Here is a 288,358-nt window from a genome sequence, read left to right on the forward strand (position 1 = left end):
AAGAAGCTCTCTTAAAGCACACAAACATAAATACATACAAAGGCACTCCTGTTATTCTTTCTATGTTTCTAAGTATGAAAACCAATAGACTGTTTTGACATATCTTTCAGTTCTTTGTATATCTTAGAATTAGGTTCATATATTTATTTATAGACAAACAGGACCTTAGAGGTTCAATAGGTCCAAACCTATTATTTGATAAATGAGAAAAGTGAGGATTAAAGATACTAATTAAGTCCCTTTCAATTTTCTAGTCACAGAAATAGCCACTTGGGTACAGTCTAAGTCCTGGGTCACCTTGTCCAATGTTCTTTCAACTGAACAATGATACTGATTATCACTCTTTGTTTTTGTGTTTGATGAAAACATTAGCAATATGTAAAAGAATAAAATTGAAAAGTCTTCATGTTATCCCTCCCCTCTTTTAATACCATCAATTGTTGATAAGGGAGATTGGAAGGTCAAATGGAAACTTCAAAGTACTTGACAAAGAAGACAAAAATAAGAAAAATGGTGAAGTGATTTTTAAAATCAAAATACTGTAAAACACATTAAGAATATGATACCTTTTAATCGTTGATAATGAGACGAATCAATATAATTTAATATCATTTGCCTAAACTTTCCCAGCCTTATTTATTATTTGGAACTAAGTACTGATAAAACAGACAATTATAACTTAAGAAAGAGCACTTTCTCTCCTATGTAAGTTATATATCCATCTCCAGAACAGATTGTCTTATCTGAGAAACACTGAAACAAAATATCACTGTTTTGATTATCTCTGCCAATCTAATTTCTTCAGGAAGGACAAGTCAGTTATAATAATTTTCCTATTAAAAGATTTTCCAAGGACTCATAGTGAGTAAAATAAAGAGATCAAGAAGAAAATGCACAACTTTTAATCACAGTTGATTTTGTCTGAAATTGCATAGAACAATATCACTGTTATGGTAGAAGAAAATCAGAGAATGATCAAGATTGAATCTCTCTTTAAATAACCTATAAATGACCTTCAGAAAAGAATCTCCTTTGAATGAAGTCAAAAGTCCAAAAGTTGCAATAAGATCACATGCATGGAGAAGGAGCAGTCAGAATAGAGCCAAAACAAGGATTTTCTTTACCTAAGGCAAGAATTGATGATTGTAATTCAGATATTTAAAACATTTTTGACGTCATACATAGCATTTCTCACCAAAGTTTTTGAGTTTTCAATGTAAATGCACCTTGCATTATAAATGAATTGAGGATAATCTATGGAAAATAATGTTTTCTTGCACTTAAAATAAAAATTCTTTAATGTAATTTGAAACAATGGATATAGAGCTATGCTTCAAGACAAAAAGGCCTAGAAATAAATTTTGCTTTAACTAAACACTACAAACATGAAGGTATGAATGTTGTCTAACTACGCAGTGATCCAAACAACTTCCTATTGTATTCTGTACCTCACACTAGCTGAAAGTCCACAATTATTTTTACATTATTTTTTTATTTTTAAAATTCTTTTTAAATTTGAGTTCTAAATTCTCCCCCTTCCTTCATACCCCTTTACTCCCAATGTGACAACAAGAAGTATAATGCCAATTATACATGTAAAATCATGCAATACATTTTCCACATTAGATATATTTTTAAAAAACTAGAAAACTAAAGTGTGAAAATTGTTTCATTTTGAGTTCAGAGACCATCAGTTTCCTCTATGGAGGTGAATAGCATTTTTCATCATTTTTTATTTTAAATTTTAAAACATACTTTATTTTTCCATTGGCATGTAAAAATAATTTAATATTTTAAAAAAGGTTTGAGTTCCATATTCTTTCTCTCCCTTTAATCATTCTTCATGGAGAACATAAATAATTTGATAGAGATATACATATGTAGTCATGCAAAATTTTTTTCAATATTGGACATATTTTTTTAATAGCATATATATTTATAGGCATGGGTAGGCTACTTAGCATAAACATTGTCTTTCCTTAAGATTTTCTTTTTCTTTTTTTCATTTCCAAGCATTATTTATTAAAGACATAGATCATTTTCTTTTCCTCCCCCCACCCCCTTAGCTGACATGTAAATCCACTGGGCATTACATGTTTTCTTGATTTGAACCCATTGCTATGTTGATAATATTTGCATTAGAGTGTTCATTTAGAGTCTCTCCTCTGTCATGTCCCCTCAACCGCTGTATTCAGGCAGTTGCTTTTCCTCGGTGTTTCCACTCTCATAGTTTATCCTTTGCTTATGAATAGTGTTTTTTTCTCCTGGATCCCTGCAAGTTGTTCAGGGACATTACACCGCCATTAATGGAGAAGACCATTACGTTCCATTATACAACAGTGTATTAGTCTCTGTGTACAATGTTCTCATGGTTCTGCTCCTCTCGCTCTGCATCACTTCCTGGAGGTTGTTCCAGTCTCCATGGAACTCCTCCACTATATTATTCCTTTTAGCACAATAGTATTCCATCACCAACATATACCACAATTTGCTCAGCCATTCCCCAATTGATAGGCATCCCCTCGTTTTCCAGTTTTTGGCCACCACAAAGAGCACAGGTATGAATATTTTTGTACAAGTGTTTTTGTCCATTATCTCTTTGGGGTACAGACCCAGCAGTGCTATGGCTGGGTCAAAGGGTAGATATTCTTTTGTCGCCCTTTGGGCATAGTTCCAAATTGCCCTCCAGAATGGTTGGATCAGTTCACAGCTCCACCAGCAATGAATTAATGTCCCTACTTTGCCACATCCCCTCCAACATTCATTACTTTCCTTTGATGTTATGTTAGCCAATCTGCTAGGTGTGAGGGGATACCTAAGAGTTGTTTTTATTTGCATCTCTCTGATTATAAGAGATTTAGAACACTTCTTCATGTGCTTATTAATAGTTTTGATTTCTTTATCTGAGAACTGCCTATCCATGTCCCTTGCCCATTTATCAATTGGAGAATGGCTTGATTTTTTGTACAATTGATTTAGCTCTTTATAAATATGAGTAATTAAACCTTTGTCAGAGGTTTCTATGAAGATTTTTTCCCAGTTTGTTGTTTCCCTTCTGATTTTAGTTACATTGGTTTTGTTTGTGCAAAAGCTTTTTAATGTGATGTAGTCAAAATTATTTATTTTACATTTTGTGATTCTTTCTATGTCTTGCTTGGTTTTAAAGTCTTTCCCCTCCCAAAGGTCTGATATGTATACTATTCTGTGTTTACCCAACTTACTTATGGTTTCCTTCTTTATGTTTAAGTCACTCACCCATTTTGCATTTATCTTGGTGTAGGGTGTGAGGTGTTGATCTATTCCTAGTCTCTCCCACACTGTCTTCCAATTTTCCCAACAGTTTTTATCGAATAGTGGATTTTTGTCCCAAAAGCTGGGATCTTTGGGTTTATCGTATACTGTCTTGCTGAGGTCACTTTCACCCAGTCTATTCCACTGATCTTCCTTTCTGTTTCTTAGCCAGTACCAAATTGTTTTAATGACTGCTGCTTTGTAATATAGTTTAAGGTCAGGGACTGCAAGGCCCCCATCATATGTGTTTTTTTTCATTATTTCCCTGGATATACTTGATCTTTTGTTCTTCCAAATGAACTTTGTTATGGTTTTTTTTTTTTTAAATCAGTGAAGAAGTATTTTGGTAGTTCAATGGGTATGGCACTAAATAGATAAATAAGTTTGGGTAGGATGGTCATTTTTATTCTATTGGCTCTTCCTCTCCATTAGCAGTTAATGTTTTTCCAATTGCTCAAGTCTAATTTTAGTTGTGTGGGGAGTGTTTTGTAGTTGTGCTCATATAGTTCCTGTGTTTGTCTCAGAAGGTAGATTCCTAGGTATTTTATTTTGTCTAAGGTGATTTTGAATGGGATTTCTCTTTCTAGTTCTTGCTGCTGAGCTGTGTTGGAGATATATAGGAAAGCTGATGATTTATGTGGGTTTATTTTATATCCTTCAACTTTGTTAATGTTGTTGATTATTTCAATTAGCTTTTTGGTTGAATCTCTAGGATTCTTTAAGTAGACCAACATGTCATCTGCAAAGAGTGATAACTTGGTCTCCTCCTTGCCTATTTTGATGCCTTCAATTCCTTTATCTTCTCTAATTGCTACTCCTAGTGTTTCTAGTACAATGTCAAATACTAGAGGTGATAATGGCCATCCTTGTTTCACTCCTGATCTTATTGGGAATGCGTCTAGTTTATCCCCATTGCAGATGATATTAGCTGTTGGTTTTAGATATATACTGTTTATTATTTTTAGGAATGACCCTTCTATTCCTATGCTTTCTAGTGTTTTTAATAGGAATGGGTGTTGTATTTTATCAAAGGCTTTTTCTGCATCTATTGAGATAATCATGTGGTTCTTGCTAGTTTGCTTGTTGATGTGGTCAATTATGTGGATGGTTTTCCTAATGTTGAACCAGCCCTGCATCCCTGGTATGAATCCTACTTGATCATGGTGAATGACTCTTCTGATCACTTGCTGGAGTCTTTTTGCTAGTATCCTATTTAAGATTTTTGCATCTATATTCATTAGGGACATTGGTCTATAGTTTTGTTTCTCTGTTTTTGACCTGCCTGGTTTTGGAATCAGTACCATGTTTGTGTCGTAAAAGGAGTTTGGTAGAACTCCCTCTTTGCTTATTATGTCAAATAGTTTGTATAGTATTGGGATTAACTGTTCTCTGAATGTTTGATAGAATTCACTGGTGAATCCATCAGGCCCTGGGGATTTTTCTTAGGAAGTTCTTTGATGGCTTGTTGGATTTCATTTTCTGATATGGGATTATTTAAGAATTCTATTTCTTCTTTTCTTAGTCTAGGCAGTTTGTATTTTTGTATTTATTCATCCATATCCCCTAAATTGGTGTATTTATTGCCATATAATTGGGCAAAGTAATTTCTAATGATTGACTTAATTTCCTCTTCATCAGAGGTGCTGTCCCCCTTTTCATCTTTAATACTGTTAATTTGCTTTTCTTCCTTCCTTTTTTTAATTAGATTGACCAGTACTTTGTCTATTTTGTTTGTTTTTTCAAAGTACCAGCTTCTTGTCTTATTTATTAAATCAATAGTTCTATCACTTTCAATTTTATTAATTTCTCCCTTAATTTTTAGGATTTCTAGTTTGGTTTTCTGCTGGGGGGGGGTTAATTTGATCGCTTTCGAGTTTTTTCATTTGCATTTCCAATTGATTGATCTCTGCTCTCCCTAGTTTGTTAATATAAGCTTTCAGGGATATGAATTTACCTCTGATTACTGCTTTGGCTACATCCCAAAAGGTTTGAAAGGATGTTTCGCCATTGTCATTTTCCTCGATGAAATTATTAATTGTTTCTATGATTTCTTCTTTAACTAAACGGTTTTGGAGTATCATATTGTTTAATTTCCAATTGGTTTTAGATTTGGTTTTCCATGTACCATTACTAATCATTATTTTTATTGCCTTGTGATCTGAGAAGGCTGCATTCATTATTTCTGCTTTTCTGCATTTGTGTGCTATGTTTCTGTGACCCAATGTATGGTCAATTTTTGTGAATGTGCCATGTGGTGCTGAGAAGAAGGTGTATTCCTTTTTATCCCTATTTATTTTTCTCCATATGTCTATTAATTCTAATTTTTCTAGGATTTCATTCACTTCTTTTACCTCTTTTTATTTATTTTTTGATTTGATTTATCTAAATTTGATAATGGTTGGTTTAAGTCTCCCACTAATATGGTTTTACTGTGTATTTCTTCCTTCAATTCTCCTAGTTTCTCCATTAGAAATTTGGGTGCTATATTATTTGGTGCATACATGTTGATTAATGATATTTCCTCATTGTCTAAAGTCCCTTTTAACAAAATATAATTACCTTCCCTATCCCTTTGATCAGGTCTATTTTTGCTTTGGCTTTATCAGATATCATGATTACCACTCCTGCCTTCTTTCTATCAGTTGAGGCCCAGAAGGTCTTACTCCATCCTTTAATTCTGACCTTGTGGGTGTCAACCTGCCTTATGTGTGTTTCTTGAAGACAACATATGGTAGGATTTTGGATTCTAATCCATTCTGTTATTCGTCTATGCTTTATGGGAGAGTTCATCCCATAAACATTCAAAGTTATGATTGTCATTTGTGGACGCCCTGGCATTTTGATATCCTTCCCTATTTCTAACCTTTTCTTCTTCAGCTCTACCTTTTAGTCCAGTGATTTACTTTGAATCAGTCCCCCTTGTCCCCTCCCTTGATGTTTCCCTTTTTAGTCCCTCCCTTTTTGTTCCCCCCTTCCCCCTCTCTTTCCCTCCCTTTTTGATTTCCCTCTCCCCCTCCCCACCTTGGTTTTCCTTTCTCCCTACCCTTGTTGGGTAAGATACAATTCAAGATCCCAATGGATCTGGATATTTTTCCCTCTCAGAGTTGATTTCCCTGAGATTAAGGTTTAAGTAAAAAACCCTCTCTTCCTCTCCTTCTTATAGGAGTTTTCCTCCCCTTCCCTTCCCATATGAATCTTTGTGTGAGAAAGATTATTCTATTTGGTCTTTTTTTACCCCCTATTTATACATTACATTTTCCCCACACGTTAGTATACATAGATTGATAGAAATATAGTCCTTATAGAAGAGAGTTTGAATAAAGGAAGAAGATAACATTTTTCTCCTTTCCCCTTTCCATAATATTTACCTTTTCAGGTATTACATGCTCTTTGTTTTTCGGTATCAAACTTTCCACAGAGCTCTGGTCTTTTCTTTGCAAAAAGTTGGAAGTCTTCTATTTTGTTGAATGCCCATACTTTCCCTTGGAAGTATATAGTCAGTTTTGCTGGGTAGGTGATTCTTGGTTGAAGACCCAGCTCTCTTGCCTTTCTGAAGATCGTGTCCCATGCCTTACGATCATTCAGAGTAGAACTTGCAAGGTCTTGTGTGACCCTGATTGGCATTCCTTTATATCTAAATTGTCTTTTTCTGGCTTCCTGTAGGATTTTTTCTTTTGTTTGAGAGCTTTGGAATTTGGCAATTACATTCCTTGGAGTTGTCTTTTGGGGGTTTAGTGTAGAAGGTGTTCTGTGAGCTCTGTCAGTGGCTGTATTACCCCCTTGTTCTAGAATATCTGAGCAATTTTCTTTGATTACATCTTGTATCATGATGTCGAGTTTGGTGTTTATTTCTGGCTTTTCTGGAAGTCCAATTATTCTTAAATTATCTCTTCTCCCTCTATTTTCCAGATCTGTCACCTTGTTGGTGAGATATTTTATGTTCTCTTCTAATTTCTTGGTATTTTGGCTTTGCTTTATTAATTCTTGTTCTTTTACACGATCATTGTCTTCCAGTTGCCTGATTCTGGCCTTTAAAGCCTGGTTTTCCTTTTCAGTTTGGTCATACCGGTTTGGTAGATGAGTGAATTTCTTTTGCATTATTTCCCACTTTTCCTCCCAGAAGGCTTCCATCTTTTTGTTCATTTCTGATTCAAATTCTTCATGGGTTTGTGGAGAGTTTCCATTTCCTTTGGAAGGTTTCGGAGCATTTTCTTGTGTATCGTCCTCTATCTCCTCTGTATTTTGTATTTTGGCTCCATAGGATGTGTCCAAAGTTGCCCCTTTCTTCTTATTTTTCTTGGGATTTTGGGGCTTATGTGCTTCTGCGGAGTTTGCCATCTCTGAATGGGGAGGATTAGCTTTTCTTATCTCTGTCTGGTGTTCAGAGGCTTTAGTCCTGGGCAGATTGTCGGTTCTATGAGCTTCCCCTGGGTTAAACTGAGTATGCCTTAAGGCAATGACTTTCACTGGAACTGGAATGGAAGGGTCGGACCAGGGGTTCACACTCTCCCCCAGCTCTCTCCATTTCCCTGCTACTAAGGTGCCCCCTCGACTGGACTGGGTCTGGTTGCTTTCCAGAATTTGCCTTCAGAATAGCTGGCTGTGAGGCTGTTTTGTCAGCCCTGAGGGTTGTTGTTGTTTCAGAGGACCCTGCTCTCTGCAGGGGAAGGGGCGTGGCTTCCCAGAGCTCCGAGGGCAGTGACTTTCACTGAGACTTGGATAGCAGGATCCAGCTGGTGAGGCTGTCTTGCCCACCCTGAGGGTTGCTATTGTTTCAGAAGACCCTGCTCTCTGAGGGGGGGTGGGGCTGCGGCTTCCCAGATCCTTGGACTCTACGCTCCTACCCCTTTGGTCCGAGTGATCTCGGGTTCTGGCTTTTGAGGGGGGCCGTACCTTTTGATCCAGGTCCAGGTCCAGGAGGAGGATTCCCATGGTCTGTGCTGTTGATTGTTTTGAATTTCGGTGCCTTAGGAGCTTATAGTTTGAGATCCTTCTGGAAGGGTTTTCAGGAGATCTGAACTTTAGCTTTCTCTAACCCGCCATCTTGACCAGAAGTCAATATTGGACATGTTGTGAAAGGAAAGATAACATGAAAGATTTTTACAATAAAAATAAAAAATAAGGAAAGTGAAAACAGTATTCTTAATCTGTATTACAACTTCATCAGTTCTTTCTCTGAAGAGAGCATTTTTCAGGAAAAATCCTTTGAAATTGTCTTATATCTTTGTTTTGCCGAGAATAGCAAAATCATTTACAGTTGATCATTTTACAATATTATTTTTACTACTTCAGCTATGTAGAGCTATGTTCTTCTGGTTCTTATTGCTCCAATTTGAATTACTCCAAGTAAGTCCAGATATTTCTGAAATTGTATTATTCATTATTTCTCATACAGTAGAATTCTATAATAATCACATAGCAAAACTTATTCATCCATTTCTTAATTAATTAATAGTCATTTGCTCAATTTTCACATACACACACACATATATATGTATATATATATATATATATATATATATATATATATATATATATATATATATATATATAACATACACACACACGCACACTCACACATATATACATTTTAAAATATACTCCATTGGTGTAACTGTGAACTGATATAACCATTATGTATAGCAATCTAGAATTACACCCAAAGCATTATAAAACTATATATGCCTTTTGACCCAGCTATATAACTATTAGACATTTCCTAGGGTGATCAGAATAAAGAGAAAAGAAGCTATGTATTTAAAATATATTCTGTTTATAGTGCCCAAATACTAGAAATTGAGGGGATGATCATCAATTGAGGAATGGCTAAACAAGATGTGGCTTATGGTTGTTCTCCAGGATGAGGGTACCAGTTCTTTACTTTATCAACATTTCATTAACAAACTTATTTTTTCCTCATCCCTTTTAGCATTTGTCATTTCAGATAGGTCTGAGTTAATATTTTTTAGATTTGCTATAATTTACCTTTCTCCAGTCAGTGGTGATTTAGAGTACTTTTTCATGTGACTATAGAAATATTTGATTTTATCTTATGAAAACTGCCTCTTTATATCCTTTAACAATTAAACATTTGGGGAATGGATCTTATATAAATTTGAATCAGTGTTTCATTCAATTAAGAAACATACATATGTGTGTTTGTGTGCATATGTGTGTGCATGAAATGAGGCCTTTGTAAGGGATTATTTTTTATTTCTTTATTATATCATTAACTCTGATATTGCTTTTAAGCAAAATATAGTTTCTGTAATTATCTCTTTTAATTATGGATATATTTGCCTTTGCTTTCTTGAGATCATAATTACCATCCTTCCCTTTTTTAGTTTGTTTTACTTTAACTAAAGAAGATTAGTGAGATATATGTTTTTCCTCTTTCAGAAAATTTTTGAGAACAAATTTCAAAAATTACCTTTCACCTTCCCCATTTTCCTTTTCATAACAGAAGCTCATTCTTGCATACTTTCTTCATGAGATTTTCCCACACATTCTACTTTTTCCTTCTCCCAGTGTATCCTTATTTCTCATCCATTCATTTTTTTGGAGAGCATTACAATGTAACTCATAACCATGCCATCTATCTATGTAAATTCCTTTTAATTATCCTAATAATTATAGAGTTCTTAGGAGTTTAACATGAATCATATTTCCATATATGCATGGAAACAATTAAATTGTATTGAGTATTTTATGATTACATTTCTCATGTTCACCTTTTCATGCTTCTCTTGAGTCCTATCTTTGAAAATTATATTTTCTATTTAGTATTTTCTTGTCATCAGGAATGCTTAAAAGTCCTCTATTTCATTAAATATTCAACCTAGGAGAATTATCTTTTGTTTTGCTGGATATGTTGTATTTGGGTGTTATCATAATTATTTACCTTGTGGAATATTATATTCCATATTTTTTACATCTTTAATATGGAAGCAGATATATCTTCTGTGATCCTGACTGTGGCTCCCCATTGTTCAAATTATTTCATTTGATTGCTTGAGATATTTTTTGTTAACCTGTATCTGGAATTTGGTTATAGTACTGCTGTGATTTTTCAGTTTGGGATATCATTCAGGAGGGAATCAATGAATTATTTTAATATCCATTTTTCTCTCTGGATCTAATATATCAGGATAGTTTTTTTATAATCTTTAAACTTTATAATCTTTATAACCTTTAAAATTAAATCAATTTGTCACATCAAAGTATTCACCATTAGATAAGGTATTACTTGATAAAAAGATATATATGTATAAAATGATGTCTTACTTATTTCTACTTATCAGTTCTTCATATATGAGCATATAAAGGTCATTCTTCAAACATTTCTATTTCTGTTTATAATGTTATTTGGTTTCAGCTCAATTAATTCTTCATAACTTCACATAGGTCTCTCCAAGTTTTATTTTTTTCCAAAATTCATCTGTTTGCAATTTCTTATGGTAGAGAAATATTCCATCACATTCGTATGTCATAACTTTTTTAGCAATTCTTTTATTATAATTATATATTTCCCTCAATGATTTATTGGAATATGATATTCTATATCTTTCTTGATCTTGAATTTCAGATAGTCAAATACTTTTTAGAATAAATCTCCATGAACTATTTTTCATGTGAGTTGTATTTCCAATATGTTTCACACCTTCTAGTTTCTCATTCTTTTGCCATTCTTTTGTCATTTATTGATGTTTTGTGGAGTCATTAGCTTTCACTTTGCCCAAATTAATTTTTAATTTTAGAATTTTCTTTAGTGATATTTTAAGACTTTTTCTCCCATTTGACCCATTATATTTCATTATATAAAAATCCTGTTTGGACTGGCTGCTGGCACCTAGAACAGAGGACTAAAGACTCACTTCTCCACTGGACCTGCTTTGGACAGTTTTCATCTGAAGATTCTGGCCCATTTTTTGAACTCTACTTGTGAGATTTCATATTGGGGAAACTTAATGTTTTTAGCTCAGATAAGTTAGGTTAAGAAAGGTTTATAGAAATTAGGGTTTAAGATTAATTGTAATAATTTCCCTTATCTTTTCCCTCTTCCCTTTCCCAAAAAGAAACCTGATTTTTATATGTTTCCTTCTTGTTCTTTCCCCTAACAAAATCCCAATATTACAGTTTTGGCAGAGCCAGCCATGTTTATTGTATGTTCATTGTATGTTTATAATATTTATTAACTATAGTAAAGTAGCCATAGGGGGCTCAGTTTGAGCCAACATTTGAAACCATCTCTGAGCTACTAGGAGCTCAGTGGGAAAGTCAAATAGAATTATGAGGGCTTGGTTTTCCTGGGGGTGCTATTTTGACTGCATCACATACTCTCGGCCACCATCTTGGAGTGGCCATCTTATAAAAACTATTTTTTTTAATTTGAAAAATTGCAACACCTTATTCATTTTATGTATAAAGAACATTGTAATAATATTGTTTTAAATTCTACTTTACCAATGGATGCTAACATGTCGTCAGGCATGTGTGATTATATAATATGTATTGCTTATTCTATATTTGTAACTTTCTCTAATTTTTGTCATTCTGTATTTCATAGGAACTGTATGAAACCTGTAATGGACATTAACTTATGTGATATAATGGTCTATGTTCCCCTAACTGTTATCTGTTGATGTGTCTTCTACAAGTCTTGTGCTTCTTTGTGTGTTTGTGGAAATTGGCTGAAAGATCTAATTGCTTGGTTTAAAAGAGATTCTGACTTGAAAATTATGGTCATGCACATGAAACAACAATTGGATACAATGAAACACTTTATGAATAACATTACTATAAACCTGGGATGTGGAAATGGTAACAGCAATATAAGCAATAATGGGGAAAAGTTAAATAGGTTGGAGCAGGAAGAAGCAGCAAGAATAGTGAATCTATGTCCCCATAGAGACTTGCCAGTGGTTACTAAGAATGAGGTGCATAAGATTAGAACTCACAAAAGATTTTCCCTGGAGGACCTTGAGTCTATTAAACAGAGAATCCCAAATTTTAGTGATGAGCCCAATAAAGTTATTAAGGAGATGTTTAGGGCAATTGAATTATATTATCCTGATTTTATGCATTTTGCTCTCCTAATGAAAGAGGTCCTAACTAAGAGAGAGAGAAATAAATTTATAGAGGTGACAAGATCAGATCCTCTGTTACAATCATGACCAGAGAATTTGAAACTGGATACTGCAGATGACAGGGTATATGATATGCTTATTGAAGCAAGGGATGCAATATTGGACGTTATGGGGAGATATACAAAGAGACCCAATGCTTGGTCCAAGTTTGAGGCCATAAAACAAAAGTTATCTGAAGTACCTACATTTTTTTTTCTGGAAAGAATACCAAGGCAGCTGAAACTCTATTGGGAATGGATGCACTTGAAGAAGGTACCATTGCCCACATCAAGTGCATATTTGTGAAAAATGCAGTTCCAAGGGTCAGACAATTCTTTAAGTCAAATTACCCAGATTGGGAAGAGCTTGATCTGGAGGAATTAAGGAGAAAATCTACTTATTTGATAAATGATCCAGAAGAAAAAGCTGATGATAGAGATCAGCTACTCCAATAATAGTGAGAACCAAGGAAGGACCAGTTCCTTGTGTTCCTCAATACCCTTTGAGTAAAGAAGCAATAGAAGAGATAAGACCTTTCACTGAGTCCCTAATTCAACGAGGGATTATAATACCATGCTTCTCAGAATATAAACACCCATACTTCCAATAAAAAAGCAAAAGCTAGATAATATGACACAATCGTCTACAGATTAACCCAGGATTTGAGAGCTGTAAACGATCAGGTAATAAAGATGTATCTCATAGTACCAAGTCCAGCTGCTATTATCTTATCCATCCCAAGTCAAACAAGATATTTCAACGTGGTAGATTTATGTTCAGCATTTTTCTAGATTCCAATTCACGAGGATTCTCAAAGGATCTTTGCTTTCACATGGGAGAAAATACAAATGACATGGACTCATCTTGCACAGGAATTCTGCAATAGTCCCAGTCAATTCACATAAATTTTTAACAGAGACCTTAAAACAATAACATTCAAAGAGAGTAAGCTAGTACATTTTGTTGAGGATATCCTCCTAGCATCTCCAACTTGCTGTAAGAATATCTACACAGATAAATATTTTATAAAGTTTATTAGAAAGGGTAGACAATCATTCCTACAAGTAACCTGACCATGTGGTACCTAGCCTCCAAGTCCCTTCCTCCTTCCCTTTCACCTGCTTGCTCTGTTCCCAACTTCTTCCTTCCTCCTTCTCTTCTCAGTTCTCCCCACTCTCAAGCTCCCAAAGCCTTGACTTTTATTGATGTACACCATGTAAAGGGACACAAACCTGGTGCATCTGTGTTATTTCAGAAATATTCGATGGGCAGGTCAAGCAATTCAGGAAGGGGAGGGAATGAACTTCCTTGACACACTGAAAAAGTGTATTTAAGAGATAACAAGATTCTTTTGATTGAATTATATAAATGTGGACATAAAATCTCTAAGGCAAAACTTCAGTGGGTATTGCCTCAAGTGCAATATCTTGGTTTTATGTTGTCAGAGGGTTCCAGAAGTATCACTCAAAAAAGAAGAGTTGATATCCAGAAACTGAGTGCACCGAGGTCCAAGAAGAAACTCAGAGATGTTCTTGGAACAACTGGTTTCTGTAGGCAATGGATACCTGGGTATAGTGAGATTATTAATGTTTAACAGATCTAACCAGGAATACAGAACCAGAATCTCTGAAACTCATACCTGAACATCTGCAAGCCTTAAGTAAACTTAAGGAAGAGATTTTATTTGTACCAGTTCTTAGAATCCCAGACTATACTAGACCTTTTTAATTATTTGTGAATGCGACCAAAGGAATTGCATCTGGTGTACTGACACAGACTTTTGGACAAAGTTATCATCCAATTGGATACTATAGTTGTCAGCTAGATCCAATTGCTGCAGGTACAGTTCCTTGTTTAAGGGGTATAGCTGCTGCAGCTGTGTTAGTTCAGAAGTCATCAGACTTAGTTTTGGGGTGTCCATTGACAGTATTTTGTTCATATCAAATAGAAGCACTAATGAAGAAATTTGGTACTTAAGCATATTCAGACCAACGAATATCTTAGTATGAGATCATTCTTCCAGGTTGTGAAAACATCAAGTTGAAAAGGTATAGTGTATTAGATCCAGGTACACTTCTTTCTGATTTGTCAAAGAATGGTGAACCATTACATGAATGTGAAGAAGTAGTAGATCTAGTGGATATGGCAAGGATGGATTTAAAAGACACTCCTATCAAAAATCCAGATTTAGTTTTATTCACAGATGGTTCTTCATATTTGAGTAATGGAATTTGACGTACAGGTACTTCAGTTGTCACAGAATTTGAGACACTGTGTTATTGATCATTACCTAGAAACATTAGTGCTCAATGTGCAGATTTGGTAGCTTTATAGCAAGAATGTCTTTTGGCTGATGGTAAAAATACAAATGTGTATACAGATTCCCATTATACTTTTTCAGTGTGTCATGCTACAGGAAAGATCTGGAAACAATGAGGTTTTATTACTGCATTGGGAAAACCAATTGCTCCCACAGAAATTATGACTGAGTTGTTGGATGCTATTCAGAAACCAAAACAGCTAGTGGCAATCCATTTTAGAAGTCGCACTTATGGCAGAGACTCAGCTGCTACAGGAAAGCATAGAGCTGATATAACTGCAAGATTGGCGGCCAGAAATGCTCCAGTGTATGTCATGAACTCATCAACTATAGAATGTGATGATCTAGAAAAAGCTTATGTAGACTCAGAAATACAAAAATGGAAGAAGTTTGGAGCAAGTAAAGAACATGGTATATGGTTAGCAGATACTGGAAGTCTGCTATTACCAAAAGACTCTTATGCTTATTTGTGTCAAGCCATTCACACAAAAGGTCATTTTGGTACTCAATCTGTAATTGACACTGTAAGGAGACAATGGGTAGCTCCTGAAATAAATACTGTAGCAAATAAGATCTGCCTGCTCAAGCTGTTCTGTTTGCCAAAAATTCAATCAAGGGGAATTCAGACAGAAAGGTTTAGGTGGTAGACCTATAGTATATTGTCCATTTGAGTCTGCAGATTGATTACATTAGCATGTTAAAAGCTGGAAGATACAAGTTTTTCTTGGTAATTGTTGACAGATTCACCAGATGGGCTGAAGCTTTTCCATCAAATACAAATACAGCTAGCTTTGTGGTGAAAGTGTTGATTGAGGAAATTATACCTAGATTTGGAGTACCACTAACCATAGACTCTGATAAGAGATCACATTTTACTCAAGACATCCTGAAAAGAGTCTATGAGAATCTAGGAATAATACTAAACTTTCACCTTCCTTATCATTCACAAAGTTCAGGGGAAGTGGAGCATGTACATAGGGAACTAAAGACTATGATGGGGAAGATCTGTGCTAAAACTCATCTCAAATGGCCAGAAATTCTTCCCATAGCTTTGTTTTACCTACGTATGAGACCAAGAGCAGATTTACATATATCGTCCTATGAAATGCTCTTTGGATATGCTCCACTACTGGCAAAAACTTGTAAGACAGTCTATACATCTCTTTTAGGCAGAGATTGTTAATTTGCTTCTTACTTAAGTGTTTTACAACAAAGACTAAAGGAATTACTTATGTGAGTATTAATTCAAATTGTTCCTTTTGGATTATTCTCTTCATAATTGCAAACCAGGAGATATGGTATATGTAAAAAAATTTGCTAAAACATCAGCAACACCAGAAAGTTGGTTAGATTCTTGAACTATTGTATTAGTTACTCCATCTTCAGTAAAAGTTTTGGGTAGAGATTCATGGTATCATTGTTCACATATAAAATTAGCACATTGTATAAATAATAATAATATACAAATCATCAAAGAAGAAGAAAATGAAGAAGAGATTGCAGAAACTTAGAATCATCAGTCAAATTGAGTCTGCAGTCAAAAAGATCAATAAAGAATGGACCATTCCTGTGGAAGAGGATAGAAGAGGACAATACAGATAAAGAGGTGAATTCAGGAATTAATGGACATTGATGAAAGACTGAAACTTTATAAATTTAAAGACTTTGAGAAATTTACAATGACGAAGGTTACAGGATAAATGGGCTAATGATTTAATTCTTTGGGGTAATGTATTATAGCACAAAATAACACAGCATTTATTCACATACATACACAAATATATTTACTACTATGGAATTGAAGAAGAATAACTATTCAAGAAGGAGGAGAAAAGAGAAAGAAAGATCTGAAGTAGGGGTAAGGATGTTGTATACAACAGTAACATAAAACTGACATAACAGTAATACTGACATTAAAATATCAAAACAACATGGCATAGCAAAAGTAACAACATAAAACATAAATATGGTTAGGTTATATTGAATCACTATTTAAATGAGTGAAACAATGTATAGTTAGGGTACTTACTGTTATAATTAGCTATATTTAAGTTAGTTACTAACAAAATATAGTTATATACTTAGATTTAGTTTACTATAGAAATCTAGTTATACAGAAGTATTTTAAAGATAGAGATTAGTTAGGTAAGATTAAGGAAAATAAGATAAGAAAATTAGATACTGACTTGCACTACATCATACATTACACAACACAAACAATATATGACATCACATACCAAACAAAATTGTAAATAAATTTGTAAATATATGTAAATAGGATGTTTAATAGAATAGCATACTAATTGTATTATAATGTATGCATATATGTAAAATATATGTGTATATGAATTGTACATAAGTGTATATATGTACATATGCATAGCATACATTTTATATGTTGTATGTATGTGCTATATGTATATGTGTAAATTATGTGCATAGCTCACTTATATTTATTGTTACATGTATTTGCATAAGTGAATTTAATGTTTGGTTTGATTTTCAATGTAAAACTTATGCAATGTGACTTTTGTAATTTTCAAAAATGTTTCTGTAAGTTTAATGTTAATGTACTGCAATAATAGTACAATGTTCTGTATTAGCTGATAAGAGTATTTTGAGTTTGATGTTTGCATGGAAGTTATGTTCATCTTTAGTTTGATGTTATTTGCTATTTTGCTTTTGCTTCTGTTTGACATTTGTACTTTTTCCTTATTTAAATCCTTTTCCTTTTTCCTTGATAAATTCCCTAGCATAGGATAGTATTAGTTAGAATAAGATAGTTGAGTGTAGGCTGTTTGTTATTTTAGGTAGATTTCTTAGATTAGATAATTGGTAAATATTTTAGATTATGCACAAATACAAAAATAGGGTTTCCAACCCAATTTTTGTTTTGTGCAAATGGGGAGAAAGTAATAGGAAGAGGACATTTGCAAAAAAAGACCTTGCAATGCAAACTTTCAGGTGATTGTTTGACAGGAGCATATAACAGGGATTCACATGGGATCCTAAGGGTCAAGATCTGGGTAATGATTCTAATGTCCCAATAGAAACTTCACTTCTCTCCTGAAGGACCTTGGATTAAAAGTTTTACATCAGGTTTCTGGTTTTTTGTGATACCAGTTGAAGAGAGAAAAATCCTGTTTGGACTGGCTGGTGGCACCTAGAACAGAATACTAAAGATTCACTTCTCCATTGGACCTTCTTTGGACAATTTTCATCTAAACATTCTGGCCCATTGATTGGACTCCACTTGTGAGATTTTATGTTGGGGAAACAATGTTTTTAGCTTAGATATGTTAGGTTAAGATAGGTTTATAGAAATTTGGTTTTAAGAAAAATTGCAATAATTTTCCTTACCTTTTCCCTCTCCCCTTTCCCAAAAAGAAACCTGATTTTTATATGTTTCCTTCTTGTTCTTTCCGCTAACAAAATCCCAATATTACAGGTCTTAAGTGAAAGCCTGGTGATAATTAGCCAGGAGCACTATAGGAATCATGAAGAACATGGATAAGAGTTGGACCAGACTTACCCCAGGTTATTTATTTTTTTTAATTTATTTAGTCAACTTAGATCATTATTCCTTGGTTATAAGAATCATATTCTTTCCCTCCCTTCCCCTCCCGCCCATCAATCCCTGTAGCCTGCATGCAATTCCACTGGGTTTTACATGTGTACTTGATCAGAACCTATTTCCATGTTGTTGATGTTTGCACTAGGATGATCAATTAGAGTCTACATCCTCAGTAATATCTGCCCTCAACCCATGTAATCAAGCAATTGTTTTTCTTTGGTGTTTCTACTCTCATTTGGTTTTTAAGATGTTCTTTTCTTCAGTATTTCTGTGCCTTTTCTACCAGGCTATCAGTTAATTTTACATATTTTTTCCATTACTCTCATTTATTCTTTTTCAATTTCTCTTCCATCATGAAACACTTTCTTCAACTCTTCCAAGAATTATTGTTGGATTTGTATCCTTATAATTTTTCTATGAACCTTTTTGAGTAGCTACTTTCTCTTTGTTATCTTATTCTGGGTTTATGTCTTAGTCTTCTCTGCCTCCATAATATCATTTTATGGTAAAATTTTTTTTGTTGCTATTGTTGTTGTTTGCTAATTCTCCATCTTATTTCTTGACTGAATCTTTTGTTAAATTTGAGTTCTGTTCACCTGAACATATGGACATACTTTCTCACACTTCAGATTTTTCCTGCTTCAGTTTTCAGAGGTAATTTCTGGTGATGCAAGTTTTGGAGTTTCCAATTTGGTGTGACCCTGGGAGAGATGTTATAATTGCTTTCTGGTTCTAGGCTTTGGTATTCATTCAGGAAGTATCCCTGATCCCCTGCCTCCAACACACCTTACATTTTTGACATTGGAAAAGGAGATAGGGTCTTTGCTCCCTTGTGACTGATGCCCAGCACTCTTATCCACCTTAAAACTGGGACCAAAACTATATATGTGATATAGAGATGCAATCAGTGCCAGATCTACCTGCAGCAAGCAAAGGATACCCTGTAATCTCTTTTTGACCAGTTTTCCTACTCTGTTGCTATCTCTAGGCTGAGTAGGTGCTGCTACTTCTGGGTTTTATTTTGCTGCTGCTTTTTTTGTGGGCTCTGGACCTGCCACCATTCTGATATCACAAACTTTTCCTACCAGTCAGTTTTCTTTAGGCTGAAAAACATGTTTCACCTTGATCTTTTATTGATATTGATGCTCCAAAGATTTAATTGAGTTGTTATTTTAAAGTTGTTTGGAGAGAGTCTTTGAATGATTTTAGCTGAGTTTCCTCTAATAAGTTGTCCAGACAACTTTCTGAATGTGTAAGATGCTGGAGAGTTTCTGATACAAGAAAACTAACGAGCATTTTTGGAATCAATGTTGGAGATCAAGAAGTAAGAAAAGAGAAACAGAAAGTACAGAGAAGAGGAGATTTGAGAAAGAAAGGTAGAAAGAAAAGTCACTCCTTATTATAAAAATGAGTTTTCATGTTGCTTATCCCTGTGTGTTACAGCATAAGTGATTGCCTAATAGTGGATGATGTATTAATATACATAATTAAATAATACAAATAATTTACTTAGATATCCATTGCATACAGCCAAAAAAGTGAAGTGATGGTGTAGAAAAAGTTCATGAGCCATATCAGAGGGAGAATAAGGTGTCATCCAAAGTAAAATAAGCATCTAGAATTTAATATATATATATATATATGTATATGTGTGTATACATGGACACACACACACACATATATATATATATTTAAACATTGTCTGAAGATTAAAAAGGAACTATGGGAACAATTGGGAAATTGAGGGTATATGAGAAATAATAATTCATCCACAGGCCTAAATATAAGAGGATTTTGGTTTTAAATTTTTTCATGTGTGGAAATATTTAAAGTCAAGTGTTAAACTTCTGTCAAGAGAAACATTTTGTGCTGCCTTTGTCATAGAAATATGTCAAAGAGATTGCAAGTGAGGCTAGGAAAGAGCAGGCATATTGGAACAAATGGAAAGAACATTTCTTTTCAAAAATGTCTAATTATATATATGCGTGTGTGTGTGTGTGTGTGTGTGTGTGTGTGTGTGTGTGTGTGGTTGCAGTTACTATTAATCAACTAATTGCTTCCAGTGTCTAGAAAAACAAAAATGCTTTCCCTAAGCTGTCCCAAATCAAGAGTTCCATGCTCTGTGCCATTTAAATAGGAAGTGACAGAGTATAAACTGGCTAGACAGAGTACAGTTCTCACATTATGGGAGTGCTGACAAGACCTCCATTGATTGTTTTCCATGATTTAATGTCATCAGACACAAGGTGATTTAGAACACAGTTAGTAATAATGGAGGGGCTTGGAAGCAGATGGGGAAGAGGTTTTTTAATGTTGTTTTCTCTCCTAGGGTTTGTTTCTTGGTTGAAGCAATACCATGGAGACAATCAGCATGTTGCAGAATGTAATGAAAATGAATAACTGAAAGCAGATTATACTGACAGAGAAAAGTCTCTTTTCATTGCACTTGAAATGAATTTCTATCTGACAAAACTGTGCCAGGGTTTTTGAGTATCTTTCTCTTCTAACACTTCAGAAGTTTGGTAAACTATACTATATTCTTAAAGACTAGAGATAAAACAACACATCTAGCATCTTAATTCTTAATTATATAAAAAGTATGTATTTCAGTTACATTTTAAAACCCAATTCCTAGAAATCATCAAAAAATTAAATACCAGAATGAGTTTTCAGCATGGGAAGCATCTATAACGACCTATTGTATAATAGATAAATTCTAGAGAATTGTTTGAGGAAAATAAAATTATAGAGATTATGCAAGATTCCATAGCTGACATGTCCAAGTTGGAATTTCTTTCCAGATCTTCTTTAATTCAAAGCCAGTTCTCTATCTACAATACTATGTCTGCCCCTTCTTTACATTGCTTTTATTTTTCTTTCTTGCTAATTACAAAACCACATTTTCCTCAAAATTAGAGAGCTATATGGCAAAATAAGATAATGACTACTGTAATTATCTAAAGAACATGGATCTTTTGTACCTAATAATTCATAGATAAAATTCTGGAAGTTATTAATCTTAGAAGCTATTTAATTCAAATCCTTTATTTTGTAAGGGGGCAAACTTTGACCCAAGTAGCTTAAGAAATTTACTAAAGACCATATAAATATAAAGTTAGCAGAGGTAGAATTTGAACTGAAGTTTGACTCCTGATTCAGTACTTGGAATTTTTCTACTGAACTTTATAAACTCATTTTCTCCAAATATAAAATTAAGTTAATATATTTAAATGTCTAATTGGTGATCTTTAACTAAAATAATTTGAGATTGTACTTGTTTTTTAAACCCTTACCTTCCGTCTTGGAGTCAATACCGTGTATTGGCTCCAAGCCAGAAGAGTGGTAAGGGCTAGGCAATGGGGGTCAAGTGACTTGCCCAGGGTCACACAGCTGGGAAGTGGCTGAAGCCAGATTTGAACCTAGGACCTCCCGTCTCTAGGACTGGTTCTCAATCCACTGAGCTACCCAGCTGCCCCCATGAGATTGTACTTTTTTATGAACTATTTCAATATAAATTAGGTTCCCTAAATACACAAACACACATGGTAGGCACTTAAGAAATGCTCATTCATTGATTTTCTTTTAATGAGCCCCTAGCATTATAAGCCTTCTATACTCTAGGCCAATGCTGTTTCTTATCTGTAAATAAGTCTTATGCAAAAACACTAACACAATATATATTGACCACCAAGAAGAATGTTTCACATTTAATAGTATTCAATTAATGATTAATAAAATATTTTCATGAATATTTCTATATACTGAAGAAAACATAAATTAAGTTGTAAATAGATACTCTTTGATTTCATGAGCTTCAGAAACTCATAATTTTCTTAGATTTAAATAATTGGAAAAATTGAACTGCTCATGGTTAAGTTGAGTAAAAATAATAAAAAAGACAATTTTACAAAAGTTAATTTACCTATTTGATGCCATACTAACATAAGGATGATATTATAAAGTAAGTCTTGTTATATTAGTTTAGAGATAAGAAGTATAGAAGCTAGCTTGAGAAAGAATTGGATTTTAAAATAGATTTGAGACAGTGTCAGTTTCAATGTTGACAGTATGTAGGGGGAGGGTTAACAGTTTTTTTGTGGCAGTTGGTCTCTGGTAGTTACACTATTTCAGAGCTCTGGGAGCAGGTGACATCTTTTCTCTCTCTCCTCACTGTCTGAGGTAAAAGGAAAGAAGGGGAAAACCTGAAGGAGCTAAGTGATTTTCCTTTCCCAACTTGGGAAACATTAGTTACTATCTGTAATTGTTTCATAGATTGCTTTTTCTCTGAGAAAACCAAAGAAAGACCTGATCTTTGGTTTGGACTCTGAGTCTTAACAGACTTCGTTCTGCTGAGGCTCAGTTAGCAAGCCTGTTTTATTTTTATAACTTGGAGACAAGTTAAGAAGCATAAGGATAGTATTGTTTAGCTTATTGTAGGATAGTGAGAATTTGGGTTAGTCAAATCAGGAAGGATCAGTGTAGCCTGTGGAAACATGAGAAGCAATTCCTTGTGGAACTAGGGAATTTTATTTGGGTGGAGTTAGAATACCTTAGAGTGAAAAAAATGTTTATACTTATATTGTAAATAATCAGTTTATTTTTATATATCAAGGGTCTCCTTAGCATTCTTGCACCTGACTGAAGAGTTCACATATGAGCTTTACTTCACTGATATGAACTGAAGATACTTTGTAGCACAGCAAGAAGAGTATCTAAATCAGTTTATAATCAATAATCAATTCATTGCTTATTATTTTTATAGTCATTCATTTACACATTACTTTTATACTAATCAAACTGCCCAAAAAAGTATATCCTATTTCTATGTGAACTGGAAAGACCTCCAAAAAATAATGCAGAGAAAAATGAGCAGAAACAGTTTGAACACTGTACACAGAGATTAATACATTGTTACACAATCTAATGTAATAGACTTTCTACAAGCAGCAATGCAATGACTCAGGACAATCCATAGGAATTTATGAGAAAGAATGTTATCCACATCCAGAGAAAGAACTGTGGGAACAGAAATGCAGAAGAAAAATATATGATTGATCACATGGTTCAATGATGTAAGCTTAAAATTTAATCTTTAACTCCGAGTATTATATTTCATGAGATTTGTTAATAATAACTAAATGAAAAAAAAACTAGAGAAAAAAGGGAGCTAACTCATAACTCAGCTGTGGTTGTGAGAGAAGAGAAAGAGTGGTCAGAGTTACAGAAACTTATATACAAACAAAATAAGCATGCAACTGTGTTATGACAAGGAAAGGGATGCTGGGTAATGAAAAAGGATTCTGGGAGATGGAGTCCAGAGTTCAAAATTTCTAATTATACAGTGGGGATATGATTAAGATTTTATTGTTAAAAGATCATTCTACTGGGGGCATTTGGGTAGCTCAGTGAATTGAGAGCCAGGCCTAGAGACGGGAGGTCCTAGGTTCAAATGTGGCCTGAAGATACTTCCCAGCTGTGTGACCCTGGGCAAGTCAGTTAAACCCCATTGCCTAGCCCTTACCACTCTTCTGCCTTGGAACCAATACACAGTATTGATTCCAATATGGAAGGTAAGGGTTTTAGGAAAAAAAGATCATTCTACTGCAAATAGAAATAACATGGTAATAGGTTTTGAACAATGAAACATGTATAACCCAGTGGAATTGCTTGTCAGCTCCAGGAGGGGAGAGGGAAGAGGGAAGAGGTATAGGAAAAATTGTGAAGCTTGTAACCATTGGAAAATATTCTAAATAATTTAATTTAAAAAACAAGTATATCTTAGAGTCTGAAATAATCACAAAATTCATTGAGAAGATCAAAAGGTCAAAAATATCAAGGGGATAAATGAAAAAAAAATTAAAGAAGGTGATTGAGTTGTACCAGATATCAAACTATTATAAAGTGGCAACCATCAAAATAATCTGGTATTGGATTGGATAAGAAATAGAATAGTGGATAAATGGAATAAATTAGAAACTCAAAAATGAGTAGCAAATAATCAAACAAACTATTGTTTGACAAATCCAACAGTCCAAGATTAGAGAGGAAGCACATACTTTTTGTCAAAAACTGCTTGGAAAAATGGAAAACAATAACTCATACAAATATCAAGATAAAGTCAAAGTGGATACATGATTTAGAAATAGAGGAGATATTATAAACAAATTAGTGAATCAGAAACTAATTTTCACTGTCAGACCTATGGATAAGGGAAGAATTTATGGCCAAACATGACAAGATATAAAATGGAACAGCAGTGACTTTGCAGTCCATTTAATACTGAAGAGATCAGGCAAAGACGGCAAAGTAAACTACATTTGAAGTCCACCAATAACCCTTTTATAAACCACACACACATGCACACAGACAAACACACACATGGCTCAGAATGAATATTAGAGCTTACAGAACCATCAGAAGAAGGGATGAAGCAGTGAATTGGTCAAAACAATGTAGAAAGACAGCAAGGAGAATTTTTGTCACTGGGATAGGAGGAAAGAGTGCTAATGAAGCCTCAGTGAACCTTGGTCATGATACAGCACAGGCAGGGGAGAAAAAGAATAACCAGCTAGGTGCAACTTTATCAAAATAAATGTTGGAACCAACACAGAACAAGCAGCAATGAGAGTAATTCAGCTCAACAAGGTTCAAGATTGATGGAATTAGGCAGAAATCAACTCAAAATAGATGAACTGACGAGTAGAAAATGTCCCCACATCAGGGCCAACAGGGCAACCTTGTCAGAGTTTGCAATATGAGACACAGACAGGTGAGTTGATCCCAGACACAGTAAAAATGTAGGAAAATTCTCCTTCCATCCCAGGAATAGAGGTAAGTTTTAGCATATAAACAAAAGCAAAGTGGGAAAATAATTTCCCAAATGAGAAAAAGACAGAGAAAAAGTCTGATGCTAGAAAAATATTTCAATAAGGAAAGTGACTGAAATATAAGCTCAGAAGAGGATAGCAATACAAAAAAATGCATAAAGCCTAAAGGGAAAATGTGAAAGGGTATCAAGTTCAGAATGAACCTCTAGAAGAGCTCTAAATAGGATAGAAAAATAATTAATAAGAAACTTAGAAGAAAAATGAGAATAGAAAATGTTAGGAAAATGATCAAATGTTTAGATAAAAATTTACTAAACAATTTCCTACAAAAGAAAATGTAATACCTCAAACAGGAGAATAATTCCCTATGATAAGAAGTACTAAGTCTCAAGTATAAAATTGTCCCCATTAAAAAGTAAAGTTGGACAAATAGAAACTAATGACTTCATAAGACAGTAGAAAATAAAACAAATTAAAAAAAAATAAAAAGTAGAAGAAAATATGAAATCTCTAACTAGAAAAACAAGTAACCTGGAAAATAGACTCATGGATGCTATAATCTAAGAATCACTGAATTTTCTGAAAGCTGTGATCAAAAAATGTACCTGGCCACTATATTGAAAGAAATTATCTGCTAAAAATGCCCTGATGTTCTTGAACAAGAAAGGAAAATACAAATTGAAAGAATCCCCATTCACCTTCCTGAGAGAAATCCCAGATTCGAAAATCCTGAGATTATTATTGCCAAACTGTAAAACTCTCAGATCAAGAAGAAAATATTGCAAGAATACAGAAAAATTCAAATATTGTGAAATTGTCCTGGCAGCTTCTACATTAAAGGATTAAATAGCAATGCCTATGATATTCTACAAGGCAAAGGATCTAGGAGTGCACAACAAAAAATTGCCTACCCAGGGAAACTGAGCATAATATTTTAGGGGAAGAAACAGACCCTAATGAAATTGAGAAATACTGGCCATTCATGAAGAAATCTCTAGGGTTAGAAAAAAATTCAATCATCAAATTCAACTTTCAAAAAAGTATAAAAAATGTAAAAAAAATCCTCAAGTGAATCAATTGAGTTAAACTAATATCCCTGAGTGGGAAAGTCATAATTAGAATATTTAAGATTTCTATGGTATGAGATATTTAAAGAACATAATATACTTAAAGCAACCAAGGGAATTGATGGTGTTAAATTGATTACTTATTTTCTCATGGATAAGTGATAACTAAAATAATTAAGGTACTGATTGTAAAAGAGATATTTAAGATACCATATGTAATCAGGTAAAACAATGGTATTTAACATATCATATTACTAGAGTTAGACGATAAATAAGATACTTAAGATATCAAGGATACTTGAATTACCTAAGATAACTAAAGTACTTAGGATACCTAAAGTACTAATGATACTTAAGAACTTTATCACTTTTAGAGCAATGAATAGGGGAATATATAGACAGAGTAGGGAGTAAGCTATATATGATGGGATAATATTCATGAAGAAGTCAAGGGATCAGAAAGATGAATATATTAAAATAAGAGAAAAGGAGAGAAATTTGTGGGTAAATTATCTCATGTGAGAAGACATACAAGATTCAATATATTGGAAAGGAAGATGGAAGGTGGTAGGCATAAATCTTACTTTCATTGGAATTGGCACAAAGTTGGAATAACATCCACACTAACTTAAGTATAGAAATCTATATTACAAAAAAGTGGAAACCTTCTTTATTGCAAGTCTCTTTGATAAAACTTAATTTCTCAAATTATATAGAGAACTGAGATAAATTTATAAGAATAAAAAGCATTTCCAAATTAATAAGTAGTAAAAGGATATGAAGAGACAAGTCTCAAGTGAAGAAATAAAACTCTATTTAGTTACAGAAAAAAATGTTACACATCACTTTTGACTGGAGAAATGAAAATTAAAACAACCCTAAAGTACCATCTTATAACCATCAGATTGGTTAACGTGACAAAAAGGGAAAATGACAAATGTTGGAGTAGATGTGAAAAAGCTGGCACATTAATATACTGCTGTTGTGGCTTCAAATTGATAAAAACTGGAGAGGAACCTAAAACCATCCCCAAAGGGCCATAAAACCACACATACCTTTTGATCCAGAAATATCACTATTAGCTCTATATCTCAAAGGAATTAAATGTAAGGGGAAAGAACCTTCCTATACAAAAATAGTTATAACAGTTTTTTATATGGTGACAAAGAACTGGAAAATGAAGGAATGTCCATCAATTGGGGAATGGTCCTATGCTTTTAATGGAATAGTATTCTGTCATAAGAAATGACAATCAAAATGTTGTCAAAAAAACTGGAAAAAACTTATATGAAAGAATGTAAAAATAAGCAAGACTAGGATAACTTTGTTAAAAGTAACAACGATAATGTATGATGATCAACTGTAAATGACAACCATTTTCAACAAGGCAAATATACAGGACAACTCAAAGAGAATCATGACAACAAAGGATATCTTCCACCTTTGGAGGAACAAATGACTCTGAATGCACATAATATCATTCTTAATTTCCTCCATAAACTTTTATCTAATTTGGAAAAAAATTACAATGTGACAAATGTAAATATGTATTATATAACAATATATGTACAACCTATAAAATTGTGTTGCCCTTTCTATTATATTTTTCCATAAGGCAAAAAGAATAATAAACGACTTTTTAAAAAGGTACAAAATAGGTTACTTTGACTGCATAAAAATAAAAGTTTCTGGCCAAACAAAAGCAGTGCAACCCAAATGAGAAGGCAAGCCACAAACTGATAAAATTATAGCACATATCTCTGACAAAGACCTTATTTCTGGAATATAAAGAGAAATGTGTCAAATTTATAAGAATACAAAGCATTCCCCAATTGATAAGTGGTCATAGGATATAACAGGAAGTTTTCAGGTAAAGACATTAAAACTACTTTTATCATATGAAAATGTTCAAAATCATGATTAAATCCAGAAATGAACATTAAAACAACTCTAAGGTATCAAATCACAGAATATCTGACTTAACAAAAAAAAAATGGAAAGATGAGTATTGGAGGTGATGTAGAAAAACTGGGACACACATAGTTGGTGGAAATGTGACCTGATACAGTTATTCTAGAGCACAATGTGGAACCATGTCCAAAGGGCAATGAAACTCTTTGATCCAGCAATACTATTACTCAGTCTGTATCTGAAAGAGATAAGAAATAGGGGGAAAGAACATATTTCTACAAAATATTTCAAGCAACTCTTTTTATGGTGGCAAAGAACTGGAAATGAAAGTGTAAAAGGGAGGGAGTTTGGGGATGTGAAGGGATAGAGTTGGACCAATATCAAATTGATAACAGTATTTTGAGAAGGCCAACAGAAACCCAGTCCAGGCAGAGCCTGGAATGAGACCAGCACACAGATAACAAATCACAATAAATGGGAGTATATTTTATTAAATAATGGAAAGGTTGAGAGGATAAAAGGAAATCCTATCATTGGGGTTACTAACTAAAGTAACCCAAAATCTAATGTCTTGGTATGAAGGATCTTCTTAGAGTTAAGTTCCTACACTGTCTCCCTGATATGCTAAGCTATAAACAAAGTCCCTGTACACTATTCTTCTGTAACTCTCTTGGTGTTAAGGGAGATGCTGGCAAATACCGGATCAGGCTGGGATCCATGGAAAGATCCTGAGTCCAGAAGGACTTGTACCTCAGCTTACAGCCAGCTGAGTTCAGGTGACAGATTACAGTTCAGATGACACAGGACAGAGACAGCTTCCTCAGATCTTTTTCAGCATGCACAGCACACAACCAGCAACACAACAATAACACAGGATTGAATCAAACTCCCAGGACGTGGCAGCCACTCCCTCCACAATTAACTCCAGAGAGAGATAGGCAGTCTACCAGTCCCTGAGATTTCTCTCAGCTTAACTCCTCTGTCCAAGATTCCAGAATTGTCTCTTTTGCTAGTCTCGTGCCACTATGTTCTCCAAACCTCAACTCCTCTTTTCCTTATAACAAAAGGGATGCCCATCAATTGGGGAATGGCTGTACAAGTTTTGGTATATGATTTTAATGGAACACTATTGTTCCAGAAAAATGCCAAAAATATGATAAAAAGAGAAACCTGGAAAGACTTATATGAAGTGATGCAACATGACATGAGCAGAACCAAGAGAACACTGTACATAGCAACAATAATAGTATATAGTAATGAACTGTCAGTGACAACTATTGTAGAAATGAAAGGGATAAAGGATAGAGAAAAAGTATGGATTAGCTTTAAAAGGAAAGGAAGATAATTTAGACACAAACCCTGGGAGAAGATTCTGAAAGGAGAAAAGGACCTTGGGAGTTTTTACTGGCATTAATAATTACTCTGGATTCTGGCTTTCCACTGAGTTGGAAGGAAGATTTTTGCTCTGGCATACCTTGGGAAAACCTAATTTTGTGGAAAGATTTAAGGTTTCCTGGGTTGGAGAAATTGCCATTGGAGGAGACTACCTTTTCCCTGGAGTACAGAAACCAATCTGTCTGAGAGCTATCAGTCAAAGACCTACTTGGCTAAGGTAATCCCAAGTGTTTTGTCACCTGGGACTCTAGGTTACCTAGGAAGTCAACCTCAGGCTTGAGAGGAGATTCAGGCTACTAGTGAGTCCCATCACCTTAGCCTTCTTAAAGACAATATGGATAGTTAGATTAGCAGATAGTCAGATAGCATTTGGGTTTTAAGTAGGAGCAGGGAAGCAATGAAGAGTACCTCCGTAGAGGTGTATAGAAGGTGGGTTGAGTCTAGATCTGTAATTTTAGGACTCTTCCTACCCTTTCCCTTTACTCCAATTATCAAAATAAATTTTGTTTCCAAAGCCCAAGGGTTTTGTGCTTTACTAGCCCTGGGGAGGTCCATAGGTGGATGTTTCTTAACTCCCATCCATCTAGGCCTTCCCATCAATCCACCTCTTCTATGTGCCCCTATTTTCTATCACTCTTATCAGCACTGCAAGAATCCGTAACTACTCAAAAGGATTTAGAAGATTGATTGCAATCTTAGGGAGAGGGGAAAAGGAGAATTTAGCTCAAATGTTTATAAAGTATCACAAATATATTATCCAGTTGAATGATTAGAAAAAGAAGTGGACTAATGACAGAGTGAGAAATATCTGAATAATGACCTGACTAATGACTAATGACCTTATATTTAGAGATTATTAATAATACTTACTTAGAACTTCTACCTTATTAGGTAGATGTTCAGTTGAAAAATTAGGGAAGCACATAGAAGTGAGAAGTGAGAAGAGAGTTGCACAGTCATTAGACTCATTTTCTATTCTAGTTACAAAAGTCCAGTGGTAAGGCAGAAATTAGGACAATTGGTAATGGTCCAGGATACAAGGGATAACCTTATCATAGGCACTTGGATTTCCACAGCATCTGCTTTTCTGTTTTCTTGTGTGATTGAACAAATGGTTTTCATCTGCCTATTCCTCCAGGGGAAATCTTCACATGCTTGGGATAGACATCCCTCTAACTCACTGATAGGTATAATGTCCAACATATACTCAACCTGGTCTAATGAGACAGTTTTCCCACTGTGTGGCTGTTTCATATGCAACAGCTTCTTAGAGCCACAGATGAGAATTGGGTGAAAGGGGGACATCTAAATTGATTGAGCACTCCTGAAAAGAGTTAATCAAGCCCTCACACCAGTGGTGCTAGTACTCCCAGAATAGCCTATATACTCTCCACTGAAGTATAAGTATAAATTAAATAAATACATTTGTCTTAATAGAAATTATTTCTTAGCCAATGGTCATGAAAAAGTCATTTATACTTATGTCTCTTCCTCTCCTCATGTTTTCTTCTAAACCTTTTGCAAGTTGACTCCCAACTTTGTCACTCAATTGACATTATGCTTTTCTAAATTGTAAACTAACCTTTAATCACTCAATCCTCAAAACTAATTACTTTTTTCATTATCTATCCTTTTTTACACTTCTGCAAAACTTGACTTTGTCAAATGATTTTTTTTTGTTATTCTATAACAATACATCCTTGTTGGTTCTTCACGGATGACCATTTCTCATCTCTCCTTTTTTCTGAATCATCAATGATGTCACACTTCCTAATATTGATGTACTAACTATGTTTTGCCCTGTGCTCTTTTCTCGGACCCTCTGTATTCTATTTTGGTAACTTTATTAGCTATAATGGATTTACCTTTATTTAGATATCTCATTCACAGAACCACTTTTCCCTATGCCTACTCATATGAAGACAAACACACACAAACACACACACACACACAAAAAACCTACTATGATGACTATCACTACTACTATTACCACTACTAGTACTACTAGAACTAATAGTAATACTACTACCGCTTATATACCCACTACCACCACCACCAGCAGTAGCAGTACTACTATCAATACCTGCAGTAGAAGAGTTATTTGAAACTCAATACATGCAAAAAAAGAATTCCTTGTTTTCCCCATAACCTCACCTTCTTCCAGGTTTTCCTATTTCTGTTAACACATGTGATACCCAATGAAATCGCACATGGGCTATGGGAGAGGTGGTGGGAGGGGGGAGGGAAGAAAAGAAAATGATCTTTGTTTCCAATGAATAGTGTTTGGAAATGACCAAATAAAAATTTAAAAATTAAAAAAAAACATTTTATGGGAAAGGGAAAAACATTTATTAAATTTTCATTTTGTACTAGGCACTGTGGTAGGAACTATTATTTTTTTTACAGGTTACATATTGATACAATTTTTCATAATTGTTTTCTTACATTTTGTGATCTATGTTCTTTCCCTCCTATTCTATCCCTCCTCATGATGGCAGATAATATGATATAGGTTGTAAATGTGTTATCATATAATACTTTTTCCATGTTTATCTTGTCATGAAACATATTGCTTACACAAGAAAACAATTCAGAGATGAAATAAGGTGAAGAATGGCATACTTAAATCTTCATTCAGACCATGTCAGTTCCTTCTATGGCAGTGTGTCCTAAGCACTTTACAAATATTTCATTTGATTTATACAACAAGCTCAAAAAATATGTTTTTATTATCTCCATTTTACAGCTGAGGAAATTGAGGAAGAGAAAAGTTAAGTGAATTCTGTAGGGACACACAGTGAGTAAGTGCTTGAGGCAAATTTGAACTCATATATCTATGTCTTTAGACCCAGTGCTGAATCCATTGGACCACCCAGATGCCTTTTAATTAGTTTAGTACCTTAAGCTTATTATGTTCATGTCATCCTTGTTGTCTCAATCTCACTCAACCTTTGAATTTTATTGAGCTACAAATATCTTTTTGTACACACAAACTATCTCACTTCTGGCCATTTGTCCCTACTCACAGATTCTCTGCCCCAGCTAAGAATCTCAACATCTGTTGCTTAAGCTATAATCTACTTTTTTCTTACTTAACCATTTCCCATTCCTCTTCATCCCTCATATAGCTGAAAGAGCCATCATGACTTCTTTTTCCTTCTTTCCTTCCTTCGTTCCTTCGTTTGTTCCTTCCTTTCTTCCTTCCTTCCTTCCTTCGTTCCTTTCTTCCTTCCTTCCTTCCTTCCTTCCTTCCTTCCTTTCTTCCTTCATTCCTTCATTCCTTCCTTCGTTCCTTCGTTCTTTCATTCGTTCCTTCCTTCCTTCCTTCCTTCCTTCCTTCCTTCCTTCCTTCCTTCTTTCCTTCCTTCCTTCATTTCTTCTTTCCTTCCCTTCCTTCCTTCCTTCCTTCCTTCTTTGGTAGTTTTTCTATTCTTTTTGTACTTAGAGATATTGAACCAAATGAATGACTATGGTACTATTTTCTCCACCCACCAGATTCATTTTCATGTCAACAAGGGGAGTGAAGTAGTGAAGTGGTAATGAGAGTAGGAAAGAAAACAGTTTCCTTAGATTTCACTTGGTCTCTCTAAACAAGGCAAAAACAAAAATAAAAACTGCAATTGCAAACTCAAAAGCTGGGCTTTCCTGTTTTATTTAGATTTATTACACTTTTCTAAATCATTGAATGAATATTTTAGCTCCAACTCTTTTTTAATTTAACTAAGTAAAAGACAATTTTCTGACATCCAATCAAAAACATCTGGGAGCAATCCAGTTGGTGGTGCTTGGATGATTCAAATTCTCTTGTGGAAATAGTGAATGTGAGTGGCAGCAGAGAAGAAAATATGCCATCTTTTCTGAAACATTCTTTGCATCAAACACAGAAATCTACTGCTGGACTCCTACAAAAAATTTTCCCCCAAACCATTCTTTAAAATAATATTGTCCAAAGAGAAAATAAATAAAATAGCATAGTATCATAAAATCAGATAGATTTAAAGTTGGAAGAAAACTTAGAGACCTTCAAATTCAACCCCTTATTTTATAAATGATGAAACTGAAGTACAGGGAGGTCAAAGGTCTGCTCAGTCACATAGATAGTATATATCTGAGGCAGAATTTAAACTAATGTATTTCTGATTCATATTTCAATGTTATTTCTAATACTCCATCACACACAGGTAGGCTATTGTTTCCATGAGATTTTTTAAAAATTTCATTTCTTTTAAATTAAGGTATTCATGTTTATTGACTTCTTAAAGATAATTAAATATCAATGATTTTTAATCAATTTTAAAATAAATCTTAGTGAAGTTATTTTTTTAATCAGGAAAACAATGATAATGTAGTGCCTGTCTCCAAAGAAACACACACTCACATATGCACATGCACACACACAAAAAATGATGTTTTAAGCACTTAAAAATATATATGAACAATTTCAGTGCTCTAACAAAAATTACCTTTAACTCTATGTTATTTTTCAACAGACATCTTTTACAATAGTAAAACCAAATAAATGAATGAATAAAAAGGCATACTGATAGTTAAATAGTATTTTGAGTACAATGTAATTTCAGTTTTATAAATTACTATAATTGCACATATTACACCTTCCCCATGAATTTAGTCATAAATGAATAATGTATGGGTAATTTTTTTTTTCTTACAAGGGTAACTTTTGTTTAGGAATGAGGCAAACTGATTGTTCCAGATCATCAACATGTCAAAAAAGAATATACTTTTTAAAAGGAAATGAGTGAAAATAATAGCCATTGTGATTGGGTGATTCTAAAACATTTCAACTTTGAAAACTCCCAGAAACACATTTTTAGGAGAGCAAAAAGCTCCATGGTGATATTTTATAGAAAAGGTAACAGAGAATCAACATTTTATAAAATATTTAAACTTTCAAAAATTGGATCAAAAAACAAAAAAGATCATACAAGGCACAACTGGAGAGAATATATTTTTCGATAAATGGAAAAGTATGACATTACCAAAATATGTCTGTAGATGTAATATTTTGTAGAATTCCTTCAATAAATTAGCAATTTCAAATTTAAATCAAATTGAACTTTAAAATCTTATACTTTTTAAAGCCCTGTATAACTGTTTAATTCTAATATTTTCCTTCAGAGTGTTGCATTGGAAAGAGGAGTAAAGAGTGTCTGCTTTCAAATTGACCTTTGTTACTACCTATCGTAAACAGGTAGGCAATTTTCTTCATGTCTCTGATTCCCCACCATTTCTTCATTTATAACATGGAAAAGTCAACAAGGTTACTCTGAGTTCTGAAAATACTGTCCTCTTCTTTATTTTAATCAGAAAAAAAATTCTCTGACTCATCCAAGAACATACTTTTAAGGTACTATATGTTTTGCCTGGAAGAAGCACTTTTCTCTCTTCTATGATTTTCCATATTCTTTCCTCTGGTAATCTGTTGTTTTAATGATGCTCTTAAACCTTAAAAAATCTGGAATTTAAACATACCTTGAAGGATCAAGCTACATAAATTGGTACTAGGATGAAAATTTTATTTCAAGTTAAAATATTAATTTTTATAATTATTTGTATTTAAATTTAATTTGTCTAGAACAAAGAAAGAAAATACTTATACTCAAATGTATTTCTTTGTCAATTGATGAACCTTAGAAAAACTCTACTAATTACTTACTTCTCCCTTGTACCATTCATTCTAACAACTCTATAAAAGTACTTATGGATATTGGAATTAAACCATATTTTGTTGTTTAGCTATTTCACTCATGTCTTACTCTTTGTCATTTCATTTTGAGAATTTACTCACAAAGATACTAGAGTCATTTGCTACTTTCTTTTTTATTTCATTTTACAGATGAAGAAACTGAAGCAAATAGGTTTAAGTAAATTTCCCAGGTAACACATAAAATAAGTATCTGTAGCTGTATTGAAACTCAGGTCTTCATGACTTTAGTACCAGTCCTCTATTCACTGTGCCACTTAGCAGACCAATAATACTATATATTAAGCAAGATAATTTCATTAAAAAAAACTGGAAACATCTACATTAATTGACACAGAGTACAATACGCAGAACTGGGAGAACAATTTTACCTGGTAACAGCAATATTGTACAATGATCAACTGCAAAATCTTGGCTACTCTCAGCAATGTATTAATCTGGGATAATTTTGAAGTACTTATGAAGGGAAATGCTATCCACTTCCAGAGAAAAGACCGTTGGAGATTTATGAATGCAGATCAAAGGATACCAATCTTTCACATTAATATATTTACAGTTTTATTTTGGACTTTGAGTTTTGTATTAGTGTGCTCTCATAGCAATAATCAATATAGAAGTGTGTTTTGCAGGATGATACATGTTTGACTCAGATCAAATTGTTTATCATCTACAAGTGGCAAAAGGGAAGGAAGTGGAGGAGACAGGTTGAATTTTATAATTTAGGAAAACAATGAAAATTATTATTACATGTAATGGAAAAATTGAATATCATTGAATAAAAAATAACACTATGCATTTTTACTAATTCTCATAATACCATCTGTTATTATAGAAACACTGACATAGTAGGGACCACCTTGAATTTTATGCTGAAGTCTTTTTTTTTTTGAGGTGGCTATTACAGATTACATACACTCACATTGAGAGATTAACTTCAAATAACTTTCAGAATTATTTTAGGTTTTCCTGTGTACTTGTCACATGAAACTATAGTTGTGAGAACATACTAATTTTTGTTCTAGGCTATTTTAACCTCTTGTTGTAAATGACAATTAGTAAATGAATAGCCCTTTGCAGTAATAAGATGTTACTTGAAAGATTCAATTTATGAGATAACAGCTATCATTACACTTTGAAACATTTTATCTTATTTTCTGCATTTCAGAATACCTAAGAATGTATTTTGTCAGTTTCTCATTCTACTACAAAGAATGTGTAAGTCCAATTTTAACCTCTGTAGTTTCTAAATCTTATATTCTTAAATCTATATGTGTTAGATCCTGCATTCATGTCCAGATTAGTTCACCTATTTAATGAGCATTATTCAAACCTATATTTTCCACAGGCAAAGATCAAAATAATTTAAAATATTAACTATAGTCCGCAAAATTGTCAATCTTTTCCATAACATATAGGAGAGTGCCCCCTAGTATAGAAATGGAATACTGGATTGTGTTCCCTTTCTCCCACCTCTGCCAAAGGTTGACCCTGAAGAAATGTTTCAATGCATTGAACAGGGGATCTGATTTTTAGAACTGATAAAAAGGTAAAGAGATACTGCCAGGATCTATGCTCCTTGCATGACTTTAATAGTATAGTATAAGTTTAGGTGAAAAATGGAGTCTTAGATTCTTGCAGTCAGAAGTTATTGGAACAGATTAAACAGGTAAATTGATGACCATAATAGACTGATTGCAATGCTGTTGTAAGAGTTAAAAGTAGGAATTTGACAAAAGTGAGGAGTACAGTTGAATTAAAACACTTAGTTTAATTTGAGAAAGAAGTACAGTTAGAAAATAAAAAAAGACGAGAGATTATCATTCTTATCCCCTATGACTATAGTTAAATTTTCTAATACTACCTAAAATTTCTAATAACCTACCTTTAACTGTCTTTTGAGGACAGTTTCTTCTTGCCTGGCAAACACCAGGCCTAATCTAACCTATCTATAAAGATTTGCTAACTACCCAGCTTCCTAAATAATCAACAGACTCCACCCAATCATTTCTTCAATATATTTTCTATTAGCCACCCAACTGTCAGTAGCAAACTGCCAGTCTCGCTAGCCTCAGAGATAGACGTCCTACTCTCTCGAGATCTAGAGGCAAAAGCCCCTATCTATCATACTCTTTCCTTATCTCTGTCCTGGTCCCCCTTTTAATGGAATCTTCCACTCTGGTTCACTGATTCCTGTCAGTTCTGATCTACTTAGAAATCCTGCTCTCTTGTATCTTAATGAGACCAAGGGAGAGAGTAAGAAAATCCCTTTAATTGATAGGTTATGGGCTCAGATGTGAACCTTTCATTGGACCTTGAAATGTACATGTGAAGCACTCACTTCACTTAATCTCATATTGTGAATCATAAATGCTATGAAATTTTGAAGTGCAGAGTAACATTATGGTGCTGTATTACATATCTTAACAACAATTAAGTTTGGAGAGTTGCAGTTTTTGACTTGAAGGATAATAATATAATACCATTTTACCTTCTGATATTGTGGCCTATTATTTTTGAAAATAATTCTAGTATCATGATCTTACAAATTTATAGCTAGAAGGATTTTAAAGATCAACTTGTCCAACTCCATTTTATTAAGGAGTAATATTAATTACAAAGAATTAAAGTGATATTTCTAAGTTTACATTAGTAGTAAGTGAAAGAGTTCAAATTTGAATTTAGCTCCTCTCACTCAAAACCAGTTGTTCTTCCTAAGGTACCAATAATGGGATTGAGTCTATGTAGTCCTGTGCTACATCTCATATATAGAGAACTAGAAAAAATACTCAGGAAACAATCAATTTATAGACTTTTTTCATGAGAAATTAAATTCAAATATGAAAATTCAAGTTAAATGAGGAATGCAGTGTGAGTAATAATTTGATCCCTACTGTATTTTAATAGGCCCCCTGTCTATTTCAGATCAATTAATTTAGCAGTATTATCAAGTTCAATACAATTAATAGAGGTAGTGATTAATTCCTAGATATTTCCTTTAAGGATAATAAACTAATCTTAAAGCATAATATAATTAGGAGTAATTAGATGTCGATTGTAGTTTAATAGATTCTTTGCTCTCATGTTAAACTTTATAAATTGTTAGCATGACTTGCAAGATTAGTGAAAGACCTCACCTGAGGCCTGAATGTTTAGGCAGTAAATGATAGAAATGCCACAAACTTTAGCAAAAAGCCTTGACATTTATTAAAGCCACTTATACCCTGTATCACTTCCTTTTCCTGACCTAGGCAGGCCTGGACAAGAGGCTAGACTCAAGACTTGTCAACTTCACTTGACCACATTAGCCCAAGGCTTGTTTCTAAAGTCCCTAGAGCCCATTCCTAGAGTGATATCATAAATGGACTAGTTGTTTTTTGTCCACCTTGTTGTTGGATAGCAACATGAATTAGGGACTTACCAAAAGTTTGAAATCCATCAATGAAGTAATGTGCTACTGCCTGGAATGGCAGGGCATATAAGGATGTTGCTGGGCCCTGAAAAGTATAAACGTTGTACTCTGGAAAATGTAGGGGTTTCAGATCACGAGGAAGTTTTGGAATCCTAGTTGTTGAAGCTGGCCATGTCCCTTTAATAAAGTTATTGTCGACTTCCAGGTAAACATGGCAGCAATCTAGACCTGACTCGCTTCCCCACCCCAGCACCGAATGAAATAGACTACCTCAAAAGAGCATAAAAATTACATTTGGAAGAATGGAGGGACTCCCCAGTACTCCACAGAAACGAAGGTATGTGGGGTTTGAACATTTCCACACTATAAGGAGGAGGAAAAGCTCGCACAAAAACATGAACTGAACCACCCTCGACCCCCCCTCACCAAACCAGAGTAAGCTATCAGAGCGCTCACTGGGACAGCGAGTGAGTGAAGAGCGTTTCTGTCGGGGGGGGGGCACACCAGGGTCCTTGGGATCTAAAGACTGCAATGAAACGACCTCTCAGGGCAGTTTCACAGGAAAATCCTGCCCTGAGCAAAGGGGCTGCTGTGCTGAGCACAGGGAACTGCGCTCTAAGAAACCTTGGAGGCTTGGAAGAACTAGTCTGAGGCAACCTAAATTCATAGAAAACCCGCCCATATCACCCAGACCCCAGACCAAAAAAGAAAGTGGAATAAAACCACCAAAGGGATGGCTCACATGTCCCAAAATCAAGCCTCCAAGAAGAAAGGGGGGGGGGGAAGTGACTATTGAAAACTTTTATGGAGGGAGTACCCAAGGAAAAGAAGAGAATGAGGATGAAACCCAAACAAAATCAGAATATGCCTCCCAAAATGGAAACAATCCACAAACTCTGGAAGATCTCAAACTGGAGCTTACCCAAAAGATGGAAACCTTTTGGGGAAAAAATGGGAGAAAGAGATCAGCAGTCTGATAGATAAGACTTCACAATTGGAGAAGGAGCTGCAAGCATCTAATAGAAGGGCAGACAAAGCTGAAAAGTAAAACCAGTCCCTAACAACCAGAATCAAGCAAATAGAAGACAACGAGATTACAAAACAGCAAGAATCAATAAAGCAAAGCCAAAAAATTAATGAATTAGAAGAAAACATGAAATATCTCACTGAAAATGTCACAGACTTGGAAAATAGAGGAAGAAGAGACAACCTCAGAATTATTGATTTCCCTGAAAAACCAGAGATAAACAACAACCTCGATGCTATTCTACAGGAGATTAAAGAAGAAAATTGCCCACGTGTTCTGGAGCAAGGGGGCAAAATAGCAATAGAAAGGGTTCATAGAACACCCACTATACTAAATCCCCAAATGACAACCCCCAGGAATGTAATCGCCAAATTCAAGAGCTTCCAAGAAAAGAAGAAAATCCTACAAGAAACCAAGAAGAGGAGCTTCAGATATGGGGGGGGGGGGGTTCCCATAAGGATCACACAGGACTTCACGGCTAACACATTAAGAGACCGCAAAGCATAGAACACGATATTTAGAAAGACAAGAGAGCTGTGTCTCCAACCAAGAATCAACTACCCAGCAAAATTGACTATATACTTCCAGGGGAAAGTATGGGCATTCAACAAAATAGAAGATTTCCAAGCATTTGCTAAGAAAAGACCAGAACATAGTGGAAAATTTGACATCCAAGCACAGAAAGCAAGAGAAACATGAAAAGGTAAATATGAAAGAAAGGGAAAAGGAGATGAATCTTATCTTTTTCTTTAAGTCAAATTCTCTTCTATAAGGACCACATTTATATCAAATTATATATATTAATATGTTGGGAAAATGTATTGTTTAACTCTCAAAAATTGTATGCATGATAAGAGTAGTTAGGAGAATCATACATTGGGAAAGATTGGGGCATCAAGAAGATTTGGTGAAAGGGGGGACAAAGAAAGAAAAAGGGAGGGGGGAATTGTCGATAATAGTAACATATACTTCCAGAAATTGGGGGGGGGACTAAATAGAATAATCTTTCCCATACAAAGATATACATGGGAAGAAGAGGGGAAGATCTCTCATATGAGAATGAGAGGAAGAGAGTGTGAAGTGGTATTACTTAAACCTTACTCTCAGTGAAATCAAATTTGAAGGAAGAACATCTAGATCCAGTGGGATCCTGAATTCTATCTTATCCAACAGGGTAAGAAAGAAAGAAAATCAAGGAGGGGGAGGGGGTAGGCAGTATATAAATGGAGGGAAGGAGAGGGGGGAGGTGAAGGGAGCATAAAAAGGGAGGACTAGAAAAGGAAGCATACCAAGGGAGGGGACTATGGGGACTGACCTAAAGTAAATCACTGGTTCAAAAGGATATAGCTAAAGAAGAAAGGTCAGAACTAGGGGAAGTTATCAAAATTCCAGGGAATCCACAAGTAACAATCATAAATTTGAATATGAATGGGATGAACTCATTCATAAAACATAGACAAATAGCAGATTGAATTAGAATCCAAACCCCTACCATTTGTTGTCCTCAAGAAACACACATGAGGCAGGTTGATACTCAGAAGGTTAGAATTACAGGATGGAGTAAGACCTTTTGGGTCTCAACTGATAGAAAGAAGGCAGGAGTTGCAATCATGATTTCAGACAAAGCCAAAGCAAAAATAGACTTGATCAAAAGGGATAGGGAAGGTAAATATATTCTGTTCAAAGGGAGTATAGACAATGAGGAAATATCACTAATCAACATGTATGCACCAAATGGTATAGAATCCAAATACTTAATTGAGAAACTAAGAGAATTGAAGGAGGAAATAGACAGTAAAACCATATTAGTGGGAGACTTGAACCAAATACTATCAAATTTAGATAAATCAAACCAAAAAATAAATAAGAAAGAGGTAAAAGAGGTGAATGAAATCTTAGAAAAATTAGTTAATAGACATATGGAGAAAAACAAATAGGGACAAAAAGGAATACACCTTCTTCTCAGCACCACATGGCACATTCACAAAAATAGATCATACACTAGGTCACAGAAATATGGCACTCAAAAGCAGAAAAGCAGAAATAATGAATGCAAACTTTTCATAACATAAAGCAATAAAATATACATCAGAAAGGGTACATGGGGAGCCAAATCAAAAATTAATTGGAAATTAAATAATATGATACTCCAAAATCGGTTAGAGAAGAAATCATAGAAACAAATATTAATTTCATTGAGGAAAATGACAATGGTGAGACATCCTTTTAAACCTTATGGGATGCAGCCAAAGCAGTACATAGAGGAAAATTCATATCCATGAGTGCATATATCAACAAATTAGGTAGTATAGAGATCAATGAATTGGAAAAGCTAATCAAAAAACTTGAGAACAAACAAATTAAAAACCCCCAGAAGAAAACTAAACTAAAGATCCTAAAAATTAAGGGAGAAATTAATAAAATAGAAAGTGATAGAACTATTGAGCTAATAAACAAGACTAGAAGCTGGTACTTTGAAAAAACAGACAAAATAGACAAAGTACTGGTCAATCTAATTAAAAAAAGCAAAGAAGAAAACCAAATTAACAGCATCATGGATGAAAAGGGGGATCTCACCTCCAATGAAGAGGAAATTAATGCAAACATTAAAAACTACTTTGCCCAAATATATGGCAATGAATATACCAATCTAGGTGATATGAATGAATATTTACGAAAATATAAATTGCCTAGACTAACAGAAGAAGAAATAGATTTCTTAAATAATCCCTTATCAGAAACAGAAATACAATAGTCCATCAAAGAACTTCATAAGAAAACATCCCCAGGGCCTGATGGATTCACGAGTGAATTCTATCAAACATTCAAAGAACAGCTAACCCCAATACTATACAAAAAATTTGACATAATAAGCAAAGAGGGAGTTCTATCAAATTCCTTTTATGACACAAAAATGGTACTAATTCCAAAACCAGGCAGGCCAAAAACAGAGAAAGATAATTATAGACAAATCTCCCTAATGAATATAGACTCAAAAATCTTAAAAAGGATACTAGCAAAAAGACTCCAACAAGTGATCAGAAGAGTCATTCACCATGATCAAGTAAGATTTATACCAGGGATGCAGGGCTGGTTCAATATTAGGAAAACCATCCACATTATTGACCCCATTAACAAGCAAACCAACAAAAATCACATGATTATTTCAATAGATGCAGAAAAAGCCTTTGATAAAATACAACACCAATTCCTATTAAAAACACTAGAAAGCATAGGAATAGAAGGATCATTCCTAAAATAATATACAGTATATATCTAAAACCATCAACTAATATCATCTGCAATGGGGATAAACTCAAAGCCTTCCCAATAAGATCAGGAGTCAAAGAAGGATGCCCATTATCACCTTTATTATTTTATATTGTACTAGAAATACTAGCAGTAGAAATTAGAGAAGAAAAAGAAATTGAAGGCATTAAAATTGGGAATGAGGAGACCAAGTTATCACTCTTTGCGGATGTCATGATGGTCTACTTAAAGAATCCTAGAGATTCAACCCAAAAGCTAATTGAAATAATCAACAACTTTAGAAAAGTTGCAGGATACATAATAAACCCACATAAGTCATCAGCATTTCTATATATTTCCAAAACAGCTCAGCAGCATGAACTAGAAAGAGAAATCCCATTCAAAATTACCTTAGACAAAATAAAATACTTAGGAATCTATTTCCGGAGACAAGCACAGGAATTGTATGAACACAAATACAAAACATTCTCCACACAACTAAATCTAGACTTGAGAAATTGGAAAAATCTTAACTGCTCATAGGTAGAACGAGCCAATATAATAAAAATGACCATCCTACCCAAACTCATCTATTTAGTGCCATACCCATGGAACTTCCAAAAAAATTGTTTACTGATCTAGAAAAAAACATAACAAAGTTCATTTGGAAGAACAAAGGATCAAGGATATCCAGGGAAATAATGAAAAAAAATACAAAGGAAGGGGGTCTTGCAGTCCCAGATCACAGACTATATTATAAAGCAGTGGTCATCAAAACAATTTGGTACTGGCTAAGAGATAGAAAGGAGGATCAGTGGAATAGACTCAAGTTAAGTGACTTCAGCAAGACAGTATATGACAAACCCAAAGATACCAGCTTTTGGGACAAAAATCCACTATTTCATAAAAACTGCTGGGAAAATTAGAGGATAGTGTGGGAAAGATTAGGTTTAGATCAACACCTCAAACCCTACACCAAGTTAAATTCAAAATGGGTGAATGACTTGAACATAAAGAAGGAAACTATAAGAAAATTAGGTGAACACAGAATAATATACATGTCAGACCTTTGGGAAGGGAGAGGCTTTAAAACTAAGCAAGACTTAGAAAGAGTCACAAAATGCAAAATAAATTACCTGGAATACATCAAATTAAAAAGTTTTTGTACAAACAAAACCAATGTAACTAAAATCAGAAGGGAAGCAACAAATTGGGAAACAATCTTCATAAAAACTTCTGACAAAGGTTTAATTACTAAAATTTACAAAGAGCTACATCAATTATACAAAAAATCAAGCCATTCTCCAATTGATAAATGGGCAAGGGACATGAACAGGCAGTTCTCAGCCAAAGAAATCAAAACTATTAATAAGCACATGAAAAAGTGTTCTACATCTCTTATAATCAGAGAGATGCCAATCAAAACAACTCTGAGGTATCACCTCACACCTAGCAGATTGGTTAACATAACAGCAAAGGAAAGTAATGAATGCTGGAGGGGATGTGGCAAAGTAGGGACATTAATTCATTGCTGGTGGAGTTGTGAACTGATACAACCATTCTGGAGGGCAATTTGGAACTATGCCCAAAGGTGATAAAAGACTATCTGCCCTTTGATCCAGCTATAGCACTGCTGGGTTTGTATCCCAAAGAGACAATAAGTGAAAAGACTTGTTCAAGAATATTTATAGCTGTGCTCTTTGTGGTGGCCAAAAATTGGAAAATGAAGGGATGCCCTTCAATTGGGGAATGGCTGAACAAATTGTGGTATATGTTGGTGATGGAATACTATTGTGCTCAAAGGAATAATAAAGTGGAGGAATTCCATGGAGACTGGAATGACCTCCAAGAAGTGATGCAGAATGAAAGGAGCAGAACCAGGAAAACATTATACACAGAGACTGATACACTGTGGTACAATCGAAGGTAATGGACTTCTCCATTAGTGTCAATGCAATGTCCCTGAACAATTTCCAGTGATCTAAAAAGCACTATCCACAAGCAGAGGATAAACTATGCGAGTAAAAACACGGAGGAAAAGCAACTGCTTGACTACAGGGGGGAAGGGGATAAGACTGAGGAGAGACTCTAAGTGAACACTCTAATGCAAATACCAACAACATGGTAATTGGTTTGAACCAAGAACATATATGATACCCAGTGGAATCATTCGTCGGCTATGGGAGAGGTGATGGGAAGGGGGTGGAGGGGAGGAAAAGAAAATGATCTTTGTTTCCAATGAATAATGTTTGGAAATGACCAAATAAAATAATGTTTAAAGTGAAAAAAAATAATAAAGTTATTGTCTCAGAACTGTCTTAGTTGTTCTATTGAATTTCTGCCATTATAAGAATCAATATATACTTCCCTCATTTGATGATCCATAATTTCTACTGACATATTGCCATGTTTATAAACCTAGATGATCAATGTTCATTATCCTAATATCTTAGGTTGTGATTCAACAAAAAGGCATTACTTTACCATCAAATGTGTGGTATCCACAAACAAGTCTTTCTTTATAAAGGTGAGAAAACTTTGCGCTCAGAATGGATGTGTGACCTTTAAAACTGTAGAGACATTTTTTTCAAGATTTTCTGAGATGCTCAAAAGGAAATGGATAGTGGAGACTGAAATCTATCACCTATAATTACTGAGGATTAATAATATTCAATGTGCCATCAGACTAGAAATCTTGTCTATATGGACATTTTCTATAAAGATAATTTCCATTTTATAAGCATTATTAGTAAAATGAAGTTGTATTGCCTAAAAATCTGCTTTAAATTGTAAGGATAATATTAGAAAATAAGTAGTGTTTTATCAGTTTAGGGATAAGAAGTGGCTGACTTGAGAAAAGAACTTGAGTTTGAAGCAGAGCTAAAAGAGCATGTTAATTTCAACTGCTGACAGTTATGACCATTTTTTCTATGTCAGCTACTCTCTGGCATTGGGAGTTGCGCTCTGGCAGTTGGCAGAGATACTCTCAGAGACTCTCTCTCTCTCTCAGGGCTGGAGGAGGTAACAGCTTTCCCTCTCTTTGTCTGAGGGAAATATCTGAAGGAGTCCAGTGTTTTCCTTTTCCAACCTGGGAAACACTATTGACTATCTATTGCAGTTTTATAGACTGTTTAACTCTGAGAAGACAAAAGAAAAACCTGGTCTATGGTTTGGACTCTGAGTCTATTAAGACTCAGAGTCCTAACTTGATTCTTGTTGAGACTCAACCAGCTAGCCTTTGCTATTTTATAATTTTTAGGTGATGTCAAGATTTATAAGGATATTAGTGGTAATTTTTATTTAGATAATATAAATTTGGGTTAGTCCGATCAGGGAGGATTAGTGTAGCCTGTGAAACACAGGAGAAATGGTTTCTTGTGGAATCTGTGAGTTTATTTGGTTGGAATTAGAATGTTTTAGAATTAGAAATCCTTTATTTATCCTTATATAGTTCAATAAACATTGTATGTTTATAATAAAAGTCTCTTTAGTGTCTTTGCATCTCACCCTGAAGGGAAGTTCACATTTGAGCTTCACTTCATCAATGAGAATACTTTTGATTACATCTATCAAAAGTATCCGAACAGTTGAATCTGATTGGCAAGTTAAATAGTTTTGAACTTATATTGGAACAGTTTTTCCATCTACATATTTTATTTTATGTATCTCATCACAATTTATATTTATAGTATTCAATACTCTGAATAGTATTAGTCTTACAAACTGAGAGAAACTTATATTTAGATTTTAATTTACTTTTTCATCAATCATAGCCTGAGATTTCAAGGAAAAAAGTTCAATTTCTAGTTGACACATCAAAGGAACAGAAGGAGAAGGACTACTATTATGGAAGGGCATCATGATGAAAGGAACAGAAACAGGATTGTGGCGAATGTGTAAGGAAGCTCTCACACACAAAAGTTCACAATATGATTTAATCCATACACACTACTCATTACTCAGCAGGCCTGGTTGTGAAGATATAATTCTGACCCATGGGAACTCTACCTAGCATGAGAAACTAAACAATAGTAAAAATAGATTCTGGGAAATGTTATCTTCTTAGGATTATGGGAACTCAGTATTTTCTTCTCGCAGTAAACAGAGGGACATCTGGAGCAAAGAGCTTTATTACCTCGGCCTCCCTTTCTTAAACTTGTTCTTCTCTGAGATTGTACCTCTTTCCTGACCTTACTCAAGAATTCTAGAGGGGAGGGGAGCAAGGCAAAGAGGGTTTAACCTTTTGCATTCTCTACAGACTACACCTCAAAGAATTCCCAGATGAGGAAACACTCTACCAGTGCAGGTTGACAAGGTCTATATTTTATAAGCTTAGAGAATTGCTTAGATTACTGCTCATTTAAATGACTTGCAGGAGGACACACATCCAATATCTAAAAGGCAATACTTGAACCCAGTTCTCCCTAAGACTTAGAGAAGTTCTTTAATTTTACTTTTCTTGTCCACTTTAAGGAAAGCTAAGTATTTTTAATTATGTTGTGGTCCATAAGTAAAGTTTCATTTGACATTTCACAAAGGTTTAAGTCAAATTCATTCCTTTAGAATTTTATTTTATATATCTATATTTGGAAATGTAATAAGAAAATCTATTAATAGAAATCTGTAAGCAATACTTCTGTGTTAAGTAGAGTGAATCTGAAGAATAAGGGTTTATTATCCACTAACCTGTAATGAGCTTTTTTCAAGAGAACTGTTTAGCAATGGCACAAATGTTTACTTTATTCACAGATTAGAACAAGGCTGTCTGCTCTTTAACATTCATCATCATCTCTCTTTTACCTGAGCCTTCTATCCTCTCTTTAATTCCCCCCAGCTCTTATCTTGCTTGGCCCTAGGTCTCTACACCACCAGGTATCTCCATATTATGCTCCTATGTACTGCTCAACCACTTTCTAGCACTCCTTTATGTATTGTTATAATTAAATTTCTTTAGTTATAAAGGAAAATACTTGAAAATGCAGGATTCTGAGCATAATTGATTTAATATGCCTGGATGATATATTAGATCGTGGTCATTTGATCTCCCAGTTGGGTCATATACAAATGAATGTTGAACAGAGTTCTTTTGAGGTGAAAAAGAGGAATTCACAGAGAGAAGATTTATAATAAGAAGTATCAATTCTGGGAATTTTAAGGTAGAAAAGATTTGTATTAATCAGTGGGTGGCAATTTCCATAACTAGCTTTAAGAATGTAGAAAATGAGATTGCTTTCACCAGTAACAATTAATACTGAGCATTAAGAAATTTGTCCAAATACCATTCAGACAAAGGTACTAACACTTTCCAGTTACAATAATGAACTTAAAATTCAGAGATTCTTCACTGACACTTAATTTTTTGTCTAGAGGCTCAAGCATTGGGCTATTTGTTTTCTGAAAGAAAGGTAGGACAGGTAACAGCAAATCAGAAGGGAATGATGTATTCATAAGAATTAGATTAATACTGAAATGATAATCAGTAGTTTCTGCTCTAAGGATAGTGAGGACAAAATTTCAATAAATAGTGAAAGGGGCAAACAGGACAAAAGTAATGCCTTCTTAGATATGAGGGATAGCCACAAATCAAATAATCTGATAGAAATATAATATTACTTAAAAGCAAGCCTGGAAACATAGACCTAGGAACTTATAACCCTAACTCTGAGGTTTACACATACAGATGGGTGACCAGAAAATTAAAGTAAATTCACTATATTTTCTTTTTCTCTACTCTTCTATGATGCTAAATTTTCACCTTCAGAAGCACCAACATTCTTTATGACTGCAGATATTGTCACAGAAGCGAAGAGTAATTATCAAATGGAAAGAGCTTTTGACTTGGAAATGAGAAGACAAGGACTTCAGATACTAGTTCTGCTAACCAGGTGCATCACCTTGAACAAGTAACTTAATTTCTCTAAACCTCATTTGCTTCACCAGGAAAATGAGGGGAGGGACTGCTACATCAAATTATCCGTCTGTGATCATCTAGTTCTAATATTTTATTTTCTACTTAACAGAGCTATTTTAAAAGAAATACAATTTTAAAAGCCTTTTATAGTACTACATAATTATACATTATTATACTACAGAAATAAAATAGAATTTAATTTAAAAAGATAATGGAAAATTTCAAACAGCACATTTTCATTTTCATTAGAGTTTAATGAAAGACATTTTAATATTCAAATAAGTTAGAAGCTTTAAAAGGGGCTTTAACAAAATTATACATTATCAATTATTTTTCATATATAACAAAAATATTCAATTATTGAACATTGGATGCAAAAAATTAAGCCCTCCTGATTTGTGAACTTCATTGACTTAAAGAGTGATTAATTTTATTTTGGAGAAATCAAGATGTCTAAACTAAATAATTAAAAAATAAATCATGTAGCTCATTAAAAGCACAGGTTATTTTCATATTTCAATTCATTTCAACCAAGATAACTACCTGAAATGAAGCAAGTAACTGAAGTTCTTTGTGTCTATTTAAGCTAAAAGCTAAAATTCATATCAAAATTTTAAAAAATGATCAGCATATTCAAAAGCAAGTTTTTACTCCACAATATTCAAAAATGTCAAAATAAAAGCTATAGATAATTGGAAAGGTTCTAGAACTAGCACAATCATCATCAACAACAATAACAACATAAAAGAAAGCATATAGTCCAGTTTAACTGGTCACAGTTAGGAGAGATACATAAATCTATCATTTTAAGGTAGTAGGACTACAGGGCTCTCCTGAGAAACTTTATAGTGATTAGAATGTTCTACCATGGGGAACATAGAAGGAACCAAGAACATGAGATATCAATAAGGTTTGGAGAGATAAGAACAAGACAACCCAGGAATCAAGGGGCTCTGTGGTCCCTCATAGTATTTCCTGAAATTAAAAAAAAAAAATCCTAGACTCTGAACTACTCTGAACTTCAAAGATTCAGAATTACCTAACCCTGGAGTTGGAGGTCATTGAAGCTAACTAAGAGACACAGAGCAATGATAAGCCTTAGCACAAAACCCCAAATGAAAATATGAAGCTTTATATATGAGCATACCCAAGAAGAAAGCAGTATTTAAAAGATTATAACCCTTGACATTCCTAAAAATTCAACCTAAATGGGGACATTATCCCTGTAAGAATTGCAGCATACACAGAAAAGAATGTGTGTATGTATCTCTGTGTAGGGGCTACCTGAATGTTAGAAGAAATAAAATTATCTTTAAATGATTTAAATAATATAAATATAATCTTTTTAAATTTTAATAATTAATATAAAATAAATAAAGTAATGGTTCTGGAGAAAAGAAATGAAAAAGGAATGGATAGTTTAGATAAAAAGTGGTGATCATTACCTTTTTAACTATATCAAAAATACTAGAACAACTCAAATAGTAATTGATATTTCCCCAAGACAGTAGGAAACCTGAAAAAAAAAAAAGCAAAAGTTTAAAATAGAAGAAAACAAAGATATTTAGTAGTAGTAGTAGTAGTAGTCTCTTGGTGATCAAGAATGACGATTGTCTTTGTGCAGTTTCATCTATTGTGAACCCTCATGTGGCTTTGGAGTCCAAAGGCTGAGGTGCAAATTTTGTGGCACATGGGGCATGGGTCTCCAGTTGTTACGGGAGGTGTGGTTGTGGCCTGGTATCGGCATTCACCCCCAGCGGCAAGACGTCAATGTCGCTCATCTTCAAAGGTGGCGGTGGCATGGTTAAAGTGGGTTCACCAGCTGCTTCTGTCAGAGGCAGCGAGTTCTAGTTGCTTTGGGGTAATGCCAGCCCACTTCAAGTTGGACTTTAGCTGATCCTTGTATCTTTTCTTTGGTCGGCCTTGTTTCCTGAGTCCAGCTGACAGTTCACCATAGAATACCTGTCTTGGTATTCGCTGTGGGTCCATACGGATGACGTGTCCAGACCATCGTAGCTGGGTCTTGAGGACCATGACTTCGATGCTGGTGGAGTTGGCTCTGTCGAGAACTTCCTGATTGGTGATTCGGTCCTGCCATCGGATCCTCATGATTGACCGGAGAGAGCGTTGGTGGAATTGCTCCAGCTGTTTCATGTGCTTCTGGTACAGTGTCCATGTTTCACAACCATACAGGAGTGAGCTGCGGACTACTGCTTTATACACTTTGAGCTTCATCGCAGTGTTTACACCTCTGTGTTGGAGGACTTTGCAGCGCAGCCACCCAAGTGCCTGGCTGGCCTTTTGGATCCTGGCATTAATCTCATATTCTAGGGACCCATTGTTGGCGATGGTGCTGCCCAGGTACTTGAAAGTGTTGATGTTAGAAAGCTGCGTGCTGTCGATTGTAATGCACGGCTGGTTAGTTGGCCTCCCTGGTGCAGGTTGGAACAGCACCTCTGTTTTGCTGAGATTGATAGTCAGGTCAAATAGTTTTGTTGTGGTGGAGAACCTGTGCGCAATGGTTTGAAGATGATTTTCTTGGTGGGCCATGAGAGCACAGTCATCTGAGAAGAGAGCTTCCAGGATGAGTCTCTCTGTTGTCTTTGTTTTTTGCAGTCAGGCGGCGAAGGTCGTATAGTGAGCCATCCAGTCGGTATTTGATGTAGACGTCCAGGTCTAGATCCATCACAGCATGTCGTAATACTTGGGTGAAAAATAGGTTGAATAGTACCGGAGAGAGGACACAGCCTTGTTTCACGCCATTGGAGATGTTGAAGCGATTGGAAGGCTCTCCACCAGAAAGGACTTCCCCTGTCATGTCGACATGAAAGAGCTGGATCAGTTTGACGAATTTTGCTGGGCAACAGAGCTTGCTGAGGATCACCCACAAGGCCTTTGTCAGGTCTATGAAGACAATGTAGAGACTCAGGTTCTGCTCAAGGCATTTTTCCTGCATTTGCCTCAATGTGAAGACCATGTCGATGGTGCTGCGATCTGGTCTGAAGCCACATTGTGATTCAAGCAGGTTCTGCTCTGAAACAGATGACAGGAGTCTGTTGAGTATAACACGGGTGAGGATCTTTCCAGCAGTGGAGAGTAGTGAGATGCCTCTGTAGTTGTCACAGGCTGCTCGTGCACCTTTGTTCTTGTATAGGGCTACAATGGAGGCATCTCTGAGTTCTGGGGGCATGTTTTCCTCTTCCCATATGCTGGTGAGCACTATGTGGAATGCCTGAAGCACCTTTCCATTTAAGGCCTTGTACACCTCGGTTGGGATCCCGTCTTTACCGGGTGCCTTGCCTTCACTCATTTGTTTAATGGCTTTTTGGACTTCCTCTATTGAAGGAGGGACGTCAAGTTGTTCAATGGAGCAGTTTTGGGGGATCTGGTCAAGGGCGCTTTGGTCAACTGAAGAGGGTCGATTGAGAAGCTGACTGAAGTCTTCTTTCCACCTGTTGCTGATGCCTTTTTTGTCTTTTATGAGAGTGTCATCGTCAGAGGATAGCAAGGGAGTGGTGGTGGGTTTTAATGGCCCATAGACAGTCTTGAGGGCACTGAAAAATATTTTGTAGTTTTTTGTATCAGCAAACCGCTGGATTTCTTCTGCCTTTTTTGCCCACCATCGGTCTTGCATCTTCCTGATCTCACGCTGCGCTGTGGCTTGGAGATACTTGAATCTGTCCTTTTTAGGAGCAGAGTTTGGCTTATTTTGCCACTCCATAAAGGCTTTGTTCTTCTTGCTCAATAGGTCTTCAAGAGCAGTGTTGTTCTTGTAGAACCAGTCCTGGTGGTTGCGTTGTTTTGGGCCTAGGACTACCTTTGATGTTTCCTTCACTGCATCTTTGAACTGGTTCCATTTCTCGGTTGAGCTTCCAGTGAGTGGTCCCTTGGCAGACAGCTTGTTGTCCAGGCAGGACTGGAATGTTTGCAAAGAAGACGGATCTCTAAGATGACTCACGTTGTAAAATGCACGAACTGTCTGGGCACGTTTTGGATGGCAAGGCGCAATGAGCATTTGAAGAGTCACTCTAACCAATCGGTGGTCTGTCCAGCATTCAGCTCCTCTCATGGCTCTGGTGATCTTTACATCCTGGATGTCTCACAGGCTTACAATGATGTAGTCAATGAGATGCCACTGTTTTGATTGTGGGTCCATCCATGTTGTTTTATATTTGTTCGCCATTCTGTACACAGTGTTCATGATGGTGAGTTCGAACTCTGAGCATTTGCTGAGTAGCAGTAGGCCGTTGTTGTTCATTTTGCCCATGCCCTGTTTGCCAAGCACTCCTTTCCATCTTTCATGGTCCTGGCCAACGCGGGCTTTGAAGTCTCCTAGTAGTATCAGCTTGTCATTTGTGGGCACTGAGTGCAGGACAGCACTCAGGTCAGAGTAGAACTGCTCGATGGTCTCCTCTGTGCTGGTCAGTGTTGGGGCATATGCGCTGATGATTGTGGCCTACCGGTCTTTGCTGAGAGGCAAATGGATCTTCATGAGCCTCTCACTGATGCCCACAGGCAAGTCTGGCAGCTGTTTGAGCAAACTGGTCTTGATGGCCAGGCCAACACCATGGATTCTGTCTTCATTTGAGGCTCTACCTTTCCAGAAGATATTTAATATAAAAGATATTTACAAAGATATTTAATATAAAATCAAACTAGAAAACTATTCAAATAAAGAAAAATTGAGAATTATTGGACACCACAAAATCATAATTAAATTACACTTGAATATTATATTTCAATAAATATGATAAAATAAAATGATAATTGGAATGAAACAAATTTATGAGAATTAGGGAGAAGTGAATAGAAAACTAACCTCTAAAGTATATGCAGAAAGAAAACTGAGAAGGAAAAATACAAGAAATGACAGCTAAATTCTAGAACTCCATGACAAAGTAAAAATTCTACAAGTGATAAAAAAAAATTCAAATTCCAATGACTTGCAGGCAGTATCAGACAAGACCTGTAATTTCTGCTGTAAATAAGAGATCTTGACATTTCATATTCAAAGAGACCAAAGATATAAACTCATGACCAAGAATTATTCATCTTGTAAAGCTAAATACAATCACTTAGGCAAGAAATAAAATTTAACTTTTAGGGGAATAGATGATTTTCAAGCATTTTTGGACTCAAATACTGAAGCTAAGTAGGGACTCTATACAAAGAAAATAAAAATCTAAAAAAGTTAGTTACTTAAGTATTCAAATGACTGTATCATATACACACTTTTCAACATTCCAATAAGAGTTAAGGATTTGCTTTTCTTCAGAATGAAAATGTTTCTTAAATAAGGAATAGAGACATCCTTGTGGTTGATTAATGTTCTGAGGATTTTAAGAATGGAAATAGAACAGTGGATAAAGAAGAATATGCAAGTACAGAAAGAAAAAAGAAGGAAATGCTATTAACTGTTTTTCATAATTGAGGGGATAGTAAAAGAAGAGTACCTAGGAGCAGCTAGTTGGTTAGGTAGATAGAATATTGGGCTTTGAATCAGGAAGAGTTGAGTTCAAATTCAGCCTTATACATTTACTACTTATGTGACCCTTATTTGCCTCAGTTCTTCATTTTTAAAATGGGAACACATTGGAGAAAGACATGTTGAACCAAGTTGAATATAAATATACACAAACCTATTATTTGGTGTAAAAATACATCAAACATAAAAGGGACATCAGAGATGGAGTCATTAAGAAATAGGGCAATATTAGGAAATAAACAGAAGAAACATCCTGAACTTGATGAAAGGATTAAAAATGGAAGAATTTAAAATAATTCAAATAAAAAAGTATGTACAATAATTGAGGAATGACTGAATAAACTATGATATATAAATGTAATGGACTACTATTGTGACATGAGAAAACCTGGGTAATGCTGATGCATTAAAGTGAGCAGAATCAAAAGAATAATTTACATTGCATATGGCATTATGAAGAAAAACTACACTGAAAGACTAAGAACTACAATCATTTTAATGATTAACTGTGAACCTAGATGACTTATAGTGAAGCATTTTACCCACTTCCTGATAGATAGTGATTCAAGTTTTAAAAAGATGTATGAATTCTCCAACATGACCATTGTTTAGAATTCTTTTAGTAGACTATGCTTATTTTTAAAGGGTTTATTTCTTGCTCCCTTCCATCTCTCTTTTTATTTGGGAGACATCGTGGTAGGGAAAAGGTTAGCAAGTGATGCCAAAAATTAAAGTAATTTGGTAAAACTCCTTCTTTGCTTATTTTATCAAATTATTTATATAATATTGGGATTAGTTGTTCTTTAAATTTTTGATAGAATTTTTCTTAGGAAGTTCCTTGATGGCTTGTTAAATTTCTTTTTCTGTGATAGGATAAAAGTATTGTATTTCCTCTTTTGTTAATCTAGGCAATTTATATTTTTGTAAATATTCTCCCATTTCCCCTTTCAACTAGATTGACATATTTATTGCCTACATAATTGAGCTAAATAGTTCTTAAAAATTGCCTTAATTTCCTCCTTATTTGAGGTGAGCTCATTCTTTTCATCTTAGATAATATTAATTTGATTCTCTTCTTTTATTTTACATTTGATTAACCAATACTTTATCTATTTTGTTTTTTCAAAGTACCAGCTCCTAGTCTCATTTATTAGTTCAATAGTTTTTTTTTCCATTTTCTTAATTTTCCTTTAATTTTTTTGTCTTAGGGTTTTAAATTTGTTCTTTTTCTGATTTTTTAAGTTGTAAGGAGAATTCAACAATCTTCTTCCTCTCTATTTTGTTGTTATAGGCAATCAGGAATATAAATTTTCTCTGAGTGCTTCTTTGGCTCTATTCTATAGGTTTTGATATGATGTATCCTCATTGTCATTCTCTTTAATGAGGTCCATAATTGTTTCTATGATTTCATCTTTGATCAACCAGGTTTGAAGAATTTGATTACTTAGTTTAAAATTAATTTTAAATTTTCCTTTCAATGGATCATTGTTAATTATATTTTTTTATCTCATTGTGATCTGAAAAAGTGGCATTTATTGTTTCTATTTTTCCACATTTGTTTGCAATATTTCTATGGTCTGTCACATGGTCAATCTTGGTATATTACTTTTAATTCCTGTTCATTTTTCTCCATATATCTATTAACTCTAATTTTTCTAGCATTTCATTCACTTCCCTTACTTCTTTCTTATTTATTTTTTGGTTTGATTTATCTAGTTCTGAAAGAGAAAGGTTAAGCTCCCCCACTAGTATAGTCTTACTATCTATTTCCTCCTTTAGTTTCTTCATTTTTTCCTTTAGAAATCTAGATGCCATACCATTTGGTGCATAAATATTTAGCATTGATATTGCTTCATTGGTAATAGTATCTTTTAGCAAAATGTAATTTCCTTCTTCATCTCTTCTAATCAGATCAATTTCTACTTTGGCTTTGTCTGGTATCATGACTGTTATCATTGCTTTTTTTTTTTACTTTAAATGATGCATAATAAAATCTGCTCTAGCCTTTTACCTTGAATCTGTGTCTGTCACTCTGCTTCAAATTTGTTTCTTGTAAACAACATATAGTAGGATTCTGGTTTTTAATCCACTTTGCTATCCACTTCTATTTTATGAGTGAGTTCATCCCATTCACATTCATAATTATGATTACTAACCATTTTTGCCCTCCATTTGTATTATCCCCTTTAGATCCTGCTCTATTCCCTTTCACTTTATTCCTCCTTACAATTATTTTGCTTTGTGTCATCCCCCAAAATCCTCCTCCATACCTTATTCTCTATAGGGTGATATAATTCTATACCCCACTGAGTATACTTTTTTTTCCCCCTCTCTGAGCCAATTACAATGAGAGTATAGTTTAAGCATTGCTTGTCACCACCCTTATCCTCCTGTCTCTGTAATGATTTTCCATGCCTCTTTATGTTATATAATTTACACTATTCTATCTCTCCCTTCCCTTTTCTCTCAGTTCAATACTCTCTTTAATCCCTTTATTGAATTTTTATGTCATTCATATTTATAACTATATTATCATACATTCATATCATCACATTTACATGTCATATCATCATACTCATACCACCATAATCAATTTACTTCTCTACCCTCTTTCTGAGTAAATTCCTTCTATCTGATCTACTACTAAGAGTAATTATTGAGAATTACTAGAATCCTCTTTCAAAGTAGGCATACAAACATTTTATCTTTAATGAACCCCTTAATTTTTTTTTCTTTTTTCTTTACCTTTTTGGGCTTCTCTTGTGTGTCGTGTTTTAAATTCATTTTTTTGCTTTAGGTCTGGCTTATTCCTCAGGAATACTTGGAAATATTCTATCTTATCGAATGACAAATTTTCCCATGAAAGAGTTTATACTAAGTTTTGTTGGATATGACTGGATTGTAAAACCAAAACTTTTGCCTTCTTGAATATCATATCTCATGCCTTTCAATCCTTTTATGTACAAGCTGTTGGTCCTGCGGGATCCTGACTGTAATTCCATTGTATTTGAATGGTTTCTTTCTGGTTGTGTGAAGTATTATTTTCTTTGACTTGTTGACCCTTAAATTTAGTTATTACTTTCCTGGAAGTTGTCATTTGAGGATTTCTTTCCGGAGATGATCTTTGAGTTCTTTAAATTTCAATTTTATTTTCTTGGTCAAGGATATCTGGGTAGTTATCTTTGATAATTTCTTATAATATGATGTCCAATGTTTTTTTTTTCCTTGATCATGACTTTCAGGTAGTCCAATAATCCTCAAATTGTCTCTCCTAGATCTATTTTCTAGGTCATTTGTTTTTTTTGACAAGCTATTTCATGTTTTCCTCTGTTTTTTTTAAACTTCTTTAATTATTCTTTATTGTTTCTTGATGTCTTATGAAATCATTACTTTCTAGATGATCAGTTCTCATTTTTAATATCTGATTTTCTTCTATCAGTTTTTGTATCTCCTTTTTCAGTTGGCCCATTTCTTCTTGCATCACTTTCATTTCTTCTTGCATCTCTTTCATTTCTCTTCCTCACTTCATTTCTCCTCTTACATTGTTTTTAAGTCCTTTTTGAGCTTCTCCAGATTCTATGTCCAAGCCACATTTTTTTTAACTTTGCAAGTGTCTCCTTTGCTTTTGTTGTCCCCTTATGTGTCTTTACCTTGCTTTTTGTCTCCATAAAAATTCCTGAGAGTTAGGTGGTCTTTTGCTACCTATTTATAGGTATCCTTTCTGGTAAGCTGGGGTAACTGATTAAACTTCAGTTCTTCCTTAATGCTATGTTCAGCTCATTTCCTGTGTTGTTACTAGTTTACCAGATGGTCTGAGGGCTGAGAGTTCTGAGAGAACCCTCCCCATGCTGATTTATTTGACCCTTGAGATGATGATAACTTAGAGACTTTCCTCAGACTTGGTTGTAAGCTTTTGATCTCAGTCTAAACTTGATCAAGTCAGGTGATGATCAGATTATAGCCACAGTCTTAGACTCAAGTTTTCAGTCTCAAGATATTCTTGATTCAATAATGCACACCCTTTATTGCCCTGTCCTGGAGCTCCACCCTTAGTTTTGAGCAAAAGATACGGAGGAGGCTCCCCCTGAGAACTATGTCCTCACCCCAAACCATGGATTATGTCATCATCAAGAACCCAGACTGGGATTCCTAGCTTTGCTTTGGGCCCACATGAATCATCCCCCTTCAGTCTAGATTGCCCTGGTCTGGGACTCTGGACTTCTGCACAGTTTTGAAATTTCAAGGGGCATGAGTTGGCTTGGATCACTATTTGCCCAAGCAGGATCTCAAGGTATGAATGTTAGCTAAAATTTAAATTTGGAAACTCTGACAGCAGATGTGGGCTGGGGGTATGAGGGTTTTGGCTTGCTTTGAGCTTGTTCTTCATTCCCTGCTATGGTCTCCAGCTAGTTTTACTTCCCTCTTACCTTAGTTCCCCAGATGGTCTCTGCCTACATTTGGGTTTTTTATTTTCTTTTCTTTAAGGTTGTTTCACTCTGTCTCCTTATTGGTTCTTTCACTCCTGTATTTGTTTTGTGGTGATATTTTAATCTTGGTCAGAGAGGATTTTTGTGGTGAAATGGAGCTGCTTCTATAGTTAATCCTCCAAATTGGCTTCACCCCCAGAAGTTCTAAGTGGAATTTATAAGAATCCAAGTCATTCCCCAATTATGTGTTCAAAGGATAGTATAAGGGGGAAATTGAAGTTAATTTTTAAAGGGTTGGACTTGATTATTTAAGAGTGTGGTCACCAGGAATTTAATTAATTCCAAAGAGATTTTATTTACAATTTATTTACAAAATGTAGAAAGAGTGAAGCAAGAAATCAGAGAGAGGATAAGGTAAGATATCTAGCCTGAGCTCTAAGTACTTTATTCCTGGCCCCTCCGGGCGGCAAAAATTAGTTTCAACTGGCCTAGCCAAAGCTGAGGAACAGGGAAGTGTTTCTCAAGTGTAGGTCTCTCCATAGGATAGATTTTTCAGAAAAATCCATCAGTTAATAGGCAGCCTTTCACTCACCATGTCTCAGTCCAGTCAGCAGATTCTTCTGCCCCTCTTCACCAGCCTCAACTGGAAAGTATGAAGAATTCCTCTAGTCTCCACTTCCAAAAAGTGAAGAACTAAATCTCACAGGAAATAACATCTCCTTTTCAAGATGCTTCTTTTGCATCACTTCCTGTGTCTTCCCTTAATTTTACATCCACCAATCACAGTTCATGCTTTGTTTTAGTACTGCCCAGAAGGCAGTTAGTCAATTATGATTTATCATCCACTATCACACGTGGGTCATAAACTTTCCCCACTCAATGTGTGAAATAGGGTGTTTGCACCTTTGATGATTAAATCTAAAAGTGAGTAGATCTCCCTACTTAACTTTTAAGTACTATGTTCTGAAAATAAACAGGGGTTACAATTTAATCTTCACACTCAAGGGAGAGTTAAGTATTTTCATGGTAATCAAGGGAGTGTTAAATTTAGTCTTCACAATGGAAATAGGTAGTTTTAAAATGAAGAAACCAAAGCTCTCAATAATCACAGGAAAAACTATTCTCAATCCTTATGATTAAGGAAATTCAAATTAAAACAACTCTGAGGTACCATCTTATAACTATCAGATTGATCAAAATGAAAGTAAAGGAAAATAATAAATGTTGGAGGGAATGTGGCAAAATTGGGACTCTAATGCATTGCTGGTGGAGTTGTGAATTGATCCAACCAATTTAAATACTGTGGGACAATCAAATATAATAAACTTTGCTACTAACAGCAATACAATGTACCAGAACAATTCTGAGGGACTTAAGAAAAAGAATGTTAATTAACTGTCTGCAGAGAAAGAATTGTTGGAATAGAAATGCAGATGAAAACATATGATTTATCACTTCTTAATTTGGGAATATGTTTGGGGGTTTGGTTTTATAAGATTATGGAAATAAAATAATGAATAATATGGAAATATATTTTGAGTGATAGTACACATATGACCCAGATTGAATTGCTTATAAGCTCTAGGAGAGGGGAGAGAGGAAGGGAGGAAGACAGTATGGATATTATATATTTAGAAAACATATGGAAATGTATTAAAGCAAAAAATGGAATTAAAAAAAAGAATTTTATGACAGCATATCTAAAATAATGTGAGATTTAGGATATCAGTACCATTAAAATTGTTTGTCTTCAATATGTCTCCAGTAAAGAGGTACATTAACTTTCCTGCCCCAAAATTTAGTGTCACTAATTATTTAAAATTATTTTAGGTTATATTGGTTTCTGCCTTCTCTCTCTAAGGGTGGAAAGCCTGCCTGTGCTCTTTCCCCTGCTGCTTGTGCTATATTGATCTCATGTTCTTTGTCAGTTCATTCAACATTCTCCCCTCCTACCTCAATAAGATGGACACTTCTTGCTGTACTTTCATGCTGTTCTGGACTGAGCCAACTTCTTTACCTTGTCTTCCATTTGTTCCACTGCTCTAAGATTCATTTTATGGCATTTTTAAAATTTTTTTGTGGTAGTCTACTGGATGGTTGGAGAGCTCAGAGCATTTTGTACTCTGACAACTTAAAAACCAGAAGTCTGGCTAACTTTATGATATGGGCCCAGAAATATTACAACAAAGTATAAGATTGATTTAAAACATACTAAATGCAATTAAATGATTTTATGAGAGCTAATATCAAAAGAAGTTTGATACAGAATACTTTTACATGAAAAAAATCATTCATCTGTGTCATATTAGCTATTGTGCATCAAGTTTAATCTAACAGAGGATATTTTTATAAATAGTGAGAATCTATAAATGTTCCTAATAGTAAATGTGATAATTGTATTAAGCCTGTGAAAACTATATCTTTTGCTGGTATTTTAGAAGGAATACTGGAGATGGAGTTAGACATTTGTTACTAATTAGTTAAATGGCTTTGAACAAGTTATTTCACTTTTATGGTGTTTATTTTCCTTATCTACAAAACAGATTTCGACTTTACCTTCTTTGGTCTCTTCCAAAACTACATTTTATTACCTTTTTAGTCCTTACTGATGAAAGAGTAATTGGTCTTTATCAGTTATGCGAAATGAAACTGATTTTTAGGCACATCACTTTAAATGTTGTGAAAGTAGGCCGTCCATATCTTTATATATATATTAGAAAGGTACCTATAATAGATGTTGAGCTTAGCCTCGATTTAAATAGTTAGAGGAAATTAGGCTCAATAATAATTAGGAATTTGCACTATGCCTTATAATAATTTACAATGATATGATTCTAGATGTGACATATCACAAAATTAAAATGATGAATTTTCTAAAGATCTTAAAGTTTTAAAACTATTTTAAGTTTTAAAACTCTGTAAGGCACAACGTATAAATATTATTATCTTGTTTTACAGCTGAGGAAATTGAAGTAGGTAGTGTGATTGACCATTAATTACACAGCTAGTTAGAGGTAGAACTAGGGCTTTACTTCCAAGAATTTTAATCTTTTCATTTCACTGTTTCTCTATATCATAGAGGATATTTCTTGAATTAAAATTTTTAAATAATTCAAGGTTAATGAAATAAGACATGATGAGTGTTAACATTTGTGTCTAAAATGTTCCAGGAAATATATTAAAATCAGGGGATACTAAAAGAATCAAAAAACAATCCCTTCCCTAAAGAATCTAATGAAGGAGGAAACACAAATAAATATATACAAGCAACAGGATGAATAAGACACAATTAATAAAGGGCAAGCTGTTGCATTAAGTAATAATAGGGAAGACTATCTTTAAAGGATGAAATTTAGGTTGGAACTGAAAGAATGTCAGGCAGATCAGCAAGGAGTGCAAAGTAAAGAGAATATTCTAGAAGTGGGAGGATAGTCAGAAAGAATCTCCAGAGCCTAGAGATGGAGTGTTTTAGTCATGGAACAACCAAGAGACCAGTATCACTAATGAAGAGTATATGTCAGTGAATAATAGTAAGAACTCTGGAAAGACAGGAAAGGACTTGTCTAAATATGTATTGATGATAAATTGCACTTGAGAAGTGACAGAAAGGTCATCTTAGGAGACCTATGAAACTATAAATGAATGATGTTTGTAAAAAGTTATGCAAAAGGAAAATAAGTTAGAGTCAATAGCAATAGATGATAGATAAAAAGATAACTTATTGAATATATGCCAATAATTATACAACATACTTGGGAATACAAATATAAAAAAGCAAAACAGTTCTAGGCCACAAAGTTATATTTAAATTGGAGAAGACAATACATTAAAAGGAGCTGATAAGGAGGATCCTGTTTTTATGATAATGAGGCAACAAGATAGCTAGGAATATATATGGAAGCCTATTTACTGGTTAAGGAAAAATTCACCTTGGGGATTTGGAAACAGAGTTCAGTGTTCTGGTGGGAAGAAGATGAATGCAATAACCCAATATAAAAACCAAAAGTCACAGGAATGGTCAAGAAGTATTCTGGAGTCCTGGTCCTTTGAAAAAAGGAAAAACTGACTTATTAGAGCTGGACTACATTTGAAACCTCTTCTTGCTACTTTTTCTCTAAAACATTCTAAATGAAAGCATTTTGTTATTCATTGTTATAGAGTAAGCTAAAATAAATCAAATGATATTCTATGTGTCACAGTTTTATTGATTCATTCATGAAAATTAAGCTCTTTATTGTGACAGAAGCTGCATTCTATTAACTTTAGGTTTAAAATTAAATTTAATTACTCTATTTTGGCACCACTTATCAATCCTAATATACCCTGCTATAAATTCAACATTAATAATTAAAAAAAGTTTTCAATAAAAATATGGACCATTATGTGTGTAAGCTTGACTATGAAAAGTATCTCAAAGTTACTACTCAGTGAAGACAAATTCCTATTAGCTTCTGCAAAGAATGAAAGACTGATTTTTTTTCATTTTTGTTATTTATTTTAAGAAAAGTTTCTTGAAGCCACCAACCATCTAAATAACATTAGTTAACTTACTTTCAATCCTGAATAATGACAAATGATAAAAGTCATGCAGGAATTCAGCATCAACAACAAATAATTAAACATTGAATGAACCTGACAGAAGACCTTTAAAATGTTGCCAAAATCTATTAGGACAAACTGAATGTTTACAACAGCATAATGATTTCATCAGTCTTAATTATAACTGTAGCTTAGTAAAAGACTCACATTCACTAAAAGTAATGAAGAATGTGTCAAATGTTTGAACAGGGACAATTAACTTCTGCCCAAATGTTTATTGTTTTGCAAATAATCAGAAACTTGAGGAAATGATGGTAATTGCAAGAGAAAGACTATTGTCTCTATAATACCATAATGATTACCTGATTCAGCAGCTAAGTGACAGTGTCATGAATTGTTAAGTTATATATCTCCTATAGACTACCTCTGCTTTTCTTTTCATAAGATTTTGTTAAAGGAATATTGAAGTTTGTTCTCTGAAGAGTTTTTTAGCATAGTAGTGAATAGTTTGAATAACTTGCCATAGACACTGATTAACTATTTCTAAGAAAGAAGTTTTGGGGTGGAAATTTTGAACTAAAATGAATTTAAAATATATAAAAATTTAAAACACAGTTTCCACAACTTTTTCCTTCATACTGAAATAAAGAACATTATATTACAATTAATGAATGAATCATCTTTTTAAAAGAAAAGAAAATTTATCAACATCAAGGAACACAAAAATTGACATGTGGTCTTTAAGTATTCCAGATTGAGAGTCATTGCTGCTGTCACTGACCTCCACATAACATGTGAACGTAGGAAAAGGCCTGATATTGGAGACCAGAAAAGATGAAACAGTTTTCATTTAAGTTTCATATGGCCTCCTGTCCCTTTAAAATTGATGCCTGATTTTGAGATTTTGTTGGGATATATTTAAAATTTTCATGCAATAGGCAGGCTCATAATGTTGAATTCTCCAGAACTGGACTTTATTTTTTACTCATTGAAAATAATTTTATTGTGTTTTTCCATTTAAAAAAATAGTTAAATAATTAATTAAGAATATTTTTCTGTGGTTACATGATTCATGTTCTTTCCCTCTCCTCCTCCCAACCCCCTCCCATAGTCAACAAGCAATTCCACTGGGTTTTACATGTGTTCTTGATCAATACCTATTTCCATATTATTAATATTTGCACTAGAGTGAAAATTTAGTCTATATCTCCAATCATATCCCCATCAAACCATGTGATCAAGCAGTTGTTTTCCATTTTTTTCTTTTTTTTTAAATTTCTTTTACTTTTTTTTTCAGTATTTCCAAAGATAAAGACCCCCAGTTTTCTTTTTTTGAAAATTTTATTTAATTAGTTAATTTAGAATATGTTTCCATGGTTACACGAATCATGTTCCTTCCTTTCCTTTCCCAATCCCCTCCCTTAGGGAATATGCAATTCTACTGGGTTTTACACATGTCATTGATCAAGAACTATTTCCATATTATTGATATTAGCACTAGAGTGATCAATTAGAGTCTATATCCTCAATCATATCTCCATCAACTCAGGTGATCAAGCAGTTGTTTTTCTTCTATGTTTCTAATCCCACAGTTCTTCCTCTGAATGTGGATAGTGTTCTTTCTCATAAGTCCCTCAGAATTGTCCTGGGATCATTACATTACTGCTAGTAGAGAAGCCCATTACATTCAATTGTACCACAGTGTATCAGACTCTGTGTATAATGTTCTTCTGGTTTTACTCTTTTACTCTGCATCAATTCCTAGAAGTCATTTCAGTTCACATGGAATTCCTCTAGTTCATTATTCCTTTGGACATAATAGTATTCCATCAACAATATATGCCACAATTTGTTTAGTCATTCCCCAATCAGAGAGCATCCTCTAATTTTCCATTTTTTTTTGCCACCACAAAGAGTGCAGCTATGAATATTCTTGTACAAGTCTTTTTCCTTATTATCTCTTTGAGGTACAGACCCAGCAGTGCTATGGCTTGATCAAAGGGCAGAAAGTCTTTTAGCACCCTTTGGGCATAGTTCCAAATTGCCTTCCAGAATGGCTAGATCAATTTAAAACTCCATGAGCAATGCATTAATGTCCCAATTTTGCCACATCCCCTCCAAGATTTATTACTTTCCTTTACCATCATGTTAGCCAATCTGTTAGAAGTGAGGTGATACCTCAAAGTTGTTTTGATTTGTATTTTTCTGATTATAAGAGATTTAGAAAACTTTTTCATGTGCTTATTAATAGTTTGGATTTCTTTATCTGAAAACTGCATATATTCATTTTTCTTGCCCATTTATCAATTGGGGAATTGCTCAATTTTTGTACAATAGACTTAGCTCCTTTTAGATTTGAGTAATTAGACCTTTATCAGAGATTTTTGTTATAAAGATTTTTTTGGTGCTTTTAAAATTTCTTTTACTTTTTTTTCAGTATGTGCTTTTGGTGCTTCCCTTCTAATTTTGGCCACATTGGTTTTGTTTGTACAAAAATTTAGTTTAATGTAATCAAAATTATTTATTTTACATTTTGTAAATTTTTCTAACTCTTGCTTTGTCATAAAATCTTTCCTTTCTCAAATATCTGACAACTATATTATTCTGTGTTCAACTAATTTACTTATAGTTTCCTTATGTCATTCACCCATTCTGAGTTTGTGTGAGATGTTGTATTATAAACCTGATCTCTCCCATACTGTTTTCCAATTTTCCTAGCAGTTTTTGCCAAATAGTGGATTTTTGTCCCAAAAGCTGGGATCTTTGGATTTATCGTAGATTGTCTTGTTGAGGTCACTTACCCCAAGTCTATTCCACTGATCCTCCCTCCTGTATCTTAGCCAGTATCATATTCTTTTGATGACCACTGTTTTATAGTACAGTTTGAGATCTGGGAGTGCAAGACCACCTTCCTTCACATTTTTTTCATTATTTCTCTAGATATTCTTGATCTTTTGTTCTTCCAAATGAACTTTGTTGTATTTTTTTTCTAATTAATTAAAAATTTTCTTGGTAGTTTGATGGGTATTGCACTAAATAATTAAATTAGTTTGGGTAGAATTGTCATTTTTACTATGTTAGCTCATACTACTGTGACATGGAAATCACTTTAAAAGACTGATATATATTAATTTAAGGTCACCAAGGAATTCAGCTATGTAATTCCTAAATGAAAACTCAAGTCAGCAGTCAACCTTTTATGGAGTTTAATTACAAACAGGAGGAAGAAAGGCATTAGAGAGAGAGAGAGAGAGAGAGAGAGAGAGAGAGAGAGAGAGAGAGAGAGAGAGAGAGAGAGAAAGAGGAGAGAAGGGAATAGGGCTTAAATACCCCCTCTGTTTAGGCTGGGCCAAAAGGCCCAAGTCCTTAGATAGCTGAGGCAAAGAAAAGAGATCAGTCCCTATCACTCACGTGACCAAAATGGAGAAACAGTCTCAGGGGCCTCCACCTCCAGCTTCCCTCAGAGCAAGCTCCTCAGAGCACAACCTCTCAGAGCAAAACCTCTCCAACCTCCTTCAGTCCTCAGGCCCCGCTATCTTTAAGGAAACCCTCCAAGTTCCCTCCCCTCAGTTCTCACATCTACCAATCACTGTCCATGTCTTCCCTGTGCCAATGGTGGCTCTAGCTTAACCCAGGACAGCCCAGAGGTCTGCCCCCCTTTGCACATGTCTGTTGAAGGTCATATTCTCAAATAATTAAATCTTGATCCTTTGCTGCAGCCCTTCCTAAATCCTGTTACCCTGAGCAGGGTGGAGATTGGAAGTTCCAAGACCTGGTTCTGTCATTCCAAGTATCTCTATTGTATCAATTCTAAAATCAATCATGACTCAAAGAACTTCCTGTTCTATGCTTAAGCATAGGTCAAAGCCCTTTCCATTGTTCAGCAAAAGGTTTCTGTCCTAAAGTAATCTTAAGAAGGGAGGAGGAGGAACCTCCCATGCCAATGGGGTTCACATTCCAATAGAGTTCCCACTATCAGTAGGAAATTCCCTACAAGCATGAAACCTTCCAATGGTGAAATTTCCAACATTCACAAGTCTAAGAAATTTTAAGGTTTACACTACCCAAGTGCGATTAATGTTTTTTTTTAATTATTTAGATCTACTTTTAATTGTGTGGAAAGTGTTTTGTAGTTGTGATCATATAGTTCCTGTGTTTGTTTTGACAGATATATTCCTAAGTATTTTATATTGTCTAGGGTGATTTTAAATGGAATTTCTCTTTCTAATTCTTGCTGCTGAGAGGTATTGGAAATATATATAAATGCTGATGGACTTATGTCAGTTTATTTTGTATCCTGCCACTTTGCTAAAGTTGTTGGTTATTTCCACTAGCTTTTTAGTTGATTCTCTAGGATTCTTTATGTAGACCATCATGTCATCTGCAAAGAGCAGTAGCTTGGTCTACTCATTGCCTATTTTAATACCTTCAATTTCTTTTTCTTCTTTAATTGCTACTGCTACTGTTTCTTGTATAATGTTTAATAATAGAGATGTTAATAGGTCTGCTTATTTCACTCCTGGTATTATTGGGAATGCTTCTAATTTATCCCCATTGAAGATGATGCTTGCTAATGGTTTTAGATATATACTGTTTATTATTTGTAGAAAAGACCCTTCTATTGCTATAGGTTCTAGTGTTTTCAAAGGAAATGAGTGTTGTAGTGTTGTATTTTATCAAAGGCCTTTTCTGCATCTATTTAGATAATCAGTTGATTTTGTTGGTTTGCTTGCGGATATAGTCAATTATGTGGATGGTTTTCCTAATATTTTGAACCATCATTACATTCCTGGTATAAATACCACCTGATCATAATGAATAACCCTCATGATCACTTTCTGGAATATTTTTGCTAGGATTCTATTTAAGATTTTTGTATCAATGTTCATTAGGGAGATCAAACTGTAGTTTTCTTTCTCTGTTTTTGAGTTACCTGGCTTTGGAATCAGTACCGTATTTGTGTCATAAAAGGAATTTCATAGAGTTCCTTCTTTGCTTATTCTATCATATAGTTTATATAGTATTGGGATAGTTGTTCTTTGAATGTTTGATAGAATTCCTTTGTCAATCCATCTGGTTCAGGGGATGTATTCTTAGGGAGTTCCTTGATGACTTGTTCAATTTCTTACTCTTATATGGGGTAATTTAGGTATTCTATTTCTTCTGTTAATCTATGCAATTTATATTTTTTATAAATATTCATCCATGTCACCTAGATTGCCAGATGCATTGCCATATAATTGGGCAAAATAGTTGTTAATGATTGCCTTAATTTACTCTTCATTAGAGGTGAGGTCTCTCTTTTCATATTGAATACTGTTAATTTAGTTTTCTTCTTTCCTTTTTTTAATTAGATTCATCAGTAATTTGTCTATGTTATTTTTTTCAAAGTACCAGCTTCTAGTCTTATTTATTAATTCAATAGTTCTTTTACTTTTACTTTTATTACTTTGTCCTTTAATTTTTAGGATCTCTAATTAAGTTTTCATCTGAGGTTTTATCATTTGTTTACTTTCTACTTCACTCCAATGTTTAATTTACATGCCCAATTCATTGACCTCTGCCCTCCCTAATTTATTAATATATGTATTCAAGGATATAAATTTCCCCCTGATTACTGCTTTGGCTACATCCCATAGATTTTGAAAGGATGTCTCACCATTGTCATTTTCTTCAATGAAATTATTAATTGTTTCTTTGATTTGTTCCTTAACTACCCTAGAGAATCTTATTTAATTTCCAATTGATTTTTGATTTGTCTCCATGTTCCCTACTAATTATTATTTTTTATTACATTAAGATCTTAGAAGTTTGCATTTATTATATCTGCTCTTTTTCACTTGTTTGCAATGTTTTTATGTCCTAGCACATGGTCAGTCTTTGTGACTATACCATGTGCTGCTCAAAAGAAGGTGTATTCCTTTTTCTCCCTATTTATTTTTCTCTACATATCTATTAACTCTATTTTTGTCTAAGATTTTATTCATATCTCTTACCTCTTTCTTTGCCAGGAGTCATCAAAGACCACGCTGTTTGACACGATACATGTGGAAACCGGAGACTTCAAAGATGCCACCAGGAAGGGCAGAAACTCCCACTGAAACCCCCACTAAGTTACTTTCCTTATTAACATCCCCTTATTATTGGAATTGCTATGATTATTATTTTTACTTAGTTCCAGGAAAAAAAGATGAGAGCAACATGCTTGCAAGGTTAATACAGATGTCCCACTTACAAAATTAAAACTAAGGATTCTTATTCTTATTCTTATACCCACTTAGATAGGACCATCATTTCTAGGCATAAAAACTTCTGGAAATCTGTGCTCTGAATTCTCTAACCTATATCTGGGTCATGTTGATTCTACCCACTGTGTCCTGCCCTTAGCAACAATGTTTCATTGATTATCTCCCTGGGGTTCCTGTCTGTTATTAGGATCCATGGAAACATGTATGTTAAGAATGAAACAGTGTGCCAAGTAGATGTGTGATCATGATGGTATAAAATAATGCCAGGCCTCAGCCAAGGCAGAGCAATTTATCCTTTGAAACCTGTGCTGTGGTTTGAATGTGAAAGCTGTGTCCCATCCATTATTCCATCCACAATATCCCACCTCCAGGATATCATCCCCTTTGTGAGGTTGGCCCACCCCACAGCATTTCTTATTTATTTTTTAGTTTGATTTATCTAGATCTCAGAGGAAGGTTTAGGCCTTCCACTAGTATAATTTTTCTATCTATTTCATCCTTGATTCCCTCTAGTTTCTCCTTTAGAAATTTGAAAGCTATACCATTTGGTGCATACATGTTGAGTACTGATATTTCCTTATTGTCTATACTGACTTTTATCAGGATGTAATTACCTTCCCTATTAAAACTACTGCCTTCCTTTTCTCAGTTGATGCCCCATAGATTTTGTTCCACCTGCTTATATTTACCCTGTGTGTGTCTACCTTCCTTATGTGTGTTTCTTGTAGACAACATATGGTAGGATTTGGGTTTCTAATCCACTCTGCTATTTGCTTCTGTTTTATGGGTGAGTTTATTCCATACACATTCAGAGTTATGATTACCAGCTGTGTATTTCCCAGCACTTTGATTTCCACTCCTAGTCCTGTCCTTTCTTCTTTCACAATTTCCTTCTATACCAGTATTTTGTTTTTAATCCATCTGCCTAATTCCCACCTTTATTTTGTTCCCCTCCTCCCTTCTCATTCCCCTCTTTTTAAACTAGTCCCACACTCTCCTTCCCTGGTATTGCTTCCCTTCCCACCAGTTATCCTTCTACTTCTACATTGAGCAAGCCAGTTCTCTGCTGCAATGGATCTGATTGTTCTTACCTCTTTGAGCCAATTCCAATGCACTTAAAAAATTAAGTATTTCCTGTCTCCAATCTCTTTACACTTCCAGTATATTGGTGTTCTTCCCCAATCCTATGATGTGCTTCTTTATGAAATATAAATTTACCTCATTTTGTCTCTTTCCCATTTCTCTTAGTATGAACCTCTTTTTTGCCATTAGTTTTTCTATATATTTCCATATATATATATATATTTCTATATATATATTTCTATATATTTCAATATATATATATTGACATTTTGTCCTATACAGTAGTTTATCACTATTCCCTCTAAGTATAATTCTTCTAGCTACCCCGGTGATATTAAGAATTTTTAAGAGTTACCAATATCATCTTTTCTTTTAGGAGTACAAATCATTTTAACTTATTGGGTCCCTTAAAAATTTTCCCCCTTTCTTAATTAACTTTTGGTGATACTTGTATTTGGGCATTGAATTTTCTGTTCAAGTCTGGTCTTTTCTTTAGGAATACTTTGAAGTCTTCTATTTTAATAAATGACCATATTTTCTCCTGCACGAATATAGTCAGTTTTGCATGTAGTTGATTCTTGGTTGTAGACCCAGTTCCCCTGCTTTCTAGAAAGTAATATTCCAGGCCTTCTTGTCCTTCAGTGTAGATGTATCCAGAACTTGAGATATCCTAACTGTGGTTCCCTTGGTATATGAATGACTTCTTAGTAGCTTGTAATATTTTCTCCTTGGTCTGGTAGTTCTTGAATTTGGCTATAACATTCCTGGACATTGTCATTTGAGGATTAAGTACAGGAGGTGATCTGTGGATTCTTTCAATCTCCACTCTTCCCTCTTGCTCTATAATGTTGGTACAGTTTTCTGGATAATTTCCTGTAGAATGATGTCCAGGCTTTTTCTTTTGTCATGATCTTCCAGTAGTCCAGTGATTCTTAAATTGTACCTCTTGAATCTGTTTTCTAGTTCTGATGCTTTTTCAATGAGGTGTTTTATGTTTTCCTCAATTTTTTTATTATGATGATTTTGTTTTATAGATTCTTGCTGCCTTGGGAAGTCATTTCCTTCTAGTTGTTGGATTCTAGTTTTTTAAAGACTTAATTTCATCTGTGGCTTTTCAGTCATTGTTCTCCTTCTGGTCTGATTTTCTTTGTAGGTAATCTTTCATTTCCTTTGCTTCATTTTCAAGCTGATTAATTTTGGCTTTCAAGACACTATTTTCTGGTTCCAGATGACTTATTTTGCTTTTTAAGTTTTTTTTCCCAGTTGTCTTCAGCCTCTCATAATTGTTTTTTGAATTGAATTGTATTTTGAGTTTTTCCAAAGTCTGTGTCCAATTCACTGGAGCTTCTGTGTTTTTGCCTGATGTTCCTTGGCCCTTCTCTGTTCTGTTTGCTCTTTGTTCATTACCTGGATAGAAGCTGTCTATTGTAATTTTTTTGTTTACTCATATTTTTTCCTTCTTTACCTCCTGTAATTGCCTGTAATGTTGCTCTGTTGATTATGTGCTGAATCTGTGGGTTTGGACTATTCTGTCCTGAAAGGGGCTTCTTCTTTGCTCTGCTGATTGATCAGGTTATGCTGATGGTATTGATCAGCTCTGAAGTCAGATCTTCCCTGGCTGGCAGCAGAAGCTGAAAAGGAACTGGGTTTCCCACCCTGTTATCTAGATTGAAGCCTATTGTGGTTGCAGCTCTTATTCTTAGAGCTTAGTCAGCAAGGCACTCAGAGCATTCTAAGGGGGAAGGGTATTAGAGCTTGAGCTTCCCTGCCCTCTGAAGGCTTCTTGTCTGCCATAGTGATAAGATTAAGCCAGATTGGAGTTGATCTGCAGAGTTGGATGTGCCCTGATTCCAAAACCCCTAGAAGGGGAAGGGTCAAGATGGAGTGTCTTGTCTGTGACTAGGCTGCCTTCTCTTTGCTTCTCCCTCAGCTGCATCCCTGCTACCTGTTTTCAATGTCCTGAGTCTGGCACAGCTGTGCCAGCAAGGTATTCCCTCTTGACTAGCACCCTTTCCCACCCAATATTCCCAGCCATTGCTGGAGGCTCAGCACTGTAGATGTGGGAGGGGTCCTGGGACCTTCTTTCTTCCTTCCCCTTAAATCTGAGTGTTAAATAATTCAGGCTTTTGGGAGCATACCTTTTAAGCTGAATTCAGCAGGAGGGTTCCTTAGCTTTGTTCTGTGGTGGGATTTTGTTTTCTATCCCCTTGAAGCATTCTGATTTTGATTGGCATGAAAGGATTTTCAGAGGTCTGGACTTTTTCTTTGTCTAAGTCACCATCTTCTTGTTTTTCTTTTATGTTTCTACTTCCACAGTTCGTTCTTTGGGTGTGAATAGCATTCTTTCTCATAAGTCCCTCAGAATTTTCCTGCATCATTGCATTGCTGCTAATAGAGAAGTCCATTACATTCTATCGTACCATAGTATTTCTGTCTCAGTGTATAATGTTCTCCTGCTTCTGATCCTTTCACTCTGCATTAATTCTTGGAGGTCTTTCCAGTTCACATGGAATTTCTCCAGTTAATTATTCCTTTTAGCACAATAGTAGTCCATAACCAACTAATACTAAAATTTGTTCAGCTATTCCCCAATGGTAGTGCTAAGCTGATCTTTTCTAAAATGCCCCAAGGTAAGTTAAAAAAGTAAGAAATCTATGACTACTTAAACTAGACATAGCTACTTTCTCTCTTATATTACTAAAATTTTAAAATAAACATCAAATCAATAATGAGTATGCTCCCTTTGTCAAATCGGGAGAACTTTAGGAACACAATAAATTAATCTAAAACAATGGATTGTCTTTCAATACTGGAAACTATTTAATTATATTTCATTGTCCTTAGTATATATGTGATTTCCAAATTTTCATTACTGGATCTTTAGACAACCTGTTAATATAGCAAAGTTAAATTTTGTAAAATTAAAATTAATATTTATTAACATCAAGTATTATATTTTATAAGTTTTGTTAATAATTACTTGAAGTAGAGGAAATGTATAACCTGAGTAAATACAACTATACCAGACCACCAAAGCATGAGGAGTGAGCAAGCCAGGAGAGGCATAGTTACAGAAACTTATTTCCAAAACTTAAGTATATAATGTGAGGATATAAGTAAGATTCTGGAAAACATAGTCCTGGGGTACAGAATTCTAATTATATAAATCCCCTCTGTGATTCCAATGGAACATGAGCATATAGAAAACTCCCAGATTTATGTGCCAGTTTTCCTCAAGGAATCAGAACACATAAACAACTTAAAAGGTCTTCAACTAGAGATACATACAACAGTGAAGTTTCTAAGGGTAAATTACAATAATTTGGGGATGAGGAAAATTAAAGAGAAAAAACAACAAAATCAATGATTGCTATATTGACAAAACACAATTTGGGGCAGTTCCCTTTGGCATAAGAATGGACATTTCAAAACAAATGCATTCAACCCTCCACAGTTCAAATCACCACATGCCAACATTCACTATGGATCTTTTGGTGAAACATGTGATCTCTGCAGGCATCTTCATGGCACTTTCTCCAAACAGTTCACTTTCTGGATTTCGGGAGCTAGCATGGTTCTTATCCTAAAATTACTCTCAAAATAATTGCATTATAGGATAATAATACAATCCCCCTTGAGCAGAGGGTTGATAAACAAAGGGATTACCTAGGAATACATGGCTGAGTTATGAGGTATATAAAACAATTGTCCAAAGAAAATAAAAAACTTCAAAAATCCATATAAAAGAGAAAAAATAACTTCCGGGTGAAATATAAAATATCAAAGTATTATGTATAAAAATTCTAAGTAAAAAAAATAAACCTATAACAGGTCCTTGAATCAAGGCCCAATTAAAATGATTTATGCCCCACAAACCTATAGTAGCAATTATGCACTTATTCAGCAGCCAGGACTACAGAAAATTGCCACACTATGAAAGACAGAAAAGGGACTAGGTTTTAACAGGAAATGGGAAATAGCATTCCCTGGTTTTATTTTACCTTTGCTCTCAGGGATAGGGGAGCCAGAATGGAGGTCAAGGTGAGATACTTGGTAGGAATGTGGATCTGGCTTATGGGAATCCTGCATCTAACTTTACAAACAGCTTTTTCCTTGAATCCCAAAATAAGTTCAAGTCCCCTGACTTGGCACAGAATCTCATCAATCAATGCCACTGAGATTTGTTGGTCTCTTTGACCTTGTGCTCCTTGGCACTGTGCATCAACTATTTTGTGATCCCTTCTAGGGACAAAGATTAATAACATTACCATTGAAAACAAAAGGTAATATGAAAAGGCCAAGGTGGATTAATGGTGAAAATGCACCTAATAATCTTTCCCCGTGTCAGTGAGTGCATAACCCCAAGAGACTCTCTTTAGAAAAACACATTATTTCTGCTTACTTGTAGATTAAGGATAGAAAATTCTTAAACAAAATAAGGTGTCCCTAATACTAAGATCTAACTCTCCAACCCAGCCTTCTATGACCCTCTCATGAAAGAACTCCTCAGGTCTTCCATATCTTCCTACTAGCTCTCTGTTCTAGCTACGAAACAAACAAACAAAAAAATCTATCTAGCAATCTAAACTTAATTCCCAGACTGGGAATTCTCAGCCAAAGAAATCAAAACTATTAATAAGCACACGAAAAAGTATTCTGCATCTCTTATAATCAGAGAGATGCAAATCAAAGCAACTCTGAGGTATCACCTCACACCTAGCAGACTGGCTTACATGACAGCTATGGAAAGTATTGAATGCTGGAGGGGATGCGGCAAAGTAGGGACACTAATTCATTGCTGGTGGAGTTGTGAATTGATCCAACCATTCTGGAGGGCAATTTGGAACTATGCCCAAAGGGTTATAAAAGACTATCTGCCCTTTGATCCAGCTATAGCACTGCTGTGTTTGTAACCCAAAGAGACAATAAGTAAAAAGACTTGGTCAAGAATATTCATAGCTGCACTTTTTGTGGTGGCCAAAAATTGGAAAATGAGGGGATGCCCTTCAATTGGGGAATGGCTGAACAAATCGTGGTATATGTTGATGATGGAATACTATTGTGCTAAAAGGAATAAGAAAGTGGAGTAATTCTGGAACAACCTCCAGGAAGTGATGCAGAGCGAAAGGAGCAGAACCAGGAAATCATTATACACTGTAAACCTCAAAATTCCTTAGACTTATAAATGTTGGAAATTTCACCATTGGGATATTTCATACTTGGAAAATTTCTTACTGATAGTCTATTGGAATGGGAACCCCATTGGCATGGGAGGTTCCTTCTCTTCCCTTCTTAAGATTACTTTAGGACAGAGACCCTTTGCTGAACAATGGAAAGGACTTTGACCTATGCTTAAGCATAGAACAGGAATTTCTTTGAGTCTTGATTGATTTTAGAATTGATACAATGGAGATACTTGGAATAAATCTCCACCCTATTCAGTCCTAATAGGATTGAGTAAGGGCTGCAGCCTAGATCAAAATTTAATTATTCCAATCTCTACCATACTCAAGTTAACAGGATTTAGAAAGGGCTGTAACAAAGGAGTAAAGATTTAATCATTTGAAAAATATGACCTTCAACAGACATGTGCAAAAGCCAGAAACCTCTGGGCGGTCCTGGGTTAAGCAAGAGCCTCCATTGACAGGGAAATTGATGAAGAGTGATTGGTAGATGTGAGGACTGAGGGGAGGCAACTTGGATGGTGTCCTTAAAGATAGGAGGGTCTGGAAACTGGAGGGTGGTTGAGTTTTTTGGTCGGTGTGGTTCCTGGGCTCTGAGAAGGCTTGCTCTGAAGGAAGCTGAAGGTGGGGGCCCCTGAGACTGTTTCTCCATTTTGGACACGTGAGTAATAGGGACTGGTCTCTTTTCTTTGCTCCAGCTATCTAAGGGCTTGGGCCTTTTGGCCCAGCCTAAACAGAAGGGGTATTTAAGCCCTATTCCCTTCTCTCTCTATATATATCTCTAATTCCTTTCTTGCTCCTATTGTAATTAAACTCCAAAAAAAGGCTGACGGCTGACTTGAGTTTTTCATTTAGGAATTACATAGCTGATTCCTTGGCGACCTTAAATTAATATATATATATCAGTCCTTTAAAGTGATTCCCTTGTAACATTGTGGCTGACCACACGGGAGTCTAAAGAATCCTCTCAATAAAACTTTTTCCTTGCCTTTTTACTATACTGTTTCACCACTTAGTCTTTTTTTTTTTAACAAAAAACTTGGCTTAAAGACACAGCTGCTAGAACACGTGAGTATAAAAAACTTTTTCTCTTTTCTCCTTAAGTTAAATTGGAATCAGCAGTTTTTTCTTTTTCTTCCCTTTAATCTTAAGGGACAGCTGGGTAGCTCAGCGGATTGAGAGCCAGGCCTAGAGACAGAAGGTCCTGGGTTCAAATCGGACCTCAGATACTTCCCAGCTGTGTGACTCTGATAGACAGAAAACAGCTGTTTTAAATCTCAGCAACAGGACTCTAAAGTCCTGGCTGGAAGAACTGTTTCTAAATATCCTTTCCCTTAAGGAACAACTTCCTGGATTAGAAAAAAAAAAAACCCTGTGGAAAGTTTGTTGCTTTGCCCTGCTCCCCACGTGTTTTGTGAAATTACAAAATATACATATAAAAATGAGTACTACATTCTTTGACAATTATATGGCAGCTGAAGAAGTAGGGGCATTGAGGAATGAAGGATACCTCCAAATTTTTATATTAATAGGTACTGTCATTTTTGTACTCCTCAATACTATATTTAGAGATGAAAAAATAAAAAATATTGAGGATAAAATAAAACAAAATGAGGATAAAATAAAACAAAATGAGGATAAAATAAAACAAAATGAGGATAAAATAGAAAATATTGAGGATAAAATAGAAAATGTTGAGGATAAAATAGAAAAAAATGAGGATAAAATAGAAAATATTGAGGATAAAATAGAAAATATTGAGGATAAAATAGAAAAAATTGAGGATAAAATAGAAAAAATTGAGGATACAATAGAAAAAATTGAGGATAAAATAGGAAATATTGAGAATAAAATAGAAAAACTTGAGGATAAAATAGGAAATATTGAGGATAAAATGGGAGATATGGAAGATAAAATAGGAAAAATTGAGGATAAAATGCAAGCCCAATTAGAAGATCTAAAATGTTTCTTACAGGATCAATGGGCAAACACCCACTCTACCAGAAACAGACCTGTTTCTGAACCTTTGAATGAGGAAATTTCCTTCCCTGAAATAGAGATGGAAAACACCTTCCCTATAGCCCAGTTAACAGACTGCTTCTCTCGTGTAGTGCAAATCTTGTCTGAATTTAATCCCCCAAACCCTTCCCCTGCAATCCCAGCTTCTCATGTTCCTTCTCCTACAGAAAACCAAATTCCAATGCAAGGGAGATCTTGTCCTCCTAGAGAAACCTGTCCTTGTCAAACTGACCCACAGGTGCAAAATTCAACTAGAGGCCTGTTTCCTCTAAGAGAAGTACCTGAAATAGGACGAAATGGGGATGTGGTGACTTTAAGACATAGGATACCGTTTACTCCCCAAGAAATAAATGAATTTACACGAAATATCCCCACATATGAACAAGATCCTTTTCTAGTAACAAAAAAGATGGGAGACATATTTTTTTCAATATAATCCGTCTTACAAGGACGTTGAGAGCTTACTACAGGCTTTTTTAAGTGAACGTGAAAAAAATAAAATAATTGCTCATGTCAACAAAACCCGGGGGCGTAATGCAGCACATTGGCCATCTCAGGATCCCGAATGGGACTATAATAATCCTGAGGACTATCTACAACTATACCGTTGTAGAGAGGCCATCCTCACGGCCATGAAGGAATGTGCGGACAGTACAGATAAGTGGATGGAACTGGAAAAAATTAAGCAAAAGGAAAACGAAACACCCTCCAGATTTATGGACAGAATTATCGAGTTTGGGGACAGATACTTAGATTGGGACTTAAATAAAGAGAATAGTTTAAGACAAGTTAGAAGAATCTTTGTAAACAATTCTTGCAAAGTAATTAAAAATTATTTTAAAACACAATGCCCAAGATGGTCAGATATGGACCTTGAAGAATTGCGAAAAACAGCTATATATGTTTTTAAGGGAAACGAAGAAAAGGAGAAAGAGAATAATGATGACATGGAGGAAATGAAGAAAAAAAAGAGATGTGTAATAGATAGGATAACTAAATTAGAAAGTGGGCATGATAATGAACCAACGACAATTGCCCCTCTCCAGAAATCCAATTATCAATCCATTACTTGCCACTTCTGTGAGAAGAAGGGCCACAAAATGATGGAATGTAGAACCTTTCTTAAGATGTTTGGAAGGAATACACAGTTTAATAATAGTTTTAGAAATAATAACTATAGAAATTATGATAATGGTTATGGAAACCAGAATTCTAGAAATTATAATAATGACTATGGAAATAACTATAATGAATATAGAAATAAGAACTTTAGAAACCAGAATTATAGAAATAGGAATTGGGAAAATGACAATGCTCAAATTAAAGAAAATTATGATAATGAACAACAACAATATATGAGAAATGGAGCTCGTCCAAAAATTACTCGAGGTGCTAATGATCCTCAGAGATGTGCCCTTCAGGAGGGTGCCCAGGGAACTTCCCAGTATAATAAAGATGATTCTTCTTAGATTGTATTGATTTTGTTGATATTAATTAACCTTTTTCAGTTTTTTTTCTCCTCTCCAAATAGTAGGAAAGATGAATAAAGAACTTAAGACTATGATTGGAAAATTATGCACTGAGACCCATTTAAAATGGCCTGAAATTCTCCCTCTGGCCCTATTTTATCTTAGAAGCAGGCCTAGAGGAGACTTACATATTTCACCTTTTGAGATGCTTTTTGGACATCCGCCTATACAGGCTAAGCCTTTCTCCCCGGCTTATACATCGCTATTAGGGGGAGATATTACTATTGCTTCCTATATACAGGAGTTACAGCACAAACTACGTGAACTTCATGAATCTGGAGCTGCAGTACAAGCTGGACCATTAGACTTTTCTCTGCATGACCTGAACCCAGGAGATAAAGTTTATATCAAGAATTTCAAGCGAACTGGAGCAACTGAACCTTCATGGGAAGGACCATTCCAAATATTATTAACTACTCCAACATCTATAAAGATTGGAGAAAGAGACTCTTGGATTCACTGCTCACATGTGAAGAAAGCATCTTCTGCTGAGACTGATTAACTCTATCTTATCATATGAATTGTGACTCTATCTTATCATAAGAATTGGAGATAATAATCCATAGACAAATGGATGCTGGTTTTTTTTCTTTCAAGAATATATTGAATTACTGATTTTTTTCTTATTTTTTCTTATTTCTTTTCTTTTGTTTTTTGATCAGAATATTTGATTTTTTTTCTCATTTTTTGTACTGAAGGTACACATAATTAATATTAATATTTTTTTCCCTGCAGTAATACAAGTTAATATATATACTCTTGCTATAATACCAATATATGCCTAAAAGCTTTAAACTATGGGAACCTGCCATTTATTGATAAAATATTATAGGACTGTGATTAATGTTTGTGTCTGATTCCAGGAAAAGGGATAAAAACAAGGAGCACAGACTAAACCTGAATAGTGCCAATAGAGCACACTAGAAATATTAAAGTGAGACTCGAGGTTGCGACGCTTAACTTATGTTTAAGTCGTAGGACTTCCTTGTATCTACACTCTTTTCGAAATACTCAAACAAGTACAAAGCTTGACTATCATGCTGGCTCCCTATATCTCTGAAGGAAAAAAATCAGACAAGGGAATGACATTTCCCCATCAAAATAGAATTCTAATTCTTTCCTTCTTATATTATGGCAACTTCCTGTAGTCTTGGCTACAAATGGCTAAGTGAAATATTACTGCATTCTGTCCTACATACTTGTGGGATAGAAATTACTTAAACTGGACCTATACAAGGTCTATTTTGAATTTTTCTTATGTTTTTGATTATTTTTCTATTCTTTTGATAATTGACACATACACCCCCATAACTGAACATTGCATTCTGAGCTAAACTTGATAATTTTTTTTAAATACTTACTTCAGGGGGGATTGTATTTTAATTTAAAATCTAAGAATTTTTGAATTTTTTTTTGTTTGAGATTATATTTTTATAAAAATCCAAGACTTTTGTTTAAGATTTTACTGTTATAAAAAATTCAAAGACTTTGATTTTGTTTGAGAAAAGATCTTCAAGAAAGAAGCTTGAAACTTTTATATCCAGAGAATGAACTGTTGCAGAAAGATGCCGAAAACCTACACTTCATCAAGAAGATCAAGAATGAACTTTGGATGTGATTGATTGGACTGAACTTTTGATTGAACATTTATTGTAACATTTATGCCAAAAGGGACTGCCCCTAATTTGGCTTTCTGTCAATGCGCCTAGCAAACATTGGTTTTGCTTTCCTTTCCTTTCTATTTCCTCTCTCACTATTCTAATTTCTCCTAGAAAATTGAATATTGTGTATATCTTTAGTTAGAAGTGAATTTAGAACTACAAAATGATTATGTTAAATGATCAATGGGGAGACTAGTCTCCCAATGATCATCAGGGGGGATTGTAAACCTCAAAATTCCTTAGACTTATAAATGTTGGAAATTTCACCATTGGGATATTTCATACTTGGAAAATTTCTTACTGATAGTCTATTGGAATGGGAACCCCATTGGCATGGGAGGTTCCTTCTCTTCCCTTCTTAAGATTACTTTAGGACAGAGACCCTTTGCTGAACAATGGAAAGGACTTTGACCTATGCTTAAGCATAGAACAGGAATTTCTTTGAGTCTTGATTGATTTTAGAATTGATACAATGGAGATACTTGGAATAAATCTCCACCCTATTCAGTCCTAATAGGATTGAGTAAGGGCTGCAGCCTAGATCAAAATTTAATTATTCCAATCTCTACCATACTCAAGTTAACAGGATTTAGAAAGGGCTGTAACAAAGGAGTAAAGATTTAATCATTTGAAAAATATGACCTTCAACAGACATGTGCAAAAGCCAGAAACCTCTGGGCGGTCCTGGGTTAAGCAAGAGCCTCCATTGACAGGGAAATTGATGAAGAGTGATTGGTAGATGTGAGGACTGAGGGGAGGCAACTTGGATGGTGTCCTTAAAGATAGGAGGGTCTGGAGACTGGAGGGTGGTTGAGTTTTTTGGTCAGTGTGGTTCCTGGGCTCTGAGAAGGCTTGCTCTGAAGGAAGCTGAAGGTGGGGGCCCCTGAGACTGTTTCTCCATTTTGGACACATGAGTAATAGGGACTGGTCTCTTTTCTTTGCTCCAGCTATCTAAGGGCTTGGGCCTTTTGGCCCAGCCTAAACAGAAGGGGTATTTAAGCCCTATTCCCTTCTCTCTATATATATATCTCTAATTCCTTTCTTGCTCCTATTGCAATTAAACTCCAAAAAAAGGCTGACGGCTGACTTGAGTTTTTCATTTAGGAATTACATAGCTGATTCCTTGGCGACCTTAAATTAATATATATATATCAGTCCTTTAAAGTGATTCCCTTGTAACAACACAGAGACTGATACACTGTGGTACAATCGAAGTTAATGGACTTCTCCATTGGTGTCAATGCAATGTCCCTGAACAATCTTCAGGGATCTAAAAAACACTATCCACAAGCAGAGGATAAACTGTGAGAGTAAAAACACCAAGGAAAAGCAATTGCTTGACTGCAGGGGTGGAGGGGATATGACTGAGGAGAGACTCTAAATGAACACAGAAATGGGTTTGAGTTAAGAACACATGTGATACACAGTGGAATCATGTGCTGGCTATGGGAGAGGTGGTGAGGGGTTGGGGGGGAAGGAAAAGAAAATGATTTTTGTTTCCAACGAATAATGTTTGGAAATGACCAAATGATATAATGTTTAAAAAAAAGGTGTGTAAGCCAGAGGACACCCAACAAAATTGTTGCCACAAATGGAGTGCTGATTGAATGCTTGCAGGTAGGGCAGTCTGTACATACTTTAAAGCCTATGGTAGTTATGCCAGGGGCTATCCACACTTTTTTAACAGAATCTAAAATGCCCTGGGTACCAAAGTGGCCATTTTTGTTAATGGATTGGAAACTTTGGTGATAAAAACTTCTAAGTAGTTGAGGTTTTCTTTCAGATGATACTCATACCCCATTTATAAACTTTGCATTAAATTTATGCTTCCATTTTTCCACTTCCTTTTCATTATAAGAAAGGGACAAATTTAAGGCAAAACTAGTTGCCAATGTTAAAATTGACTTAGGTCCTTCTCAGGCTGCTAGCTTTGCAACAGTACCTGCCTGGTTATTTCCCCTAGAGACAGGCTAAGTGCCACCTGTATGGGCATGAAAATGAACTACAGGTAGGGTTTTCGGGAACTAAAGGGAAGAAATAACTTCATTTATATTTTCTGCATTTGCTATATGTTTTCCAGCTGATGTTAAAGACCCCATTTGAAGCCATAGTATACCCACTTCATGATATATGCCAAATGCTTGTCTAGAGTTTGTATAAATTGCTAAATTCTTATCTTTGACTATCATACAGACATATTTTGGAGCTATCAGTTCTGCATCTTGAACACTTATATTTGAGGGCAGTGAAGCTGACCACAGAGTGTCAAATTCTGTGACTATAGAAGCTGCAGTGTAACATATGCTATCCCTCATGAATGAAGAACCATCAGTGAATAAGACAAGAAGTGGACTGTCTAAAGGAATGTCCATGTGATTATCTCAAGGTTTTTCAGCCATGGACACTAAAAATTCACAATTGTGCAAAGGTTCTCCTGAACCTGGTAAATCAGGGAGCAAGGTTGCAGGATTTAGAACTGTACAGAATTTCAAGATATTTTATTTTTATTACCTAAAATGTTTACCTCTTACCTTGCAAGTCTCTAATCAGAAAATGCCTGTGTTCTATGTCTTAGCAATAATCCTTCAACTCCATGTGGGCACATTATGGTTAAAGACCATTCCAATACTAAATCAGCAGATTTACTAGCTGGTTACTAGCAAGGCTGTGGCAGCTATGCCTCTAAGACATGCTGGCACATATAAAACTACTGGATCCAGCTAGGCTGAGTAATAAGCAACTGGGTGATGAGCAGATTCCAGAGTTTGAGATAGAACACCTGAAGCTACCCCTTTCTGTTTATGTACATACAAAATAAATGGCTCTTTGTAATCTGGGATCCCTAGAGCAAGGGAAGACAGGATAGCCTGTTTTAATTTTAAAAGCGCTGACAGGTATTGCTCTTCTAATTTAAGCAGTTCAGGGACTGATTTTTTTGTCAATACTATAAGGGCTTTAGTGATTTCCCATAGCAAGGGGTCCACTGTCTACAAAATCCTGTTGCTCCAAGAATTGCCTTCAGCTGTTTCTTAGTGGAGGGTGTGCTCAATTTTTTAATAATTTTAATGCCCTTAGGGGAAATGAAGTAGGCACCAACAATTAAAATAAACCCTAAATTTTTCACTTGGGGGAGACACCACTGTACCTTTGCTTTTGAGACCCTGTGGCCTCTTTTATGAGACTCTAAAAGGAGATCTTTGCTATCTTCCTGGAATACTGTAGCATTTGGTGAGGCCAAGAGCAAATCACTGTTGTATTTAATTAAACAGTTATTCTTAAATTTAACATTATCTGTATCTTGACTCAAAAGTGGTGATAACAATGTTGGGCTGTCCACAAACCCTTGTGGAAGCCAACATCTTTCCAAATAAAGGCAAATATATTAATGTAATTCTCATGAATTAGTATTGAGAAAAATGCTGAGCACAAGCCTACTACAGTAATGTATGTTACTGTGCTAGGAATAGAGGAGATATTTGTATTTGAGTTTGGAGCCACAGGATATCTCTATAACATAATTATTCACAGCCATTAAATCTGGTAGAAGTCTATAAACAGTTTTCCCATCAGGGCCTAATTTTGGCTTTTTACAGATAGAATGGGTGTATTATATTCACATTTGCATGGAATTATTATTCCTTGCTTAATTAATGAATCTATCACTGGGATAATTCCCTTAATTACCTCTTTTGATATCTTTTAATGAGGAATGAAAGGAGGTAGACCAGTTTTTGTTCTAATTTGAATAGAAACAGCTGATTTAAGTAGGACAACATCATGAGATGATGTGGCACAGAAAGACTCAGATATATCAGAGGGGATTTCAAAAATTGGAAGTTCCTTCATCTCCTGACTATCTGAAAAAAGTACATGGAGCAAAGCAAATTTAAGGATTCCTCAACATAGAGCTGTCTGCAGAGCAAGTAATTGTGGCTCTAATCTTGCATAAAAGATCTCTTCTTAGCAAATTTATAGGGGAGCTAGGCATTAAAAGGAAAGAATATTCCACTAATAAGGGTACTACATACACCATTCGAGGGGAAAACTTTGGGAAACTTAAGGGTGGCCCTGAAAGCCCAATTACATTTAGTTAGCCAATGGAGTCACAATCAGAATCAGATATATTCATAAATAATGTCCTGGAGGCTCCAGGGTCCAAGGGGCAATCATAATACATATTTCCAAATTTCAGGGTTACATGAGGTTCATAACTATGGGGGGGGAGTGGATAGGGAGATTGTAATTAAAACATTAGGGTCTGGAAAATCAATTCTACTGTTGTATTCCAGTCCTCTTATCACACTCCCCCAACTGCATAAAGATTTTTGGGTATTACCCTGGGACCCTCTAGACTGAGGGGAAATTTCACCCTGATTATAGCATGGATGAGTTACACTTTGGATATATAGTTTTGGGGCATTTTGTTGTGAGCTATCATTTGCCTCACTTGGGTTATTATTTCTATAATTGCTATTATTTCTTTTTTTTGTTTGTTTGTGGTTTTTTTTAGTTTTTAAAACATTATTTTATTTGGTAATTTTTAAAAATTGTTCATTGGAAACAGATCATTTTCTTTTCCTTCCCCGCAACCCCCCCGCCACCCCTTCCCTAACCGACGTGCAATTCGTCTGGGTATCATATGTGTCCTTGCTCTGAAACCATTTCCTTGTTGTTGGTATTTGCATTAGGGCGCTCATTTGTCTCTCCTCAATCATGTCCCCTCAACATCTGTAGTCAAGCAATTGCTTTTCATAGGTCTTTTTACTCCCTCAATTTGTCCTCTGCTTGAGGATAGTTTTTTTTTTCCTTCTCTTAGATCACTGCAGGTTGTTCAGGGACATTGGAGAAGTCCTTTAACTTCAATTGTACCACAGTGTATCAGTCTCTGTGTATAATGATTTCCTGGTTCTGCTCCTTTCACTCTGCATCACTTCCTGGAGGTTGTTCCAGATTCCATGGATTTACTCCACTTTCTTATTCCTTTTAGCACAATAGTATTCCATCACCAACATATACCACAATTTGTTCAGTCATTCCGCAATTGAAGGGCATCCCCTCATTTTCCAATTTTTGGCCACCACAAAGAGTGCAGCTATGAATATTCTTGTACATGTTTTTTTCCTTATTATCTCTTTGGGGTACAAACACAGCAGTGCTATGGCTGGATCAAAGGGCAGATAGTCTTTTATAACCCTTTGGGCATACTTCCAAATTGCCTTCCAGAATGATTGGATCAATTCACAACTCCACCATCAATGAATTAATGTCCCTACTTTGCCACATTCCCTCCAACATTCATTACTTTCCTTTGCTGTCAGGTTGAACAATCTGCTAGGTGTGAGGTAATACCTCAAAGTTGTTTTGATTTGCATCTCTCTGATTATAAGAGATCTAGAACACTTTTTCATGTGCTTATTAATAGTCTTGATTTCTTTAACTGAAAATTGCCTATTTATGTCCCTTGCCCATTTTTCAATTGGAGAATGGCTTTTTTTTTGTACAACTGGTTTAGCTCTTTATAGATTTGAGTAATTAGACTTTTGTCAGAGGTTTTTGTTATGAAGATTGTTTCCCAATTTGTTGCTTTCCTTCTAATTTTAGTTACATTGGTTTTGTTTGTACAGAAACTTTTAAATTTGATGTATTCCAAATTATTTATTTTGCATTTTGTGTCTCTTTCTAAGTCTTGCTTGGTTTTAAAATCTTTCCCTTCCCAAGGGTCTGACATGTATACTATTCTGTGTTTACCTAATTTACTTATAGTTTCCTTCTTTATATTTAAATCATTCGCCCATTATGAGTTTATCTTGGTGTAGGGTGTGAGGTGTTGATCCAAACCTAATCTCTCCCACATTGTCTTCCAATTTTCCCAGCAGTTTTTAACAAATACTGGGTTTTTGCCCCCAAAGTTGGGGTCTTTGGGTTTGTCAAATACTGTCTTGCTGAGGTCATTTACCCCAAGTCTATTCCACCAATCCTCCTTTCTGTCTCTTAGCCCGTACCAAATGGTTTTGATGACCACTGCTTTGTAATATAGTTTGAGATCTGGGACTGCAAGGCCAACTTCCTTTGTATTTTTTTCATTATTTCCCTAGATATCCTTGATTCTTTATTCTTCCAAATGATCTTCGTTATGGTTTTCTCTAATTCAGTAAAATAGTTTTTTGGTAGTTCAATGGTATGGCACTAAATAAATAGATAAGTTTGGGTAGGATGGTCATTTTTGTTATGTTAGCTCATCCCAACCATGAGCAGTCAATGTTTTTCCAATTGTTTAGATCTAGTTTTAATTGTATGGAGAGTGTTTTGTAGTTGTGTTCATATAGTTCCTGTGTTTCTCTCGGCTGATAGATTCCTAAGTATTTTATATTGTCTCCGGTGACTTTAAATGGAATTTCTCTTTCTAATTCTTGTTGCAGAACTGGGTTGGAGATATATAGAAATGCTGATGACTTATGTAGGTTTATTTTGTATCCTGCAACTTTGCTAAAGTTGTTGATTATTTCGATTATCTTTTTGGTTGATTCTCTAGGATTCTTTAAGTAAATCATCATATCATCCACAAAGAGTGACAGCTTGGTCTCCTCATTGCCCTTTTTAATACCTTCAATTTCTTTTTCTTCTCTAATTGCTACTGCTAGTGTTTCTAGTACAATATAAAATAATAAAGGTGATAATAGGCATCCTTGTTTGACTCCTGATCTTATTGGGAATGCTTTCAGTTTTTCCCCATTGCAGATGATATTAGTTGATGGTTTTAGATATATACTGTTTATTATTTTTAGGAATGATCCTTCTATTCCTATACTTTCTAGTTTTTCAATAGGAATGGGTGTTATATTTTATCAAAGGTTTTTTTCTGCATCTATTGAGATAATCATGTGAGTTTTGTTGGTTTGCTTGTTTATATGGTCAATTTTATGGATGGTTTTCCTAATATTGAACCATCCTTGCATTCCTGGTATTAATCCTACCTGATCGTAGTGGATAACCCTTGTGATGCCTTGCTGGAGTATTTTTGCTAGTATCCTATTTAAGATTTTTGCATCTATAATCATTAAGGAGATTGACCTATAGTTTTCTTTCTCTGTTTTTGGCCTGCCTGGCTTTGGGATCAGTACCATGCTTCTGTCATAAAAAGAATTTGGAAGAACCCCTTCTTGGCTTATTCTGTCAAATAGTTTGTATAGTATTGGGGTTAGCTGTTCTTTGAATGTTTGATAGAATTCATTTTTGAATCCATCTGGACCTAGGGATTTTTTCTTAGAATGTTCTTTGATAGCTTGTTCAATTTCTTTGGGGTTGTTTAGGTAATTTATTTCTTCTTCTTTTAGTCTAGGCAATTTGTATTTTTGTAAGTATTCATCCATATCACTTAGATTGCCATATTTTTGCCATATAATTGGGCATAGTAGGTTTTAATGATTGCCTTGATTTCCTCTTCATTAGAGGTGACGTCTCCTTTTTCATCTTGGATATTGACAATTTGTTTTTTTTTCTTTCCTTTTTTTAATTAGACTGACTAGTACTTTGTCAATTTTATTTGTTTTTTTCAAAGTACCAGCTTCTAGTCTTATTTATTAAATCAATAGTTATTTGACTTTCAATTTTATCAATTTCTCCTTTGATTTTTAGGATCTCTAATTTAGTCTTCATCTGAGGGTTTTTAATTTGGTCGCTTTCTAGTTTTTTTAATTTGCATGCCCAAATCATTGACCTCTGCCCTTCTTAATTTGTTTATATATGAACTCAAGCACATGAATTTCCCCCTGAGTACTGCTTTGGCTGCATCCCATAGGTTTTGATGGATGTCTCACCATTGTAATTTTCTTCAATGAAGTTATTAATTGTTTCTACCAATTGTTTTTTAACTAGCTGGTTTTGGAGAGTCATATTGTTTAATTTCCAATTAGTTTTTGATTTATCTATCCATGTACCCTTACTAATTATTATGTTATTGAATTGTGTAAATCTTGAAATTTCTCAGACTTGTGAATGTTAAAAATTTCCACATTGAGGAACCCTCCATTGGAACAAATTGCCTACTGGAAACATTCCCCATTTTGATGTGAGAATTCCCCAGGATCAGAAATGGGAGGACCTCTACTCCACCCATAGTTAAGACTGCTTTAGGGGAGAAAACTCCTTGCTAAACAATGAAAGTACTTGGACCCATGCTCATAATAAGGCAAGGAGTTCTTTGAGCCATGCCTGTTTTTTAGAATTGATACAATGGGATGCTAGGTACCTAAAAGGGTTGGGCAAGTTTTCTCTTAATGAGATTAATCGACTCAGCTGTGTTTTCTCTGGTTCAGACTTACTGAGGAGGTTAATCGACTTAGAAGAAATTCAGATGAGCTGTCTTTTAGAAAACATCTAAGGTGATTGGTAGATGGAAGAACTTGGGGGGGTGACATAGGAAAAAACCTCCTATATAAGAAAAGGAATCTCTTGAGCAAGGGATCCTTGGAGGCTTGGAAAGGCTTGGATATCCTTGGATCCTTGGAGATAGATCCTTGGAGATAGATCCTTTTGCAGGAGGCCCTTTGAAGATCTGTTGAAAAGAAGTCCCTTGGGAGGCTGATTCTGGCTGGAACTCCCTCTGGGGAGATTCTGTTCCCCAGACATCCTTGGTTAAGACAAATGCTATGGTAAGTGATAACTGACTGGTTTCTCTCTTAAGGCTTAGGCCTGGGTTGGCCAGGCCTGCCCTGGCCAACCTATTTCTTCTCATTAATTCCTTTTCTCTCTCTTTCTCCTTTTCTTTAATTCCTCATTGTACTATTAATTAAATTCTCTAAAAAACCCAGTTGACTTGGGCATATTCATAATTTGGGAATATATTCTTTGGAGACCAACTTATATTTGATTTAAAAACCAAGACACTGTAGAGAAACATATTTTCTGCGGTCAAATTTATTCACCCTCTCTTATATCTATCACAATTTATATCTTCCACCATTTTAACTCACTACAGTTTACAACATCAACCATTTTAATTATAACAGTTTATGGCTCCCACTCTTTTAACTGTTACAGTTTAAGGCCTTCAACTTATTTTAAATCTTACAATTATGGTCTGAGAACTTTGCATTTATTATTTCTGCCCTTTTGCACTTGTTTGCAATGATTTTGTGCCCTAGTACATGGTCAATTTTTGTGAATGTACCATATACTGCTGAAAAGAAAGTGTATTCCTTTTTGTCCCTATTTATTTTTCTCCATATGTCTACTAACTCTAATTTTTCTAAGATTTCATTTGCTTCTCTCACCTCTCTCTTATTTATTTTTTTATTTGATTTATCTAGTTTGAATAGGGGAAGGTTCAGATCTCCCACTAGTATAGTTTTTCTATCTATTTCATCCTTGAGCTCCTCTAGTTTCTCCTTTAAAAATTTGGATGCTCTGCCATTTGGTGCATACATATTGAGTACAGATATTTCCTTGTTGTCTATACTGCCTTTTGTCAGGATGTAATTACCTTCCCTATCTCTTTTAACTAGATTTATTTTTACTTTGGCTTTATCAGATATCATGTTTGCTACTCCTGCCTTCTTTTTATCATTTGATGCCCAATAGATTTGGCTCCATCCTCTTACTTTCACCCTATGTGTATCTACCTTTCTTATGTGTGTTTCTTGCAGACAGCATATGGTAGGATTTTGAATTCTAATCCACTCTGCTATTCGCTTGCATTTTATGGGTGAATTCATTCCACTCACATTCAGAGTTATAATTATTAGCTGTGTATTTCCCAGCATTTTTATTTCTACTCCTGGTCCTGCCTTTTCTTCTTTCACTATTTCCTTCTATACCAATGTTTGTTTATGGTCAGTCCCCCCAGTCCCCCTTATTTTACTTCCCTTTCTTCCCCCCTCCCTTCTTATTCTCTCCCTCATTTTCCCCTGTAGTCTTTTTAAAATTTACCCCCCTCCCTTTCCCTCCCTTGTACTGCTTCCCTCCCCACCAGTCCATTTTTTACCCTTCTACTCCCCTATAGGGCGCAAATCTATTCTCTTCCCCAATGGATTGGATTGTTCTTCCCTCTTTGGGTCAGTTTCAAAGTACATAAGAGTTGAGTATTTCTTATCTCCAACCTCTTTACCCTTCCAGTGTATCGATGGTCTCCCCCCTCCTGCAATGAGCTTCTTTGTGACATATAAATTTACCCCCATTTTCTTTTCCCATTTCTTTTAGTCATAACCTCTTTTCTTTTTTAGCTCTAGTCATGTTTATATATATATATATATATATATATATATACACAACATGTATATGTATTTATGTATGCATATATCTATATACCTATTTATGTCTTGTCCTTTCATCCTATACAGTTTATCACTGTTCCCTCTGAGTGTAATTCTTCTAGCTGCTCAGGTGATAGCAACAGTTTTTAAGAGTTACCAATGACCTCTTTTCTTATAGGGATACATATCATTTTAACTTATTGAGTCTCTTATAAATTTTTGTTGTTGTTTTGTTTGTTTTTTTCCCCTCTTTTTTAATTATCTTTTGATGATTCTCTTGAGTTCTGTGGTTGGACATCAAATTTTCTGTTCAGGTCTGGTCTTTTATTTATGAATGCTTGGAACTCTTCTGTTGTGTTGAATGACCATACTTTCCCCTGTAAGAATATAGTCAGTTTTGATGGGTATTTTATTCTTGGTTGTAGACCTAGGTCCCTTGCTTTCCGGAATATTGTATTTCATGCCTTTCGGTCCTTCAGTGTGGATACAGCCAGATCCTGTGTTAACCTCATCATGTTTCCATGGTATCTGAATGGCTTCTTCTTAGCAGCTTGTAATATCTTTTCTTTCATCTGATTGTTTTTGAATTTGGCTATAACATTTCTTGGTGTTGTCAGTTGGGTATTAAATACAGGGGGTGATCTGTGGATTCTTTCAATCTCCACTATCCCCTCTTTTTCTAGCATCTCGGGACAGTTTTCCTGGATAATTTCCTCTAGTATTATGTACAGGCTTTTTCTTTTGTCGTGGTCTTCTGGTAGTACAATTATTCTTAAAAATTGTCTCTTCTTGAATGATTTTCTAAATCTGCTGTTTTGTGAATGAGATGCCTCACATTTTCCTCAATTTTTTCATTCTTTTTGTTTTGTTTTATAGTGTCTTGCTGCCTTGTGAGGTCACTTGATTCTAGTTGTTTTATTCTGGTTCTTAAAGATTGGATTTCATCTCTTGCTTTTTGGTCGTCTTTTTCCTTCTGGTCTAATTTGCTTTGAAGATTGTCTTTCATCCTCTTTCCGTCGTCTTTCATCTCTTTTGCCTCATCTTTCATTTCCTCTGCCTCATTTTCCAGCTGGTTGATTTTGGCTTTCAGGACACTATTTTCTCATTTTAGTTCAAGTGCCTCTTTTTCCAGATAACTTATCTTAATTTTTAAGTTCTTTTCCCAATTGTCTTCAGCCTCTCTTAGTTTTGTTTTGAGTTCTTACACAGTCTGTATCCAATTCGCTGGGATTTCTGGTTTATAGTTTGCTGATCTCTCCCCTTCTGTTCCATTTGCTGAGTATTAGCTGTCTATTGTAGTTTCTTTCTTCTTTTTCTGTTGTTTGCTCAAATTCACCCCTTCTTTACTTTGTATTTGTCTGTGCTCTTGTTCCTCTTTTTTATTTTTTGGGGAACTTCTATCAGTCTCCCCTCTTGGAGCTTTAAAAGAAGATCTCTTGGTGTAGTCCCTGGGGGAGTGTTGTTGAGGGTTTGAGCTTTCCTGTCGTCTGGAGGCTTTTGATTGTCTTAAAGTCCAGCAGTCAATGAGGGTGCTTGGGGAGCCTGGGCTTCCCTGCATTCTGGATGCTTTTGATGGGATTGGGTTCAGCTTATTTGGGCTGGGTTTACTCTGAGTTTTAAGCTTCCTGGAAAGCTGGAGCAAATATGGAGGATCTCCAAAGCTCTGGCCAGGCTGCCAGGTCTATGCTCCTATTCTGCCATCTTAACTCCACCTCTAGGTTCTGGTTTTTTCAGAAGACCCTGCTCTCTAAGGGGGAGGGGTCATGGCCTCCCTGGGCTCTGAGGGCTCCTGATGGGATTAGGTTCAGCTGGTTTGGATCGAATGAGCCCTGAAGCAAAAAACCTCCTTCTCCACAATCTGTGTTGAATGCCCGGAGACTGGCCCAGGTTACTTTCAAGGTAAGCTCTTCAAAGCAACCCCTTTTCCGGCCCTGAGGTTTCTGTCCTTTCAGTAACTCTGAGGGCTCCTGATGGGATTGGGTTCAGCTGGTGCCCTAAAGCTGGGACCTCCTTTGAGACTCAGATGGAAGGACCCAGCCGGGGGCTACAGGCTTCCCCCTTCTCTCTATGTTTCCCTGTCATCTGTGTTGGGCACCCTGGAGACTGGCTCTGGTTGATTTCAAGGTGAGTCCTTCAAAGTAGCCAGCCCTGAGGCCCTTTTGCTGGCCCTGAGGTTGAGATCAAAATCAAAACAATTGTGAACAGTGAAAGGTATAAAGCAGAGAGAGAGAGAGAAGGGGAAAATGGGGGGGGGGATCAGATGAAGGAAAACCTACAATTAGCAGGGACATACACACAGAGTAAAAGCAAGAGTCTAGATCCGAATCCATTATGCTACAACTACAGTGAAAAAAGCAGGGATAGCAAGCACAATGTCAGCAAAGCAAAATTAAAAATTAATTTTATCAAAAGAGAAAAAGGAGAAAATTACATCTTGATAAAAGGCATAATAGAGAATATGGAGACTCTAGAGATGAGTTGATAGAGACATGGCTTTCAAGAGATGGAAGAGTTGAAATTTGTGAACAAAAGAATTTGCCTAGGATATAGAAACTAATAATATATATATATATATATATATATATATATATATATATATATATATATATATATATATATATAAATTGGAGGTTAATTGTTTAAGCCAGGAAATGAAAGCAAGCTGAATGTTAAATATCTGAAGAGCCTAGGGAAGTGACAAGAGATTGCAGGATCTGGAAAGAAAAAGGAAAGAATACCTATGTATTCAGCAAAAGATTGAGATAAAGACATACAGAGAAAGGGTTTGTCCTGTATTCAGAATACTTGTGTTTGACTATAGGTCAGTATCCCAAAAAGATCAAAGATAGGAGAAAAGGACCTACTTGCATCAAAATATTTAAAACAACTCTTCGTTGTGGCAAAAATTGGAAACTGAAGAGATAGTCACAATTTAAGAAAGTCTGAAGAAATCGTGTTATTAAATTGTAATGAAATATAATTGTGTCATAAGAAACAACAGCTAAGGAGTTCACTCACACACAAAACAATTGGAAAGACATGTGAAGTGATGCAAAAGGAATTGAACGGAACCAAAAGAACATTATACATAGTAACAACAATAAAGTTCAATGATCAACTGTGAATGACAACTATTATCAACAATGCAAGAATTTGGAACAATCCCAAGGGACACATAATAAAAAAGAATGCTGACTGATATAGAAAGAACTGAGTATTGATTGAAGTCAGATTGACATTTACTATTCTTCACTTAATTTCCTCCATGAACTTTTCTTTAGTGTTAGCTATATGTCTTGTTTCCTATGACAAACATGGAAATATGCATTGTATGATAATACATGTACAACCATATTATATTACCTGTTGTCTTGGTAGAAAAGGAAGAACAAGAGAGGGAGAGAACATGGTTCACAAAAATCAGAAAGTAATTAAAAATTGAATTGACTTACAATCTGTGAATTTAAATAATATTTAAAATAAAATAAAGACCCCTCCAAAAAGAATCAGTTTGACTTGAGTTGTATACTTGTAATACATGTACATTCATGTAAGAATGACTTCATGTTTGATCTTATAAATACACACATATTTAATCTTTTTGAGTTTTAGTTAACTAATATATTAAATGGGTAAAAAAAACTCAACTCTAGACAATGAAATAGTATCAATGCTAAACATGTATGCATCAAATGGCATAGCATCCAACCAAACTCCTAAAGGATGAAGTTACATGAGTGACAAAAGAAAATAGTAAAACTTTACAAGTAGGAACACTCAAAATTCCCTTCTCAGTAGATAAATCTAACAAAAAAAAGAAAAAAGAAAGATGTTAAGGCAGTAAATAAAACTTTAGAAAAGTTAGATATACTAGACTCCTGTAGAAAAGTAAATGGAAATAGAAAAGAATATACATTTATCTCAACAGTAAATGACACCTTCACAAAAAAACAACTGTATACAGTAATACATTGTTTTTAATTGACATCAGTTATCATTGGTTTCAATTCTCCAGGATTTCTCTCTGTTTTTGTAGTTTTCCTCATATTTCCTTGGAGTGCCCACTTGATCTTGAAGCTAACTTTGAGAAAACAAAGAGTGACCCAGGCATTCTCTTGCTCAGTATGAGCAATACATGTATTGAAAAGCAAATAGTCATTTACCTATACATATAGCAAATGAAAATCAGATAAAACATACAGAGGAGAATAGATATAGAGATAGAGATAGAGATAGAGATAGAGATAGAGATAGAGATAGAGATAGAGATAGAGATAGAGATAGAGATAGAGATAGAGATAGAGATAGAGATAGAGATAGAGAGATTTACAAGATTCCAAGGCAACTCCATGAGACTCATGATAAAAATGTATCTATATCCTAAAAAGTAACTATTGGAATCTGATTACAGGTGAAAGTATGCCATCTTTCACTTTATTCCTTTCTTGAGATTAATATTGTGTTTTTGATATGTATCTCCTATCATAGCTTGAGTAATATGGACATACTTGTTGCATGAAAGAACTGCCGTAACTCATATATGACTATTTACTGCTTCAGGGAATGGAGGAGATCAAAAGAGGGAGAGAAAGAATTTGAAACACACCACTTCAGAAAACAATTGTCAAAAATTGTTTCTACATGTAATTGAAAAAATTCAAAGCTAAATTAAAAAAAACACTTAAAAAAGGAAATTAAATGGAATAATGGCTCTCAGGTATAATTTTGTTAGGCCAAATAAAAAGGAGATGGTGAAATGAAATTTTATTGTATATACAGAACTACCCAAAATATTATGTTGTGATATATTAGGTTGTCTTGTTTTATATTGCTGCTGATAAATATTTATGAAATGACCTGCAACAAACTCACTGCTCCTTATTAACCAATATATCAGTTCCTGATGATAAATAATTTGATATTACCCACTAAATTAAATTTAAAAATTCACTATAGGTGAGGATGAGGTGAAATATTTGAGAAATTATGGTTCAGAAAAAAAAAACAAACACCAAAAATTTGATAATTTCATGGATATCTCATGCTGCTATTTCCTGAACTTTTTAATTAATAATATTTATTTACAAGTGTTCCAGTCCCACTCTCTCTTCCCCACATCATATAAGACATCATCTTGGAGAGAGATATGTACATATAAATTATGTCTTCCTTTTATCCTTTTTAGAGTTCATTTTCTTTAGGTAACATTCATAGTGTATTCTTCAAGTATTAAATATATAGGTGTGTATGATGTTCTCTTGGTTCTACTAATTTTGCTTTTCATTATCCCATGTGATTCTTTCCAAGGATTTCTTAAAAATTACCCTAAACATTTTTTATGGTGCATTAGTAAACAATTATGAGCAATATCTTCTCATAGAACAGAGAGAAATTGAATGTAAATTGTTATTGCTATTTCTCTGACAACTTTTTTTTTTTGTTATGAAAATGTCTGTGTTTCTATGGTTTTCTTTCTTTAATTCAAGCTACTAATTTACAATTTTCATATCACTTCCTTTTCAGGCAGCTAAATGGTTGTTTCCTTCTCAGGAAAACAGGGAAAATAATGGCAACTGCTTTACTGATGTTATGAGAATCAAATACAGTAACATTTAAAGTACTTTGTAAATTCAATTAAAATTGTTATTATTATTATTAGATATAAGATTAATGTTAAATGTTGACTATTATAAGAAAATTGTTAATTGCCTATTAATTACATTTTTTTTATTGTGTAAGGGGAGCATAGTGCTTTCTTACACAAATCCACAAGATGATATTGACTAGATTGAACACCATTAATTTAAACAGTTAAGAGATTCTCTTCTTAATACAACTTCTAGTGATTTCCCTAACTAGGAATGTAAGGTATTATGAAGAGAATTTAAAATCAATAACCTATATTCTTAAGTTCACTCCCAAAACAATGAAACCACATTTTACTGAAAGCCATTGACTGTTGCCTAAGGACTATAAACATTTATTATTTGATGCAGTCAAATTTCTTTGTAATTCAAGAGTACCAAGAAACTCACCAGGCTCAGCCAATAGAGAAGGTAAAACAAAAGTGCCTGGTATACAGGAGAAGGTGCTTCCAAAATAAGGCTAATAACAGGTGCCAGGACATGTCTTTGGGTGAAGTTTACCTTTAATTATCTCCAAAGATGAAGAAATCTCCCTTAAACCTAGCACCATCTTTACATTTGTCTATTAAAATTTCAACAGAGAAATTATTATAGATTTTAATGGCATTGTTCTCTCTGTTAACAGAATTTAAAATCATGCTTGTCTTCTAAATTGGGTGATATAATATTCTCCCTATAGTTTTTCTTTGGAAAAGCTTATGTAATTACATTTTAATGATTTTTAAATTTTAGTAATGAGTCCATTAGAGGTAGTAATTTTTATTTGTTTGGGGATAATATTAGCAGATATATCAGATACTACATTTTCTTAATGTTGTCACATCTTTTAACTGTCTATCATTTCCTTCCAGTAGTTCTATTCTCCAGAATCCAAAGGAGAAGAGAAAGGTTCCATTAGTTATTTTCAATTTTATACTTTTTAAATATTAAATCTCTTGTGATATCTGGACTATATAAAAACCTGAACTTAAGTATTATAACTTGGGAAGTAATCGGACCGTGTTTTGTTTTGTTTTGATTTTGTTAATACAAATTCTGGAATGGGATTCTATTTTTGTGTCTCATATCCATGAGATTGTCTTTCGGTTCAAGAAAATTTTCTTTAATTATTTTCCTGATTAGTTTCCACATCATTAGGCTTTTATATTGCCTCTAGTATTCCTATTATTCATAAAGAGGATCTCCGTGAGGCAGTATCTTTGTTCTTCTATTTCTCTTGGATTATTAGCAACTCATCTGTGTAATTTAGCTGTGATTTCAGTTTGCTGTTAATAGGTCGTCAGCACCATAGATATTTTGTGTTCTGCTATATGAAATCTCTTGATTATAGCTGGAATTCATGTTTTTTTTTTACTTTTTCTGCAACATTTAAAAACTTAGTGCTTATTTTTATAGCAGAGTATATTCTTTGACCCTTTATTTCTTTTTAAAAACCCTTTAAGGGAATCAGTCTGAATTAATTGGCATTTACTTTTCAGTTTTTAAGTACTGTTGGACTTTTTATTTTTACCATTTTGAATATCCTCCAGGATGTTCCCAATTTAATTTTACCTTTTGGTGTTGAGAGATTTGTTAATTTTCTTTCCTTGCCATATGTTTTTTTTTTCCCTTCCATATTTTCACACTTTCCTAAAGCAAACCATTGATCATGTCATCTATCTGTTCTAAACATATTAAAAGCCTCATTTTGGTTCTATTCTTTATTTCCTATTTAACTTGTAGGCAAGTCATTTCCCTTCTCTGTAAATCAAGTCATCTATCTGTAAAATGAAATGGTTGAGCCAGGCGATTTTTGTGTACCCATTTTTACTATAAATCTATAATTTTATAATCTCCACTGCATGAAAATTAAATGCAATCTCCTCTGCCTAACATTTGACATTTTCCACACTGGATATAATATTGTCTTTCCAACAACATCTCATACTTTTCTTGCTCTTTTGCCTGATACTTCAATCAAATTGGTCAACTTAAAATTCTACAATTATGTTTTTTTTAATTTTCCTAACTCCATGAATTTGTTTAATTCACTGTTTCTGAAATGCTTTCCATTCCATTTCCCTTATTAAAACATTACCATTCTAATACCATATCTTGTGTGAAGTTTCTCCTCAACCTGAACTCAGAAGTCATCTTTCCCTTTTCTGGATTAATGACATATCGAAGCACTCATGAACCCCTTCTCTTACATTACTATGTTAAGATCTAGTAATTTTTATGTATTTTTCCTCTAACTGGATTTTAATTTACTTGACAATAGGGACTATGTTATAATCACCTTTTAAAAATAGACTTGGCATAACATAAATATAATTACTTTTACATGGTAGTTCAATAAATCATTTGGGATAAACACAAGAAATAATAAAGTATCTCCCCCTATCAGAAATTAACTCAAGTGGATTAGCTGGAAATTTAGTGATATTTATTTTTCACTTAGAATCCGTAGAATCTGTAAATAGATATTACTTATGGTTCACAGAGAACCAAATTACTGTTGTGTGGCAAAATGTATGGACATTGGGCTTGTGCTCACTTTCTACCTAGTAATGTCCTTTTTTGCCTTTCTGGAAACTTTCCATTCCAATTCTGAAAACTACTCATTGTTTTGTTCTCTAGTTGATTTATCCTGGCCTCAACTTATCAGTGTCTTAACATTGTTTTGCCTATGACATCACAGGTATAGAAATGACCAAATCCAAGTAAAAGAGATTTATAATCACCTATAAAACACCTGCTCTTTGTCTATTTTAGTGAGTGCCTTGGTGTAAAAGTAATTGTGGCACCAATACTCCACACCAACTAATAGTGACTGGGACGTCATTAGACTTGGATATATCAAGTCTGAATGTAATTTCTCCAATATTATATTACTTCCCTCTCTCTTTCTGCTACCTTTCTCTGAAAACAATAATACTTAGCATTCTGGAGGCCACTATTATTACATCATTATTACATCATTCCTTCACTGAACATACTGCAATAGGTTTCATTTCTTCTTTTCTTTTTGACTTTGACCTTTCTCCTTATAAGTTAAAATCAATTGATATGAAGACATTACTTATCAACTCACTATCTTACTCTCCACAGCAGGTCTTCTAAACATTTTTATCCCTCCTCATTCCTCCCACGTCTACCCTTTACCCTACACTTTCAGTTAAGTGGTTGGTCTTGTATCTCACAGAATAAAAGGAATTTTCCATGAGTATCTCTTCTCACATTTTCTTCATCTCAGAATCTTGATGTCTTGTGCCACTCTCTCTTCCTACACCCTGATTCACATGAAAAGATAATCTTATTCATTACCATGCAAGCCCCTCTACCTGCTCAAATGAATGTTTTCCATCATGTATTCTCCAACAGATTATCCCCTCTATCACTCCCACTTTATCACTTATCTTCAATCTCTCCCTATCTATTGGTTCCTTCTCTACTGCTTGCAACCTCAAAAAACTTCATTCAGTCCTTGCATCTTTGCTAAGTATTATCTCATATCTCTTCTGTCCTTTGTTTTTTAATCCCTAAATAACTCATCTACAATATGCAACTCCACTTTGTCCTTTAACACAATAATCCAATTTCAATCTTTTTATAATTCCACCAAAACTGCTCTCCAAAATTACCAATGATCTCTGAGATGTCAAATTTAAAAGTCTTTTCTCAGTCTTCATTTCTCTTGACCTTTATACAGACTTTAAAACTGTTGATCACCATCTTCTCCTTGATAGTTTGTTTTTATTATCTCTAGGCTTTCAGGATAACATTATTTCCTGAACTTCTCTTAACTTTGACTCATCCTCTGACTCTTGCTAGACCCTTTGACTCCTCCTTCTCTGATTCTTGCTAGACCCTTTTCCAGAAAATATTCTTTAAATATATGTGTCCCACAAGTCTCTGTGCTGGGCCTTCTTCTCTTCTCCTTCTATACTACTTAACTTGGTGATGTCATCAGTTCATATTAATTTATAAATCATCTCTAAGCTGATGATTCTCAAATCCATTTACTCTACTCTGATATCTCTGCTAAAATATAATCACTCTAATGATTGATTGCCTTTCATACATCCTGATTTGTATGTCCAGTGTACATTTTAAATTCAACATGTATCATATATTCCTCAAAATCACCCTTCTTATTTTCTTCCATGTTACTTTCAAAGAAAACATCATACCTAAATTCGTCCCTTTAAACTCTTCATCATATCTTACCACTCCATATTCAGTGTGCTGCCAAAGCCTGTGGATTTAACATTTATAACATTTCTAAACTACACCCTTACCATCTCACACTTAAGACTATTGCAGTAACTTGCTAGTGGGCTCCCCTGCTTCATGCCTTTCCCCTCTCTACCCCATTCTTAATTCAACTACCAAAGTTACCTTCCTAATACTCCAGTATGAATGTGTCAGGTTCTTACTTGTTAAAATTAATTAGCTCTCTATTATCCCTAAGTATAAAATTTAAAATATTCTGTTTGGCATTTGAAGTCCCTCATAACTTCTCATCTTTGCAGTCTTCTTACACCTTATACTCTTATACCTTGTACATCTTATACCTTATACATCTCTGCCTTATGTTCTTCAATATCTAGTGACACTGGATTCCTTGCTGTGCCACAAACATGGTTTCACCATGGTTGCAATAGAATCAGAAGAGGAAAAGGGGATAGTATTAAGATTTACCAAGATGAAATTAACAGACCTTGGTAATAATTGGATATGGAGTCTAAGAGATAGTGAGAAGTTGAGGATGACATCCAGGTTTCAAATTGCCTGGATAATAATGGTGTCCTTGACAGTAATAAGGATTTTTGAAGATAGGGGCATAGTTTCAGGAAAATAATGACTTTAATTTTGGACTTAATGAGCTTAAAGTATCTTTTAGATATCCAGTTTGAGCCATTTAAAAATGATTTAGACATGGGAAGCTAGATATCAGCAGAAAAGCTGGTATTGAATAAATGTATATTATTTGGGAATTCAAAGCATAGAGATGATAATTGAATTCATGGGAGCTGATGATTTCACAAAGTGAAATATTATAAAGGAGAAAAAAGAAGAGAGCTTAGGAGAGATTCTGTGGGACACCCATGATTAAAAGGCAAGATCTTATTAAAGATCCAGCAAAGGAGATTTGCATTTATTCTTTACCAAGTACAAAAATCACAAGTTTTTAAGTTCAAAGTGTACCTTCTGGGAATCTTACTTATGTCTTCCCTCCATTAGCTTTGATTATAAACAAGCAGATCCATAACTATACATGTGAAAGAACTATAAAAATGGATATGTAGTACAAATATCTTAAATATATGTCAGAGGGATAAAAATGGGATAATAATTATTTTTTAAAGATTCAAATTGCATGAAATATAGTGTTCAAGTAAAAATTTATTAGGAAATTTATCATGTGAATAGATGTAAGGAGACAGTAGTAGATATTAATGTATTTCTCAAAAAAACTAAACAATTAAATGATAGATCTAGAACTTGAAGGATCACAAGAGACTGTCTAGTCCAATTTCTACATTACATGTGGTTAAATTGAAAAACAGGATGTTAAATGATTTCAATAAGTAGCACAGGTAAACATGAGAGAGAAGACTGATTACATATATTTTGACATTAGAATCAGTGATTTTGTCCCTTCATAAAACAGTAGTCAAAAGATATATATATATAATTTCTTTACTTTTTTTCTGGAGGAAGGTTCTGAAGAGTGGGAAGAGTAGCAGGTTGGAAGCAATTTAAAGACTAAAGTGACCAGATATTGGGATGAATGATGATGATTACAAGGAGAAATACACTCAAAGTTTGAAAGATAGATTGACAGAATAAAATTGAGTAGAAGGACTGGAAATCAAATAATAAGTTTAATGAGAGTGATAGAAATGGTTTTAGTAATAAAATAAAATTTAAATATTCTAGGTGTGTAGAGAGAAAATAATAAATTTGTTCTTTTCAGGGTAGAATTCAATTAGATCCCATTAGAGAAGGAAAATCTGCTTAGGATTTAAAGCAACTTCTCATAGGCCCAGTGAGTTTGAGAGATCTCTTATCCCAAAGAGAACAAACCATTAAGCTATCCTACCTCCTTATCTCCTATGACCTTTAGAAGTCAGAAGAACCACTCCTAAGGACATAGCTACTTGTTCATACTCCCCCATTCTGTTTGAAACTCCTAATAAAGACCACACTGTGAAGGGGCTTTAGCTGTGTAGCCTGTCATTTTCTAATTGACTAGACAGGGGTCCCCAAACAGCCTGCAGGCCACAAATAGCCCCCTGAGGCCATTTATCCAGTCCCCACCACATTTCTGGAATGGGCACCTCTTTCATTGGTGGTCAGTGAGAGAAGCATTGTATGTGGTGGCACCACAAAGTGAGGTATCGCTCACATACAGTACTACTTCCAGTGACCTAATCTTTTGCTTGGTACTTTTTGCTGAGAGTAACTGAAGGAGAACGAGGCACCTCACAAATGATTATGTGGCTGCACAATGGAATCTGTGTAAAAAGTTTGGGGATCCCTGGGCTAGACTTTTGTTCCTAGATTGTAAGTTCAACTCCCATATCATGGGGTATTGAACAGAAAGGGAAAGGGGACTTGCATCAGGAATCTATATGCTTTCATTTGCCCCCATCAATTGGTCATCACCATAAGGGTATTTTTCCTTTCTCATGAGGAAGATGAGACTTGCCTCTGCTCACCTAGTTGGTCTTTGTTACCTTTAAGCCATATCTTTTCATGTAGAGGTCTTGAAAATGAAATTCTAAATGAGTACAAAGTATTGGATTTGACAAGTTTGGTGTAGCTGAACTGTAATGAAGAAGCATATCCTTGCAGTTAAGAAGGATGAAATCCTCAAAAGTAGAGGTAAATTTATGTTCTATGATCTATTGACAGAAATTAGGCATGAGATAACTTACTATCAATCAAAGATTTGGAATATATACTTTAGAACTGATATTTTTGGGAGATCTCCTTCTGTATTCTCATCTCACTGGTAGTAAAATGATATAATTTATTCTCTATGGTAAGATTGACTTCTTTTTTTTTCTGGACAGGAAGTTGGAAAGCAAATAAGCACCTAATATGTGACTGACACTGTTAGGTGCCTGACATATTATTCCATTTGATCTCACAGCAATCCTGGGGGATATGTGGTATTTTAAAACCCATTTTACAGTTGAAGAAACAGAAAATATATCAAAAGAGACTTGCCAAAAGTCACACAGCTAGTAAGTGTTTGAATTTTTATTTCATCTCTGGTCTTACTCACCCCAGGCCCAGTGTGCTATATGTATTTAACTCTATGTTGTAGGGGAATTGGAACAAATAGATGATCAGATGGAAAGAACTTTTCTAAGCATTACAATAAATATATCAATTAGAAGAAATTAAAATTAAAACCTGAGAAGGATAGTATAAATGATCTTATTTCCTTCTCATATTTTATAGCTGAGAAAACTGATGACAAGAGTTTCAAAGGGACTTTCCCAGGGTTACTTGGGTGCTATCAATTATACTGTTGATTGTTCTATCAGTCTTTAAGTGTATTTATACCCTATTTTATCATAGGAAAACAGATTTAGTGTGATAAAGGACATCAAAAGTTCATTTCATCCTTTGTAATTAGTAAAATGAAGTCAAAATAACTTGAGAAATGACTAAAGTTACACAGATACCAAGTGGCAGAATCCAGGTTTGAACATAAGTCTTGAACCAACAACCAGAATATCCTTTAGACCATTTTTAAAATGTCACTCACTCCTCCATAATAGGTAGTGGTAGGATGTCTAAGTACAAATATTACAGGAGACAGTGATGTCACAGTGGTTAAGAACCTGGACGAGGATTAAGGGAGACCTGAATTCAATCCAACCTCAGATGCTTACTAGCTGTGTGATTAACCTCCAAGTACATAACAAAAAATGTCCACTGAAGAAGGAAATGGCAATCTACTCCAGTATCCTTGCCAAGAATACCCCATAGTTATAGCCCATGGGGTAAAAAAAAGTAAGACAGAGATAAAAGACTTAAGAACAACAACAAAATTTACCCACATTGCCTTATCTTTTTAATGGATGTATAAATGAAAGGACAATTACTTCCAGATGTTCCCAGGTAAATAATAGAAATTACTGGAGTATTCAGAGTCTGTGAAGACAATTAGAAAATTGTTTTTTGGTATAAATGTAAATTGGGCAGAAGTGCAAAAGAAGGGAGTTTTTCTCTGTTTATAATTTCAAAAATACTACTACTGCACATTCTAGAACTAGAAAGGGGAGAATCTTATGAATACTTAACAAGCACCCAGCTGAATGTTTTATTTTTGTTCCTTCATTGTCAATTGTAGAATAATGTGTTGATTTGGGGGGTCCTACTCAGCAGAAAGTCCATTTCTCTTTTCAGAGGTGTAGAAGTCACACATAATTTCTGCTGAATAAGTTTTCAGTGAGTATACTCAGTAAGAATAAGTATAATATATGACTTATTGGTGATCATGTTTCCTACTATTAATGTTCACTTGCTTCTCCCCCATTTTTTTTCTTTCCAAGTCCTCCCAGACTAGTCTAAATGAAAATCAATACAAACATTTATGATATTTATGAAATTCACTTCCTTTTACAAATCTATGGAGTAAAGAATATGAACCTCCAAAATTCACATTTTAAAGCTGTTATTATCTGATTAATATTTAGAAATTATATTCTAAGTATAATATCTGTGTTTTCATTTAATTTGACTTTTGAATCAGCATGGCATTTCAGTGCAGGCATAATAATATTTTTTATATTGTTACTTGGATGATAGTAGCATAATAATGGAAAAGGAGATGAAATATTTTTCAACATAAATTCATACAACCAGTACTTACTTCAGGCTTGTGGTTGGATTAAGTAGATATTTAAAGACTCAAATTTGTATGTAATATGTCATAATTATTTTCTCAGTTATAGAGTGAGACCTAACAATGACCTGGGAACTTGACATCCTGCACTTAGAAGGATCATAGTCTTAGAGCTTGCCTGAGCCTAAAGATGAAGAGAGGGACACAAAAATATGAAAAACATGTTTAGCCACAGAAGTTCATGAGAAATAACACCACATTGAAAGGCAATAGACTTAAAAAAAAAAACACTTAGAAATGGGTTCCAGCCAAACTTTTCTGAAATAAAGTATGGGGTGGGTGTTAAAAGACAACAGTTCTTCCTTCCCCATCCTTTTTTGGTATTCTAGGTGCAAGAAAAATTTTCCCCAAAATACAAATAGAAAAATAATAAATCATAAAATCACACAAAACAAAACAAAAATAGTTTTATACAACATGATTTATTCCTTTAGGTTTTATCTTTTCAGTCTTCTTAAAAGTATTTTGATCTTATGAATAGGAAAAATGATACCAATATCACCACTTCAGCTGGCAAGGTTGGGCTTCATATTCCATATTGGTTGGGGTGGAGAGAGGGATTGTTTTCCTCTCTATGTTGCTTTCTATCCTTTTCCAATAGTTTTATGTTAGCTTATGTATAATTTACATATTCAAATCAATTGTTAAAATTTGAAGTTTGTGATTTTGCACATTTTTTATTTATTTGTTTAGTCAAGCATGTTTAGGTGGTGGTGGTGGTGGTTACTATGTATATAATAAAACCATTCCCACCCCAGGATTGAAATATTCTTTAATTTCTGTACTCAGCACAGAAACAAAATATTAAAAATACGAAATATCTATGAAAATCCAGGATCATTCTCTTGCAAAAAGTATTATATATCTATACACACATTTAAAAATACATACACATATGCATGTTTACATATGTGCGTACAGAGGTTACAGAGAAAAAAACTATTACATCATTATATACCACCAAAAAATCCTCATTATGTTATAAAAAACTTAACCTAAAAACACAAATGGAAAAACAATCATAAATATGTAAAAGAAAAAAAAACCCTCAAAAATAATAAAAAATTAAAGCAGAAATTCAAATTTTTCCAAATGAATTTCAAAATCTAGAATAACATTATATGATATATCCAAGGGAATAGTAAATTTCTAGTCACAATGAATTATGAATGGTAGGGACCTTGCTTGGTTCTCTCTGACCCTAAGCCCATTTTTTTACCTTTTCAGAAATGACTGTATTTGGATGTCTTGGGACAATTTAATCACAGGGTCTCTGTTTGGAAGTTTGTGAAATCCAAATCCTTATGAAGTGAGAGGTGGATAGGCTACATCTACTATATTTGAAATCTTCAAAGCATTTATCAGCTTTGTGCAGGAAAAGACTGTGGTTGCTGTGAATCTGAAAAAAAAAACAACAAGATTTGCTTTCTAGTCTACTTTCTGGTCTTCATTTTTAAACATAAAGCCATGCAAAACATAGAAATTGTCTGTTTGAGGAAAATAAACTTATATTATTATCTCAGATTTTATAGTGATATTTTTATATTGCAATTATTTTAACTTGCTGATCCTCAAAACAAATTCAATCAAAAGAATGTAAACTTATAATCACTATCCTGTTATAATAAAAGTATATGAAAATGTTATAGAATAAATAAGTACATGTCCATAAAATTTATTTAAAATTATTTACATGATATGTCTATATAACAGTTCCTTTGGTCTCTGCAAATTGGTATCATTTTTTTAAAGAGAGAGAAAAGTACTCACTATTCAACTTTGAAATAATAGTGTGTTCTTTTACATTTTTTTAGGAGCCATCTCATGCTTAGTTGTATTTTTCCTCCAGAATTGATAACTCCTTCTTTTTCAACAGTTAATTATGAAGTCTGTGAGTTATCCTGAAGCTTGACTGCTATTCCTTACCCTAGATGGAAAAGAAAAAGAATAGGAGATTTTTTCAAACATCATTCATGATTTCAGTATTATGTTCCTTGGTTTCTCTTGGTCTTTACCATTAATCATGTTTTTTCCAGAATTTATTGTAAGGTACCAGAGTAGAGATGTGAAGAGGAAGAAAAAGATGCATTATATCTCTGAGTTATCTTCTCAGTAAAGGAAGCAAAATCAAAGAAAAAAAATGACTGAATATTCATAAAAATAATATTTTAAAATTTTAGAGCTTTAAATAATTTTTACTCTTTTCTATTTTTCTAATATTTATTTTTCATCAATTACATTTTTAAAAATTTCAACTTTTTTAACTTTGAGCCATATTTTCCCTTCTTCCCTCCCTTTATTCCACCCCCTCCCCAAGATATCAAGAAATGAATAAATATATTTAAATGTGTAATAATGTAAAATATTTTTCCATATTAGGCATTTTATTAAAGAGAATTCAAAAAGAAAAGAGAAAGTGAAAAATAGTAAATTTTAGTCTGAATTCACATTTCATCAATTCTTTCTCTGGAGGCAGATGTTTTTTTCATCATGAGTCCTTGAGGATTATCTTACATCACTGTATTGATAGGAATAGCTAAGTCATTCAAAATTGCTCATAATGTAATATTGTTATTGCTGTGTGCAATATTCTCCTAATTCTGTTCACTTCATTGTGCATTTGAATATAATTGTAATCATGTACCCCCACTTGTTCAGACATCCCACAATTGATGGATATTCTCTCAATTTCTAATCTTTTGCCTAAAATGAACTGTTATAAAGATTTTTTGTACAAATAGACCTGTCTCCACTCTCTTTGATCTCTTTGGGATATAGATCAAGAATTGTTGTTACTGACTCAAAACTCTTTGGGCATAGTTTCAGATTGCCCACCAGATTCACAACTCCACCCACAGTACACTAGTGTTCCAACTTTCCCAAATCCCCTCCAAACTATATTATTTTCCTTTTTTGTCATCTGATGGACATGAAATAGTACCTGAGAGTTTTTCAAATTTGCATTGTTCCAATGAGGAGTTATTTAAATCATTTTTCATGCAATTATAGATATCCTTCATTTCTTCACCTGAAAACTGCCTATTTATATCATTTCCATTTATATACTTGAGAATGACTTTTATTCTTATACATTAGACTCAGTTCATGGCCTTAATCTGAGATGCTTGCTGCCAAAAATTTTTCCAGTTCTCTGTTTTTCTTCTAATCTTGGTTATATTGGTTTTGTTTTTGCAAAAAGTTTTTAATTTAATATAATCAAAGTTATCCATTTATATCATATAATGCTTTTAATCTTTTGTTTGCTCATAAATTCTACTCTGAGCCATAGATTTGGCAAGTAAATTATTCTATGCTCTCCAAATTTGATTGTGGTCATGCAATTTTTATCTAAATCATGTATACTTTTTCTCCTTATTTTGGTATATGATGTGAGATTTTAGTCTAGATTCAGCCTTTGTCATATTTTTTCTATTTTTCCTGTCAGTTTTTGTCAAATATTGATTTCTTGTCCTCAAATACTATGGTCATTTGATATTTCATATTGTAAAGCTAATCTATTCCACTGATTTCACCTACTTTAGAGAATTAGAAGATATTTTTTTTTTATTTTACAACACCTGAAATATGAAAGTATTGAGTGGACTATGGATATTTTATTTTGTTCATTGAAACAGTTGGATATATGAACTGTGAATCACTTTCAAAATGTCACTTTGAAATAGATATTTGATTTTTTTGTTTCACTTTGTTTTTAATTGGCAGGTATATGGCACAGTAGATAGCATAGAACAATGAGGCTAGATTCAAGATGACTTGAATTTAAACTCTTCCTCAAACACTCACTCAGACACTTCATATCCTTATGCAAATCATTTAACCTTTCTTTGCTTCTTCTCTGCCACTGTAAAATATAGATTAAGAATGGCACCTACTTTTTAATAGGGTTGTGAGGATAAAATGTGGTACTATAAGAGAAAAAGACATATCTTATTTAATAGGTGCTTTATTACTAAGTTAACTATAAGAAGTTAATATGTAATTTATTGGGATATTCATTCTTTTCAATAAATTTCCTGGTAAAAGATATGTTAAATTTAATAAAATGAGTAAAATTATATATAAGTTTCTTTGTTTAGTAGAAAGAGAGCTTTTTTCAGATTCAGGAAGATCTGTTTTCAAATCTGCCTTCTGAAATATACCCACTATGTGATCTTGTGCTAATTAAAATATTTTACTGCCTCAGGCAATAATCTTAGACTATTAACTTATACTAGAGTAGAGTATTGGCATTGAAGTTTCCTCAGCAGAAGGAATCTCGATGCCTTTATCAAGGCCCTAAATCAATTAAATCAGTGTTCTAAAATTTCAAAACAACAACCAGTTAATTTATTGCCAGATGGCACCACAAGTCATTAAACTGTTTCAACTGAGCAGGAAATATCCAAGTGTCAATCGGTCCCAGGTATATGCCTTGTCAGAACTTCATATCACTTAACAAAATTGCTGGGCAAATGACAAGATTACTCTTTTTTTGATGGATCTCAATGTAAGGATAGTCTTTTTATTTCAATTCATATTTGAATGGTTATGGGAGTATTTGTCACAGAAGTATAGTTTACATATATTTTACCCTATCAGACTAGATTGAATCCTTACAAAGTGGCCTTTTCCTAACTCCTCCTACAATTTGCTATATTTCAATTAGATCTGACCAAATGAAATTGGCATAATGGAGGTGACCCCACTTTAAAATAAGTAAAACATGCTTACAAGTATAATTAAAAAAAATTTTTTTTGAATGGAGATGCATATAGACCCAAGCAGCCCTTAAAAATGAGCCTACACTGATCTTGTTACCCTCTGGAAAACATCATTTGATCTGTCAAATTTTCCAGTTCCTTCTTTTGACACATGGACAAAAAAAAAAGCGTAGGAAACAAAATACAATCATGACTGATCTTCAATTCAACTTCACAAGGAAAGAAGGACTTGGATATTGGTACAAATTTAAAATCTTTGTAGCTGGTACTTTCCTGTTTATCTATCTTTCCTTGAGTTTTTTAATTCAAGTTTCCTTTGACTAAGAGATAAATTTCATTCCCTCTGATCCTTATAAAAAATTCTAAATTTATTATCTACTACACCACTATCTCCTCTTTACTAGACCCTACAGAGTAAGGTGGGATGGAATGGCAATGTTACAACTAAAATAGACCCCTTTTTCATTGCTTTATAAAGAGTATTGTAGAAACTATTACTTTAACATCAATGAGAAACTATTTGAGAGAAGTGGCTCAAAACTCTAAATGAAATGCATTCTCTGAACTGAACCTAGATAGACAAATGACCAACAATTGTGTCCCACTCTCTTTGGTTCAAAATATTATTGAGGCATGAAGACAATAAGAAAGGGATTTCCATTCAACTTCAATTAAAGGAGAGAGGAGAACAACTTTCAAAATTAACCAGAAGAGGAGATAAAATGATAAAACTATTCTTGGATAATTAGGTGTGTGTTAATATATGGAGGCAGATGCCAAGTCAGACAAAACAGGGGAAACTAGGAGAAAAATAAGTAGATCCAAGATTGATAAATATATATATATATGAAGAGTTTCTATATCTCTCTTTATTAACATGTAAATATAATATGAAGTTCTATCTTTATCTTTAACTTTGTTTCACTCTATCAAAAGAAGTTAAGTTATCCCAAAAATCTATCTTACAAAATGATGTTTCCTTTAAAAATATTGATTTCCCAGTATACATTCCCTTATACTGCTCTCTAATAATTCCCCCAAAACTCCTAAGAAAGATACTTTATGAGAATTCAATGGAAATGATTGAATTATATTTTTACTAAGAGACAGTATTAAAATTAAGAAAATGATACACTGATATTTAATAATTTTATATATAAACCAGTGAGGTCAAAGACAGGGAAAAGAAGTTATTTGGTCAAATATATTTATCATAATAGCAAAGAAATGGAAGGAAATTAGGTGGTCATCAATAATGAATGACTGAAAGTTTCATGATAATACAGGTGAATATAATTTTGCTAATAAGAAATTATTATAAAATCCTTTGGGAAGATATAAATAAATATATGTAAAGCAAAATAAGTAATTAAGAAAATAGGATAGTTTACCTAATGATAGCAATATAATGTAAAGATGGAAAAAATTCAGAACTCTGATCACTACAGAGACCTGTTATGAACTGAGAGGACTGATGAAATTTGTCTTCAACCTCTTGGTAGAGACATTTTAGTCTATGATTGGAAAATATTAAATATTTTCAAATGTGTCAAAAGTCATCCCTTGGTTTTCCAAAGTTATATTTGATTCTGACAAACAAGAGTCCTACTAATGTTGGAGAGTAGTCATGAGATAGTTATATTGATATTTAAAAGGAAAAGATCATAGAAGTAGAATTCAAAAGTATCATAGAAGCCTTTGAGTCCAGCTCTCTCCTTTTACATATAAAAAAACCGAACCACAGAAGGAGTAAGTTGTTTGTCTAGCATCACATAATTAATAAGTTTCAAAGATGGAATTTAAAAAAAAATCTTTCTTACCAAATGTCTAGTTACAAAAAAAGGGGGGGGGAATAAATAGAGAAGAAAAAGTGGTTAAAACAGAATGAAAATAATGTAAATCATCATCAAATAGAGAATTGGACTTTCTAAAGGAAAAAAAAAAGTATGGTGACAGAGCAAGAAACTTTGGCAAAAATTTATTAGCTGAGACAGAAAAAATAAAAACCAAGTCACCAAGCCAAAAAGAAATGGGTTTATTAAGAGAGGGTCAGTCTCACAATAAAACTAGACTATGGTTAGCAACTGAAGGCAACTGACTTTTTTTTATTTAGAATTTTTTTCAATGGTTACATGACTCATGATCTGCTCCTCCCTTTCCTTTCCCCCCCTCCAGCCCCTGGCTCTCTCCCATCCTCTGGTGGTTGACAAATACTTCCATTAGATTATAAATGTATCACTGTTCAAGAACTATTTCTATGTAGAGTGATTTTTTAACATCAAAACCTAGATCACATCCCTATTGTACTACATGATTGATCATATATTTTGCTAATGGTTTTCAGGTTCCAGACTTCTTTCTCTGGATGTAGATAGTGTTTTCTCCTAAGTTCCTCCACATTGTCCAGGGTCATTGCATTGCTACTGGTAGAAACATCTATTACATTTGATTGTGCCACAATGCATGAGTCTCTATATACAATGTTTTCTGGTTCTTCTCCTTTTGCTTTGCATAGATTCCTGGAGGTCATTCTGGTTCACATGAAATTCCTCCAGCTCTCTATTCCTTTCAGTACAATAATATTCCATCACCAACATATACCACAATATATTCAACTATTTCCCAATAGATGGACACCCCTTCATGTTCCAATTTCTTTCTAGTACAAAGAGTGCAGTTATAAATATTTTTGTATGTCTTTTTCCTTATTATCTCTTTGGGGGTACAAACCTAGCAATGTTAAGCCTGGGTCAAAAGGTGAGCATTCATTTAAAGCCCTTTGCACATAGTTCCAAATTGTCTTCCAGAATGGTTGAACCAATTCAGAACTCCACCAGCAGCATATTACTGTACTGATTTTGCCACAGTCCCGCCAAGAATTATCACTTTCCTTTGCTGTCATATTGGCCAATCTACTAGGTGCGAGGTTGTACCTCAGAGTTGTTTTAATTTGCATTTCTCTAATCAGGAGGGATTTAGAATATTTTTTTCATGATAGTTTTGATTTCTTTATCTGAAAACTGCCTACTCATGTCCCTTGATCATTTGTTAATTCAAGAATGGCTTGGGTTTTTTTGTTTGTTTGTTTTTTTGTTTGTTTGTCTTTTGTAGATTTGACTTAGTTCCCTATATATTTGGGAAATTAAACTTTTGTCAGAAAGTTTTGTTATAAAAATCTTCTCTTCATTTATTTCTTTCCTTCTAAATCTGGTTGCTCTGGTTTTGTTTATTCACAAACTTTTTAATTTGATATAATCAGTGTTTCATTTTACATTTTGCAATGTTCTCTGTCTCTTACTTTGTCTTAAAGTCCTTTCTTTCCCACAGATCTGACAGGTATACTAATCTATTTTCACCTAAATTATTCATTATTTCATTCTTTATACTGAAGATATTTACCTATTTTAACTTATCTTGGTATAAGGTATAATATGTTGATCTAAACCAAATTTTCTCCATACATTTTTTCTAATTTTCCAGTAGTTTTTTTTTGTCATATACTGAGTTCTTGTCCCAAAAGCTAGAGTCTTTGGATTTATTGAACACTAATATATTGAACCCCTAGTCTATTCCATTTATCCAACCTTCTGTCTTTTAGACAGTACCATATTGTTTTGATGACCACTGCTTTATAGTACAGTTTCAGATCTGTTACTGATAGGGCCCCATCCCTCACATTTTTTCCCATTATTTCCCTTTATATTCTTGATCTTTTGTTCTTCCATGGAACTTTGTTATAATTTTTTCTAATTCTATAAAATAGTTTTTTGGTAGTTTGATCAATACAACCCTGAATAAATAGATTAATTTGGGTAGGAATATCATTTTTATTATATTAACTCATCTTACCCAGGAACAATTAATGTTTTTTCCAGTTGTTTAGATCTAGTTTTAATTGGGTGAAAAATATTTGGTATTTGTGTTCATATAATTCCTGTGTTTGTCTTGGCAGATAGATTTCAAAATTATTTTATGTCTAGAGTGATTTTGAATGGAGTTTCTCTTTCTAACTCTTGCTGCTGAGTTTTGTTGGAAATATATAGAAATAATGATGATTTATGTGGGTATATCTTCTACCCTGCAATTTTACTGAAAACTATGAGATTATATTTGATCAAAGAAAGATTGAATTATATCAAAAAACCTGTGGGAGCTGCCTGCAGTTCATACTTAATTTCTTCATGGGGGGACACCTGAGAAGGAGAATGGAGACTGAGGGAAAATGGATGAAGGGGTTGGAGAGAGAGAGACAGAGACAGAGACAGAGACAGAGACAGAGACAGAGAGAGACAAAGAGAGAGACAGAGATAGAGAAAGAGACACAGAGAGAGAGACAGAGACAGAGACAGAGAGACAGAGAGAGAAAGAGAGAGAGAAAGGAATAAAGACTCAGAGACAAAGAATTAAAACACAAGGGATCCAGTATGCTTGGGTGATGCTTTTCAGAGAGAGAGAGAGCGATTTGCACATGCCCCCGAACTTTTATTGGAGAGTTTAGGAATGTGTAGTGGGAGGTAGCTAATGAACATGGCATAGGTTTTAACATGGGCTCAATTGACAATCATGTAATCAAAGTGGAGGAGATCAATCAAACATGTGACTTGGTATGGAATGTGGTCTAACAAGCTGGGAGCTAGGACTCTGTGGCAAATAATGCCCTGTTCAGGAATTCTTTTGTCCTTTGGATTGAGGATTTGGAAATACAATAATCAAAAAGTAACATGACCATGAGTCTGATATATGAACACATAAGATACAATATCAATACATCAATAATACTTTCAAGATGCTAATATACCTGGTATGCTACAAAACCAGAAATATTTTTAAGCAAACATTAACACATTAAGGATATTGTGGCTAATCAGGAAGAAATCAAATTAACCAAGACACATTATGCCCTTAAGTATTGTATTAATATTACTTTTTTCCTGTATTATACTACAGATATTGTGAAATAATTATTTGAATATAATGAACATAAGCTTAATTTATTGTTATTATTCCAATCCTCCATTTCCTTTCCCAATAAATATTACATACATCTCTATCAGTCAACTATTTGTTATTAAAGACTGAGTACATGCCAGGTACTGTCAAAGAGCTATATCTCTTCCCAGTACTGGATCTTACTATTCATCTTCAACTTCATCTGGTTACTTCCTTATTATTTTGCTTTTTCTAGTTTCTTTCATATCTTTGTCAGACCCAGAGGAAAATCTCTTCTCCCTGTGTCTTCTGTAAAGAAGACATTAAAATGCTAAAGAAAATTATACCTAAATGACAGAATGGCAAAAAAGTCACAGAAATTAACTGAAGAAAAGAACATTCTAAAAAGAAGTATTGACCAAATGGGAAAGGAAATACAAAAGCTCACTAAAACAAAAATACCTCCAAATTAGAATTGGTCAAGTGGAAGTAAAAGACTCCACAAGACATTAAAAAATTATAAAACCAAGTGAAAAAAATGAATAAGTAGAAAATTGTGAAATATCTCATCAGAAAAAAACAATTTGGGGACAGCTGGGTAGCTCAGTGGATTGAGAGTTGGCCTTATAGACAGGAGGTCCTAGGTTCAAATCTGACCTCAGACACTTCCCAGCTGTGTGACCCTAGGCAAGTCCCTTGACCCCCATTGCCTAACCCTTACCAATCTTCTACCTTGGAGCCAATACACAGTATTGACTCCAAGATGTAAGGTAAGGGTTAAAAAAAAAGAAAAAACAATTTACCTAGAAAATACATGAATGAGAATTCATTGAAGAATTATTAGATTACCTGAAAACCACACACACATTATGGAGGGAAATACAGAGGAAATAATTCTAATTGAATGTGAACGGGATGAGCTTACATATAAAACAGAAGTGGACAACACGATAGATTAGAAACCAGTATCCAACAATATGTTTTTTATAAAAGACACAACTATTATGACACCAAAAGTTAAAATAAATAATTCAAATGGAATCTCATACTTTAGTTGAAATGTAAAGTATAAAAGTAGTAATCATGATGTCAGATAAAGTAACAAACAAAAAATAGACCTAATTAAAATACATAAGAAAATCACTTTTTGATAAAAGGTATCATACATTATAAAGTAATATCTTAAAAATAAATTACAGCAAGTTCCTTTGATAAAGGCCACATTTTTAAAAAATGTAGGGAGTCAAGTTAAATGTATAAAAATAAGAGTTGATTAATTGTTAATCATCAAAGCATATGAATAGGAAGTTTTCAGGAGAAGAAATCAAAGCTATCTATGGTCATATGAAAAAAATCACTATTGATTAAAGAAAAGCAAATCAAAACAACTCTGAGGTACTACCTAGCTCCTATCAGAAATGACAAATACTGGAGAAAATGGAGGGGAAAAATACATCCATAAATTTATGAAAAAGTTGTGAAATTATGCAATGTAGTACTGTTGCAACTATGGTCAGAGTCATATAACTATACATACCCTTTAATCCATGATGTAGTATAGTTGTGCTATGAGACATGAGGAAGGTGGTTTAAGAAAAAAAAAACATGGATAGATCTTTATGAACTATTGCAAATTGAAAAGAAAATTGAGAAATGGTATAATGAAGACCCACTATGTGACTTTGCTGCTCAATCAGTGTAATGATCCAAGGTAATTTTGAAGGATTTATAATAAATATATGCTATCTACCTTCAGAGAGAGAACTAATGAACTCTTGGGGCACATTGAAGTATATTTTTCACTTCATTCATTTTTGAAATATTACCAATATGGAAATGTTTTGCATGGGATTAAACATATATGGATAGATAGGTAGATAGGTAGGTAGGTAGGTAGACTGATATAATTGAAATCATATTGTCATTTCAATGGGTAAAGAACATTTATAACAAAATTTAAAAGAAAATAATGTCCAAAATAAATTATTAAAAATAGACAGGACCTGTTCTAAGAATATTTGTAGCTCCTGCAAACAGGACCAAAATATTTTTATATTTTGCATCCACTTTGTTTTGTCTTTTTTCTCCTCTATCTTAGGGTACATAAAGAACATTATCCTTTAATTTTGCAGTTTATATCTGCCATCTTGAACATGCTTTGTGTTTTTCCTCAGTCTTTTCCTATATTTCTTTGGTTTTTTTTTTGTTACAGTTATTTCTTAAAATATATCCTTTGCATAACTCTACTTTGGATGTCATTTGCTTGTGTGGCCTAATTGAACATTATTTCCTCACTTATCCAAGCCTAGTAATTCAATATTTCTTTACAATAACCTACTACAAAAATCCATCATGCATTTTTCGTCTTTTGTTAGTTTAATTTAATTTTCCCTGATTACATCTAAAACAGTTTCCAACATTTTAAAAAGAATTTTGAGTCTTGAATTCTCTCCCTTCCACCCTTCCCTCTGTTTTGCAGTGAAATAGTAAGTAATCTGATATAGGAAAATATTTTACCCATCATGATTACTGTGTTTTGTGCTTCATTCTATTTCTCTCTGTTTGGTTTCAGTTTGTCCCTTTTTCTATCAGCTCTATCCCCCACCTCTTCTTATCCTCTTCCCTTCCTACTATCGTATAGGGAAAGATTGACTTCTATACCCAATTGATTGTGTATGTTCTTCCCTCATTGAGCCAATTCTGATAGGAGTAAAGTTCACATACTACTTTTCCACTTCTTCCATGTCCCCTTGAAGATAAAAACATTTTCATGCCTCTGTTATGGTAGATAATGTACCTCACTATATTTTCCCTTTCCTTTCTCTCAATACATTCATTTCTCAAGATTTACTTGAGTTTTTAAAAATGTTATCACATCATATTCAACCCACATTCTTATCCTCTGTCTATGCATGCTACTTCTAACTGCCCTAATAATGATAAAGTTTTTAGGATTTATAAGAATTATCTTCCTATGTAGGAATGTAAGTAGTTTGACCTTATTGAATGTCTTTTGATGAGAAATTCATAGTGCACATTTTTTTAACTCAAAGAAAGATTGTTTAAATTTTAAATTAAATTTTATTAGACTTTGAAATATATGTATATGAAGATATATACATATATATTCCTTCTTGGTATCCTTAAATAATTAATTAATTATCTTTAAACTGTGTATAGTTACCAAGGTGGTTTTTTTTTTTTAGAATGTCTCTATATAGTTTCTTATTCTGTGATCTCATCAATTCTTATGCATTTGATTATAGTTTTTTATGCTATGCACAGTCTGAATCCCACTATCCAGCATACAGGAATTTTGATCTACTCAGTTTCCTACATTGACAGTAATTATAGGTTTATGCCTCCACTCCAGGCAAGATAGGTTCATTTGCTGTTTTCTGTATCTCAATAGCAGATTATAGAGGATGAACAGATTTTATTAACTAATTTTAATGTCATATGACAGAAAATTTTGATATGTTTATATCCTTTAATCAGTATTTTCTTTTAAGTGAAAGAAAGGTCCTCATGGATATAATAAAATCATTAGAAACTACATAATTTATTTCTACCAGAGTAACATTTTTTAAAACTTGTAATATGTTGTCATATAATATGCTTCATTTCATGAGCAATTGATTTCAATGTACCAATAGACAAGCGTGGAATGTGGAAAGAGTTCTTGATGTGATGTAATAATTTGAAACATGCCTCTGTTACTAACTACTTATCTTATTCTGTGAAAGCCATTTAAAATATCGAGGCCTTGATTTTCTCTTTTAATAAATGAGGAGATTTGACTCAATGGTGTCTAAGCTATAAATTTACTATGCTATCAACTAGTGAGAACTTGTTAATAATCAGCATCATTTCCTTTTAGGCAGATATTGCTTTTGTTAATTCAAAATTATTTTAAATTATTGTTATGAATATTCTGATAGATCTATTAATTGAAACATATTAATGAAGCTATCTGATCAGTTTGCTATGTCCATCAAGATAACAGTCCATATGTTTTGTTTTGTTTTTCCTGCTGATTCCTTCTTGTATTATTTTGTTTTTGTTTTTGAAAAATTTATTTAATCAACTTATAATATTTTTCCCTGGTTACAAAACACTTGTTCTTTCTCAACCCTTCCCCCACACCCTATTGTACCCAACACACAATTCCACTTGGTTTTACATGTGTCATTGATCAAGCCCTATTTCCATATTATTGATGTTTGCACTAGAGTGATCATTTAGAGTCTATATCCCCAATTATATCCCCATCAACCCATGCAATCAAGCAGTTATTTTTCTTTTTTGTTTCTGCTCCTACAGTTTTTCCTCTGAATGTGGATAATGTTCTTTCTCATAAATCTCTCCGAATTGTTCTGGATCATTGCATTGTTACTAATAGAGAAGTCCATTAAATTAGATTGTACCACAGTGTATCAATCTCTGTGTATAATGTTCTCCAGGTTCTGCTCTTTCACTCTGCATCACTTCCTGGAGGTCTTTCAAGTTCACATTAATTGCTTCACTTCAGTATTCCTTTGAGCACAATAGTAATACATTACCAACAGATAGCAAAATTTGATAAGCCATTACCCAATTTGAGGGCATCCCCTCAGTTTTCAATTCTTTGCCACCACAAAGAGTGCAGCTATAAATATTCTTGTACAAGTCTTTTTCCTTACTATCCTTTGGGGTATAAACCAAGCAGGGCTATGGCTGGATTAAAGGGCAGACAATCTTTTTGTGCACTTTGGGCATAGTTCCAAATTGTCATGCAGAATGGTTGACTAAATTCACCACTTCATCAGCAATGCATGAATGTCCCAACTTTGCCATATCCCCTGCAACATTCATTACTTTCCTTTGCTGTAATGTTACAATCTGCTAAGTATGAGGTGGTATCTCAGAGTTGTTTTGATTGCATTTCTCTTTATAAGAGATTTAGATATTTGCTTATTAATAGTTTTGATTTCTTTATCTGAAAATTGCCTATTGATATCCCTTGCCTAATTATTAATTAGGGAATGGCTTTAATTTTTGTACAATTGATTTAGCTCTTTATTAATTTGAGTAATTAGAACTTTGTCAGAAATTTTTATGATGATCTCCCCGCCCCAATTTGTTGCTTCTCTTCTAATGTTGGTTGCATTAGTTTTCTTTGTACAAAAAATTTTTAATTTGATGTAATCAAAATAATTGATTTTATATTTTGTAATTTTGTTTACCTCTTGCTAGTTCTTAAAATCTTTCCTTTCTCAAAGATCTGACAGGCATACTATTCTGTGTTCACCTAATTTAATTATAGTTTTTTTTTTTATTATATTCAAGTCATTCACACATTTTGAGATTTTGTTGATGTAGGGTGTGAGATAATGATCCAAACATAATCTCTCTCATACTGTCTTCCAATTTTCCCAGCAGTTTTTTGTCAAATAGTGGATTTTCATCCCAAAAGCTAGGATCTTTGGGTTTATCATATATACTGTCTTGATGGGGTCACTTAACCCAAGTCTATTCCACTGATCCTCCTTTCTGTCTTTTAGCCAGTTTTGATGGCCACTGCTTTATATTACATTTTTAGATCTTGTACAGCTAGGCCACCTTCCTTCACATTTTTTTAATTATTTCCCTTAATATCCTTGATCTTTTGTCCTTCCAAATGAAATTTGTTGTCTTTTTTTTTTCTAATTAAGTAAAAAAATGTCATGGTAGTTCAATGGGTATGGCACTAAATAACTAAATAAGTTTGTTTAGAATTGTCTTTTTTATGTTACCTTGTCCTACCCATGAGCAATTAAGTTTGCTCCAATTATTTAGATCTACTTTGAATTGTGTGGAAAGTGTTTTGTAGTTGTGCTCATATAGTTCCTGTGTTTGTTTTGACAAAGATTCCTTGTCTAGGGTGATTGTAAATGGAATTTCTCTTTCTAATTATTGCTGCTAAGATGTATTGGAAATATATAGAAATGATGATGATGTATGGGGGTTTACTTTGTATCATGTAACTTTGGTAAAGTTGTTGATTATTTCCACTATCCTTTTAGTGGATTCTTAGTGGACTCTAGTGGACTTTAGTGGACTCTAGGATTCTTTAAGTATAACAAGTATAACATCATATCAACTGCAAAGAGTGATAGCTTGATATCCTCATTGCCAATTTTAATACCTCCAATTTCTTTTTTCTCCTCTAATTGCTACAGCTAGTTTTTCTAGTATAATATTAAATAATAGAGATGATAATGGACATGCGTATTTCACTCCAGGTATTATTGAGAATGCTTCTAATGTATCCCCATTGCATGTAATGTTTGCTGATGATTTTAGATATATACTGTTTATTAGTTTTAGAAATTTCCCTCCTATATCTATACTTTCTAGTGTTTTCAATAGGAATGAGTGTTTTATTTTATCAAAGGCTTTTCCTGGATCAATTCAGATAATAAAGTGATTTTTGTTGGTTTACATGTTGATATCGTCAATTATGTGGATAGTTTTCCTAATATTGAGCCATCCTTACATCCCTGGTATAAATCCCACCTGATCATACTGAATAACCCTCATGATCACTTGCTGGAGTGTTTTTCTTAAATTAATTTATTTAGTCAATTTAAAACATTATTCCTTGGTTAGAAGAATCATATTATTCCCTCCCTCCTCTTCCCCACTCTTCCAGTGGCCGATGTGTAATTTCATTGGGTATTTCATGTGTCCTTGATCACAACCTATTTCCATGTTATTGGTGTTTGGATTAGGGTATTCATTTAGTCTACATCCCCAAACCATATCTCCTCAACCCATGCATTTAAGCAGTTGTTTTTCTTCTATGTTTCTACTCCCACAGTTCATCCTCTGAATGTGGATAGTATTTTATCTCCTACATCACTTAAAGTTGTCACTGCAAGGATCACTGAGTTCCCACTAATGTAGAAGTCCATTACATTCTATTGTAATACAGTGTATCAGTCTCTGTGTACAATGTTCTTCTGGTTCTGCTCCTTTTGCTCTGCATCAATTCCTGGAGGTCATTCCAGATCCCATGGAATTCATCTACTTTATTATTCCTTTGAGCACAGTAGTATTCCATCACCAACATATACCACAATTTGTTCAGCTATTCCCCAATTGAAGGGCATGCCCTCATTTTCCAATATTTTGTCACCACAAAGAGCACAGCTATGAATATTCTTGTACATGTAGTTTTCCTTATTATCTCTTTGGGGTACAAACCCAGTGGTGCTATTGCTGGATCAAAGGGCAGACAATCTTAGTGCCCTTTGGGCATAGTTCTAAATTGTCAAGCAGAATGATGGTATCAATTCACAACTCCACCAGCAATGAATTAATGTCCTGATTTTTCCACATCCCCTCCAGCATTCAATACTTTCCCTTGCTATAATGTTAGCCAATCTGCTAGGTGTGAGGTGATACCTCAGAGTTCTTTTGATTTGCATCTCTCTGATTATAAGAGATTTAGAACACTTTTTCATGTGCTTATTAATGGTTTTGATTTCTTTAACTGAAAATTGCCTAGTCATCTCCCTTGCCCATTTAACAATCGAGAATGCCATGATTATTTTTTTGTATAATTTGTTTAGCCCTTTATAAATTTGAGTAATTAGACCTTTGTCTGAGGATTTTGTCAGGAAGATTGTCCCCAATTTTTTGCTTCCCTTCTAATTTTGTTGCATTAGTTTTGTTTGTTACAAAACTTTTTAATTTGATATAATCAAAATTATTGATTTTACATTTTGTGTTTTTTGTCTAGCTCTTGCTTGTTTTTAAAGTCTTTCCTTCCCCAAAGATCTGACATGTATACGATTCTGTGTTCACCTAATTTGCTTATAGTTTCCTTCTTTATATTCAAGTCATTCACCCATTCTGAGTTTTTCTTGGTGTAGGGTGTGAGATATTGATCCTAACCTAATCTCTCTCATACTGTCTTCCAATTTTCCCAGCAGTTTTTAATCAAATAGTGGGTTTTGGTCCCAAAATATGGGATATTTGGGCTTCTCATAGACTGTCTTGTTAAGGTCACTTATCCCAAGTTTGTTCCACTGATCCTCCTTTCTGTCTCTTAGCCAGTACCAAATTATTTTGATGATCAGTGCTTTATAGTATAGTTTGATATCTGGGACTGCAAGGCCTTCTTATTTTGCATTTTATTTAATGGTTTCCCTGAATATCCTTGATCTTTTGTTCTTCCAAATGAACTTTGTTATGGTTTTCTCTAATGCAATAAAAATGTTTTCTGGTAGTTCAATGGCTATGGCACTAAATAAGTAAACTAATTTAGGTAGAATTGTCATTTTATTATGTTAGCGCATTCTACCCATGAGCAATTAATGTTTTTTTTCAATTATTTAGATCTACTTTTAATTGTGTGGAGATCGTTTTGTAGTTGTGTTCATATAGTTCCTGTGTTTGTTTTGTCAGATAGATTCCTAAGTATTTTATATTGTCTAGGGTGATTTTAAATGGCTTTCCTAATATTGAACCCTCTTTGCATTCCTGTTATGAATCCTACCTGATCTCTCGTGATGACTTGCTGAAGTCTTTTTGCTAGTATCCTATGTAAGATTCTTGTATGTATATTCATTAAGGAGATTGGTTTATAGTTTTCTTTCTCTGTTTTTCACCTGCCTGGTTTTGGAATCAGTATCATATTAGCATCATAAAAGGAATTTGGTAAAATTTGGGATTAGCTGTTCTTTGAATGTTTGATATAATTCATTTGTGAATCCATCTGCTCCTAGGCATCTTTTCTTTGGTAGTTCTTTAATGGCTTGTTCAATTTCTTTTTCTGATAAAGGAATTTTAGGAATACTATTTCTTCTTCTGTTAATTTAGACAATTTATATTTTTGTAAATATTCATTCATATTACCTATATTGCCATATTTATTTCCAAATAATTGGGCATAATAATTTTTAATTATTGCTTTAATTTCCTCTTCATTAGGGGCTAGGTCTCCCGTTTCATCTTGGATACTGTTAATTTGGTTTTCTTCTTTCCTTTTTTTTTTAAATTAGATTGACCAGTACTTTGTCTATTTAATTTCTTTTTTCAAAGTACCAGCTTCTAGTCTTATTTATTAATTCAATACTTCTTTTACTTTTGATTTTATTACTTTCTCCTTTAATTTTTAGAATCGCTAACTTAGTTTTCATCTGAGGATTTTTAATTTGTTCACTTTCTAGTTCTTTAACTTGCATGCCCAGTTCATTGTTCTCTGCCCTCCTTAATTTGTTAATATATGAACTCAAGGATATAAATTTTCCGCTGGGTACTACTTTGGCTACATCCCGTAGATTGTCATTGTCATTTTCTTCAAGGTAGTTATTAATTTCTATGACTTGTTCTTTAACCTTTTAGGAGAATCATATTAGTTAATTTCCAATTAATTTTTGATTTGACTCTCAATGTTCCCTTACTAATTATTATTTTCATTGCATTGTGATCTGAGATGGTTGCATTCATTATTTCTGCTCTTTTGCACATGTTTGCAAGGTTTTTATACCCTAGTACTTGAGCAATTTTTGTGAATGTACCATGATCTGCTGCAAAGATGTATTCCTTTTTGTCCCTATTTATTTTTCTCCACATGTCTACTAACTCTAATTTTTACTAAGATTTCATTGACTTCTCTTACCTCTTTCTTATTTACTTTTTGGTTTGATTTATTTACTTCTGATAGAGGAAGGTTCAGAACTCCCACTAGTATAGTTTTTCTATCTATTGCATCCTTGAGCTCCACTAGTTTCTACTTTAGAAATTTGGATGCTATACCATTTGGTGTATACATGTTGAATACTGATAGTTCCTCAATGGTTATACTGCCTTTTATCAGGGTGTAATTCCCTTCCTTATCTTTTTTAACTATATCTATTTTTACTATGGTTTTGTCAGATATCATAATTTTGACTACCACCTTCCTTTTCTCAGTTGATGTGGAATAGTTTTTCCTCAATCCTCTTACCTTTACCCTGCCTGTGTTTACCTTCTTCATGTGTGTTTCTTGTAGACAACATATGGTAGGATTTGGGTTTTTAATTGCCTCAGCTATTTGCTTGTTTTTTATGGGTCAGTTCATTCCATTTCCATTCAGAATTATGATTACCAGCTGTGTATTTTCCAACATTTTGATTTCTAGTCCTAGTCTGGTTCTTTATTATTTCACTATTTCCATCTATACCTGTGTTTTGTTTTCAACCAATCCCCCTAATTCCTACCCTTATTTTGCTTTCCTTTCCCCCTCTCACTTCTTATTCCCCCTCTTACTTTTCTTTAGGGTCTTTTTTAAAACACACCCCCATTCTTCCTCCCTTGTATTACTTCCTGCCCCACCAGTCCATTTGTTACCCTTCTATTTTTCTAGGGTGTGAATCAATTTTCTGCCGAAATGCATCTGGTTGTTCTTCAATCTTTGAGTCAATTTTTCCCCATTTGTATTAGTTTATTTAGTCAATTTAGAACATTATTCCTTGGTTACAATAATCACATTATTTCCCTCCCTCCTCTCCACCCACCCTTCTCCAGCCAAACTGCAATTTCATTGGGTATTACTTGTGTCCATAATCAGAACCTATTTCCATGTTGTTGATAACACTAGAATTTTCATTTAGAGTCTACATCCCCAACCATATCCCTTTGATCCATGTATTCAAGCAGTTGTTTTTCTTTGGTGTTTTTACTCCCCCAGTCATTCCTCTGGATGTGGATAGTGATTTTTCTCATAGATTCCTCCAAGTTATTCAGGATTATTGCATTGCCACTAATGGAGAAGTCCATTTCATTTGATTGTACCACAGAGTATCAGTTTCTGTGTACAATGTTTTCCTGGTTCTGCTCCTGTCACTCTGCATCAATTCCTGGAGGTTAATCCAGTTCCCATGGAATTTCTCCACTTTATTATTCCTTTGAGCACAATAGTATTCCAAAACTAACATATACCACAATTTGTTCAGCCAGTCCCCAATTGAAGGACATCCTATCATTTTCCAATTTTTTTCTCAGCACAAAGAGTGCAGCTATGAATTTTTTTTGTACATATCTTTTTACTTATATTCTCTTTGGGGTACAAACCCAGAAGTGCTATGGCTGGATCAAAGAGTAGACAGTCTTTTATCCCCCTTTTGCCATAGTTCCAAATTTCCCTCCAGAATGGTTGTATCAATTCACAACTCTACCAGAAATGAATTAATATCCCAACTTTGCCACATCCCCTCCAATATTCATTACTTTCCTTTGCTGTCTTGTTAGCCAATCTGCTAGGTGTGAGGTAATACCTCAGAGTTGTTTTGATTTACATTTCTCTGATTATAAGAGTGTTAGAATATTTTTTCATGTGCTTATTAATAGTTTTGATTTCTTTAACTGAAAATTGCCTATTCATTACCCATGCCCATTTATCAATTGTATAATGCCTTGATTTTTTTTACAATTGGTTTAGCTCTTTATAAATTTGAGTAATTATACCTTTGTCAGAAGTTTTGTCATGAAGATTGTTTCCCAATTTGTTGCTTCCCTTCTAATTTTGGATGCATTAGTTTTGTTTGTACAAAAACTTTTTAATTTGATGTAATCAAAATTATTTATTTTTACATGTAGTGATTTTTGTCTAGCTCTTGCTTGATTTTAAAGTCTTTCCTTTCCCAAAGATCTGACAAGTATACTATTCTGTGTTCACCTAATTTGCTTATAGTTTCCTTCTTTATATTCAGGTCATTCACCCATTCTGATTTTTTCCTGGTGGTAGGGTGTGAGATATTGATCCTAACCTAATCTCTCCCATACTGTCTTCCAATTTTCCCAGCAATTTTTATCAAATAGTGGGTTTTGGTCTCCAAAACTGGCATCTTTGGGCTTATCATAGACCGTCTTGCTGAGTTCATTTACCCCAAGTCTATTCCACTGATCACACTTTCTTTCTCTTAGCTAGTGCCAAATAGTTTTTATAACCACTGCTTTATTGTATAGTTGGAAATCTGGGACTGCAAGTTCTCCTTCCTTTGCATTTTTTTTCATGATTTCCCTGCATATCCGTGATCATTTTGTTCTTCCATATGAACTTTGTTATATTTTTTTCTAATTCCGTAAAAAAAGTTTTTTTTGGTAGTTCAATCTGTATTACAGTAAATAAGTAACTTTAATTTGGGTAGGATTGTTATTTTTTATTATGTTAGATCAACCCACCCATGAACAATCAATGTTTTCCCAGTTGTTTACATCTAGTTTTAATTGTGTGGAGAGTGTTTTGTAGTTGTGTTCATTTAGTTCCTGTGTTTGTTTTCTCAGATAGATTCCTAAGTATTTTATATTGTCTAGGGTGATTTTAAATGGAATTTCTCTTTCTAATTCTTGCTGCTGAAATGGGTTGGAGATATATAGAAATGCTGATGACTTATGCCAGTTCATTTTGTATCCTGCAAATTTGATAAAATTGTTGATTATTTTGACTAGCTTTTTGGTTGATTCTCTAGGATTCTTCAAGTAAACCATCATATCATCCTCAAAGAATGATAGCTTGGTCTCCTCATTGCCAATTTTAATAGCTTCAATTTCTTTTCTTCTCTAATTGCTACTGCTACTGTTTCTAGAACAATGTTAAATAATAGAGGTGATCATGGGCATCCTTGTTTCACTCCTGATTTTATTGGGAAGGCATCTAGTTTATCCCCATTGCAGATGATGTTTGCTGATGGTTTTAGATAGATACTGTTTATTATTTTAAGGAAAGGCTCTTCTATTTCTATACTTATGATGACTTGCTGAGGTCTTTTTGCTAGTATTCTTTTTAAGATTTTTGCATCTATATTCATTAAGGAGATTAGTCTATAGTTTTCTTTCTCTGTTTTTATGTCCAGGCTTTTTCTTTTGTCATGGTCTTCTGATAGATTAATGATTCTTAAATTTTCTCTCCTTGTATGATTTTTTAAATTATCAGTTTTGTGAATGAGATGCTTCATGTTTTTCTCATTTTTTTCATTCTTTTGGTTTTGTTTTATATTGTCCTGCTCTCTTGTGAGGTCACTTAATTCTAGTTGTTGTATTCTGGTTCTTAAAAACTGGATTTCATCCCTGGCTTTTTTAGTCATCCTTCTCCTTATGGTCTGATTTTCTTTGGACGTCATCATTCATCCTCTTTACCTCATCTTTCATCTCCTTTTTCTCATCTTCCATCTCCTTTGCCTCATTTTCCAGCTGCTTGATTTTGCCTTTCAAGACACTATTTTCTTGTTTTAGTTCAGGTGCCTCTGTTACCAGATGACTTATCTTAGTTTTTAAGTTCTTTCCCCAATTGTCTTCAGCCTCTCTTAATTGTGTTTTGAATTGCATTTTGAGTTCTTCCAAGACCAGTATTCAATTTGCTGGGATTTCTGATTTGTCATTTGTGAATCTCTCCCCCTCTGCTCCATTTGCTGAATAGACGCTGTCTATTATAATTTCTTTCTTCTTTTTCTGTTATATGGTCATATTCACTCCTCTTTGCTCCCCGTATTTGTCTATGCTCTTGGTCCTCTCATTGTTTTGTTTTTTGGGGCTTCTGTCAGTCTCCCCTCTTGTAGCTTTGACAGAGGATCTCTTGGTGTAGTCTGTTGGGGGAGGGTTGTTGGAATTTCAGCTTCCCTGTCCTTTGGAGGCTTTTGATTGAATTAAATCCCAGCAGTCCCTGAGGGAAGTGTGTTGGAGCCTGGACTTCCCTGAGTTCTGAAGACTTTTGATGGGATTATGCTCACCTGGTTTTGGCTCGGTGTGCCCTGAGGCCCAAAGCTCCTGGAAGCCTAGATCAATATGGAGGATCTCCATGGCTCTGACCTGGCTGCCAACTCTATTCTCCCTCTCCAGCTCCTTCCCTGCCATCTGTGTTCAGGGCTCTGAGCTTGGCACAGCCCTGCCCACAAGGTACACCCTCCAGACCAGCTCCTTTGCCCTCCCTGAGGTTCCTGCTGAAGCTGGGGGCTTAGCACTCTAGGTTGGGGGGGGAAGAGATCCTGGGAGCTTCCTTCTGTCTTCCCCTTAAACCTGAGTGTTCTCAGATTTCAGCTTTGGGGGGGGGCATAACTTTTGAAATGAGTCCAGCAGGAGGGTTCCTTGCCTCTGTCGTGTTGTTAGGTTTGATTTTCAGTCCCCTAGGAGCATTCAGTTTGTGATCGGTAAGGAAGGGTATTCAGAGGTCTGAACTTCTGCTCCTTCTAAGCCACCATTTTGACTCCACCCCTTCTTTGAGTCAATTTCAATGGACCTAAAAATTAAGTATTTCCTGTCTCCAATCTCTTTACCCTTATAGTGTATTGGTTTTCTCCCCCGCTCCTGCCATGAACTTCTTTATGAAATATAAATTTATCTCATTTTGTCTCTTTTCCCATTTTCCTTAGTATTAACCTTTTTTAACTCTAGTTTTATATATATTTATGCATACATATATATATGCCTATTGTTCCTTCAGTGTAGATGCAGCCAGATCTTGAGTTATCCTAACTGTGGTTCTCTCGGTATCTGAATGACTTCTTCTTAGGAGTTTGTAATATTTTTTCCTTGATCTGGCAGTTATTGCATTTGGCTATAACATTCCTGGGCATTGTCAATTCATAGTTAAATTCAGGAGGTGGTCTGTGAATTCTTTCAATCTCCAATTTTCCTTCTTTCTAGAGACTGTTGGGGCAGATTTCTTGGATAATTTCCTGTAGAATGATGTCCAGGCTTTTCCTTTTGATATACTCTTACAGTAGTCCATTAATTCTTAAATTATCTCTCCTGGCTCTGTTTTGCAGATCTGTTGTTTTGTGATTGATGTGTTTCATATTTTCCTCAATTTTTTCATTCATTTGATTTTGTTTTATACTTTCTTGTTGCTTTGTGAAGTCATTTGCTTCTACTTGTTGAATTCTAGTCTTTAAAGACTGAATTTCTTCCCTGGCTTGTTGGTCATCCTCCTTTTGCTCGTATTTTCTTTGTAAGTCATCTTTTATCTTCTTTGCCTCATCTTTCATCTCCTTTGCCTCATTTTCAAGCTGATGAATTTTGGCTTTGAAGAAATTTTCTGTTTCCAGATAACTTATTTTATTTTTAAGTTCTTTTACAAATACTCTTCAGACTCTCTTAATTATTTTTAATTGTATTTTGAGATCTTCCCAATCCTGTTTCCAATTTTCTGGAATTTCTGTGTTTTTGTTTAGTGTTCCTTGGTCTTCCTCTGTTCTAATTGCTCTTTGTTCATTACCTGGATAGAAACTATCAATTGTAATTTCTTTTTTCTTTTTCTGTTGTTTACTCACATTTTCCCCTTCTTTCTCCCCTGTAATTGCTTGTAATCTTGCTCATTTGATTATGTGCTGAATTTGTGGGTTTGGACTTGTAATGACGAGGAGAAGAAAAGAGAATTGTTGGGTGATGAACGGAATGTTGAGGATTGACAATTGCATAAGGCAAGAATGACAGTTGGGAACTGAATAAGGAATTCTGGGAAATCCTCCTGAGGAGCAGGATCTTGAGGGCTGAAACACAGAAGGGAGTGGAAGTAGGAGCTGTTTCTCAGGGCCTTTTTCAAGACACCTGTGGAAATTTCTGTCACAGACAGAAATCCTAATATTGAGGGTTCCTGTTAAAACATCACTGGTTCCTGTCAAGAAATCTAATTTCTTCAAAGACATACATTTCCATTAACTACTAAGATCCTGGACTCTAATTGGTTAGCCGTGTTCTCTCCCCTATTCTACCTCTCCCCTGGGTATGAGAAAACCTAGTACTCCAGTAATTCTCTTTCTATAGAAAAGAGATTTAGGGCAAACAGAACACCTGTAACTTCCACCCTTTGGCCCAGTCATCAATTAAATCTGACAATCAGTCAGATTGCGAATTCAATCTCTTTTATTTATATCTATAGAGTAAGCCCATTGGAAGACTCCATCCTGTTGTCAGTTTTAAAGGAGACACAAGGGGGAGGCTTGTGAGCTCCCCAAAGGAGTGCATATCTGGTTTGAGGTCCCATATGCCTCTCCTTGTAAAGAAGACTTCCCCATGGCCCTTGAGGGCTGACCCAGCCATCAAGGGGCAAGTCTTCACAGAGGGGAGATTTCCATTTTGTCTCACTCACGTAATTCAGGGACTCTGGGAGGGAAGCTATATTCATCAACCCTTTCCTCTCTGCCTTCAACCCTCATTTCTCCATCTCAGGAGTGTGGGAGTGTGAATCCCCTCAAAATTACAGGCTATTCTGTCATGCAGGGGCTTCTTCTCTGCTTTGCTGATTGGTCAGGTTGAGAACTGATGTCATATCTTTCCCAGCTGGCAACAGAAGCTAAAAATTGATTCTGCCTCTGATTCCTTCTTTTAAATAAAGATGAGTCACTTATTTTGATTATCACTCATCCTTCTGTATCAGATTAGGAAAGTTTTGAGATAATTCTTTAGAAGGTAACTAAATGTCCAGCTATGTTAGCAAAATTATTATAAATTAAAAGAATTAAATTACGCCATTGAAGTATACTTCCAAGGCAAATAAGAGTTGTTAGAGTCTAAAGGGGGAAAAGATGAGTCCCTAAAGGCTCAGACCAGGGATCAAGGGTCCCTTAGGTAGGAGCAAGAAATAAAAAGAAAAAAAAGAAAAAAAAAAGAAAAATCGAGAGATATAAGAATCTTTTGGGGTCAGGACTGCAGAGTTGATTAATACTGCAGCAAGGTTTATTGAATAGGGAAAGGGTTTATAAAGGAAAAAAAAACACAAGAATGAAGGAGTGGAGGGAGTGAGAGTACACGTGGGGTTCAGCAAGTTCATGATTAAATGGGTACCAAAACATATTCTGTCTCAAGATTATTTTTTTCTGGCCATCTGTGGCACTTCCTATGATATTTAGTCTACTGGGATAGGGGAGAGAGTAACATTCCAATCTTTGTCCTTAGACCTAGAATATTATTTACAAAGTTTAAACCCTTGCCTAATTTCTTAGTTAGTCTCTGTCATCCCCACCCTACTTTTTATTTGTTTAAGCTGTAACTTAAAGTGATGAGTGGCAGTTCATAACTGCCCATAGGATGCCATAAAAATCTTTATGAGACAGGGAAGGGCAAGACATAGGATAAAAGCTATAAGACTTATTGCTCATTATCCTCCAGGTAGATTCATTAAGGGTTAGAGGGGAAATAAAAATTGAGGTCTGTACATGCCAGGTATTGGATGTTGTGAAGATTGAATTTAGTCCCCCCCCCCAATTGTAACAATGAAGGTACTGAGCTCTTCCTTTATTGCAAAGATGAAATTATAATCCCCTGTCTATTTTTAGTTTTTAATCTCCAAAGTGTAAATCCAGTATTTAAACTAGATCTACCCATTTTAACCACAAAAAGGTATGAACTAATCACAAAAATGTGTCAACTAACCACAAACAGTGTGAGCAGTCATTTCATACATTGAGTGGGAGGTCTGCAACCCACATGTGAAAGAGTGGGCAGTCCTGGTGTGGAACATTGGCTGTGATTGGTAGATGTAAAATTTAGGGGAGGTGACATAAGAGAAAAAGGTCTTTAAATAGTGGAAACAGATACACAGGATCATTCATTCCCTTGGAACTGGACTGGAAGAGACTCACTCAGACTTGGAGTGAGACTCACTCAAACTTGGAGTAAAGGCAGTCACTCAGAGCTGAAGGGAAGTGAAGGTTCCTCAAACCCACGAGAAGCCTCAAGATAGGAATATAGAGGAAGGATAGAAGTTCTATATGCCACGAGGGGGATGATGGAGCCTAGTTAGAGATATGAGGTGGCAGGAATGAGTCAGAAATCCAGGCCTTATTAATTATCAAGGAGCCACAGCAAAAATCAATGGACTACTCAGAAGGCTTATAACCGTCCAATGATCCAAATTTAATACCACACAGGTCGGAGACATGATAGAGAAAAGAAAGTGCCTGGACGAAGGCCAGGTCCCAGGTGGGAGAGGTAGATAAGGAAAGGAATCAAAGATGGAGCTTGGCCAGAGGTCAAGCTCCAGCAAGGACAGGAATCAGTGAGAGCTGAGATCCAAGAGAGGCGGAGATTGCTGTGGTCCCCTTTTAATCTCTTTGATATGCAAATATACACAATATCATTGGTTAACGACAAGGTATAGGTGTGGCTTATCTTAGCCAGGTGAGCACAAAGAAACCTGTTTTCCCGCCTCAACTGGGGGAAGCTGGGGTCTAATAATTTGTTCCACCTAGGAGAGACAATGACTGCGCGTCCACAGAAATTGTCAAACCCAGAGTCCTCAGTGTGCTCCTGAGGTCTTACTTCCATATACCAGAACGTCTTCCAGTATATGAAAGGGAAGTCAATAGACCCCGAATCCAGCAGCCGTTTGAATTCTGAGACTGTTGGGAGAGAGCAAGAAATTGTTCCTATTAAGATAGTATCCACAAAGACAGGGTATCAGGAGTAATCGTTAACAATGGTATTAACACTTAACTACACCTATGGTAGTCAGCACGCAATGTCCATCCAGGTATTGTCAGGAACATAAGCTTTGCCTGGATGTCAATGATCTTTTACAATAACTCAGGTTCCTGATTAAAGATTTCATAGTGCATTTTGCCTGATCTCTCATCCTTTCTTGAGAGTAACATCAGTATCATCTATCCATTAAACATTCCTGTGCAGCATCTTCTGCTTAGCACCTCATGTTTGTTGTCAAAGGTATCAGATCTATGCTATGAATGAAAGTTTTCTATCTCCTACTCTTTGGAGAGTCATACCAATGTCTATACCCTTGTTGATAGTAGCATTTCATACAATACAAGTAGTAGTTTTACAGTGCATACAAAATAAATTCCTTTCGACAGTATCATATACAAAATACAAGGTCTACATTAGTAGCTAAACAATTGTAGCTAATTCATCTCAATCCCATAGTAAAGTCTCTTGAGTGTGGGATATATCTGGTGTCTTATACAGACATGAATGTGTCTTAGTCCTTCTGAGTTAACATACTTGATGTTGTTCTGGGTACCACATATCAATGGATGTCAGCATGACAATTGTCCATCAGTAGCCTAATAGCAAATGTCTCTAATAGTGTAATGTCATTGTTCTGGAGTGATATTAGTCACCAGAGAAGTGTCCTTCTAGCTTGCTTGGATTGTGGCTGGCATGTAGATAGCTAATGTCAACAGCATTCGTCTGCTTCTCTTCCTGGTCTGTGTCAGCTAGCATGAAGCATGACGTGGGTGACCAGATGTTTTCATTATCTGTGAACATACAAACAAGACCTCGACCCAACGTTATCATCCCCTTGGGTCCCTTACAGTCTCAATATCCTGATGATATTCAAGCTAATTCAGGTATATCATACAATGTAATTTTTATCATTACATTCAATACTGATTATTGCATAGCTTTAACTTATATTCCTTCTGGGGTGTAGAAGAGATAGATGATTAGTGATACCATATCCACCCATTTTCCTTATGAAAGTGGAAATGTCACAGCTTAACAAAATTGACTTCTAGATAAGTCTGATTCTAATAAAGACATGTTGTTTGCAAATATAATGTACCCTTCAAGACAATAATCACAATTACATTTTGGATAGTAATAACATTTTGTGCTGCCATTGGACAGGACATTGTGGTATCACAACATTCACAATTGTACCCTTTGATATATGACCAAATTTGGCTAACATGGAACAATTCCAATAAAATGATTGTAAGTTACACATTGTACCAATACCCTTCAAAATTTTCAGTCATGTGATAAAGTTAGATCTTACAACAAATACCCATATATTCATAGAACAGAATATCTGTCAGTGACTTAACGATATTCTTCTGCATGTAAATAGTTTTTCATACAAGTACATTTGTGTGGATAGTGTGTTAAACCTGCCTATAAGGCTGTGTTATTGCCTTTACATGTGCATGTGCTGCTTTTCTGGTGTCCTGTGCCAGACACCTCTGCCATCTGTCCTTCTTCTGGGCAGATTTTCTTTCCATCAGATGCTCTTGGTCATCTTCCATGGACTTCAGGTATCTGAGAAAATAGACAGAGAATCTCGACCCCAAATGAAAGCCTCATTGGGTCTTAGAAAGTTAGAAAGTGACAGAACATATATACCTTCAGTTTTTGAACCTTGGGGCTCATGAATTCCTTTGAGCTCTATTTACCATAGCTTGCATTTAAGCCATGAGCTATCCAATTCAGCCCATGCATTGCTGTTAACAGCACTGCTATTCCAAGCTGTTTGGAATAGACAATTGTGCACAATTATTCACAAGATCTGTAACCACTTTGCTCACTTCTTCATTTGAGCGTAAACCCATAAACCAGGAGAGTAAGTACCTCCTATTACTTCTCACAGTTCAACCTTTATGTCAGGAGCATGTTGAAATGCATCCTTTGTTCCACAATGTGTAGTGGATATCTTTCCCTCTGCTGGAGCAGAGAATCCTAGTAGCTGTCTGCTCAAAACAGCAGTTTCATAGCAGTTTCACCTTTGATTTTGCAAAGCACATGTATAGATGCTTAAACATTTGCCTTTTCAAACCCATAATCATAAAATCATCATATCATAAATCACGTATGATTTGACCCACGTGTGCTGTGATCTTAAGCATTTGTCTGTCTGCACACAATTTTTGCTTTTTGAAAAAATTCACATTGTGCAATCATTAATATTACAATATTGCCTTATGCTGTAAAAGTATGCATAGCATTATCAAACAGTTGCACAGGAGTTATTATTTCTGAACTATTGCAATTAACTTCATAACTGAAAAGATCTTGATACTGTGACTAGGATTATTACCTTCATCTGCCAATTCTGCAAACCTTCACTGCAAAAATAGATCATATTGTGCAAGTAACATTTTAAATCTACATTATTATCATAGGTCTCATTTCAATATCATGATCAGCTTCAATATTTGTAATTTGAGTAAATGGTAGTATTGCCCCTTTCAAATCATTAATAAATCACTGTACTGAATAACAAATTGCTTGATAACTTTAGTAATTAACCACTGGTAAACAGATTGAATCCTTCTAACCATGCTTTCACTCTGCTGAGCATGTGTCTTAGTTTTCATAGTTGAAGCTATTCCAGTTATAAATCATTTGCTTTCTGGATACAGGTACATTAATATGCCTCATAAAATGTTTCTGAACTGCATACAGGTTGTTTGAACAATCTCTGCCCAATATTTATCTTGTTGCCCTTATGTCCTGCTTAGGAAATTGTTAATAATTCCTCCATAGTTAAAATTAGAAAGCATTATAAATTCCTTTAAATCATATTCCAATTCATGCTTGTCATATCTTAGTATTAAATCTTCCTTCTAGCCAATTAGTGTTAGTGATAAAAAAAAACTTGCTGGGATGCTGCCTTCCACGTGGCTCAAGTCACGTGGCTGGGAGAGAGAAAAAAGTTTCATGCAGCTTTACATCTAAGCCCAAACCTTAAAATTCCTGTGTGCACCTTAATTACCACGTGATTTATATCACAATTCCATTGCAGATAAAACATTTCTAGTCCTGATATTCTGTGGCATATGACAAAAGTCAGAGATTTTTAATTTTCTTTAACTTTCTCTATCACAAAATATAAGCAGACATTCCTTTACAATTTTGCCTTGTCCAACCCAAATTAGAACAACTTAAATTCTTAAATCTTACTTCACTGTGATTTCCTATCATTGCAACTGACTTAAAAAGTCAAACCATTCCCTTCTGCCTTCCCCTGGCAGGACCTCAAACAAAGGATTTCCTAGGACCCTTTTCAAATGCTAAAGTTGTGTAGAGGCTAGCTTTAAAAAAAAAATCTGCCATTTGGCTACAGGATCGCAACATATCTTTTCAAACTAGGCTTATTTAAAGTAACTCAGGATTATTACCTCGATTTATCAATTTTGTTGAGACCTGTGGTTTTATTAGAAAAAGTTTTTAGAAATTATCTCTGTTGCCAATTGATTCTGATCCTTTCCTCCTTTAACTAAAGGAACTTGATTAACATACTGCTCATTTGCATCTGTTTAGAAGCCTGAGTCTTCCAGCCTTTGTCTTAGAACCAGGTAACTTTGAATTTGCACTTTCCTAATGAAATCTTAACTCCTGCTTTTTCTTTCCCTACCTCCTCTGTAGAGAAGATTTCCTAAGTTACCGAAATTGTGTCAGTGAGAGGTTGGGGGTGGGGTTACAGCCTTCATAGCTTCAGAAATCCTTCCCTAAAGTCAGACCCAGCCACCAGCTACCAAATGCTGTGGTAAGGGTTTTGCTGGGTTGAAATTCTCCTACCCCTCCCCCACCTCATACTTAGCCTCAGGTTAGCAAGCCTGTAGTATTGTATTTGTTTCAAAGGAGAGGAAATCTCTGAGCTTTTAAATTTGTATATCCTTGGCCAGCTACTGCCTGTTCCTGCTTTGTGCTGAAGCCTGTGGCTTTGTTTCCTGTGTTTGCGAAATTGCTTTCTCCCCAGAATTAGAAGTTCGGAAAGGTAGAACAGCTAAAAATCACACTCCAACCGACCATGTGTTCAATAGTTTGCCTGCCTCAGTTTCCCTCATTCTGATATTTTTCCAATCTTTGTCCCAAGTAGTTTAGCTTTTTGAGACCTTACTTCCTCCCCTGTCAATCAACGACATTAGGAGCCGAACAGGGTTCAGAGCAACCAATCACTCCACCCCCAGCAGGGGAAGACTTACCATCTTTGGCCAAAAAGACCGGCAAACTTCCTCGGAATTCCGTCACCACCAAGCCTTCTTTGTTCTTTCCCTCGCGTGAGGGGACACGTCCTGCCCCAGCTGTGTGAAATAAAGGGTTGAAAGCCACGAGGAGATGCCAGGCACGTGGGCACTGGGCACGTTGGGTGTCAGAATGAAGCTTCCTCGAACCCCGCCAGAGGCCAAGCTCCAGCAAGGACAGGCATCAGTGAGAGCTGAGATCCAAGTGAGGAAGAGAGAGAAGAGAGAGGAGGAGATTGCTGTGGCTGCTTTTAATGTCTTTGATATGCAAATATACATAGGGATGATTATCATTGGTTAATGACAAGGTATAGGTGTGGTATATCTTAGCCAGGTGAACACAAAAACCTGTTTTCAGCCTAACCTGGGGGAAGCTGGGGTCAAGGGTCAGAGGCTTTCCCAGCCATGCGCAAGACTGAGTATGCTCAAGACTGAGCATGCTCTCTTCTAAGCAATTCTGTACATATTAACTGTTTCCCTTGCCCATAGCTAGGGGTGGACTGCTACAGGAAGGAAGACACTTGAGAAGAGACTGGAAGCCAGACACTCAGACTTGTAGTGAAGATACTTGACTGTGGAACTAGACCCCTGGAGGAGCTCATGCAGGATACCTCACACTGCTTTCCTTTTAGACGTTCACCATGATGAGTGTAAAGGCTGACTTCCTTCCTTGCCATTTCTGGAGGTGTGAACCCCCAAGAAAGGTCCATTGTCTTGAGACTCCTTTCCCCTGACTGGTGCCTTAGAATTTCTCACTGGTTCAGAGGAAGCCGGTGCTTTCTCTCTCTCTTCTCTCTCTCTTCTCTCTCTCTCTCTCTCTCTCTCTCTCTCTCTCTCTCTCTCTCTCTCTCTCTCTCTCTCTCTCTCTCTTCTTTTCTTCCTTCCTTAATATCTTCCCTCTATTGTAAGATAAACTACCATAAATTCCATTTTACTTTAGTAATTCATTTTGGGATTTAGTCATTAATTCCCTGGCAACCACCAATTAAATATTCATGTCCAACCATAAATTTAACAATGTGGTGTGATATAACTGGACAATTTACAGTTTGAATATAAGTAATGGAAAGAATCATCAACAAATGTGATCCATAAATGTCTATGAGTGGTGTTCTTCTACTGTCTAAGGGGAGGCTAGAAACCCTTGAGGGTTAGAGAAGTTCACAGGTTGTGAAAAATTTCCAGGAAGGGAACAATCAATAAACTGGATAGAATTGATGATGGATAGCTGAAGAGGAGTCCTGGTAGCCATCAAGGCATGATGTCTTGACAAGGACATGATAGCCAAGAGGTCACAGAGTGGCTCTTTGGCAGGATGGACTTTTCCACTCTGCATGACTTCTCTTATCTATAATCCTCACTAATGGAACTGATATGATTCTTGTTCTTTCCCTAACCTTAGAAGAAATAATATAATAGCAATATACTTTCACTCTATTATCCTCAAAAGATCAGACTCTCAAATCCAAATACAAAAGACTACCATGGGTTAACTTTTACTTAGGTATATGATTCCCAGCAAAGCCAAGGCCAGAATATTCCCACTCATAGAAAATTATTCTCCTGCAGCCAGCATACAAATCAATCATAAAGGGCCATACAAAATGTGTAGGTACACCAAGTTTCATCACGCCTCAGTGATTTGATTCTTCCCCTTGAGAAACTCCCTACAAAACTCTGAAAAATGAACTGTCTAATATTAAATCTGAATTGTGTTCTCAGTACCTCTGAACCTCAATGTTATGATTGTTGAATTGTCTTTAAGAATTTCTGATTGATTATTTCTTTTTATTAAAAGTAATAAGAAAATTTCCTTGATTGTTTGTAAGCTCAAGCCCTTCACAGAATGATAATGAGAAAATAAAGCCACCAGGGATGAAATCGTTTATTTTGTGTGGAACCTTTATTCTATCAAGAATCGATAGTTATAATACAAGAATATAGTATGATCTCAGAATGTTAATCAAGTGATTTGTTAAAAGTTAATGTGTCACTTTTCCAATTATCTTTATTTGAGTGTGTGTTAGGTAATGTATCTGTGTGCCAAAAATAAAATGGGTATAAGAATAAACACCAGACCAGAGTATGGTGGAGCAGCTACCAGATGCAAAGCATGCCCATAGCTGAATGATACATGCAGCTGTCTTTCGTTTCTTATTTTCTTGACTGGCTGTTCACCATCTGACAGGAACCCCTGGAGCAATGAGAGAGGTTGGACTTTGCCCAGGGCAGAGGGGGATTAAAGGCACATTGATAAAATGGGTTATTGGGAGAGCCAGGAGTTAAAAATGTTTTCACATAGTGGTACTCTTGACAGAGGTGTCAAGAGTTCAGTGTTGTTATGCCAATTGATATAAATCTGCCTAGATGCATATATGGTTGGTCCTAAGGAGGTGAAGTTTAGGGAGGGTTTTTGAAGCACATATTGTGATATAGTAAAGGTGTTATATCCAGGATAAGGAGAAACAGATTAATTGTGTTATGGTGTACAGGTTACACAAAGGGAGGGTTAGGCAGATATGTCCAGTAAGTCTCTCCTTTTACAGATATTATGGTAAGGAGGGCAATGATAGCCATGAATAAGGCGTTAGTTTCTCAGCTAGGGGCATTGGTGGTAAAGTAGCCTCTGCAGTCAGATATGGAACCCAGATGGGAGAGTCAGAGGCCAAAGGAAAAATACAAAGAGATCCTCTTCCCCAAAGAGGACTGGGACAGGAGGCTGCCAAGAATTAGTAATGACATCTTTCTAAATGACCTTTTGGCTGGGGATATACGGGATTCCTGTCTTTAAAATTATTTTGAATTGTGAAGTGAAATTAGCAAGAGCTTTGGATGTGAATGCAAGGCCATTGCCTGTTTTAAGGGTTAGAGAATACCAATAAGCTGAAATGCAGAGAGTAAATAAGAAATTAGAGGATATACTGCTTCATCAGTATGGAATAGAAGCAAAAACTAGATTTAAAAAAGTATCCACAGATACATGAATGATGGAGAAACGTCAAAATGAAGGATAATGAATGATGTAAATTTTTTGTAAAGCTAACAGATAGTAAAATAAATTATTCTACTTCAGGAGATATAAAAATTCCTGAGGTCCAACCTATAACTTAAAATTTTAGATTATAATTCCATAGAAAATCACTAGATTATACTTGTGACATTTCATTGTAGGCTAAACAGAATCTCAGAAATGCAGAGGGAAATATCTTGTTAGAATTATACATGTACAGACAAAGCAGCAAATATTAATAAAATCAAAGTATAATATATGTGGTAATTTTCTTCTTAAAGAACAAAAAGTTCCACCCATAATCAATAATCTTCCAATTCCAGTCATTATTATAATTTGAAAACAAGTTGCTTCTATGCTCATATAACCTAGAAATTGCTAAAATATTTACCTTGTATAAATTTAAGCTTCTATCTTATCCTATATAAAATTATATTTAAAGTTAGTATTATCCAAATTATGATGTTATTTATTAGTGCTCTCTAAGAATCTTCACTGCATTATGAGAAGGAAGGGGTTTGAGTAGACAGGTTTACTTAAAAAAAATAAAATCTTCAATAGTAATATTTTAAAATCATAGTGATTTTGTTTAAAAAATATATATGTGGATTCTCATACATAAAGTTGGATAATGGAATCCTTTTCTAATAACCAATTAAATTATTTGTATTGAAAATACTTGGTTCTGCCTGTCAGCTAGAGCTCGTTTACTGAACTGCTGCTGTGAGAAAAGAGGGGAAGGGGAGCATCAAGTGAGTGACTCATCAAGTTTGCTTTTTGTCAATTCTAGCTTAATGAACAACTTTCTTAGAGGAGTTAATATACTTAACATTTCAAAATGAAATCTAAAATTTATATCAACAATGTTTATTGGTTGACACAGAAGCACTTAAAGAAAAGACTGACAAGTTGACATATTTTTAAAAAGGCAACGTAGATATTTTACCAAAAAAAAATTATCCTACCCATAAAACTGAACCATAAAACAACAACAGTTAATCATTGGATTACTAATTTAGTTTAACTAACTTTAACCTGTATGTGAGGAAGGGGTTAAATTACTTTTGCAAATATATGGAAGACCTTAGTTCTTATCTCAAGGCTTGGTTTTTATTCCAGTACAAGTATATTCCCAAAGAGAAAAAAAAATATCCCTTTCTTTACAATCCTTTTTTAACACTTTAAGAGACATATTTTTAAAATTTGCATGTTTTAAAACCTAAATGATAAATCCCTCCCAATGGATAGTAATTAAAAGCTTAACAACTTCCAAATTGACTTTGATTAAAGTCCCATAACAATGTTGCATATATTTCAATTTTCCTTTCAAACCTCTGCTAAGGGCAGAGTAAAACTTCTAGAATAAAACTCTCTAGACTTGCCACTATAACTTCAAACAGTTCTTCATGACTAATAATTTTTCTCTCATATTCTGAACAAACATTCAACATAACTAATTTTCCATCTACTATTATTCTCATTTCATTTGGCTTCTCCTCTTTACTATATAAATAGAAGAGAGGTAACTACTCTTTATCTATATTTAATAACCTAATACCAAGTTGTATTTGATTTCTGGACTGATCAAATTTCCATAGGCAATTCATTATACACAATTTGCATAAAAATTAATTTTCTTTACAGTACAAATTCATACTTTTATTATGACATTATAAAAATTATATTTGAATACATTCAAATTGTAAATACCTATATAACTGCAAATAAACAGATTACCAAATTTAAACTCCTAAAATCCCTAATGCTAACATGTAATCACTTGTAGCTATTTATAACTGTACTTGAAATTAAAGAACCTCTAATTTTAAAATCCAAAATTTAAATCTTAGAAAAAGTTTTACACAATACACTAAAACTTTTGTTTAACTGAATTTAGCACTAAAATATGTTACATTTAATAAGCAGCCAGAATGATTTGTGTGCCTTTGTAAAATAAAATTTCCTCTAGAGTTGAGCTGACTATAAATTACATTCAAATAGTTGTCAAATTTACTGAAATCATATATCTTATCAGTCCTAATGATAATAAAGAATTTTCTAAAGTTAGGTATTGTGCAGAATTAAATTGAACTGACATTTCAAATTTAGCTGATATAGAATAAATACCATAAAATTGAATTGTATCAAAATACATTGTCAGACTCATTAACAATTTTCCAAAGGTACATAGATCAATCTTTAATATTAAATTTAAGAGAATAGTCAAATTTGGGGACAAAATTTCCCTTAGTGTGTTCCAAACTAATCTTTTTTATTGTCTTAGAGGGCCTGTCAAAAACAAGAAAAAAGATGTATGTAACACTGTGATGAGTTTAGAGGTCAGAACTAATCACCTCTGTCTGTGGAGGAGTCTGAATCATATTTTGTGAACACTCAGTTTGGAAAATATGGAGACAAGATTTGTAAGGCAGACACAAATAAAGACACATAAAACAACCATGAAACATAAATTCAGGATACTGATAACTAATCTAATCTAATATGTATATATATGTATATATATATATGTATATATACATAATTCTTGGGTCATCTCATTCTGAAAACTTCACTGAAAAAATCTATTTTGCTTTTCCCAAAGTACTGTCTCCTTAAAAAAAAAAAATAAAGCATTTGACTCAAGGCTTGCTGAGATGGCCAACAGCTTTCACTTCTAACAGCCTGAGAATTAGATGGAATGACTTCAGGCTGTGAGGGAGGGGATTCCCCAGCATTTTGGTCTGGTCCTGAATGGGAATGGTAACCTGATAAAGGGCTAAGGCAGGGTATGGGATGTAAAGAAGACCTCTATGGGGGAGTGACTATGATATTGATCTTTTTCTCATTATCTTCCTTGGGTTTATGAGCCTCTGAATTTAGCTTTGATCTCGAAGGGTAGGATGCTGGTTTGAGTAATTCACAAATTAACCCCAAAAGAGTAAACATATGCTTTAAAATTTCTGTATGCAAGTCTGAAAAATCCTAACTCTATGAACATTTTACATATTAGTGAGGACCTCAGCAAAAAGCCGCTGGTCATAGATAAGAATAGACAGATTGCCTCAAGTTTTACTTCCGATATACTCCCTGATGGGGAGAAATCTCCTACCTATGTTTATATCCTCCATTAAATGCCACGTGTGTCCTCAGATGTAAAGGTGGCATGAAAGTCCCTGATTCATCACCAGATCTGTTAGAACCTAACAGGGAGAGAAGAGGAGCCCCAAAGGCTCAGACCAGGGGCCTTGGGTCCCTTAGGTAGGAGCGAGAAATAAAAGTCCAGAAAGATATGAATCTTTTGGGGTCAGAAGGACTGCAGAGCTGATTACTACTGCAGCAAAGTTTATTGAATAGGGGAAAGGTTTATATAGGAAAAAAACACTGGAACGAAGGAGTAGGGGGAGCATGAGTACATGTGGGGTTCAGCAAGTTCATGGTTAAATGAGTACTAAAACATATTCTGTCTCAAGATTATTTTTCTGGTCATCTGTGGCACTTCCTAGGATATTTACTCTACTGGGATAGGGGAGATATTAACATTCCAATCTTTGTCCTTAGACCTAGAATATTATTTCCAAGGTTTGGACCTTTGCCTAATTTCTTAGGCCCTAAACTTGGTTAGTCTCTGTCAAAGAGTAATGGAAAAATAATTATATTTTCAAAGACCCCTATGAATTGACATCAGTATCATGTTTTTAAATCTACTTTGAACATTCCACAGCAATATACTTTTCAATTACACAGTCGTCATGAAAAGGAAAGGAAATTTCAGTGTTCATTATTATGTTATTTATGGGACTTGGACTACCTGGAAAACATGAGAACATCTACTGATGTCTAAAAACAGCTCCCCCATCTGTAGGCCTGTCAACAAGCAAGGAAGAACACAAATGTGTGAATCCCCACATTTGTTTCCACCTTCTTTGAAGAAATAGCAAGACTTTTTTTACTGGTGAATAAAGTTTAAAATAATTATTTTTTTCTGTCCTGTGTGACAGAAATCTTCATGGATATGATGGAAGGTGTCTTCACTTATTTGAGAATATAGCATCGAATGATTTAATTTTAAGCCTCCAAACTAAGGCCTCTTGAAATTAGACTGAATTATACAAACCGACGTTGAGTACATATTGTGACTACATAGCTTGATTGAGCAGACTGTCACAACAACAGTTTTTAATAGATTTTCAGCAGATTTTTTTTCTCTTTGGTAGGGATTATTTTAGCAGTCAAGTACAAGCCAGAAAGAAAAATCGGTGCTAACTTTTAGATCAATAGTTAAATAGATTTTCATCTACTTGCCAGTTAATGTAAGGTACTGACAAAATCCCTTTCTAAATGTCAGTAGACATACTTTTCAGTAGAAAAATCATAGTAAAGATGCAAAATTTAGAGGACATTTTTTAGAATGACTATCATTATCTATAATTTTGTGGATTGTATAGTCTCTGTAACTATACATTCTCTATAACAAGAATTATATCAAAAATTTAGAGAAAAATTATTTTTATTACTCATTAATCTAAATATACTACAGCTCCTTCACAGTTGGCAAGATCAATAGAGTAATGTTCTTTTAATCACAAAGACCTGAGTTTAAAGAAAAATTTAGATACTTGCTAGCTGGTTTATCCTGGGCAACTTACTTAAATTTTATTTGGCTAAGTTTTCTTGCTTATGATATGCAGATAAAATCTAGCTCTCAAAGTTCTTGTGAGAATCAAATGTAATGTTATTTTAAATTGTTTAGTTCAGTGTCTAAAAATAATAGCTACTTATTGTTAGTTAATTTTATTATATTTATTTTAGTTCTTATATCTTTTTATTATTATAGGTTTTCAAAAATCTAGTTTCTAATTCTCAGTGTTGCCATCCCCTTGCAGTTTTCTTTTAAGCAAGTTATGAAACATCTCTGTGCTTCTGTTTCCATGTTGAATCACATAGGAATATAACTTATGTGTACCAGTGATTCGGTATAATCTTCAACCAATAAAGTAAAATCATTCTTTGTTGAAAAGGAATCATGTTCTAAATGGAGATATAACAAAAGTAAATAAACTAGATTGATACTAGACTTTTTGTAGTGGATAAGAATTTAAAATCCTAATTTGAATAGAATAACAGAGATTTATGGTTATAGCAGGTTATAATGGAAAGAACATTAGATTTGGCATCTAGCTTTGATATAATTTAAGTAAACTGAGAACTTCTGTTGTGAAGACTTGTAGAGCCAATTTCAAGGCTCTTTGGTGGCCACCTTTTACCTACCCTTCACCTGTGGCTTCAAGAACCTCTAGTTTGCACAGCAACCATATCCTGGTACAACATTCTTGGGAGATAGGCTAAACAAAATTAATGGTAACTGAAATGACTTCAGTGAAGTAGTGGGATGTCTATCCCAAACAACAGAAGATTCTTAGCCCAATAGAATGGGTTGAAAAGAATAACATGTTCCAGTGTCCATGAAGATGGCTGAAGCAGGCACTCTGTAGTCCTTACATCTTGGTCAGACAATAAAGAAACAAAGATCATTCACTGCATCAAGAGCCATTGTCAGTCATCCTGACTTTTGTCTTGCCTCTGCATTTGGATGACTAAAAGAACTGAGGTTGATGACTGTGAAACTCTGCCTCACTTAAATCTAATTTCATGCAAATTAAGACATTATATTACCACATGATATCCTTTGTCATCTCCAAAATGAAGGATGAATAGTTACACATTTCTAATTTCTTTCTGTACCTTTACTAATACTATAATCTATGTTTTGGGGTATATGGGGTGCTCAGAGAGGAGTAGTATCTTTGGTATGGAGGGCTTGTCGTGCCCTTCTAGGGCAGCTCTCCAGCCTCTGACCCCCACCTGACACCCAGCTCTCGCTTGTGGCTCCCAGTAGCTGCTAGCATGCGGCAGCGGCCACACCCCAGGCAACAGCTTCGACAGGCTGGCTAAACCTTGTGAGGGGAGCCATCGGGTCGTCGACCCCTGGTGAACTAGGGCTTTGCTCACCCAGCATGTGAAGACTGCTTTGGCGGAACAGACTGAAGAACCAATAAGAAGGTTCAACGGCTGAGATGGCAACGCAGCAAGGCACTTTGGAGTGCTTAGGGCGTGTTGGAGCACACGCCATCCAGTGCAGCTGAGGAAGTCTCCAGGTGTAACGACTTTTCGTACCACTGGACGCAGGCTTCCAATGCCAAGAGAGTGGGACTGTCTCTGTGCATCGGCTTTTCCATTTAAATCTCCTTCACACACAAGTATCTTTGTGCACACACATCTATCATAGATGAAAACGCACAAAAACAATCGTCATCCTCGGTTACCGAGAGACTACCACTACTGGTAATCTATATTTCAATTTTCTTTCTTAGTTGTAGCTAGGTTGCACAGTAGAGAATATGCCGATCTTGGAATCAGGAAGATTTGAGTTCAAATACACCTCATTTAATTAGTAGGTGTGTGACAGTTGGCAATCATTTAGTCCATAAGTTTCCTTATTTGTAGAATGGAGATAACAAAATAGTTATCTTCTCACTTATTGCAAAGATCAAGTGAAGTATCATGAAAAGTACCATATAAATGCTAATCATTATCATCTTAAAATGAGGACATGTGAAGTTCCAAAGTTTATTATTTTTAATGTCAGAATTACAAGAGAAAATAAAAAGTTGAGACAATGAGTTAAGTTTTGTTTAGTTGTTTAAGAATTTTTTTAATTTAAATTTATTTTTTAAATTTAAATTAAATTTATTTAAATTAAATTTATTTAATTTTTTAATTTAAATAAATTATTTTTTTTTATTTAAAAGAATTATCCAAAGTTTGAATCTTCTTATGAAATCTGCTTGAATTCCTAAAGCCCACACATAGTTAACAAGCCTATGTTGAGGAAATCAGAATAAGATATTCTTCTCTCCCAGAATAACTTCCCAAAGGAAACTTCTACTCAGTTTCAAAATAGAGCTATTATCAGTAAAATAAGGGAATGATTTGTAGAGTAGACAATTTACTCTATTAAGTCAGTCCTTAGGAAGAAAACCAAACCTTATCTATGTAGATCTCTAAGAAAAAAAAAAACATTCCTGCATATCTTCCACTTAGCAGAGAAGCCTGGGGAGTTCTTAGCTCAGTTGATCAAATACTTAAATGGACTAGATATTATCTAAGGATGGAGTTGCTACCTTTAATAATTGGCTGTGGCAGGAGTTTAGAATCCTTACAGCTGCAAATTTGTTGGAGCTCCTCTGGAATGGCTTTATGACTTAGCAACTTTGCCATTTTAGGCTACAAAATGACTAATGTGGAAGAGCATTCTAGACTTTCTTATAGGTTATAACATTGTTGTAGCCAAATATAAGTAGTACAGATAAGGGAGAATATGCCTTATGTAAATTAATGTAGTTTGATTATAGAATTCATTGAGATAATAAAGTATAAGATTAGGTAAGCAGGAAATGTTCCAGTGGTGAAAGGGTTTAAAAGACAGATATAGAATCTTATATTGGATCCTGGAGCTAAAAGGCACTCACTCAGAGATTACTGAATATTTGAGTATGTGTATAAGGGTAATAAATAAGAGATCCCTTTTTTTAAACCTTAACTTTCATCTCAAAATGGATACTAAATACTGGTTCTACAGCAGAAGAGAGTAAAGATCTAAGCAACAAAAGTTGTAACTTGTCCAAGGTCACATAATTAGGAAATTATTTGAAGCTGGATTTAAACACAGGACATCCTATTTCTTGGCCTTGACTCTCTAATCACTGAGCCACATAGGTGCCCTCTAAATAATAGTTGGAAAAACCCAAGACCTGGGAAAAATTCACAGGAAATATCAACTAACTAAAAAATCAGAATAATATAAAAAATGGAAGTATAAAAATACATTAAAGAAAATAACTACCTAAAGGATAGAAAGGACTAAAGAGAAATGGAGGTTAAAGTAAAAAAAAAACCCAAACACTTAAGAAAAAAAAACTTAATGAGTAGGGTTGACTAAATGGATTAAAAAAATCTCAAGAAAATAACTTCATAATAACTAGAATTAGAAAATTCAAGCTAATGAGTCCATAAGACAACAGTAAAACAATAAGACAAAAACAACAGAAAGAAAAGATTAGAAGTCATGGAATATAATAAGACAAAAGATCCAGGACTACAACAAAAAATTACATCACCAGCAAAATTATGTATAATCCTCCAGTGATGATGGAGGCATTGAGTTTTAATAAAATATAGGAATTTCAGACTTTCTTGACCACCCAAAAGCCAAAGCGGAAAATAAAGGTATTTATATTTTTTATTATATACCTAATAATCACTACCATCACTATTAACAATATTTAACTATATAGATGCACAAAAATAAGTGCAAACCAACAAACTCCTTTCCTTAAAATATATAAATTATGTGTGATTGTCAAAATAAGCATCCTCTGCTTTTGAGTTCCCTTTGAATTAGTTTTATTTGGATACTATTTTCTCTTGGTTTTGTGACTTATGTTTAATGTAATTGTGGTATGTATTATTCTTATTCTCTTTTTCTCTCTTCATAAAGTTGCATCATTTTCTTTACAGTTATAATATTTGTCATTTCTAATAATATAATATAATCCATGATATTCTATTGATTATAAGGAAGAGACAGAGTTATGAATTGGATATTGCCTCCCATAATAGAGGGAGCAGATAGAATGTTCCTGTGGGCTCTTTAAGGGAGAAGCCTTCTAAATAGGACTGAGGGTCCTTTAAGGGGAGAGGATAAAGGTCAGTGAAGAGGGAATCCTGGGTCCCATTTTCTCTGGACTGTCTGACAGAACAGGGGTGACTGGATTTTGCTCCCTGACAATTGGTGGCAGTTGGAAAGAAAGAAGAGACTTAAGAAAGCTAAGAAGCAAAGACTTACAACTAGTTGTTAAGAGTGGTATTCCCTGAAGAATTTTTCCTCTAGAGTCTGATTTACAGAGGGCGTTTCCCCTCTCGTCCACAGGGGCAGCTGAAGAGCAGTTAAACTGTCTGTGACAATTATAACAGGCAGGGAAATCTTTGGAGTGAAAGAAAAGATATAGGTGCTGCATTTTGACTTGTGAAGATATAGATAGATAGATAGATAGATAGATAGATAGATAGATAGATAGATAGATAGATAGATAGATGGACATATATATACATATATATGGATTAGAAAGATTTATAAATTAGAATAATTTAATAAGTTAGATGATAATATTTAGACAGTTGAGTTTAGACCAGTGCAGTTTCACCTTGGTGAACACAAAGATGCTCTGTGAGGAGCAGTTGGGGACGTTGTATTATTTAAATAAAATTTAGTATTAGAGACTTATAGATGTCCTAACTATTATTCCTACCTACTGTTCTTTTTATACCTCTCCTCCATAATAAATTAGTTGTTTTGGACTGCCTCAGGCCTTCAATCTACTCTCTGCATAGTTAACCTTAACAATTTAGTTCATCAATACAACTGGGCAATCAAAACTATTAATACTTACTATCAACACAGTCACATCAATTATATTCATATCATTTATTATACCAGTTTTAATTCACCCCATTATTATTGCCCCATACTAGAGTTAATATAATGAATATAAGTTTTAATATATGTTATAACAATTCAAATATCATAAACTATTCAGCTGCTTCTTCCATTCATTGCTTTTATGTAATTTACAGTTATTTTGTCATAGGAAACAAGGCTTCCATTAATATATCCATATATATATATATATACACATTTTTAACTTCTCAATAATCAAGAATGCCCATAGAGTTCAATCCTAATAATGGGTCCCTGAGGTCTATAAGCATGAACACTTTTATAATTCTTAATGTATAATTCCTAAAAAGATAAAAATGAAAAAATCCACAATTACTCTAGCAATATAATATCATATGTTCTCCATGTTTCCATAAACAATTAATTTCATCACTTTAGCCTGTTTGGTTCTCAATTAGCTTATATAACCTTGACCATATTTTGCTAGATTGGTACTAGTGCAGCAGATACAATCTGTTGCCAAGACCATATTTTTTTCCAAAAATAAATCTTTCCAGCCTTGTTATGCCTAATGGAACTCATGTTCCAGTTTCATAACCCTTTAGGGCTGAAAGATTACCTGCATAGTATGATAAATGTTAAGTTAAGACTTTTGAAGAATATTTACGTTCACTAAGCCATTATTGACCTACCAGAAACTATTTTTATATTATGTGTGCTCTCAGGCATAGATCCACTACTAATCTCATCCAGGTGTATAGGGACTCTCCAAATAGCTACTAATCTTTTGTAAAGTTCTATTCATATCCATAATTTCTTTCTTATTTACATTTAGTTAGATTTATCTAGTTCTGAGAGGGGAAAATTAAAATATACCACTATTATTATTTTGTTATCATTTCCATCTATATTTAATTTAGTTTTCCTTTAAAAATCAGAGCTTTATAACACTTAGTGCATACAGATCCAATATTGATAATGTTTCATTATCCATAGTAAATTCCTCTCCCCCCCCCCATTAACTTGTTCATGCCTTCTAATTGTGTTGATTTTAGCCCCATCTCTGTCTTCTCTGGATCAAATAAGGTACAATATATTTATTGCTCTAACCTCTCATCCTTACTCTGTAATTGCCTCTCATTTTCAGTGTGTTTCCGATAAATGACACATTGTTGGATCATTTTTCTATTCTTTTTGCTATCCATTTTCTTCCCATCTATGAATTAATCCCATTACAATAAATGTTATAGTAACTAGTTGTGTATTGCCATATACTCCATCCCCCCTCACTAATTGTCCCCTTCATCCTATCTTTCTGCAATATCCTTCCTCAGATGCCCAATTTCCTTTGATCAATACTTCTCCTATTCATATCCCTTCCAAAACTTCTCTTATCCTCTCAAATAGGTCCACCTTCCCAAAGGCCAGTATCCTATCCTTTCTCCTTTACATTGTGTGTCTTATTCTATTCATCTTTTCCAAAATCCCTTCCTTACTCCTCAAACTGTACCCTCCTACTTCTTGATTCCCTTATCCCCTCACCTTACCTGCCTACCTTTTGATATGTATTCCCCTTTATATCTCCTTACTTTCCCTCTCTTTTCTTATCCCTCTGTCCTTCTTTCTCTTCACAGACCATCTCATATTCCATCCCCCTTCTCTCATGTTTCTTTGTATGTTAAGAAAATCGTTAGCCTCCTAATTGTGTATGTTATCTCTCTTTATCCAAAGTCTGGTGAGAGTTGGGTTCTAGTACTGCCAGTCCTGTACCCCTTAATCCACTTCTCTGTGGCAGTTCCTCCTATTATTGCTCATCCACATAAGCTAGCCATTTCACCCTGCCACCTCCTGGTCTTTTCCATTACCATTTCAATTCATTCCTTTACAATCCCTCAACATTGAATCTTCCATCCATACTTGCCTCTTCAAAATATCCAGTCAATGATTCCATTCCTAGGGGTCCTTGATAATATTTTCCCATATGAGTTTCAATCAATTTGACTTATTTTGGTTGATTATGATTAGGCTTTCATTATCTTTGTATGTTTCTTTTAGTTCAAATTTTCTTCTGTATTCTGGGTTTTTCTCCAGGAATAGTTGAAACTCCTTTAAATCATTAAATATCTGGATTTTTTCCCTTTTGTAATTATGCTCATCTTTGCTATATGTATTATTCTTGGTTGTAAGCTCACTTCTTCTGCTCTATGGAATTATGTATTACACGTCCTACATCTTTATAATGATGTGGTTGCCAAATCTTATGACATTATGTAAATTGTTTTGTCCTTTTTTTCCTTGTTGTTTGTAGCATTTTCTCCTTATCCCTGGTGCTACAGAACTTAGCAATGATGTTCCTGTGCATTTACATATTTAGATCTCTCTGAGGTGATGATTGGTGTATTCTTTAAATTTATATTTTACTCTCTATTTCTGAAATTTCTAGCCAGTTTACTTGATGATTTCTTGGAGTAGGGTGTATAAACATTTTTTAGTGGCAATTTTCTGGGACTGGAAATATTTTCATATTGCCTTTCCTTGATCTTTTTTCCAAGTCAGTTGCTTATGGGATATTTTATATTGTCTTCTATTATTTCATCCTTTTGATTTAGCTTCATTATTTATTGTTCTCTTAGAAAATTATTTCCTTCTTGTCCAATTATACCTTTTAATGCATTATTTTCTTTCACAATTTTTCTGGATATCTTTTTCAATATGGGTGATCTTTCCTTAAAAACTTTCTTTATATTATTTCATTGCTCTCATTTTTTCCTAAAATTTCCTCGACCAGTCTCATTTGATTTTTGATGTCTTTTTAAAACACATCTGAGACTTCCAGTCAAGATGGCGGCTTAGAGAAAGCTAAAGTTCAGATCTCCTGAAACCCTTCCCAACCGATCTCAAACTATATGCTCCTAGGGCGCCATAATTCAAAAAGATCAACAGCATAGACCCTAGGAATCCTCCTCATGGACCTGGACTTGGATCAAAAGGTACAGGCCCCCTCAAAAGCCAGAACCCAAGAACACTCAGATCTAAGGGGTATGAGCGCAGAGTCCAAGGTTCTGGGAAGCTGTGGCCCCTCCCCCCTCAGAGAGCAGGGTCTTCTGAAACAACAGCAACCCTCAGGGCTGGCAAGACAGCCTCATGGGCCAGATCCTTCTATCCAAGTCTCAGTGAAAGTCACTGCCCTTGGAGCTCCTGGAAGCCGCGGCCCCTCCCCCCTCAGAGAGCAGGGTCCTCTGAAACAACAGCAACCCTCAGGGCCTGCAAGACAGCCTCAGGGCCAGCTATTCTAAAGGCAACTTCCGGAAAGCAACCTGACCCAGTGGAGGGGGCACCCAAAAAGCAGGGAAACAGAGAGAGCCGGGGGCAAATGTAACCCCCTGGCCGGATTCTTCCATTCCAGTTCCAGTGAAAGTCACTGCCTTAAGGCATACTCAGTTAAAGTCAGGGAAAGCTCATAGAAAGAACAATCTGCCCAGGACTAAAGCCTCTGAACACCAGACAGAGATAAGAAAAGCTAATCCTCCACATTCAGAGATGGCAAACTCCACAGAAGCACAGAAGTCCCAAAATCCCAAGAAAAATAAGAAAAAAGGGGAGACTTTGGACACATTCTATGGAGCCAAAATACAAACTACAGAGGATATAGAAGACAATACACCAGAAAATGCTCCGAAACCTTCCAAAGGAAATGGAAACTCTCCACAAACCCATGAAGAATTTGAATCAGAAATGACCAAAAAGATGGAAGCTTTGTGTGAGGAAAAGTGGGAAATAATGTAAAAGAAATTCACGCATGTACAAAACCGGTATGACCAAACTGAAAAGGAAAACCAGGCTTTAAAGGCCAGAATCAGGCAACTAGAAGACAACGATCATGTAAAAGAGCACGAATTAATAAAGCAAAGCCAAAAGACCGAGAAATTAGAAGAGAACATAAAATATCTCACTGACAAGGTGACAGATCTGGAAAATAGAGGGAGAAGAGACAATTTAAGAATAATTGGACTTCCAGAAAAGCCAGAAATGAACACCAAAATCGACATCGTGATACAAGATATAATCAAAGAAAATTGCCCAGAGATTCTAGAACAAGGGGGTAATACAGCCACTGACAGAGCTCACAGAACACCTTCTACACTAAACCCCCAAAAGACAACTCCCAGGAATGTAATTGCCAAATTCCTAAGGTCTCAAACAAAAGAAAAAATCCTACAGGAAGGCAGAAAAAGACAATTTAGATATAAAGGAATGCCAATCAGGGTCACACAAAACCTTGCAAGTTCCACTATGAATGATTGTAAGGCATGGAACATGATTTTCAGAAAGGCAAGAGAGCTGGGCCTTCAACCAAGAATCAGCTATCCATCAAAACTGACTATATACTTCCAAGGGAAAGTATGGGCATTCAACAAAATAGAAGATTTCCAACTTTTTGCAAAGAAAAGACCAGAGCTCTGTGGAAAGTTTGATACCGAAAATCAAAGAGCAAGGAATACCTGAAAAGGTAAATATTAAGGAAAGGGGAAAGGAGAAAAATGTTATCTTCTTCTTTTACTCAAACTCTCTTCTATAAGGACTACATTTATATCAATCTATGTATAGTAACATGTAGGGAAAATGTAATGTATAAATAGGGGGTAAAGAAAGACCAAATAGAATAATCTTTCTCACATAAAGATTTACATGGGAAGGAGAGGGGAAGAAAACTCCTATAAGAAGGAGAGGAAGAGAGGGTTTTTTACTTAAACCTTAATCTCAGGGAAATCAACTCTGAGAGGGAAAAACATCCAGATCCATTGGGATGTTGAATTCTATCTTACCCAACAAGTGTAGGGAGAAGGGAAAACCAAGGGGGGGGAGGGGGAGAGGGAAAACAAAAAGGGAGGGAAAGAGAGGGGGAATGGGAGGGAACAAAAAGGGAGGGACTAAAAAGGGAAACATCAAGGGAGGGGACAAGGGGGACTGATTCAAAGTAAATCACTGGACTAAAAGGTTATAGCTAAAGAAGAATGGTCAGAATTAGGAGAGGATATCAAAATGCCAGGGAGTCCACAAATGACAATCATAACTTTAAATAAAATAAATAGGGATAAAGAGGAATACACCTTCTTCTCAGCACCACATGGCACATTCACAAAAATTTACCATACATTAGGTCACAGAAACATAGCACACAAATGCAGAAAAGCAGAAATATTGTATGCAGCCTTCTCAGATCACAAGGCAATAAAAAGAATGATTAGTAATAGTACAAGGAAAATGAAATCATAAACCATTTGGAAATTAAACAATATGATACTACAAATTCATTTAGTTAAAGAAGAAATAATAGAAACAATTAATAATTTCATCGAGGAAAATGACAATGGTGAGACATCGTTTCAAACCTTTTGGGATGCAGGCAAAGCAGTAATCAGGGCTAAATTCATATCCCTGAATGCTTATATTAACAAACTAGGGAGAGCAGAGATCAATCAATTGGAAATTAAATAAAAAAACTCAAAAGTGATCAAATTAAAAACCCCCAGCAGAAAACCAAACTAGAAATCCTAAAAATTAAGGGAGAAATTAATAAAATTGAAAGTGATAGAACTATTGATTTAATAAATAAGATAAGAAACTGGTACTTTGAAAAAACAAACAAAATAGACAAAGTACTGGTCAATATAATTAAAAAAAGGAAGGAAGGAAAGCAAATTAACAGCATCAAAGATGAAAAGGGGGACAGCACCTCCAATGAAGAGGAAATTAAGGCAATCATTAAAAATTACTTTGCCTAATTATATGGCAATAAATACACCAATCTAGGTAATATGGACAAATATATACAAAAATGCAAACTGCCTAGACTAACAATAAGAAATAAAATTCTTAAATAATCCCATATTAGAAAATGAAATCCAACAGCCATCAAAGAACTCCCTAAGAAAAAATCCCCAGGGCCCTATGGATTCACAAGTAAATTCTATCAAACATTCAGAGAACAGTTAATCCCAATACTATACAAACTATTTGACATAATAAGCAAAGAGGGAGTTCTACCAAACTCCTTTTACGACACAAACATGGTACTGATCCCAAAACCAGGCAGGTCAAAAACAGAGAAAGAAAACTATAGACCAATCTCCCTAATGAATATAGATACAAAAATCTTAAATAGGATACTAGCAAAAAGACTCCAGCAAGTGATCAGAAGGATCATCCACCATGAACAAGTAGGATTTATACCAGGGATGCAGGGCTGGTTCAATATTAGGAAAACCATCCACATAATTGACCACATCAACAAGCAAACCAACAAGAACCACAGGATTATCTCAATAGATGCAGAAAAAGCCTTTGATAAAATACAACACCCATTCCTATTAAAAACACTAGAAAGCATAGGAATACAAGGGTCATTCCTAAAAATAATAAACAGTATATATCTAAAACCATCAGCTAATATCATCTGCAATGGGGATAAACTAGACGCATTCCCAATAAGATCAGGAGTGAAACAAGGATGCCCATTATCACCTCTACTATTTGACATTGTACTAGAAACACAATCAGTAGCAATTAGAGAATACAAAGAAATTGAAGGCATCAAAATAGGCAAGGAGGAGACCAAGTTATCACTCTTTGCAGATGACATGGTGGTCTACTTAAAGAATCCTAGAGATTCAACCAAAAAGCTAATTGAAATAATCAACAACTTTAGCAAAGTTGCAGGATACAAAATAAACCCACATAAATCATCAGCTTTTATGTATATCTCCAACACAGATCAGCAGCAAAAACTAGAAAGAGAAATCCCATTCAAAATCACCTTAGACAAAATAAAATACCTAGGAATCTATCTCCCAAGACAAACACAGGAACTATATGAACACAACTACAAAACACTTTCCACACAACTAAAACTAGACTTGAGCAATTGGAAAAACATTATCTGCTCATGGATAGGACGAGCCAATATAATAAAAATGACCATCCTACCCAAACTTATTTATCTATTTAGTGCCATACCCATTGAACTACCAAAATACTTCTTCACTGATTTAGAAAAAACCATAACAAAATTCATTTGGAACAACAAAAGATCAAGGATATCCAGGGAAATAATGAAAAAAAAAAAACACATATGATGGAGGCCTTGCAGTCCCAGACCTTAAACTATATTACAAAGCAGCAGTCATCAAAACAATTTGGTACTGGCTAAGAAACAGAAAGTAAGATCAGTGGAATAGACTGGGGGAAAGGGACCTCAGCAAGACAGTATACGAGAAACCCAAAGATCCCAGCTTTTGGGACAAAAATCCACTATTCGATAAAAACTGCTAGAAAAATTGGAAGACAATGTGGGAGAGACTAGGAATAGATCAACACCTCACACCCTACACCAAGATAAATTCAAAATGGGTGAATGACTTAAACATAAAGAAGGAAACCATACGTAATTTGGGTAAACACAGAATAGTATACATGTCAGACCTTTGGGAGGGGAAAGACTTTAAAACCAAGCAAGACATAGAAAGAATCACAAAATGTAAAATAAATAATTTTGACTACATCAAATTAAAAAGCTTTTGCACAAACAAAACCAATGTAACTAAAATCAGAAGGTAAACAACAAACTGGGAAAAAATCTTCATAGAAACCTCTGACAAAGGTTTAATTACTCAAATTTATAAAGAGCTAAATCAATTGTACAAAAAATCAAGCCATTCTCCAATTGATAAATGGGCAAGGGACATGGATAGGCAGTTCTCAGATAAAGAAATCAAAACTATTAATAAGCACATGAAGAAGTGTTCTAAATCTCTTATAAGCAGAGAGATGCAAATAAAAACAACTCTGAGGTATCACCTCATACCTAGCAGATTGTCTAACATAACAGCAAGGAAATTAATGAATGCTGGAGGGGATGTGGCAAAGTAGGGACATTAATTCATTGCTGGTGGAGTTGTGAACTGATCCAACCATTCTGGAGGGCAATTTGGAACTATGCCCAAAGGGTGAAAAAAGAATATCTACCCTTTGTTCCAGGCATAGCACTGCTGGGTCTGTACCCCAAAGAGATAATGGACAAAAAGACTTGTACAAAAATTTTCATAGCTGCGCTCTTTGTGGTGGCCAAAAACTGGAAAACGAGGGGATGCCCATCAATTGGGGAATGGTTGAGCAAATTGTGGTATATGTTGGTGATGGAATACTACTGTGCTAAAAGGAATAATAAAGTGGAGGAGTTCCATGGAGACTGGAACAACCTCCAGGAAGTGATGCAGAGCGAGAGGAGCAGAACCAGGAGAACATTGTACACAGAGACTAATACACTGTGGTATAATCGAACATAATGGACTTTTCCATGAGTGGTGGTGTAATGTCCCTGAACAATTTGCAGGGATCTAGGAGAAAAAAAACAAAACATTCATAAGTAGAGGATAAACTATGGGAGTAGAAACACCGAGGAAAAGCAACTGCCTGAATACAGCTGTTGAGTGGACATTACAGAGGAGAGACTCTAAATGAACACTCTAATGTAAATATTATCAACATAGCAATGGGTTCAAATCAAGAAAACATGTAATGCCCAGTGGATTTATGAGTCGGCTATGGGGGTGGGGGGAGGAAAAGAAAATGATCTATGTCTTTATTGAATAATGCTTGGAAATGATCAAATAAAATATTAAAAAAAACACATCTGAAAGTTTTTTATGAGCTTTTGTCCATTTATTCTATTCTTCCCCCTTTTGAAGTAGGCATTTTTTCTTCACTGTTCCCTGAATTTTAGCAGTGCTCTTTTCTGCCCCCATAATGCAGATGAATAATTGGGTCTTTCTTCTTTGTTTGATCATTTTTTTTTATTTCAATGGCTAGGCCAGCAGACATAATTTTTGGCTTTCTTCTGGAACCCCAGGGTTCCTTTTGTGTTGTTTATTAGCTCAGGTTTCAGGACTTGTGTGTGTGTGTGTGTGTGTGTGTGTGTGTGTGTGTGTATTTCTCTGAGTCTGATTTAGTTATTACAGTTTTTTATAGACCAGAGTTAGAGGTTCTCAGGGTCTTGTTCAAGTTCCTGTCCTGTGATTGAACTCAGGTGCTTGATCCAGAGCCTGTGGGCAGTTCTTCCACAGTAACTGCAGGCAACCAATCCATACATTCCTGAGGCAACAACCTCTGGCTCCACTAACTTGGGACTGACCTCAATTGATGTGGCCCCAGTCCCTTCAAAAATACCCTTAACCCTTTGTACTCCTCCTCATTCTTCCTTTCCTCTCTTGATATCCCCAGAGAGAGCAGTTGTGCAGTCTGTGTTTTTTTTCTTTTTGGCTTTGAACATCCTTCCTTGGCAATGATACTTGAGTTCTTGCCCTTAAAGCCTATCACCTGCACTCTGAGATATCTACTCCTTCAGTCACCAACCCCTGGCCAGCTATGGTCTCCAGAGAAAAGACTACAGCAAACACTCTTGCTCCTAGTGTCCTCCAGGGCTGCTTTGTGGATTCCCTCTGTTTGTTCTGTTCATGCGCCCAGGGACTGAGGTTGGGGAAGTTAAAAACCTTTCTCCCTAGTTTTATCTGGCTGTTCAGCTTCACTCTGAATTCCTGTTTTATCCACTTTTAATGTTAATCCTATGGAGTTTTTGGTTATTTGTGGGGGATTTGAGGAACATGAAAAAGTTTTACATCTTATTCAATTTTCCCCTGAAAAGAAAATTTGATGAGCCAATTCAACACTCAAGAGAAGCATAAAAATGTAAAGTGAAAACACAAGGGTTTTTAAAAGGTTGAATTGGGTACATTCATCCCTTAGGAAGTGATAACTGAAATAATAATCTATGATATTCAACATATTTAAAGTACTTATAGTGTGCAATGATAAACTCTATTAAGATAGGGGAGAGGTGGGTTATCTCAACAATAAGCATCTTCTTTTGCCCACAGGATATAGACACATTGGGTAGGAGATAAATCAATAATGGTCATGTGCTCATAGGAAGAAAAAATGAGTAATGATTGTTAGTGATTCCCTTCTGGAGTGTACCAAAGTGGCTATTACTCCACCTGACCTGTTTTTTTCCAGACATATATCCAAAAAATGAAAGAACTTTCTCAGATTGGTCTAAATTGAAGAAGAATATTAACTATTTATGGGATTCATGAAGGAAGTAATAGTATGATCAGAAGAAAATATTCAATTTTATGATGTCAAGGGCAAAAACAATGATTTTGGGAACCCAGGTTTTCATGACTATTACTAGTGATGGCAAGGGATGAGGGCAAGTTTGGATAGTAACAGTTGTTGAATACAGGATCATCTGACCTTTAATTGATTTTTCTACTGACCATCAACTGACTTTGCTAAGGCCTAGAGCCAAAACTTACCTGGGAGAAGATCATAGCATTGCTCTAACTCAGGAACCTCTGGTTATCACAGTCCCCATCAGTCTGTGGACTTTCAATTGTTAAATAAAACAACTTAAAAAAAACCTGAGACTATACATCCCAAATGAATTTAAATTTTATTATTCTTTTATCCTTCGTGGGGATCCCTGGTGTCCTGATGCTGTGAGGAAAAAAGATTATAATCTCACCTTGGCCAAAGACCTTCCATTTCACTACTACTTTAGTAGTTTGTTTATTTTTTAAATTAAGATTGACAATTATTGATAATATATAGTGTAATTTTTCCAGAATATATATCAATTTTTGTTGATTTTTTTCACATATTTTGTGATCTATCTTCTCACTTTCCCTTTCCTTCTTGTTCCCTACCTGAGACAACAGTTAATATGACCTAGGTTATATAATGTCTGTAATACAATAAATATTTTAATATTTATCATGTGAAAGAAGACACTTATGAGAAAAAGAGAGTTAAAAGGTGTTAAACTATCCCTCAGGAAGGGGTATATAATAGGGAATAGAGTGGGAAAAAATGGAATGGAGCAGGCTATGATTGAACATTACTCTCATCAGAATTAGCTGAAGTGGGAATAACACCCAAAATCAGTAGCTTTAGAAATCTATTTTACCCTCTAGAGAAATAGGAGAGTAGGTGGAATAAGATAAGGGAAAATATCTAAAAAGGAGGGTGAATTGGGGAGTGTGTCCTAGAAAATAAAACATCCCTTAATGACAAAAGCATAAAAGGAGATAAAAATAAATGGGAGAAAATAAGATGTAAGGAAACACAATTAGAAATCTTAACTGTAAATATTAATAGTATGACATCACCCATAAAATTAAAAGAAGAGAGTAAAGTGGATTAAACACCAGAATCCCACAATATGTTGTCTAAAATAAATACACTTAAAATAAGAAGATAAACTCAAAGAAAAATAAGGGGCTGAATAAGAATCTACTGTATCTCAACTGAAGTAAAAAATAAATAAATAAAACAAAACCAGAGGTAGCAATCATGATCTCAGACAAATCCAAAATAAAAAGAAATCTAATCAATAGAGATAAGGGATGAAATTATATTATAAAAGGCAGCCATAAACAATGAAACAATGTCAACAATAAATGTGTGTGAATCAAATCGTATATCATATATATTCCTTAAGGAAAATTACATGAATTGTGGGAGGAAATAGATAATAAAACAATAAGAATGGGAGACCTCAGTTTTCCACTCTCAGGAAAAGATGAATACAAGAAAAAAATAAACAAGAAAGAAGGTAAGGAAAAAAATATAATTTTAGAAAAGTTTGACACGATAATGTTCTAGAGAAAAATGAATGATAATAGCAAAGATTATCCCTTTTTTTCTTAGCAGTACATGGCACCATTAAAAAATAGACCATATAATAAGGCAAAAAAAATCTTCAAACAACAATGCAGAAAAACTTAAATATTCAATACATATTTTGGGAACATAATTCAATAAAGTTACATTCAATAAATATTAGAAAAAAAGATTAAAATTCATTGGAAACTAATCCTACTCTAAAAGATGAATGGGTCAAAGAACAAGCCATAGAAAGAATAATTAAAGAAAATGACAATGAGGAGAAAACATTCCAAAATTTTTGGGATCCATTCAAAGCTATGTTTAGGGTAATATTTATATATTTAAATGCTTGTTTCAACAACATAGAGAAAGAGCATATCAATGAATTGGGTATGCAATTTTAAAAAAAGTTAGAAAAAGAATAAGTTAAACAGTCTCAGTTAAGCACCAAATTGGAAACATGACATTTAACTAAGAGATTAATAAAACTGAATGTAAAAATATGGAATTAATAAAAAACAAAGAAGTAGTTTAATGAAAAAAAAATAAAATAGTTTTAGTTAACTTGGTTTAAAAAAGAAAGAAAACAAAATTACCAATATCAAAAAATTAAAAGGCAATATCACAATCAAAGAAGAAACAATTAAAGCAATTACTAGAAGTTATTTTGCCCAACTATATTCCAATAAATTTGACAACCTAAGTGAAATGAATGAATACTTACAAAAATAAGATTATATAGGTAAACAAAAGAAGAAATCAAATACTTAAACAGTACCATCACAGAAAAATAAATTGAACAAAGCATCAAATAATTCCCTAAGCAAATGATCCCAGGATTCATGAGTAAATTATATAAAACATTCAAAAAACAATTAAATCCTATACTAAATCAAGTATTTGAAAACAGAGAAAGACTTCCTTCCAAACTCTTTTTATAACACAAATATGATAATTATACCTAAACCAAGAAAAGCTACAACAGGGAAAAAAAAAAAAACTAGCAGCATTCTCCCTAATGAACATCGATGCAAAAATTTTAAATAAAATATCAGAAATGTGATAAGTACTTTATATCACCAGGATCATATACTGTAATCATATTGGTTTTATACCAGACATATAGGAAAGTACCAATATTTTTCAAAAAATCAGCATAACTGACCATATCAATAACAAGATCAATGGAAACTATATAATTATTTCAAAAGATACAGAAAAACATTTGATTAAATATAATAATCATTCTTATAAAATATGAGAAAACACTGGAATAAATATAATCTTATATAAATTGCTAAGTGACATATATCTAAACCCATCATTAAGCATTATTCAGAATGGGAATAAACTAAAACCCTCTCTAACAAGATCAGAGGTAAATCATAATCACCACTACTATTTAAGATTGTGTTAGAAATAAGAACAGAAAAATAAACTGAAGGAATTAGAATAGGCGATGAAGAAACAAAGTAATAATTTTCTGCAAAAAATGGTATACTTAGAGAACCTTAGATTATGAACAAAAAACTAATAGAAATAATTAACAACTTTAATAAAGTCTCAGGATACAAAATAAACTCCCATAGATCATCAGCATTTCTGTTTACCAAAATGTGCAACAGCAAGATAGCGAAAAGGAAATTCCATTCAATCAAAACAACTCTGGACTATATAAAATTCCTTGGGGCATAGCTACAAAAAACAAACAAACAAAGAAAAATGGAGCATCTATATGAACCCAATTACAAATCACTTAACACAGAGAAAGTCATCTCTAAAAAATTAGGAAAATGTTAGTTACAAATGGATAAACCAAATCAATATAATAAAAATGACAATTCTAACAAAATTAATTTGCCTATTCAGTGTCCTACCAAACTACCCCAATATTATTTCATAGGACTAGGAAAAAAATAACAACAAAGAACCTTTGGAAGAACAAAAAGCCAAGAATATCAAGAGAATAAATCAAAAAAATTATGGAAGTCTAGCCATATCAGATTTTAAAATATACTATAAAGTTTTAATCATCAAAGCATTCTGGTGCTGGCTAAGAAATAAAGTAGTGGATCAATTAAATAGATTAGGAAATGAACACATAACAGTGTTAAAGGTAAATTTTAGGGGTTGATACTGAATATAATTTTAGTGGTCACCAGGGATTTAAATTCTAAATCCCAATGAAATACTCAGGTCAGAATGGAATTTTATGTGGTTTATTTACAATAAAAGGAAGAAATAAAGAAAGAGAGAAGTGGGGGAAGGTGGGGGGGGGGAGATGTGCTCCATCTTGGTCTGAGCCAAGGGGAGTTCGGAGCCTCAGCCAAGGGACCTTCCCAGAAGATTAAATCTAACTTGTCTTCCCGTCATGAGGTTTCCTCCAAGATGAGGGGCCTCCTTGGAGGCTAGTGCCTTCAGAAAGGGCCAAGGAAACAGGGAGTCAGCCTTAACACTCACCAGATGGACATCTCAGGGAAGCAGTCTGAGGTGCCACACTCCAGAACTCATTAAGTCAAGGACCACCACCAAAGACCACAAAAGTCCCTCTCACAGGAAGTGACACAAACTATAAAGGAAGTTTTTTACATCACTTCCTCTGTCTCACATATACCAATGGTGGCTTAAACTGGGTTGGACAGCCTAGGGGGTCAGTTAGTTGTGTTCTGATTTGTCACTTCCTAGCACATATGGGTCATAGACCTTCCTTCCCCACACTTAATCCTTGGGTTGTATACATTCCTGGTTGCTAGAATTCTAAAGACTAAGCAGGGTGGAGTAAATCTAAAATTCGCAACAGTTAGCAACTTAGTGTTCAATAAATGCATAGATCTTAGATTTTGTGTAAGAATTCACTATTTGACAAAGACAGTTGGGAAAACTGAAAAATATTTTGTCAGAAATTAGGCATAGACCAGTATCTTAATCCATTTAGCATGATAAAGACAAAATAGATACTTGATATAGAAATAAAAGGTGATACTATTAACAAATTTGTACAACATGGAAAAGTTTACTTGCCAGACTTATGGATAAAGGAAAAATTTATGACTGAAGAACATGCAGAAAACATTTTTAAAAAATGAAATAATTTAAATACATTAAATTAAAAGGTGATTATAAAAAGAAAAAAGGAATGCCATCAAGATTAGAAGGGAAACCACTAATTTGGGGGATCCATATTGTCTCTGACAAGAGCCTTATTTTTAAATATATATAGAACGAGTAAAATTTATAAGAATTCATGGAACGTTTCCCAGTTGACATTTTGTCAAATGCCATGAACAGGCATATCTTAGAGGAAGAAATTAAAACCATCCATAGTTATTAAAAAAAATTCCAAATCACTATTGAATAGAGCAATACAAATGAAAACAACTCTGAGATAATATCTTACACCTACTAAGTTGTTAATATGTCTCAAAAGGAAAATGACAAATGTTGGAGCAGATGTGGGATAATTGGGACACCAATACACTATTGGTGGAACTGTGAAATGATTAAACCAATCTGTAGAGTAATTTGAAAACAGGTTCAAAGGGCCATAAATCTATGTGTATCCTTTGACCCAGCAATATCACTACTGGGTCTGTTTCCCAAAGAGATCAGATATAAGGGGAAAGGATCTAAATGTAACAAAATATTTTAGCAACATTCTTTGTAGTGGCAAAAAATTGGAAAATGAGGAGTTGTCTATCATTAGGAGAATGAGTGAACAAGTTATGGTACATGGTTGTAATGGAATATCACTATGCTATAAGAATTGACTAACAGAATGAGTTCAGAAAAACCTAGCACTCTATGAACTGATGCAAAGTGAAATGAGAGCAATGTATACAGTAACAGAGATATGAAATAATGATCAACTATGAAGGGCTAAACTATAATGAGCAAAACAAATTTCTACTATGTCCACAAGGGACTCATGATGAAAATGCTATAAAAAACTTAAGCAGGAGTTTTGGAATCTGGGTTCAGATCAGAGTATGCCAACTTTCACTTTAATTCCTTTTTTAGTTTTTTTTAGATGTATATGTGATACGTTTTGTCTGTCATGAAATGAGCAATATGAAAATATTTATTATATGGAAGCATAATAATCTATATTAGATTATGTACTACCTCCTAGAGGTGGGAAAGCAAATGAGAAAGAAAATCTGAATACTAAAATATCAGAAAAGAATTGTCAAATATTGTTTCTACATATAACTGAAAACAGTGAATAAACTTTTCAAAAAGAAAGAACAAATATGGTTTAGATAAGATTAAAAAGTCATGAAGGAAGTATACATTAAAATAGATTTCTAGACTGTTACTCTTTTTTTTTTAATTAATCTTTTTTTTTAATATATTTTATTTGATCATTTCCAAGCATTATTCGTTAAAGACATAGATCATTTTCTTTTCCTCCCCCCCCCCACCCCCCATAGCCGACGCGTAAGTCCACTGGGCATTAGATGTTTTCTTGATTTGAACCCATTGCTTTGTTGATAGTATTTGCATTAGAGTGTTCATTTAGAGTCTATCCTCTGTCATGTCCCCTCAACCTCTGTATTCAGGCAGTTGCTTTTTCTCGGTGTTTCCACTCCCATAGTTTATCCTTTGCTTATGAATGGTGTTTTTTTCTCCTGGGTCCCTGCAAGTTGTTCAGGGACATTACACCACCACCAATGGAGAAGTCCATTACGTTCGATGATACCACAGTGTGTTTGTCTCTGTGTACAATGTTCTCCTGGTTCTGCTCCTCTCGCTCTGCATCACTTCCTGGAGGTTGTTCCATAGACTGTTACTCTTAATAAGATCAAGATCATGTTAGTCTATAACAGAAAATAACTAATAAGATCCTGCAAAATCAGTCTTGTGACTCTAGGTAATGGAGTAGAAGAAAATTGCCCTAGTGTATTTCTACCAAACTCAATACCATAGGAATTAATAGATTAGGCATAGGAAGAATGGAGCAAAAGTGTGGATCAGTAATTGATGAGGGTCAATTTCTGAGAAGGGTTATATCAACTGAATCCTTAGACCAGTGGTGGCAAACCTTTTAGAGATAGAGTTCTGGCCCATGCCCCAGACCCTCTCCAGGGTAAGACCCAATACCTAACCCCCATTGCATACCATTTCCCATCCCCAACTGTGTGCCTCACCCACTAACTGCATGCAATGCCCCACCCACCACAATGTTTGGTCAGCCAATTAGAAAAATTTGTTCGGGACAAAGTCATTTTTAAAATGACATTCTATGAAAGGTACATAATTGGGAAACTCAATATTAATTTATTCCCTTTTAATAAAGGGAAAAATAAGACAAAATCTACAAAATAACTTCCTCTCCCGTGTTGAAAATAGGGTGGAGATAAACTCTTCATTTATCTTTAAAGAAGCCTTCTTATGAGAACTCAAACTATAGTACAAGGAAAATAAATGCAAAAGATATTTTGAGACTTGTCTCTCTGAATAATTTACCTGAATTTCTATGTCAGGCTATTAAAAATGCCATGCCAAGATAACCCATTTGTAATAGTGTCGCTAACCCCAGATCAGGGGAAGGTCACAAACATACTACATCAGGTTTCAGTAAGGCATTTGCAAAATTCCTTTTTGATATCTTCATAAAAAGTAAAAAGAAATGAGGGCTAGATGATAATTCATTTCAACAGTCATAGCTGGTTAAATAAGTTTCCCTGGAAGAAGAAAGAGAGAGAGGGGGGAATACATGGGGAATTTTATGTGATGTAAGAAGAGAAAATAGCAATAAAATGAGAATATAAAAATATTTTGGATAACTTGGTAGATTTCAAGTGGTATTAGATCCTGTGTTGGCCAACATTTTCATTAGTCAGTTAGATAAGGAGAGGCAGCAAGAGATTAAGCATTGGCATAAGTCAGAAAGAAATGGAAGTCCTATTACATTTGTTGGTATATAGTTGTTTGTATGTTATCTTTGTCAGTAGAGTGTGAGATCCTTAAGGGCATAGAGCTGTGTATTTGCCATTCTTTGTATCACTAGAACTCAGCACAGTGCATGGGATGATAGTTACTTAATTTACAGATATAGTTATTTAATAAGCTTTATGGTGATATCAATGAAAAATAAATATTCCCTGAGGACATATTAATTTATTATTATTGTTATCATTATCATTATTTTAGTGTTTGGTAGCATTCTTATCATTTTCACTTTTCATGATTAAGAATGGAATTGCTATTAAGGTAAGTTAATTTATTAGTTGCTCTACTTTTAATAGTGAGACTGCTAATGCATTTCTCGGATTCTGAAGTTTCCTATCACCATTATGGAAGCAGTGAGGTTTCTCAGTGGATAGAGTGCTGGATATGGAACTAGAAAGACTTGAGTTCAAATACAACTTCAGACACATATAAGGTCTTCCAACATATTCTTTCAATCTGATTTTCCAACTTAATTTCATCATCTTCCTATTCATACTCTTTACAACTGATTCATAGTGAATTATGAGCTAATAATTCTCCCTGCCCAAATTTAAACAAATTCATTTAGTCTGCTCATTCTCATACTAAAAATGTAAATCCCCAGCATCTACATGTTATCTCTCTCTCCTTTAGATTGTGAGCATAAGGGAATATTTTTTCTTTTCTTTCTATTATGACTGATTTTAATTCAATGACTTACATAAAGTAAATACTCAAATATTTGCTTTTTTCATATATTCACTCATTCTTTCAAGTCCTTGCTTAAGCAAAAGGTGTACTTTTTAAAATCCTTACCTTCCATCTTAGAATCAATATTGCGTATTGGTTCTAAGTCAGAAGAGTGGTAAGGGCTGGCAATAAGAGTTAAGTGACTTGCCCAGGGTCACAAAACTAAGAAGTGTCTGAGGCCAGATTTGAAACAAATGGCATTCTTTAAGTCTTTCATGTTACTCGTCGTCAAATTTAATCCTGTATGTTCTTATGAGATTTTCATTAGATTTCTTCTTCTCTTAAATCAAATCATTTCAAATTAAGGAGCATAATTCTCAAGCTGGAAAAGAATTTAAGAGTCAACAACATTTTTTTTTTGTAAATGGGTTGTAGTCCATTGAGGCTTCCCAAACCCATGAGAAGCCACAAGGTAGGAAGATAGAAAAAGGATAGAAGATTTGTATACCATGAAGGGCATGAGGGAGCCAAGTTCTAGATATGAGATGGCAGAAATGAGTCAGAAAACCAGGCCTTATTGATTATAATGGAGCCACAGCAGAACCCTGGTCAGTCTGTACCTCTTTCTGAAAGGCTAATCCCATCCAGTGATCCAAATTCAATACCACACAGGTCAGAGACATGATAGAGAAAAGAAAGTGCCTGGCCGAAGGCCAGGTCCCAGGTGAGAGAGGTAGATAAGGAAAGGAATCAAAGATTGAGCTTGGCCAGAGGTCAAGCTCCAGGAAGGACAGGCATCAGTGAGAGCTGAGATCCAAAAGAGGTGGAGATTGTTGTGGTCCCTTTTTAATCTCTTTGATATGCAAATATACACAATACATAGGGATGATTATCATTGGTTAACGACAAGGTATAGGTGTGGTTTATCTTAGCCAGGTGAGCACAAAGAAACCTGTTTTCCCGCCTCACCTGGGGGAAGCTGGGGTCAAGGGTCAGAGGCTTTCCTAACCATGCGCAAGACTGAGCATGCTCTCTTCTAAGCCACTCTGTACATACTGTTTCCCTTGCCCATAGCTAGGGGTGGACTGCTACATCCATTATTTGAAAGCTCTCTAGGAATGAGAACTGGGTTATCTTTCAACTTTGCAAACATGATATTAAGAATCTTGATGGGCAAAATTTCCTATATATTTGATAAATTAAATGAAAATTAAATTGAGCCTATTCTAGTTGGATATTTCAGTGTCTCTCTGGTTCATCCAATGGCCTATCCAATTCACTTTGATAGAAAACAGTTAACAATTAAACGATTGACTTGTATTCCTACTTTAAAAACAAAGCTAAATGTGTCCATTTTCCAGTACTTTCAAGGACTATTATAAGAAAAAAACAAATAGGAATGAAAAGAGAGAAAGGAAATGAGGTTAATATGGTTAATAACATATTTCCCTTGGCATGTTTCCAAGTCCTCTTTTCTCTCTGTATTTTTTACTCCTCTTTCTATTCTCTTTACTAACTCCCTACTTAATTCAGAAAGTTTTAGGCATTCTCTTTAAACCTTTAGTGGAGAATTCCAGAGAATATCGCAAAAAATATACTTCAATAACAGGATAAACTAGTACAATCTGTATTTATTGGAATCTTGAACCTTGGGGACTATATTTCCCACAATCCCCTTTTCCTTTTTCTGTTTGTGCATCTCCTTACATGGAGGGAGTTTTGAGTTTCTGTTTCCACCCATGTGGGTGCTCTCTGGCTATGACTAGCAGGAAAGAGGGAGTTTATTTTGGGTGCTTGCTGGAGTTTTTTTAATTCCTCTTAGCTCTAAGTAAATTTTAATAAATGGTATTAAAATAATACTTAGGTATTGAATATTAATTTTAATCTTTACAAATCCATATACTTTTTCACTGCATTTTTTTAAAAAGCAGGATAGAATAAAAATGGAAATAAAAGGTGAACAATTTAGTAAAGAACAAATAAGGAAGGCCACATTGGTAATAATGCTTAATTTAAGTAATGGTAAAATTCTAAAACCTTATTTGAGTTAAGTATTCTATTACTTAGGCAGCTAGGTGGAACAGTGGATACTAGGCTTGGAGTGAGGAAATATGGGCTCAAATATGGCCTCAACCCCTTACCAATTATGTGACCCTGATCAGGTCACTAAGTATCTATTCACCTTAATCCAACAAAGAAAGAAATGTTAAATTCACTATAGTTTCTTTTTCAAGAAAATCTTACAAACAGTATGGGATAACCATGGGGTCATGAAGAATTATATTTAACTGAACAATAAGATTCCTATTTAAATCATGGAAAATATTGGACAATAAGATATACTTAGGAAGTGATGATATACATTTATAACAGCTGGTTATATATAACCATATATATATAAATATAACATTTATAACAATATTTTAAATGACTATGCTTAAATTTTCTAACATTTTAAATTACTCCTTGAATTCTGACTTCAAGTTTCTATGCATTTGATACAAAAGGGAGAAACCTAGATCACCATAAGTAGAATATTGAAAAAATATATGTTTATCCTGAGGATAAATGAGGTATGGTCCATATCATAAGTACAAAGTGATTCCTTGCCACTTAGACCATGTTTCCCTAAGTTTACTTCAACTAAGCCATGATATTGACTTAAGAGGTAAAATTTCTTTTTTTTTTTATTTAAAGGTAATAATATAGGTAGTTTATTTCTTTAAAATGTGATGTAATTCTTTTTTTTTTTAATATATTTTATTTGATCATTTCCAAGCATTATTCGTTAAAGACATAGATCATTTTCTTTTCCTCCCCCCCACCCCCCATAGCCGACGCGTAAGTCCACTGGGCATTAGATGTTTTCTTGATTTGAACTCATTGCTTTGTTGATAGTATTTGCATTAGAGTGTTCATTTAAAGTCATGTCCCCTCAACCTCTGTATTCAGGCAGTTGCTTTTTCTCGGTGTTTCCACTCCCATAGTTTATCCTTTGCTTATGAATGGTGTTTTTTTTCTCCTGGATCCCTGAAAGTTGTTCAGGGACATTACACCGCCCCTAATGGAGAAGTCCATTACGTTCGATTATACCACAGTGTATTAGTCTCTGTGTACAATGTTCTCCTGGTTCTGCTCCTCTCGCTCTGCATCACTTCCTGGAGGTTGTTCCAGTCTCCATGGAACTCCTCCACTTTATTATTCCTTTTAGCACAGTAGTATTCCATCACCAACATATACCACAGTTTGTTCAGCCATTCCCCAATTGATGGGCATCCCCTCGTTTTCCAGTTTTGGGCCACCACAAAGAGCGCAGCTATGAATATTTTTGTACAAGTCTTTGTGTCCATTATCTCTTTGGGGTACAGACCCAGCAGTGCTATGGCTGGGCCAAAGGGTAGATATTCTTTTAGCACCCTTTGGGCATAGTTCCAAATTGCCCTCCAGAATGGTTGGATCAGTTCACAGCTCCACCAGCAATGAATTAATGTCCCTATTTTGCCACATTCCCTCCAGCATTCATTACTTTCCTTTGCTGTTATGTTAGCCCATCTGCTAGGTGTGAGGTGATACCTCAGAGTTGTTTTGATTTGCATCTCTCTGATTATAAGAGATGTAGAACACTTCTTCATGTGCTTGTTAATAGTTTTGATTTCTTTATCTGAGAACTGCCTATCCATTTCCCTTGCCCATTTATCAATTGGAGAATGGCTTGATTTTTTGTACAATTGATTTAGCTCATTATAAATATGAGTAATTAAACCTTTGTCAGAGGTTTCTATGAAGATTTTTTCCCAATTTGTTGTTTCCCTTCTGATTTTAGTTATATTGGTTTTGTTTGTACAAAAGCTTTTTAGTTTGATGTAGTCAAAATTATTTATTTTACATTTTGTGATTCTTTCTATATCTTGCTTGGTTTTAAAGCCTTTCCCCTCCCAAAGGTCTGACATGTATACTATTCTGTGTTTACCCAATTTACTTATGGTTTCCTTCTTTATGTTTAAGTCACTCACCCATTTTGAATTTATCTTGGTGTAGGGTGTGAGGTGTTGATCTATTCCTAGTCTCTCCCACACTGTCTTCCAATTTTCCCAGCAGTTTTTATCGAATAGTGGATTTTTGTCCCAAAAGCTGGGATCTTTGGGTTTATCGTATACTGTCTTGCTGAGGTCGTTTTCCCCCAGTCTATTCCACTGATCTTCCTTTCTGTTTCTTAGCCAGTACCAAATTGTTTTGATGACTGCTGCTTTGTAATATAGTTTGAGGTCTGGGACTGCAAGGCCCCCATCATATGTGTTTTTTTTCATTATTTCCCTGGATATCCTTGATCTTTTGTTCTTCCAAATGAACTTTGTTATGGTTTTTTCTAAATCTACTTTGGTGCAACATGTATGCACCAAATAATATAGCACCCAAATTTCTAATGGAGAAACTAGGAGAATTGAAGGAAGAAATAGACAATAAAACCATACTAGTGGGAGACTTAAACCAACCATTATCAAATTTAGATAAATCAAATCAAAAAATAAATAAGAAAGAGGTAAAAGAAGTGAATGAAATCTTAGAAAAATTAGAATTAATAGACATATGGAGAAAAATAAATAGGGATAAAAAGGAATACACCTTCTTCTCAGCACCACATGGCACATTCACAAAAATTGACCATACATTAGGTCACAGAAACATAGCACACAAATGCAAAAAAGCAGAAATAATGAATGCAGCCTTCTCAGATCACAAGGCAATAAAAATAATGATTAGTAATGGTACATGGAAAACCAAATCTAAAACCAATTGGAAATTAAACAATATGATACTCCAAAACCGTTTAGCTAAAGAAGAAATCATAGAAACAATTAATAATTTCATCAAGGAAAATGACAATGGCGAAACATCCTTTCAAACCTTTTGGGATGCAGCCAAAGCGGTAATCAGAGGCAAATTCATATCCCTGAAAGCTCATATTAACAAACAAGGGAGAGCAGAGATCAATCAATTGGAAATGCAATTGAAAAAACTCGAAAGCGATCAAATTAAAAACCCCCAGAAGAGGTAAAATTTCTTAGATGATTCATGTTTCAGGACTAGAAAATCTTAGGAATTTCAAGTTCCAGAAATGGAATAGGTGAGTAATCATAAAAGCTCCAGCAGGCACCAATGGCAGATGCTAGAGTTGCATGAGAGTCAGCAAAGAAGTAGATAGAAGCAAACTATGAAACCAGGTAGGGCATAGACAAGTTAATGAGATGGGGAAAAATGTCTAAAGTTCAAGGCAAATTTACAGACACTAAGGAGTCTATAAAATTGGAATAGAGAAGCAGCAAGTGAGAATACATATCACTAGAAATGAGGTAACTGACATCTCTGCTTCAGGACTTTTTTTTTTAAGTGCCACTTCATGGGAGCCAGTGCCAAAGAACTTGATCCAAGCCATGCAACAAGGGTCAGACAATAGATGGCTTTTAACTAAAGAAGAGTCTACAATGGTAAAAACAAAAACAACACCATTTGACCATGCCACAAAAATGTCTCTCAACTTCCACTTGGTATGTCCTTTTCAATCTGGGCAGTAGAGAAACAAAGAGGAAGAGAAAATGAGTTAGTTGGGGAAAATATTTCCTTTGCAACTAAAATCAGAAACAAAAGGTAAGTTAGGGTTAAGAAGAAATCAGAGTTTTTAATTGGGGAAAATATTTCCTTTGCAACTAAAAAAAAAGAAACAAAAGATAAATTAGGGTTAAGTAGAAATCACAGTTGTTACCCTTTAAGATCTACCTACCTCAAATATATGATTTTATGACAGATTCTACAGAACTAGTAACCAGTTCAAATTATTGTTTTTTGTCAAATTATTGGGAAAGATGGAAAAGTTTACTTGTTAGATGAATGGATATGGGAAAAATTAATGATCAAACAAGATCTATTATGCAAGAACATTATGAGAATAAAATGAATAATTTTGATTATATGAATTTAAAAGATTTTATACAAAAAAGCCCAATGTAAATCAGATTTGAAGAGAAACCATGAATTGTGGGAAAAAATGTTTCACATCACAATGGATTAAAGAAAGGCACATTAAAACTGCTTTGAGATTCTACCTCATACCTATTAAGTTGGCTAACATTTCCCAAAGGAAAATTATAAATGTTGGAGGGGATGCCATTTACCACCTTATTTCCTACATGGGTCTTTTTAAAATTGTATGTATGAAATGTGTGTTCTGTCACACAAGCATATGTGGGAACATGCATTGCATGAAAACACTAGTATAAACTTTATCAGATTATTTGCCACCTCTAGGAGGGAGAAGGGGTAAGGGAAGGAAGGAAAATCTGAATTCTAATATTTCCAAAAACAATGAATAAAAGCTTTTATCTCTATATAAGTAAAAATGAACATTTTTTAAATACAATTAAAAAGAGAACATAAGAAAGTGTATGTATTATTCAATGATGCAAAAAAAGATATCTGCATGAATTACATTTTTTGTTTTTTCCTTTGAAAGATATCTACATTACAGGATGTTGTTCTTAAAGTCAGAGACTTTAGATATGAGTTTTGGGATCTGAACCTTATTGTGTAGATTTCTTTAGGGACGTTGCTAAAACTTTCTGAGACTGTTTCATTGTTTTTAAAATAAGGATGTTCTTAATATTTTTTGACAACTTTTTTTTTTGACAACTAACTTGCAATGGCAAAAAATTGGAAACTGAGGAGTTGTCCATTAGTTGGACAAATGGATGAACAAGTTGCATTATATGGTTGTAATAGGATAGTAATCCACTATAAGAAATGATTAACCAGAATAAGTTCAGAAAAATCTGGAAAGATATCTATGAATTGTTCCAAAGTGAAGTCATCAGAATTAACAGAACAATGTATACAGTAACAGAAATATTATATCATGATCATCTGTGAAGAAATAAACCATTATCAGTAAACCACTCTTCAGGATAACCACAAGGGACTCATGATGAAAATACACTCCATTGCCAAAGAAGGAACTTTTAGAGTCTGAGGGAAGATCAAAGCCTGCCATCTTCCATTATATTTCCTTCATGAGATTTCTATTCTATGTGTGAGATGTGTCATATAATATCATGAGCAATATGCAAATCTGTATTACATGAAAGTAGGAAATAACCTGTATCAGACTACTCACTATCTCAAGGAGGATTGGAATTTAAGGGAAGAAGTACATCTGAATTCTCAAAAGTCAAAAACAACTGTAAAAAATTATTTCTACATGTAACTGTAAAAAAATGGAAAAATATGAAGCAAGTAAGAAGGTAGAAAACACCTAAAGTTTAGAGAATAGTGAGGAAAAATACAGAGAGTAGAAGCTGTAATATCTTAATTACCTTTTGACATACCTCATTCAAGGCATGTTTATCAATAGAAAAAAACACCTCATCTCTAACTTCATTTGAGTCTTTTGAAATGTATCCTTTTTTTCAAAATCAGTTTTATGTGTCATATTCTCCATAACTTCTCACCTGTTAAAAGTTATATTTTCCTCCTCTGATGACCATTTAGAAAGGTTTTTGTAGAGGAGATGGATTCCAGAAAGAGGTTGGATTAATTGACACTTAAGGTATCTTCTAACATCAATGCTCTATAAAATGTAATGTCATGCGATTTTAAAACATAAAGAAAATCAAAGAGTAAACAGAGAAAATCCTCTCATTATTTAAAGGAGTGAGGAAAGATAAGTTTATTTAAATAATTACATGAATTACATATGAATGATGCTAATGAAATATATTTTAAATATATGTCTTAGGGTAATGGATCCTTTGATAGGTAACTATTTTTTTTACAAGTCTGAAATCTCTGGAAATGTTCCCAGATTCTTTGGAACAGAAGAATTTTGTATGAATCTTTGTATTCAGATATTCATAAGCATTAGAAAGCTGCTATATTACACTATTCAGGCTGATGTTTTTAGACAAAACAAACATATTTATAAAATAGATCAAGAACTATGGTAATTAAAACTTGCCATTTTAATTTATTTTCTTTTTATAAAAACCCCTACCTTCCATTTTGGAATCACTACTGTGTTTTGGCTCCAAGGCAGAAGAGTGGTGAGGGCTAGGCAATGGGGATCAAGGGACTTGCCCAGAGTCACACAGCTGGTGTCTGAGGCCAGATTTGAACCTAGGACCTCCTATCTCCTATCTATCAATCTACTGAGCAATCCAGCTGCTCCCTAAACTTGCCATTTTTAAAAGAAATTGTCAAATACATTTGTGATTTTATTTCTTAACTGAAAGATCTTTGATAATACAGAGTGTACATTTCTCATTTAAATTTTTTTCCATATTTATAGCCTTGCTCTTTGTGATGGTAAAAATTGGAAAATGAGGGAGTGTTCATTGATTGGGGAATGGCTGAACAAATTGTGGTATCTGATGTGATGGAATATTATTTTGCTGAAAGGAATGATGAACTGAAGGAAATTCATGTGAACTGGAAAGACCTCCAGGAATTGATACAGAATAAAATGAGCAAAAGAGAACATTGTACACAGAGACTGATACATTATGGCATGATAGAATGTAATAGACTTTTCTACTAGCAGCAATGCAATGATTCGGGACAATCCAGAAGAATTTATGAGAAAGAACGCTATCTCCATTCAGACAAAGAACTGTGGGACTAGAAATGTAGAAGAAAAAAAAATTTGATTGATCACATGGTTTAATGGGAATCTGATTGTTTTTTCCTCATTAAAGGACCACTCTGTTGCAAATATGAATAATATAGAAATAGGTTTTGAACAATGAACAATGAACATGTATTATCCAGTGGAATTGATTATCAGTTCCAGGAAGGGGGAGGGAAAGAACATGAATCATGTAACCATGAAAAAATATTCTAAATAAATTAATAAACTTTAAAAAATAAAATAAAAATCTTTGCAGTAGGATATGCCTATAGTTTTCTCACAGTTTATTAGCCAATATCATAATAATTACACACTGGGGATTGTAGGTGTTTTGTCAATTTAAAAAAGGAATTTTGTTTCCATAGGAAAGCTAATTCATGTCAGTCACCAATAAAACACTTGCCAATAGTACTTAATGATGCATATCTTATTAACATTTCATAAGTCTTTAATGGATATTTAACAGCTGTTTAGGTTGCATTTTAAAATTTAAACTGGGTGACACATTGGAGAGTTATTTCACATAAGAGGGAAATAAACATTCAGCTGTCAATTTTCAAAGCATGCTACTTTGGATAATGTTAATGCTATAAAATAAAAGAGCTATCAGATCCTTAAATAGTTTATTATGAAAATTGTAATATTTCCATTAAGTAATAGCTTCTAGGGAGGCAAATTTCCAAATTTTGCTCATAAACAATTTAGATGCATTACTCATTCTTTTGAAGAAAAAAGTTTCAAGTCAAAATTTTTGTATTATTACATCATATTCTAGGCACCCTGCTACTTGCAGAGAATAAAAACAAAAGCAAAAAAAAACATCCTTGCCCTGAAGAAGTCAACATTCTAGTGGAAGAAGAAATCTCATAAAAAAAAGAGGTATTGATATGCAATATTAAGTACTATTGGCAAGTGTTTTAATTGGAGATTCTGGGCCTCTCATGCGGCTTCCATCAACAGAGAATACTGCTGACTGCCTTACACTGGGTTCTGGGCTCTCACCTTTAGCTTGGATAGGCTCAGGACCTACACCAGCCTAGTGTACTGTAGTCTCTCTTGCACTAAGACTTGGAAACTCAAGAAATGGTCATGGAGTGTTCTGCTATTGGCTTAGGCAGGGTCTTGTAGTCTCAAAGTTTGTTTGGGTTCAGGTCCAGAACCTGGAAAAGTCAAGGTGGGTTTGGGGGAGGGTTACTGTAGAATTTCACCAGTAGTTGAGGCCTTGCTGTGGGCTTAACTCTTCTCTCACCCTAGTGAAACAGACCCTCTCTGCCTACCTTTCAAGTTTTTTTTTTTTCCTGCAGGAAAATTGCTTCATTTCACCCCCTTCTTTGTTCTCCCACTCCAGTATTCATTTTGAAGCATCATTTTAAGTTTGGTTGGAGAGGATTCTCCTAGAAGTTAAAATTTTCTCCACTTTTACTCTGCCATCTTGATTCTCCCTCTATTCAAAGTTTATTGAATGAATAAATAGCAAGGTCTCATCATATTATATGTGTGTATATTTTCACACACATACATACACCCTATGAACATTTTATATCAATACATATACATTCCTATACATATGCCATATATTCATGCACATAATCTGATAAAATATATGCATAAATGTGTTCATCTGCATATGCACATACATGACACATATTTGTATACATATGTATAGATGGGGAATTTTGGAATTAAATTAGATAGCACTGTACTGATTCTCTTAAATGGCAATTTCCAAAATAGGCCTATTTATATCTACTCATTCCAACAGTTTGTATTTGTAGTTATTTCTCTGTGGAAACGTTCCGTATTGATATTGTCTCTCTGTTGTATTCCTTTCGCTTTTTTATATATAAAACCTCTACATGTCTATCCTTCTAGTCATTTAGGAATTTAACTTAATTCTCTGCACAGTCCTTATATTCTGAAATATGACACTAATTCTGAATTTGGATTAGATTTTTTTTTCTTTGATTGGTCTGCATGAGTTCATTTTGTTTTTTTGTGTGTGCTTCATGGCCACATAGATAAAAGAACATTTAACACCTAAAAGTCATCCTTTTAACCTATTTGCATACATTCTAAAGTCTGACTACATAAATATTATTTAAAATTGAGACAATAAATTGAATGAGAGTTTCATTGCATCTTAGCTCCTTTATTTGGTTTTGTTCTACTTCCTATGGCAAGGATGATGATTTAAAATTTGAGCAATTTAGTTAATTCTTCTAAAGAACATATACAAATATGGTATTTAGGTTAGGCAAAGGTTACAGAAAAAATATAACCAAATTACACAAAATTTTGGATAATGCTTATTAAAAAGCACTTAGCATTTAAACAGTATCCAAAATTTCAGCATACAAAAATTATGTCTATATGTGGTTACAAGAGTAATAGTACTAATATAGATTTAATAAATATGTACCCCTGTGTTATTTTTTAATTTTACAGTGTTTCCAAATATATCTGAAAATATCAATCTAAACCCTTATATTTCAAATTTTATATTTTCACAAAGAATTTGAACATTTATTCTTGCTGTAAATTAGGTCAGTGTAAATGTTACTTAAAATATAAATGTTACTCTGTAAATGAGGCAGATTGAAAGATCTCTAAGAGTTTAAGCAGCATTTTCAGTGTTAGTTGCATAGTGGTGGAATCAAAAGGAAATATCATAAACATCAGATCTTCTAATTCAGAATTCAAATAAAACTTGACCCCCAAATATGAAGTATGTGACCCTCACGAAACAAGATCATATTACCATTGAAATCTCCTTCCTGTTTGATTAGTTAATTGCTTAATTTTTTTTTTTACAAATATCAACAAGTTCAGGCTTCTTTCACTTATAGAACCATATTTTGAGGCTATAAAGAATTGGTTTGTACAAAACATGATAGAGTTAAAATCTTCTGCTTTATCAAAGAGGTTTCAGTTACATTATGTGGAGAGTCCCTTCTAAGGTATAAAGAGCCTGCCACTATGTCTATGAAATCAAATACCCTTGAAATATTGAGAAATGAATAGTTATCATAGGGAAACCTGCTGTGTTCCATTTATTTAGAAATATACTTTAACCTAATATTCTGAAGACAATGAGTTATAACAACCCATTGTAATTTTTCTTTGCCTTCACAATCAATTTTCTATGCCATTCTTTGATCTTCTCAAAATTCTGACTCCTTTTATCTTCCCCATGACATTTACATTTGTGATTGTTCATGAGAAACCAAAAAGTATAATTCTTCAAGAATAATGAAAGCTGAGAGAGTGAATGCTGAATGTCTTGCAACCATATCCCACATGATGAGAGTGCAAGACTTTTTTCTTATTTAATCATATATGATGATTAGTGCTTTGAAAATTAGCCGTGAGGGCTATTAAAAAATAGAAAACATTTATTTCATCTTGAAATGTTTCAATGTGTCAGGCTAGGGAAAAATGACAGGAAAATATTTTATATTGAAAATAAAGGTGTAGAGCCAGGTAACTATGGCAGCAGTTTGACATTTCATAACAAAAGTCCTTTCTGACCAATAGTAAAATATCACCACAAAACAAATACAGGAGTGAAAGAACAAACAGAGGCAGAAGGAAACAACCATCAAAAAAAAAAGAAAAGAAAAACCGAAAAGGTAGGCAGAGATCATGGGGGAACTGAGGTGAGAGGGATGTAGAGCTAGGAAGAGGCATAGGAGCTAATGAATATCAAGCTGAGAGCAAACCATACCCCTCAGCACCCCACATATATACTGTCACAGGTTCTGAACTTAAGTCCAAGCTACATCAGACCCTGAGATCCTGACAGGTAAATAGTGGTTAAAACCAACTAACACCCCTTGAAATTGCAAACCTGTGGAGAAGTCTAGAATCCTGGTCCAAGACAATCTGGGGTGAAGGGGGCCAATCCACATGGGCCCAGAGAGAAGCCAGGAATCCAAGTCTGGGCTTGGGATGGGGACATAATCTACAGACAAATCTCCTTAATGAATATAAATGCAAACATCTTAAATAGAATACTAGCAAAAATTCTCCAGCAAGTGATCATGAGGATTATTCACTATGATCTAGTGGAATTTATACCAGGAATACAAGGACGATTTAATATTAGGAAAACCATCTACCTAATTGACCATATCAATAATCAAACCAATAGAAATCACATTATTATCCCAATAGATACAGAAAAAGTCTTTGATAGAATACTTTCTATTCCTATTGAAAACACTATAAAGTATAGGAATAGTAATAATAATATTATAATAAATAATAATAATAATAAATAATAAATAATAAATATAATAAATAATAAAATAATATACAAAATAATAAATAATAAAATAGTAAAATAATAAACAGTGTATAATTAAAGCCATCAGAAAGTATCATCTTCAATGAAGACAGGTTAGAAGCCTTCCCAAAAAGATCAGAAGTGAAGCAGGGATATCCACTATCATCTCTTTTATTCAATATTGTACTAGAAACACGAGCAGAAGTAATTAGAGAAAAAAAAGAAATTGAAGGGATTACAGTAGGTAATGAGGAGACTATAAACTATCACTCTTTTGCATATGATGTGATGGAATACTTAAAGAACCCCAGGAAATCAACTAAAAGGCTAGTGGAAATAATTAACAATGTTAGCAAAGTTGCAGGGTAAAAAATAAACCCACAAAAAATCATTAGCATTTCTATATTTTTCCAACACAATTCAGCAGTAGGAGTTAGAAAAATAAAATTTAAATCACTCTAGACTATATAAAATATTTAGGAACCTATCTGCCAAGACAAACACAAGAATTATATGGACACAACTACAAAACACTTTCCACACAATTAAATGTAGATGTAAACAATTGGAAAAACATTAATTGTTCATGGGTAGGATGAGCTAATATAGTAAAAATGACAATCTTACCCAAATCAAGCTACTTATTCAGTGTCATGCCTATTAAATTACCAAAAAAAAATTTGTAGTTTTTTGTAGAATTCAAAAAAATTATAACAAAGTTCATCTGAAAAAACAAAAGATCAAGAATAACAAGAGAAATAATTGAAAAAAATGTGAAAGATGGAGTCTACCAATACCACATCTTAAACTGTACTATAAAGCAGTGGTCATCAAAACAGTATGGTAATGTCTAAGAGAGAGAAGGGTGGATAAAAGATTAGACTAGATATAAATGACCTCAGAAAATTAGTATTTGATAAACCCAAAGACGTCAGCTTTTGGGACAAGAATTCACTATTTGACAAAAACTGCTGGGAAAATTGGAAAACAGTAAGGGGAAAAATTGGTTTAGATCAACATCTCACACCCTATAGCAAGATAAATTAAAAATGGGTAAATGACTTAAATATAAAGAAGGAAATCATAAATAAATTAGGTGAACATAGATTAGTATACCTGTCAAATCTGTGGGAAAAGAAGGAAGGAATTTAAGACCAAGCATGAAATAGAGAACATTGCAAAATGTAAAATGAATGACTGATTATATCAAATTAAAAAGTTTTTGTATTTTGTACAAACAAAACCAATGCAAACAAAATTAGTAACAAACTGGGAGAACATTTTTATAACAAAACTCTCCAACAAATGTTTAATTTCCCAAATGTATAAAGAAAAAAATGTATGTCAAATCTACAAAAAATTAAGCCATTCTCCAATGATCAAATGGTTGAGGGCTATGAATAGGCTGTTTTCACATGATGAGATCAAAAATAGCATATTGAAAAAGTGTTTTAAATCCCTCCTGATTAGACAAATGCAAGTCAAAACAAATCTGAGGTACCACCTCACACCTAGCAGATTGGCCAATATGACAGAAAAGGAAAGTGATAAATGTTGGAGGGGATGTGGTAGAATTAGGACACTAATATACTTCTAGTAGAATTGTGAATTGGTCCAAATATTCTGGAAGGAAATTTTGAACTATGCACAAAGGCTTTAAATAAAAAGCCTGCCATTTTATCCAGCCATACCACTGCTGGGTTTGTACCTCAGAAATAATAAGGAAAAAGACATACAAAATATTCATACTTGTGCTCTTTGTGTTGTCAAAAATTATAAAATGAGGGGTTATCCATTGATTGGGGAATGGCACAATAAATTGTGCTATATTTTGGGGATGGAATATTATTGTGGTGAAAGGAATAAAGAAATGGAGGAATTTGATGTGAACTTCTTTTTTACTCTGCCTCAGTTCTTTATAAATAGTCATACTCTTGATCTTTCCACTTTTCACAATGCTCCACTTCTATTGTTATAATCAGTAACATTTTCTTATCAGTGCTCATTGTCATTCTACCTCTTCCCCTATATTACTATCTCAAATCTTATTATTCTTTCTGACACTTGTTCTCTAAACGTTTTTCTTATTCATCTCCCATGTTACTGCACTACCCTCCCTTATTCATGTTGACCCTTTTGTGAGTTAGTTCAACACTACACTTTCTGTTCCTTGAGTCATTTTCCCAGTTATTGCATTGTTTATCTTACCACACTAAGTGTCATCCTTGGATTATTCCCATTACCCTCTGCTCTGATCAAGTGCTACTAAATAAAAATAGAGAAAAAATCATGAAACTTTCTGACTGATCCATTACAAATGTATGTTATATAATATCAATTGGATCATCACTGCAATAAGACCAACCTTTTATACATCCTTAAATAAATCCTGATCCCACTTACTACAGCAGATTTTCAGAACTTTTACATCTCTCCTCAAACTTCTAGTAGTTTCCATTCATCCCAGTCTCTCAATTGAGTACTTTGCCTCATATTTCACTGAATAAATTGAGACCATTTAGCAAGATCTTCCTCTTTTCACTTAATCTTCATTCAGATCACTCAGATGCCTTGAGTTATTTACTTTATCTTCACCTTATCTAGCAATATAGTAACTCTTCTTGCAAATGTAAATCACTTTACTACACAAGTGATAGCATTCTGACTTTTCTTCTCAGCACATTCCTGTTATTCCTTGATTAAGAAATTGTATCTTTTTTTTTACATTTTCAAGAGATGTCTCTCATGCCTAGAATGCTATATCTCTACATTTCTACCTCCTGAATTTTCTGCCTTCTTTCAAGACCATGCTAAAATCCCATTTTCTATAGGAATCCACTCATAGTCCTTATTAATTCTGAAATTTTCTACCTATTGATTACCTACCATCTGTAATCTACACATTACAGATGGTAGGTAATCAATATATGTGGGCATGTGTATTGAAAATAATGGTACTTTAATCATTATTAGCACAGCACTAAGCATATACTAGGTATTTGATAAATGCTTTCCCTTGTAGCTTGTTTGTACATAATTGCCTACATGTGATCCACGTACCACATCTCCCTGCTCCTTGAGAGAAGAGACTCTAATTTGCCTTTCTAGACTTTAATACACTGTCTGGAACATAGTACTAAATAATTGAGGTTGGAATAAGGATATCTAAGGACTTTTAGCTTTTAGTCTGATTATCTCATAAGAATATTTAGGTTCTCCCTTTGCTTTTGATGCTACCAAAGTAAATATGATTTTGAGCAGTGGTTAGACTAAGTACACCCGAAAGGTTTATAAATTTTTAAGTTGTGTTATTAAATGATTTACATATTAATCTCTAATTTTTCTTCATGTCTTTTAAGAGACAAGCACTTTATCTTATTCTGTTCCCTAATAATTAAGTGTAATAAGTTATCTGAATTTTAAGTGGTTTTATAATATTTTGAGTTAAATTTTCATAGTTTCAATTCCAATGGCAGATATTGGAAATCTGAATATTTCAAACACTTAGCTATCAATAAAATAATAATAATATTTCCATAAAAGTAATGAATATCTTTGTTTTCAGAATTAGAATTCTCCTTCAATAGCTTCTCAAAAACCCATATGGATGAAAATTAAAAAAAAATAATAATTAGCAGATAAGCAGTTTGAAATTTCACCATTGCCTTTTCCCTATTACATAGGAGTAATTTATTTCATAAAGGAAAAAGTCCATTGTTCCCAGCTAAGATTCACTTGAAAATACTTATTAAACTCAGTGTTTTTCATTAAATAATAAATCTCTACTTCCCTTACAATTTTTCCAATTAGGTCTCCTTGCAGAATACTGTGACCTCTATCTACATATTACATTTTTTATTAATATTAACAAAGAACCTATCACCTGTAAGGTAACAGTGTAAGCACTGTGGAGATTCCAAAAATGTGATTTTACAGAATTTTATGCTCACATAAAGAACATATAAAAATAAATACACTCCAAGTCAGAATACATTAAATTCATTAATGATATTGGTTTGGATGTTATATGAATGCAAAGAATAGAAATAACTTTCACAGGAGTAAAGAAAAAAGATTTATGGGAAAGATAGCATTTGAACTGATTTTTAAAGAATGAATAGAATGTTCACAGGGAGGGATAGAGAAAATATGAGAACAACACATTTCTGATAGAGAGATTAACATGAACAAAAAGAGAGTGACATTTTAAAAGTATATTAGGAATGGTCAATAGTTCATTTTACACAAAACATTGCTGCAATTCAAAGAGTCCATATAGTATGCAGAATCAGAAAACATGGGTTCAAATTCTGCCTCTGACACCTATTGCCTACACAAATTTAAGAAGTCATAATCTTTATCAGAATGTTTTCTCAGGACTACATGGCCTTTGAGATATCTCCCAGGAATATATGTATGATTCTAAGGTTAAACATAAGTATCTAGTCAAGGAAAAGAAAAACATAAGAAATACTTTCTGGAAGTATCATGAAGCACTTTCATTGGCATTTGGACTTTGTAAATTACACAATGAGGACTTATTAGATGTTTGGTCAAGATTAGATTATTATCTTAGTGGAAAAAGATATGATTAGAATTATGATTAAGAAAAACTACTCGAGCAACATTAAAAAGGTTAAAATTAAGGTAAGAACAAATTGACACAATAGTAGTAATACACGAGAAGATATCTCTAAGAGATATTGTAAAATCATAAAAAAAAAAGTTTGAAAACATTCTGATTGTTGGAGTAAGGAGCACAATAGGCAAAGAGAGAGAAACAAATTAAGGGCAAAGTTCAAGTTTCTGAACCTGAATAACAGATAGACAAATCAAATAGAAATTATAGGGAAAAAAGCAACAATGATGGCAGAGTAAGAGAAGGTAATAGAATTTTCCTCCAATTGACCACTACAGAACTCTGGGGAAAGTTTATACATTGTAAACATTAAAAAGACAATAATTGGTCAATTATGTGGTTTTCCTAATATTGAACCATCCTTGCATTCCTGGTATAAACCCGACCTGATCATGATGAATAACCTTTGTGATCACTTGCTAGAGTGTTTTTTCTTAGTATTTTATTTAAGATTTTTGCATCTATGTAAATTAAGGAGATTGGTCTATAGATTTCTTTCTCTGTTTTTGACCTGCCTGTCTTTGGATGCACATTATCACATTTATTATTTAGCAGGATACAAAATAAAAACACATAAAACATCAACATTTCTATTTATTTCCAATACATCTAAGAACCAAGAATTAGAAAGAGAAATTCCATTTAAAATCATCCTAGACAATATTAAATACTTAGGAATCTATCTGCCAAGAGAAACATAGGAACTATATGACCACAATTACAAAACACTTTCCACACAATTAAAACTAGATCTAAATAATAGGAAAACATTCATTGCTCATGGATAGGATGAGCTATCATAATTTTTTTAATGAATTAGAAAAAAAAATCACAAAGTTCGTTTGGAAGAACAAAAAAATCAAGAATATAAAGGGAAATAATGAAAAAAATATAAGAAGGAAGGTGGCCTAGCAGTATCAGATCTTAAACTGTACCATAAAGTAGTGGTCATCAAAACAATATGGTACTGGCTAAGAGTTAGAAAGGAGGATCTGTGGAATAGACTTGGGGTAAGTGACCTCAGCAAGACAGTCTATGATAAACCCAAAGATCCCAGCTTTTGGGACAAAATTCTGTTATTTGACAAAAACTGATGGGAAAAATGGAAAACAGTATGGGAGAGATCAAGTTTAGATCAACATCTCATACCCTACACCAAGATAAACTAAGAATGGGTCAATGACTCGAATGTAAAGAAGGAAACTATAAGTCAATTAGGTGAACACAGAATAGTATGCCTGTTAGATCTTTGGGAAAGGAAAGATTTTAAGAACAAGAAAGAGGTAGAAAAAAATTACAAAATGTAAAATAGATAATTTTGATTACATTAAATTAAAAAGGTTTTGTACAAACAAAATCAATGCAACAAGATTAGAAAGGAAGCAACAAATTGAAGGAACAATCTTTATAACAAAAACCTCTGACAAAGGTCTATTCACTCAAATTTATAGGTAACTAAATCAATTGTACAAGAAAGAAAGCCATTCCCCAATTGATAAATGGGCAAGGGACATGGATAGACAGTTTTCAGATAAAGAAATCAAAACTATCAATAAGCACATGAAAAAGTGTTCCAAATCAATTATAATCAGAGAAATGAAAATCAAAACAATTCTGATGTACCACCTCACACCTAGCAGATTGTCTAAGATGACAGCAAGGGGAAGTAATAAATGTTGGAGGGGATATGGTGAAGTTGGGACATTAATACATTGTTGGTGGAATTCTGAATTGATCCAATCATTCTGGAAGACAATTTGGAATCATGCCCAAAGGGAACTAAAAGAGTGCCTGTCCTTTGAACCATCCATAGCACTGCTTCATTTGTACCCCAAAGATATAATAGGGAGAAAGACTTGTACAAGAATATTCATTGCTGTGCTCTTTGTGGTAGCAAAAATTGGAAAATGAGGGGATGCCTTTCCATTGAGGAATGGCTGAACAAATTGGTACATGTTGGTGACGGAATACTATTGTGCTCAAAGGAATAACAAACTGGAGGAATTCCATGTGAACTGGAACAACCTCCAGGAATTGGTGCAGAGTGAAAAAAGCAAAACCAGAAGAACATTATACACAGAGTCTGATACATTATAGCACAATCGAAGGTAATCAACTTCTCTACTAGTAACAATGAAATGATCCAGGACAACTCTGAGAGACCTATGAGAAAGAACACCATCCACATTTAGAGGAACAATTGTGGGAATAGAAAGACAGAAGAAAAACATTTTCTCGATGACATGGGTTGATGGAGATATGATTGGGGATATAGACTCTAAATGACCACATATGTGTAAATATCAATAATATGAAAATAGGTCTTGATCAATGACAAATGTAAAACCCATTGGAATTGTGCATCATTATTGGAGGGAGATGGGGGTAGGGGGAGGGAAAAACCAAGCATCTTGTGATTATGGAAAAATATTTTAAATTAATTAATTAAATTAAATTTTCCAAAACTTAAAATAATATAAAAATAAAATCCTCAAGAGCTCTTATCAAAATTATGGCAGACCTATACTCTAAAATATTGTTAATAAATCATGTTATAGACTTCTGGTCAAGATGGTGGCTTAGAGAAAGCTAAAGTTCAGATCTCCGAAAATCCTTCCTTACAGATCTCAAACTATATGCTCCTAGGGCACCAAAATTCAAAACGAACAACAGCATAGACCTCTGTAACCCTCCTCCTGGACCTGGATCAAAAGGTATGGCCCCCCCAAAAGCCAGAATCCAAGATCACTTGGACCTAAGGGGTAGGCAGAAGGAAGGTCCCAGGAACCATCCCTCCCAACCCAAAGCGCTGAGTCTGAGGCAGCAGAGGAAACCTCAGAGCCTCAGGGTGGGCTATTCTGAAGGCCCCTTCCTGAAAACAACCTGACTCAGTCCCGGGGGCACCCAACACAGACAGCAGGGAAACAGAGAGAAGAGAGGAGCCTGTAGCCTCCTGGCTGAATCCTTCCATCCAAGTCTCACGGAAGGTCCGTGCCTCAGGGCATACTAAGTTCAACCTAGCAGAAGTTAATCCTATCACAAGCACTCAGAGCTCCGGGAAGCCACCCCACTCTCAGAGGGCAAGGTATTCTGGCCAGCAAAGGCATAGAAAAACCTCGCGGAGGGTACAAAGCCAGCCTCAGAGCGTGGGAGTAAGGCAAAGGAGAAGCATAGGGAGGGAACTGAGGAGGGCAGTAATACCAAAACACCAGCAATTCCTGGCTTCCCCTGGAAGACAGAACAACAACTGCATAGAACAGACAATTTGGCAAGGGCTAAAGCCTCTGAACACCAGACAGAGATAAGAAAAGCTAGACCTCCCCACTGAGATAGAGATGGCAAATAGCACAGAAGCACAAAAGCCTCAAAACTCCAAGAAAAACAAGATGGGGCAACTTTGGACACATTTTATGGAGCAAAAATACAAAATACAAAGGAGATAGAAGAGGAAACACAAGCAAATACTCCAAAACATTCCAAAGGAAATGGAAACTCCACAAACTTTTGAAGAATTTGAATCAAAAATGATCAAAAAGATGGAAGCCTTCTGGGAGGAAAAGTGGGAAATACTGCAAAAGAAATTCATGCATCTACAAAACCGGTTTGACCAAACTGAAAAGGAAAACCAGGCTTTAAAGGTCAGAATCAGGCAACTAGAAGACAAGCAATAATTAATAAAGCAAAGCAAAAAAACAAGAAATTAGAAGAGAACATGAAATAATCTCACTGACAAGGTCATAGACTTGGAAAACAGAGGGAGAAGAGACAATTTAAGAATAATTGGACTACCAGAAAAGCCAAAAAGAAACAGCAAACGCAACATCTTAATACAAAATATAATCAAAGAAAATTGCCCAGAGATCCTAGAACAAGAGGGCAATACAGACACTGAAAGAGTTCACAGAACACCCTCTCCACTAAATCCCCAAAAGACAACTCCAGGGAATGTAACTGCCAAATTCCAAAGCTTTCAAGCAAAAGAAAAAATCTTACAAGAAGCCAGAAAAAGACAATTTACATATAAAGGAACGCCAATCAGGGTCACATAAGACCTTTCAAGTTCCACTCTGAATGACCGTAAGGCATTGAACATGATTTTCAGAAAGGCAAGAGAGCTGGGCCTTCAACAAAGAATCAGCTATCCATCAAAACTGACTATATACATCCAAGGGAAAGTATGGGCATTCAACAAAACAGAAGACTTCCAAGTTTGTGCAAAGAAAAGACCAGAGCTCTGTGGAAAGTTTGATATCGAAAAACAAAGAGCATGGAATACCTTTAAAGGTAAATATGAAGGAAAGGGAAAAGGAGAAAAATGTTATCTTTTTCTTTTACTCAAACTCTCTTCTATAAGGACTACATTTATATCAATCTATGTATATTAACATGTGGGGAAAATATAATGTGTAAATAGGGGGAAAAGAAAAACCAAATAGAATAATCTTTTTCACACAAAGATTTACATGGGAAGGAGAGGGGAAGAAAACTCCTATAAGAAGGAGAGGAAGAGAGGGTTTTTTACTTAAACCTTAATCTCAGGGAAATCAACTCTGAGAGGGAAAAACATCCAGATCCATTGGGATGTTGAATTCTATCTTACCCAACAATGGAAGGGAGAAGGGAAAACCAAAGAGGGTAAGGGGTAGGGAACACAAAAAAGGGAGGGAAAGAGAGGGGGGAGGGGGAGGGAACAAAAAAGGAGGGACTAGAAAGGGTAACATATCAAGGGAGGGGACAAGGGGGAATGATTCAAAGTAAATCACTGGACTAAAAGGTAGAGCCGAAGAAGAAAGGTTAGAATTAGGGAAGGATATCAAAATGCCAGGGAGTACACAAGTGACTATCATAACTTTGAACGTGAATGGGATGAACTCACCCATAAAACGTAGAAGAATAACAGAATGGATTGGAATCCAAAACCCTACCATATGTTGTCTTCAAGAAACACACATGAGGGGGGTAGACACCCACAAGGTCAGAATTAAAGGCTGGAGTAAGATCTTCTGGGCCTCAACTGACAGAAAGAAGGCAGGAGTGTCAATCATGATATCTGATAAAACCAAAGCAAAAATAGACCTGATCAAAAGGGATAGGGAAGGTAATTATATTTTGTTAAAAGGGACTTTACATAATGAGGATATATTACAAATCAACATGTATGCACCAAATAATATAGCACCCAAATTTCTAATGGAGAAACTAGAAGAATTGAAGGAAGAAATAGACAGTAAAACCATATTAGTGGGAGACTTAAACCAACCATTATCAAATTTAGATGAATCAAATCAAAAAATAAATAAGAAAGAGGTAAAAGAAGTGAATGAAATCTTAGAAAAATTAGAATTAATAGACATATGGAGAAAAACAAATAGGGATAAAGAGGAATACACCTTCTTTTCAGCACCACATGGCACATTCACAAAAATTGACCATACATTAGGACACAGAAACATAGCACACAAATGCAAAAAAGCAGAAATAATAAATGCAGCCTTATCAGATCACAAGGGAATAAAAATAATGACCAGTAATGGTACATGGAAAACCAAATCAAAAACTAAATTGGAAATTAAACAATATGATACTCCAAAATCATTTAGTTAGAGAAGAAATCATAGAAACAATTAATAATTTCATTGAGGAAAATGACAATGGTGTGACATCTTTTCAAACCTGTTGGGATACAGCCAAAGCAGTAATCAGAGGTAAATTCATAACCCTGAGTGCATTTATTAACAAACTAGGGAGAGCAGAGATCAATCAATTGTAAATGCAAATGAAAAAACTCAAAAGCAATCAAATTAAAACCCCCCAGCAGAAAACCAAACTAGAAATCCTAAAAATTAAGGGAGAAATTAATAAAGCTGAAAATGATAGAACTATTGATTTAATAAATAAGACAAGAAGCTGTTACTTTGAAAAAACAAACAAAATAGACAAAGTACTGGACAATCTAATTAAAAAAAGGAAAGAAGAAAAGCAAATTAACAGCATCAAAGATGAAAAGGGGGACATCACCTCTGATGAAGAGGAAATTAAGGCAATCATTAAAAATTACTTTGCCCAATTATATGGCAATAAATACACCAATTTAGGTGATATGGATGAATATATACAAAAATACAAACTGCCTAGACAAACAGAAGAAGAAATAGAATTCTTAAATAATCCCATATCAGAAACTGAAATCCAACAGGACATCAAAGAACTCCCAAAGTAAAAATCCCCAGGGCCCTATGGATTCACAAGTGAATTCTATCAAACATTCAGATAACAGTCAATCCCAATACCACACAAACTATTTGACATAATAAGCAAAGAGGGATTTCTACCAAACTCCTTTTATGACACAAACATGGTACTGATTCCATAACCAGGCAGGTCAAAAACAGAGAAAGAAAACTATAGACCAATGTCCCTAATGAATATAGATGCAAAAATCTTAAATAGGATACTAGCAAAAAGACTCCAGCAAGTGATCAGAAGGGTCATCCACCATGATCAAGTAGAATTTATACCAGGGATGCAGGGCTGGTTCAATATTAGGAAAACCATCCACATAATTGACCATATCAACAAGCAAACCAATAAGAACCACAGGATTATCTCAATAGATGCAGAAAAAGCCTTTGATAAAAAACAACATCCATTCCTATTAAAAACACTAGAAATCGTAGGAATAGAAGGGTCATTGCAGTTTCCATGGAATTCCTCCAGTTTATTATTCCTTTAAGCATGATAGTATTCTATCACCAACATATACCACAATTTGTTCAGCCATTCCTCAATTGAAGGGCATCCCCTCATTTTCCAATTTTGTGCCTTCACAACTTTTTGCCCTTGTTCATTATTATTTTCATTGCATTGTGGTCTGAGAAGATTGAATTTATTATTTCTGCTCTTTTGCACTTGTTTGCAATGTTTTTATGCCCTGGTACATGGTCAATTTTTGTGAATGTACCATGTGATACTGAAAAGAACGTTTATTCCTTTTTGTCCCTATTTATTTTTCTCCATATATTTACTAAATATAATTTTTCTAAGATTTCATTCACAACTCTCTTTCCTATTGAAAACACTAGAAAGTATAGGACTAGAGGGGCCTTTACTAACAAAAAATACAGTATATATTTAATAGTATCAGAAATTATTATCTACAATGGGGACAAGTTAGAAGCCTTCTCAATAAGATCAGTAGTGAAACAAGAATGCCCATTATCACCTCTATTATTTAACATTGTACTAGAAACCCTAGCAATAAAAATTAGAGAAGAAAAAGATATTAAAAGTATTAAAATAGATAAAGAGGAGACCAAGCTATACTATTTGCAGATGATATGATGGTCTATTTAAAGAATCTGAGAGAATCCACCAAAAAGCTGGTGGACACAATCAACTACTTTAGCAAAGTTATAGGATACAAAATAAATCCATATAAACTACCAACATTTCTATATATTTCCAACACAACTCAACAGCAAGAGTTAGAAAGGGCAATTCCATTTAAAATCACCCTCAACAATATAAAATATTTAGGAATCTATTTGGAAAGAAAAACAGGTATTATATGAACACAACTACAAAATACTTTCCATGTAATTAAAACTAGATTTAAATTATTGGAAAAAATAATTGCTCACAGTTAGGATAAGCTAATATAATAAAAATGACAATCTTATCCGAATTAATCTACTTATTCAGGGCCATACCTATCAGGCTACGAAGAAACTTTTTTATTGAATTAGAAAAAAAATTTTAGCAAAGTTCCTTTGGAAAACAAAAAATCAAGAATATCAAGGGAAACAATGAAAAAATGTGATGAATGAGGCCTAACAGTAACAGATCTTGAACTGCATTATGAAGCTGTGGTCACCAAAACCATATGGTACTGGATAAGATGCGAGGATCAATGGAATAGACTTGGGGTAAATGACCTCAACAAGGTAGTGTATGATGAACCCAAATATCACATTTTTGGTGAGAAGAACTCATTATTTGACAAAAACTGCTTGCAAAATTAGAAAACAGTGTGGGAGAGTGTGGTTTAGATCAACATCTCACATTGTATAACAAGATATATTTAAAATGGGTAAATGACTTAAATATAAAGAAGGAAATTATAAATAAATTAGGAGAACATAGAATACTATATCTGTCAGATGTATCAGAATAGAAAGAATTTATGACCAAGCAAGATATAGAGAATAATTTAAATGTATTATGAATATTTTGATTACATTAAATTAAATCCTTTTTTTTTTAGAAACCAAAGGAATGCAACCAAAATTAGAAGAGAAGCAATAAATTGGGGAAAGAAATCTTTATAACAAAACTCTCCATCAAAGGTCTAATTTCTCAAATTTACAAGGAGCTAAATCAATTGTACAGAAAATCAAGCCATTCCACAATTGATAAATGAGCAAGGGATATGAATAGGCAGTTTTAAGATAAATCAAAACTATTTATAAACACATGAAAAAGTATTCTAAATCTTTAATAATTAGAGAAATGCAAATCAAAATAACTCTGAGTTACCATGTCACACCTAGCAGATTGGACAGAATGACAGCAAAGGAACATAATAAATTTTGGTGGGGATGTGGCAAAACTGGGACATTTTTCATTGCTAGTGAAGTTGTGAATTGATCCAGCATTCCGGAAGGCAATTAGTAACTATGCCCAAAGGGTTTTAAAAGACTGTCTGGCCTTTGATCCAGCCATACCACTGTTGCATTTGTACACCAAAGTAATATTAGGGAAAATACTTGAAGAAAAATATTCATAGCTGTTTTCTTTGTGGTGACAAATAATTGAAAAATAAGGGGTTGCCCATCTATTGGGAAATGGCTGAACAAATTGTGGTAACCGATGGTGATGGAATACTATTGTGCTGAAAGGAATGATGGACTGGAAGATTTCTATGCGAAATGGAAAGACCTCCAGGAATTGATGCAGAGTCAAAGAAGCAGAACCAAGAGAGCATTGCACACAGAGTCTGAAACATTGGGGCACAATCAAATGTTATGAACTTCTCTACTCACAGCAATTCAATGATCCAGGACAATTCTTAGGGACTTGTGAGAAAGAACACTATCCTTATGCAGAGAAAGAAATGTGTGAGCTGAAACTCAAAAGAAAAACATATGATTGATCACATGGTTCAGTGGGGATATGATTGTGGATGTTGACTTTAAATGATCACTCTGCTGTGAATATTAATAATATGGAAATAGGTTTTGAACAATGATACATAATACATGTAATACATAATCCTGGGAGAGAAGGGGAGACCTGCGAGAGATTTGTATAGAATTCTGAGCCTTTTGATCTGGGGCCTCAATCTAGCAAGATGTTAATTCCTTGCTAAGGACCTCACCCAAAGCCATAAGGAGACTTATCTGTTCAATGTTCAAAGTTTCTTCTGTCTAATGATATCACCAGTCTGATACCTCAAGGAACATCACCAAAGAGCATCAGACCCCTAAAGAGAGGCAGTCATGGATTCACTGTCAAGGAGAGCTTGTTGACTATGGGAAAGGGGAGATAGGACAGGAGTAAAGGAACATGAATCATGTAACAATGGAAAAATATTCTAAATTCATTAAATCAATATTTTTTTAAATTAGTTTAAAATTTAAAAGAGTTTCTATTAAAGAAATAGTTTCAAGATGACCTGGTGACAGCATGTGTCCAGTTAAGCATTTTTTTTTAAGTTTCTTTTTCAAATAAAGAAAACATTAGGGCAATTGATGGAAGAGGAAATTAATTAATTATCCATGTACATAGTATTAAATTACAAACTATATGAGGGAGCAGATACAACTGATTTTTGCCTGTGCCAATATTGCTATTATAGGAGGAATGTGAGAAGTGAATGTATGGTATAAAATATCAATACTTTCAAAAAACTATTTAGTTTTATAAACATTCATTTCCCTGTAATTTTCTGTGATCAGACTCTTAATTATGATATCTTAGATGGAACATCTTACAATCACTTTTTCTATATTCAACTGAATCACTTAAATTTTGATAATAATTTTTGTCATTGATTCTGCCTATTCTTTAGATTCATGATTATTTGAATTCTGATTTTTCTTGCCAGGAGACAATCATCCATCATCAAACCAACCATTTTCACGGACTGAAATTTGTCAAGATCCTCCCCAGATGAGATAAGACATTACCAAATGCAGAGCAAGACACTATAATTAAACCAGGGAATTAAATTATTTTTAACTAAGTAGGACCAGAGACAGCAAAGCAGGTAGTGAGAATATGTCAGTAAAAAGCATTAAGATCTTTAGAATGTAGTAAAATATACAACTTGAGGGGAAATAAGGCTTGAAAGAATACATAGGTTTCTTCTGGGAGAAAAAAAAAAGATCTTCCTATTCCATAGTCACTAAATCGAAGTTGTCTTGAATCCCCTGGCAACAATTTGAAATTGTTTGAAAAGGGTAAAGACAGAGGTGGAAGTCTATAAATTATAAATACAATACACTTTTATTAAATATTTTAACTTCAAAGATTCCCTTATATCTACTTTTTACATATTTTGTAGCTTCATATGTAAGCACTTGTTGCTTACTTTATTAAGAAGTAAAATCCTTGATGTCAAGGAAAGGTTGGTCATTGTATTGGCAGAACTGAGCTCAGTATCTGAAACATAGTAGTTACTTAATACATTCTTGTTGGTTGATTGAATGTCTAATTTATATAAAACTCCTGGGGCTAGCCACTGGGAAAAGGGGCAAAGTGTAGATTACATTATATATATATAGCCTCAGTCTTGAAGAGAAAGGAAAAAAGAAAAAAAGACAACAAGGAATAGTCAGAGATGAGACAAAAGAGTGGGATCCCAAGGTATCCAAGTTTATCTTGAGGTCCATGATGCTGTACCCTCACTATAGCACTTATTATTATCAATCATGTTATCATACAATTGATATTACTGGATATGGAATTATCGCCATCTTCTATTCTTTCAGATGTTTAAAATAATTTAAAGACAGAGAAAGAAATAATGGAATGTAAAGCCAAGTCTTAAAGCAAGAAATTCTAGATTCAAGTTTTATCTTTAACACATTGGTTGAAGCATCTTAACAAGACACGTAATGTCTTTGTATTCTAGGCTGTCTAAGATGCAAAAAAATTATGTTGATGTGCTTTAAAAGAGAGTGTTTCTTTACCAAGGAGTATCTAATATCAATGAACTCACAAGTTCTGCTTCATTCCTTCCCTTAAGATACAGAGAATAGATTTTTCTCCATAAGATGCAGGATAAGACTTAGACATCATTCCTTAATGAGAATACATAATTAAAGGTTGATATTGAGGCTATAACTTTAAAGCTGTTCTTATCCACCTTGTAATGATATTAAAATATTACTATTTTTAAGAGACTGAAGGCTTTTCTGACATTTCAAATTGGATGGATGCTGCTGAGCTGTACCCTTAAATCCCTTCCCTTGCAAGTTCAGAGATATTTGAACATGTTTATTATAATCAGGGCTTCCAGCTGAATACTGATCAACATCTCCACACTTATTAACATACATGTCTTCTCTTACTTTCACCTTCATTTGCATGAGTTTCAAATAGCTCCTTCTCCCTCTCTGTTCAAACAGCCACTGACCTTTGTAATCAAGGAGAAAATTAGAAGCAGGTGGGAGCATATTTTTAATGCTGTTGAGACCAAATTCCTAAACTTAAAAGTTGATCTCTTTACCCTCCTTCAAATTTCTATAAAAGCCTGACAAATATTAATTATTTACACATAGGCTGAGATGCTGACTTCCATACTTTATCTGAGCAAGCTCTGAAACTAACCCTTTGCTTATTGAGCCAATTAATAGGGTAAAAACATTTCCTCTAGGTCTTTTCTTTTCCCCCTAGAGCTTCAATATAAACATAATATAATTGGGATTCCACTAATAGCTTGGCAACCTTTTCATATTTACCTAGATGATGATAAGTGAAATGAATGGAAGACATTTCCTTTAGGATTAAGTTATTATTTATTTTAATGAGTGAATATTAGTAAATCAGAAAATAGTTTCATCAGACAGATTTAAAAATTTACTGTTCCTTTTGCATTATGATGTTCTTTATACTATTTATTTTTAAATTCTCCTCTTTCTCTAAGGTTGCTTTAATGATGTAAAAAATAAAACCCAGTCAAAATTACATTTCACAAGAATATAGAATCAAACAATAACAGAGGAGAGAATACTAATTCAGTAAACTCTGGGTTAACTGGGTTCAGATGATTTCCTTTCTAAATTTCCCACAATAATTTTAATCCCATTTGAAACCCACAATGTCTAGACTTCAATTGATTTATCACACACAGTACAGGCTGGAGTAATATTCACAAATTGTGATAACCTAAATATAAATTATCACTTAACCTAAACCAAACAATTAAGAAAGCACATTCATCTTGATATAGTTAGTAAGATCACCTAATTTGAAATCCTTACTCTAGGTGTGACTGTTTGATCCAAGGTTTATCCCACATGTTTTTGTCTTCAGTTTTCTTATATAATGATGGGTACGGGTATGTTTTATTATTGTCCTGTAATCTGGTGATTCTATGAATCAGTATAAAGACAGTTTTGTTGGATTTGAATTTAGCAATACTTGGGTTGTATGAACTCTCCACTTTTCCTACAATAAAGTCAGATCTAAACAATTAGAAAAAAAAGTATTTGCCTGTGGGTAAGTTGAATCAATATAATAAAAAATGACAATTAATTTACTTGTTCAGTGCCATACCAAGAAAATTACCAAAAACATTATGTAGAGCTAGAAAAAAGTAATAAAAATTCATATAGAATAACAAAAGTAAAAAAATATCAAGAGAATTAATAAAAACCAAAACATGAATAAAAATGGATGTATTAGACCTCAATGTACATTAAAAGCAGCAACTATCAAAACAATATTATAATAGCTAAGACATAGAGCAATGAATCAATGGAAGAGATTAAGAACAAATGAATGCATGATCTAGAAATAAAGGGTCTTACCAAAAAGAAATTAGGGTAGTGCAAAATCATTTCTCCATCAGGGTTTTGGATAAGGGAAGATATTATCACCAAACAAGCTGTAAAGAATATTACAAGAAGTAAAATAGATAACTTTGATTACATTAAACTTGAAAAGTTTTTGCAGAAGCAAAAGCAATACAAGTAAAATTAGAAGAAAAGCAAAACCTTAGATTTTTTTATAACAAGTGTCTCTGACAAAGGCTTCATTTTTCAAATATATAAAAAGAGTCAAATTTATAAGAACACAAGTCATTCCTCAATTGATAAAAGGTCAAAGAATATGAACAAGTAGATGAAAAAATTAAAACTATTTATAATCATATGAAAAAAATGTCCCAAATCATTATTGATTAAAGGAATGGCAATTAAAACTCAGAGTTACCCTCTCACACTTACCAGACTGGTAAATTTGAACAGACACTAATATACTGTTGATGAAGCTGTGAACTGATAAAATCACTTTGTAGAGAAACTTAGAACCAGGCCCAAAAAGGCCACCAAGATGTGCATATTCCTTGATCAAGCAGTACCGATACTAGGACTGCATCCAACAAATATCAAAGATGGGGGGAAAGACTTAAACACGCCAAATTATTTATTACAACTCTTTTCATCATATCAAAGAATTGAACAGTGAAAGCATGTCCATCAACTGGAGAATGACTGAACAAGTTCTGGTATATGATTGTGATGGGATTTTATTGTACCGTCAGAAATTACCTAGAGGACATTTGCAACAAAACTTGCAAAAACTTGTAAATTGATGGAAAATGAAGTGACTAGAAACAGGAAAATGTTTTACACAAAAACAAAAATAATGTATGATAATAAACTGTGAATGACAACTTTTATCAACAATGCAACAATATGTAAGGAAGGGGGCGAGAGGTAAAAATGGAACTTTGCAAGAAGAACTTGAGTGACAACAATGTCAGTTGGAAAGCAAGGCATCCTGGGAGAGGAGGAGAGACCTGGGAGAGATCCATATGGTATCCTGGGCCTTTTGAGCTGGGACCTCAACCTAGCAAGACATCATTTCCTTGCTAAGGAGCCATAAGGGCACTTATCTCTTCAACGTTCAAAGATCCTTCTGTCTAATGATATCACCAGTCTGATACCTCAAGGAACATCACCAAAGAGGATCAGACCCCTAAAGAGAGGCAGTCATAGACTCACTGTTAAAGAGAGCCCTGCTCCCCTCCCCTCCCCCCCTTGCAGCCTTCTTGCATCTGTTCTGCCATTTCCTAGGCTAAACATGTAATAGATAGTTTGGGCATATTTAGTTGGGTTCAGGAAGGTGAAACTCAGGCTGGCTATACAGCTACCTGAACAAAAGACCATGGTTAGGAAATAAATTATTGTCACTGTGTTCCTCTTTCCATCTCCCCTACCTGCTTTTATAGAAGTCATTAAACTTTTGTTTGACAGTCAGCTTTTCTATCAAGTGACTTAGTTTAGGAACCTTTGAAATGGTATCTGAAACCAACTTTAACAGGGAGCAATCAGAACTCTCCCCTTGAGACAAGGTCACCTGCAGAGGGGTTGTCTCTGGATCCTCTCCATGCCAGGGAATCTGGGGTTACCCCCACATTTATTTTATAGGAGAGGTCTCCCTTCAACTCTTCATGACCCTTTCGCATCAGGGAATCTCCCTATACTTGTACAGCACCTCTCAACAGTCTCACTCAGGGGAGGTGAAAAGAGAGTAGGAGTCAACTCACCTAAGGTCCTATCTCTACCACCCCCTCCTTATCTTCCCAATAAGATTCCCTTTGAATTCCATTAAATTGTCATCAAATATAGAAAAAAGTACCATCATTACAGATACAAGACAACTGCAAGAAATTCAAGGTGGCTATTCATCAACAATGAAGGAACTAAAGGAGTCTGAATGCAGACTGAAGGAACCATTTTTTTATTTTTTTCATTCATGATTTTCTTTCTCATATAAATAATCTTTCAAAACATTATGAAAATGAAAATATATTGCATGAGAGCATATATATCTGCTATCTTGGGGAGAGATGAGGGATAGAACATAGATAATCTCAAAATGTCAGAAAATTATTATTAAAATTTTATCTACATGTAATTGGAAAATACTTTTTTCACAAGTTGAGTGAAAGCAATAGCACTGTTTCCATATTTCATAGTTTTATTTTTAAACTTGAATTCTGCAACCTCGATTTTTCTTTTAAAATTATTTCTATTTGGACTCAATAACATCGTCATTTAGAACCACAGCAATAACGTGTTTGTATTCTGTAAATGTACTATTTTATTTGTTTTAAAATTTATATTGTAATCTGAACATAATAAGTCATCTGATTCTTATCTAATTACAGTTCTGAATGTTATCCTCTATTGTTATAGATTTCATTATTCCTATTAATGCTTTATAATAATTATCAAAATTTTAACTAATTTTCCCCAAGCAAACACATTGTTTTACCCCAAAATAATTTCCAATTCATATTTCCATTCCAATTCATATAATGGCAATTGACTTATAGTATTAAAAGGCTTATTCATACTCCAAAAACATTTATTGCTACAATATTTATTTCTAAGATGAAGATATTAAAATCAAAGGATATCACATAACTTTTTCAAGGTCACAAGCTAATTAGTGACAGTGTCAAAACTAGGACTCATAGCTTCTAATTACTTCATCCAGGTATTTAAACTATTACATTCTCCCTTGTATATACATACACAAATACAAATTTAGCTATTGTGCATTTTTTTATTTTCTAAAAAAGCATTCATTTTTCAGCCCTAACCACAATTATGAATGACAAAACTCTCATTTCAAGATAAATTAATTACAAACAAATATGTTAATTTTACTCATTTCAATTAAATAAAGTAAAAAAGATTTTATTGGTGATAATGTCTTGAAGTCAGCTAATTGACTTACTCAATATTAAGGATAGTTAAAAACTGAAGTACCATTAGAATCAGACTAACAAGATCTCACTCATCTTAAAACAATCAGGAAAAATTGGTATATTTCCTAACATATTATGTCATGATGATTTTTCAAATAGTTCAGGCTGATACATTTTTCATGAAAGATGTATTTCTATGCATACCAGAATTCAAAGAAAATTCAATTTTATTTTCCTAACTGAATGTGTTCACTACATTCATATATAGTAGGGGGACTTTTAACAGATAAACAACCAAAAAGAGAAGCAAAACTTACAATGGTAAATTGCTCATTGAAAGATAAGAAACTGAATGTCTTTCCTGACTGATATAAACTGTAATTTTTATTCCAAGTTTTACAAAGCCAAACAAATATTTCCATATGTGAAGAAAAATAAAATAGTACATGAATAAAATCACAAATCTTTATGTTTAGTTTCTTCTTCATGTGTACATAATAAATCCCATTTTCTAGTGTCTGAGACCCTTCCCACTTTCTCTATAACACAAAATATACCATCAAGGCAGTCAACATGTACCTATAGATTGTCTTTCATATTTCACCTTTGTATTTATTTTTTCAGAAGTTATATTCACAATTTTTCCAGTATTATTTCTGTGACTTTTTATAAAGTTCCCTTGGTTCTATTAATTTCATTGTTCATTATCTTCATGTAATTCTGTTTTTTTTAATCATTCTGTTCATTGTTTCTTATGGCAGCATTATTTAATCAAAATCATACACCAAAATTAATTCAGTTGTAAGAATTTAAATTTAGGTTTTATGCTAACTATGAGAATTCTAAAGTAATGTTCTGATTGCCAATTTAAAATATTATAGTGTTAGAGTTAATGGTTGAGACAATATATTTAATAAGTAGTCACCAGGGATTTAATTTAATTTCTAAATTCCCAAATGAATTACTAAAGTAGAATGGAATTTGTTTTACAATAGAGGGAAGATATTAAGGAAGAGAGAAAAGAGGGAAAGGAAGGAGAGGGGTGGAGAGAGAGAGAGAGAGAGAAAGAGAGAGAGAGAGAACTCTGGCTTCCTCAGAGCCAGGTAGAAATTCTAAGCCCCAAGCAGGGTAAAAGAGACTCAAGACAATGGGCCTTTCTTGGAGGTTCACACCTCCAAAAAGGGAAAGGAAACTAAGTCAGCCTTTCACTCAACAAGGTGACTATCTAAAATGTGTAAGGGTAGTTTTAGGGTTTTGATTTAATCTAAATTAATTTGGTTGCCAGAGAAAATCCCAAATAAAATACCCAAGTATGTTTGGAAATTGATGGTGATTTTAATTAATATAGAGGGAAGGAATTAAGGAGAAGAGAGAAAGAGAGGGTATTGGATTTCTCCTGCCTGGCCTTTACCAGGGGAGTTCCAAGACCTCTACTAGGAGGTCTTTGAAGAAGATTAGAGGCTTTCCTAAGAGGATAGTGTTTGGTAGGTAAAGGAGAAAATAATTAGCCTAAACTCCAAGAGAGCTCAGTGAAGATGCCTCACCTGAACTAGGCTACTAAGCTTCTCCCAGTATAGTATCAAGGAAAACACCACCAAACCTGGACAATAGTTTCCCACCACACCAAGATGCCAAAATGCTCAGCAAGCTGCCACCAGAGTCACTTCTCTGCAGAAAAAGAGACTGGAGAGAGGAAGTGAAATATATAGATGGTTTTTACATCACTTTCCTGCATTTCACCTGTACCAATGGTAGCTTAAGTTTGACTTAGGACATCCCAGGGGTCTCAGTTGTTTCTGATTTTTCATTTACTAGCACATGTCTGTCATAGGCCATCCTCCTAAATACTTAATCCTTAAGTATGGGTATAGACATTCCTGTTTTTGTTAGAATAAATAGGGTGGAGTAATTTAAAGTTCACAAAGGAAAGCAGTCTGAGGTCTCCTGTATGAGCTCTTTCAGGGTCCAGTTCCACAGCCAACTCTGAGTGTCTGTCTTTCAGTCTCTCCTCAAGTGTATGACTTCCCTCCAGCACTGAATGTCTCATCCTTCACTCCAAGCCCAGGTGACTGACCTCCAGTCCAGCTCCCAGTGACTGATCTATATCCTTGTGTGTTTCTGTTTCCTCTATATAAAGACCTTTTTCTCTTGTGTCACCTCCCCTAAATTTATGTCCACCAGTCAAGTAGACAATCCTCTCCAGGACTGTCCACTCAATGTATGAAATTGGTGTTCACACCTTTTGTATTTAGTTTGCATCTTTTTATAGTTAGTTCACACCTTTTTGTGGTTAAAATGGGTAGATCTACTTTAAATACTAATATTGGGGATTAAAATCTAAAAATAGACTGGTGATTACAAATTTCTCTTCCCAATAAAGGAAGAGCTAAGTACCTTCATTGTTACAATCAGGAGGTAGCCAAATCCAAAATTCACTATATATTAAGTCAAAATGACTTTTAGCAGCTTTATTTACAAACAGGTGGAAAGAGTGAAAGTGGAAAAATGCAGATAAAGAGACAGAAAGTAGTACCTAGCTACAAATACCCTAGGTTTAATCCTAATGTTTCTAGACTTCTAATGCAAACACAAGAGCAAATCTCACCAGAATCCAAAGTCCAAAGGAAGTTAAAATTTGAAGAACCAGGAGATGCTGAAGAATCTGCCGAGGACCTTCAGTGCAAAAGAGGCTAAGATCACCAAGAATATAACCAGAACTCAAGCAGAAGGAAGTTTTCCACCAATGGGCCAATGAGCAGAGAGGGTCTCCTCACCAAAGAACCAAGGAAGGAATCATTCTACTCACCACCCCAAGTCAATGCAGGATCCAGGGAAATAGTCTTCTCCTCCAGTCTGGCTTATCAACAAGGAGAGCCTGATTATATCCTTGAGCTGGCCTTTTAAAGCAGTTTTCTTGACATCACTTCCTGTTGCTCCCCAACTTTACTGGAACCAATCACAATCTTTCAATTTGCCTAGCACTGCTCAAGGGGAGCAGTGACCTTTGCAGGTGTGAGCTTACCTAGTAAATGACTTGCAAACTCTCTTACTTAGTGTCAAGTAGGGGTATTTTAGTTTTTGAAGACACTATGAGCTAGATCAATCAAGAAAGACAATATTCAAAGTAGCATTTAAGATGAATTTTGAAGAAAAGTAGGAATTCTAATAAAAGAAATGTGAGGAAGTAGGGCATTTTAGACATAGGGTTCTGCTGTGCAAAAAGGCCAATTTGGTGTTTAGAGTACATGAAGGAGTAGAATGGATGATAAGACTGGAAAAATCGATTAGAGTCAGTTAATAGAGGGCACTACATGTAAACAAGGAAGTTTTAGTTGATTCTTGGAATCACAAGAATATAGTAGAGTTTATTGAGCAGAATGGAGACTTATGTATTAGGTCAAATGGTGTTATAGTGGAAGGTGAATGGAAGAAGGAAGAGTCTTGAGACAGGGAAATCAAATAGGAGGTTATTTTCCCAAATGGTTCCCTCAGAAATGAGAGTAGAGAGTCACTTTGATTTAGTAAGATTTTTTTTTTGTTCCTCGTTACTAGTTTTCTTAATTTCAAAAGAGTGGCATCTGGGCTAAGAGTATGTTTTTGGTAGAGCCTGAGAATGTTATCTAATTAGAAAAAAGAACATGGTTGAGTTTCCTGTGTTATGTATCTGTAGTGCTCCTTAAATGAAAAAATAAAGTTTTAAAGAGACAAAAAATGGAACATGGATGATTCTGAATACTGAAAGAGTGAAAGTAAGGTTCTGATTACTATGGATTTCAGTGACTTGGGAGCCCCTGAATTAGTATTTGTTAGAATGTGGAACAAATGGGCAATGAAGTTTTCATGTTCTTTTCATATTTTGACTCTAGGAACTATATGGCATTCAGAAATAGTGACCTCCAATATGGTATTATTAATATGCTTAGAGTGATGAAGCAATATCAATAATAATAATAGTTTTAGATAGATACATAGATACACAGGTATGTATATGTGTGAATTTATATGTGTATATATACACACACACCTATATATCTTTTATCCTTATACCAATACTATGATTTAGGTGCTTTTGTTATTTTCCCCATTTTAAAAACAAACTGAGTTTAAGGATTTTTTTCCAGGATCATTTGTCTTAGGTAGGATTCAAACATACTATCCCATTCAGAAGTAATTGCTTGACATTTATGGAATAGTATTAATTTTCATGTGGGAGGAAATATAATTCAAGAGAAATCAATGAATCCAGCCTTTAAATGTGGACAGAATTATTGTGAAGTGGTAAAGTACTTGGGAAAGTTCATCTGTGCCATTGTCCACCACTAGTCACACAACCAATATCATGAGAGCTTCATTTAATAAGATTATGACAGCATTGAGATAATAAAATTATGAAATATATATTTTAATTAGAATAGGCTTTAGATATAATCTTGCACAACCAAATTATTTTATATATGAGGAAACTAAGATCTAGAGAGATTATGTGATTTGCCCAAAGCTACATAGCAGAGAAGGGAAAAGCTAGTATCCAAAGATGGATCCTTTGATAATAAATGCACATCTCTTTCCAGTGTTCTATACACCTACCCAAACTCAACAAAATTCTAAATATTTTGATAAACAAACTATTCACAATATGAACAAATACCTATAGGTCTATACAGAATGTCGATGTATGTATATATACATATATGTATGTATATATGTAACTATGTGCACATGTATGGATATAGATATATATACATTTAAACAGAAATGTGGGTACAGACTCCAGACAACTCTCTACCCTCAGCTTTTGTCCCATGTCACCAGCTCCTAAAGGATATTTAAAACATGACTCCAGAGACATCTTAAACTCAATGCATATAAAATTGAAATGATTATATTTCCCTCCCAATCCGGTTCTTCCAAATTATGCTGTTTTTGTTGAAGAGACCAACATGCTGTGAATAAACATTACCCCTAGGATCTCTGATTGCTCATAAAGGTTCTCAAAATGAACATCCTATACTCATTTTGTATTCAACATGTCCAAAACTGAATTCATCTTTTTACTCAATCCCTCCAACATTCTGAAATAACATTTTACTGCCAAGGGTACCACCATGCTCCTAGTTATGAAGGCTTTCAACCAAGGTGTCATTCTAGATGCCTCACTTATTTTTATTCCCTACAGGCAATCTGTTGTGAAGTTCATAAATTTTATTTTCACAATACTTCTCATGTATATCCCCTTCTATCCTCTGATAGTGCTACCACATTGGTATATGCCCTCATCACCTTATGCTTGGAATATAACTATTTCTTTCTGTTTGGACTCCTGGCCTCCAATCTCTCCACTATACTTTACTGAGCTGTCAAAACAACTGAACTTAAATAGGTCTGATCTTATTCCTTTACTACTATTCAGGAAAATCTCTCAGGAAAGATTTCTTCTCACCTCCAGGGGCAAATTAAAATCCTCTATTTTGTATTCAAAACCTTTTATAACCTCCCTTTTCCTACAACCATTTAAATATATGTCTTATTTACCACCAATAATTCTGTGATACATTAACTTTGGCCTCCTTTCTATTCCTGAAAAAGGTTGTCCAATTGGCCAATAAAATTATTTTCACTGACTTTCCCCTATGCTCAATATTCCCTACCTCCCCATTTCTATCTTCTGTGCTTCCCTAGATTCTTCTAAGAATAATTTAAATTTCTACTTTCTATAATAAATCTTTATGGACTTCTCCATATATATTCCTTGATTGTCTAATTCACCTCCAAGCTTGAGGAACCTATACATGAGGAAAGAACAAGATCAACAGAGTATCAATGGATGGATTATCTTTGAACATTGAAGGTGCCTTCAATTCTTCCTCTTCTCTTGAACTAGATTCAGTAATTCTCCTCGGTCTTTACCTTCCTTTGTCAATTATTTGGGACCCCTCAAATATTACACTATTGTTAACTAGACAATCAACAAAAATCTATTAACTATCTAATATGTTAGACACTGTCCTAGATACTGAAGATATAAGTTTGAAGAATGAGTCAATACCTAATCTCAAGGAGTTTAGAGAAGTTTAATACACATACATACATTATATATATGTATATATGCATATATCAATCTATATATATGCATACACTATATATATGTGTGTGTGTGTGTGCATGAACAATAAATATACATAGGTACATGTGAATGTTCAGCCTCTACTCATCAAGTTGAAAAGTAGGTTGTGAGTCAGTAGTTGATGATCTCAGGACCCTCAAGCCAGGTGAAGAAGGAGACAGTTAAATTCTTAGGGACATAGGAGAAGAGGGAACAGATAAGGAGGATAGAAGAGAATGAAAACATCATCATTAGATGATAGTGGCTGGGTTCCTGGGAAAAGGCTCAGTCAACATGTGACATTTCATACCTTGTTTATTTGGATAGTTGTATAAATAAATTGAGACTATAACTTGACTTTTTTTCAAGCCTTCTGAAAATCTCAGAAGGTGATTCCTTTTCTATTTGACAGGATCCATTAAATTTTCTTACTAGAAAGAAGCTAAATACCCATGGTAAAATTGAATTTTCTTCATCATATTGTTGAGAATTTTGAGCCTGATGCAACATCAAATTACCTGGATTTAATTTATTATATTGTGGCCAATTTCAAGTAGTTTTTATTAAATATAATTTGGCTTCTATTTTAGGTTAGTTATTCTGAGAACCTTCTAAATTGGAAAAAGTTACCAACAAAAATTAATAAATGCATCCTGGGAATCATAAACAGACAACACAACAAGAAAAATTTTGAAGATTTACTTTTTGGATGGGATTCCTATAATATTCAGAGAATAATAATTTAGGAAAAAAGTTAGATAAGTCTTTTTCTACCACATCCTGATAAATTTTTAATGGAAGTTTGAACTATTTGCTAACTCCTCCATGCTGCTTTGTTTGGGGTCCCCTTAAAGGAGGAAACAATGTAGGGAACAGCTGGTAGAAATATCAACTATTATTCTTGTTAAACAACATGAAGCAAGAAAGCAACTTTTCAAATGTTGTTTTCTAAGCCCTAATTGCACACCTCATGCTGACAAATTAAGAAGCAAACAAGTCTATTCACATTCAAATAATAGGTTTTGAAGCAGTAAATGTCAAGCACTTCCCTATGAAACACTGTTTAGTTTGCAATTGGGAACAACTATTCACAATGTGTTCACAATGAAATATAATGAGGAGGTATGTTGGGCACTCTGTTCACAAATGCTTAAATTTGACTTTTTCCAACTCTTTTGTGTCCTGTGAGCATTATCCTATGTGTACAAGAGGAAGACTTATTTCCTAAAGGAATTATTTAATTTTGAAAATTATAATAAAATATCATAAATCAATGAGTGGTTTTAACTATAGTATTTTATGGATCCATGTTTTCCTTTCTGGGTGTAAGGCCTCCACTAATACACATTGTTACTCTTTTTCTATAATTTGGTTCATATTGTTATGTTTAGGCTCATTGCAAATCTCTTTCTATTCGCATAAGCTTTCTCTTTGGAAGTTTTATGTTTTATTAGAGGCTTTGTGATGTCCTAGTATCTGTGCTCTACTCATTTACCCTTCTTTTCTGAGATAATTTAACCTCTCTCCCTATATTCACATTGTCAACAATACCATCCTCCAATTGCTCATTTTCCTGGAGAATTCAAAATGAGATCCAAAGTAAGTGAATTTTTAGAGGGGGGGGTCGGTGGGGTGTGGGGTGACAGCACTTGTAGGATTTTTAAAAGAAGACTTGATGACCTGACAGTGCCCAGAAGACCTTCATGTCTTTTGATAAAATTATAGGTGCTTCTATATCTAGAATATGATGCACAAAATCTATAGGAGCCAAACTTTTATTCATATTCTGTTCTCAAGGGATGAAATATTCACAGATTATAGAAAATAACTAATTTTTAGAAACAGAATAAATAAAACAATCAACAGTGATAGATAGCAAAAGAGTACATGTTGAGAATTTTTGTCAGTTACTCCACAAATAAAAGGAGAAAGCAGGGACAGAAGGGGAAAAAAAATACTCAGCCATTGTGCTTCTCAGATTACAAGGAATAATCCATTAATGATCACAACCTTACTTTGAAAAGTGCCAATGACTCCTTCATGAGAAGCCTGATTGTTTTCACTCCATTAAATAGTCTTTGCCATGTTCCCCTGTCTTTATTAGTAAGGCTGACCACGTTATTCCCTGTTAGAACTCCTCTTCTGATCATCCAGAGTCTCAAACTGTCTAATGCTACTAGTATTCTCCTTTTACTCAGTCAAGACCAAGACAAAACTAATTTTCCCCCAGAGAACTACTTAATTCCTCTATAGAAGCTTGTGAGGAACTGCAGGTAAGAATTTTCTAATGAGGCAAAGGTATTTATATGTATCTCCTCACCTCATTGGTTTAATTTTTCCTTTATATTTAGTTTTTTCCCCTTTTTATTTAGAATATTTTTCCATGGTTACATGATTCATGATCCCCACCTCGCGCAATTTCCTCACCCATCCAGAATCCAACAAGCATTTATTTCAACTGAGTTATATGTGTATCATTGTTCAATATCTATTTCTGTGTTATTCATATCTGCTGCAGTGTGAGCCTTTAATATCAAAACCCCGATCATATCCCAATCACATTATATGATTGATCACATATTTTTCTAATGTATTTCCATTTCCACAGTTCTTTCTTTGGATGTGGACAGTATTCTTTCTCACAATTTCTCTAAATTACCCTGGATCATTGCATTGCTGCTAGTAGAAAATTCCATTACATTTGATTGTGCTATAATGCATCAGTCAAGGGATGAAATTTGTGCTGTGTACAATGCTCTCCTGGTTCTGCTCCTTTCACTCTGCATCAATTCTTGGAGGTCTTTCCAGTTCACATGGAATTCCTCCAATTCATTATTCCTTTTAGCACAATAGTATTCCATAACCAACAGATACCACAATTTGTTCAGCCATTCCCCAATTGATGGACAACCCCTTATTTTTCAATTTTTTGTCACCACAAAGAGCCTGGGTATAAATATTTTTACAAGTTTTTTTTTTCCTTTCTATCTTTTTGGGGTACAAAGTGAGCAGTGGTATGGCTGGGTCAAAGGGTTCCATTCTTTTAAAGCCCTTTGTGAATAGACCAAATTGCCCTCCAGAATTTCTAACTCCTGCTGCTGAGTTGTGTTGGAAATATAAAGAAATGCTGATGATTTTTTTTATTTGAAAATTTTTATTTAATTAATTTAGAATATTTTTCCATGGCTACATGATTCATGTTCTCTCCCTCCCATCCCCACTCCCTATAGCCAATGAGAAGTTCTGCTGGATTTTACATGTGTCATTGATTAGGATCTATTTCCATATTATTAATATGGAAAATTAGTATTATTGCTTAGAGTCTACATCCCCAATATTATCCCCACCAATCCATGTAATCAAGCAGTTGTTTTTCTTCTGTATTTCTACTTCCATAGTTCTTTCTCTGATGTGAATAGTGTTCTTTCTCAACAGTCCCTCAGAATTGTCCTGGATCATTGCATTGCTCCAAGTAGAGAACTCCATTACATTCAATTGTGCCACATTGTATCAGTCTCTGTGTATAAGGTTCTCCTGGTTTTGATCCTTTTATTGCATCAATTGCTAGACATCATTCCATTTCACATGGAATTCCTCCAGTTTTTTCTTCAGCCATTCCCCAATCTAAGGGCATCCCCTCATTTTTCCATTTTTTCCACCTAAAATGCTGATGATTTATTGGAGTTTATCTTGTCGCCTGCAATTTTGCTAAAGTTGTTAATTATTTCCACTAATATTTTAGTTGATTTTCTGGGGTTCTTTAAGTATACCATCATATGATCTTCAAAGAGTGATAGTTTAGTTTCCTTGTTGCCTACTTTAATCCCTTCAATTTCTTTTTCTTCTCTAATTGCTATTGTTATTACTTCTTGGACTTTTGGCTAAAATCAAGTGTAGTATCTAATTACTATTGCTAGTGTTTCTAGACCAATATTAAGTAAAAGAAGTGATAATGGGCAACCTTGCTTCACTCCTGGTCTTTTTTGCAAGGCTTCTAACTTGTCCCCATTGCAGATAATACTTGCTAATGGTTTTTAATAAATATTATTTATTATTTTGAGGACTGGTCCTTCTATTCCTATACTTTCTAGTGTATTCAATAGGAATGGGTGTTGTATCTTGTCAAAGGCTTTTTCTGCATCTATCAAGATAATCATATGATTTATATTGGTTTCATTGTTGATATGGTCAATTATGTGGATGGTTTTCCTAATATTAAACCATCCTTGCATTCCTGGTATAAATTCCACCTGATCATAGTGAATAATTCTCATGATAACTTCCTGGAGTCTTTTTGCTAGCATTATATTTAAGATTTTTGCATTTGTGTTCATTAATGAGATTGGTCTTTAGTTTTCTTTCTCTGTTTTTGGTCTCCTAGCTTTGGAATAAGTATCAGTACCGTACTTGTGTTATAGAACGAATTTGGTAAAAATCCTTTGGTAATTTTGTGAAATAGTTTATAAAATATTGTGATTAGTTAGTCTTTAAATGTTTGATGGAATTCACTTGTGAATCCAGGGAAGTTCCTTGATGGATTGTTCAATTTCTTTTTCTGAGATGAGATTATTTAAGTGTTATATTTACTCTTTTGTTAATCTAGGTAATTTATATTTTTGTAAATATTAATAATCAGATCTGTTGGTATAGGCACTCAGTGATATAATTTTTCCCCTCAATACTGTTTTGGATGTATCCCATAGGTTTTGATATGATGTCTCCTCATTGTCAATATTTTTAATGAAGTCTATAATTATTTCTATGATTTCTTCTTTGATCCACCTGTACTGAGATTAGATTATTTCATTTCCATAAAATTTAAATATACCTTTCCATTGACCCTTGTTAATTATAATTTTATCTCATTATAATCTGAAAAAGTGACATTTTTATTTCTTCTTTTCTGAATTTTTTGTAATATTTCTATGCCCCTGTACATGGTCAATCTTTATATATGTGCAATGTACTACTGAGAAGGTATATTCCTTTTTATCCCTGTTCAGTTTTCTTCAGATATCTATTAACTCTAATTTTTCTAGCATTTCATTTACTTTCCTTTGTAGGGGAAAAATGGATTAATTATAAAAAAGGTTGTGCTTGATTATTCAAAATTAGGGTGACCAGGAATTCAATTAATTCTAAATAGATTCATTTACAATATATAAGAAGAGTGTCATTAGAAAATTGGAGAGAGAGGATAGGGTAAGATATCTATCCTAAGCACTAAGTATTTTGGTCGAACCCCTGGCACAGAAACAGGCAGGGGAGCTTTGTCCATAACCAGAGAGGTCTTGGCCCTTGTAGCCTAGGACCTGGAGATGCAGGGAGCCTCTCTCAAGAGGGCAGGTCTCTCCTGAGGCTAGTCTCTTTAGTAAATCTGTGAAAGGAGTCAAAGTTTTTCACCCACCACATCAGTCCAAAGGGGAGAGATTCAAGGACAGTCTCACTATGGACAGGGTCTCACATCTGGTCAGCAGATTTTTCATCAGCCTCCAACTCAAACTCAGAACTACAGAAGCTGATGAACTCTCCATAGATTCCCTCACAGGAAGTTGTAACTTCCTCTTAAAGACACTTTCTTTTGTGTCACTTCCTGTGCCTTCCTCCACTTTCATGTCTACCAATTACAGTTGAAGAGTTGAAGCTTTTCTTAGGACTGCCTAGTGGGCAGTCAGTTTGATTCTGATTCTGATTCATCACCCACTATTGTACATGTGGGTCACAGACCTTTCCTACTCAATGATTAAGTAGGATGTTTACACTTTTGGTGATTAAATCTAACAGTGGGCAGGGGAGTTAATTTAATCTTCACAAAACAGGAAGAGTTAATTAATTTCATTTTCACATTCAGGGTAGAGTTAAATTTAATCATTACACCTTAGTTCTTTCTCATTTATTTTTTGGTTTGATTTATCTAATTCTGAAGGGAGAAGGTTAAGATTCCCCACTAGTATGTTTTTACTATTTTTTAACATTTTCCTAACCTCAATCCTTGTAAAAATAACATCTTTGAAGTCAGTATTAAGCACATTTGAGTGTCATTCTTTGACTCTTATAAAAACTGGTTCCTTGCCTTAGTTCTCTCTGTTCTTTAAAGTTCTTTTTCTATGCTTGAGCACTGTTATGCTTCCATACCAAACAAAGGGACTTTCCACTTTCCTTCATTTCTCCATATCAAGGGGGTTGGGAAGTGTAGAGGTCTGCTTCTTATTGCTACAACATAAAGCCAAATGTGTAGGGAAAATGTTTGCTGGCAGAGACTGCTTCAGCATCAAGGAAATCAGAAGAGATACTCAAGGGAACATCTTATGTCACAATGGCTGAATTTGAAAGCTCTTGGGGGGGGAATTTAATGTTTGAATGAATTAGAGAATGATGATTAGTCTTATTTACCATTAATTTATTGAGTTTTTACCATACTTAAATTTTTGTGTTTTAAGTAATAGAGACAGTTGCAACTGTTTTAACTCTAGTGATTAATTTTTTTTTATTAGTCTTGGAACTTGTCAAAAGACTCAGTGGTTTTACTCTGGAAATGTTAATCATTATTGTCCCTTATATTTCTTATGATCATCTTTCCTTTTAATATGCTGGGCAATGAGGCTTCTAGCAATAGCTGATAAATGGAAATAGTGAAATCTCAGATTTTATTTTGAAGACATTTGTCACACTTATATCAAAATAATGTTCAGAAATAGGAATTTCTCTTCACTAGGAATTTCTCCCCTCAGGAGAGTATAAATTGGGATATACTTAGCAATTATATCTCAAGAAATTGAATTAAAGTAATTGTAACATAGAATGGCAAAAAGCCAGCTATTTGATATTAGCAAAAGCATCTAAAGATATTTCAGCTTTGGGTCCCTGCGATTAATATGACACCCATCACATAGGGAGCACAACTTTTCCCAATGCAGGTTGAAAATGTAGAGAATATAATAAGACAATGGTGAAGTAAAAGTGGGAAGTAGAGCATTTAGTGCTATTTATGATACCAATTATAGCAAAGCTAAAATTTATGTAAACACTTATTTCTCATGAGTAAGTTAATGAATGTACATGGTATATTTGTATATTTCTATGAATTAAATTCATATCAAAAAATTAGAAGGACATAGTTAAGGGGATAAGGAGGGACTTTGGAAAGGTACATAAAACAAAAACTAAAAGGTAAGGAGGGGAGGGATAATGGAAGGTACTTTAGAAATATGGAAATTTGGAAATTGGAGGCAAAGAGGAAGGATAAAGGAAAACTTCTAAGGGTGAAAATTACAGAAGTATTAGAAAGAGAAATTAGACTTCTGAGGAAGGATACAGCTAAAAAAAAGGAAGAGAAGGACAAACAGTGAGGAAAAATAGAATGGAGGGAAACAATAATAAATAATGATGACAATGAATGGGTTGAAGTCATCCATAAAACAAAAAAATGGATAGTAAAATGGATCAAAGACCAAAAGCCAAGAATATGATATTTACAAGAAACACACTGGAAAATGAGAGACACAAATGTATTAAAATAAAATTAAATTAAAATAAAGGACTGGAGTAGAACATACCACCTGTTGAGTGGTATTCATGATCCCTGATGAAATTAAAAATAAAAGAGATGTAATTAGAAGAGATAAATAGGGAAAACAATGTTAAATGGTACTATGGATAATGAAACATTATCAATCCTCTATGTACCAAATTTTAGCGCATACAAATTTTTAAAGGAAAAATTAAATATGTTACAGATGGAAACAGAGAACAAGACAATACTAATGGAAGTCTTTAATTTTCTCCTCTCAGAACTAGAGAAATCTAAAACAAAATAAATGTCAAAGAGATATGTAGAATATTAGGCAAATTAAATCAGATAGCTATCTTAAGAAATTGAATAGGAACTAAAAATAATATACCTTCTATTCAGTGGTACATGGCATCTTTACAAAAACTGAATATATATTAGTACAAAAATTATAATTAAATGTAGAAAAGTAGAAATATTAAATTCATTCTTTTCAGACCATAATGCAATAAAATTCTTTTTAAGGGCTCATAGAAGTAAAAAGTAAAAACAAAATGGTGATTAAATAACTTAATCTAACATAATAAGATTTTTAAAGAAAAAATATTGATGCAATTAAAAATTGCCTTCAAGAGAAGTTTAATAATGAGACAATATGCCAATACCTATGGGATAAAACAAAAGCAATAGATGAAAATTTATATTTCTAAATATTTACTAATCAAATAGAAAAAGAAAAGCCTGATGAATTGAGAATGCAATTTAAGAACAAATTAGTTCTGTAGGTGAGTGTACCATAAAGAAGATGAAATTAAAGCAAATATTGGGAATAATTTTGCTCAAATTTATGAAAACAAATTTAACAATGAAAGAGAATGGAAGAATAAAATAAATAAATGGACTATCTAGACTATTAGAACAATAAGTAGAATGCTTAATTAAACCTACTTTGGAAAAATAAATGAAAAACCCATAAATAAATTTCCTAAGGGATAAAAAGCATCAGGACCAGATAAATTTATAAGTGAATTCGAAAGATCAGCCAATTCCAATATTAAATATATCTTTTTTAAACAACAGTAAAAAAAAGACTTTTACCAAAGTACTTTTTTTGAAACAAATATAGCCCTAATGCCTATACCAGGAAGAGCAAAAACAGAGATGAATATTAAAGGTCAAACTAATTAATGAATATGTACACAAAATCCTAAATGAAATACTAAGTAGTAACCTACAACAATGTGTCAATACAGCCAAACAGGATTTATACAAAAAAATGAAAAGTTAGTTTAATATGAGGAAAATTATCAACATAATTGATAATATTAATAAACAAAAGTAATGAGAAAACAAAATCTATCAATAGATACAGAAAAAATACTGACAAAAACCAACCACATTTTTTAAAACACTGGCAAGCATCAGTATAAATGAGATTTTTCTTAAAAATGATAAGTACCTACCTAAAATCAATAGAAAGTATTATTTGTAATGAAGAAATGCTAGAAGCTTTTCCAATAAAACCAGGAGTGAAAGACATATTCCAATTATCACCAATATTATTTAACACGGTATTAGAAATTCTAGCAATATTAATTAGGAAAGAAAAATAATTGGTAGAGTCAGAATGAGAGTAGAGGAAATAAAACTATTTCTGTTTTCAGATGACATGATGCCATATATGGAAATCTTAGAGATTCATTTAAAATGTTATTTGAAGCTATCAATACTTTTAGTAGAGGATATAAAATAAAGCCACACAAATATAATTAGAATCATTATGTATTGCTGATCATTACCTACAAGAAGAGGTAGAAGGAGATAGTCCATATAAAATAACCAGATAAAATAAAATACCTGGAAATATACCTGCCAAAACAATTCTAGAAACAATATGAACATTATTATTAAACAGATTTTAAATAAATAAAATCATTTTTAAAGTTGGAGAAACCAATAGATCAAATATTATTAAAAGGACAATTTTACCAAAAGTAATCCACTTATCCAATGCCATTCCCATTTAATAACCAAAAATAGTTAATTGAATTTAAAAAAATAGCAGTATTCATTTAGTAGAACAAAAGATCAAGAATATTTAAAGAATTAATGAAAAATGTAAAGGTGGGAGGTTTAACAGCAGTAAATTTTAAATTATTTTATGATGCAGTTATCAAAATTTCTGTTATAGGCTAAAAAATAGAAAGGTAGATGAGTGGAACAGAACTGACATGCAACAAACGGCAGTAAAAGATTGTAATCATCTTGTATTAAGGTTTTCGGTTTAAGAAATCTCTACTCATTTCTTCGGGTTAAGAAATCCCTACTCACTAATTGCTGGAACAACTGGAATCTGGTCTGGCAAAATTAGGCAAAGACCAATATCTTATATCATTCACTAAGATAACTACTAAATGGATACATGGTCCAAACAGAAGGAAATAGCATAAATAAATAAAAGGAGGGATCACACTACCTTTCAGATTCATGAATAGGAGAGGAATTTGTGAGCCAACAAGAGATAAAAAACATTGTGAAATGTAAAATGGATAATTTTGAGTACATTAAATTAAAATTTTTTGTAGAAAAATAAAATAAAACACAAATGTTTCCAAGACTAAGTGGAAAGGAGAAATTGGGGTTGGGGAGGAGTATAGATTGCCTCTAAAATTGAGGTCTCATCTAAAATATATAGAGAACTTTGTCAAATTTATAAGAATAAGATCAATTTCTCAATTGATAAATAGGCAAAAGACACGAACAATTTTTGAAAGAAGAAATCAAGTCCATATTTAGGTAAATTGGAAAAAATGTATTTTAATCACCACTGATAAGATAAATGCACACCAAAACAACTCTGAGATATCACCTCAAGCCATCAGAATACCTAAACTGATAAAAGGGTAAAATGAAAATTTCTGGAGCAGATGTAGAAAAATCAGGACACTAAAACACAATTGGTGGATGTATGAACTGGTCCAACAAATTTGGAGAGCAATTTGGAATTACACCCAGAGAATTATGACATTGTACATACCCTTAGACACAACAATATGATTTCTGGGTCCATTTCCAAAGATCAGGGAAAAAATAAAAGGACATGTGTGCCAAAACATTTATAGCAGCTCTCTTTGGGGTGGCAAGGAATTGGAAATTAAGGGGATACCCATTAATTAGGAAATAGCTAAAAATATTGTGGTATGTGATTGAGATGGAATATTCCTGCAACATAAGTAGTGATGAGCAGGTAAATTTAAAAAAAAATTATAAAAATTACACAAAGTAATGAAGAGGGAAATGAGTAGAAGCAAGAGAACATTATGCAGAGTTACAGAAATAATGCCAGAAGAATAACCTGTGGATGTTACCTCCAGAAAGTTAACTGAAAGGTGAAAACATAAAAAACAATTTATATGAACATAGTCTATCCCAGGATGTGATGCAGGGAGGTTGGAGAGACACTGATATATTTGTGGATAAAATCTTTGATATGAAGATATGTAAGATATGAAGAAAAGTAAGCCAAAAAATAAGATTTGTGTACAATCTTTTTCTTTGTTTTTGGAAATACTTGTTTTATATAATATGGAATAAAAATATAAACATATCATGGCTATGGAACATATTTAGCTTCCTTTTGAACCTTCAAAGTTAGTAGATTGCAAGTTCATTTGTCATTCAGAAGTCATTCAGATTATATCTATTCAAAGAAATGATGAGTGATATTCAAAATGTGACAGTTCACTCTGTAACCATATTCTAATATGTTCTGCACTTGAGAAAAAATAGGGGGAAAAAAACAATCAAGACAGAGTCAAGATAGCAGAACAGAAGCAGAGAAACTTGAAAGCATCATGCAAATTGTCTTTCTTCAATCAATCTTAAAATAACACCAGAAAACAAATACTGGAGTGAAAACCAACAAGGAGATAAAGGTAGACAGAGATAAGCAGAGTATCCAAGTCACTAGGTGAGAAAGGAGCACAACCAGCAGGAGGCTACTACAAGGAGTAAAGAGCAAGCCAACAGCAAGCCCTCTTCACACACACACACACACACACACACACACACACACACTCACACACACACACACACACACAGACACACACACACACACACACACACACACACACACCACATCTACTGTTCCAGATTCTGAACCTGGGTTCTAGCCAACATCCAAACCATGAGACCCTGCCTAAGCCAACAGTAGTGCAACTCAATGCACACCTCATAGAATTCCAAGAAAACCTCCAGTAAAGTCTAAAATTCCAGCCTGAGGAAGTCTGTGCTGCATGCTTCAACTGTGTAAGTCCAGAGCAATGACAGGAATCCAAGTTGAAACTTATAGTAAAAATCTGAATCTCAGTTTGAAGCAGTCTGGGCAGCACTCTGGGTCAGTGTAAACCCAGAGATAGGCACCCAAATTCCCAGTAAAGACAGTGCCCAGGGTGCTGGCATGTGGAACCCCAGACATAACTAGTCCTTACCAATGGCTCAAGGTAGAGTCTCAGGGCAAGGCTGTCCATAGCTTACTTATTTGATCAGGCCCAGAGTGAGACCAAAAGCTCTGGACTCATATTATAGAGGAGTTCAAAAAGGGTTTCAAAAATCAATTAAGAGAGTCAGAGGGAAAACGGGGAAGAGAAAGCAGTGGAATAAGAAATGATCCAAATAAAATATAGGCTCAAAAGCTGACTGAAGAAAATAATTTCTTAAAAATTAGAATTGGGCAACTAGATGCTAATTACTTCATGAGACATCAAGAAACAATAATATAAAATCAAGAGAACAACAACAACAAAAAGAAGAAGAAAATGTGAAATATCACCTTGAAAAAATCAACATACCTGGAAAATAGATCCAGTAGAGACAATTGAAGAAGTATTAGAATAAATGAAAGTGATGTTAAAAAAAAAAAAACCCTGGACATCATAATACAAGAAATTATCAAAAAAATACCCTGATATTCTTGAACAAGATTATAAAATAAAAGTTGAAATAATCCCCAGATCACTTCCAGAAAAAAGTACTCAATTGGCAACTCTCAAGAATGTAATAGGTAAGTTCAAGAGCCCCTAAGTCAAAGAGAAAAGGTCAAATGTAAACAGCAAATCTGATGTCCAAGCACAAGATCCAAAAGAAGCCTAAAAAAGTTAAAAAAGAAAGAGAAAATTTAAGGGACTCAATAAGGTCAGACTGTATGTATTCCTACATAGAATTAATGAACAGAAATTAAGGGAGGGGAGGGAGATACCATCATGGAAAGTGGAAAATGACCAAGAATTAACAAAACTTATTCTAAATTCATAGATACAATTTGAAATGCAGTTTACTTATGAAGAGATTCTCAATTTTCTTAGATATAGTTAAGATACACAGTTATGAAAAGAATGACCTGTCATTCTTGAAAACTGTTACACTCACAACTTAGCAATTATTGCTTCATTAATGTCCCTTCAGCAATTAAAATATATTCACTCATATTACACTCTCTTGTATCCAGAAAGTTTTAGAGAATTCTCTGAGTTGCAACCAGTCGAGTAATTTGGTCATAAAAAACATTTGACATGTCTGAGATTCCAAATATATATATATATATTATATACACACACACATATATATATGCTAACAAAATACAAATGCTATCATTCCTTTATACTGTGTATTATAAAAAAATGTTTCAATTCAGAGGGTATGTCATTGACTCCAAGTGGATTGTATGACAATTAGATAAATGAAGCATGTTTATTTTCTTTAGGTGATAAATATAACAAACAGAACTATAATTGAGCACTTCATAGACTTATGTCAGATCAATCTATATAATAAGCAAGGGCAATCATTCCTGAATTATTTGGTATTAGAAACACTGTCTCAACAATTGTAGGATTGTAAGAATAACACTGTAGTTAGAGACTTTAGATGTGTTCAAAAATTTACGTTGACACTAGCTACATGACCTCAATCTATTTATACTCCTTGGGTCTCAGTTTCCTCATCTCCAAAATGAAAGGAATGGAATATATGATTTTTAAATTCCCATTTATCTCTAAATTATAAAAATAAATCTAATTCAGATAATCCTTCTACTGCCTGTCATCCTTGCTACCTTTTCCCCTCAAAATAAATTTATTAAATAAGCCTACAATGGGATGAATCTGTACATTGTCTCTATTTAGCTGACTTTCACTGAATTGCCAAAAGTCACTAATGCATGCTGATGCTCTTTGTTATTTATTGTTGCCTAAAAGTCTAATGTATAGGTCATCTATGTCAGGACTAAAGAGTTGATTACTTAGGTTCTGATCTTCATGAGAACCCTAACATTTGATAAAGCTGGATTTGAGTTAAAACTCTGGCACTTAGTAAACTGTATGGCATTGGGCAAGTTTATTTAATTTTTTTTACTTTAATTGCTTTGTCTATAAAATCAGAAAACCTGTATTATCAACTTCAAAGAGCTGTAATCAGACACAAATTAAATAATTTGTATAACATACGTTGTAATATTTAAAACATTAAATAAAAGTCAGATGTTACCAGTTATTCAATCAAACAACAATTAAAATGTATCACTCACTTGCATTCCCGCTCACATATTATCTGAAAAGAATATTAAAATATTTTCTTCCATTTATTCTTTCAATTTCACTCAAATTTTATTTTGATGTACTAAGTAAAAAAAACAAATAAACAAAAATTAAAAATAACTTAGACAAATAAGCATTCTGGACAGTGCTTGTCTTAAGTTTATAATAGCCAATGGACCTTTTGAAGGAAATAAATAATATATATAATTGAAATGTACGGTTTCCTAAAAATACAATTTCATGGTATTTTTCCTCCTGTGAAGAGAGATAAGGTTAAATGGTGTGAAGATAAAATACATGTTGGTTTAGACAGACTAAAGAACAAATGAATTTAAATCATAATTAAAACATTTTTTAGGAAATCTCTCTCTATTCCTGTGATCTCATTTGTAAAATGGGGATATCATCTACGTCATTGGTTTGCTGTGAAAATAAAATGAGTTAGCATGCATAAGATACTTTGCAAATCTTAAAATATAATTAAAAAGTTAGCCAAGATGTTCATGTTGATGATTTCTAAATGGGTGCAATCCTATAAATACATAATGTTGCCCTCACTGCTATATTCAGATATAACCAATGCTTGGAACAACAACAACAAAAAAAACAGCTCATGCTTTTTTTAAGACAATATATTTATTAACTTCAGCCTATGTTTTCTCTGAATCCAGAGAGAATGACCTCTTTATACAATGTCAGTCCTATAGCAAGGGAAGGTAGAAGTTGCAAGGATGATTGGCAGGTCTTAAGACTTAGAATCTTTCATGACCTAGTTGGGTCAGAGTTCCAAGGAGCAGTTTCCAAATGACTCAGTCTGGACCTGAAAGTGAAGAAAGAAGGTAGGTATCTGAGACTGCCTGAATGAACCACATATCAAGCAACTGGCATTTGAGAATCAACTGGCTGAGAGTGAGAGAAAAATCTCCAATCTTCCTGGTGGACAGATTGACTGGGGAAAAGACCTCTACCTTGCTGGGACCATCTGAGGACACCACAACTGGGATTCCTGATACCTGACCAACCATTGACTCTGTGTGTGTGAGATTCTGGGTTTAATGGGGGATTTATTATTAATAGTCTTTAGTTAAGATAGTTAGACAGTGTAAGCTTAGATAATCAGATACTACCCTTCCCCTTATTCCTTCCCCAACATCTTCCCCTTCTCTATTAATAAATTCAAGTTATTTAAATGTGATGTTTCCCTTCTGAATAAACCCTTCCCCCTTTCCTAAAATCCCCATAACAGTCCTGAATCTGAAACAAAGTGCATGAAACTTTAAAACTCTTTTGTATTACTATATTGTCTTGCCTTGTGTACATCATAGTATACTCTTTAGACTAAAAAAAGCCTTTATTTCTTATGATTATATTTTTAGGAAAATAAGGAGACTAAAAAACTAAAGAATGCTTTTTAAAATTCAAAAATTAATTAGCAATTCTACTCTACCTATACACACTTGAAAGCTAAAAATGCTTTAAAAGTAAACAAGATAATTATTATTTCTGTATTTTTATGACTACCTACAGAAAGAAGCATTGGGTAGGTGGAGATACTTCCAAAAAATTTCCTTAAAACTAGTTCATGTACATTAGGGGAGCAGCATTGACTTACAATTATGAGGTCCTAGAATCCTAAGCCTGGCATTTAACTACCTTTATAAGTGAAGGGAACCTATTTTAATTACATGAGAACCAGCTACCTTTATCTTTGATGGGGTTTTCTAGATGGCCTCTATTTTCTTTTGCCCCAATTTGAATTTTCTAAGCCTATACTTACCTACACATTTGATGTGGGAACAAACAAAAGAGATACAGAGAGACACACAAAGGTAAGGAAAGTGTTTACCTGTTTAACAGGTTCATAAAAGACTGAATGAAAATATCATTCATGTGATGAAAGGGGATACTTTCTTTTCTCAGTATTCTTCAGACTTGTTTTCTCTGCAACTCATTTCTTCACCACTCACTATCTTATGTGCTCCCATATCATCTCTAATCCCTCAAACAAATACAATTCTGCTCTTTGCTTTGACCTTCAAGTCCCCATTGCCATCATATATCCTTCTCCCAAATTCTTTCCCTACTTAGCTCTACAACATCTTCATTCTTACCTCAAATATATTTGTCAAGTCCTATATATGTCTTACCTGTTTGAGATGTTGGGATACAGGCTTTTTGGCAATGGAGGTCTCATCTTTAGTTATGTTATCACTGATCATTTATTTTTGAAAATGTGTCCAGGGAATTAAATGGCATTCTGTTAAGAGGTGAACTATGACACCCATAGGCTATACAACCTATGGCAAGAATTCCTAATTATTTCTTCCAGTCATTAAGTTTTAGATTGGCATCTTTAAATTCCTAGATTACAAAAAAGAGAATTCTTCTACTTGTGGCAGTAAAATTACAATATAGATAAATTGAGAATTGAAACAAATTTTGTTCAAATAAAAAAGTTTAAAAGATATTTACCTCCTACCAACCAATTAATTGTGATTCACCTCAGGTTCCCATTCCTCTGATTGAAGAATTATCCTGAATTTGAAAGGTCTAAGCTTCAATTATTGTTTTGGTTAGTTCCATACCATACTCCTACATGTTTACTTTCCCCCTAATTTCTCCATTTTTTGTATTGCTACCTTCAATTATAACATTAGGTCATTGAAGGAAAAGACTACCTTGTTTGCTTGTATTTGTTTCCAAAATGTATCAATGGCTGGCAAATTGTATATATATATATATATATATATATATATATATATATATATATATATATATATGTATGTATGCATACATATATACACACATAAATTTTAAATCTATATCTATCTATGTATATCTATATTAATAGCTATATATGCTATATCAATCTCTATAGCATTTCTATCCATTTCTATAGTTATAATTTTATCCTCATCTATGCTATTTCTGTCTCTATATAATATTTCTGTAAACATAGGTAATTTTCTTTCCACTTTTAACTTCAGTTTCCCTATATACAAAATGGGGATCATTATGCTAAAATCAGTTGTCAAAACATATAATTCCATAAGGTTATGATGAGATTTGAATAGTACAATAGCGTAAAGGGAAAATGTTGATGCCTAGAATCTATAAAGTATATTAATGCTTTCCTGTTTACAAATCTACTTAGTTTTAGGAGAATAGGTTAGTTACTTTTGAATTTAAGAAGATACTATGTAGATTAGAATAAGACAGATTTACTTTTAAAAAACTATTGCTGTTGTTCATGAAAATTATTTATTGCTTTCACTATTAACCTGAAATTACAGACTCTTTAAATTACAATGTCTTACAAATTAAAAAAAATATATTCTCTTAATTTTTAGAAAACAGAAAAGAAGAGAATATTTTTAGAAGATAATATTTTGCTGAAAAGAGTAGAATGAGAATTTGGGCGATGTAAGAGTAAGTGCTACCTCTTACCGAAACTGTCTTCAAGACATAGGGCAAGTGTCTTCATTGGTCAGTGTTCTCAGCTAACCATTAAAAATTATAAATTGAAATCCAGTTTCTAAACTATATTGATGATGTGCATTTTCTTACTGAAAATTCACCAAAACAATGAAATCATAAAATTAATGGGAGAAAAAAAGGGAAAGAATACTTACCAGATTATTATTCATTGTCAAGGATCTTAAAAGTTCTATGAAAAGAAAAATTAATTATTAATTTGAAATAATTTACGTGCCACAATTCTAACTGATAACTAGAATATTAGGCCACTGTAGTATATCTGGAAAGTGATCATCTAGCCTCTGATTGAATACCAGTTATAATGGGCTAAATATCAACTCCCAGGTAACCAATTCTAATTCAGGATTTGATTTTAGGAAGTGTACCTGATATCAAGGTTAAATGGAACTACTTGCGATATTTACCATTGAGCAAAGAGAGAACAAAATGGAAAGCATTTATTAATCTAGAGGCTGGAAAGAAAGACCAGGTCCATTATTCAAGGTAGATTAAGTGAAGTTCTTATCATTTCTAGTAATTCATAGAAGATATTAGAATTATAGAGTATCCATACTTACTCTTTTACACCAAAAAGGAAAGAGAAAGAAAGAAAGAAAGAAAGAAAGAAAGAAAGAAAGAAAGAAAGAAAGAAAGAAAGAAAGAAAGAAAGAAAGAAAGAAAGAAAGAAAGAAAGAAAGAAAGAAAGAAAGAAAGAAAGAAAGAAAGAAAGAAAGAAAGAAAGAAAGAAAGAAAGAAAGAAAGAGAAAGAAAGAGAGAAAGAGAGAGAGAAAGAGAGAGAGAAAGAGAGAGAGAAAGAGAGAGAGAAAGAGAGAAAGAAAGAGAGAAAGAAAGAAAGAAAGAAAGAAAGAAAGAAAGAAAGAAAGAAAGAAAGAAAGAAAGAAAGAAAGAAAGAAAGAAAGAAAGAAAGAAGGAGAGAGAGAAAGAGAGAAAGAGAGAAAGAGAGAAAGAGAGAAAGAAAGAAAGAAAGAAAGAAAGAAAGAAAGAAAGAAAGAAAGAAAGAAAGAAAGAAAGAAAGAAAGAAAGAAAGAAAGAAAGAAAGAAAGAAAGAAAGAAAGAAAGAAATTAAAATTAAATGCAAGTGCAGGATAATAAATATTAAATTCTTTGGTGATTTCCTATTACACCTTTTAAATGTAGGCTGAAGAATTCATTGATGGTATAATAACTAGGATGAAAAATTTCTGAAGCACTGATTGAGAATACATATCCTTTGCCAGTGTACAATAATCATTCAGTAACTCACCAAATGTTCTTCCTTTTAATTGATGCAATCTTGTTTAAAATGTAGGGCTTTCTCTTTTGAAATTTGTTGTTTTTCATTAAGGAAGAAAAAAAGAACACAGGCATCCTTAGATTTGTGATAGGTGTAGGAAACATCCTCTTTTACTCAGAAACCTAGAAGTTCATTTTTGTTCTTTACCTGAATCCTTCTTTTCCTTACCAGCTAGAGAAACAGTAGCAGCAATCACGGTTGGTTAATAGACACAGCAGAGTTGTCCCACAGCCAGTAATACTACTAAGGACTTCATTCTGACAGGCCAAGGAATAGTTCAGTTGAGGAAAAAAATGTTACTATGACAAACATTCTGCAACACTCCTCAATTTTCACAAGATGTCCTGGTACTGATTATATTTCTACATTATGAATTGAGTGCCATAAAAATATTTTTTCTTTATTCACTTCCTTTTCTTTTTCTATTTTCTTCTCTGGCTTCTTTCTTACATTTTCTTTTTTCTCCTTTCCTCATTTTTCCTGAGGCTCAAATAGAATAACAGTTGCAAAGTAATTGAGTAATTTTCCTGTGGATGACCAAGATAATGCATAAAAGAGCAATAAAATGATCTTCTACACTTGACATCTTAGAAAATTTTGCGTTTGTTACATTGGTAGAATATTTCACTAATCTTTTTAGAACTTGAAAGTAAGGAAGACATATCTTTTGCTATTGAGAGGAAAGAGAGACAGAGACAGAGATAAAGAAAAAGAGAGACAGAGAGAGATAAGTAAATGACATAATATACATTGTAAAGGATCAAAACAACATTATATTTAAATTATAAGACTGTTTACATTTCCACCTTAACTACACACACACACACACACACACACACACACACACACACACACACACACACACACACACACACATATATATATAGGCAAACTGAGGTGTGATTTTTCTCCAGGGCAAGATTATAGTTTATTAACATCAATGCATATAAGTGTTAATAAAATGGGTCAGAATGTCCTGTTCAGTAGATTGGGGACCTACACATGAGCAATTTATTAGTTAAGCAAGCAGTAACCAATAAATTGAGTCATTGGTCTCTCTCAGTGAGAAAAGACACTGAATGACGGCTATCACAGCCTTTAAACCCAGGTATGTCTTCATTCTGATTGTCCTTACAGTACATAATTTGGGCTAACCTTTGAAAAGGTAAAACAGTGTGTGTGATCTCATTATTCAACCATACCTTTAGTTCAGACTGGAAGAGATTTATTTGAGGTACACTGAGAAATGAAGTTTGCCAAAATGGGGAATAGGTTAAATTAAAGAGTAATACTGATTATTAAATTATATAACAAAAGTATTTTTGCTCAATATGAAGTTATATGCATGTCTATATGCATGTGTTGATATATATCTATGTATGTATACATTTATGCATATACATACTATGTGCATATGGTAATATATATGTATTTTCATATCTAGATGTGCACCATGCATGTACACAAATAGAAATATGATCTATGTATGTATAATTAAGTATATATGTGTATATGTATACATATATATAATGTGTTTTTATCTAGAAAAAAGAATAAATAAAAGTACTGAAGATTAGACTTCCTGGACCTTTTATATGAATGTTCTACTAAAATAGACATTTATGGGGGGCAGCTGGGAAGCTCAGTGGATTGAGAGCTAGGCCTAGAGATGGGAGATCCTAGGTTCAAATCTAGTCTTGGACACTTCCCAGTTGTGTGACCCTGGGCAAGTCACTTGATCCCCATTTCCTAGGCCTTAACACTCCTCTGCCTTGGAGCCAATATACAGTATTGACTCCAAGACAGACAGTAAGGGTTTTAAAAAAAGACATTTATTACAAGAATAAATTATCATACATTTTAAAATCCTTCCCTAAAAGCTATGTAATTGTTCATCATTAATTTTAATTTATGTAAAAATTATCTAAAGTCAATAATGTGATAATTTCCAAAAATGTAAAAGTATGCAGATATTCACTTTCGGATCATCATTTTTTTACTATAAAAGATATCAATTTTTACTGTTTTGTGCTGACTCTAAAATGAAATTATAAAATCACTCTAGATGTTATAAAATATCTGGGAATTTACTTTCCAAGACAAATTCAGGAATTATATGAACATGACTACAAAAAACTTTTCACACAAATAAAGCTATCTCTAAATAATTGGAAAACATCAATTGCTCATAGATAGTATGAGCTAATATAATAAGAATGACAATCCTACCTAAATTAATTAATTTATTTAGTGCTATACCTATCAAACTACCAAAAAAACTTTTTATAGAATTAGAGAAAATATAAAAAAGTTTATTTGGAAGGACAAAACATCAAGAATTTCAAAGTAACTAATAAAAAATGTGAAGGATGGGGCCCCAACAGTACCAGATCTCAAACTATACTATAAAGCAGCGATAACTAAAACTATATGGTTATGGCTAAGAGATACAAGAGTAAATCAATAGAATAGACTAGGGGCAAATGACCTCAGCAAGATACTGTTCAATAAACCCAAAGATTCGATCTTTTGGGATAAAAACCCACTATTTGACAAAAACTTCTGGGAGAATGTGACAACGTTACAGGAAAAATTAGGTTTAGATCAACATCTCATACCCTATACCAAGATTAATTCAAAATGGGTAAATGACAAATATAAAGAGGGAAAGTATAAATAAATTAGGTGAATATAGAAGAGTATACCTGTCAGTTCTATGGGATAGGAAAAAATTTAAGACTGAGCAAGAGATAAATAACATTTCAAAATATAAAGGAAATAATTTTGATTACATTAAATTAAAAGTTTTTGTACAACCAAAACCAATTCAACCAAAATTAGAAGGGGGATCAACAAATTGGGGAGGTATATATCAAAAACCTCTGACAAAGGTCTAATTTCTCAAATTTATGAGGAACTAAATCAATTGTACAAGAAACCAAGCAATTCCCCAATTAACAATGGTCAAGGGATATGAATAGGCAGTTTTCAGATGAAGAAATCAAAACTATCAATAATCACATGAAAAAATGTTTTAAATCCTTCCTAATTAGAGAAATGAAAATCAAAACACTCTGAGGTACCATCTCACACCTAGAATATTGGTCAATAAGGACAGTAAAGGAAAATAATAAATGTTGGCGGGGTTGTGGTGGTGGATTATGAATTATCCAACCATTCTGGAAGGCAATTTGGTATTATGCCCAAAGTGCTTTAAAAGATTATATGCCCTTTGATCCAGTAATATCACTAATAGGTTTGAATCACAAAAGATAATAAGGAAATATACCCATTCAAAAATATTCGTATCCACACTCCTTGTGGTAGCAAAAAATTGGAAAATGAATGGTTATCCCTCAATTGGGGAATGACTGAACAAATTGTGGTATATGATGATTGTGCTGTAAGGAATGCTGATCTAGAATATTTCTATATGGACTGGGAGAACCTCATAGAACTGATGTAGAGTGAAATGAGCAGAACCAGGAGAACATTGTACACAGAAAGTAAACATTGTGAAGCTATTCTCTGTAACTGGCTTTGCTACGAGTACCAATGCAACAAGCCAGGCCATACCTGAAGGACTTATATGAAAGAATGCTGTCCACCACAAGAGAAAGAACTATGGGAGTAGAAATGCAAAAGAAAAATTTTGACATCACTTATCACATATAGATAGATATAGATATAGATGTAGATACAGATATAGATATAGATATAGATGTAGATAGATATAGATATAGATATAGATATAGATATAGATGTAGATGTAGATGTAGATGTAGATGTAGATGTAGATGTAGATGTAGATGTAGATGTAGATATAGATGTAGATGTAGATGTAGATATAGTTATATGGGTATGTGATTTGCTCTTTAGACTTTAAAAGATTACTCTCTAGAAAAATTGAATACTATGGAAATATGTGTCAATTGATAATATTTACACAGCCTAGTAGTATTGCTTGTTGGTTCTGGGAGGGGGGAGGACAGAGAGGAGGGAAAAATTAATCATTTAGACATAGACAAATATTTTTAAATAACTTTAAAATATTTTTAAAAAGTGAATAAAATGAAATTGTGAAAAACTGAAGAAATACTAAAAACTATAGGTCTTCAATATTCAGTCATGTATTGAAGTCTTTATATTAGGAACTTGTAACCTTTAAAATTTTGGAACAAAATATTTTCATTATTGAATCTTTTCAAGGAAGGGATTTTTAATTGTATCAGATTTTTCTTTTCTTTTTTGTCTCCTAAACCACAATTTCTTTGGCTTAGAAAGTTATAATTGATTTTGCCCATTTATCAACTGGGGAATGGCTTGATTTTTTCTTACAATTGATTTCGTTCCTTATAAATTTGAGTGCTTAGACCTTTGTCAGAGGTTTTTGTTGTAAAGATTGTTTCCCAATTTGTTGCTTCCCTTCTCATTTTGACTGCATTTGTTTTGTTTGTACATTTTTTTTTATTTAATGTAATCAAAATTATCTATTTTGCATTTTGTAATTTATTCTAACTCTTGCTTGGTCTTAAAATCTTTCTTTTCCCAAAGATCTGACAAGTACACTATTCTGTGTTCATCTAATTTACTTATTATGAAGTTTTATTAATACTAAAAAAAATTAAATACTAGTTCATGTTTACTCACCTCAACCTATAGCTATTATGGCTAAAGATGTTTAATATCTACAAACATTAAATATTCTGTAGGTAGCATACAGAATTATTGTCATTCTCAGTCACCGAGAGACTACCACTAGCATACAAAATTAGAGCTCTGTCATTATACTGTATTGTATTGAACTAGTTGCTAGCTCAAGACAGACATTGTCCCATAGGTCTTGATTGTAAGAGATTTAGGTTCCCAGTGTGAATGCAGAGTATGTGAGATTAAGTGATATCTCATTAATTTCTTTGTTAAAGTGTTTACCCCTACATTACTTGTTATGTTGTCTTTCATCTTTATATTCCCTCCTGCCAAGTTTAGTGCTTTGCATATAGAGGGCATTAAATAAATGTTTGTTGAATGAAATAAATTTACATTATTTTGTATATTTCAGTATATGAGAAGCAACTTATACCTATACTTTTGAGTCAGTAAAACCCAGATCTGAGTCAAGTCCTAGGTGTCATACTTTCTGTGTGACCTTGGTCAAGTTATTTAACCTCTATCTTATCCCCAGAAAACTTTCTCAATCTATAGTTTGTAGAATAGTTGCATGTTTACTTTGCTCTAGGGTGTTTTCAGGCAGGGAGTAACCTGCACTTATGAAATGACATATTCATATTCCAGGGTATATGGGGTGTTCAGGGAGGGCTAGTATCTCTGGTATGGAGGGCTTGTCGTGCCCTCCTAGGGCAGCTCTCCAGCCTCTGACCCCCACCTGACACCGAGCTCTTATTTGTGGCTCCCAGTAGCTGCTAGCATGCAGCAGCGGCCACATCCCGGGCAAAAGTTTCGACAGGCCGGCTAAACCTTGTGAGGGTCGCCATCGGGTCATAGACCCCTGGTGAACCAGGGCCTTGCTCACCCAGCATGTGAAGACTGCTTCCACTGAACAGACGGAAGAAACCAACAAGAAGGTTCAATGGCTGAGATGGCGACGCAGCCAAGCACTGTGGAGTGCTTAGGGCGTGTTGGAGCACAAAAGACAACACGGCCATCCAGTGCAGCTGAGGAGGTCTCCAGGTGTAACAACTTTTCGTGCCCCTGGACCCAGGCTTCCAATGCCGAGAGAGTGGGACTGTCTCTGTGCATCGACTTTTCCACTTAAATCTCCTTCATGCAAAAGTGTCTTTGTGCACACTCATCTATCATAGATGAAAACGCACAAAGACAATCGTCATCCTCAGTTACCGAGAGACTACCACTACTATTCTTTATGTTCAAGTCATTCACCCATTCTGAGTTTATCTTGGTACAGGCTTTGAGATGTTGATCCAAACCTAATCTCTCCCATAATGTTTTCCAATTTTCCCTGTAGTTTTTGTCAAATAGTGGATTTTTGTCCCAAAATCTGGGATCTTTGGGTTGATCATAGACTGTCTTACTGAAGTCACTTACCCCAAGGCTATTCCACTGTCCACTGATTCTCCCTTCTGTCTCTTAGCCAGTACCATATGTTTTTGCTGATCACTGCTTTGTAGTACAATTTAAGATCTGATACTGCTGAGCCACCTTCCTTCACATTTTTTTCATTATTTCCCTTGATATTCTTGATCTTTGTTCTTCCAAATAAACTTTGTTATTGTTTTTCTAATTCTACAAAAAAAAAATGGTAGTTTGATGGGTATGGCCTCAAATAAGTTAATTAGTTTGGGTAGGATTGCCATTTTTATTATGTTAGCTCATCCTACCCATGTGCAATTAATGTTTTTCCAATCATTTATATCTACTTTTACTTGTTAATTTAATTTAATCTATTATTTAGATCTGATTTTAATTGTGAGGAGAGTGTTTTGTACTTGTGTTCATATAGTTCATGCGTTTGTCTTGGCAGATAGATTCCTAAGTATTTTATACTGCCTGTGGTGCTTTTTAAAGGCAATTTCTTTTTCTAACTCTTGCTGCTGGGATGAGTTGGAAGTATATTGAAATGCTGATGATTTATGTTGGTTTATTTTGTACCTTGCAACTTTGCTAAAGTTGTTGAATAGGCAATTTTCAGATAAAGAAATCAAAACTATTAATAAGCACATAAAAATATGTTCTAAATCTTTAATAATCAGAGAAATGCAAATCAAAACAACTCTGAGGTATCACCTCACACCTAGTAGATTGACCAACATCATAGCAAAAGAAAGTAATGAACGTTGGAGGGGATGTGGCAAAATTGGGATATTAATGCATTGCTGGTGGAGTTGTGAACTGATCCAAACGTTCCAGAAGGCAATTTGGAACTATGACTAAAGGGCACTAAAAGACTGTCTGCCCTTTGAAATAATCATAGCACTGTTGGGCTTGTACCCCAAAAAGGTAATAAAGAAAAACACTTGTATGAGAATATTAATAGCCGCCCAGTTTGTGGTAGCAAAAAAATTGGAAAATGAGGGAATGCCCTCTAAATTGAAAATGGATGAACAAATTGTGGTATCTGCTCGTAATGAAATACTATTATGCTCAAAAGAATAATAAACTGGAGGAATTCAATGTGAACTGGAATGACCTCCAGGAATTGATGCAGAGTGAAAGGAACAGAACCAGGAGAACATTGTACACAGAGAGTGATGCACTGTGGTAAATTCAAATGTAAATGACTCCTCTGCTAATAACAATGCAATTATTTAGAGCTATTTGGAGGGACATATGAGAAAGAATGCTATCCACATCCAGAGGAAGAACTGTGGGAAAACAAACACAGAAGAAAAACAACCACTTGATCACATGGGTCGGTGGGGCTTTGACTGGGAACATGGACTCTAAAAGAACACCCTAGTGCAAATACTAATAAAAAGGAAATGGGTCTTCATCTATGGCACATGTTAAATGCAGCAGAATTGTGTGTCATATATGGGAGGGGGGTGAGGGAAGGAAAGGGAAGGAACATGAGTCTTGTAACCATGGAAAATTATTCTAAATCATCTAATTCAATAAAATTTTAAAATGTTTAAAAATTTTTAAAAGGAGAGAAACAGAAAAAATTAAAAAGAATTAAAAAGAAAAAAAGAAAGTTATAATTGAGAAAACTGTACTAATGCAAATCAGCAACACCTCTGTAATTTGTACTTTTATATGACAAGGACATCAAATATTAGATTTACATACCCAAGATCACAAAGTGAATATGTGTTAGAAACAAAATTTTACTCTAGTTATCCATGACTATGAGGCCAGCTCTTTATCTTCTTCTACATTGAGCCTTTTCACAATTATCTGGGACTGTTTGGTATATCACTTGTGTATTTTATATGATACTTAACACTTTGCAGGAATTGTTGAAAATCCAGATTTAATCATTTTAATACTGATTAATGAGTGGAAGAAGTTAGAGGTGATATGACTCATATCTGTACTCATCTCTTTCTTATATTTAGTAGCCACATATCATACTTCATTCCTAATGTTGAAAAACCTTTAAAATATCACATATATAAATGACCAAATAATTAAATATTTTAACATATTGGTATATCTAGGTATTTGAAGCCAATTCAACAAATATTTTGATGAATCTTTTAAGATTCATTTAAGATCCTAAATAATGGAAATTTCAATAAAAGCATTTTCTGAAAACCTAAATTCTCCTAATTGTTATCTATATTTGACTTTGCTAGTCTTGAAATCACAACAGATTCTTCTTGAATTGAACCTCCAATAGTATTTTCACGGTCTAAAAAAGTGAATTATGTATATAAAAAACACACACTGCCATTTCTGATATGTTTGAAGTTTTCTATGTCAAAGTAAGCTATAATATTTCATTCTTACGTTAAGCATTAAGATGAAAAAATGCATAAAATTGACTAACAGCAATGGAGAAAAACAATAATCAAGCTTTTATAAAGTTTTATCTAAATTTAGTGTTATTTAAATAAACAAGGAAAAAATCATACATTATTTCTTATTTGTATCTTTCTTAGAGTCTAAATTTCAGTTCATTGCAAGTGGCATATCTTGATTAAGTTTGTCAGTTATATTTGGTATATTAACATTGCACTTAAATTTCCCAAACTGGAATAAACAGTTGAATTATTTCATTACCTACATTTTGACTACTTTTGACACTTCAGTTGCAACTTCAGAGCAGAAAAATCAGCTTATTTCACACATCATTTGTAATCACCAGAAATAGTTGTGCTATAGTCAGCAGTTTAAAAGAAGTCTTACACAAGCTCTTTATAGTCAAATATGAGAATATATTTTTAGTGTTCAAATAAATCCTCATTAAAGCAGAATTAATGGAGATTTAAATATTAGTTAATTTCTATATTTAATAAGTCCTTCTAATGCAGTGGAGAGAATTCTTGGCCTGGAATCAACAATATCTGAGTTCAAAACCAAGCTCTAACACTAGCTGTAACCCTGGGCCTATCATAAAACTTTTGCTTGCCTCAGTTTCCTCAGTCTCAAACTATATATCATAGCATCTACATTTTAGGGTTGCCAGAAAGATTAAATTAGATAATATTTGTTAAGCACTTAACCAGTGGGGGCAGAGCCAAAATGACAGAGAAAAGATATGGACTCATCTAATCTCTGTAAAATTTTCCTCCAAGTGACTTGAAAATATTGGCTCAAGATGAGTTTTGAAGAAGCAAAAATCAAGCAAGGAGAGAATGGAGCAAATTTCTAACCAAAGACCACTTTGAAAGTTGGCAGGAAAGTTCTTCCCCAGGGTGGTAGTGAAATGTAGATCAGAATGTCAGAACCTACCACACATTTAGAAGTCAGCCCAGCAATTTGAGGTGGTTAAATCACCAGCAATAACTTTTGGAGTTATCACAAACATGAAGGGAAGGGAGTCAGACAATGGGTAGGAAATAAATTATAGTGATTCTTTAGCCAACACTGAGGGCAGGACTCTGTTTCTTGCTGATAAACAGATCCATGGTCACAGTCCCTGTGGAAGTTTCAGGGGTGAAGAGGTATTCTAGCACACATGCATCTGTGGCCACGGGGGATTTGGAATCTTGGTCACATTTATAGGACAGAAAAAATTTATTTTGGTCACTCAAAGATTGGCCAGGAGAGGTATAGACATATTTCTATTTAGATCAAATAACCCTGGAAAAATTGAAAATTTATAGGTCCCCAGAACTGAATCTTAAAGTAGCTGCACAAAATTCTGAAGCTTGAGAAAGTGAACACCTTCACCAGAAGAAACAGAACCAAACTTAATTTCTAAGTTAAATGTCAAGAAAAAGACTGGGAAAATAAGGTAAAAAGTAAGGAACTTATCATAGAAAGGTCCTATCAAGACAGGAATGATCAAAACACAAACTCAGAAGGCAACAAAGTCAAAACTGCTCCTTCATATGCTCAAGGAAAAAGATAAATTGGGGACTTCCGGTCAAGATGGCGGCTTAGAGAAAGCTGAAGCTCAGATCTCCGGAAAACCCTTCCCGACCCATCACGAACTATAAACTCCTAAGGCGCCAAAATTCAAAACGATCAACAGCATAGACCCTGGGAATCCTCCTCCTGGACCTGGACCTGGATCAAAAGGTACGGCCCCCCCCTCAAAAGCCAGAACTTGAGATCACTCGGACCTAAGGGGTAGGAGCGCAGTCCAAGGTTCCGGGAAGCCGCAGCCCCACCACCCTCAGAGACTAGGGTCGTCTGAAACAACAGTAACCCTCAGGGCCTTCTATCCGAGTCACTGCCCTCGGAGATCCCAGAATCCACGGCCCATCCCCCTGCAGAGAGCAGGGTCATCTGAAACAACAGCAACCCTCAGGGTGGGCAAGAAAGCCTCACCAGCTGGATCCAGCTATCCAAGTCTCAGTGAAAGTCACTGCCCTCGGAGCTCTGGGAAGCCACGGCCCCCTCCCCCACAGAGAGCAGGGTCCTTTGAAACAACAGCAACCCTCAGGGCCTACAAAAGAGCCTCATGGCCAGCTAATCTGAAGGCAACTTCCGGAAAGCAACCCGACCCAGTCGAGGGGGCACCTTACCAACAGGGAAACAGAGAGAACCTGGGGAGAGTGTGGCCCCCTGGTCTGACCCTTCCATTCCAGTTCCAGTGAAAGTCATTGCCTGAAGGCATACACAGTTTAACCCAGGGAAAGCTCATAGAACCGACAATCTGCCCAGGACTAAAACCAGGACTATTTCTCACACAAAGATTCACATGGGAAGGGGAGGGGAAGAAAACTCCTATAAGAAGGAGAGGAAGAGAGGATTTTTTACTTAAACCTTAATCTCAGGGAAATCAACTCTGGGAGGGAAAAACATCCAGATCCATTGGGATCTTGAATTCTATCTTATCCAACAAGGGTAGGGAGAAGGGAAAACCAAGGAGGGGAGGGGGAGATGGAAAAAAAAAGGGAGGGAAAGAGAGGGGGGAGGGGGAGGGAACAAAAAGGGAGGGACTAAAAAGGGAAACATCAAGGGAGGGGACAAGGGAGACTGATTCAAAGTAAATCACTGGACTAAAAGGTAGAGCTGAAGAAGAAAGTTTAGAATTAGGGAAGGATATCAAAATGCCAGGGAGTCCACAAATGACAATCATAACTGTGAACGTGAATGGGATGAACTCACACATAAAACGTAGACAAAGAGCAGAATGGATTAGAATCCAAAACCCTACCATATGTTGTCTTCAAGAAACACACATGAGGCGGGTTGACACCCACAAGGTCAGAATTAAAGGATGGAGTAAGACTTTCTGGACCTCAACTGACAGAAAGAAGGCAGGAGTGGTAATCATGATATCTGATAAAGCCAATGCAAAAATAGACCTGATCAAAAGGGATAGGGAAGGTAATTATATTTTGTTAAAAGGGACTTTAGACAATGAGGAAATATCATTAATCAACATGTATGCACCAAATAATATAGCACCCCAAATTCTAATAGAGAAACTAGGAGAATTGAAGGAAGAAATAGACAGTAAAACCATATTAGTGGGAGACTTAAACCAACCATTATCAAATTTAGATGAACCTAATCAAAAAATAAATAAGAAAGAGGTAAAAGAAGTGAATGAAATCTTAGAAAAATTAGAATTAATAGACATATGGAGAAAAATAAATAGGGATACAAAGGAATACACCTTCTTCTCAGCACCACATGGCACATTCACAAAAATTGACCATACATTAGGTCACAGAAACATAGCACACAAATGCAGAAAAGCAGAAATAATGAATGCAGCCTTCTCAGATCACAAGGCAATAAAAATAATGATCAGTAATGGTACATGGAAAACCAAATCTAAAACCAATTGGAAATTAAACAATACGATACTCCAAAACCGTTTAGTTAAAGAAGAAATCATAGAAACAATTAATAATTTAATCGAGGAAAATGACAATGGCGAAATATCCTTTCAAACCTTTTGGGATGCAGCCAAATCGGTAATCAGAGGTAAATTCATATCCCTGAATGTTAATATTAACAAACTAGGGAGAGAAGAGATCAATCAATTGGAAATGCAAATGAAAAAACTCGAAAGCAATCAAATTAAACCCCCCCCAGCAGAAAACCAAATTAGAAATCCTAAAAATTAAGGGAGAAATTAATAAAATCGAAAGTGATAGAAATATTGATTTAATAAATAAGACAAGAAGCTGGTACTTTGAAAAAAACAAACAAAATAGACAAAGTACTGGTCAATCTAATTAAAAAAAGGAAGGAAGAAAAGCGAATTCACAGCATTAAAGATGAAAAGGGGGACAGCACCTCCGATGAAGAGGAAATTAAGGCAATCATTAGAAATTATTTTGCCCAATCATATGGCAATAAATACACCAATTTAGGAGATATGGATGAATATATACAAAAACACAAACTGCCTAGACTAACAGAAGAGGAAATAGAATTCTTAAATAATCCCATATCAGAAATTGAAATCCAACAAGCCATCAAAAAACTTCCTAAGAAAAAATCCCCAGGGCCTGATGGATTCACCAGTGAATTCTATCAAACATTCAGAGAACAGTTAATCCCTATACTATACAAACTATTTGACATAATAAGCAAAGAGGGAGTTCTACCAAACTCCTTTTACGACACAAACATGGTACTGATTCCAAAACCAGGCAGGTCAAAAACAGAGAAAGAAAACTATTAGGCCAATCTCCCTAATGAATATAGATGCAAAAATCTTGAATAGGATACTAGCAAAAAGACTCCAGCAAGTGATCAGAAGGCTCATTCACCACGATCAAGTAGGATTTATACCAGGGATGCAGGGCTGGTTCAACATTAGGAAAACCATCCACATAATTGACCACATCAACAAGCAAACCAGCAAGAACCACATGATTATCTCAATAGACGCAGAAAAAGCCTTTGATAAAATACAACACCCATTCCTATTAAAAACACTAGAAAGCATAGGAATAGTAGGGTCATTCCTAAAAATAATAAACAGTATGTATCTAAAACCATCAGCTAATATCATTTGCAATGGGAATAAACTAGATGCATTCCCAATAAGATCAGGAGTGAAACAAGGATGCCCATTATCACCCATACTATTTGACATTGTACTAGAAACACTAGCAGTAGCAATTAGCGAAGAAAAAGAAATTGAAGGCATCAAAATAGGCAAGGAGGAGACCAAGTTATCACTCTTTGCACATGACATGATGGTCTACTTAAAGAATCCTAGAGATTCAACCAAAAAGCTAATTGAAATAATCAACAACTTTAGCAAAGTTGCAGGATACAAAATAAACCCACATAAATCATCAGCTTTTATATATACCTCCAACACAGCTCAGCAGCAAGAACTAGAAAGAGAAATCCCATTCAAAATCACCTTAGATAAAATAAAATACCTAGGAATCTACCTCCTGAGACAAACACAGGAACTATATGAACACAACTACAAAACATTCTCCACGCAACTAAAACTAGACTTGAGCAATTGGAAAAACATTAACTGCTCATGGATAGGACGAGCCAATATAATAAAAATGACCATCCTACCCAAACTTATTTATCTATTTAGTGCCATACCCATTGAACTACCAAAATACTTCTTCACTGATTTAGAAAAAAACATAACAAAATTCATTTGGAACATCAAAAGATCAAGGATATCCAGGGAAAAGATGAAAAAATAAAAACCACATATGATGGGGGCCTTGCAGTCCCTGACCTAAAACTATATTACAAAGCAGCAGTCATCAAAACAATTTGGTACTGGCTAAGAAACAGAAAGGAAGATCAATGGAATAGACTGGGGGAAAGTGACCTCAGCAAGACAGTATACGATAAACCCAAAGATCCCAGCTTTTAGGACAAAAATCCACTATTCGATAAAAACTACTGGGAAAATTGGAAGACAGTGTGGGAGAGACTAGGACAAGATCAACACCTCACACTCTACACCAAGATAAATTCAAAATGGGTGAGTGACTTAAACGTAAAGAAGGAAACCATAAGTAAATTGGGTAAACACAGAATAGTATACATGTCAGACCTTTGGGAGGGGAAAGGCTTTAAAACCAAGCAAGACATAGAAAGAATCACAAAATGTAAAATAAATAATTTTTACTACATCAAACTAAAAAGCTTTTGTACAAACAAAACCAATGTAACTAAAATCAGAAGGGAAACAACAAATTGGGAAAAAATCTTCATAGAAACCTCTGACAAAGGTTTAATTACTCATATTTATAAAGATCTAAATCAATTGTACAAAAAATCAAGCCATTCTCCAATTGATAAATGGGCAAGGGACATGGATAGGCAGTTCTCAGATAAAGAAATCAAAACTATTAATAAGCACATGAAGAAGTGTTCTAAATCTCTTATAATCAGGGAGATGCAAATTAAAACAACTCTGAGGTATCACCTCACACCTAGCAGATTGGCTAACATAACAGCAAAGGAGGGTAATGAATGCTGGAGTGGAATTGGCAAAGTAGGGACATTAATTCATTGCTGGTGGAGTTGTGAACTGATCCAACCATTCTGGAGGGCAATTTGGAACTATGCCCAAAGGGCGCCAAAAAATATCTACCCTTTGATCCAGCCATAGCACTGCTGGGTCTGTACCCCAAAGAGATAATGCACAAAAAGACCTGTACAAAAATATTCATAGCTGCGCTCTTTGTGGTGGCCCAAAACTGGAAAACGTGGGGATGCCCATCAATTGGGGAATGGCTGAGCAAATTGTGGTATATGTTGGTGATGGAATACTATTGTGCTAAAAGGAATAATAAAGTGGAGGAGTTCCATGGAGACTGGAACAACCTCCAGGAAGTGATGCAGAGCGAGAGGAGCAGAACCAGGAGAACATTGTATACATAGACTAATACCCTGTTGTATAATCGAACGTAATGGGCTTCTACATTAGTGGCGGTGTAATGTCCCTGAACAATTTGCAAGGATGTAGGAGAAAAAAACACTATTCATAAGCAAAGAATAAACTATGGGAGTGGAAACACCGAGGAAAAGCAACTGCTGGAATACAGAGGTTGAGGGGACATGAGAGAGGAGAGACTCTAAATTAACATTCTAATGCAAATATTATCAACATAGCAATGGGTTCAAATCAAGAAAACATGTAATGCCCAGTGGATTTATATGTTGGCTATGGCGGGTGGGGGGGAGGAAAAGAAAATGATCTATGTCTTTAATGAATAATGCTTGGAAATGATCAAATAAAATATTAAAAAAAGAAAATGTAAAAAATATATATATAAATTCATCTCAAGCCCAAAAATAATTCCTGGAAAAGATTAAAAGCCTTTTAAAAGTTAAATAAGAGATGTAGAAAAAAATTGACAAATGAGAGGAATAATGTAAGAAAATCATAAAAAAAATTTCACAGCTTAGTAAAGAAGCACAAAATGATGAAGAAAATAACTTAAAAAAGAGAACAAGTCAAACGTTAAAAGAGACAGAAAAATTCACTGATAAGAACTTCTTACAAATTAGAATTAGGGAAGAGAAAAAAAATTGATTAGAAGAATTCCTTATAAATCAGAGTTGGTCACATGGGAAAGGATATAAAAATTCACTGAAGTGAAAAATGTAATTTAAAAAAAAGATAACATTTTTCTTTTTTTTCCCTTTCCTTCATATTTACCTTTTCAGGTATTCTTTGTTTTTCAATATCGATCTTTCCACAAAGCTCAGGTCTTTTCTTTGAAAAAACTTGGAAACTATTTTATTCAATTTCCATACTTTCACCTTGAAGTATATAGTCAGTTTTGATGGATAGCTGATTCTTGGTTGAAGACACAGCTCTCTTGCCTTTCTGAAAATCATGTTCCATGCCTTACGATCATTCAGAGTGGAACTTGCAAGGTCTTGTGTGACCCTGATTGGCATTCCTTTATATCTAAATTGTCTTTTTCTGGCTTCTTGTAGGATTTATTTTTTGATTGAAAGCTTTGGAATTTGGCAATTACATTCCTGGGATTTGTCTTTTGGGGATTTAGTGTAGAGGGTGTTCTGTGAGTTCTTTCAGTGGCTGTATTGCCCCCTTGTTCTAGGATCTCTGGGCAATTTTCTTTGATTATATCTTGTATTACAATGTTGAGTTTGCTGTTGATTTCTGGCATTTCTGGTAGTCCAATTATTCTTAAATTATATCTTCTTCCTCTATTTTCCAATTCTGTCACTTTGTCAGTGAGATAATTTATGTTCTCTTCTAATTTCTTGGTGTTTTGGCTGTGCTTTATTAATTCTTGCTCATTGTCTTCGAGTTGCCTGATTCTGGACTTTTAAAGCCTGGTTTTCCTTTTCACTTTAGTCAAACTAGATTTGTAGATGCGTTAATTTCTTTTGCATTATTTCCCACTTTTCCTCCCAGAAGGCTTGTATCTTTTTGATCCTTTCTGATTCAAATTCTTCATGGGTTTGAGGAGAGTTTCCATTTCCTTTGGAAGGTTTTGGGGCATTTGCTTGTTTTTCCTCTTCTATCTCCTCTGTATTTTGTATATTTGCTCCATAAAATGTGTCCAAAGTCACCCCCTTCTTCTTGTTTTTCTTGGAATTTTGGGGCTTTTGTGCTTCTGTGGAATTTGCCATATCTATCTGAGTGGGGAGGACTAGCTTTTCTTATCTCTCTCTGTGTTCAGAAGTTTTAGCTCCATGCAGATTGTCCGTTCTATGCAGTTGTTGTTTTGTCTTCCTGTGGAACCCAGGAATTGCTGGTGTTTCCGTGTTACTGCCCTCCTCGGTTCCCTCCCGATGCTTCTCCATTGCCTTACTTCCATGCTCTGAGCCTGACTCGACCTTTTCCGTGGGGTGTTTTTTCTGTGCCTTAGCAGGCCAGGAGAGCCAGTACTCTGAGGGGTGAGGGGCCGTGGCTTCCCTGACCTCAGAGGGCTCCTGATAGGATTAGCTTTCCCTGGGTTGATCTGAGTATGCCCTGACGCAGGGACCTTCCATGAGACTGGGATGGAAGGATCCAGCCAGGGAGTTATAAGCTCCCCCCGTCTCTCTCTGTTTCCCTGCTGTCTGGGTGCCCCCTCATCTGAGTCAGGTTGTTTTCAGGAAGCGGTCTTCAGGCTCTGAGATTCCCTCTGCTGCCTTGGCCTCCGCGCTCTGGGTTGGGGGGGATGGGTCTTGGGACCTTCCTTCTGCCTACCCCTTAGGTCCGAGTGATCTTGGGTTCTGGCTTTTGGGGGGCCGTACCTTTGGATCCAGGTCCAGGAGGAGGGATCCCGGGGTCTATGCTTTTGATCGTTTTGAATTTCGGTGCCCTAGGAGCATATAGTTTGAGTTCGGTAGGGAAAGGTTTCCAGAGATCTGAACTTTAGCTCTTTCTAAGCAGTCATCTTGACCGGAAGTCTATCAGGTATAGTGATCTTAAACAATGAAATGACCTTCTGTTATTACAAAGGCCTGCTAGTAAAATATACAATCTTATACCCTGGCAAAGAAGTGGTAGTTTTAGGGTCCAGAATGAGGCTTATTTAATTGGAAATAGCCAATGTGCAAATGTTTATTTTAATTTTGTTTGTGAAGAGTTATTAAAAGAAATTTGTTTTTGTTTTCCTTTTTCCTCCTTTTTCCACAATTGTTTGAATGTGGAAGATGGGAAGGAGAATAAGTTTACATCAACTAAAAAAAATAAACAAAACTTTAAAATGGAGAATTGGGAGGGGCTACATTGTGGAAGATTGCATATTTTTAAATGGGATGGCAGTATTTTTAGCTTTACTTAATTGCTTTACTTTGTTACAATATAGTTCTCAGAAGAAGGTGTTATATGGACATATTTGTTAGGTAAAAACAAAACATGTCGATAAAATAAAAAAAATAGGGACTATTATTCTTTGGAATTTCTATTTAGAATTACAGAGTTCTCAGTAATATTGTTAAAACATCGCATTTTTTTCAAATACTGTTTTTCATCACTGAGCTATTTAGAGATCCATTTTTCGTCATTCACACAGTACATTTCCGATGACAAACCTGAACCCACATCTTCGTAATTCTACAGCTAATCTTTTATCCTCTATGTCATTTATAAAAAAAGCAATCATGCTTTTCTGAATACAAAAATACAAATACCAAAATTTAGATTATCTACCCAGTGTTTCTTTTCCTTTCTATGAATGCTATAGTTTAATTTTCTTAAGCAAGGGCATGTTTTATTTACTTCAACTTGAATAGAACATTTAAAATGTATTTGTACTATACTAAAAGCATAAGAATGAAATAAGGAATGTGAATTTTACAATGACAAATTTAAAATAAATTACTTTAAAATAAAGGTATCTTGAGCTGGATTTATAGACAACATGGAAATTATCCCATACCCCCCAAAATTGATTCAAGTTATTATGAAGCAATCACTAGGAGAACTACAAATTTGATGAGACTTGGTCATTAAAATTTCTAGAATAGCCGGACTACATTCAGTTATTTCAATTCTTACCCAGTAAGGTCACTTGGCAGGCACTCAATAAGAGCTTATTGAGCTAAATGAATAGTGTATTTGAATTAAATTGACCCAATTCACAGGCCATCTGTGATCTCATCAATTGTTTTATTGTTGCCTTCAATGACTGTCTCCTCATTATAGCTACAAGTAGATCATTTAAATAGTACATTTCACTTTAAGATTTCCTGAGAAGGAATAAATCATAAAGTTCTGTTCTTACATAGATTTCAACAAAAAAGGAATAATGAGTCAAAATACTAATTTGCTGAAGTAAAAAATTAATCATTTTAGTAAACCATGAACCAAAATGAAGATTACTAAACCATTTCTTTATAGATTGAGCCTTTTTTTCTGAAAATATGTAAATTAAAGCAAGTCAGAAGATCAAAACATTATCTAACATGAACTTGGCACAAAATAATTTCATTTGTTTGAATGCATTGACATACTTTCTGGAGGTCTGAAAGATTTTTCTCAATGTGAATATGAAAAATGGATTTAGAACTGTAAGGAAACATACCATCTAGTACAACATATTCATTTTAGAGGGATGCTAAATAACTCTCCCAAGATTATATTCTTAATATAATTTCTCTTAAGTACACAGAACCTAATATCAGTTCATTCCAAGTGAAGATCAATAGATTTATAATGTATACATTCTCCACACATTTAACAAAGGAAATTATTAAATTTCCCTAATGAGCCCATTTTTTTATACTTACCCTAATTTTCTTTTTTTCTCTCTCAGAAATAATATATCCTTTTAAACTATAAAAGATAAAGAAAGTCAAAGAGAGAGAAATCCCTGACACCCCTCCAGTAAACATTCAAAAATCTTCTCTCCATTGATTAATAGCAGATTGAGGTCAGAAAATTGTGCTTGACAAAATTGTTTTTCTATATTCTGAATCATTGTCAATACACCAAGAAAACTATACATTTAATTTGAACACAAAATTAAAAACAAATAATTAATTAATCCAACACTAATGGTAAGCATTATCTCTATGTGTCTCTATAGAATATGTTATATCTACCTCAAGTCTTCTCTGTCCAGTTTCCTCCAGGTGAATCATTTCTTTTTTTTTTCTTGTTTATACCTGGTTTATTCTTTGATTTAATTGATTAACTTAATGGAGAGTCCAGATAAGCTTCACTCACAAATAAATAAGGAAATTGAGTCCAGGGAAAAAGAAGGATTTCTTTTTATCCCCAAAGGACACATAGTGGCACTCAAGCCTAAAGTTTAGGTCTTTTAGTATGCTATTAGGTTAGGCCACCCAGGAAAAATGTTTCCTGGGACAGATGTTGATGTTGATAATGATGATGATAATGATTATGATGATGATGATGTTATTGATGATTTTGATGTTGATAATGTTGGTTGATGATTATGTTGTTGATGATGTTGATTGATTGATGCTGAAAATGATTGAATTTGGAGTTGGAGGTTTTACTTCCATTTGAACCTTTCTGACCCTTTCCACTGTAATTAAAATTTTCTTAGAGACTGTCTCCAACCTCTTTCTCCTTCCCCCATGCACTTCATTATGAAATATAAAATTACTCCATTTTATCTCTTTTCCCATTTCCCAGCTGAAGTACATCCCTTTAGTTTCCAGTTCTTTGCCACTACAAAAAAAAAAAACAATATAAAATATTTTAGAACATTTTTTTTATCCTTTTTCCTTGATTACCTGAGGAAATAAATTTAAGTGGAATTACTGGATCAAAAGATATACAAGGTTTTACAATTCTTTGAGTGTAATTCCAAATTGCTATCCCAAATGGTTGAATAAGTTCACAGTTCAACCAACAATGTATTAGTGTCCTTATTTTTCCACATCTACTCCAATATTCATCATTTTTCTTATTTGTCAATTTAGTTTATTCTGATAGGTGTGAGATATCTCAGAGTTGTTTAGATTTGTATTTCCCTAATCAATAATGATTTAGATAATTTTTCATATACCTATATATGTTTTTAATTACTTCATCAAAATAAAAAAAAAACTCTGTTCATATCATTTAAACTTTTGTCACTTAGGTAATGATTCATTTTTCTAATATATTTGAAAAAGTTCCTTGTATATTTAATTTATGAGACCTCTATCTGAAGAACTGTGTAGATTTTTAAAATAAAATTCTTGTTTTCCTCCTTTTATTTGTAAAAAATTTTAAAAAATATAATGTATTCAGTTTTTCAATTTAATATATTCAGATCGTAAGTTAAAATCCTAAATCAATACTTTCTATTTTGTTTATTCATAAATTCTTCTTAAATAGAAATCTGCCAAGTGATACATTATTAGTTCTTATAATTTTGTTATAATATCTACCATTATACCCAAGTCAAATATCCATTTTGACTTTATCTTGGTAAATGGTGTAAGATATTGATGTGTAAATTTAACATAAATTATATTCCTTATTCCAATTGAAAACCCATTTTGGTTGAATTCAGTCCCACTCTTTTACTGAGCAGGCATGCATCCTTTGAGAGTATGCCAGAGGCCTTATGGTTTCCTGGCCTCTGTGAAGAGACTAGCCTCTAGTTTCATGTAACTCCTTGCAACCAGAAGACTGGGTTCTGGCCCAGACTGAAGTCAAGTTTGTCCAACCAGAGAGATCCAGATGATTTGAAATCAATGGCTTTATAAGAAATGAGACTGAAGAAGTAGGACATCTCTTTGGGACTTTCAGATGTTGGCTCTCTTGGGCTGTAGATTCTTCCTGGCATGGTTGCTTTTGCCTGAGATAAGTGTGGCAAATTCAAATTAATCATATGACTTTTTCTTTCTCCTTCTAACTTTTACTAATAAATAATTACAAATTAATATACCGTCTCTAGAGAATTTTATTCATAACTGTGAACCTTAAAAATTCTCAGACCCTACTTCATAAGGTTAGGATTGTAAACCTTAAAAGAATTCCCAGACCCTACTTCATAAGGTTGGGTTAAGACCATTCCCCATTGGGACCATTCACCATTTGGGCAGTGAAGGTACTTGATCAGGAATGTGAGAATTCTACTTCACCATACTTAAGCATGCCTTAGGGGAAGATAAAGTTGTAAACTCCTTGCTGAACAATGAAAAGTACTTAAACCCATACTTATAATAAGGCAAAAAGTTCTTAAGCTGTGCCTATTTTTAGAACTCATACAAAGGGGTGCTAAGTACCTATAAAGGTCAGGCAACTTGTGAACTTACAAGGAGCAAAGAGGTGAAAACTTACTCAAAAGATTAGTCTACTCAGGTGTGAACTAAGAATGGTCTGTCCTTTGAAAAACATCTACTGTGATTGGTAGATGTGAGAACTTAGGGGAGGAGACATAGGAGAAAATTCCCATTAAAAGGAGAAGAGAAACTGAGAACAGGGACAGTTTCTTGAAAATAGGCTCTTGGGACGGTCTCTTGAGACAGTCAGTTGAAGTCTGAGGGAAGCTGACTCTGGCTGGAACTCTCTCTAAGGAGACTCTGTCCTCTAAATCCTTTCTTGGACAGATCTTGTGATGAGTGATAAAAGACTGACTGATCCCTCTCTTCCTAGGCTGGCTCATGCTGGCTGAGGCTGGTATAGCCCTTTTCTCATTATTTCCTTTTCCTCTCTCTCTCTTTCTTAATTCCTCATTTGTATGAATTAAAATCTCTATAAAACCCAGCTGACTTGGGTATATTGAATAATTGGAAATTTTTCCCTGGCGACCACCTTGTATATTGATTTTAAAATAAGACACTGTAGTGAAAACAGAATTTCTGCGGTCACAATTTACTCATCCACTCTTTTATCTACCACAATTTATATCTTCCTCTATTTTAGTCACTACAGTTTATGACAACCAACTATTTTAACACTTACATAACATTAATCTATATTTAGCTTTTGCAAAACTACTTTCTAGTTTTCCTAGCAATTTAAAACATAGAGTTAATTTATATTCCAAAAACTTGAGTCTTTGAAATTGTAAAACATAAAGTTACCATAATTTTTATAAAAGTTTATTGTATATCTGTTCTGTTTCACTGATGTCTGTCTTTTAGTCTTTACCAAGTAGGTTTACTAATTACTGTTTTATAATATAGTTTGAAATGTGGTACTGCTAGATTTCCTTCCTTCACTTTTTTTCATTAATTCTTTTGATAATTTTGGTCTTTTGTTTTTCCAAATGAATTATGTTACTATTTTATCTAGTTCAATAAAATATTTGTTGGTAATTCAATTGAGATGTTGTTGAATAAGTAAATTAGTTTTGGTAGGATTGATATTTTAATTATAGTGGTTCTATCTACCTATGAAAAATTTATATTGCTCCAATTCTTTAAATATGAATTTATTTGCATAAATATTTCATAATTTATATCTATATATTCTGGATTCATTTTGAAAAATATAGTCCTAGATATTTTATTCTATCTATGATTATTTTAAATGAGTTATCTTTTACTTTCTTCTTGTAAGACATTTTTAGTGATATATATATAGGAATTCTGATGATTTATGGTATTTATTTTATATCCTACTTTGCTAAAGGGGTTTATGGGGTGCTCAGGGAGGAGTAGTATATCTGGTATGGAGGGCTTGTTGTGCCCTCCTAGGGCAGCTCTCCAGCCTCTGACCCCCACCTGACACCCAGCTTTCACTTGTGACTCTCAGTAGCTGCTAGCATGTGGCAGCGGCCACACCCCGGGCAATGGCTTCGACAGGCCTGCCAAACCTTGTGAGGATAGCCATCGGGTCATCGACCCCTGGTGAACCAGGGCTTTGCTCACCCAGCATGTGAAGACTGCTTCGGCTGAACAGATGGAAGAAACCAATCAGAAGGTTCAAAGGCTGAGAGGGCGACGCAGCAAAGCACTGTGGAGTGCTCAGGGCATGTTGGAGCACAAAGGACAACACGGCCATCCAATGCAGCTGAGGAAGTCTCCAGACTTAACAAATTTTTGTGCCACTGGACCCAGGCTTCCAACGCCGAGACAGTGGGACTATCTCTGTGCATCGACTTTTCCACTTAAATCTCCTTCACGCACAAGTATCTTTGTGCACACTCATCTATCCTAACCCCATCCACCCTCTTCAAGACCTGCAGTGATGGGGGAGTGATGACGAAACAGGTGGAGGTGACCACTGACAGTTATAGTCACGATCCTGCACATAGGAGGCCCATGGACCAGTGGTCTCTCGGCCCTGTGGGCAGCAGGGACGTTCGGCAGCATCCTGGGCGACTGAGCAGCCCTCTCTAGGACAGCACTGCTCACCGTAATCAAGGGAGGTGACTAGAAAAGGTGTCCCAAACATTGCCTGCCCTACAAACACCCGGTCAGCACACCGAGATAGGTGGGTCATCCCTTTAAGCGGTCGAAATCAAAGAAACAATACAAAGAAACTCCTACTAGGAGCATGGAACATCAGAACATTACTTGATAGAGAGAATACCCCAAGACCTGAGAGAAGAACAGCTCTAATCAGTAAAGAACTGGCGCGATATAACATCGACATCACAGCCTTAAGCGAAACACGCTTACCAGAAGAGGGATCATTCAGCGAACCCACCACTGGATACACCTTCTTCTGGAAAGGTAGAGCCTCAAATGAAGAGAGAATCCATGGTGTTGTCCTGGCCATCAAGACCAGTTTGCTCAAACAGCTGCCAGACTTGCCTGTGGGTATCAGTGAGAGGCTCATGAAGATCCGTTTGCCTCTCAGCAAAGACCGGTAGGCCACAATCATTAGCACATATGCCCCAACACTGACCAGCACAGAGGAGACCATCGAGCAGTTCTAATCTGACCTGAGTGCCATCCTGCACTCAGTGCCCACAAATGACAAGCTGACACTACTGGAAGACTTCAACACCCATGTTGGCCAGGACCATGAAAGATGGAAAGGAGTGCTCAGCAAACAGGGCATGGGCAAAATGAACAACAATGGCCTACTGCTACTCAGCAAATGCTCAGAGTTCAAACTCACCTTCATGAACACTGTGTTCAGAATGGCAAACAAATATAAAACAACGTGGATGCACCCACGATCAAAACAGTGGCATCTCATTGACTACAACATTGTAAGCCGGTGAGACATCCAGGATGTAAAGATCACCCGAGACATGAGAGGAGCTGAATGCTGGAAAGACCACCATAGAGCGACTCTTCAAATGCACATTGCGCCTCGCCATCCAAAACACTCCCAGACAGTTTGCGCATTTTACAACGTGAGTCATCTTAGAGATCCATCTTATCTGCAAACATTCCAGTCCTGCCTGGAGGACAAGCTGTCTACCAAGGGACCACTCACTAGAAGCTCAACCAAGAAATGGAACCAGTTCAGAGACGCAGTGAAGGAAACATCAAAGGCAGTCCTAGGCCCAAAACAACGCAACCACCAGGACTGGTTCGATGAGAACAACACTGCTATTGAAGACCTATTGAGCAAAAAAACAAAGCCTTTATGGAGTGGCAAAATAACCCAACTTCTGCTCATAAAAAGGATAGATTCAAGTTTCTCCAAGCCACAGCACAGTGTGAGATCAGGAAGATGCAAGACTGATGGTAGGAAAAAAAAGGCAGAAAAATCCAGTGGTTTGCTGATACAAAAAACTACAAACAATTTTTCAGTGCCCTCAAGACTGTCTATGGGCCATTAAAACCCTCCATCACTCCCTTGCTAGCCTCTGACAGGGATACTCTCATAAAAGATAAAAAAGGCATCAGCAACAGGTGGAACGAACACTTCAGTCAGCTTCTCAACCATCCCTCTTCAGTCGACCAAAGTGCCCTTGAACAGATCCCCCAAAACCACACCATTGAACAACTTGATGTCCCTCCTTCAATAGAGGAAGTCCAAAAAGCCATTAAACAAATGAGTGCAGGCAAGGCACCCGGTAAAGACATGATACCAACCGAGGTGTACAAGGCCTTAAATGGAAAGGTGCTCCAGGCATTCCACATAGTCCTGACCAGCATATGGGAAGAGGAAGACATGCCCCCAGAACTCAGAGATGCCTCCATCATAGCCCTATACAAGAACAAAGGTGCATGAGCAGCCTGTGACAACTACAGAGGCATCTCACTACTCTCCACTGCTGGAAAGATCCTTGCCCATGTTATACTCAACAGACTCCTGTCATCTGTTTCAGAGCAGAACCTGCCTGAATCACAATGTGGCTTCTGACCAGATTGCAGCACCATTGACATGGTCTTCACAGTGAGGCAAATGCAGGAAAAATGCCTTGAGCAGAACCTGAGTCTCTACATTGTCTTCATAGACCTGACAAAGGCGTTCAACACAGTGAACAGGGATGCATTGTGGGTGATCCTCAGCAAGCTCAGTTGCCCAGTGAAATTCGTCAAACTGATCCAGCTCTTTCATGTCGACATTACAGGGGAAGTCCTATATGGTGGAGAGACTTCTGATCGCTTCAACATCTCGAATGGCATGGAACAGGGCTGTGTCCTCGCTCCGGTTCTATTCAACCTATCAACATGCTGTGATAGATCTAGACCTGGGCGTCTACATCAAATACCGACTGGATGGCTCACTATTCGACTTTTGCCGCCTGACTGCAAAAACAAAGACAACAGAGAGACTCATCCTGGAAGCTGTCTTTGCAGATGACTGTGCTCTCATAGCCCATCAAGAAAATCATCTTCAAACCATTGTGGACAGGTTCTCTACCGCAACAAAACTGTTTGGCTTGACTATCAGCCTCAGCAAAACAGAGATGCTGTTCCACCCTGCACCAGGGAGGCCAACTAACCAGCCATGCATTAAAATTGATGGCACACAGCTTTCTAACATCAACACTTTCAAGTACCTGGGTAGCACCATCACCAACGATGGGTCCCTAGACCACAAGATCAATGCCAGGATCCAAAAGGCCAGCCAGGCACTCGGGTGTCTGCTCTCCAAAGTCCTCCAACACAGAGGTGTAAGCACTGCGACAAAGCTCAAAGTATACAAAGCAGTGGTCCTCAGCTCGCTCCTGTATGGTTGTGAGACATGGACACTGTACCGGAAGCACATGAAACAGCTGGAGCAATTCTACCAACACTCTTTCAGGTCAATCATGAGGATCTGATGGCAGGACCGAATGACCAACCAGGAAGTCCTCGACAGAGCCAACTCCACCAGCATCGAAGTCATGGTCCTCAAAACCCAGCTACGATGGTCTGGACGCATTATCCGCATGGACCCACAGCAAATACCAAGACAGGTATTCTATGGTGAACTGTCAGCTAGACTCAGGAAACAAGGCTGACCAAAGAAGAGATTCAAGGATCAGCTAAAGTCAAACTTGAAGTGGGCTGGCATTACACCCAAGCAACTAGAACTCGCTGCCTCTGACAGAAGCAGCTGGTGAACCCACATTAACCATGCCGTCACTACCTTTGAAGATGAGCGACATCGACTTCTTGCCGCTGAGCGTGAATGCTGACACCAGGCCACAACCGCACCTCCCGTAACAACTGGCGCCCCATGCCCCATGTGCCACAAACTCTGCGCCTCAGCCTTTGGACTCCAAAGCCACATGAGGGTACATCAATAGATGAAACTGCACAAAGATAATAGTCATTGTCGATCACCGAGAGACTACCACTACTACTTTGCTAAAATTATTGATAGTTTCCATTAATTTTAGGTTAACCCCTAGGATTTTATATATCTATATGTACATATGTGCATGTATATACATAAATATGTACATATCTATGTAATCTGAGAAAAGAATTTTACTAATTGTTTGCCTATTCTGATAACTCCATTTTTCTTCTCTTATTCCTGTTGCTAGCATGTCATATTATTGGTGATGATGGCTATTCTTATTTTATTCCTGATCTTTTAGGGAAAGCTTCTGATTTATCCTCATTATAAATAATGTTTCTTAATCATTTTAAATATGTACTTCTTACTAATGTATGGAAAATTCATTTATGTATATGTTTTCATGTGTTTTTAATTTAAATGAATGTTGTTTTTGTCAAGAGGTTTTATCCTGAATCTATTAATATCAAATGATTTTTAATTTTTGGTAATATAATTAATTATGTTGATAGTTTCTCTTATATTAAACAAATGAAGTATAAATACTATCTGGTCATAATATATAATATTTTGGTATATAATTTAGTCTGGATAATATTTTATTCATAATTTTTGTAAATATATTAATTATTGATATTGCCATTTTCTTTCTCTGTTTTTACTCTTCCTGGTTTAGCTTTCAGCACTATATTTGTTCCGTAAACAATATTTAGCAGGACTCTTTACCAATTATTCTAAATAATTTAATTTCATATTGGAATTAGATGATCAGTAAATATTAGGTAAAATCCTCTTGCCATCAGGTTCTGCTGATTTTTTTTTCTTAGAAAGTTCTTTTATGGCTGGTTCAATTTATTTTAATTTTCTCTTATCTCCTCTATTAGTCGAGGCCTTTATATTTTGATAAGTATTCATTTTACTTGTTATTATATTTATTGTCATATAACTGATATGATAAAAATTTTCAACAATTGCTTTGATTTCATTTTGTTTATTTTATATTACCCCTTTTCTTGTTAGATATATTTTTATTATTTTTATTTTTAATAGCACATAAGTTGGTTGAAAACAAAAGTTATTATAACTGTTGAAAGAATGAAACATCTTGTTTAATTTCATTTTAACAAAAAATTTTACTTGTTTCTTATTTTTAATCATTTGCTAATGACAAGGACTTTGGTGTTAATAATTTTGTTTCAGGTGGTACAGAGCTAAGATGGTAGAGTACAGGCTAGGACCGAAATGAATCCCCCCAATATTCCTTTCCAAATAAATTTAAAATAATTCCTCAAATAAAAATTTTAATTGGCAAAGCCAACAAAAAGAGAGAGAGAGACAGACAGACAGAGAGAGAGAGAGAGAGAGAGAGAGAGAGAGATAAAGAGAGAGGGTTGGAGGGAGGTGGAGGGATAGAAATCTTTCCATCAAAGACAACTTAGAATGCCCACAATAAAGGTATGTAACTCTGAAGTAGATGTATGTCTGTAGAAAAGCAAGAGCACCAGCAATTATCATTGGTGGTAGCTGTGGTATTGGCAACTATAGCAGCTTCAAAAACTCTCATACTAGAAATAATGGGTCAACAACTGGTCAGAAAGAGATAAAAGGGGACTTATGCTACAAATGGGTGCAGCTAGAACTGAGAGGCAACACTATTTTCCATAATCAGTTCTAGGTCACATTTCCAGAGTCAAGATGAGCACTAATAATTGAAGCTGGAGAAGAGCAGGAGACTGGGCCATAGTTCCAGGACCAAAAGGACCACCACTACTTGTAATTTTAGGGGACATGAGGTTCTTTCTATGTAAGGGAAGGAGCACAAATCAGAAGACCACACATTTCCCATAAGACTACGTTGGAATCACCAAAAACTTGTAGGCCCAAGAAATAGCACTTTTTAAAAAAGTGATTTAATGCACAAAAGAATATCACAGAACCAGAACAATTATTGGTCTCATTAACAATGAATCACTGAAAGTATATGGGATGTTTTCTCTCCTACCTCTAAATAGAAACACATGCTAAATAAATTATCCCAAAGTTCTATACAATATTTGTATATGGCTTATATGATAGCAATAATATTCCATGATACTTAATGATGGATATTATATTTATTCCTATTCTTCCTGGAAAGGTATTATCTTAGAGTCATTTAATATGTATAACATAAACAACAACAATACACATACACACAGAGTGAGTTGTTTGTGAATTCGAAAGAGGTAGTTTTGCCACTACAAAAGTGAGGGCTGGGGAAAAATCAGCAGTGCCCTTCTTCAGGTTCTCCTTGGTATTTGCAAATGTTCCATTTATGTTCTGATTTTCTATTTTGGTTAGGATGGGAGGGGGGTTATTATTTCTAAAGTCTAATACTTCTGAAAATCAGAAGAATAAAAAAGCCTGAAGTTTGGAACAGTGCCTCTCAACCACCAGGGTAGAGAACCTAACTCTAACATAACAACAAAAGTAAAGAAATAAACTGGAAAAATGAAGAAACAATTAATAATAATAATTTGACCTTAAAAAGTTATGATGGTAGGAGGAAAGAAGACAAAACTTAGAGGGCACCAAAAAATGTGAAAATGGCTGCAAGACATGCCTTCAAAGAAAAATGCTGATGGAATCCAAGGTGAGCAAAAATTTCTTGGAGCATTCAAGAAACAGATAAGAAAAGTAATGAAAATGGCAAAAGAAATTAAAGTGATACAAACATGTAAAAAGATAATTAACAGCTTAGAAAAAGTCAAAAAATTGAGGAAAATAAAAAAAAAATAGAATCCTTTAAAAGCAAATAGGCCTCATGGAAAAGGAGATATGACTATTTACTGAAAAAAGGTAATTTGCAAAACCAAAATTAGCCTAATGGGTTCTAAAAAGAGGTTTAAGAAAGCTCAGTGAAGAAAATAATTCCTCAAAAATTAGAACTGGGCAAGTAGAATATGACGGGTACACAAACAATAAACACTATAAGCAATAAAAACAAACTCAAAATAATGAAAAAAATGTGAAATATCTCATTGTAAAATCAACTGACCTGGATAATAAATAAAGGAGAGATAATTTGAAAAGTCAGCTTTTATTTTAAAAAGGAGATGCTAGATGTCATATTTCAACAGGTTGAAAGGGGAAATTGTTTCAAGATCTTAGAACCTGAAGGTAAAATAAAAATGGAAAGAATCCATCAATCACCTGCTGAAAGAGATCTCCAAATTAAAATTTCTGGGAATATTATAGTCCAATTCCAAAGTTCCCCCTTCAAGGAGAAAATATTGTAAGGAGATAAAAAGAAAAAAAATTAAATATCATAGAGTCAGTGATGTTTACACGATATTTAGCAGCTTTTATGTAAAAAGAATCAGAAGACTTAAACATGATGTTCCTGAGCTAGGATTACAACTAAAAACAACTTCTACATCAAAACTGAGTATAATTCTTCATTAGGTAGATGAATATTTAATGAAATAGTAGACTTTCAAGAATTCCTCATGAAAAGGCAAGAACAGAACAGAAAATTTGACATTCAAACACAACTCAAAAGAAGCATAAAAATATTAAGCATGAAAGAGTAATCATGAAGTAAAGTACTGAACAGATCCAACCATTCTGAAGAATATTCTAGAACTATGTTCCTAGGGTTATAAAAATATAAATACCAGTTGAACTAGCAATACCACTACTATTTCTGTACCTCAAAGAGAAAAAAGAAAAGAAATCACACTTATGAAAATATTTATAACCAGATATTATGGTGCAAAATAATTGAAAGTTCAGGGAAATGTTAATCAGTGGGGACATGGCTGACCTAGCTGTAGCATATGACTAATATTATTTTGGAGAAAACAGAAAGACATGTGAAGTGACACAAAATTGAAATAAGATCAAGGAAATAATTTTGAAAAATAACACCAATGTTGTAATAATGATTTACTGCAAGATATTTGGTTACTCTGATCAATATACTGATCTAAATTACTCATAGTGAAAAAATTCTATCTTCCTCTGAAGAGAGAATTGATGAACTTTTAAAATTGTTAAATAATTTTCTCACTTTGTCATTTTTTCCAATATGTTAATATGGAAATTATTTTAAAATGACTTCATATCTATAATTTATCTTATATTATTTGCCTTCTCAGTGGCTGGGGCAGAGGTGGGAAAGACAGAGATTCCCTCAAAATTGAAAATGGAAAGAAATAATAAATGTTAAAAAGAAAGAAAAGGTTAATATTTTATGGCAGTTGTAAGATTCAATTTTACTATTGAAAAATGTGAAAACTTTTATTTCTGTTTTTTTTTTCCCCACCAGATACAGCAAAAGTTCTACCACTTGTTATAAGGAAAAGTTAAGTAGGAAAGTGTGTAAGTTTGCAAAGGGGAATGTCATGAGACCAGCAGAAAAGATTCTGGAACTTTGAAGGAAGGGTTAGACTGGTACTGAGGCTCTTAGCGCTCTCTCTCTCTCTCTCTCTCTCTCTCTCTCTCTCTCTCTCTCTCTCTCTCTCTCTCTCTCTCTCTCTCTCTCTCTCTCTCTCTCTCTCTCTCTCTTTCTCTCTCTCTCTCTCTTTCTCTCTCTTTTTCTCTAGGTGGTGGCTGCATTTCCTTAGTGGCTGATCCTATCTTTGTTCCTGTCTTACTTGCTGTTTTGGGTGCTGTATTTCATCAAAGAAGAACCTGGTGATTGTAACCAATTGTCTACAGACCTTGTGAGACCAGATCTAGGTACTTTTAGATCTAGGATCTTCCGTGAGCCCTACTAAGCTTACAAAGACCAGTTTCTTATAACATATAGAGGGGGAGGGTGTTGTTGTTGTAGCTTAGCCAAGAACAGGCATTGGTTTTTTTAGGAAGAGAGCAGATTAGAGTAGGAAAACTGCTTTATGAAGAATCTCATTCTGGAGACATTAGATCTTTGCTAGGAATTTAGCTTTAGGGTTATCCCATACCCCTTTTACCTATTCTATTTAATTAAACCTACTTTCTCATTTCAATGAGTGGTCCTCATGTAGTCTAAGACCAGGCTCTGACTGGCTGGGTTTTGTTGGCCTTCCCAAACCACAGATAATCTTCTGATACTGGCCCAACACAATTCATCCCTTCACATTGTGAGATTTAAAATGGTTGAGGTCTTAAACTGTAGTGATTTAAATAGTGGAAAGATATAAATTGTGATAGATATAAGAGAGGGTGAGTAAATTTTACTGCAGAAATATGTTTCACTAGAGTGTTTTGGGTTTAAAATCAAATAGAAGGTGGTCGCCAGGGAAATATTCCCAATTATTCAAATACCCAAGTCAATTGGGTTTTATAGAGATTTTAATTAACAATACAATGAGAAATCAAAGAAAAAGAGAGTAAGAAAAGAATCAGTTTTTTAACATTCACCACAAAGTCTGTCTAAGTAAGGATTTCTAATGACACTAGGCCAGCAGCATCTCAGCTGCTTTCACCAGCTCCCTCCTCCATCTGAATGTTTCAGAATGACTCTCCAGCTCTTCCCTGAGCTCTTATTTTTAAGGGCAAAATCTTCTCTGTCACCTCCCCTAAGTCCTTACATCTATCAATCACTGTAGATGTTTCTAAAGGACTACCCATTCTTAGTCCACACCTAAGAAGGTGTGGATTTTTGAGTAATTCATACCAGGAAAGCTCTGAGTAAGTTTTCCAGTTCTTTGTTCCTTGTAAATTCACAAGTTGCTTGACCTTTATAGGTACTTAGCTTAAGAAAAGTATGGGTTTAAGTACTTTTCATTGTTCAGAAAAGAGTTTACAACTTTATCTTCCCCTAGGGCAGACCCAAGTAGGTAAAGTAGAATTATCACATTCCTGCTTTAAGTAGAGTTCACTGCCCAAATGGAGAATGGTCTTAATCCAATCTTATAAAGTAGGGTCTGGGAAATTTTAAGGTTTACAACATCCCCAAACTTTCCTGCCTTTTACACATTCCTTCTTACCTTTAATGACATTCCAATTCTTGTTGGTAGGGAGAACTATCTTTAAATATGGATAACCAGAATACTTGCTATGAAACATTCTTGCTTTTGTGGCATCAAAAAATGAAATAACTTGTAAGACCTTCTTTAATAAATAATGGTTTTGGAAAGTGTACATGAAAGATTCAATTGATACTGAGCCCTTTCTTCTGCAGAATAGGGTTATTATAAGATAATTATGTTGTAGTTTTAGTATGCCTTTTGTATATTCCTTCTATCAACTCGATTGCTAATAATAATATTTGAAAAGAACAGATATCCTTTTTTCACATAGAATACAAATATTTTGACCTTAATGAGTTCCTTAAGCTTTTTTTGAAATTTACCTTTATAGGTTTCACTTGGGTCTCATGTTTGGAATTCATTTTTTTTTTTAAATTTAGGTCTGGAATTAATTAAGTCTGGAATGCTTGGAAATCTTCATTTTTATTGAATGCCCTTTTTTTTCTTTGAAAGATTATACTCTGTTTTGCTGGTTAGGTGACTCTGGTTTATAAATCTAGATCTTTTGCTTTCATGAATACCATATTACTTGCCTTCTGATCTTTTAATGTAAAATCCCCTGAGTTCTATGTGATCCTGATTGTAGCTCCATGACACTTGAATACTTTTTTTTATTGATTACAGTATTTTCTCCTTGACTTGGGGACTCTTCTATGTGTTTGCTTTGCTTTTACTTTCCCCTTTTGTTTCTGTACCTTGCTCTTTGCCTCCATAAAAATTCTTTAGTGTTAGATACTTTTTTATGTTGTTTGCTCATTTGTGCTATTTTTTTTTATACATAGGCTCTGTTTTCTGGGAGGTTGGAATACCCTCTTAAATTTCAGTCCTTCATGCTACAATTACCTTTTTTCTGGGTTTCTGCCAGTTTCAATTCTTTAAGACAGTATGATGACCCAAGGGCTTGGAGCAGTGAGGGCCTCTTCCCACTTCTCATTCAATTAACCCTAGAGATGCTGATAGCTTAAAGACTTGCCTGAGGCATGGACATAAGTTTTTAGTCTCTCTGTATACATGATCCAGTTGGGCACATAGTTGATTGCCCTGTCCTGGAGCTCTACCTGGAGCTGCTTGCAAAAAGTTCTTAACTCGGGGCAGCTGGGTAGCTCAGTGGATTGAGAGCCAGGCCTAAATACAGGAGGTCCTAGGTTCAAATCTGGCCTCAGACACTTCCCACCTGTGTAATCCTAGGCAAGTCATTTAACCCCCATTGTCTAGCCCTTACCATTCTTTTGCCTTGGAACCAACACACAGTATTGATTCCAAAACAGAAGGTAAGGGTTTAAAAAAAATGTTCTGAACTCTCCTAAAGGGCCCCAAACTGGGATCTATGTCTCTACCATAGGCTGTGAGTAAAAAATTCCATATCCCCTTATATGAGGATTAGATTTTAATATTAGCAGTAGTCTTGAAATAATCATAATTGTAATTCAAAGATAAGTATTAAGGCTTTAAGCTAAGTAAATAACGGCTTTAGCATATTCCTTAGTGTCAGCCTTCAAAGGTGCTCAATAATTATGGCCTTGAAATTGTAACTTAAGAAACATCACTAGGCCTGACTGGGGTTCAAAGCCTGCTACACCCAATACCATCCACTCTTATCTTTGTGCCACTAGTCCAGGCTCCCCCACTCACCCCTTTTTCATCAAAAAAGTGACTTCTAAGTCACTTTTGAGTGACTTCTTCTACTAATGAGAAGTATTTCCTGATTACTTTAACAAATCCACATCTATTTTTCTCACTGTCTTTTGCATTATTTTTGTACTGGTATAAAAGTCGTTCATTTCTTTAGGGTATATAGGAAGGTCTTTCAATGTGGTCTGGGTCTTTTGGTCTTGACTAGAAGTCCAGCTTTGTTGTTGGACTGGCCCTCTTAAAATGAACCTATTTCTTTTTTTTTAAGTTAATTTATTTAGTCAATTTAGAACATTATTCCTTGATTACAAGAATTATATTATTTCCCCCCTCCCCTCCCCTCACCCTCCTGGCAGCAGACGCCCAATTTCATTGGGTATTTCTTCTATCCTCGATCAAAACTTATGTCCATTCTGTTGGTGTTCCCATGGATTTCCTCCACTTTATTATTCCTTTGAGCACAATTGTATCCATCTCCAACATATAACACACTTTGTTCAGCCATTCCCCAATAGAAGGGCATCCCCACTCATTTTCCAATTTTTTGCCACCACAAAGAGTGCAGCTATGAATATTCTTTCCCAAGTCTTTTTCCTTATTAGCTTTTTGGGGTACAAACCCAGCACTGTTATGCCTGGATCAATGGGCAGACAGTCTTTTAGCGCCCTTTGGGCATAGCTCCAAATTGCCCTCCAGAATGGTTGGATCAATTCACAACTCCACCAACAATGTCCCAATTTTGCCACATCCCCTCCAGAATTCATTATATTCCTTTGCTGTCATGTTAGCCAACCTGCTAGGTGTGAGGTGATACCTCAGAGTTGTTTTGACTTGCATTTCTCTGATTATAAGAGATTCATAACACTTTTTTTCATGTGCTTATTAATAGTTTTTATTTTTTAACTGAAAATTGCTTATTCATGTCCCTTGGCCATTTATCAATTGTAGAATGGATTTCTTTTTTGAACAGCTAGTTTAGCTCCTTATAAATTTCAGTAATTAGATATTTGTCAGAGTTTTTGTTATGAAGATTGTTTCCCGATTGGTTGTTACCCTTCTACTTTTGGTTGCATTGGTTTTGTTTGTAAAAACCTTTTTAATTTGATGTAATCAAATTTATAGATTTTATATTTTGTGATTTTTTTCTAGCTTTTCCATGGTTTTAAAGTCTTTCCATTCCCAAGGATCTGACATGTATAATATTCTGTGTTCACCTAATCTGCTTATATTTTCATTCTTTATATTCAAGTCATTTACTCATTCTGAGTTTATCTAGGTATAAAGTGTGAGATGTTGAACCAAACCTAATCTCTCCCATACTGTCTTCTAATTTTCCCAGAAATTTTTTTTTTAAATTTTAATATTATTTTATTTGGTCGTTTTCATACATTATTCACTGGAAACAAAGATTGTTTTCTTTTCCTCCCCTCCCCTCCCCCCCCCCCCCCCCCCCCGCCTTTCCCTCTCCCATAGCCGACGCATGATTCCACTGGTTGTCACATGTGTTCTTGACTCGAACCCATTTCCCTGTTGTTGGAGTTTGCATTATAGTGTTCATTTAGAGTCTCTCCTCAGTCTTATCTCCTCCAACCCTGTAGTCAAGCAGTTGCTTTTCAGCGGTGTTTTTACTCCCACAGTTTATCCTCTGCTTGTGGGTAGTATTTTTTTTTAGATCCCTGCAGATTGTTCAGGGATTGCATTGATACTAATGGAGAAGTCCATCACCTTCGATTGTACCACAATGTATCAGTCTCTGTGTACAATGTTTTCCTGGTTCTGCTCCTCTCGCTCTGCATTACTTCCTGGAGGTTGTTCCAGTCTCCATGGAACTTCTCCACTTTATTATTCCATTTAGCACAATAGTATTCCATCACCAACATATACCACAATTTGTTCAGCCATTCCCCAATTGAAGGGCATCCCCTCATTTTCCAATTTTTGGCCACCACAAAGAGCACAGCTATGAATATTTTTGTACAAGTCTTTTTGTCCATTATCTCTTTGGGGTACAAGCCCAGCAGTGCTATGGCTGGATCAAAGGGCAGACAGTCTTTTATCGCCCTTTGGACATAGTTCCAAATTGCCCTCCAGAATGGTTGGATCAATTCACAACTCCACCAGCAATGAATCAATGTCCCCACTTTGCCACATCCCCTCCAGCATTCATTACTTTGCATAGCTGTCATGTTAGCCAATCTGCTAGGTGTGAGATGATACCTCAGAGTTGTTTTGATTTGCATCTCTCTGATTATAAGAGATGTAGAGCACTTTTTCATGTGCTTATTAATAGTTTTGATTTCTTTGGCTGAGAATTGCCTGTTCATGTCCCTTGCCCATTTGTAAATTGGAGAATGGCTTGATTTTTTGTACAATTGATTTAGTTCTTTATAAATTTTAGTAATTAAACCCTTGTCAGAGGTTTTTATGAAGATTGTTTCCCAATTTGTTGCTACCCTTCTGATTTTGGTTACATTGGTTTTGTTTGTACAAAAACTTTTTAATTTGATGTAATCCAGATTATTTATTTTGCATTTTGTAATTCTTTCTAATTCTTGCTTGGTTTTGAAGTATTTCCCTTCCCAAAGGTCTGACATGTATACTATTCTGTGTTCGCCTAATTTTCTTATAGTTTCCTTCTTTATGTTCAAGTCATTCATCGTTTTTGAATTTATCTTGGTGTAGGGTGTGAGGTGTTGATCTAAGCCTAATCTTTCCCACACTGTCCTCCAATTTTCCCAACAGTTTTTATGAAATAGTGGATTTTTGTCCCAAAAGCTGGGATCTTTGGGTTTGTCATATACTGTCTTGCTGAGGTTGCTTGCCCCCAGTCTATTCCACTGATCCTCCTTTCTGTCTCTTAGCCAGTACCAAATTGTTTTGATGACCGCTGCTTTATAATATAGTCTGAGATCTGGGACTGCAAGACCCCCTTCCTTTGTGTTTTTTTTTCATTAATTCCCTGGATATCCTTGATCTTTTGTTCTTCCAAATGAACTTTGTTATGTTTTTTTCTAAATCAGTAAAAAAATTTTTTGGAAGTTCCATGGGTATGGCACTAAATAGATAGATGAGTTTGGGTAGGATGGTCATTTTTATTATATTGGCTCGTCCTACCCATGAGCAGTTAATGTTCTTCCAATTGTTCAAGTCTAGTTTTAGTTGTGTGGCGAGTGTTTTGTAGTTGTGTTCATATAGATCCTGTGTTTGTCTCGGGAGATAGATTCCTAAGTATTTTATTTTGTCTTGGGTAATTTTGAATGGGATTTCTCTTTCTAGTTCTTGCTGCTGAGCTGTGTTGGAATTATATAGAAATGCTGATGACTTATGTGGGTTTATTTTGTATCCTGCAACTTTGCTAAAGTTGTTGATTATTTCAATTAGCTTTTTGGTTGAGTCTCTAGGATTCTTTAAGTAGACCATCATGTCATCTGCAAAGAGTGATAATTTGGTCACCTCCTTGCCTATTTTGATGCCTTCAATTTCTTTTTCTTCTCTAATTGCTACTGCTAGTGTTTCTAATACAATGTCAAATAATAGAGGTGATAATGGGCATCCTTGTTTCACTCCTGATCTTAATGGGAATGGATTTAGTTTATCCCCATTGCAGATGATATTAGCTGATGGTTTTAGATATATACTGTTTATTATTTTTAGGAATGACCCTTCTATTCCTATGCTTTCTAGTGTTTTTAGTAGGAATGGGTGTTGTATTTTATCAAAGGCTTTTTCTGCATCTATTGAGATAATCATGTGATTCTTGTTGGTTTGCTTGTTGATGTGGTCAATTATGTGGATAGTTTTCCTAATGTTGAACCAGCCCTGCATCCCTGGTATGAATCCTACTTGATCATGGTGGATGACCCTTCTAATCACTTGCTGGAATCTTTTTGCTAGTATCCTATTTAAGATTTTTGCATCTATATTCATTAGGGAGATTGGCCTATAGTTTTCTTTCTCTGTTTTTGGCCTGCCTGGCTTTGGAATTAGTACCATGCTTGTGTCATGAAAGGAGTTTGGTAGGACTCCCTCTTTGCTTATTATGTCAAATAGTTTGTATAATATTGGGGTTAACTGTTCTCTGAATGTTTGATAGAATTCACTGGTGAATCCATCAGGCCCTGGGGATTTTTTCTTAGGCAGTTCTTTGATGGCCTGTTGGATTTCTTTTTCTGATATGGGATTATTTAAGAAAACTATTTCTTCTTCTGTTAGTCTAGGCAATTTATATTTTTGTAAATATTATTCCATATCACCTAGGTTGGTATATTTATTGCCATATAGTTGGGCAAAGTAGTTTTTAAATGATTGCCTTAATTTCCTCTTCATTTGAGGTGAGATCCCCTTTTCATCCTTGATGCTATTAATTTGCCTTTCTTCTTTCCTTTTTTTAATTAAATTAACCAGTACTTTGTCTATTTTGTCTGTTTTTTCAAAGTACCAGCTTCTAGTCTTGTTTATTAGCTCAATAGTTCTGTCACTTTCTATTTTATTAATTTCTCCCTTAATTTTTAGGATCTCTAGTATGGTTTTCTTCTGGGGGTTTTTAATTTGTTCATTCTCAAGTTTTTTGATTTGCATTTCCAATTCCTTGGTCTCTGTCCTCCCTAATTTGTTAATATATGCACTCAGGGATATGAATTTTCCTCTAAGTACTGCCTTGGCTGCATCCCATAAGGTTTGAATGGATGTTTCGCCGTTGTCATTTTCTTCAACGAAATTGTTAATTGTTTCTATGATTTCTTCTCTAACTATCCGATTTTGGAGTATCATGTTATTTAATTTCCAATTAATTTTTGATTTGGGTCTCCATGTACCCTTGCCGATCAATATTTTAATTGCCTTGTGATCTGAAAAGGCTGCAGTTAATATTTCTGCTTTTCTGCATTTAAGTGCCATGTTTCTATGACCTAGTGTATGATCTATTTTTGTGAATGTGCCATGTGGTGCTGAAAAGAAGGTGTATTCTTTTTTGTCCCTATTTATTTTTCTCCATATGTCCATTAATTCTAATTTTTCTAAGATTTCATTCACCTCTTTTACCTCTTTCTTATTTATTTTTTGATTTGATTTATCTAAATTTGATAGTGGTTGGTTCAAGTCTCCCACTAATATGGTTTTACTGTCTATTTCCTCCTTCAATTCTCCTAGTTTCTCTATTAAAAATTTGGATGCTATACCATTTGGTGCATACATGTTGATTAGTGATATTTCCTCATTGTCTATACTTCCTTTTAGCAGAATATATTTACCTTCCCTGTCCCTTTTGATCAGGTCTATTTGTACTTTGGCTTTGTCAGATATCATGATTGCAACTCCTGCCTTCTTTCTATCGGTTGAGGCCCAAAAGGTCTTACTCCAACCTTTAATTCTAACCTTGTGAGTGTCAACCCGTCTCATATGTGTTTCTTGAAGACAACATATGGTAGGGTTTTGTGTTCTATCCAATCTGCTATTTGTCTGCGTTTTATGGGTGAGTTCATCCCATTCACGTTCAAAGTTATGATTGTTATTTGTGGATTCGCTGGCATTTTGATGTCTTCCCCTAGTTCTGACCTTTCTTCTTTAGCTTTCTCCTTTTGAACCAGTGATTTACTTTAGGTCAGTCCCCCTAGTCCCCTCCCTTGAGATGCTTCCCTTTCTAGCCCCTCCCTTTTTATGCTCCCTTCCCCTCCCCCCTCTCCTTCCCTCCCTTTTTGTACTCACTCCCCCCTCCCCCTCCTTAATTTTCCTTTCTTTCTATCCCTAATGGATAAGATAGAATTCAGGATCCCACTGGATCTAGATGTTCTTCCCTCTCAGATTTGATTTCACTGAGAGTAAGGTTTAAGTAATTCCACTTCACGCTCTCTTCCTCTCCTTCTCATATGAGAGTTCTTCCCCTCCCCTTCCCATGTGTATCTTTATATGGGAAAGATTATTCTATTGATTTCCCCCCCTATTTCTTGAAGTTAATCTTAGTATTATCACGGTTCCCCCCTCCCTTTTCCTTTTTTGCCCCAACTTTCCCCAAATCTTCTTAATTCCCCAATCTTTCCCTATGCATGTTTCTTCTAACTACTCTTATGATGATACAATTTATAAGAGTTACACAAAACATTTTCCCCACATATTAATATATATAATTAGATGTAAATGTAGTCCTTATAGAAGAGAGTTTGACTTAAAGAGAAAGATAAGATTTATCTCCTTTTCCCTTTCTTTCATATTTACCTTTTCATGTTTCTCTTGCTTTCTGTGCTTGGATATCGAACTTTCCACAGAGCTCTGGTCTTTTCTTAGCAAATGCTTGGAAATCTTCTATTTTGTTGAATGCCCATACTTTCCCCTGGAAGTATATAGTCAGTTTTGCTGGGTAGTTGATTCTTGGTTGGAGACCCAGCTCTCTTGCGTTTCTAAATATCGTGTTCCATGCTTTGCGGTCTCTTAGTGTGTTAGCCGCTAGGTCGTGTGTGATCCTTATGGGAGCCCCCTTATATCTGAAGCTCTTCTTCTTGGCTTCTTGTAGGATTTTCTCCTTTACTTGGAAGCTCTTGAATTTGGCAATTACATTCCTAGGCGTTGTCTTTTGGGGATTTAGTATAGAAGGTGTTCTATGAATCCTTTCTATTTCTATTTTGCCCCCTTGCTCCAGAATGTGGGGGCAATTTTCTTTTATAATCTCCTCTAGAATAAAATCCAATTTGTTGTTTACCTCTGGTTTTTCTGGGAGACCGATGATACGGAGATTTTCTCGTCTTCCTCTGTTCTCCAGGTCCGTGACCTTCTCAGTGAGATATTTTATGTTTTCTTCCAATTCATTAATTATTTGGGTTTGCTTTATTGATTCTTGCTGTTTTATCATCTCACTTTCTTCGAGGTGCTTAATTCTGGTCATTAGGGACTGGATTTGCTTTTCAGCCTTGTCTGCCCTTCTATTGGATGCTTCGAGTTCTTTTTCCAATTGAGCAGTCTTATCTGTCAGACAGCTGATCTCTTTCTCCCATTTTTCTTTCCAGAAGGTTTCCATCTTTTGGATAAGTTCCAGTTTGAGATCTTCCAGAGCTTGTTGATAGTTTCCATTTTGGGAGGCGTGTTCTGAATTTTTTTGGATTTCCTCCTCATTCTCCTCTTTTCCTTGGGTACTTCCACCATAAAAGTTTTCAATAGTCACTTTTTTCCCTTTCTTCCTGGAGGCTTGATTTTGGGCCATGTGAGCCATCCCTTTGGTGGTTTTATTTCCCTTTCCTTTTTGGTCTGGGTTCTGGGTTATAAGAGAGGTTTTTCTGTGAATTTAGGTTGCTTCAGACTAGTTCTTCCCAGCCTCCGAGCCCAGGTATTCAGCTCCACCCAGATAATCAGCACGCGTTGTTCAGCGCAGCCCGCACTGAGTCCAGGTCCGCTGGATTCTCCAGTGAAAGCGCCCTGAGACGTTTTTTTCCTGGCAGTCCCCAGATCCCAAGGACCCTGGAGTGCCCCCCCAGACAGAGACGCTCCCCACTCACTTGCTGTCCCGGTGAGCGCTCAGGTAGCTCACTCTGGTTTAGTGGGGGAGGTGGGATGGGGGAAGGGTGGCTCAGTTCACTTTTCTGTGCAAGCTTTTCCTTCTTATTTTAGTGTGGAAATGTTCAAGCCCCACGTACCTTTGCCTCTGTGGGGTACTGGGGAGTCCTTCTGTTCCTCCGAAGGTGATTTTATGCTCCTTTGATGTAGTCTATTTCGTTCGGTGCTGGGGAGAGGAAGCGTGCCGCGTCTAGATTGCAGCCATGATTACCCGGAAATCCCTCAGAAATTTTTAACAAATAGTGTGTTTTGATCCCAGAAGCTTCGATCTTTGGGCTCATCATAGACTGTCTTACTGAGGTCATTTACCCCAAGTCTATTCAACTGATCCTCCTTTCTGTGGCTTAGACAGTACCAAAATGTTTTGATGACCACTGCTTTATAGTATAGTTTGAGATCTGGGACTACAATTCCTCCTTCTTTCACATTTTTTTTCATTATTTCCCTGCATATCCTTCATCTTTTATTCCTCCAAATGAACTTTGTTATTTTTTTTTAATTCAATAAAAAAGTTTTTTGGTAGTTCAATGGGTATGGCACTAAATAAGTAAATTTGTGTAGGATTGTCATTTTTATTATGTTAGCTCATCCTACCCATGAGCAATAGATGTGTTTCCAATTGTTTAGATCTAGTTTTAATTGTGTGGAGAGTATTTTATAGTTGTGTTCATATAGTTCCTGTGTTTGTCTCAGCAGATAGATTCCTAAGTATTTTATATTGTTTAGGGTGATTTTAAATGAAATTTCTTTTTCTAATTCTTGCTGCTGAAATGTATTGGAGAGTTATAGAAATGCTGATGAGTTATGTGGGTTTATTTTGTATCCTGCAACTTTGCTAAAGTTGTTGATTATTTCAACAAGCTTTTTGGTTGATTCTCAAGGACTCTTTAAGTAGACCATCATATTATCCGTGAAGAGTGATAGCTTTGTTTCCTCATTATCTATTTTAATACCTTCAATTCTTTTTCTTCTCTAATTGCTACAAATAGTTTTTCTAGTACAATGTTAAATAATAGAGGTGATAATGGGCATCCTTGTTTCACTCCTGTTCTTATTTTGAAGGCATCTAGTTTATCCCCATTGCAGATTATGTTTGCTGATGATTTTAGATAAATATTGTTTATTATTTTTAGGAAAAATCTTTCTATTCTTATTCTTTCTAGTGTTTTCAATAGGAATGGGTATTTTATTTTGTCAGAGGCTTTTTCTGCATCTAATGAGGTAATCATGTGGTTTTTGTCAGTTTGCTTATTGATATGGTCAATTATGTGGATTATATTCCTAATATCAAACCATACTTGCATTCCTGGTATGAATCCCACCTGATCATAGTAAATAACCCTCCTGATGACTTGTTGGAGTCTTTTTGCTAGTATCTTATTTAATATTTTTGCATCTATATTCAGTAAGGAGATTGGTCTATAATTTTCTTTTTCTGTTTTTGACCTGCCTGGATGTGGAATCAGTACCGTATTTGTATTGCAAAAGGAATTTGGTAGAACTCCTTCTTTGCTTATTCTGTCAAATACTTTGTATAATATTGGGATTAGTTGTTCTTTGAATGTTTGATAGAACTCATTTCTGAATCCATCTGGACCTGGAGTTTTTTCTTAGGCAGTACCTTAATGGCTTGTTCAATTTCTTTTTCTGGTATGGGGTTGTTTAGGTAATCAATTTCTATCTCTGTTAATCTAGGCAATTTATATTTTTATAAATATCCATCCATATCACCTAGATTGCCATATTTGTTGCCATATAATTGGGCATAATAGTTTTTAATGATGGTCTTAATTTCCTCTTCATTAGAGGTGAGGTCTAATTTTCATCATGGATAATTTCTTCTTTCATTTTTTACTAAGATTGACCAGGACTTTGTCTATTTTATTTGTTTTATCAAAGTACCAACTTCTAGTTTTATTTATTAAATCAAGAGTTCTTTGACTTTCAATTTTATTAATTTCTCCTTTGATTTTTAGGATTTCTAATTTTGTCTTCAACTGAGGATTTTAAATTTGTTTACTTTCTGTTTTTTTTTTTAATTTGCATGCCCAATTCAATGATCTCTGCCCTTTCTAGTTTGTTAATATGTGAAATCAAGGATATAAATTTCCCCCTGAGTACTGCCTTGGCTACAGTATCCTATAGGTTTTGAAAGGATGTCTCATCATTGTCATTTTCTTCAAAGAAATTATTAATTGTTTCTCTTTTGCTCTTTATCTAATTGATTTTGGTGAATTGTATTGTTTAATTTCCAATTAATTTTTGATATGTCTCTACATGTATCCTTAATAATTATTATTTTCATTGCATTGTGGTCTGAGAAGGTTCCAGTTGTTATTTACGTTCTATTGCACTTGTTTGCAGTGTTTTTATGCCCTAATACATAGTATTTTTGTGAATGTACCATGTGTGGCTGAAAAGAAGGTGTATTCCTTTTTGTCCCTATTTATTTTTCTCCACATATCTACTAACTCTAATTTTTCCAAGATTTCATTCACTTTGCTTACCTCTTTATTATTTATTTTTGGTTTGATTTATCTAGTTCTGGAAAAGCAAGGTTCTGGTCTCCCACTAGTATAGATTTTCTAACTATTTCATATTTGAGCTCGACTAGTTTTTCCTTTAGAAATTTGGATGCTATGCCATATGGTGCATACATTTTGAGTTGTGATATTTCCTCATTATCAATACTGCCTTTTATCTGGATGTAATTACCATCCCTATCCCTTTTAATCAGATCTATTTTTACTTTGGTTTTCAGATAGCATGATTGCAACTCCTGCCTTCTTTTTATCAGTTTATGCCCAATAGATTTAGTTCTATCCTCTTACTTTTATCCAATGAGTGTCTACCTTCCTCATATGTGTTTCTTGTAGACAGCATATGGTAGGGTTTTGGATTGTAATCCACTCTGCTATGTGCTTGCATTTTATGGGTGAATTCATTCCATTCACATTCAGAGTTATGATTATCAGCTGTTTATTTTCCAGCATTTTGATTTCTACTCCTAGTCTTGACTTTTCTTATTTCACTATTTCCTTCCACACCAATGTTTTGTTTTTTAATCACTTCCCCTAATTCCTACTCTTATTTTACTTCTCTTTCTACCTCCTCCCTTCTTATTCCCCCCTTATTTTCTTTGCAGTCTTTTTAAAAATACCCCCAACCCTCCATTGTACTTCTTCCCTCCCTAACAGTCCATTTGTTACCCTTCTACTTCCCTATAGGACTCAAATCAATTCTCTGCCCTAATGGATTGGATTGTCTTCCCTCTTTGAATCAATTTCAATGCATGTGCAAGTTGAGCATTTCCTCTTTCCACCCTCTTTACCATTCCTTTGTATTTATCTTCTCTGCCCCTCCCACCTTGTGCTTCTTTTTGCTATATAAATTTACCCTCTTCAATTTCTTTTCCCATTTATTTGTATATATTCATATATATATATACACACATACACACACAAATATATATGTATTCATCCATACATATATGTATATACATATTTATGTCTTGTCATTTCATCCTATACAGTTTGTCACTGTTCCCTCTAAGTGTACTCCTTCTAGCTGTCTAGGTGGTAATAACAATTTTTAAGAGTTACCAATGACCTCTTTTCTTATAGGGATACATATCATTTTAACTTATTTGATCTTTAAAAAAAGGGGTTTTCTGTTGTTGTTTTTTTGTTTGTTTTGTTTTTCCCTCTTTTTTAACTACCTTTATATGATTATCTTGAAGTCTGTGCTTAGATATCAAATTTTCTGTTCAGGTCTGGTCTTTTCTTTACAAATGCTTGGAATTCTTCTATTTTGTTAAATTACCATACTTTCCCCTGTAAGAATATAGTCAGTTTTGCTGGGTAGTTGATTCTTGGTTGTAGACCTAGTTCCCTTGCTTTCCATAATATCATATTCCATGCCTTTCAGTCCTTCAGTGTAGATGCAGCCTGATCCTGTGTTTTCCTCACTGTAGTTCCATGGTATCTGAATAATATTTTCTTAGTAGTTTGTAATATTTTTTTTCCTTGGTCTGTTAATTCTTGAATTTGGCTATAACATTCCTGGGTGTTGTCAGTTGGAGATTAAGTACAGGAGATGATCTGTGGATTCGTTCAATCTCCACTTTTCCCTCTTGTTCTAGAATTTCAGTGCAGTTTTCTTGGATGATTTCCTGTAGTATGATGTCCAGGATTTTCCTTTTGTCATCTTCTTCTGGTAGACCAATCATTCTTACGTTGTCTCTCCTGAAACGATTTTCTAAATATTCCATTTTGTGAATGAGATGCTTCATATTTTCTTTAATTTTTTCCATTTTTTAGATTTTGTTTTATAATGTTCTACAGCCTTGTGAAGTCACTTGATTCTTGTTGTTGTATTCTGGTTCTTAAAGACTGGGTTTCATCCCTGGCTTTTGGTCCTCTCCTGGTCTGATTTTCTTTGGAGGCCATCTTTCATCCTCTTTACTTCATCTTTCATCTGCTTTTCCTCTTCTTTCATCTTCTTTGTCTCATCTTTCATCTCCTTTGCCTCATTTTCAAACTAGTTGATTTTGGCTTTCAAGACACAATTTTCTCATTTTAGTTCAAGTGCCTCTGTTTCCCAATGACTTATCTTAGTTTTTAAGTTCTTTTCCCAGTTCTTCAGCCTCCCTTAAATGTGTTTTGAATTGTATTTTGAGTTCTTCCAAAGCCTGTGTCTAAATTGCTGGTTTTTCTGTTTTATTGCTTGGTGTTTCTCCTCCTCTGTTCCATTTGCTCTTTGTTCATTGCCTATATAGAAACCTTTGATTGTAATTTCTTTTTTCTTTTTCTTTCTTTCTTTTTTTTTGCTCATACTTGCCCCTTCTTTACCCCCTGTAGTTGCCTGCATTCTTGCTCCTCTCATTATATGTTGGATTTGTGGGTTTTGGCTTTTCTGTCAGTCTTCCCTCTTGGAGTTTTGTCAGTGATTCTCTCAGTGCAGTCTGTGGGGGAGCAAGCTTTTGCTTCCCTGTGCTCTGGAGGCTTTGATTGGACTAAAGGCCAGCAATTTGTGGGGGATACATGCTGGAGCTTGAGGTTCCCTGGCCTCTGAAGACTGTTGATGGGATTAAGTCCAATTGGATTAAGCTGGATGTGCCCTGAGGCCAAAACCTCCTGAGAGGGGGGAGCAATATGGAGGGTCTCTGCTGCTGCAACTAAGCTGCCTGCTCTGAGCTCTTTCTCTAACTCCTTCCCCACTGCTTGTGTTCAACACTCTGAGCCTGGCAGAGCTTTGCCCACAAGCTGCTGTTGGAGGCTTAGTGCTCTAGATTGGGGGGAGAGTCCTGGAACCTTTCTTCTACCTTCCCCTGAAACCTGAGTATCCTTGATTTCTGGCTTTTGGTGGGGGGTACCTCTTAAATTGAGTCCAGCAGGAGGGTTCCTTGGCTCTGTCTTGTTGTTAGGTTCGAGTTTCAGTCCCATAGGAGCATTTAGTTTGTAATTGGCAAGGAAGGATTTTCAGAGGTCTGAACTTTTGCTGCCTCTAGGCCACCATCTTGACTCCACCTCTAAACTTATTTCTTAATGACTTGGAGACTTTGTTTATTATTTGCATACCTGTGGTCAGAAATTATACAAGGCTGAGTCTTGTACTTCTGGCTTTTCTGTGGACACACACAGATCATCCCACTTCAACAGAAACTGCCCTGGACTAGGATTCTTAACTTCACCATAGGTTTGAAACACCAAAGGCTATGCTTTGGATTGAACCTCTAATTGTCCATGTAGAGTTTCAGATCTGAATGTTGGTTTGGGCTTAGGTTCCAAACCTGTAACAGCAGATGTTGGGTGGGGTTGTGTGAATTGCTTTTGGCTTGATCCTGACTCCTTGATATAGTCTTGCTATCTGTGCTCCTCTCTCACTCCAGTGACCCACATAAAAATTATATTAGTCTCTAATAATAAAAGTATTATATTTTATGAAGTTTATTAAGGATTATTAGAAAATCAAGGAATAAAGAAAATACACCATGTCCCTACATCCGATTAGCCAATTCAGAATGCCTGTGCTTAGCTTACTTATTATATCATTGCAATGACTGAGCATTACTGTAAAATTAATTTTAGTCTCTAATAATAAAAATATTATATTTAAAAGAGGTTTATTAAAGGATTAACCAGAAATCCAGGAATAAAGAAAATACAAATAAGAAAACCACGTGCCTAGGGCTGATTAGCCAATTCAAAACCCCCCGAGCTTAGTTTACCCACTACATCACTGCAATGGAAGAGCACGAGAAAGAGCATAGTAGAGGCCCAGTAGGTGTTGCTGCCAGTTAAAATACTAATTGTGATTAGTATAGGAGGAGATTGAGGTGAGATTACAGGGAATTCTGGGAAATACCAAGGACTTCTGAGGATTGAAGTCTCGGGTTCAAATCTCCATTTTACACCCAGATGTTCTCTGCCTATCTTTAAGTCTTTCTTTTCTTGAAAGCTGTTTCTCCCTGTCTCCTTGTTGTTTCTTTTATTTCTTTATTCAATTTTTGGCATTATTCAAATGTTGGTTGGAGGGAATTCTCATGATAACCTTGAAAGCTTCTCTTCTTTACTCTACCATCTTGGCTCTGCCTGCAGTACTCCTTTTGTAAACAAATCCAAGCCTTTGAACTATAGTCTTTGGAGGCATTTATCTTTTAGACTGAAAATTGGTCATGTTATATAGTTAAAATCTAATGTTTCAGTTTGCCTTTTTTGTGGTTCTTTTTTGCTGTATATTTATAAGGAAGTTTCAAAAGGAATAATTTTCATTGAAATCCAAAAATATGGCCTAAAACATGCTTACATTTTCTAGCTTTAGTTAGAATATCTTATAACCATAATTCTTATATATGTATTTCTATAGAGAGAAATATGTTCATTTTTGAATGCTGAATTACAATTGTGAATTCTCAGGAGGATAGAAAAACACCAAAATATTATACAACTTAATAGTAATATTGAATTAAAATGGCCCCCTAGAGAAAGGAAATCACAAGTCTTGTTTCCCCATTTTCTCATTTTTATGGGGGAAAAATATCCAATGACAAGTAAACTTAAGGATGCTTTAATGTCTCACCATAGCAGAAAAACAGTCAAAGAGGTAGATCGCAAGCCCATAAATGAATAATTCAATTTCAATATATTTTTCCTTGAGCCTTAATAGAAATTATTAGAATAATAGAGTTTTCGAAAAACAATATGAAAGTACATCCAAAGGGTCATAAAAATATGCATTCTCTTTAATGGAGAAATACCACCATTATGTCAGTATCTCAGATGTCAAAGAAAAATGAAAAGAATGTTTGTGAACAGAAATATTTTTAGCACAAATATAGTACTATGCTCAAATATAAGGGACTAAACTAATCTTTTCAGTGGAAGGATCCAAGATAATCCCAAAAGAATTATAATAAAAAATGCTATCCATAGCCATACATTTGGCAGCTGACTACAAATAAAAGTATATCCATTTCACTTTATTTCCTTCATGGGTTTTTTATTCTTACATTTGTGATCTATGCATTTTTTCATGACATGAGTAATATATAAATACATATTCCATGACAACACTGTTATAACATATTAGATTATTTACCATCTTGGAAAGAGAGGAGAGAAGGTGGGAGGGAAAGAAACTGGATCACAAAATGTTAAGAAACAATAGTTAAAATTGTTTCTACATGTAATTAAAATATTTAATTCCAAAATAATAATTCTAAATAATAATTTAAATTATATTAATTGATAACTTTTTGTGATAAACATATTGTTCCTCCATCTTTAGCAGCCTTATTATGGCAATTATATCTAAAAGTCGTATAATGTTTTGATGTTTCCTATATACTTTGTATAAATTATCTCATTTGTATTTTTCAACCCATTTTTGAAGCACCAATATTATTGCCCCCTTAATAGATAGGGGAAATGAGCTTGATAAAATCATGATTTAAGCAAGGGTCTTGTGAATTCAACTACTATCTATTTAACCTAGAACAAGTTAATTAAATTCTGTTGGCCTCAGTTTCATTCTCTACAGAATAAGAGACTTGAATTTAGATAATCTCTTAGTTTCCTTCCACTTTTATATCTAAGATTCTAATGGTAATCTAAGGAAATTGATTAAAAGCATTTTACATCAACGTATTTTATGGGAACACCTAGACACTGGACATCTTGGACCAGCTCCTTTATCTCTTTGTATCTAAAGCAGATATATATCTGGAGAGAAGGAGGGACATAAATTTCATGATCACTTTGGGCATTCTGATGAAGATTGTGTATTCAGGGCACCTAGATGGCTCAGTGGATTGCAAGCCAGACCTAAAGATCAGAAGCCCTGGTTTCAAATCTGTCCTCAGACACTTCCTAGTTCTGTGACCTTGGGCAAGTCATTTTTCCCACAATGCCTAGATCTTATCACTTTCCTGCCTTGGAACCAATACACAGTATTGACTTTAAGACAGAAAGGAAAGGTTTTTGAAAAACAAAAGGCTATGTTCTTCTCAGAATAATGTTTTTAAATTTATAAATGAAATAAATGTCAAGTTCTTAAAAAGTTATTAAAATAAAAATATATTGGTTTCTCTTTCAAATTTCTGGCCCCCTAGAAATCTATTTACAGGCTCCTTTAGTGTTTGTAGACTTCAGGTTAAGAAGTTCTGGACAAGCACATGCTTGTGGACCTATTAGGAAATATACACAACTGCATTAGATTCCTGGGGCTCCACTTTTTTTTTTCCCTTTCAGTTTGACTTGCTGACTTGATTAGATGTGTACACAGTCACAGTGGTGGCAAGGGTGTTAAACAAACACCAGCAGAAATCCAAAATGAGATGACAAGTAAAAAGTAAGAGGTCTTTTAAGACAACCAATTCTCTCACAGCATGTTTCATATTGGTTATATGACCTTGGTCTCTATCAAGCAGAGTTCCTGAAAACATTTTCCCCTCTAGCTATCTATCATATATACTAACAGTCCAAGTGTGTGTGTGTTTGGGGGAATAGGGTAAAGGGGAAAGAGCAAAGGGAGGAAAGGAAATTTATACTACTTAAACAGGATGGCTTAGATTCTCTAGGGTTTGAAGCAGAAGATACCCTCACAGCCATTTTTTTTTTCTATTTTGCTAGCAGTATTCTTATTTTGCTCTTCTATTACTATGAAAATGTGTCAGTCACATATTTCTTTTTAATTTTTTGAAGGAAGTCAGAAAGGAGAGGTTTTAAATATGTTAAGATTATATCTACCATTTTCCCATAGCTTACAAATTTGTACTGATATACATATATATATATATATATATATATATATATATATATATATATATAATGACCATACACTATTCTATGGTTTTCTTGAAGGGATATCATGAGTATAAATGATGACCAATAGGGATACATCATAGATATGTTTCACTGGAGATATTTTTTAATCAATAAAGCATAAAGTATCACTTTATTACTTTTCTTTAGCTTGGAATAATATTTGGGAATAAGAATTCCCAAAAAAAATTTCAAAATCTGCTGTCTGGCAGTCAGGTTGTCATTTTCAGAGCATTGAAATAGTTTCTTGATTACTCTTGGATAAGCAGATTAAATACCACATTTTTTATTACTTTTTCATTTATTTTGTCTCATAGTCATTATTTACAGTGATAAATAACTCTTCATTCCTCCCAGGTACAATAGGTTAAGCAATGCTGGATTCACTTCAGCAGTTTCCTATAATTTTTAGTGTATCTAGAAATTATAGTGGTCCCAGGTACATTTTAAATCTAACTTACAGTAAAAAATTTTCTTAAAAATGATCTTCCTATTATAGTAATTCCATGATGCTTCAGGTCAAAGCATGGTTAGAAGATGCCCAATGATGAGAAGAGATTATCTCTTACCAAAACATAGAAAGCTATGTTATGAGGTTTTAGCAACAATACTAGAAGCTTTTGAATATAAAAGGCACCTGCTGAAGCAATATATTTTCTTTCATTGATGTAGATGTTCCCTGTGTTTGGCATATGGGTGACAGACAGTAATTTGCTGGTATAGACCTATTCTAGGTCAATGGAAATAGAAAGAAAAATTATAATGATAAAACTGTGAGATGAGAGAATGAATAGGATTTGATAACAAGCTACAAAATTATGGAAGAGCTAGGATAAGGATTTTTTGTTTGTTTTGTTTTGGTTTGGTTTTTTCCTACTCCATGCAAATTATTGGTGCCTTAAATAGAAACTAAGGGATCAAATTGTAGAGTCAATTTTGTGAGATAAAATATAGTTCTTTTTTTAGACATATTAAGTTCCATACCTGGGACAGGAAGGATCAGAAACAAATTATATGAAAACAGAAACAAGAGACAAAGGCAATGTGAATTATGGTCAGTATAGGGAAATGTGGCTCAAGCATGGGGAGAAACTGAGAACAAAACAAAAACAACATTCAGTCTGTTTCCAGTAAAGAATACTACTTGACAAAATGATGCTCTCAAATGCTGGCATTTGAAAAAAATCTCTTGGAGACAAGAGTCAAGATGGCCACTTAGATGCAGCAAAAGTCCAGACCTCTCTGAAAACCCTTCCACACCAATCAACAACAAAGTGCTTTGAGGGGACAAAAAACCAAATCAAGTGCTGGCATTTGAAGGAAAAGCACTGGCTTTCTGAAAATGTTCTGTCTTATGAGAGATAAGTTGCCCAAGTGTTTAATGGGAGTTAATTCAATCATACACAGATTTAGATTTAGAAAAAATCATTAGAGGCCTTCGGGTCCAACTCACTTATTTTTTACAGATAATGAAACAGATACAGAGAGTTTATATGATTTCCCAGAGTGTCTGACTCATAGGTACAGGGCAATGGAAAACCCTCCAGGTGTGGCTACACAGAGCCCTAGTTCATTCTCTAGGGTGTAAACTATTGGATCAGGATGTTTGATCAAAATTTTAAAATAATCATATCTCTGCTTCTGTGATCCTGGCTCTTTTCCCAGAACTCTCAACATGCTGCCACTCCATCATGTCAAATTGGAAGTTTATATGATACCAAATCAAAGGCCTATTGAAATTCCGATAAAGAAATTATTGTAGAGTAAAATAAGTTACACTTCTGAAGATTGAATCATTTATTGGGCTTCTGATGATTATTAACTGCTTAATCATGAATCAGATATTGTCATTTTTAATGTTTTAATTATTTTCATATCTGTTTTAAATCACTATTATTTCTCAATTACTTTTTCTCCCCTCTTTAAAGACCATGAAAGTTACTTTAAGTTTAATTCTCCTAAATCAATGACCCTCAGACATTGTTACAACATGACATAGCATAACATAAACATATAATATAATATAAACATAAATATAACATGCCATAACATAACATAAACAATAGTACTAAGAATAATTACTGTATCCTAGGAATGACTCTGATAGTGAAGGTCTCTGGTGAATCTCCATATGACTCTATAAGACTTTGGGAGGTCTTTTTTTGTTTGTTGTTTTTTGTTTTTTTCTGCTAAATTAGGAATGTATGCCAGAGACATGTTTGATCTTTCACTGATCATATTGATCAAATTGGCATTGATTGTGATCATTCCCATGGAACAAGTTATTAAGTAAGGAGCTATGTGCTTCAACATCATGATACCCATGACAAGAACGAATAAGGTGACATTATGTTTCCATTTTTCTGTTTTTCACTAGCCCCAATTGAAATCATGTTAAAGTTGTTTCACCATATATTTTTTTTGTTCAAGACATATTATTTCACTGATGGAGGATCTCCTGATTAGAGAACAACATTTATTAACACAAATCAAGAACCGTTTAGCATTTTAGAGCCTTAGAGAGTTAACTGGGACAATGAAGAGATTAGGTGACTTTTATACAGTCACGTAAATGGAGGCAAATCATGAACTCAGATATTTCTGACTGAGTCTGACTGTTTATTCACTATTCCAAACTAATTTGCAATTTCCACAAATGACTATGGTCTAAATTATTTCTTTCAATATCAAAAACCCCCAACAAAATTTATTAATTTTACAAAGATGTTTTGGTGGATTTGCCATCCTAAATACATTTTATTCTGACAACTACAAGCACTGTGAAATAAAAGCAACAAGACTTGAACTTTAAGATTCAATATGATCATATGATGAATTCATTCCATTAGCTTACAATTCTTGACTAGTGGCTGTTGGAAATTGTGAAACTCATAGGTTATTTATTGTTGGGGGACAGCTCACTGTACTGCTAGATAAACTGTAATTTTTACCAGTGTTCTGGATTTAAAAGCAGCATTAGATCTCCCTGACTACAACATTTAACCTGATTTATGGTTTGTGGTGTAAAAATACTACAGCTCAGATGGTTTTAAATGACTTTGAAAATTAAGTAAAGAAGAAAATGTAACTACTAATCTGAACATGCTGTGAAATATTAATTATGCATTTCAAGTAAGGGGAATAAGCAAGTAATAATTTAATCTGTGACATAAAATAAATCCCAAAATGTATCCTTGCTAAAGGCATTTTCTAAATAAACACATGATTTTTAAGTCACTAAGGAGCTAGAGTTGAAGTCATTACTTACTGAAATCTAAAGCTGTTTATTAAAACATTTTCCCTAGACATCAGTTAAAACTACTGTTCTGAAAGGTAAATGAGTTAAGAGTGGAAAATAGTTCAAACCTAAAAAAGAGAACATCTTTTAAAACTATGCCAGGTGAGACTTACTAATCACCTATGCCAGGGAAGTATCGCTGTAGCAAACTGCTGAGTCAGTAGAGAAGAAAATATGGATGTGGGCATAATCCAACTATTATTAATGGGCTTCCAGGTCACTTGGCAAGTTGCCAGAATCAGGAGTAGCAATACTTCTGTAATGTGAGAAATGTTCAGAACATCCAACATATAAATTGTTCCAGACTTCCCAAACCACAGGAAATATTTTCAAACATCAGTTACAAGGATCATACTTTAATTTTTTTTTGCAAGTTTAAAGGAACTATGTTGCTGTATAATGTTCCATGATAGCATAGAAATTGTTCCTCATGTGGGCAATAAAATCTTTTTCTTACCTTCTCAAAGTCACTGACAAATCTATTAATCCTTTAATAGATTTCAATATTGTGACTAGTTTAATGATATCAGTTATTAGAACATAATTCCTGCCACATAGAAAGCAAACAGATATGATCCTTGGCCTCAAAGAACTCTTGTCAATGTAGGGAATACAGCATGCAAATATGTATACATACATACATATATATGAATATATATATATATATAGAGAGAGAGAGAGAGACAGACAGACAGACAGAGAGACAGAGAGAGAGACAGAGAGAGAGTTTAATTGGAGAATAATCTCAGAAGAAAAGCACTAGCAATGGAGGGAAGTGGTTCGGCAATGAAAGATCTCTTGTATAAGATTGGCCTTAAATTAAGTTTTGAAGAAACCCAGGAAAGTCTGAAGGAATAGGTAAAAAGAGAATAATTTTGGGAATGGTGAACAGATAATGAAAATTTTAAAAAATGAGAATTGAGATGTACTATGTGAGAAACTTCAATAAGGCCAACGTCAGCAGATCAGGGATTATGTATATGTGTGTGTGTGTGTGCGTGTGTAATAAAAATATGAAAAAGTAAGAAAAGTTAAGATTTTGAATAATATTAGGATTAAAAATGCTATATTAATTTGACAATTAAAAGATCATTTGGAATTTAGAAAGGGAAGTTTCAGTTGGATGATAAAGTTAGGAACCAGACTAAATAGAATGCTGACTCAACTAAAAGGGGAATTAATGAAGCTGTTGATTAGAGATGACTTTGTAGCCATGAAGGATGAGCACAAATAGTAACATAACCACCAGCTAACTCTATTTGAATCCTTTGAGGGTTTTTTAAAAGTTTGGATAGACAAGAAAAAACTAAAGATTTGTAATAAAGCTGAGATAGTAGAGGAGGGAATCTGTGATAAGATAGCATTAAAACAACAATCAATATAGAGAAGTTTTCCAGAGAAGGGTTACATCATTATGTGACCGGGTTGAAGGAGGATATAATTGGTGAAGATATATGAGTAATTTGAATTTATGAGGAGATTAAAATGAAGTTCTCATTGAATGGCTTTAATATTTTGTTTTGTTTTCTGTGAAGTCTTAGGCTAAATTCTCAGTTGAGAGTATAAGGGAACAGGATGTCATAGGAGGGATAGTGCAGTGAGTGGAATAAAACCAGTTAGTCATATGTGAAAGGATTATACATAGATTTCTAGGAAATAAAGTAATCTCATTTTCCAGAAAGATATCATGAGTAATAGAGAGACTTTTTAGAGGGATATCATAAAATAGATAGATAAACAGAGGACAGTAGAGAAAAAGAAGAGAGACTTCCACAAACACGTTCTGTTGTCCATTCCACAGATCAATTAAAAACCTTTACATGAAAATTTAGTCTCTAAGTTGAAGAGTCAAGCAAATAAATGAAAGTAATAAAGTTGCACAGAATAGAAAAGACAGAGGATCTTCCTTAACAAACTATGGGTATTTCAACCTCCCTATGGAACAACAACCTTTCTGAGATCTCTCCCTATTACTAGCCACAGCCTGAGACTCCCGAGTCTGGCTCCCTCTCATATTATTCCTGGATTTTGTCTGATGTTGAAACTTGACCTATTTCTTATCTTTTCTGAACACTATAAAATCATTTTGGAAGAATTGGGGGTTAGATCTCAGGCTGAGGAATTATCTAAAATGATTAAGTTACAAGGAGAGACTCCCAAATAGTTCCCTTATTATGTATTCTTTTAGAAAACTTGCTCCATTGTTTCTGACTTTTAATAAATATGCCAACATTTTAAGCGGGAATCATACATTTCTCTTGACCTTTTTAAGAGAAATTGTTCTTGTATATCTTCTAGAAAATTATTTCATTTCCCCTACTAATCATATTAAAGCAACCAGGTGGCAGATTATTTGTCTAGTTTTCCTCCTCAGGATTCTAGGGCTTAAATATGGACTTAAAGCTATATCCAAAGGTTATAGCTACACTTCCTTGGGAGAAAAAAAATCATTCACTCACTGGTGCTGGAGTAGAAATCATTTAAAACTATGGAGATGTTTCTTACTACAGAACCAGAAATGTCACCCAAAGCATAGCAAGACTGGAGGGCTAAGAAAGTCAGTAAAAGAGTAAAAGGCAAACTTTGGGGACAATTCATGCAGTAAACAACTTATCACTAGTCAAATCTAAAGGCATAAACACTAGAAATTACTAAATATACCTATACCGCAATGCTCTTGAATAGAAAGCCCAAACAAAGGAGAAAAAAAAGGACCAGAAATAGATAAAAAAGTCCTATAGTCATGCAAATGCAATTACAAACAGAATATTTGTAGCTTACTAGTGCCCTCTAGTGAGCCTAATCTAGAGGCTTCATTTGGTGGCTATGGACCTTTAATAGTTTTTTACCCCCCTTTGGATTTTGGGGGGGAGAGTGAGTACAATGAGTAGGGGTTTTGGATATAACATTACTGAAACCGTGAAAATATCTGTCAACATTCCTAAATATTTGTGAGATCAAATATTAAAAGGTTCAGGAAATCTCAGACACTGTGTAATGATATGCTGTAGCTTGCAGTAGTGTGAACTGAGCCAGCCTAGTGGCAAGGTTAATAGACAGATAGAGAGAGGCAGAATACTCTTCCTCAGGCTTAGGAGAAACCAGCCTTCTTCCTGAAAAATGTTTTGCTTCACAGGCACTCTGTTTTGCATCCTAATTGCATCATGTGCCAGCAAAACAGATTGTTTGCTAATTGATATCATAAAGCAAGACAGCCCAATGAAGGATGATAATTCTGACTCCAGCTAGCAGCTGATGTAGAGCTGGATAGAAAAGCTGTCATTTTAAACACAAACTGTGGCTGTGATTTGGCTTTCACTGTAAATATAGCAGGAGGGAAGCTTGTAGGAAGCTTCACATATATATGTGTGTGTGTGTGTGTGTGTGTGTGTGTGTGTGTGTGTGTGTGTGTGTGTGTGTAACATTATCTAGTAAGAGTAAAATGATATGTCTGATAGAATGTTTGCGATATCAGCATCTGTATTACTGAGAGCATTTTATGAATATATTTCAGCATATCTTTCTGGTTCAGTGCAAAAGACAGCAACAGTGTTGTAGATACTGAACACATAGTAGGGGCATGATACATATTAATTAATTAATTTATTTATTACAGTTTTTAAATTAATTTATTTAGTCAATTTAGAACATTATTCCTTGGTTACAAGAATAACATTATTTCCCTCCTTCCCCTCCCCCAACCCTTCCATAGCCAGCACACAATTCCACTGGGAATTACATGTATCCTTGATAAGAACCTATTTCCAGGTTGTTGGTGTTTGCATTATGATGTTCATTTAGAGTTTACATCCCCAGCCACATGCCCATCGAGCCATGTGATCAAGCAGTTCTTTTTCCTCTGTGTGTTTCCACTCCCACAGATTTTCCTCTGAATGTGGATAGTATTCTTTCTCATAGATCCCTCCAAGTTGTTCAGGATCACTGCATTGCCACTAATAGAGAAGTCCATTACATTCAATTGTACCACAGTGCATTAATTTCTGTGTACAGTATTCTTCTGGTTCTGCTCCTTTCAATCTGCATCAATTCCTGGAAGTCATTCTAGTTCCCATGGAATTCCTCCATTTTATTATTCCTTTGAGCACAATAGTATTCCATCACCAACATATACCAAAATTTCTTCATCCATTTCCTCAAATGAAGGGCATCCCCTCATTTTCCAATTGTTTGCCCTCACAAAGAGTGCTGCTATTGTTACAAGGGAATCACTTTAAAAGACTGATATATATTAATTTAAGGTCGCCAAGGAATCAGCTATGTAATTCCTAAATGAAAAACTCAAGTCAGCCGTCAGCCTTTTTTGGAGTTTAATTACAATAGGAGCAAGAAAGGAATTAGAGATATATATAGAGAGAGAAAGGGGAGAGAAGGGAATAGGGCTTAAATACCCCTTCTGTTTAGGCTGGGCCAAAAGGCCCAAGCCCTTAGATAGCTGGGGCAAAGAAAAGAGATCAGTCCCTTTCACTCACGTGTCCAAAATGGAGAAACAGTCTCAGGGGCCTCCACCTTCAGCTTCCTTCAGAGCAAGCTTCCTCAGAGCCCAGGAACCACACCGACCAAAACCTCAATCCTCCTCTCTTGAGTCTCCAGACCCTCCTATCTTTAAGGACACCATCCAAGTTGCCTCCCCTCAGTCCTCACATCTACCAATCACTCTTCATCAATTTCCCTGTCAATGGAGGCTCTCGCTTAACCCAGGACCGCCCAGAGGTTTCTGGCTTTTGCACATGTCTGTTGAAGGTCATATTTTTCAAATGATTAAATCTTTACTCCTTTGTTCCAGCCCTTTCTAAATCCTGTTAACTTGAGTATGGTAGAGATTGGAATAATTAAATTTTGATCTAGGCTGCAGCCCTTACTCAATCCTATTAGGACTGAATAGGGTGGAGATTTTTCCAAGTATCTCCATTGTATCAATTCTAAAATCAATCAAGACTCAAAGAAATTCCTGTTCTATGCTTAAGCATAGGTCAAAGTCCTTTCCATTGTTCAGCAAAGGGTTTCTGTCCTAAAGTAATCTTAAGAAGGGAAGAGAAGGAACCTCCCATGCCAATGGGGTTCCCATTCCAATAGACTATCAGTAAGAAATTTTCCAAGTATGAAATATCCCAATGGTGAAATTTTCAACAATTATAAGTCTAAGGAAATTTGAGGTTTACACTATGAATATTCTTGTACACGTCTTTTCCCTTATTATCTCTTTGGGGTACAAAACCAGCAGTGCTATAGTTGGATCAAAGGACAGATAGTCTTTTAGTGTCCTTTGGGCATAGTTCCAAATTGCCCTGCTGAATGGTTGAATCAATTCATAACTCAACCAGCAATGCATTAATGTCCCAACTTTGCCACATCCCCTCCAGCATTAATTGCCTTCCTTTTCTGTCATGTTAGCCAATCTGCTAGGTGTGAGGTGATACCTCACAGTTGTTTTGATTTGCATTTCTCTGATTATAAAAGATTTAGAACTTTTTTTTCATGTGTTTATTAATAGTTTTGATTTCTTTAACTGAAAATTGCCTATTTATATCCCTTGCTCATTTAACAATTGGAGAATAGCTTGATTATTTGTACAATTGGTTTAGCTCTTTATAAATTTGAGTAATTAGACATTTGTCAGAGGCTTTTGTTATGAAGATTGTTTCCCAATTTGTTACTTCCCTTCTAATTTTGGTTGCATTGGTTTTGTTTGTACAAAAACTTTTGAATTTGATATAATCAAAATTATTGATTTTACATTTTGTGATTTTTTGTCTACTTCTTGCTTTGTTTTAAAGTCTTTCCTTTCCCAAAGATCTGATATGTATCCTATTCTGTGTTCACCTAATTTGCTTATATTTTCCCTCTTTATATTCGAAACATTCATCCATTCTGAGTTTTTCTTGGTGTAGGGTGTGAGATGTTGATGAAAAGCTAATCTCTCCCATA

This window comes from Monodelphis domestica, chromosome 2, assembly GCF_027887165.1.
Source record: "Monodelphis domestica isolate mMonDom1 chromosome 2, mMonDom1.pri, whole genome shotgun sequence".
NCBI lineage: Eukaryota > Metazoa > Chordata > Mammalia > Didelphimorphia > Didelphidae > Monodelphis > Monodelphis domestica.